This window comes from Botrytis fragariae (genome assembly GCF_013461495.1).
Source record: "Botrytis fragariae strain BVB16 chromosome Unknown tig00000001, whole genome shotgun sequence".
Lineage (NCBI taxonomy): Eukaryota > Fungi > Ascomycota > Leotiomycetes > Helotiales > Sclerotiniaceae > Botrytis > Botrytis fragariae.
In genome coordinates, this window is record NW_023500987.1 from 3,563,462 (window position 1) to 3,843,790 (window position 280,329).

A 280,329-nucleotide genomic window follows, 5' to 3' on the forward strand; every position below is an offset into this window, starting at 1 on the left:
CCGATAACCCGACTAAAAAGCGTCGTCGTGGAGGCGATGACGATAACTTCGGTCAAAATGATGATGATTGGGGAGTCTATCGTACCATTCAAACTGGAGACGGCGGTAGCGATGACGAGGAAGAAGAAGACCCCAGCGTTCTCCTCAAAACCCTGGAAGCGGATCTTTTGAAATATGATCCCGAATTCACGGATCAACATACTTTCGACGCGCAAACCGATTGGACCAAATCCCTCATTCATGCTTTTCTCCGCGGACCACGTCCCTTTAATCCAGCCAGCACGGCGGAAGCCCACCAACTCCATCTTAACGTCGAGCGAATCCGCGTTCCGGAAGTTATTTTCAACCCCAGCATAGCCGGGCTGGATCAAGCTGGAATTGTGGAAATCGCAGCTGATATTTTGAATCAGCGCATTTCAGGACCGGGCATAAATCAAAAGGATTTCCTAAAAGATATCTTTTTAACGGGAGGAAACACGATGTGGCAAAATTTTGATGAGAGATTGAGAGAGGGATTGAGAGCGAATTTGGAGGCGGGCACGGAAGTCAAGATTCGTAGGGCGAAGGATCAATTGCTGGATGCGTGGAAGGGAGCTGCGAAATGGAGTTGTGGGGAGAGGTGGAAGGAGGCGAGGGTTACGAGAGAGGAGTATCAGGAGAAGGGTGGGGAGTATCTTAAGGTATGTTTGTTTCTTGTTTTGTTTTTTTCTTCACTTTACTTCATCTCTATCCTCGTTACGTTCCATTCTCTTCTCTCCCATTCATCGTCTTCCCTTCTATCATCTTCCCATCAAATCTCTCTACTCAACCTCTGTATCTAAATCTGGATCTTGATGCATATCCGCACTCAAGACAGACAGACAAAATCCAAGAAACAAAAACCACCACGGTTCACTAACACGCGTGCAGGAACACGATCTCGGAAATGCATATTCGTGATCGATCGTTCGATCAATCATTCCATACCTACATCAAGAAAATCAAAATCAAAATCAGTAATCACTCCAAGCGAGGAGAGAGCATAGCATATCCTATCATATCATATCAATTTAAGCAGTTACCCACCTACCTACCTACCTACATATGTATGAGTGAGGTGAGATGAGATGAGATGAGTCATACAAGTTGGGATTTGGTTCTGGTTCTGGTTCCGGTTCGGTTTATTAGTTTAGGCGTTAGCTATGTTATTTTGTTTAAATAAAATCATTTTCATTATTGTTATTATTTGCATCTCTCTCTCTCTCTTTCTCTCTGGATCAGCAGCGATCTGAAGCTCCTATCCTATCCTCCGAGTTTCCCTTTATTTGACTTTGATTTGGAGATTGTTTACCTCGCCTGGAGGAGAGTAAAAGCATACAAATAGACGGACAGACAGACAGACAGAGAGAGAGAGAGAGAGAGATGGTATATCTGAAGATTTTCTATTATCATCATGATCACTAGACCTACTAAAATTGTACTTTACCGGGAGGAAGCGGGGTGAGGGGAAACCATTGCACTTCAGGACATCATTAAATTTATTGTAAAATCTTGAATTTCAATCTCCTTCGCTATTTGATGAGCAAGCACGCCGGCACGCTACCTAACTAGCTGACTAGCTAATGTTTGCACATGCGCATCTTGTCCACCCATCCATTCAACATTTGCCTTTCCACCCATCCACCAAAAAGCCACTGTGCTGACTGATATTCCTCAGAGTGTCTTTCTGCATACATACATGTATATCAACATTCTTTCCACACCATTCCGAAGTTTCCACACCGTGTTCCTACTCCACTCCCCTTACGAACGAGAAAAGACACCTTCATGTGGAAACCACAATGAATAAACACATGTGAAAGAAGCGAAGAAGGAGACAGAGAAAAGTAAGAAAAGCATGAACGCCTTGGTAAGAAATGGTTAAAGCAGAATCAGCAATATTGATTGATTGAAACACCCCTATGAGAGTGGGGTACCACTTTTATATAAAAGTAGAAACTCCACCCATGTGCCCTATCATAGCAAACCATCCCAAATAGCCTCCGTCTTTATCAACGCCTAAAAAGCAGAAGGAGAACAAGTTAGATCCTGTATGAGGTATTACATGGACATAGAAGTTGGTAGGCCGTCATTGGTTATTTGTCCTCCAGCAAGTTGTGAGCGTATGAGGTTCTCATCATTAGTGTCATCATCCTTGAATCGTTTGTTTTCTTGGTGAGGTGGGTATGCTTGTTGCGGTTGTTGCTGTTGCTGGTGACCTTGCTGCTCTTCACTAGGATGTTTGAGACTGGCTGCTGCTAAAGTTCTCGCGGCAGAAGGTTGAAGAGCACCCATAGGGGCCATTGGGGCAATAGGAGCTTCATGTCTTTGCATATGGTCTAATGGCTCCATTTGTCTTTGTTGAGGTGGTGGAGGATGAGGGTGCTGCGAAGGATGACTTAAGTTAATGTGTGGTGGTGGTTGTGGAAATTCGCCTTGTGATTCAATAAGTCGAGATTGAAGTCGGATGATGTACTCGCGCAGAGAGTAATTCTCGGCGTGAATAGCCTTATAATTATCCTCCAATGCATGGAAATCACGGACTTGCTCTTCGAGCTTCTTAATATATCCTTCTTTGCGCTGACGAAATGCTCTCTGTGTGATAGATTATGTAAGCTTGGGTGATGGGATTTTTTTGGATGACATGAGAATTGACAAAGCAAGAGAACCATAAATCTCAACCCGACGTTATTTTTTTTAACGAGCGATACTTCGCATCATAGCAACCTCACAAAGAATGCGCCAACGATAAAAAAATTGTGATACGAATGAAAATTACGAACCTGAGCTGCGCGATTCTGAGCTGCACGCTTCGATTGAGAAAGCTCGCGTTTTCCACCCTTTCTACCATCTGCATCGTCTCCTCCGCTTTCCGACATCATTTGTCCGCCGATAGCAGGATCTATATTATGGTCGTGAGGTGAAGCACTACTCGAAGCTTGCACTTCGTGATTATAGCCATGTGTCTGAGTATTATGGTGCTGAGACTGCGAGGTCAAGTTCAAGAGCTGAGCTCTTAAATCTAGAGGAAAAAGTGAGGCGCGTCAGCAGGAAGCAACATAAACATGGGTGGTGCTATGGAAGTAGGAACGAAGGTTTAAATCGCGGCGCGAAATTATAGGAAGAGAATTCTGATTTACTCGACTCGTATAGCCGCATATACCTTATACTGGGATGGGGGACAAGAAACCGTTGTTGTGCTTGGTTATAAAAGGAAGGAAGGGGAGGTTATACCATTATCTGCACTCATTTCCTGCGCGACTGAGTCAGCTTTAAGATGCAATACTTTTGGGGGGAGGGTTGTATTGTGTTTGCGAGCACGCGAATGAGAAAGCTCAAGCTCGAGATTGTTTTTAGAATTGAACGTTGAAAGGAATCGAATGGAGGGGTATGACAAGTGAGGTAAGTCCATGAACCATGAACCACCGGAGTTATAGGTAAAGTAGTGAATGGGGAAGGATTGATAATAGTAGTAGAAGTAAAAAGTAAACATGATGAAAATAGGAATACGAACCTGGTTCTGCATTTGTGCTACCGGCGCGGGCGCGATTGATTGCATGTTGGAAAGTTATTATCGAAATCGTCCCTCGATAGGTAGTGTAGTAGGTAGTGGATATTGCTTTTGGGGACTTTTAGTTGTCTGAGGGGGGTGTTGATAGTTTTCGAACTTTCTTGACTTTTGATTTGCTTGACAAATAGATTTATCAGAATGTTGACGTGACCTTTGATGGTGACTGGGGTAAGGATGGATGAGAGGTAGGTAGATAGGTAGGCAGGTGTGTAATATGGAGGAAATCGGCAACGGAACCCTTCGTAAAAGTGTACCACCGAAAAGGATGAGGTAAATATAAAATGTAAAATGCAAAATGTAAAATGTAAACGGCTGAGTTATTATTCCCTCGGGTCGATTGATTATCTGATTTCACCGTTTCCCGGGCTGGCTGGATCTGGATGGAGGTTGGTTGCTTATACGGAGTAGGACTGGACTGGACTTGAACTGGATAGGACTGGATGGACAGGACAGTACCAGTTTGGAGACCGCGAAATTCCGAGAGGTCAAGCACGTGATTGTAGCTGGTTATTTCCTCTTCTAGTATTTTCCGATTTCATATATATATATATAGTGAGGTACCGGTATATACCTAGGTGTGATGTGAATATAGATAATTCCTTTGGTAATTTTGAATATGGAATTATAGATGAATATACGAATATGTGAATATGTGAATACTTCAAGATCAAGAGTGAAGGATGAAAATGATGAGTAAGGACTTTATAAGTCTTGCCCAACTTTTCAAGGGAGAGGTATTTATGGTGCATTTTGAAATTTCAAACTAAATTTCTTTGCCTCTTCACATTCCCTGGTAATGGACTAAAAATTGCTTATTTGCTTACTCATTCATATCTACTTTCTCCGACCCTTCCGGCTTTGTTGTGCCATTATACTCGTATTATGGAAGCGGTTAAAGATTCCCCGAATTGACGCAATGATTCGTTTCTTTCAACCGGAATTTATGTTAATAATCAATTACTAATCATCTTTATTATCATCTCAATAGAAATACAAACCCCCGACTACTAGATATATATATTGTATATCGATGTGTTGTCATCATTATTGATCATCAGCTAGTAATCAATGTCAATTGAATCTTCTCTCACAGATACCTAGGAATACGAGGAGGTAAACATTCATTCTTGATCCATGTGCACAAAAGCTACATACATTCCTGAGTGCAGCATTTGAAAGCTCCTTCGATACTCGGCCTTTCGCTAATACTTCCGAATCCTACACTCCGGAATCCTTCCATTGAACCATCTCCTTTCTACTGCCAGGGTGCCGAGTTCGAAAGTTGCATGAGGACTCATGTACGACACATGCGCTACGATAAACTTGGGAAGGTGATACTCGTAGACATGAATTAAGGCTTGCTTGGGAGATTGCCGCGCTTCAGCCTTACCACAAGGTCACTCATTAACCTTATCAAACGGAAATGGCGTGTGTCAACTTCCTGTCAAGTATATTCGTTTGTTCCTTTTGACCCGGGGCCGGTCGCTGATTGATAGTTCTGACGTTCAAAAGCTTTCTTTTTAATTCTTGGCTTGCAAAAAGAAGTCCGCTTCAGTTTATTCCATATTAATCGCAAGATATTTATTTATTCTTCACGTTGAGAAATGAATCGGCCGGAGTCGGTGAGACAGACGCTCATACCAAAATGTTGCACTTTCATGATTCATTATTACCTCTATACCCCCTTGTCATAAGATCAAGATTCTGCAAGATCTCCAATTCGTTCAGCGGCGAATGGTTAAAGTATCAAGCCTTGAAACCGACATCTTGATATGTACCCTGGCATCGATGTGTCAAGACTGCGTATTTGCTTTTGAGCCATGTAGTACTGCAACGTCGGTTGATCTCATGTACAGCTGAAGATACTTAGATTCTTTCTGTGGCGCGAAGAATGAATAGCAAATCGTTTGAACTACAACCTGTCCCTTGCGGAAGAAAAGTGACCATGAATGAGAAGAACTTAGGGCAACAATAATTGTTGACAGACATCTTCTTTTACCCGCCGTTCAATGCAATATTTACGCACTGAAAATAGAATTGCTTTTAACGTACCGCTTTGACCTTCCGGAGTTATTTCGATTATATCAATTAACACCGATTGCTATATGGGAAACACAAATAGATCACAAATCATCACTTGTTCTTCTCGGCGGGCGGGGAAGTAAGCTGACTGCATTCAAAGCTTCCGTCACGTGTAAACACGCTGTCTGTTAGCGCTGCTGAATTACGAAGAAACGCTGATTGGTATAGATGAATCCTAAGTACGATGGGACAGGGTCATAAGGTAGAATATAACTGTAGGTAGAACTCTCCATCTGTTTGACGTGAAAAAGAATGACAGCATGGGCTTATCGCGTCGTCCAAATCATCTTCAGGTTTTACAAGTATTCATCACAGATATATCTTTTCTCCTGGCATTGTTCATCGTCATTCTATGAATTGACGATTGACTTGTTAAATTTCTTCATCAACTTTCCCTTTGAACTTCCTATTGTCTGTCCATTGTTCGGCGATCACACACATTTAATCTCTCACTCGTAGATAATTTTAGCACGGGAGAGGATTTCGGGCTGTCCCGTATAGCTGAAGTGTTGAAGGAGTTTTAGGCGACATTACAGATCTTTCTTCAAATCGTTTCATGTGTAATGCATCAAACTGAGTTCCCGGCTCTGTGTCGTTTACTATCTAACCAGACAACCTAAAGTGCATGCTGAAGTTAGCAATACTATACAGTTTCCCCCAAATACTACGATATCATCCTCCTCACTAGGATGCAGAGATTCTATCCATTCTATTCTTCTTACCTTATCACGTAACACACCTGTTGGCCCCCAAGTACTTTCGTACCCTACCCAATCAGCCCTATGATGCTTTTCTTCATCCTCATTCCCGTCTCTTCCTAGCGATTATCATCGTGTAAGACAGAGTGGCATTATGATGGAATCACCTCTACGCCTCACCCGTGTGGCCGTTTCCATCAACGGCTTATCTGAGCTTCAAGATGGGACATGCAGACTAAAGTCGTGGGAACAATACCATCACGTACAGTCTGAGTCTATCTTCAGCCTTACCTGTCCTACCGCTTCGCTTCATAGGGGCTCTCTGGATTGGCTCGTAGCTCGTTCATCGAAACACCCTCTGGGGTACACAGACGGGGAGGGAGCCGTAGCTCATGCTCTTGGCGAGAGCTTACAAATTTCATTACAAAGCTAATTGTCAATCGAGGATACGAAGATTACACGTAAGAAAATGCACATTGGTAGGTGGTTGTGTTTCGTGGAGTTTCAACAACGATTAAAGGCGCAGTTTGAAATGTTTGATGTGGACGGATATACCAAGATCGATGTGCGTGTGTGAGGGACAACGAATTGTTAATGGATGACGCTAACAGCCCGTTGCTAATTTTTCATTGTTGTAAGAACAGTTGAGATTTCTACCCTTTGATCAATCAATCCTCCATTTCAATACTGACGATGATTACTTTGCAGGTCACTGAAGGTCACCGAGGGTCGCCATGATTAATATGACGGTCCAGAAAGTCTCATATACACCATCAGTTTTCGAATGCTACATCTCCGAACACCTGAGAACGGAGTTTTGTGTACAGTGTGTTGCTGTCCATGCTACCTGGCGAAGGATTTCATAGAATTGACCTTACCGAGCAAGGTCAATTATCTGCAACTGCAAATTGATTCTACTCCAGTAAGATCAATTCATGAGATGTGCAACAAGAAAATATAAGTTGGCTGGTCAAGTGACCTGAGCAACTCTATTGGTTAATATCGATAGCGTCGTCTTTATGTCTCAGGACGCTCTCGTGATCTCAATTGATCTTGCAGGAGGAGAATCTATTGGATTTGTAGATGTGCAACAAAAGATTTGGAGGTGCTAGTCAAGTGATTTCTGAGTGGTTTTACTGGTTGGGTTTTAGGGGATCTCTCTGGATTGTATTTTTCTGGCCTCGGGGGAAGAGGTTTATGCAGAGCTTTTCGCTTGATTATGTCGTATTGGTTCTTGGACCTGGAATAAAGGATTTGGACGTGTATATTGAGTGATGAGAGTTTTGACGCATATCTAGTACGTGATCTTTGGTGAACAAGGTCCCGTCGATTGTCAAATGTGCACCGATTGATACGTGTACCTACCTACTTGTGAGCTCACTCAATTTATTCATTATTAAGTGCAAAGGCTTCATACCGTTTTTCAGGAGCGGGCTTGTATTCTATATTTGATGGTTTGCATCGACGAAAAGCGGCGGATATGAGTTTCTGAATATCTCGTTCATTATCGAAGCCTATATCTCAATCAGGTCTATCGTCAGAAATATAACTAGTAGGTGATGCACTGAGTCGGGTTAACCTGCCCGTTTCATTTTGCGACCTTGGGACTGGCCTGCGGTGCAAATTGAACTTGATGCTATGCGGTGGATATATGTTCGGGGTGAAGCATGGGAACATTTTGTGTGTAAGCACTGAGCAGAAGAGCACTATGTGCGGATCTTGTGCGATTATCTGTTAGGAAAGTAGTAGATACAGTCTTTTGAGAGGCTAGATATAGACATTGAGAATAGTGAAGATATTAATCTCGATTTTAATAACACCAAGTACCCTCATATATGACTGCATCCTCGAAACTATATGAAATAGATATGTTCGCCAATTGAGAAGAGCTACAGAAATGTCTCAAACACCTGCCATACGACTTCAGAAGTAGTCTTTGGTCATTCAGTCTCTGAACAAAAGTGTAACTTCATTTCATGGCTCTCCAAGCAAACCCGAGAATGTGGGCGCGGGGTCGCTGACTAATCATTCGTCAATCGAAAAGTTCTGGGTTTACAGATGCTGGGACCACCAGTGCAAATCGGACCATTCCGCACAAAACCTCAAGTGCACTGGGCACTTCACTACAACCTTTTCTTTGAATGGAGATGCGATGGCTAGATTACCACTGAAATGCCATCCGCCCTGCCTGTGCCTTCTAAAGGTGCATTGCGAGCACTTCGCAACATCGCCCTTGGAACATCCTGCACAGTCGCATTCAGTACCGGTATGTTAACAGAGGACCGCCGACGACGAATCCACGGCGCGAAGTTAGTACACGATAACGCCAAGAAACTCAAGTCTGCGAGACAATATCACGAACCGAGTGCACATTTGGCAGAGACATTCGAGGAGCAGGTCTTGAGATATAAGGATGATGGATTTTGGCAGGCTGGCAGCACCGCCTTGGGCAATGTTACAAGCGCCGAAGAGATTGTAGCCTGCGACTCAACATTTGGCAAAACGACAGAGCCGGCGAACCTGATACCCCCTTCAATTCCGTTCAAGCCGCCCCGAATTGAAAAATTACGCCCCCCAACCGCAAAAGATCCGTTACAAAAACCTAAGGATATCGAAGAAGACCGTCAACTGCGTCTTGCAAATGATATGCAGCAGATTATTGGAGATGGAAAGGACCCAATTGCTGTTGGTTCTGCCTTGCGGCGGTTCTTAGAGGCATTTGAGGAAGGTATGGATCTAGGATCTAGTGGCATGCAAAAATGTCTCTTGGAAGCAGCAATTGTGCTATCTACAGCTTGTCGGTCCCTTTCTATGGTGGAAAATATGGAAAGGGTTCTTGATACTGTTCTAAAATCGACCACTGTTTCTGAGACCGATTTCAAGCGATTTGAGCCACATGTTATTATTGAATCACTGTTAAGGAGTCCAGATGATAAGGCTAGCCACGACACATATCCTTCCAAACTCCGAAAAGCCTCTACTTTGTGCCTTACAGAATACAAAGCGAAGCCTGGGCCGATTTCGAATAAACTACGGCCTGTCATAATGGAAGCTTGCAACTTGACCTGTCAGTACAAGATGTATGATTTGACCAAGCAATTATTTTGGCGGATTGAGGCTACACGTGGCAAAACGTCTAACTCCGCGGTTGGGTCCTTCATAATCGCCGAAATACAGACCAAACAGTATCGTAGTGCCATTTCTCACTTCTTCAAACATTTCGTCAAATCGCCACCAAGCCAAGAAGAGCTTTACCGTGTTACGGATGCCGTATTCGAGAGAGCGCTTGAACTGAATCATTTCTCCCATGCTGAACAGGTTCTGATAGAGGTGTCGAAATCGATTCAAAGCGACCAGTTCATAAGATCGAACAACTGGTTCCAAAAACTGCTTGGCACGGAATGGCGTAGAAAACGGAGCATTCGCAAAACTCAAGAGAGGTTTGAACGACTCAAAACTGTGATACCGGCTGTTTGTCGGCCGGAAGCTGCTTATGCCGTTGTTATACAGTTATGTGTAGAAGCAGGTGATTTCAAAGCTGCCGGCAAATATCACGAACATTTGTTTCAAATCAGTGGTCCGTGTGAAGATGATATCCTCATACGCGGCCAGATTGCTCGTGGTAAAGCGATGTGTGAGGAATGGGATGATGTTAAGACCAATTTCGCCGAAATGGCAAAACTCAACCCCAATCCCAAAGTCTATGGCGACATATTCCCACCGATTCTTAAACTATTTGCTAAATCACATTCTGTGACCGAGACGGAGGATTTTCTTCGTTGTTGTCTTGAAGAGTATAAAGTACCTCTGACATCTTACGCCTCGAACATTATGATCGGCGAGTACGCAAGAGCTAAAGAGCTTCGTTCCATCCTCCGCTGGATAGAATATGCGACCTCTGTTTCAACGTGTTTTGACGCTGATTCATTCAATACTCTCCTAAGCCAGCTTTATAAGACTTGGGGTTTTAATTTTGAACAAGTATTTCAAGTACATCGTGTGATGTTAAAATCTTCAGTGGATTATACAAATGACTTTACCTTCGCGCAACTGCGCCAGCTCGCTCTTAAGGATTCTAGGGGGGAACAAGAAATTGCTGCTAGAAAGCTAAGGGTCATTCCCAAAGAGACTAGAGCTATAAATGATGATAACTACCCTCGTAGACAAATTGTTGAGGAGATGGGAAAGGGCAACTTCCAGAAGGTCGTAAACATATATGACGTCGCATCCAAACAGGGAGTCTTTATTCATAGTTCGGTTTTGGCAGCCACTGTAAAAGCTTTACTGCACTTGAATGATGGCGATACGCACATGGCTATTGAGCTTCTCAAAGACGCGAAACGCAAAGGCTATTTGTTGGATGACGCTCTTGTCACGCTCCTTACTCACCGACTACCAAGCTTCATGGAGCGCATCGGAAGCAGTCGTCTGATCATGTTCTTGACTTCTGCCAGAGAAGCAATCACCAAGGCGGAGGAGCATGGGCTTATTGTGCCAGAACCTGTGTTCAATGAAGTTACTAACATCCTTGTCCGAAATGGATACTTTCGGGATGCAATAGCATTCTGGACAGAAGTTTCGCAGACTCACAGCGCAACAGTTCGACCAAATGTGATTAATCTTACTATCCTTCTCAAAGCTTACATTGGTATGAAAGAACCTAGAGGGATCGTCTGGATCACAAATATGTTATCTGTTCATCAAGTCGTACCGGACCCACGTATGAAAGGCATATTGAAGAACACGCGAACGGCATTGCGAAAAAGGGAGCTTGGTCCAAGATTGAAAACATTTCTTCAGGCTATTGAAGAAGCTCATACGATCTTTGCTATGATGCGCGGAGACGATCAGAAAGACAAGAAGGATGCTAGAAATAAGACTCTTGAAATCATGGAAAGGGCTATGGCTCTCGATGCACAAAAATCACAGTCCCAAGAAGAGGTTAACAACTGGGATGATTTCGAGGACGAAAATATGAGTTTGGGTGAGCAAGATGAGTATGAGCCGGAACCAATAGCTGGAAGTTCATTTTAAGGATGTAGAATGGGATTTGTACATATATTTGTGTAGAGTTTGTAGAGCATATGGAGTATATAGATTTTGAATATCAGAAGCCTTTTGGCTCCTTTATCAAGCGTAACAGCTGGTGGGTAGTTAAAGACTTCAACCCCTCTCATCTCCCACTTACGTGATACCAAATTTTGGTGTCTCGAGAATTCGTGATACTGTATTATCATATCGTAGTTTTTTGAAGCCTAGAAACGATACACTCTTCATAATCATCATATTGAGGCAATGCACTCTAACCTAAACAATAGTATTCGTATTTTCATCCACAAACCAGTCGCTCTTCAAACTGCCAGGCTGCGTCATCTTTCAATTGTACATAAGCGAGCGAACTCTCCAACAATCAATCATCCTAGAACCTTGCCTGAGCTTGTCTTGAACATTACACCCGCATCGAGATTCTGAGCTTCAGATACCATAAAGTTGTACATCGATGTTGGTGGTGGCAGGATGTCGATTGTTGCAGAGTAAGTGATTTTTTTATTGGGTTGGGGAGGTGTTTTGATTTTTGATTTGATTTATTGTTTTTGATTTCGATTTTGGCTTGTTTTTTTGGAGGTTGTTTGTGGGGTCGTGTGAGGGGTTGTTTAGATATGATATGGGAGTACTTTGGTAGAGAGATGGTTTCCTGTGTAACTCGCAGAGTTAATGATATGGTTATTTGGAGATTTGGAGAATCCAATGCTTGGGGATTTGCGTTTGTTCTCTAAATGAATACATATTGAGTTCATTTCGCAAACACGTTACTAACACTCTCTGCCAAATAGCCAAATACGAAAAGTCGACGCCCAGCTCGACCGCGTCCAGCTCGCTCCCTTCCCTTACCCCGCAGATGAAAGTCTGGTGTCCGCGCAACATGCAAAGGTTGCTTCGTCGCCGCGCATAGCGGAGTTACAGGCGCTGGTTAAGGCATTGAGTACGACGTCGAGTTCTAGCGCGTTGCTCTCGGGTGGGAAGATTAGTCGGTTGTTGGAACAGGCTGATTTGAAGAGTTCGGTGCAGACTGAAGAAATTGAGGATGAAGATGAGGATGAGGATGAGGATGAGGATGACGAGGAGGAGGAGGAAAGGGAATACAAGAATGGGAGAGCAGGTGTAAATGCTTATCTGAAGAACTATGAGAGGGAATTGGAGTGGTTGTTGGTTAGTAAGGCGACGGTGCAAACATATGGGTTGATATTGAATACGCTGCTGGAACAAACGATTCCGCTAAGTGATGATATTTGGTATTGGGATGAAGTGCTCGGATCATATACATATTCAGGACTGTACACGATACAGACTTCGCCGCAGAGGTTGTGGGATTGGGGAAAGGATATTTATCGTGATTCGAGAGAGCGATTGGTGCATTTGAAGGAAGCGCCTGGAAGCGCGGTTAGAAAGGGTGGGAGGGATGTGAGAGAGGGAGTCGCAGGGCAATGGAGTATGTTTTATGGGTTGGTGAGGGAGAGTATCAGGGAGAGGAGCGTGGTGGAGGTGCAGAAGAGAGTTATGAGTCCTGTTGCGTTGGGGAGGTCGAAGGCGAAGATGAATCAGGCAAGGTTAAAGAGGTTTAGGGAGATGGGAGCCAGTGGACTAGGAGTTCTGATGGATGAAGCGTTGAGTTTTGATATCGATGAAGAGGGTGCGGGTTTGAAAGCCGAGGAGTCAGAAAACTCGGAGTGGAAAGATGTGGTGGAAAGGAGTGTGGCACTGATGGATAATGTGCTTCGAAATGTTACGGCTCTTGAGCAGGGAGTTTCGGATTTCGAGGATACTGTGTTTGCTAGTGTGGAGGATGACCCAGAGATTTCGAGTGCGGACAATTCACAAGCGAACAGGACGAGCAAGGTGTCGAGAAGATTGCAGCACATCCTCTCTACTCATGTACCGAAGCATATTACGAATTCACAAAAACTTGTCTCGGAATATGGACGACCTTCAAGACTCGTTAGATACTGGTTACCGGCTAGCATGTTGTTACTTTCGTCTTCGACTATATTGCGAATCTTGGTGAACAGAAAAGCAGAGGTTCTTACCTGGATCAGAGAACTTGGATCTACCATTCAAGATTTCTGGATGAACTGGGTTGTTGATCCTACTCTAAAGGTCATCGGGACAATTCGCCATGACAAGGATAGCGAAGTGGCAATTATGAGTAAAGAGAGTCTAAAGGGCGACATGGAAAGTCTGGAAAGGATGGTGGTAGATTTCGCTCGCGACAACCCAGAAGCCGCAAATTACGGGACTGGCGCTTTGAATGATTCACAAATCACCGAAATCAAAGCCAAAGTCAAGGCAGGTGATCTCACACCCGTTCTTCGCGCTTATGAAAAGGATATGCAACGACCATTTGTAGGAACCGTCAGAGGAGACTTAATCAGAACAGTTTTGATTCAAGTACAAAAGACTAAAGTCGATGTGGAGGTTGCGCTAAGTGGTATCGATGCGCTACTCAAGAGTCAAGAGCTTGTCTTTGGCTTTTTAGGTCTAACTCCTGGTGTTCTGGTCTGTTTCGCGACTTTCCGATATTTTGGAACATTACTCGGCTCACGCAAGGGACTTCGACGAGGTGAAAGAGCGGGGCGAACCGCGAGGGTCTTGAGAAATATTGATCGAATCCTTACAATTGCTACGCCTACGCAGAATAACTTGCTCTCATACAAAGATCATGGATTGCTGTTGTGTGAAGTTCATGTTTTGAGGAAGAGAGCTCATAGTTTGTTTCCTGGGGATGTGGAGAGAGAGTTCTTGGAGGATGTGGGGGATCTTTGTAATATCAATAGTGGTATTCAGGTGCAACTCAAGGTTTTGGAGAGGATTAGGTGGAGTTATGGTAGGTGGTTGAGGTAGTTTTGGGGAGGGGGAGGGGAGGGGAGGGGAGGAGAGGAGGAGAAGGGTAGAGAGGTGGATTCTAGGTGAAGTGTACAGTATTGAAAGGAGGATGGAGAAAGGAGAAAGCAATATTTGCATAGCGAGTGATATTGATATTTATATGGTATGGTATGATATGATATGATTAGATGACGGGATGGAATGGCATGGCATGGATAAAGAAATGATGACCTAGTCGCAAGACTGAGAATACTCTAATTTAGTAGCTATCGAGATTTGATCGTACGTATTTGTGTGCATTATTGTTGTATGGATATGCGAATATTTGCAAATATTATTTATAGAGATGAGTGGCAAGACTACTAATCTTGAATTCTAGCACAGCCCTCTAAATGGATATCAGAAAAAATTCAAGATAAATACACTCCAGATATAGATTTTCTTTCCGGAGAGGATGTAATATTGACTCTATACACTTAACTGCTTGAAGAGTCAACTATTAAAAGTTTGATCCTTTGAAGTCTACTTATCCTAGATATATCTAGCTCTGAATGTTTAAAGTTTGGAGTAACTTGTGTCGTATAAGCTGTATGAGGACACTAGGGATGTATATCTACATAGTAACTGGTGTGAGAACCAAGGGTCTATTTAGGGCAGTTGATCGGAAGGTGTCAGTATTAGAAGCTTTCTAATGTACCATAATATTCTTTTGGCAACATTTTCCAACGATTTGACTCTGCACACCGTACGTACTTGATAGATGAGAGACATTGGTTAACAAACGCCACAGTAGACGCGACGCCGCATACTCGTTTAACACCAGACAACGGACGTGCTAGGTAGGTACTGAATCTTAAATTGATACATACATACTTCCCTATCCAGATCTCGAAATTCGGAACTTTCATATCCCGTCTTCTATCAACCAATTCCCAAGATTTATTAGGAAAGAACCGTAGGAATTACGCATTACATCAATTGCAGGTGTTATTTTGTTTTGTGATCAATCACGACACTGGCAGCAGAGAAAGTGTCCATACAAGTGAATCTTTTGAAACCCCCGTCCAAACCGGCACTTCTCGAAATCGATATCTCGTATCACCTTTTTACTTTACATATCAACAGAACGGAACGTCCTCCCTCACACACGATAAATAAAGTAACTCTTCTCGACCCACAGCACCCTGTACCCCACACATTTCTTCCAGCGATCTCATTTCGTTACGGTAGACGATTCGAATTCGGTGCCAGGTGTAGACCAGACCAAGAGACCCAGCAAAAGGAAACTAAGGACACGGACGAAGTGTACGAAAGTGATCAGATCTTGTGGATTTGACAACGCCGCATTTACAAGGCTATCCAAATATTCAAAAGACTGTACTTGAGCTCCCTACTCGAGTGCGATTTCAGACAAGATGGCCGGAACCAGGAATTACGATTTTTTGGTATGTTGGATTGACGGTCTGTTTGTTTGATGGTTGGTGAGGTTGTTTACGAACCTGGGTTCTAATCAATCAATCCATCTGTTTATCAATCAAGCCCTTCCTTCTACTTCCCCTATTCAATCCCCAACTCATACGCAAATACAAAGACAAAGACAAATACTGACATGCTCTCTGTGCAAATAGATTAAACTCCTTTTGATAGGCGATTCCGGTGTAGGAAAATCATGCTGTCTCTTGCGTTTCAGCGAGGATAGTTTCACACCTTCGTTCATCACCACGATTGGAATTGATTTCAAGATTCGTACAATTGAGTTGGATGGAAAGAGAGTGAAGTTGCAGATTTGGGATACGGCGGGCCAGGAGAGATTTAGGACGATTACCACGGCGTATTATAGGGGGGCCATGGGCATCTTGCTTGTTTATGATGTTACAGATGAGAGATCTTTTACAAGTACGTTGTTCCTTTTTATTCGTGGATGGGAGATGGGGTTTGTGAGAAGAGGTGATGTCATCTCTTGGTATGGACTGGGCAGATCGAAGGGGATGATGAATGGATGAGTGCTGTTTTTTTGCAGCAAAGGGGGATACAACAAGACAACGTTCAAATACAAATCGTCATAAGAATCTTACTAACAACTCCCTCCTAGATATCCGCACCTGGTTCAGCAACGTCGAACAACATGCCACCGAAGGTGTAAACAAGATCCTCATAGGCAACAAGTGCGATTGGGAAGACAAACGAGTTGTATCCACCGAACGCGGTCAACAATTAGCAGATGAACTCGGCATTCCTTTCCTCGAGGTATCAGCCAAGAGTAACATTAATGTAGAAAAGGCATTCTACAGTTTGGCAGCAGATATCAAGAAGAGAATCGTGGATACGAGTAAGATAGATCAGGCGGCGCAACAAGGTGTTGATGTGGGTGGTCAGAGTAGTGGAGGTGGAAGTAAATGTTGTTAGAAGAGGGATGTTGTGTTGTCCGGGGGAGAGGTTCGATGATATAATATGATATGATATGATTGCGGTAGAAGCAAAGGGGGAGATGGAGAGATTATTTTATGATTTGATTCTATAGAGGAGAGGACAGGAGAAGAGAGGTCGGAAGAAGCAGGGAAGGACTGGGAAGGAAGGACAGTGGTTAAGCACAGTGCGAGAGGCAATAGAATGGTGTTTGTGGGTTGGTAGTGCATAACCATTGCTTTGTTTACTTTTACCTTTTTTTTTACTAAGAGAGAAGCCGGAGTTGGGTGATTATGCGTATTTATATGGTATTAAATTGATAGGCGTGTTCTTTTTTTTCATGTTGATTTTCATGATGTTGAGGAGTTTGAGTGGTGATTTTGTGATTGTGATGTGTATGTGTATGTGTATGAGATATAATAACACTAATAAGGATTTGTATGTATATATACTTATTAGTGAGGGGAGGAAGTACATGCAGATGAGAATATGAGATGAGAATATGAGATGAAAAGAGGTGGAGGTGAGGATTGGAGGTGAGGATTGGAGGTGAGGATTGGAGGTGAGGATTGGAGGAGGCGAGGATTGAAGGAGGTGAGAAGTTGAGAAGCTGAGGAGGTAATGAATTGAATGTTAGTTTTGGGATGTGAATTGGAGGTAGGTAGGTAGGTTTGATATTGGGAGATGGATTTGATATTGGGGGTTGAGAGGGGATGAGATCTGATTGTAAGTATATTTTATATTTTATGTTGGGAGTAGGTGAGTGAGTGAGTAAGTGAGTAAGTGAGTAAGTGAGTAAGTGAGTAAGTGAGTAAGTGAGTAAGTAAATGAAATAGTAAAGTATAATATATCCATCATGTTTTAATATGTATTTTTTATTGTTTCATCTTCATATATATTGCTGTCCTTTTTCTTTGATATTTACTTCCCTATAATAACTGAGATATGTATACATCTAGATTCTAGCAAGAAATATAACATATTAATATAATACGGGATAATTGGGACTTGTACTTCTGTGGTGATGTTTATTCACATCTTGGTATCTGTAGCATGCGATTGGTGTTTTCCCTGGCACCAATTCTCTCTCTCGCAAGAATTTTTGTCCTATCTTGGCTTCACCACTCATTCGCCCAAGTGATGGGATGGGATGTGAAGTGGTGCAGCGAGATGCGACGTCAAAAAGTGTCTTCGTTCTTTCGATTTCTCAATGAGTGACCAGGCATCATTACTAACATTGCTTCTGTCGAACTCCTTCAACGCGTTCCTTCTTTCTCACATCTTCATTTCACTTTCAAAGCATCCCCCCTCTCCTTTCCCGTCCCTCACTACCACATAATTTCGACATTAGCAATTGGAGGCGGTTCGTCTCCCTCCTTATACTCCTTCTGCAACGGACAAGGTCTCTTATGCCATTCTCTCACAAATCTTCTCGCTTCCGCTCGATCCATAAATGAAATTATGTATCTCCCACTCGTATTATAAGCTTTTTTCCTCCCAATAATATTTTCTCCTCGATAACCTATTTCTGTTTTTTCACTTCCAGTTGCAGGATCGATCTTTTCGCCAACACGGACGATGGCCCCAGATTGAGCGAAGCGCCAGTGTAGGTTGCGACGTTTCCCGTCTGCGTCGAGGATTTCTCGGAGACCCCAGGAACTGAGTCCAATGCTTGGAATGGTGAGAGTGAAGAGGACAGTGTCGATGGTGTGGGATTGGGATCGGGATTGGGTGAGCGTGGTGGGAGCGCCGGTTGCCAAAAGGGTGGTCATCGCTGGCCGGTAAGGTTTTTGAAGAATGCGTAGTGAAAGACGTGTATATGGGGGGACGAGGGTGAAGTTTTTGAGAAGATTTTGGAGTTCGGTTGGGGAGTGAGGGAGAGTCGAAGGGGGACGATCGGGACTTCGAGAGGAGTGGTTGGAGGTTTGAAGTGGGAGAGGGATGCTGTTAGGGCTGTAGGTTCGAGAGAGCGTGTGTAGTTCAATAGTTCGGTGGAAGTAGGCCAGAGCCGCAGCGCGCGAACTAAAGAGAATGAAGTAGTGACCTAGGGACTCGAGAGTTTGGGGATCGCGCCCAGGGATAACTGAAGGTAAAGTTAGCTATATGTAAACATAGCGACGTTGCCATGTAGACATAAAATAGGAATCCAAAACGTGGAGTACACACTCTTAATAATCCCACTCGTCCAACCTTCAATATGTTCACCCTTCGGACTCAATCTAAAAAAGTCACTCTCCTCCAATGTCTTACTCGCACAATTCAAAATCAACACACTAGCCTCCCGCCTTTGAACCGCATCCTCCTCTTCGCTTCCTCTCTCCTTTCCCACAATATTCCAATCCTTCTTCTCTTTCTCCGCAGCTCGTCTCCGCACTTCCGCTTCGTCAAATGTCTCGATATTAGATGTCCAGTCAAATGTAGGCAGTTTTGGAAACCTCGGAGGTGGAGGTTTGAAACGTTTGGAGGGCGGTGAAGATGAAGGAGGCTTCTGTTGTTCCTCTGGGAAGAGTTCCTCGAAAAGAGAAGTAGGTGGTTTAATAGTTGGAGTGAGGTCGAGACGTCGTACTCCAAAGAGAGATTCACCTTTTGGTTTTGGAGGTTCTCCGTCGCGATTGCGAGTGCGTGTCTTTTGGTATACGTGACGCCGTTGAAAGAGACATTGTAGTTGTCGAGTATTCCATGATGGGAGGAGGAATGAGGGGGGGAGAAGGCGGGAGGAGTGCATTGGTCATGAGAGGGATGATTGAAGAGGGGGCCAAGGCTGGAGGAGATGGGGAAAATTAATTGGTTTGGGGAACTTTGATCGGCAGAATAAAAGCGGTAAAATACAATTCAAAGATGTACCCATGTTCCTTGGCAAGGCTGACCATAATTTTATTTTACTTTCTACCCCTCCATTGACCAGACTTTTATATTTTTTCCTTTTTCAACTTTCAACTTTTCTTTTCCTTCAAATACGTAAGATCAGTATTTTGACTGTTTCATAAAAGAGGTCAGGATGACAACCGAAAAAATTCTAGAACTAAAAGTTCGTCCATATCAAGCGCAATCTCAAGAAAGGCCGGATTTCAGAAATGTAGCACGTGTATATGTTTGTACAGACGTTCTTTTGGATCTTCAAGTTAAGAATGGAGAAACATGCTATTTATGGAAAAGCTCTGAGGGCGAACATACGAGAAGAGAGGCGGTAATTTGGTTGGCCACAGAAAAATTAAGTAGGAAAGTTGTACAAGTCAGTAAAGCTTTCCAAGAGGCATGTGGGTTCAAATTAAGTGACGATGTGATTGTTGCTAGAGGAGCAAAGCTGGAGGTTGCGAAGGAGATTCTAGTTAAAGATGTCGGTATGGTTGAAGGAGTTATGCGGGAATTGACAGGAGACGCTGAGGTTGCCTGGAAGTTTGTTCTGGACGATCTCTTAGGTAGGAGTCTTCTTCCATTGTCTCATGATTTTGTGCTTTCGAAAGGCCGGAATTTTGATCTCACATTTTTCTCTGTTCAGTGCATGACTGACAATATTACAGCTCGTGCCGAGTTGGTTTACCCTGGCATGACATTCAGAGATGTGATGCTCAGGAGAGAAAGGCGAACCTTTGAAGTCTTTTCTATCGACGGCTCGAAATCTGGTGTTGCTGCTTTTCACGAAGGGGTATCATCTTTCAAAATTGGAACAATTGCAGAAATCAGTGGAGCCATGTTGGCTGCAAGCAATGTTGAGCAAAGACCCCTTCAAGTTGTTGATATTGCAGGCATTGATCAAGCACTTGGAAAACTTAACAAGTTCCTGAGCAATTTTAATCGCCAGTTCTGTTTTACCAAAGTCCGTAGATCACCAGCTGTTCTTTTACATGGTGGAAGCGGAACAGGCAAGACTTTCGTCCTAGATAAAATTGCCAGCACGGAATGGGGCAAGGTTCGCAAAATAGATCGGAAAACCAAGCCATCTGAAGTCCAGAAAATTTTCAAGGATGCAAAAGTTAACCAGCCGAGTATCATAATCATAGATGATATTGAATCTGTGGTCGCAAAAGGTGGCGAACCATTACTCGATATGACAGATGCTATTTGTGAAGGATTAGAGGAACTTATGAAGGACCATTCCTCGGATTCCTTACCCCAAGTTCTGGTTGCAGCGTCCACATCTGATATGCTTAAACTACCAGCTTCATTACGGAAACGAGGTAGGTTTACTACAGCTATTGCTTTACCCGTCCCAGATGCAGCCGCTCGGAAAGCTATCCTTAAGTCTCTGGATCCCCAAATGTGCCCTGAAACTCGCGATGAGATTCTCGATGATCTTGGAGAACGAACACATGCATATACACCTGAAGATCTCTCTCGCTTATTGGACGAAGCTCAACTTTTCGCAGAAGAGAAGTTAGATGAAGACAATATGCCACAGCAGAATTTCGTCGTTAAGGAGGATATCGAGCATGCACTTCTGGAGGTTAGACCAAGTGCAATGCATGATATCACTTTAAGACCACCAAAGGTCAAGTGGAGTGATATTGGAGGTCAAGACAAAGTCAAAGAAGCTATTCAGCTTGCCATTGAAACACCTTTCCTTGTAAGTTACTGGCCATTTCATGGTCTCACCCTTATCCAAACATTCAAATCGACTGGGATACTCAAATCATTTTGGACACTCAAACATATTGAGATGATCAAATAAAACGGGATACTCAAGCGGCTTGAGAAACTTAAACTTTTTGAGACATTCAAAGCATCTGGAAGATTCAATTCGTACTGACAATGCTACAGCACCAAGAAATTATGCAAGACTTTGGCCGTTCACCAACAAAAGGTCTTCTCCTCTATGGACCTCCTGGATGTTCCAAAACACTCACCGCTCAAGCCGTTGCTACCGAAATGGGTTTCAATTTCTTTGCTGTCAAGGGCGCAGAACTGCTTTCCAAGTATGTCGGTGACTCTGAACGAGCCGTTCGTAACGTCTTTTCCCGTGCACGAGCCGCAGCTCCAAGTATTATCTTCTTTGACGAAATCGAATCGATTGGTAGCAAAAGAGATGGAAAGAACTCAAATAATGGAGTCAATGTTCTCACCACTTTACTTAACGAAATGGACGGAATCGAGAGTTTAAAGGGTGTTACCGTACTAGCAGCAACCAATAAACCACAAGATCTAGACCTAGCTCTCTTGAGACCAGGTCGCTTCGACGAACTTATCTACGTTGCACCACCAGATTTCGCTGGCAGAGAAGCTATTATTCGGGCTAGGCAACGTAAATCTACGATGGGAGAAGATGTTGACGTAGCCGAACTTGCTCGCCTAACAGAGGGGTATTCAGGAGCTGAAATGGTCAGTATCTGCCAGAAAGCCTTCGATAAGGCAATTGAAAGACGTAAAAAGCATGGGACAATGGAACCGGCGGTTATGGACGATTTCCTTGCGGCAATGAACAAGATTAAGAGGCAAATAACTCCGGAAATGGTGGCGGAATTTGAGAGGTGGGCTAAAGGAGAATAGTGGTAAAATTGGAAGTTTCGTTGTACAATTAACTGTGGAACAACGATACCATATTTATTATGAGGGGAAACATCTGATTTTCAGGCTACTTTGAATATGCACTTAACAATAGAAAAACAAGAAGCACACACGATTCTTTTGCGACAGAATTCGATTCGGGCGTTACCCCTCATCCAAATCGACTGGTGCCTGCCTTCAATCGTCAACAGCGGTTCAGATATTAAAAACCCCTGGTTTAATGAAAATGCTATCATTTCAGAGCCTTTTTTTTTCGACCATGGTAGCTTTCAGCCCTTGAGAGGAAAATGCAAGATCTTAAGAAACTCTAGTAGGTGCTGAATTGATACATGTGTAAGAGGTCATCGGAGAAATATTTGTGACTTTTACTCCTTAATATCATGTTACACTTCCCTCACATGCTGGAGGTTAAACTTATTCAAATGATTGGGGGGAAAAGTATATCCTGCCCCCCAAAAAACGTCTTTACAAGCGATTGAAGTTTTACACTTTGTTGTAACCCCAAGGTTCACACATGTGCACCGTACCATAGTTTTACATCACATGTCAAATAAAGGATCATGTAATATGTTCATGCTAAGGAGTCGGGTTAAGCTTAATTAGGTTACGTCATAGACTAATTAGCTAGTAGACACCAGAGTATCCGAGCGAGTGTCCTGCCCTTTAAACCAATCATGTGATATCAAATGATCATTACCCATCGTCTTAAGTGCGACCAACTGACGAATTCTTTGGCATCACATTACTTGAGTTCCTTCGTTCGGACTTTTTGATGGAGTCATATTATAGATAGAATAGGAAACAATGGCAAGGAGGAAAACATATAAAATGGATGTACCTTTACTCCTTCCTCGAAACAAGATAGAAAATACTATTCTCTACAAACAATTACAGAGAAACTATTAACAACTTGAACATCATGGCACCAACAAGAACCGACTCAAGTTCATTCGAAGACGACCGTAAGAATTCGGGACCAAGTTCTGAGATGCCATTCAAAAAACCTCCTACTACAGATGAGAGATTTCCAATCTGGCACAGACCTGATGTGCACGAGACTCCAGGGCCCGATTTCCAGATGGCGATCGAAGAATGTCCCGTTACAGAGGAGAGACTGCCATTTTGGCAGGACGACACTTGCGAGGGAGGGTTTCCAATTGGGAAGCACAGAAGTGAGAGGTTGCCTCAAGCAGGTTTGTGTATTCTGATTTTGTGTGAATGAGGGAGTTTTACTAATACGAGGGAATGATATAGGAGTTGCAAGAGCAACTATAGCAGCATCTTATGAATCACCACATGGGACGACTAAGGATAATTATGCGGAGCGTAATAAGCATTTGACTGTCCGTTTTCTCTCGTGCTAGGGGTTTCAATCGTCTGGACTGTTGCCTGATGTTTAGATGCCTTCAATGTCTCAATTAAGTCAGAACACTTGATTAATTTGAAGTTTTGACTTCACTCAAAGTATTGAACTGCTTTGAAGTATTGCTTGCTTGCATCTAGACTGCCAGTCCAGGCTATTGGACACTATGCACATCCCCTCTTTATTTCTTCCTCTAACCTCAACCCAGGTTCTCCAACAACACGTCGCTTTCTTCGACCCCGATTCAGACGGTATTATCTCTCCCCGCGATACCTACAACGGTTTTCGTCGTCTCGGCTGGAGCCCCTTGCTCGCAGTCGGCTCAGCCATGCTCATTAATAGCATTTTCTCATATCCGACTCTCCCTCCTGGACAATGGATTCCAGATTTCAAGCTCAGAATCCACACAGAGAGAATCCACAAAGGTAAACACGGCAGTGATTCCGGAACTTTTGATCACGAAGGACGTTTTATCCCTCAGCATTTTGAAGATCTCTTCAGTAAATATGCGGGCCGTGATAAGCAGGATATTACTAAGGGAGAGATTTTTGCGTACGTCAAGAGTCAGAGAAATGTTTTGGATGTGATAGGCTGGGCAGCTGCGCTTTTGGAATGTATGTTTGGTCTTTTTCCTTATTCTGTTCAGGGGGACCTTTGGGAGTTTAAAGTAAGGGATTGGTACTAATGAATGTTAGGGAGCGCAACGTGGCATTTGTTATCGTCTAAAGATGGAAAGATGAAGAAAGATGACATCAGGAGAATTTATGATGGAAGTCTTTTCTATGAAATTGCAGCTAGAAGGGAGAAGGAATCTCGAGAGAAGAAATCTCAGCGATGACTGTGTTCTGATAATGTCTAATTTGCAGAGGGAGATCTGGTTCCAGCTGAGGGTTTCGGGCGTTATGGGAGAAGTCTAAGGCGTGTTTTGAGTTAATATAATGTGGGATGTGTTCTTAATAGATATATGTAATTCATGCAGTTATTGCTCTTTCGCGTACTACAATTTCCTGAATTTTCACAATGCATGTGCGTCATATCCTCATGATTTTCCATTATCAAGATCTTCTAGTCTCACCTTGGTCTTATTAGCTTTCTCTCTTCTCCTTCTCCATCTTCCAATAACTCTCATCATCATGATGTCTTTCCATGCCCGGCCTGGACCCCTGAATCACTGTTTCAATGAGTCTTCTGTTCTTATATGTTGTCATCTATTTTATTCCTGATGTGACTATGGATTCTCCTTCTCATAATATAGAAATGTTAAATTAATCTTTATCATTTCGACGATAGCTTATTAGCAATCTGATGAGCTTGACTGAGAAATTTTTCATGCTGGGTATTTTCTGAGAGGTGTTCCTTTTTTGAGACATTGTATACTTCTTTGTGTATGATAGCTTGTTCGTCGCAAAACGTGGCCATTAGGATATCGGTGGCTGTTAGACCGGGAAGATCATGCGTGGTCCAGCGGATGAATACCTTGTTGTAGATCTGGGGAGTGTTAGATGGTTGGAAATAAGAGAGAGGAATGTAGGAGGAAGTCAAGAGACCTACGTTGACCCATTCTGGGTGATGCCTCTCTTGTTTGCATTTTGCTGCGATGGCGTTCATAAAGTTCTGGAGAGTGTGTATGGGGTTAGTAAAGTGGGCTTTTTTGGCTTGGATTTGGGATAGGACGCAGATGGGTTTGGAAGTGGTAGAAATTTCGTAGATCTCCAAGGGAAAATGGTACGGAAGAGAGACATAAGATGATTACTGATCATCTTGTTGTCTTCGAGGAAGGCACATTCCACAGAAACTCTGGTCATTCCAACCATAAATGCTCATTTTGAACCCCAAGTATATATCCGAGTAAATGCTTTCCGGCCCTCAGAAAAAATAGTAGAAAAACTAACCCAGGCATCTTTAAATCCCTTGAATGTAATGGCCCTCTCCATAGACATTCTATCATTTGCCAAAACCCATTTCCCACCATTTTCTCTCAAAAGAGGTTCAAGTGATTTCTGCACTGCTGTAACAGAGGATGTAGATTGCTGGGGGACATCTTCGATATGCTTTTTTGCAAAATCGCCAATCTCTTCTGAAACTGTACTCTGTGGGGCCGCATCTGATTGGGATTTGTCTTCTTCAGTGGCTTTTTGTCTCGAGGTAAGGTTTTTTGTTTGGAGGGCTCTTGGTGTGGAGACTAGGAAAGCGCGGATTTGGTGGGGAGAATTTGATTGTCCAAAGGTTGTTGGACGAGATGCACGTGAAATGGCTTGGAAACGGATCAATGGGGACCGGAAAATGGAACTCAGGGGGAGCTTCATGATTTCATAGGGAAATAGCGATTATGGAGCTAGAGTTGATAGGTTGGTGGAGCACAAATGGATGGTTTTGGAGGTGGATGGTCAAATAGTGATGATCACGTGATGATACAGCACAATCTGATACCAGGTTTTCCTTGGTCGCATGCAGCTAGACACTTGCGTCTGCTCAGAATCCAAGAAGCTAACTTCTATGGTGGTATCTAGTTAGCTCGAACGATTTCCTAAATTTCCTTATTTTCTTCAAATTCCCACTTCTATCTTGGATGGTCTCTCGAAATCAAGACGTATTCTCGCTTATCTACGCTAAAAACGGGAGCTAGATATTTAAGCTTACCTAGTAGTCAATATGACGTTCATGGGGAATCTTCATCTTCTCTTCTTTAAACTTTCCCACACACTATTTAGTCTTTTCAAAAATCTTCTTATTCTCTTCTATTCCTTCTTCCTTCCCTCTTTCTTTATCCATTTCTACTTGTCATTCTGATACGATTTTAATCTTCATAATACTTTAATTCCTTTCTATTCCATAATTGAATTTATATCAATCTTTCACAACATCTGAATACTCCCTTCAGACTTCAAACAACCTAATAGATTTTGATTCATTCCATCATACTTCATTCTTCTAGCTACATCCTCATATAACATCTCGATCAAATCTTAGTTCTTCTATCATGGAGAAAACAAGAGCTTTCCATCCTCTATTGGTGCCAATTGCATTTATGAGCTGTGCTTTAGTTGCAGCAGCATTGTACATGGTTGCTCTCAATTCTCGCTCACAGTTGACCGTGGGGAAATTCGAATTCAAATTTAATTCTGAAAAGAGGCGTAAGAAGTTGGAGTTGATGATTGCGAAAGTGAAGTTACTTCAAGAGAGACCTCGAATCGCCCGCAGAAATAGCACTACCGGTCGACCCTCGAATTCTTTATTACCGATTCACAACAGTAGTAAATCTCAAATTATTCGTAGGCAAAGCACTGCCGATCTACCCTCGAAAACTTTGTGGTCGAAACCACAGTATAAACTAGCCTCTTTAACGGGTGTACCTCCCGAAATCCGCCTCATGATCTATGATCACATTATTCCATCTAAGTTTGACGCAATGACTTGGAGTTGCCATAGTTCAAAATATTGCCATGAACTACCTGAGCCTTGTGAAAACAACAAGTTGGCAGGAAGAATTTTCAAATCATCGTTGTTGCAAGTTCATCCGAAAATTTATCGAGAAGTTAAGGAACTTCTATGGAATCGTGCTGTCTTTGGACTTGGGTGCACCGATCATGCACATCGTTCACTCAGATCTATGAGTTGGATCTCTAGTAGACTTATTAGGAACATCGAAATTCCTGTAGAGTTTGATCGCAACTTTCAAATTAGTCTATCCAACATGTCTACATCAATCTTAACGATGAACGAAATGGCTCGAGATGGACTTTTGCAATCTATAACTGTAATTATACCGCCTTTCCAACTTCATCTTATTCTGGAAGAGAAATTGAATGGCACATTCCAGTTTGATCTGTTGCGATCGCTCGGTAGTGCACGAACTTGGTCATGCAAAATGATTATAAGAATACTATATTTCGAAAGTTACAAAGAACTTCTCACTCCCTTTAACAGACGTCCAATAAATAATTCTCCGATTTCGAATATTTCTAATGAGAAGATTATTCAAAACTACAAAGATTTGTTTGGGGAATTGAATCAGGCTTGGGGTGGAACACTTTATCTTGCAGATACGTTGGTTTGGGAGAATGGCCGTCATGTCTACAGAGCTCCCCCAGCAACAGTGGGGATTCGAAAACCATTCCTCCTCAGGGGATAATGTAGAAAGGGAATGCAGTTACAGAAGGGTTTCCTAGGTGTCGAGATATCGATCGTGTGATCACAGAGGGCCATTGTATTAGCTAGCGAGGCGATAGCGCTTCCTTATATAAGTACTAGCCTCCCATAGTTAATAATGATCAAGAACGATTACAACCATAATGGACTTAAGTGCTTTCCACTTGTCAACCAAGTCAATACTAACACTAGAACAACGACTTTTGCTAAGCTGTGTAATTCCAGTATTCAAAAAATTAGACAGGCTACTCATAAATCTCAACTTTCAACTCAATATAACTGAGCGTAGATATATATTCTCACTCTCTGGCTTCTGCAAGTCTCAGCCCATCCTCCTCAGCTAATTAATACGGAGACATCCCATTATTCAATTTGTTAATATAGGTATCAAATTCTCCCGAAATCTCGATAATCTCTTTCAAGATCTCAAAATTCAACGTCATCTTCTCCTTCGCGTTCTTCCAAGACACATACTGCCGCGATATCTGAATCGCATTTCGAATCTGTCGTCCATTGAGCTTATAGTCCGCCAAGTCCCACCGATGGTCTTCCAGGTTTGAAAAGTCGACTTGCGTCTCTCCAAGCTCTCGGAGCCGTGTTATGAACATTGCCCAGATCTCGTAGCGCTTGTCTCTTGTCAGTGATGGATAGTGCAAGGCGAGTTGAATGCGCGACTTGAACGCTTCGTCGAAAGCGCCAACACGGTTGCTGGGGAGGATGATAATACCGTCGTGATATTCTAGAACGCGGAGGAAAGTAGAAACAAGTGCATTTCGTTTAATGTCGCTCATACTTCTTTCCTCAAGAAAGACATCGGCTTCGTCTAGCAGAACGAAGCAACTCCAGGCTTTGCCCAAGTGTAGCACTGAATTGAGGAACTGTTCAACTTCCTCAGGCTTTGATTTAATGTCTCTATAAGTGATCTTATATAGAGGCTTCTCTGCAATTTCGGCAACGCCCTCTGTAGTTAGAGTCTTGCCAGTACCTGGCCCTCCGTGTAGTAGAATAATGAGCCCATTGCCCTTTCCACTGATCAGATCCGTCGATTTCTCGGCTGCAATTTGATTGACAATCAAAGCTTCAATCAAGTCTTTCGTCTTCTGCGCAAGCACCAGCTTTTTGAACGCCTTCTTGTCCCAGACCACCTCGGATAATCAATCGGCATGGAGCTCAACCCATTTTTTGCGCCGCACGTTGTAGCCAATGATCTTCGAAGGAGGTAAGTACACGAAACTCGGATATGGGGGACTGTCTTGCGCCATGGCGTCTTCATCCAAAGTATCGGAGGCCTTGTTCTTCCCATCTTCTGGGTGGAGCGCCTTCTTTTCCCTCTCATCTTCTGGATGGAGCTCGCGAAATGTCTTCATGTCGATCATATACCTCTCTTCACTAGCACCGTGTAAATTGTCACGACCATGCTCCTGATATGACACAAAGTGCCTCTCTCTACACTTCCAAAACATTTCTCCGCGACTTTGAAGTATTTTTCTATCCTCGTCACTGGCGTATGCAATCGGTCTGATATTTAAATCTCTGATAGCATATTCTGTCTTTTCACTTCCTTTTATTTCTAATGTAAACCAAGTGCTGACACGGTTGAAGGCATCGTCAAATGACCAGGAGCGGACGTTCATGGTATACTGTGAGCGATAGCATCGATCCCCAAGGCTGAGAACAGATGGACAACGGAATCTATTTGAGGGTTCAAAGCCATTTGCTGTAGGTTTTGCTGTGCCATTTGTTGCTGGCGTGCCATGGCCACTTGTTGCTGGATCAGGGCCATTTGTTGTGATACCATTTGGTTGGCGGCAGCTCCAGGATGAGGACTTGGAGCACGCATCTTGAAGATATCCATATTAGGTGAGTTCATATTGGTTAAGTATGGAGAGTCCACGGTCGGATCAGATGAACCGCCACGTAAGTTAAAGTTCGTATCACCTCTATACGAGCCGGCAGATGGCCCTTCTGGAAGAGGCGATGATGGTATACCGAAATGATTCATGTAGGTTGGACCTCTCTTCATCTGATCACTAGGATTGAGGGAGTTGTAGCCATTGGCTTGAAGTATATTAAAGCCATACTCTATCGGACCGCGATTTTCGCTGGCGCCAAAAACTTCGCCCTCTTGTTCCTGCCTGGCCATCATAAGCCGTTTCTTATTCTGCTGCTCTAGGAGCATCAGTTGCAACTGATAATCCTCGATTAAGTGTTTCCCCTGGAATCCTCCTGGTACTTCTGGTCCTATTTCATTAGAATCACTCGAACTAGTATAATAAGGGTGTAATGCCTCACCAGATGTGTCGAGATTTGATGGAGAAGCAGGCTTTGGTGATTTGGGCTTCAGAGCCAAGAGACGCCGATTCTTCCTGTTGTCATCAGTGCTCAAATTATCAGATATCGTAATCCGAGTCTTGCCAACGTTCTGTGGTGGAGCTGACGGTTTTACGCTCTCGAGTTCCGGTTCAGATTGCTCAGGCTTTAAAGTCTCAAAACTAGCTGCAGCGTGTGGATATGAGGGATCAGAGAAATCCCTACCAAATCCTGGGTTTCTATATTTGTTGGCTCTACCTGCGGATCTGCTCCGTTCTTCGTTTTTATCTCGTCTGGTCCCCTCGCCCTCGTTGTCTTCTTCGTCGTCGTCCTCGTCTTTCTTACTTTCCTCGTCTGTCTCGGGTTTATCGTTCTCGGGGTTCGTGCGACCGCCAAGTCCGTACAGTCCTGATATATTTGTCAAACCCTTCTTCTTACTGCCTCTACTGAGCTTCACTAGTTTGCTCAAACTCGAAGGACGCGAGGCTTGGGCTATCTCAGAGTCCATATGCCTATGCGTTAACAGAGAACATATAGGTCAATGATCGCGAGATATAACGAGGTATACCAACTTCGGTACCGCTTTTGTTACTGTTTCTGTTCACAGGTTGTGATATCTGACCAGTTGGTGACATTGTGCAACTGCTTAGCCTAAATTCAAGATACAAGTAGTTTGTCAGGCAGAATTCATTTTTTGGAAAGGTGTTACGAGATGCATGAGGCGGATTCAGTTTCCCACTCTTCGAAGACCGAAATGGTTTGCGGTCGCACCGCATGAGCTACTGAATCGGGCTCACTGCTTGGGCCGAGAATATCTTCGAGGAGGCTGTAGCCGAGTTTGTTGCTACTCTTCCCAAGAAGTCCTCGCAGCTAGAATCTTTTTTAGACCTCAAACCGAGCACGCTTGACGATACAGTCAAGTGTGTGTCAACAGCACAACAGCACAACTGCAGTATGAAGATCGACGAGGAGATTCCAAGATCCGACGATGTCTCACAAGCTTTGCTCAAAGGGTACACTGCTATGGCACTGTCATGGATGCATTAGTGCAACAGGCACCAGAGTATGTTTCACTTGTATATGGTGCAATGAAGCTGGTCTTAGTCGTGTGTGAGCCCCTCAAACGCTACTGAGCATTGTTTGACGACTTGGTATAGGGAGTCGTAAATCATGAGAAGTCCCTTGCAATAATCATGGATGGATTGTGCCAAGTAGCAGACGTACTTCCTCGTATAGAGAACACAGTAAATTTATACCCCACAGTGCAGATGCGTGAATCCATGATCATGCTCTATGCTCAGTTCATAAAATTTCTCAGTCTCAATGTCCTGGTTCAAAGAAAGCGGGGCTCTTCATATTCTCCATTCAGTCACGCGGCCTCCCCAAACTTACTACAACGATCTCATTGAGAAAATTAGAATTCTGTCGCAAAGTATCTCCACTACGGCTTAAGTCAGTAGTTTTGCAGAACAGCGAGATATGCACTCTGTGATGAAGAACATCATGCCGAGGCAAGAGATTTTAGAAGATAAGGTCGATGACAAGTTTATAAAGATCTTCCAGGAGCTTTGTGAACTCAAGACCGCTATGGTGACTGCCCAGACTCTCAACTCGAGCGCACAAGTCTCAATGCACCAACAGCTCTCCCAGCTGCAGCTGATGAGCTTCATCAACAACCTCAGCTTAAATGTTACTCTGGATCCAACGAAGAGTCTCCAGATATATTTCTTCGCTCGCAAACGACAACACGCGCGTCAAGGAGACAGCTCAGCTTTCTGGTTGGCTCCCAAAATGCAGAGTTGGAATTCAAGAATAGCATCCTCACTTCTGATGGTAAAAGCAAGCCACAGACTGCGGAATGACATGAAAAGTTTTCTGCAGACGCCATACAACTTCTTCGAGAGTCCAACATGTCTGTAATATGGGCACTGAAAACCAGCGAACCGCAGACACCGACACCCACAGGCGGATGAAACGATGAGAAAAAGTTGAGTGGAAGGAAAGGTTAGTTGATGGTAACATTGATGAAGATTTATGTTTATCTCTAGAAATAACTTAGCTAGTCAATGATAAGAGATAATCAGTAGTAGGTAGTCAGAATCAAGGGAAGATAGAAGATGTTTTAACGATTCGTATTAACACTTGTAGCTCAGAGATGTAAGGGTTCACCGGGACAACCCCACGTTTCATGTAAAAGTGCCTTAACCTTAATCAGGCACACCCGTATGTGGAAGGTTCCGGCAAAAAAAGTTGAAGTGCATCAAAAACATTTGTGATACCCAACTTAAATGATTTGTATTTGCCTACCAACGCTGTAACGGAAAACTCGCTCTTTTGAATACTTGAGGACTAGGAAGGCGACCAGCTTCGGAAATTGAGGAAGGGCCATGTCCCTGACCTCTCGTGTTGTCAACCTGTTTTCCTCCGGATCAGCAGGTTCGCCAGCAGAAGATCGCACCAAATTCGGGATCGTTGATGATGGAGGGGAAGAAGACGTCAATGTTAGAGTGGGAAAACGACTACTCGGGTCGAAAGTCATGGCACAGGAAGAGGTCGAAGAGGAGGGGCGACCACCTTATTTACATGTAAGATCTGGAGTTTTCGGTCTACAGGCAAATTACTGATTGTTTGTAGGCCATGATTGCTGGGGGTATTGGTGGAACCACAGGAGATCTTCTCATGCATTCTTTGGATACGGTTAAGACTCGCCAGCAAGGTGATCCGCATGTTCCGCCAAAGTACACCAAGCTATCGTCCTCATATTCTACCATTCTGCGACAAGAAGGAATACGGAGAGGTTTATATGGAGGTTGGGTTCCTGCTCTTCTTGGATCTTTTCCTGGCACAATCATATTCTTCGGAACATATGAGTACAGTAAGAGGCATTTGATAGATAATGGCATTCCGCCATGGCTGGCATATCTATCCAGTGGTAAGTTCAAGAAATTCGGGTTCGATTCACATTAAACTAACAATTCAGGGTTTGTCGCCGATTTCGCAGCCTCCTTCGTCTACGTACCTTCTGAAGTCCTTAAGACCCGCCTGCAACTCCAAGGTCGATACAATAACCCATTCTTCCACTCTGGTTACAATTACAAAAACACAGCGCATGCCGCCCGAACGATAGTTAAGCAAGAAGGGTTCTCTGCGCTATTCTATGGATACAGAGCAACAATTGTTAGAGATTTACCATTTTCGGCATTACAATTCGCATTCTACGAGCAAGGTCAAACTTGGGCGAGAAGATGGAAAGAAAGCCGAGATATTGGATTGCCATTGGAACTCTTGACGGGAGCGGCAGCTGGAGGTTTGGCAGGAGTAATTACATGTCCTCTGGATGTTGTGAAGACAAGGATTCAAACTCAAGTCATTTCCAGTCCAGAGTCTACTCTTAAGCAGACATCGGAATCTACGAAAAACGCCTCTCAATCCACTCGTGCGAAGACAAAATCTACAAAGCCTGCAAAACCTACAAAACATCAAGTTCGATCAATATCCACATCATCTCCTTCCACGCATACACCTCGCCCTGGTAGCATAATTCTCGATACATCTTCCGTCCCGACTGGCCTCAAACTCATCTACAAAACAGAAGGAATAACGGGATTGTTTCGAGGAGTAGGACCTAGATTTGTGTGGACCAGTACGCAAAGTAGTTGTATGTTGGTGCTATATCAATACATCTTGAAGCGACTAGAAAATTCCAATTCGCAGCGGGATCAGGAATCGATTGTATAATGGAGGGAATTGGGTGAATGTAAAGGGTTATAAACGATAGGATTATGTAGGATTATGTACAGCAAAAATATGGTTGCATTGGGCGGCGTTTGGGAGGTCTTAAGATTAGACGAATAGATGATCTTCACTTTTTTGTATATTGTTCACTCTCACGAGTCTCACCTGGAAATGAATAGGCAAGTTAAAGTTGGTGGGTACCGAAGAAATTGTGTTCTATCGACGGAATCTAGAAGGGGGATTTTCTCGGAAGATTTCTGACTATATTTCATACTATCCACCATCTCGTACTCGGCATTACCCATGCGTTTGTGCATGCAGAATGAGAATGATTAGGTACGACATTTATCTTAACTCTCATTTGTTGAAAATATCTTCAGTACCGAGTATAGGGTTCTGTTGGCCCTGGTCAACATCTAAATACGGTTCTGACGTCGATCAACATGGTATCGGCTTTTTGCTTCTTAATGCTGCATTCCATCTAGTTTCTAAAAGAGACAAAAATAGGGATTTGAATTTTGAAGTCGATTTAAGCCTCGGAATGAAATCTCAACTCATTCTTCTCCACTTATTACACAAGCTCCGCCACCGAGCTGTCACTAAGTCACGGATACGAAAAGCCCATGACTTCATTTGTATAACCTATTCCGAGATTCAGCGCCAATATTTCTGGTAAAGGACGCCAAGGTGTAACGATTGGGACTACTTATGTAAGTTGTACGGCATCAATACGGTAATTGTGTATCGTTTCAGGCAGAGTTAAAAGGTACATGGTCAGCCTTCTACAAGCTTATAGCATCTAAATCTCGTATCTGATGGGGCACTTCAGTAGAAGCCGAGGAGCGCCCCGATGCGATGCCTGTGGAAAGATCGTTTAGGGGCTTTTATCGACAACAGGCGGGCTTGGCGCCCAGAGTCCAGGTGAATAGGGAAATTTGGTTGTGCTGTGTGAAGTCATGCAGTGGTTAGTAAGTATAGTTTGGTGTAAATATGTGTGATGTCAATATATGTATATATATAAGCATCAAGCTAAGTTACTTCCTGTTTGTCTTGTGTCTTTATTGAGTTTTTTGTAAATCGAAAAGGAAAAATCAAAGTCAGAATGAAGGTCTCATATCAAGTTTCTCTGGTTGTTGGTTTGGTGAGTGGTGTTTGGGGACAGGCGGATAATGCTTGGATTCAGGAGCAATGGGATGCTATTATTGTGGGAGCTGGACCTGGGGGAATTGTTGGTATGTATTGAAGTTTTTTGTTTTTGAGAGGATACACAAGTGCATTTGTTGATTCTTATGGTATAGTTGCATCACGACTTTCAGAAGCAGGTCTTAAGACTTTGTTACTTGAAGGAGGTAATCAATCTTATGGAGTCACAGGTGGAGATTTAGATGCAAGAAGACCGGTTAGTTTTTACATTCACAATTCCCATTGTTGAGGAAGTTTCTAATTTGTAATAGGAATGGCTCAGTGGTACAAATCTCTCCCGAGTCGATGTGCCTGGACTTTACAAATCCATTTTTGCAGATGCAGGAGGTCTCATGTGCGGAGCGGAAGTAAATGCTTATGGAGGATGTACTATTGGAGGAAGTTCAGCTATCAATGCTGGATTATTCTTTGAGCCTCCGGCTTCGGATTGGGATTTATACTTCCCTGCTGAAGTAAGTGATAATTCTTGTGCTTCCAATATCTAAGTATTCACGTTAACCCCCCATCTAGTGGAGTTCGACAAACATGGATGCTTCCATTCAACGTCTGTACGATACTCAACCTTCGACTAATCTTACTTCTCAAGATGGCATTCGTTATCTTCAAACTGGATACGATGCTGCGAGAAAATGGTTGGTTGACGGATTGGGTTACAAAGATGTTGATATCAATGCTCAAGCCGACGACAAAACTGACGTATTCGGCCATCCGATTTTCGATTATGACAACGGTCAAAGAGGAGGTCCCGTTACCACATATCTGCAATCGGCCCTTCAACGCAGTAACTTCCGTCTCCAAAGCGGAGTCCGTGTAGTAAGAGTTGAACGCGATGGAGATACCGCTACTGGAGTTACAGCCTTAATCAACGGTGTCGAAACTATCATCTCAACTACACCAACAGGAAGAGTTGTTTTATCCGCCGGTGCCATTCAAAGTCCCTCTCTCCTCATGTACTCCGGAATCGGCGACGCAGAAACCCTCTCCAAACTTTCTGCTGCAGGAAAACTATCCCCAAATCTTACCAGTGCAGAGTGGATCAACAACACGGCAATTGGAGCCGGTCTGTTCGACAACCCAAATACCTTCATCGAACTCCAAGGTGATTCCATAGAATCGTACACTTATTCCTACGACTCTCCTTCCGCTGGCGATGAAGCTCTCTATCTCGATTCCCGCAGCGGTCCCTACTCATTCGCATCCGAAACCTCCGTTTTCTGGACCACAATCGCGCACTCCGACGGTTCCATCGCAGGTCTCCAAGGAACCATCGATTCATCCGGCTACTCCGACTTCACCACCAACAACACCATCACCCTCAACATCTACGGAACCTCGGGTCTCCTCTCATCAGGCAAAGTCATCCTAGACGATAACTTCATTCCCGGCCCCAGCGACGACGTCTACTACTCCAATCCCCGCGATGCCCAGGACATCGCCTCATTCATCCACACGATCTTTTCCGCCCTCCCAAACTCCGGCCTCACATCTATGAATATCCCGCAAAACGCGACGGAAGCTGAAATCGAGACGTATATCACCACTGCCTCGGCATATGCACGAGGAATGGTTAATCACTGGTCGTCGAGTTGTCGACTTGGAAGCTGCGTGGATGCTAATACGACGGTCATGGGCATGCAAAATGTACATGTGGTTGATGCGAGTATTTTGGCGCCGGTGACGACAAATCCCCAGTTTGCGGTTATGGCGGCGGCGGAGCGCGCGAGTGAGTTGATTCTTGGGGTTGCGGAGCTGGAGTGTGGTTTCTGTGTTAGCAGTGAAGAGTGTGAGCGGGAGTGATAAGAAGGGTGTGGAGAAACAGGTCTAGGCGGACGGGGGATATAGACAAGGAAATATATTAGGGATAAATGGATGGGAAGGCGTTTGGAATCGAAATCCAATGAGGCTTGGATTTATAGACTCTACGTCTCTATGGGAATATATATCGGAATGTGTCATGTACCTAGTATGGGTATACGATTGAGTGTTAGATACAGACATTCATTATAATATAATAATCAATATCAAAATACAATTATCAAAAGTTGATACAGAATATGCAGGCTTGAACATATCTTTCCAATCTATCATAGCAGTAATATCTATCATAGTGATTCTAATTGCGTTCTCCACCGATTCCCGATTCCCCATTTCCATCTAAGCTCTAATTATCTTTCCACTCATTGTATCTTACAATTAAATCAATTCTTCCTCTGATGGACCAACCTCCCATTCACCCAAACTTTCATCGTATTCCGATCATCCCCATTGAAAACCCACTTTGCAACTTTCTCATCCCAATTTTCCCAGCCAAAAATATCAACTGGTCCTGTTTGCGAAACTTCTACTTCATGAGTTTCCTCTTGTCCTTCCCAGTCGTCCTCCTTTCGACACATGAGAGGTTTCCCCAACCCAATTAACTGCGCATCCCATATCTTCCCAACTTCAAACCCACCAATCTTATCCTCCATCCCCACAACCTTTGCACCTCCTCTTGTAGCCAAATAAAGTACTTCGGGTACACTCAACGTATCTCTTTCTTTTCCATTTGTATTTTCCGATGCCCCGGTCCCAGCAGCAGCACACCGACTCACACAACTTGCTTCTCTTGCCGCCGCCAAAACACTCGCGCTAAACCCTCCACTAACATCCGTTCCCAGTCCCACATTCAATCCCCTATCTATCATCCATCTCACCCTGGCCATCCCACTAGTCAATGCGCTATTACTCACAGGACAGTGCGCAATACCGCTTCCTCTCTCTCTAATCAACGCAGCTTCATCCTCTCCAATGTGCACCGCATGCGCTAGTATTGTTTTCGACGTCAAACACGAATACTTATCATATACATCCGTATAACTATCACACTCTGGAAACAATTCCTTCACCCACTGTATCTCGGAGCGATTCTCCGAAATATGTGTTTGAATCGGAAGATCCTTTTCCCGTGCAATTCCCCCCAAAGAACTCATCAACTGCGGGGTACAACTTGGTGCAAAACGCGGAGTCAAAATAGGCGTGATGAGTTTCCTATCCGGATCGATATTTTCGCAATGAGAGATACAGTTTTTCGTGCGCTCTAAACTCTGAGTGGGATTGTCGTCGCGGTAGTAATCTGGATTGGCGCCAGAATCGCTATCCATACAACAGCGTCCGACGAGTGCTCTCTGGCCTTTCTGCAAACAGAGATCGGCGAGGAGATTGGTGGATTCGACGTGAATAGTGGCATAATAGGCGGCGGTGGTTGTTCCGTGAGAGAGTGTACGTTGGATTACACGGGAGTAGATAGCGCGGGCTTTGGGGAGAGCAGAGAGAGAGGCTTCGAGAGGGAAGGTGTATGTATTTAGCCAGTCCAAAAGAGTGGAAGAGCCAAAGAGACCGGAATTGGGATATTGAGGGGCGTGGATATGTGTATCTGATAATTTGTTAATCGGGCTCGTGATTCTTTTCTCTCTCCTCATAACAGATGTTTGTATGTCATTCCTCGTACAAATGAACAACAACAAAAAGGAAACAAAAATAAAAACATACCAATAAACCCCGGAAAGAAAAATCGTTCCTCTCCATGCTTCCCATCTTCATCTTTCGACGAACCCACATACTCAAAAATCTCCCCCTCATCATCGACATCTGTATCCCAACCCAATTCCCCTACATCCTCCCTTAGATCTCTTGGACCGCCAGTACCATCACCACTCAGAATCTTGACAATAACTCCATGTTCATCCACAAACACATACGTATCATGTAAAATCTCTAAATCCGTAAGAGTTTTACAGTGGACAAATGTCCCATGGAAAATCTGTCTCTTGATGGTTGATTTCTCTAGTGGTGATAACGAAGAGGAAGTCATGCTGGGCGTAGAGGTTAAGCTATTTCTGGTTTTTGAAGTGCAACACTCAATATATTCTCAGCCAGTAGCTCTCAAGATCGTCGCCGAGAACTTGTCTTATTTGATGTAATCAGACGTTAGTTGTAAGGTTATCTTAAGGTTAAGGTTAAGCTGTATGATGTAAAATCAGAAATCCTGATTCAAAACTCCAATCTTAGAAATTTCAGACCAAAATAAAACTTCCAATGGAGAAAAATCTAACAAGCAAGTAAATAAGTAGTATTTTAAATTGGAATCTGGGGATCCTAAAACTCTTATGTAAAGGTGTCTCTTTGATGTTTGTTCTCACGATTTGTTTGTCTGTGGATCATTAACGATAAATATTTCGGCCGTCTCCGATACCCAAAATCAGCCTATCGGAAGCCGGCTCTGAGCTTGAAATCCCACCGTCCAGGTTCACGGGATCAGACTTAGACCCCATCCCCTATGAACTCAATGTAGATATCCTTTATTTTCTGGTGAATTTGGAGGCTTGTTAATTGTCGTGAATAGGTAAAGTATGTACAGCTATCTGGGTAGCACTTATCCTTATCAATTACATTCACAATAGACATCTGCAATCACAACAATATCAAGATTAGATTTGTAAGAATTACCTCAAGGTAATGGTTAAATATTTTGAATAATATTCTCTCATAGATGCAAATCTTATGAACAGATCATTTCCCATACCAATATATGCTTGGGTATATCACCATCATCGTCATTGCCATCAATGACCTACACCAAAACGCCCTGCAAAACTTCGCTGCAACGACCGGAACTAGTGCCACACCAAACCTCATACCAAGATCCTGAACTAAATACTAGCTCTTCTCGGTGCCATAGTTCTCCTCAAGGCCTTCTTCTCCTCAGTCTCGTCAACAAGCGGAAGAATTCCCTGATCTCTCATTTTCGCCAGATACTCTTGTCCGAATTTGTATCCCACCTGATAAATTTCATCAAATTTACCAAAGTCTAGAGTTCCATAATCGTCAATTGGAGGTCTCATATATAGACATCCTGGAGTTGTCTTTGCTCGTTCTAGGGCGTCGACGCTGGATACATATGCTAGTCGTGCTTGGATCTCAGCCAAAGTAGGAGGGTTTGGGTATGATGAGAATGGATTCCAACGATTCGCGAATGCCCAGAATCCAGAGAGGGAGTCACCAAAATTCTGTGGCATGTTATCATCAAGACTGCCAACATCAATAGCAAAGATGATGTCAGCCCCCAAGGATTTCATATGAGAAACAGTTAGGTTGTCTACGTATCCACCATCTAACAACATACTGCCTTCATCACATAGTGGCGGGAGAAGTCCAGCAAGAGACATGGATGCTCTTACGTATCTCCATGCATATCCACTGGTGTGAATTTCTGACCGACTCTTACTGATGTTAGTAGTGTTGCAGTAAAACTCGAGCCAGAAATCTTCAATCTGAGTATTGCCAAAAGTCTTGAAAATGCCACGATTAAACTCATGACCAGTGGTGTAAGAAGCAGATGGATATGTCAAATCTAATGCAAAGCGCCACATACTTGCCATACGACCTGAGAATTTCTTCGCGCGTCCATACATTGGAACAACGTCTGCGTCGCGAGCGTATAATGCACCGATGAATGATCCAATAGAGGTTCCTCCAATGATATCGATGGGAATTCCAGATTCTTCCATAGCTCTGATTATTCCAACCTGAGATATACCGCGTGCACCACCTCCTCCAAGCACGAGACCTATAGATTTGCCACAAAGGCGTCTAGCAATTCGGTGAAAGTCGCCTTTGAAGGGAGTTTCTGCGGAGTAGAGTGGTGACTGCCGTACGCGACGAGATGTGTACTTCTGAATTTCTGCTTGAATCACTTGTACTCGCTGTTTCAATGCGGTTCCAAATTTTCTTGTTTGAGGATGCACTGGAATAGGACTAGTTCTAAAGTCCATCTGAACATGATGATGTCCACCATTGATCCAGACTCGATTTCTAAGCCAAGCGCGAGTCACACCAGGTGAGGAGAAGCGGTCTGTGTGCAATAATACCAATTCTTTTCTTGCGGTAGTTTTCATTCCTAATAAAAATCGTTCGTACTCTCCAATCGCAGGCGAACCATCTGCTATACCTATTAGGAGAATGCAATCAGCTTGACTGATGCAAGTTTGGGTCCAAGGTGAGTTCACGTTTGTATCTGGAAAAAAGTGTTAGCGATGATCTCAGGCGGGGATGTTCATAAATTGTAATGTTTCGAGAAAAGGTGTTACTGACCGGCAATATACAAAACCAACCCATACTTCTCCTCAAGATCAGCAAGGTATTGTGAGAGTTTAAGCTTCCCCATACGACTGAAAGCATGTCTACCAAGATGATTAAGAATAGCAGCCTGATTGAGAGAAGTTACACCATTCGGTGCCCCAATTTGAGTCAAAGCATTCATTAGACGGCTGCCAAATTCAACCACAGGAACTCCAGCAGTGACGGGAAGTACGGCAACAGTACGAAGATTGACCGTCGAAGATACCTTATCATTTGTGGCACCGGTAACTTTCTCTTTAGTTTGCACGAAGACTGGCTCTTCTACCAAAGCTCGCATACGGGATGCAATAATCTTGGAAATCTTGATGGTGATACCTGGATGTTCTTGCGCAAGACTATTGAAGAGTGTCTTGGGAAATTTGGCAAGTTCGGTATCTCGAATCGCATGAAGTGTAGCAGGTCTTTCAGATTCTGTCATAACCTCCAGTTCTCCAACACTTTCGCCTTGTCCATACTCGCCAATAACTTTCATTCCAGCTTCATCATTATTGACTACAAGTCGAAGTCGGCCATTCAGAACAATGTAAATTGCATCGCTGTCATCTCCTTGATGGTAGATAACTTGTCCGGCGTTCACTTGCACCCATTCAAGTGCAAAGTCAATATGTAGGATCAATCTAGGCAATAGACTGGTAAGACGTTTGGCCATAGTTAAAAGTACAACTGGATACTTCTCGACAATTCTTTCCAATGAAGTTCGTGGTAAAAACCCTACGTAAACATCTGTTTTTGCGACAACATCAATGAACGAGCGATAAGAAGATATGGTACCGATGTAGCCTGCAATACCGCCTGGCTTGATAAGCGCTAGACTTTTTCGATCTCCAGATTTTCGGTTTTTACCCTCGTGCCCTGAAGCATTAATTCCTGAGACACGAGATGAACCAGTCTTGGTTCTAGATAGAGAAGGCATTGGATCATTTGCATTCTTGTCGGCCGAAGAGTGTCGGAAAGAGCTGCCTAAAACCATGGAGTCCGATTTCTCATCGACAGGAACACTAACATCTAGGAACCCATCAATAACGTAATAAAGTCCGGGATTTCTCTCTCCTTGTTCCACAAGGACAGAGCCTTTTGGAAAGTAAACAATCTCGACTTCATCCTTGAGCTCTTGGGCGAGGCCTTGCGTACTTGGATAACCACCAGCACTAACTCCACCGGATGTTACTGATTCGGTGTCATCTACAGAACCTTCGTAGGGGTCAATAAGGCCAAAGGCATTGCTAGTAAAAGAGTTGCTACCAAAAATTGCCTTTTGACGTCTTTGATCATACGAAAGCAATCGAGGGGAGCCTTCGACAGAATCTGACATACGTAGGGCATTTTTAGTGTTTGTAAGACCAATAGCTTTGAATATACACTCCAATATGGATTTTCTAAACATGCCATCTTCATCAATGGATTCTTGGCGGTGAAGAGGAATTCGTGCATTCATTGGGCCATTGAAGGGGTTTGATGTTCTTTGAGAAAGCGGACTTTGAGCATCATGATGCCATACTTGAGGATTAGAACCTTGAGTTACACTTGAAGCAGGTTTCCTACCAGCATGACGTGACATCTGAATATTCGTGAGAAGATCTCCGGGGCTTGGACTGACGGCGGACTCGACACCAGGTGTTTCAAACGTCTGTTTGGACATCGACATGGACCCTCTGACTGACGAAGCATGCATTGTAGCTTCTTTTCTAAGGCTATGACTAGATCTTCGCCGTCTTCCAGCCCCAGCGTTATGCAAGGCAATACCTTTGCTACCTTCTTCAGCTCCAATTCTTTCCTTTTCTCTTATAAACTTCTCCTTCAAGCGCTTCAATGCATCGCCTCGGAGGAAATTTGGTAGTTCATAGGTTGTGTACTTATTCATGTGCTTTTCAGTGCGCAGAACCTCACTAGTTAAACCAAGATAAGAGTGACCTGTCGCAAGAGTGACTCTTTGCAGTCTCGTCAAAATGACCTGAACGATGTGTGCTGTAGCTTTAGGATATACTCTGGTTAATCGACGAAAAGCGCTAGCAGGAATTATAGCAATTGTAGTATCAACTGTAGCTCTGGCGACAACATCAGGGTGCACAGAAGTTGTATTCAATCTCTTAGGCCTAGGTCGACGTGGGTAAATGTCGGCTGCAGCGTCTAATGACAATGGGGGTATTCTTCCATGAACGGTTGTCGAGGAAGCACGACGATTCCTATCATCTCTTTGGCCATCCTGACTAGGAGCCCCGTATATTGGACTTGTAGGAAGTGATGGAGGAGCATCGTGGCTATATTCCTGATGATCAGGAGTACCATTTCCATCGAAGTCGTCATCATCAGAATGTCTCAATTTGACATCTTCTGTAAAAAGTGAAAGTATAGAAAAGAGAGACGACATAGGTGCACCATTTCTAACCTCAGTTAATAACTGGTAGCCCTGGTGCCCACTACCTCGGTGAAGGCCAGATCCACTATCTGAATCTTCTCGTTCGTACGACATAGGATCGGTATCCGATCCACGTCCCTCTCGAGCCGACTTGACAAAGATTTCCACTAATCCATCAACCACTAGACAGAATCCCTTTTCCTCCTCAAGGTTCAAGGTTTCACCAGCTATGAGCTTTCTCGTTTGCATGGAGCGTGTGAGTTCGTGGAAGACTGGGCGTTCCAAATAACCAAAGATCTTGATGGCACTCAGAAACTCATCCAGGTAATTGGAAAACCCTGACTTTGATCCTTCATCCTGCGTGTCTGGATAGAGGTCTATCTGAGGTTCCTTTCGCTGAGGTTCCGGAGGTAATCGAGAATACATATTGAGAAATCGATATCTTACGAACCAACTCATGGTTGACACAAATGCCACCATGATCAACATTCTAAAACAAGCAGTTAGCAAACACGATATAGTAAATCGAGTGGCACATACAAAGTAGTAGCATTCATGGTAAATGTCAAGCTAGTTGAGAACAGCGTAAAGAGGAAAGTCGGCATTGTAATTGTCGTGAAAGTTATCACCCAGTACAGAATTCCAGGAATCACTCTGATGAAGAACATGACCATTTTTCCAAAGACTCCAAATGTTGATCCTGCCACTGCAACATCTGTTTGGTTTGTTGGTATACCAGTAACGGATGCCATGGCTGAAGCTATTGTCGAGTCCATGGAGCTCACAGAGCTTCCCACAAGGGAGGAAACCGTTTCAGAAGACATGATTTCGGAGTTCAAGATTGTAAATGGTTTAGCAGAATCGACTGCTGTTCATAAACACTCCACTTTGGCATATCGGTAAAGATTCCATAGTTTAATACGGCCAATAGTTGTTGTTATGGAAAAACAATCCTTCGATCACCTTGGAATTTCGAGCACCACATAGACAATCGAGTGACAGGGAACAATTTCATGAAGCTTCAGGTAAATTCAATAAGGTTATGTAAGACATTCGATACTTAGACGTCACTGCACCAATCAAAATTGTCCAGCTCTTTTTTTATTTAGCGAGACCATCCCACCACCGGCCCCTCTCCAAATCCCCGACCGAAAGATTGTGACTCTTTCAACCTTAGAGCCTTGTTAACTTTGGGAGAAATCTATCACGAATTTGAATTTGTACAAAGAACAACAATATCAACATAATTCACAACATCGGACCTGTCATTCAAAGAAGCTTCTCATATACGGCGACGAAGCCAAACAAAATCCATAAAATTTTCACCTCGCGCTCAGCCGCGCAACAATCGCAACCATGTCTCTCACAAACTGCCGTTTTTATGAAGAAAAATACCCCGAGATCGATAGCTTCGTCATGGTGAATGTCAAGCAGGTATGGAATCAGAGGCGCGCTCGTAGGTATAGAGGAAATGCTAATCTCCAGCTCCGCAGATCGCAGAGATGGGTGCTTATGTTAAGCTCCTCGAATACGATAACATCGATGGCATGATTCTCCTCTCCGAATTATCTAGACGTCGTATTAGAAGTATCCAAAAACTTATTCGTGTTGGACGTAATGAGGTTGTCGTTGTTCTCAGAGTCGACAAGGAGAAGGGTATGCTCAAAATTGTTGAATGTTATGTTGTGGCGGAAGGCTGATCTGGTCAATTGCAGGTTATATTGATCTTTCCAAACGAAGAGTGTCACCTGAAGATATTGTAAGATGTGAGGAACGATACAATAAGGGTAAAATGGTTCATTCGATTATGCGCCACGTTGCGGAAAAGACAAAGCATCCTATCGAAGAGTTGTATGAGAAGATTGTTTGGCCATTGAACAAGAAATACGGACATGCTGTTGATGCTTTCAAGCTTTCGATAACGTATGGAAATTCCAAACTACCTGGATTTTTTTTATAATACTGACATCAGAGTAGAAACGCCGAAACTTGGAATGATGTCGAGTTCCCTAACGATGTTGTCGCCGAGGAATTAAAATCATATATTGGAAAACGTCTTACACCACAACCAACAAAAGTCCGTGCCGATGTCGAAGTTACCTGCTTTGGATATGAGGGAATTGATGCCGTTAAGACCGCTTTAAGAACTGCTGAAGCCAGAAACACCGCCGATAACCAAGTTAAAGTCAAGCTCGTATCCCCACCACTCTACGTTCTCACAAGCACATGTCTGGAAAAATCCGTCGGTATCTCGACTTTGGAAGCCGCAATTGTGGACATCAGAAAGAACATCGAAGCTGCAGGAGGTGGATTGATCGTCAAGATGGAACCTAAGGCAGTTACCGAGAACGATGATGCTGAATTGCAAGCACTCATGGAGAAGAGAGAACGTGAAAACGCCGAAGTTAGTGGAGATGAGAGCATGAGTGAGAGTGACGAGAACCAGGTCGAGGTTATGTAAAAAGGTTTCATATCAAAGGGGATTTTAAAAGCATTCAAAGGTATTCTAATTAAGCCAAAATACGAGGTATTGGTTTATAGATTTGTTTGCATTGTAGGCGCATAATAGAGCAATAATAGCTTCTAATATGCAAATAACGACCAATCAAAAAGAAGTTTTCACTATTCCATTTTCATGTGATGAAAGCAGTGTATGAAATTGTTAGGAGATATGCAGAGGGCGAAGAAGATGCAGAGCATATTTTGGAAGTCTCCAGATTAGGAACCCGAGTACTTTTTACTTGGTCCGCTGAGATGCATAAGTTCAGAACATTGCTCGTTTTTCTCATAAGACTATGTAGTAGCTCGTCTATATATTCATTTTTGATGGTGATGGCTAGAGCTAGCTGTTAGAAATTATCGTATACGCCTTTGCTTGCAGTGCTTGGTGGTCTTTAGTATGGAGTGGATTCCCGTTCTTGTGTCAAGGGAATCTTTCTCCGGGAATTTTATAAGAGTGGAAAGCTGCAGGAGTCAAAACGAAAGTCATGATTTTTTAACTTGTGATGTGATGGATTTCTCGGAAATGATTACGAGAATCACATTCCCACGCACAAATAGTGCTTTGGATAATGGTTACGTGAACTTCCTCTCCGTAACGGTAGGTGATAATTTGTCTTTCTACATGACCATTCATATTCATTTCTGCACGCAAATGATACTTTGATTAGTTATCTAAGGTTGGAAGTAACAGTCATTTCATACCCATTCTGATAGTTGGGTGACTGGAGATAGCTTTCATATCAGTCGAATTCCATTTCATACCCATTTTGACGTATCAACAAGACTTTGAGTAGTAGCTTATTCATAAGTTCCTGCCGATGACTGAGAATGGTGTCTATATCGGCGGAAGTGTCATTTCGTATTGCATTTGATACATAAACTATGCCCATAAATTCCTTCTTGGTGGCTAGAATCATTGTTTCTTCCTCAGCTTGACACATCAATAGCATTCATGCCCATCAAATTGTCCTCATATATTCATTTTGATACATGAATCCTATCTCAAGTGTGAATATCACTTACAAAACCCTCCCCTATGACTGAAAATGCTGTATTCATTCATCCATCTTGCTCTTTCCAGGCGCACAAAAGGCTCGAGACTCCCCCATTCTCAGAACCTTTCTTCTTCACACAGTACTTCTTCTCGATAGGACCAGATATCTCTCGAACAACAAGATATACAGCCGCTACCAAAACTCAAGAACTCTGGTCTACTTTCCTGCTTCGATAACGTACAACTTAACACAATATTTCTTTCAAAAACCAAATCATATCAACAATTTACTCTACATCAAGAACTTATCATACCCGATTCTCTATCTCACTTCATACTCTTTTCAACAATCCCTTTACCAACTTTCTATACTGTCTCCTTCCGGGTACCTTCTGCTCTATTCCAACACTTTACATCAAGTGAACACTTTGTTCTTTTTTTGATTATCAACCTTTAGTACGTATTGAGTTTGAGATTAGAATACTACAAGCTGATATTTGATCTAGCAAAAAGCCTAGAATTGCCGCTTCAAGGTGCACTTACTTGCTTAACATCAAGCGATATATTCTCCATCGTACGTGGCTTTCTCGCCTACAAATAGTCAAGAGCAAAAAGTAACTAAAATCAGCGCATTCAGATGTGTCATTGGAAATATGAAACATATAGTTGCAGCGAGAAACATCGATCGGATGGGCATCCAGCTGAATTCAGACTCGACAACCCCGAGAAATGTACCGAAGCATTCAGAAACTACGGAGATCGCTATTGTTGGCCTATAAAAGAACCAACACCTGAAGAGAAAGCTCGTACACTCCAGGCTAGAACATTTAAATGTGAAGGCTGTCAAACATACGAAGCACATTTGGAAACGGGATTAATCTTGTGTGAGCATATGTCAAATGTAGGCAAAGAGAATCTCAAAGCATTGAAGGAATAGAGAGTGAGTTCGGACTGAGAGCGGATTTGAGAATATGTGTGCGCGTATTATGATAGGATTTCACGGATGGGAATAGTGGCGTTTAACGCATGGAAATAATAGATAGCCTGACTTTTAGAAAATATGAATTTGTCTTACGATATTTTTATGCTACACAAATGACCCTTCAGATATTCATATTAGATTTCGTCTGCATGGCTCGAAGTGAATGTTCTTGCTGCTTGAACGACATACCATATGAGTTTCCACGTATGAATCGCCTCAAATGGCGGAATCACTCAAAAGCCCCCTCTTGGTGACTCGAAATGGGGTTCATACAATGGAAATGCCAATTCATATCCTTTTTGCATATGAATAATGCTTTAAATAATATTACGAGTCAGAATAATCATTGACAATTGCAAAAGTTACCGCAGAATCCGCTTCTCCAATGTGCTCTTAAGGCTCGAGGTTCCTCGAGTTGGGGAACTTTTCTTCTCTTCTTCTCTACACAGCATCTCTTCTGCACACGAAAGGACGTACATTCTCCAGCAAAATCAAGAGTCAAAGATATATAATCTGCTTCTGCACTCCACCTTGTTTCGATACTCAACCTTACTTTAATACTGTGTTCCAATACAAAGCCCGACGCGACTCCACGGTTGGTCTTCTCTAACAATCGTTACCTCAAACTTATTAGCCAAAATGAGCGGTCTTCCCTATCAGCCTGCCCCGCATATTTCCTACCATAAAACACCACAGGTATCTCACCCTGCCCGTACTCCACCTTTGACATCAACATCATATCAACAACCAAGTGATTCCTACCAAGATATCCAACCGGCAAAGTATCAAGGCGATCCTCAAAGACCAGCAGCCTCACATGTACCTACAAGCGGTGGCTACTACAAAGCTGAACCACAGACAAACTACCAGAAGCCAGGACAGACACCCAATCTGGCCCATACCGCAACATCATCAACAACATATCAAAAATCAGGCGGCACTTACCAGAAAGTGCCACAGACAGCCCGCCCAACACGTCAAGGCTCCGGGCTTCCGGCTAGTGAAGTGGCTGCCGCACAAAATCGATTACAGAGTGCAGCACGTACTCAGGAGCTCAGTAGGATGGTCCCCGGAAGTGTCGGCCAAGCACAACAACCAGCCCCGGATCATCAAAATCGCGATCGCAGAAGCAGAAGCAGAGATAATCAAGGGAACTGCTGTTCCATTTTGTGAGAACTGGAATATGTTGTAGGACATCGGTGCATCAAGAAGTACTTTAGTGGATGGTAGTTAGACGGTGAGTCAAGACTAGGATAGTCGGGGTTCGGTTCGTAAGCGATAAAATGTGGGAGGAAAGGAGAAATTTTTCTTATTAATACTGCTTCAATGGTTGAAGGTCGTAAAATGTAGGATTTTAAAATAAAAAATAGGACTGGGTCATGAGCAATGGAATAAGAAAGGGAAGAGAAAAACGTTTCTTAAGCTGCAAGATGCACGAAAATTAAGTAGCCTGGCTTTTTCTTATGAAAAAATATGATTCTGTCATGAAGATCATCCATATCCAGAATGTGACATGGTTGTTGAATCAAAAAGCATAAGTGAACAAAACATGGGTAGGTTTCTGAAGAATCTGCACGTCTGACTAGTCAAGACCCCGGAGCGAAAGGATATATAATAGTCAGATATCCTGATTCACGCGAAGCCAGATGACTTTATATCAAAAATTGGAAATACTGACGAGTAGGGCAGTTCTTCAAATAGTCAGCCATGTATGAATGATGAACAGACTCGATTTATTGAGTAATACTATGACCCAATTACTGAATCGTCGCTACTTGACAATACAACTCACATACCTCGCCTTTCTCTCTCTATCCCTTCCAGCTCTTCAACCTTTTCGGTATTCCTGATACCATAAGTATTCAAACATACAATCTTTGAACAACACATTCTATTCAGAGCACTTCAGGTACGTACCGGGAGTCTGAATATCGAAGTTTAAACACAAAAAGCTTATACTGTATAGCTATCCAAATATCACATTTTCGCTTCTCCAAATTGTATTCCGTACCTTATTGTACTTTTCATCAAGTGTTTGATCCTGAGCGAGTATTCTGTTCCATCTGGAATAAACTTCTGGTGTGTACTGCGTTGTGATTTTTGTACATATAGTGAGCTGACATCTACTGCAATAGAAATACCAACAAGCGTCTAGTCCGTCCACTCATTTAGTAGCAAGCGAGACAAATCCTATCGTAAGCAACGTATCCCCCTTATCTCCATTTAAGTTTCTAATCGACCCAGATGTGTTATGCAACATTTTCATTCTTTGAATGCAGCGAGTGGCACTTTTGTTGCGGAGATGGGAGCTCGCTCAGATTCTGGGACACTGCTACATGCGCATATGCACGAGCTAAAGGCGGAGAACGTTGTCTAGAGAACGCGCTGATACGATACAAGGTTATGTCTCCTTCTTCTCCTAAAGATCAGCGGATCTATGCCACAACTTCCCACATACCGTGGCACAGCTACTCTACAGCAGCTATAGAGAATGTGGAAATCGGTTGTTGGATACCGGCGCAAGTGACGGCACAACGTAGAAGGGAGATTGAAGATTGAACTGCGAAATTTTGAGCGAGCAGAGGTAGCAAGGCGGGCAGTACTGGTAGAGCGGGCGGAGTAGGAAGCCAGACGACAGGAATTGCGTGAGGAGGAGAGAATCTCAAAGAGAAATTCGGAATCATAGAATCTAAGTCCTGCATCACAATACAATCCACGATGCAAGGAGTTTAAAGATAGTAGAATGTACATAGCCTGACTTTTAGAACATCGTAACTTTTTTAAAACCATAATCTGTGTCTTAATATGACATCTTCGAATAAAAGTGAATGGGTGAGCATGACTAACTGGAAAATGTACCCCTAAATCATTACATTTATGATACACATAATAAGCGAGCATAAAGACGGGGTGACTGGACAAGAAAAAGGGAAATAATGATGAGTAGAATGGCGATTTAGTCAGACAGATACTTGACCAGTCATTGAGGAATTCTGAATTCTCGAGCGATTGGCTAACTCCACCAATCAGTCATTGAATGTTTAATGTATGAATAATGTTACGTGGTTAAACGTAACTCATGTACCCTTCCTTCCCTATCTCTTCAGCATTACATGCGTTCCAACACTTCAACCTGCTGAACCATTTAATCTAATTCAACACTCCATACTATCAACGATTTATCCATCCAAATATCATATCCCGTTTAAATCAATATGTGTGCACTACATCCCTAAGTGCGATACCATAAACTTATACTTCTAGTTATCCTCCTTCCAACCAAGATCCTACTATCCGTCAATCCTACTCTTGTTTAAGCATCGGAATACACACCGCATTACCACTCGACACCCACATCCACCTACCATCCAATATCAAAATATCCATCAAATCGTAAGCAATCCCTTCCCGTCCCTTCCACACATAACCCAATAACACTCTCCACTCCACAGATGTGTCTCGACATCCTCTCAGTATTCTCCTGCGCATCTTACCACAACTCCATCACGAAGCCCCTATACCCCGGTCGCACAATCTGGAGCACCGAAAAGTGTCCAGATCTACTAAAAATATCCAATACTAGATCCGTGCGTGCAAATTCTCCTGTCCAAAGGGTCCCAATCGATATCATTTCAACCAGGGCACGGATAATAGTCGAAATTTGTGTCCAGTGTGTACCAAAGATTCAAGAGGTGGGATAAGTAAAGAGGAGATCGAGCGTAGAATACAAGCGGATTTGAGAGAGAAGCGGATTGTTGAATTGGGGTTGGAGAATAGAAGGCAGGAAGTATTTGCATGGGAAAGAGACTTGAAGATCAAAAGGAAATCGCAAGGCAGGCAGAACGTGCAAGACGAGCGGAACGCACAAGACAAGAAATGCCCTTCATACACCGGGCACCCATAAGACAGGAAGAACTCAGCAATGAAAACGTACCTATAAGGAAACAACCCAGCGCACCTAAAGAATCCCCGAGCCAGGGTGTAGCTCAAAGATATGTAGGTCGCCAACTTGATTTGGAAGAGAGAGGTGGAAGAAGGGAAGGGGGCTATAGAAGCCAGACGGGACATTCAAGCCAGGCAGAGCTTGCAAGACAAATAGAGCATACAAAGGAAGGCGAACACAGAAGACCAACACAAGACACAAAACAGGGAGTAGCCATGAGAGAGAGAGAAAGTCACGAGAACGAGGATGAGAATGCGAGTGATAGAATCCAGAAACAGCTTGAACAAGAATACATCGCGGAAGAAACACATCGAAAAAATAGACATGAAAGGGAAAGACCGAGGTTCAGATACTGAATACTCTGGACACCTTTCTGAAGCTCGGGGATTGAAGGACGAGAAATAGCTGTACAATTACTTTAGAGAAGCGTGATTTTTAGAAAATGATATATAATATCGAGATATTTTCTGAAAAGAGGTTCATTAAAATAATCGTTAATGAAGTACATGTCAATCCAAACCATCGAAAAGTAACACATCAACCCGTAATGTTGCCGACACTATAACACACCTCACAATCAACCCACAACATATATGTAATGAAACACCAGCACAAACCCCATCCAATCCATATGATTCCATACCCTTCGAATTCCAATCCCTCCTCACTTCGCACTCGCAATCCCCCTCATTTATCATAAAACTGCTCACTCTGCGCTCCCGTCTCCTGACCAACCCTCTGATTATTATGCGTATTATCTCTCAAATTACCATTCGTACCTCCCACAGCCGCACCACCCGTGCCAGCCTTCAAAACGCCTTTCTTCCCATTTTCCACAAGGGTTCCTTCACTATCTCTCTTATTCCTGTGCACTGCTCCCTCCGCACCATGAACGCCACCACCATTCTCTTTAGCAAACTCATCCGCATGCATCCCCCCTTCACTCAACCCCGTAAACTGATCATTCGGATTAGGTGGTGCAGGACTATCACTAAACGGTCTCCTCTTGGTCCCATATTCTTTTGGCGCCTTAAAATGATTCCCGTTTCCATGAACCTGAGATGCACCGCTTTCATCAAGTTCCCTACCCACCATTCCCTCACTCGCGAAACTGACTCGATTTTCAATAGCTTGAGCTTCTGGATCAAACACTTCTCCAATCCGTCCTGCGTCTTGACCTGGATTTGCAGTCTCGTATTCGAGCATCTTGATGAATTTGTAGAAGCCAGATGCGAGGATGGCGCCAAGAATAGGTCCGACCCAGTAGATCCAGTGGTAACCGGCGAATTGACCGCTGACGACGGAAGGGCCGAAGGAACGGGCGGGATTGACGGATCCGCCGGTAAAGTAGACGCCTGGTGTATGGTTAGTTTGTTTGTGGAGACGAGGGCTGCGTGTCAGACTGTTCGAAGTAAATCAAAGCACATACCGGTAAGTTCAGCAATGAATAGAGAAAGACCTATACCGATCGGTGCAATAAAGGTCCCTTTATGCTTCTCAGCTGCAAGCATAAAGATCGTAAAAACTAATTCAGCGGTGAGAAACATTTCGATAAAGAGACCTTGAACAATCGATGTGCCGCCTCCTAAACTAGTTCTGAATGTTATCGGACCAGGAAAAAGAGTAGAAACAATAGCGGCTGCTGCTATGCCACCGAGTATTTGAGCAAAAATTAAAAAAAGACCTCGCAAATATGGGAGAGCTCCGACAAGACACATGCCCATTGTGACCTATATTTTATTAATGTCATTCCCTGGGAGTCATTGAGAATGGGAAGAAACAGAGTGAAGATCCTTACGGCAGGGTTAAAAAGGCCACCGCTTATACGGAAGAAAACCCATGCATTAACTGCTAGAGAGAAACCAAAACATAAAGATATATAAAGAAGTTGAGCTGGATTGCTTGGTGTTCCGACGACGTTCGAACTATTGGCCGGCGTTGCTAATAGAGCTACTTGGGTGCCTGAGAAAGCAAATAAGAGAAAGAGGGTCGTTCCCGCGAATTCTGCCATTGTTGCCACGAAATGATTTCGGGTCTTATTGTGTAAGTGAAGCCATCTATGAGCATTTTTGAGCGGTCTTGTTGTGTAACTGACTGTATCTGGTATCCAATTAATGAAAGGGATTCGATTTGACTTTAATGAGTCTCTGCCGGCATGAGGCTTTCGCGACTTTTTGCTGTCGTTAAAAAATGGTAGTACGAAACCACCGCCATCTCGAGGCTCATTGATATTCATGATGGGCTAGTTGAGTCGACGACGAATTGAATGAAGAATGGCAATGCAACTGGGTATAGAATGGGAATTAAAATAATAATTGAGTCCTTGTGCTCATACAAGTAAATGTAATGAGCAACGAAAGAGGAATGTAATGTACAAAGAGAGCCGAGGGGTCGACTTGAAATAAAGAAAACCCCGCACCGCCGAGGGAAAGCTCCAGATCTCGAACTACAAAGCAACAGCATAACTAGTTTCCAATGGATAACTCCTTAACCCCAAGCCTAGAATTCCATATACGTCAGACATACGAAGCCGGGGACTTCATAGCATAAAAACAGTAGTTGCAGATTTAACTCCTTTTTAGCGTAAGAGAATCGTTCGTTAAAGACGTGAAGGAGACCAAGCTACAGCCGGACATTGCACTGCGGGAAGATGATGATAAATGATGATGTTATGGCAGACGCCGTCCTCACCCAAAGGCAAAACTTGCAATTTGATATGTTAAGATGAGTGTAACTGAACAATTACGGCTTAAGGAAGCTAGCGTTATGTCAAGCCAAGTGATTGCTCAAATGATCTAGATCATTAGAACAAGTATTGAAAGTCTGACAGGCTTCACAAGCAGAACGAAACCCCTACAAAAAGCATGGAAAAGAAACGATAAAATGTATCGACGGCTCACGATGCGTCTAAACTTTCCATATAGGAGTTTTAGAAGCAGTGAAGGGTTGAGCACGGATGTGGGCTTGATGTGGCGAAAACAGTTGCTTAGAACTACCAAGTAACGAGTACCACGCTACGTTGATGAATGGTTGTGAGGGAGAAGTCCACATCAAATTTTAAAGGTGTACTTGGGGATTTGGAGCCTTGACCTTGACGTACTATCAGAGCTAACCAGTTGCTGCTGCAGATGAACTTGATTATCTTGATAATGTAGCCCAGTTAACGAGTTGATCGAACTAATCTGTACCTAATAATACACCAAGGAACGCGCGATTAGATCGTGTGTAATAGAGAGAAAACATTATCTTGGTTGCGATCTGGGAAGATTGGAGAAATCCGTTGGCAGTAAATAAAACATCTTGTAGAATGCTCCTCGTCGTCTGGTTAGGAGACGATAGAGACAAATCGAAAGTAGCCTTGGAAATTTTGTCGAGTGCCTGTCTGGAAAGCAGATAATGCAAATGCCTAACACGGAAGGCACAGTGTATCTTTTAATGAAAAGGGGTCCATTCTTTAAAATCCTTTCATCTCCTTCATTCAGGAAAGGAAGATATTGGTCAATTTTCCAAGTTTTCGACAACAAGTGTTCGGAGTGACTTCCGCAAACGATGTAGAAGTAAGTACCTATTGATTGGTGAGACCGAACTGAGGGTAAACGAAAGCGACAAAGAAGCATAGCCTTATGTAACTACCTAGGTAATGACAATGGCCTTGAGTGTGATAATCCGGACACCGTGTATTATGGAAAGGTATATATGAACGACCTGCTAGGAATTGACCCAGGTAGACTTCGAACTCCTTTTTCCTACTCGATAAATTCATTCACGGTACTTCCAGCTGGGTGGCTCGGGTGGGTAACAATAGTGTGAACACAGCCACACGAATTTCCTCTTTAGAGCCAAGTTGAATTAAATAACCCGGTTGTTAATCGATGACATGCATGCCATTCATTTCAATGAGACACCCAGTTGCGGGTATCTCTATGCACTGGCGAGACTGGTACCGGTGAGCTCATTGATGTTCATCCTTATTACTCCATTTCAGTGTGTAACAAAGAATTCGAGGATGATTAGGGATGCATGTGCATGTGCGGAGTAGTTGTATGAAAACACCCAACGCCTGCACCTCTTTGTGTTGGCATGGCTATTGCTTTGCTGGCAAGAGGGTACAGGTGAAGATTAGTCGCAAGTACGAGTCGTAGAGTACGTAGGAAATGTAGGCAGAGTAGAAGGCGTCGAGTAGTAGCAGTCGTAGAGTAGCATAGCAAGCGATAGCAATTGGAGGGACAGAGGGGTAACACAGTATATATACATATATACATATATATATACACCTCGGTAGGTATATACTGGTAATATATTGATTTTATAACAATAATAATAATGATAATAATTTGTTAAATAAAACCTGATTGATTTACATGATTGAATAAATAGGAAATAATAGCTTACAATAAATATCATTCACGATCAACCCTCTCTCTCTCTCTTGCCTAGCTTGTCGTTCGTATTGTATAATACTGTAATACTCGTGCATACCTGAGCCACAGACCCCCCTCCCCTCCCTGCGCAAACTAAAAATGCGTGATCGTCACAAACAACTGATTCATCCCGCTCGCCTACCAACTTTCTTGTGGCTCAAGTCCGCTGCTTGTATCCCAACCCAACGACAACTTTCACCACCTCCAACTTCGTTTTGCCCCCTTACCAGCAAGTCTTTTGTTTTGTTTGTATTTGCAGCAGAAGTATTTTACAGAGGTTCTTTTCGATCGAGTCGGATGCGATCAAGCTCGTCCAAGATCCAGCTGAAGAGCTGAAGGAGTTGTATGTCGGCGCTTTCGAGTTATTTAAGCTTTTGAAATTCAAAAAATACGATACCCATCATGCGACCTCCAAGAATCGTGATAATTGCTGCTTTTCTCCTTACTACTTTCTTTCTCACATTTTTATCTCTGCGGTCCTCTCATTCACCACAGAATGTATCTGCTACTGCAACTACTCCAAAAACCGGAATACAATCGTTATTCTCCTTCCGAGCTCCATTTTCGCTCTTCCCTCCCAATGCGATTATAACTCTTACGAATGATAACACGACTGCTTTCCTAGCAAGGCCTGCTGCCTTTGGACCTTTACTTCCTAACGAAGGATTAAAGGGTCAGCTATGGATAGGAAGTGGATTTGGAGATGATAGCATACGACAAGGTCCTGTTGCCTCTGGGGCTGAAGGCGAATTAGGATGTAGTGATGTGCCAGGTTGGGTCGATAATTTTGCAAAGTCTGGCGCGGCAGAAGGAGCCAAATCTGGAGACGATAAATCTGCGACAACTGCAAGCAAATCGAAAACAAATAAAAGGGCAAATGATGACGATAAGGCCTTCATCGGTGGCACGTCGAGTAGTTTTTCAAAAGGCAAACATAATGCAGGAGAGCCTTCGGCTGATGATGGTACCGACGATTACCTTCACCATCCACTATCTGGATCAGCAGTATCAAAACATGCGGACAAGCAACCTAAAGATCTCAAGGCAAATCATGCAGATATTCAATCTATACAGGAAGGTGCGGAAATAGCTGGCAAGGTTGTACTATTGAGTCGTGGAGGCTGTGGATTCTTGGAAAAAGTGAAATGGGTACAGCGTAGGGGTGGTATTGCTTTGATTGTTGGTGATGACAAAAGTGGCGGACCACTAATTCAGATGTATGCTCGAGGTGACACATCAAATGTCACCATACCAGCTATCTTTACATCGCGCACCACGGCCCATCTACTCTCTTCACTCATAGGCCCCGGCACTTTTATGGAAGATGCACTGGATGAAAGTGGCAAGGCGACGTTGAAAGTCCAAAAGAATGACAAGGCAAAGAAAGTTACCAAAAAGAAGAAGACGAAGGAATCTCAACCCACGTTTACAGCTACTACAGCGACACCCAAAGCTACGAAGGCGGGCCGAACAAATCTGAAGAAGACGACTAAGAAGGAATCTACAAAAGTGAAAGGCGAAACTACAACAATCGAAACGCAGAAGCCAGGATGGTTCAAATCGTTGTTCTATGGAACTGGCGGACGAAGTTCTGTAAAGGATAGCAGTCGACCACCGAGCAGCGGTCAACTAGATTGGGTTCTTGTTGACGATTGGAAGGATGATGATAACGCTGGCACGAAAAAAATATCAACCGCCAAACTCACAGGTCAAGAAAAGGCGGATGCTGATAAGAAATCACAGCAAATTAGCAAGGGTGGAAATAAGCCTGCATCAGGTGATGATTTTGTGATTGGTGTTCAGGATTGGCGTGATCCAGATTTAGTAGGGTCGTCTGATAGCAAGGATTCTGAAAAGAACTCGAAAACAGGTATCGCAAAGACAGACGGGAAGTCTGATGCAGATAAGGCAAAGAATCAATCGCCACAGTCGACAAAGGCAGGAAAAAAGAATTCAGGTGGTGCCACACAAGAAGAGACTGAAGTAGCGCCTAAATTGCGAGGAGGAAGCATTACTCCTGGCAGTGGAGAATATGCACCTAAAGTCGCGTCGGAAGTGGATAAGACCAAGGCCAAGGAGACTACTGAAAAGTCAAGCTCATCTGGTAGCAAGACAAAGGGTATTTTGACAACTATTTTTGGTGATGATGAAGAGGACTTTGAGTTTCTCGCGTCAGGATCAAGCAGTACGGGCAGTGTTGATATTGATGATGAGAACGAAGATGATGATGATGGAGAGGATGAGGAAGATGGTCTTTGGGTTACATTGACACCTACTAGTGGAGCCAGTCCATTCCTTGATACCTTGTTAGTATTAGTTGTTAGTCCACTTGTCACTTTGACTGTGGTCTACGCATTACTACTCCTGAGATCTAGAATAAGGCGACGTCGTTGGAGAGCACCGAAATCGGTTGTCGAAAGATTACCTGTCAGAACTTACCAAACCATTAATACGCCTGGCAGTCGATCTCCAACGGTTCCATCCCCAACTAGTTCTTCAGCATCCACCCCACTTCTATCACACACAACACCAGGTAGACCTCGTCCAAGATCACGGACCACAACGGGGATTCCAGAGCCTGGAGATATTGCTCGAGTCAATTCAAACCCATTACAAGTACCACTACTCACAGCACCTCAGCCTAATGAGCATGAGAAGAACGTTGGATCGCCTAGTCAGTGGAAGAAATATATGGGCAAGCAAATAGAGTGTGTGGTTTGCTTAGAGGAATACGTGGATGGTGTCAGTCAAGTCATGAGTTTACCTTGTGGCCATGAATTTCACGTGGATTGCATGTACGTGCCCTTTTCTTTACTCTCGTCGTTTACAATTTATTGACAGTCTTTTCTTTAGAACACCCTGGTTAACAACTCGCCGCCGGACATGTCCTATCTGTAAAGGCGATGTGGTTCGTTCCCTCGCTCGAGGATCATCTTCTTCTCCACGTTATGAAGCGTATCATGATGATGACAGTGATGACGATATACAAGCTCAAGCAGCAGAAACTGTAAATACTGCTTCCTCGTCTGCACTGCCCATTCCCCGCAATCTCGAAGATGAGATTGAAGGGGATCTAGAACGGGGAATTTCTCCCCCGACACCAACTCGCGCTGGTAGACCTAGTAGACGGGGAGAAAGTTGGAGGAGTATGTTGGTTGATAGCTCTATGAATTTATTGAGCGGGAGTCTAGCGTCTCAATCGAGTAGTAGAAGTCCTAGAAGAGGGGAGGAGGACAGGAATCGGTAATCAGGTCCTGAGGGGATGAATATTACAATTTAATGATGAGAGAGATGGAGATGAGTGGGAGGGGCAATGGAGTCAAGCATGGGGAAGTAATTTATGTACTAGGTAACTTGAACCTCACCACACCTGTTAGCTCGCCACTGTGTTTACAGTAGGTGTAGGAGGTGTATGGATGAAGAAAGATGAACGTCTCTTTTGTACGGGTGTATAGGATTAAACTAGGTTAAGAAGCTAAGGAACGGCAAAGGATTGATGGATGGATAGGTGTTTTAAGACCTACCTACTTACTCGGGAGCCTCGGGAGTGGGATGGAATAAGGATTCAGGGGAAAGGCATGGATGGCGTATATCATTCGTTTACCTACTTATCTAGTTACTTTATAAGCTATTGTCCTTTTTTCACACTCACGCAATCATTAGATATCGCTTGTGATGCTTATGCCATATAAAGTCTGAAACCTGCGAAACTTAAAATGACTACTCGGGAGCGTATGATAAAATGGATCAAGAGACATTATCAAAGCTCCTTGTCAGATGTCAATTCAAGAAACCATGGGTTGTGAATCGGTCAATGGCTGGGATTATTGATGGATGAATGACCAAAATATAAATAGAAAAGTCAACCAATCGGCTAACAGTCCGACCCCCATGTGGCGCTTTGAGGAGTGGGAACTGCCGAGGAAATGTTGGTGTAAGATGATGTAAGAAAGCTGGGACCAATTGGGGAAGTTGATTGCATTGAAACCTTTATCAGCCACTTATCAGCCACCAGTTTTGGCAGATCCCATCTACTGCGTGTGTACTTCTTGTTAATGGCCACGAACAAAACTATGATTGTATGGTCTCTTTCTACTGTTACAGATGACTTGAATATATACGAGCAGATTCCCTTGTGTATACCCCAACCTTTTTAAGCTTTCCAACCAACAGACCGACCTTGTCCGGTTTCCCGCCCTCCGGTTCGGCCATTGACTCAGTTGGAAGGTATTCTTGACGGACGCAGTGAATGCATGATTCAGTCATTGAGTAGATGATTATATGTGCACGAGCGGGCTCTGCATGATCCCCTTCTTTACGGTACTTTTATAGGCACGATACCTATTTGGTGCGACGGGAGTTGGTATTTAGAGAGGAAGCGCGGGACGTAGGGAAGCTGCGGATTTTATTGATTCGAAGAGGTAAGACAAGTAAGGGGAAGAACAGACATCGATACTTTTACGACGAAGAACTGGATTTCGAAGATTGTATATCACACTTGTTGTGAGAAATTGCATCGCGAGAGGATCTGAATTGGTCTTGCGAAGAACTGTGTGGTGGGCCAGGAACTTGGGACTCGCAATAGTTGAGGTCGAATTTGACTCTCCGCGCTTACGCTGCGCATCGAGGCTGACGGGTCTGTTTGAATTCGAATAGAACTTTTTACGGAACGGCCGAATATTACGCTGTACGAGGTGGGACATAGGATTCTTGGAGTCTGCATTCAAAACTGTTTCTTGGAATCAGCCACGGACATCATGGCCGTGGAGAAATCGACGGATAGAATGGACGAGGAGAAGGGCCTCGCCAATGGCATAGATGCCGAGGTAGTAGATGCTGATGCTTTGGCTGTTCAATGGCTTTGTGGATGGTCCAGATATGTTACGAGGAAAAGGCTGCCTGGGGCTGCGATATGGTTGGAGGTATGTTAGCTCTTGGGACGGACTTCCCCCTCTTAAATATCCTCGGCCCATACATATCGGGTGGGGTTAAGTCAAACATCAGGATCGAAATTGAAGTTGAACTCAAGCAGCTAACTCGTGTCTACGAAGCTCATAGCAATTGCTCTATTAATTACAATGTTGTACCAACAGCAGCATATGTTGACATGCTTGGGATTGGCCATGTTCCGATTTGGTAATGCGGCTACATTACCTAATACTACTCTACCTTCATATGTATTTGATTATGGTAAGGAATTTGATCCAATACATCAAGCATTCATATTATTACAGTCTTCACTAACGTGTGGATTTATTAGCACCTCTCGTCTGGTTAGACCAATCAGAAATGTATTTTCCCTCGGACATATACGCTCAAGTCCTCAACACTAGACCTTATGTCAACCGTTCGTTGATACCCGAGGACACACTTCCATCCCCTCTCAATCTTGAGACAATTGATCAACTAAATAATTGGGGCACAGAGGTCTATCTAACATCCACAGTCGATATCACCACCTCCCCTGCCTACCTAACCGGAGTCGTCCCTTCTTCCACAACCGGTCGCACACAAGATGCCATCTCCTGTTCCGTAATTCTTACCGATCATGGAGATGGCTTGGTCGATGTCTTCTACATGTATTTCTATGCCTACAATCAAGGAAATACAGTACTTGGCCAAGAATTAGGTAACCATATAGGAGATTGGGAACACAACATGATTCGTTTTGTAAACGGTACTCCTCAAACGGTCTGGTATTCGCAACATGCAAACGGACAAGCTTTCAAGTATTCGGTGGTTGAGAAGAGTGGAAAGAGACCAATTGCTTATTCGGCGAGAGGAAGTCATGCTAATTATGCGATTTCGGGAACGCATGATCATACGATCCCGGATTTAAATTTGCCAGCCGGATTACTTCAAGATTATACATCGAGAGGTACAATTTGGGATCCAGTTCTCTCATCGTACTTCTACACCTACGATGCTACGACCAAGGAATTCTCAAAAGCAAGTGAGGATAGTCCAGTACAGGCGATGGAGTACTTGGGGAAATGGGGAGATGCTCAGTATCCAGAAGATGATAAGAGACAGAGCAAATTCTTTGGCTTCTGGAAGTATGTGGGTGGACCGACGGGACCAGTGACGAAGGGGTTGGTGAGGGAGAAGGTTTGTCCTGATAATGGGATTTTGTGTATTGTGAGGGATATTTTGGGTCCTTAGATGAGGGGTTTGTTGGTTTTTACTTGGTTCTTTCCTTTGAGTGGGTTATGGTGCTTAGAGTGTTTTTCATTTCTGGTTGTGGGATGCAAGTTTTGCGGATTGGGTTGGTTTGGGGGTTCTTTGTTTTTCTTTTTCTCCTTTGTGTGATGGGATAGTTCACAATTCGTTCATTGGTTTTGGGAGGGTGTATGGATAGATGATACGATATGACATGATACGGCAGGTCAGGATGACATGGGATGCGATGCGATGCGATGCGATGTGCTTATAGATTGTACGAGTTTGTTTCAATGAAAGTTGACGAATGGCGAAATGAGATGAGATAAGATGGAGGTGGATGATAGGATGTGGTATGGGATGAGATGAGATGGGTTGTGTCGTGTTGGAAATTGCTATAAATAGATACATGGATGGATGAATGATTGGAGGAAGTGAATAGTGAATAGGAGTACTGAGGTATATATATATATATAGTATAGTGCAGAATGAGATAATGTACATATTGGATTTGCAATGAAATTTGAATTCAAATCTTTGCAATTTTTGATCTACCTCCACAAGTTGAATATAATACTCTTCACTCAATCACACGATATATATTCCTAGGTAAGATTACATACATCTATCTGTGTTCATTTGTTTTTCTACAAGTCACACACCCCAACAATCCTACGTGAAGCTCTATGAAGTAATCAGTCATAAAATTATATTTGTCCTATATAAACACCTGATTCCAAAACATACAATACTTAGATGGTAAACACTCGCACTCATCAGCTCGGAATCCTAGCTCATCATTCCCTATCCACCGCATTCAATCAATTGCTCCTCCCATTTAAGCCCAAAACAGAAAGAGCCACCGTACACTAAAATCAAATCCTTGCATCACAATCACAAACCACATCACACATACTCTTCCACCCCCATCCCCAACCCCAACCCCAACCCCCTCTCTCCCTCCACCATCAACGAAATCTCACTCCAGGCCTTCACCAGATTCTTTCTAAACACATCTCCCGAGATGGTCTTACCCATTACCCGTTTAAGGTATTCGCCTTTCTCGGAAACCGATGGTCCAGTTGTGAGGATTCGCTCTACTGTTTCTGCGAGATCGCTTGATGTGGTGCCGAAGCGGTAGGTGGCGGGGAAGTAGTTTGAGGCTTCGACGAGGGGGGAGTCGGTGATGAGGGTGGTGACGCCTTTGATTGCTGCCTGGGGGCGGGTGGTGTGTTAGTATAGTTTGAGAGGTAGGGGGGGGAGAGAGGGAGAGAGTAAGGGAAAAGGTTTTTAAGAGGGGGAAGGAAAACACACCTCTAGAGGAGTAATCCCCAGCGTTTCAAAACGGGAAGAACAGACGAAAATACCATTGTCTCTCGCATCCCCCAACAAAGTGTATAATTCGTTCTTGGGTAATTTAGGAATCGTCATGAAGTAGGGTAAGTAGGCACGAGGCACAGCATCGAGGAGTTGCAAACGGAGCTGCTCGTCGTGGATATCGCCGCCTACGATGAGGATATTGACTAGGAGTCCCTTTTGTAGCATCTCGACGCCCGATTCGATGATGAGGTCGACGTTTTTGAAAAAGTCGATTCGTGCGACAGCGGTGAAGATGAGGGTGCGGCAGGGATCAGAGAAGAGGGATAGGAGACTTGGTTTGTGGATGTTGCTTCGAGTGTGGTTGGTGTGTTTTTTGACAGAGATGGGGGGACTCAAGGAGCGGAGACGGGAAGGATCCACGCCGCGTTGAATCAGATAGTTTCTCTGGAGTTGGGAGTGTTGGAGTACGAATATATTGTTGCTGTGGACGAGATGATCAATGTTCAATTCCTGCTGAAGCTTTAGGTGCTGGGCCTTTTCGAAGCCTTGGAAAGCTTTAGCGGCAAGTTCAGGGGAGAAATATTTCGTGAAGTCTTTGTAGAATGGGCCATGATGAGTCACACATCCCGGGAGCCATTTAGGATGATACACTAGGAGGGTATCGGTCTGATAGTAAAGCATACTTGAGCCAGAGCCATCCTGATAACCTGAGAGTATCTTGGCAGCGGCGCTGAGTTGATTTTGAACCATGGAAATAGCCATTCCAAAGTTGAATGATAACCGAACACATGGAATGGAGTTGCGTATCTCGGGGGTGATTACAGGAAAGTTGATATCTTCCACTCGTTCATAGAGTATTACTCCACGAAAAGCATCATAGTCTTGAAGGACCTCTATAACAGAGAAGGCAAATGAGGTTGCTCCAACTTTAGCAGCGGAGTTTTGAGAGGAAGGAAAGTACTTCGCATTGAGTACAATGATTCCAGAGATTAGTCGGCCTTGAGCGAGCATAGTTGTAAGTTATGGAACTGATCTTTTTGGATATGGTAGAAGATGAAATGCAAGTCTGAAGAGAGACTCCAGACTCGAGAGGCACATATTGATATAGATGAAATTTGCGTCTATAGATTTGGTCCTTTGCATCTCCGCTCTATATCTTCGACCCTCGGACGCACACATTGAGGCGCCATCTGCATTTTGGAATTCTTCTTTGCATTTCCAATTGGTTTCTTACACCTTCGAGCGCACACATCAAGACGCCATCTGCTCTTGGATTTCTTCTTTGCATTACCCCACTGTATACGCAACCAAATGAAGATATGAAATGTTGTAGTACAAATGACGATACTCTCTGAAAAAAAAGTCAACGATCTCAAATGACGGCGACTGTACACGGGGCATATAATGCAAGTGGCCATTCAGAGCTTTTGATCTGACAATGCGGCAAAATTACTGCTGCGAATTGAAGATTACTCTTGGGGGGCGTGTAGGAAAGAGCTGAACCACTAACTTCGCTAATTTCCCTCTGAGACGTCAGCTCGCCAATCTGCTGCAAATATTTCCAAACTTGGTAGCCGAGAAATGCATAGTCATGTATGTGCGAGGGTGCATTTGCAAACTTCCCGTAAATCGGTCATGACATCTGAGACACGATTGAAAATCCATGTGATAGTGAGAAATCTAGATGGGAAATGTAACACTGGGATACAAGCGGGGTATGTAGAGTAGTATACAGAATCAAATCCAGGATGTTGTTGTGTAACCTCGCATGCAGGCGTCCCCATTAGGACGGAAAAAAAGAAAATTTCTGTCAATTTTTGAGCTTACAACCTCTGTGTTGCACCATACCCCACGAAATAAATAGAACAGACTAATAAATGAGGCTTCTCATGGGGTCAATTGTTACATCGGATATTTAGCCGATCAATCGCGATCTCGGGATATCTCTCCAAAAAGGAGACCTTGATCTGACATTAGAGCAACTTAACCTTACACCTGGAGATTTTACTTGACTTTCGATTCGAACCCCCAAAGCGAGACATCAACGAATACTAAAAAAATAATTAAACAAAACAACAATAATTGGAAGAACAATGTCTACAGACTTGTGTGAAGAGAGACAACCGCTTGTGGCCAACAACCAGAGGCCCCCTCGCTTTCTGAAGCAAAGGTCATCGCGATGGCTAATCTTGATAACCATCTGCATGGCAGTCTTCACAGTGAGTATTGAAACATGATAGCTTCTGTCAACAATCACTGATATAGCTTTTTAGGATGCCTTTCTCTACGGTGTCGTAAGTGACTCACCAGTAAGCAGGTAACGCATTCATTGACTGTTCTAGGTCGTTCCAATCCTACCTTTCTCGCTGGCAGATAGATCCGGGGTACCGGAGGAAGATTGTCAGTCTGCTAGAACCCTTTATTTGTAGCATTTGATTGATGATTCTAGTACAATTTTGGAACTCTATGCTTCTTTCGGTCTTCGGCGCTGCTCAATTGATTGGGAGTCCTTTCGTTGGCTGGTTCGCCGATCGCAGCACCTCACGTCGAATTCCATTACTCACCGGACTTGTCGTTAATGCCATTGCTACAGCAATGTTTGGAATGGCAAGAAATGTTTACATACTTGCGATCAGTCGATTTCTACAAGGGCTAGCGGCCTCTGTGGTCTGGACGGTTGGGTTTGCTCTCTTGGCAGACACCGTGGGAAATGATGAGATAGGACATTGGGTGGGATATCTTCTCACAAGCGTTAACGTGGGTATTCTGGTAGCACCTTTAGTGGGAGGTATACTGTATGATTGGCTAGGATATCTTTCTGTCTTTGTGTCAATGCTTGTCCTTATCATCATTGATATAGCGTTGAGACTTACCATGATCGAAAAAAAGCGGGCACGGAAATGGCTTCAAGTACCCACCAACCCTCTTCGTGGTGAGACTTATGGAACCATCGGTCATCAGACAAGGATTACGGATGCACAAGTGCGAGTGGAAGGCTCATGCAACTCACCGCAGCCAACAGTTGAACCTCACGGTTTAAACAAGAAGGCTGAACTCATATCACACCCTCTGCCTATTATTACTCTCCTGCAAAGCCCTCGGATTCTTGCTGCACTTTATGGTAAGTGGGTAGAAGCCACGATTGTCATTGGATTTGATAGTGCTCTTCCTATATTTGTCTCAGAAGTATTCGGCTGGGATGCAGCTGGTGCTGGACTTGTCTTCCTCACTGTCACAATTCCTTCTGTTTCTGCCCCATTAGTTGGAATGCTTTCAGATAGGTTCGGCCCTCGTTGGGTATCGATAATGGGCTTTGTGATGGGAGCAGTGTCTACCACTTTACTACAATTCGTTAAGGAAAACAAGATATCTGATATTATAATCATGTGCATCTTGCTCACTATCGACGGTAAGTCTTTACGACTTTCCCAGCTTGAGAATAAGATACCTATTTAGGGTATTGCATATGGTGAAATTCAACACTTTGAGTAAAGTGACGACTAACTCGTGATGATAGGATTCGCTTTCGTATTTATGATATCTCCTTTGGCTGCAGACTTGACTACGGCTGTGATATGCATAGAGCGCGACCGTCCAGGTATTTTCGGCAAGTCAGGAGCTTACGCACAGGTTTATGCTCTTTTCACATGCGCAATCGGACTTGGTGTACTTGCCGGTCCAATCTGGGTTAGCTTGGCTTACGAGCCTTTCGGGTGGAAAGGAACGGTACTTGGATTCGGAATTCTAAGCTTGACACCACTACCAGGATTGGTAAGTGCAATCTGATTTTTGCCACCTGATGAAATAAAAAAGCACCTCCGAGCTTTGAGCAATCTCAGCTAACATGCCTAGATCTTGTATGGAGGAGAGCGTTACCGCCCTGTTACGGAAGGAAGCTGATGTGGTTGGAAGAGCTTGTGATATTGCAGGATTCTCAACATTGACAAAATGCAGTGAGGATTTGCCACTTAAGATCGTGTCAAAGTCAAATCATGCTGCTGTGAATGACTCTATTGCCGGTCCAATCCCATTGCATCCAATCCAATCACACCTGGTTAGAAATAGGGGGCTTCTCTTTTCTTGTACGAAAAGGAAAGGAGGTTTGAAGATTGGATAGAAAAGAAAACGAAGTTTAACAGTGAATCTTTGAAGTCGGTAATAGCTTTTTAGTTTAGATAGTCATTGGCCAAATGGAAATGAAAGCATATATCCTGACCGAAGCTTGTTTACTTGAGCCGAGATGCAAGTTCATTTTAGTATAGCCTTGGTAGTACTTAATAGCCAAGGCATAATCTTAGATCGAGGGTTTCTCGTGAGAGCTTTTTCTGAATTTCCGAATCTACAATAGTAGAAATGGAGAGGCGACCTCTTCTTTCTTCAAGACATGTAGTATATACACACCTCGGCGTTTGTATCAAGTATGCATGTTGCAAAATCACCCTTTAAAGGTACTAGCTGCGAAGATACAATCTAGCGTCCGTCGATCGAGGGTAGAGAATGCTTGTTTTGTCACTAGACTTGCTATAAAGGGCATTGCAATGTCCAGGAGCTGCAGTCATCTATAGCTGCTACGGCCTCAGTATCAAAAATCCTTAGTATTTCGTCCAAGAGAAAAGATCTATCAATCCACCCAAGGTTACAATGAATGATACACGACAAGATTAATCCAGCACCTGTAGCACCATGATCATCAGAAGCTTCACTTATCAAAACATCTGCCCGGACCTGTAGATCATTTCTTGGAATTGTAGGTATGAAGTCCTCGAAATCACTTGTTCTCTCGATCCATCACGGAGTCACTAAACCATGTCTCTATATCAAGATAGGACGACTCTTCCATTCACCAAGGGGGGGTAGTGTTGACATATTTACTTAACTTTTGGCAAATCTAAGACCAATTTGTAAATCGAATTCTGCTCTTTTATTCGTTCAACTCAACCTTATCTCCAAAATCGAATGTAAATTCATTTGTATACTTCAAACTCCTTCAGATTGGAAGTCAGAATTACTGCCCGTTCAATCATTATCTTTGTAAATTCTACAACGATAAGTTACTGCCTTATGAGGTGTTTTTTGATGAAGAAGACAAGATACTCAGATCACATAGATAGACAGATAGATATAGATACCAGAAGGTCAATGCACGCCCTCTCCACAATCCACCCATGCATGCACAAGGCTGAGAAACCACTACATTTTCCACCCACCCTCATCTCAGCCTTCCCTCTCACCCAAAATGCCCCTCCTCCACCTCCCCCTCCTCCAAAAATCATGACCCGCCTCCTCACCTTCCTAAAAACCTCTCTCATTCCCCTCCCCTCAATTCTCAAACCCTCATCCCTCTTCAAAAACATAAACTCCCGCAAATTTTCCACCTCTCCCACATCCACATCCTCCCGCATCCCCCCTTCCTCAAAGAATTCACCTACTGGTCCCTCATCATCGCCTCCTGGATCCCCGCATCCATTTTCTTCCAAGACCATATCGCTGAGCTGCATATCATCAATGGCGCTTCTATGTATCCGTTCCTCAATACGGGGTATAATGAGAGTTTGACGCGCGATGTGTGTTTAGTGGATAAGAGGAGGAAGGGGAGAGATTTGGAGAGGGGAATGCTTGTTTCTTTTAGGTGAGTTTTGTGTTTCCTTTTCTATTCTTCCTATTTTGATTCTCCAGCTTCCAATTTCGCATTTTATTTCTTATTTGCATATTCAGATGCAAGAAGCAAGATTCAGAATAAAAAATAAAAAACTCAAGCTAATTTTCCTCCCTCCCCAAATCAGATCACCCTACCACCCCGAAACCCTAGCAATAAAACGCATCATCGCGCTCCCAGGTGACCGCGTCTACACGCACGCCCCCTATCCCTACCCCTATGCAGATATACCTGCGGGACACGTCTGGGTCGAGGGCGATAATGCCGATTCGAGGAAGACATTAGACAGTAATCACTATGGACCGATTGCGATAAATTTGATTACTGGAAAACTGACGCATGTGCTTTGGCCTTGGGGGAGTAGGGGGAGAGTGAGGTGGGAGCAGTGGAAGGGAGGACTAGGGTGGTGAAGGGGTGGAATGGTGGGGCGTGATCTACCATCCAGATTTGATTGAGAAGCTTGACGTTAGTTGGGTGATTGGTCTGATGTTCTTTCAAAGGGTCCTGTGGTAATAAGGGCTCTTGATGAGCATCACCAATCGAAGGATGGATAAAGTTTGAAAGCTGGTTTTCATTAACTTCTAATACTATCTAAGCCGGACCGAGTAATTGTCAATCTAGGAAATCACCTATCTATTCGTTCTTCTTCTCCTCCTCTGCCTCCGGTTTCTTATCCGCAGCTACTCCCATAGCATTCAACGCCTTTTCAATCTTTCTATACGCAAACGAAAAGCCTGGGTAAAGGAATGGTCGCAGATCATATCGATTATCGTCGGGCGAATATTGCTCAGCATGATAACTCGGTGTAAGGGTAGTCATCTTATGACGATTAATAGAATAGCACCAAAAGAACCATCTAGTCTTCTCATAAATCTCTCTTGGGGAAAGGATATGACCCCATTCATGCAGAAGTTTAGTCCACATTCCATAGGGTCCTAATTTATCCACTTTGCGAAGACGACCGTAGATTGATAACTCGTTGTAGCTCATACCCATATCAGCCTCGTCACTCTGTACATAATCCTCGGTGATAGGTTCGAGCTCAGCGGTTGGTGGGGCGTCGATAAAGTCTTGGAGGAGCGGCATTTCAAATTCTGTACTGGCCCAGAGAATGAATCTTTTTAAGTCCGTTTTGGAAATGGCGCCAATGGGATTGATATCTGCACTACTGCAATCATATTTTGTGAAGTAACCTCTGAGTGATTCGTCGACATTTGCAGATCCTAAGACTAATAAAGATCCGGGTTTCGTTCTTCCACGAACGGTAGGTAAGAGTTGGGCAAAGAGATAAGCTAAGACCATGCGGAGTCTAGCTTGGATGTTTTGCAATGCCAAGTTCGATGCCGGCGTTCCTCCATACATCTTATATTTAGGCGTGTAACTGGTAACGGTTGTGAACAATGTGGTGACTGCTGAGACAACAGTGTCAATGTTGAAATCAAGATGGTAACTACCAATCTTTCCACCTAAATCCTTGGCGCGACCTCGTGTCTCTGCTGAGGAATTTTGAGATCCCATGTAAGCAGTATGGAAGATGCGATTGGCAATATCCTGTGAGCTGGATGGACGCCATGTGCTGTCTTCCTCTTCTCCAACGATTCTGAGTAGATCTTCAACAACCTGAGGGTTATCACCTTTCTCAATTGCTGCATAGACGATTCGACACATCGAATGAACTATGACTGAAGTAGCACAACTATCGATTCCTCCAGAGAGTGGCACAAAATATCCCGCTTGACGAGATCGACGAAGATAATCCCACAAGAAACAAGCTGGACCAAGTGCAATCTCTTCCTCAGGAACGTGATATTTGATTGGAATCTCCTTACTAGGTCGCACCAAGGGATTCACATCTTCAGCATCGCTCGAAAGGCTCATACCGGCTTCGATTCTTTCGTATGCTGCGGTTTCCCTCGATTGCATAGCACGGGATCTGAAGGTTCTATATGCCCTCACCTCTTCTAGATCAACAGTGGCAGTCACCACCTCTACATCATATAAAGAAAATTGACTTGCTTGAGCGACAACTTTACCGTTGACAACAATCATGGCGGATCCATCATAGTAAAGTCGATCTCCATCACAGCCCTGCTGATTAGCATACAAATATATGCCTCCGGCCTTCAAAGTAGCTTCCTTGATAAGTTCAAGACGAATGTTTAACTTTCGAAGCTCATGATGACTACCACTGCTGTTGGTAAAGATCTCAACACCATCCAATGACATATTTATATGTGGTGCCCTTGGCGTGAATAACTCCTCGCAAGTCTCAGCACCAAAGCACGAATCATAAGTGCTGATAACAGCATCTCCAATTGGGACTTTATGTTGTCCCGTTACTTTCGTGATCAGTCTTGGCAAATAGTACTGCTCAACGATTCTCTCTCCTTTCCATGGTGTGAACCATCTCTGCTCACGATAATTCCCATCAGAAGCCAGAGAGAGCTTAGGTCGAATGAGTAATATCTTTTCATTCATTACTTTCAGCTCATCATCAAGAAGACATCCAACAGCTCACTGACCTTAGAGTTGTAAACAATAATTCTACAATTATAGTTCACATTTTTGTGGCGAACTGGCATTCCTATATCAAGTAGAATTTCCTGACATTCCTCATGAGCAATGATTTGCGCTAGAGATTCCCACGAATGCAATTCTGTATCTGATTCCAGACTATTATGAATTAGCTCAAATTCAATTCTTCAAAAGCTCTTTCAAAAGTCCGATAATCAGAAAGTTTCAACCTCTGAATTCAATTTGAGGATTCAAATCGTTAAAATCATTGGAGTCATGCAAACCTCCAAATCCAAACCCACACTGCCCACCCCATCCCTTCCCATCCTCCCTCAGAACTTCCTTCTCGAAACCAAAATAAAACACTTACAAATGATCCTGACATCCATACCCCGTAACCTCCAATTCCGGCCCAACCCTCAACGATGCCCCCGCCTTCTTCGCGCGTCGAATACTCTCAATAATGCGCTTTTGATTGCCGTCAAAATCCAGCGCCCACTGATTAAGATTACATGTTGCGAGGGTGGCGAGATGACCCATCGTGACGAACTGTTACGATATAACAAAATGAGGTGATATGATGTTATGTGAGAATATGATGCGGGCAATGTATCACGGAGTATGTAGATATATGTAATAAATGGGATGCGGTTTTTGATGGTGGGGGCGGGGTCATCATGTGATTTGCTTTTTTAGTGCAGATGGCTAGTTTTGTGCGTATAAATATCGTCGTCGCTGTCGATTCGATAAGAGCGATTATATAATATACATCTAAAACTAACAATCTGTACTAGAAAATTGGAATGTGTTACTATCTATCTGTCTTAAAAAGACTTCGTAGATTTAGACTTACTTCAATACTGTATTAATATTGGCATCGGTTTATATAGTAGTCGAGGGTAATCATAGTTTGTATACCTAGGTAGGTATTCATAAGTTTGATGTCAATATACTTGGTGTATATATAGGTAGATATGAATACAAGCCAGTCCTCCTTACCTACTCTTCGCTATAGCTAGCACTAGGAAGTTGTTATCCCATTGAATGAAAACCCGTAATGAAAATGATTTCAAGAGAAAGAAATGTAGATGATATTCTCTTATTCGAGATACGATTGAGTAGATCTAGGAGGAGGACTAGGTAAAAGATTATATGTTTGGAGGTCAGTTGGAGAGCTAGGTACCTAGAGTAAGTATTTATTACTTCCATCTTCTAAATTCACGACACAGAGTAATAGTCTTGTGATCAACTTTGAAGATATGCTTTTTCGATTTTATTTTTTTGGATTATATTAGATTATACTTAGATACTATTTGTTGATGTGTTATCATCGATTTAGGTATCCATTGATATCTCTCCCTCTTTTCCCTCATCTCCTTCTTTCTTCGTCTACATAGACGAATGATCAATTATCATTACTCCCACTCATCTGCTCGAGTATCTAATCTTGGATCTTTGATATATCCTCGTCTCCTCCTTTTTCCCCTACTAGATATCTAACATCTAGCATCTAGCATCCATCATCCAACATAAATAGAAATAAAATCTTGAAAAGAGCGAAAAGAAATAATTAAATACACAACTCGAATCTAAACTCCCGAATCCTCCTGGATAACGGCATGCCCATTCCACGCCGTACACGTATCCTGCAACTGCGTAGTATCCAACAGTTTTGGAATCTCGCTCGCGCGCTCCAAGAACTGCATTGCGAATCCCATGCTGGTATGCCATCCAATATGACAATGCATGAGCCACGCTCCGGGATTATCCGTTTCGAATGCGAGAACGAGATATCCACCTCCTGGCAATGTGGCCACGTCTCTTCGTGGGGGTTGTTAAGATTGTATGTGGAAATGGCGGTTGTGGCATCGAATGTGGTGGCCTGCTGGCTGACGACGAAGAAGTCATGGCCGTGAAGATGGATGGGATGGGGAACAGGGAGGGCGCTGTGGATAACGAGGTAGATCCATTCATTCGCGTTAGGGACTGCGACGAGATTATCCGGTGTCCCGAATGTGGTGATGTTGTTTTGAACCATGAGGAGAGTTGGATCTTCCCATTCTGAGAGGAAAGTAGAGTTGTTGAGATACCATTTGAAAAGTTTTTGGGAATTCTGAGCAACGGTGACTGCTTCTTCGGGACTCTTCGAAGCGGCTGAAACGGTTTTTGGGAGGTACGGAACGAGCGAGGAGACAGGTTCGTCAACACATTCATCTGTGAAAGTGTAGCCGGTGGTTGTAGGGAGGCCGGTTGAAGAACCATAGTGAAGAACACCTCGGATATTATCTGAGTTATCATTTTCGGAGCAGGAAGATTGGGGAATGGCGCGAATGAAAAAATCGGAAGCGACGGATGCTTGGTTTGCAGTGATAACTACATCGTAGCGTTGTCCTGTGAGAAGGGTGTTAGTGGGGGTTTTAATGATGATGAGGGAGGATGATACTAACCAATAGCAATGTTGAGAATCTCAGTTTGATACGGAACAATAGGAACGAAATCCATCGCCATAACAGTCATAGTATGACTATCGACTGAGAACTTGAACTGAGTATCGATGGCACTATTTACAAGACGGAATCTGTATGATTTGCCTGATTCAACACTAGTTGAGAAACGAGAACCGGTTTGATTACTAGCACCATCCGCTCCGAAAACGTTGGTGCCATTGATAAGGCCTGTAGTCATTGATTGAGGACCAATGGTTTGAACTTTTTCATATAGCTCATCAACGGTTTCATGACCCCAATCACTGAGCATAAGCGTTCCTTTATCCTCGTCATAGTTAGCTGTGGCAGGACCATTGATGATAATACCACCAGCAACACCTTCCCATGCTTGAAGTCCAACATGAGAATGATACCATGATGAACCATATTGAGTAGCTCTCCATCTGTAGGTATAAGTATCTCCATATGCAATAGGACATTGGGTAACTGATGGAACTCCGTCGTTTTGATTGGTATTTTTTTGATGGATACCATGGAAATGAATAGTTGAACCATTGGTACTGAGACTGTTTGTCACATGTACCACGATATTATCACCCCAATCGGCAATAATGGTTGGTCCCGGGATACTTCCATTGATAGTTTGAACGTATCTTGAAAATCCATCAGGTGAAGCAACACCATCTTGAACATTGAACCAGTACTAAAATGTGAGATTAGATAGAGTTATTGATCACTTGAGAAAGTTCTTACCTCGCGAGTGACACCAGTATTTGGCACTTCATTGTAGTAGTCAGTGCTTGTCGAATAGTTACACCACTTTGATCTATCAGCAGCGGTATTGCCTGCGCATGGGGTTCCTGATGCTACAGCTGAGCTTGAAGTTTTGCTGGTCAAGGATGCTGTTGAAGAGGAAACTGGAGAAGTTTTGCTAGTGATCGAAGATGATTGGGCAGTCGAAGACACAGTATTTGCAGTAGTTGATGTTGACTTGGCACTCGAAGTGCTCGTAGGCTTAGCCGTTGTAACAGTGAGACTACTGGTGAGGATGGGAGGAAGCGAAGTAGTAGTAGACAATAAGCTCTGAAGCGAACTCCATTTAGATGAAGCTACGGATTGAAGAGAAGAGAGGGAAGTTTGAACAGCTGCGGCACTGGTAGTTTTGCCGCTTGTTGTTGAACACTTATTTGATGTAACGGCATTGGTGTTTCCACTGGTGAGGATTGATGGGATTATAGAAACTTTTGTGGAAGCTAAGCACTCGACTTGATTGATGATTTTCAGAAGGTCTGCTTGAAGAGTGGCAATTGGATTAAAAGACCATCCGAAAAGAGGAATTGCTTGAATTTGGCAAAATGAAAGGCACAAGGCCAAAAGAATGTGAAGACGCATGATGCAATTCCCTGAAACTTTCAAATATATGAGATTTGGTGTTGGAGTTTGTGTAGTATAAAAGACTGTTATGGTCCTCAAGTGAGGTTACCAAAGGAAAAAAAAAAGAAAGCGAGTGTAGAAGGGAAAGAATGAAAAATGGATTGTACTGTATTGTAAAGAATGAAGTTGTACCAGTGGGAATGAATCTCCCTTAAGAATATTTTTGCAATAATGAGATTCAACACCTTGAACCGGGTACGATAAACTACTTAGGAATCACATCGATGCTTTACTGTCAAAGTCCTCTGGACCCGAGCACCGAAGTAGACATTTGCCTTGGTACAGTATTCGTACAACCCTCAAAGAGACTTAGGACGCAAAATTTTAGTGCAATCCACCACACGGATCTCCACCATGGCAGGCCTCAAGTTCGTACTAGATTGACAGTGCAGATAACGAAAATATCTTAGTGCTTTGATCATCCCAAGAGGGATCCGAAATAGTATTAGGATGAACATCTGTCAAGCTCAGTAGTCAATGATGGATGCCACCAGCCGCATTGAGAACCAGGCAGAAATGTACTTGGTGAGAAATTAAATTGAAACAACAACTCTGAGCTTCTGACAAGCATACAACTTAGACTTGTAAAGGAGACCTGCATGTGAATCTGTCCTGGGTCAAGAGTGTGAAAGGTTCATGTCGTCCGTGCATAGATGTTTTACCAAGTAAGGCACGAGTAGCTAGAGTAGCTAAAATAATTTCGGGGTCCTAAGGTTAAGCGATGTACAAGCCTTGGTATTAGTTCTTCATTTGATCAAATGATCGGACATTTTACTTATTCTTGTACCTGACTAGTTTGTTTGTAGGCTCAACTTGTACTAGTGGCAACTGATGTCCAAGGTCGAGTAAGAGAGAAGCCATTCCAAATAGAGAGTACTACTAGAGTACATTTCTCTTTCTTTGAACTCATGGTCCGATGAGAAAGCTTTGTAACTCAGTAGTCAGGTACCATCTATAATAGTTCGCTTCGTGTGGCAATTTAGTATTTGAATGGCATGGGTATCGGTGGCACCTCGTTGTCTTTTTTTGACTGATGACCTGCATGCTCTGGGAGCTTTGGGATAGTCATTCGATCGTCCGTCCGTGGAAGCGTTTTACAAACGGAGATTTCAGTATGTCTTGTGTGTGAATACGTACCATGTTCAGATCCAATCGTTATGTCGAGAGATGACAATAATAACGCCACTGAATGGATGATGAATGCAATCTGCTGAGTACATTCTTCAAATCCAGGTCTCGAATGCATGGATCTAGATCTCGCGTCTGTTTCATCTGACATGTAGTAGTGGGAGATCTTTAGACGATCAACGTTGCTTAACAGGTAGGCGTCACTTGGGAGAATGGAAAAAGATATAACTCATCTTAGGTAATCTTAAGAGGGACCAATGAAGTATGTCATCGAGGACGTAAAGGAGAGGCTGAAGAGGCTGAAGGGAAGAAGAAACGAAAATGGATACACAAGGAAAGAAGAATGTTTGAAACATCATGGGGGATCTACTCACGGAAGATCGTCGTTGCATTCGTATCTCGCTCGATCATGCCGAACGATGCGAACAAAAATGGAATACATTCAATTGGTTAGCTTGACATCGGGTGGTCTACGGACGTAATTAGCACAGCCATTTCGTCTACCCTCGAATCATCATTGATCTGAAGTTATCAACCTTCTTTTCCAAGACGGCCGAATATCAATGTATCCCCTCCATACCCATCTCGTCGACCCCACTCGCTCTATAAATATACATGGAAACCTTACACTTCATACTTTCTGTTATAAATTTATATCCTCAAGTTTCAGATTCGGTTTGTGCCGAGATACTCCAGCTCTCCATCGTCTGATACGAGGTTCAGATTGTTCAATGTATCACAACATTGTGTTAATCTGTTAATCTGTTAATCTGTTAATCTGTTAATCCCATCTTTTGAAACATCGCAACGAAAATGCCTCGGAACCGTGCACTTGTGCTCCCCGATATCTCTCCAGCTACCAGCTGCGATGCGACTTTCCTTGAACTGCCTCTCACGACATTATTCAAGATGTATTAACAATGAAATTTCTTATTTTGATTCCATCAAAAGCTTGGCTCCTAGGAAATTGCTGATTCAAATCCATCATTCTTGGCAGGCTTTCAAAATCCAAGTAGCGATGTTACATGGTTTGTGTTTAACATCGAAATTCCGATTTTTCTTTTTCCCAGAACATGATATGATTTTGATATCCGTCTGTTACTCAGACCACCAGGTGGACCAGAGTCGCGGGACCCTTTTCGCCTCTCTTCTCCCTCTCGTCTTCAGTCCTCACCCACCCTGTTCAATGGCTCGGACTGTCGGAAAATTTGCCGTCTAATCACTTATGCTCTTTGAGTTAGAATCTTGGAGTTCCGACGAGGGAAATCCTTCCCATCAACACCCGTGCAGATCGTATTTGGGATTTTGGTATGAGCACTCTCGAGCCACTCCACAAAGCAAGTAAATTCGGATCGAGAACCGCGTACAATTGCACGTTTTTCACTATCACATCCAACCACCATGTGGCGTGAACTAATTATTCCATATGATCGACCAGGCTGACGAAAGCACCCTTGATGGGTTGGTGTGCCATTGCACTGACTTTCATTCTTGTCATCCCGCGTTATTGATTGTGTATCTATCCCCATTACGGCTCAAGCTTCCACAGGGTCAGATATTTTCTCCTGACTAGCAAAGGTCCAAGATAGTTCTTGGTGCATTGAAAAGCTTTTCTATTGGATATGTTAAAGCTGAGAAAGGATCTTTACAAGTCGGCCCCGAGCTTTGGTGTCCTGATATTTGTCTTCCCGTTCGATATAACATTAACGGTAAGTTCTTCGTATTCCCACGTCAGTTGTTGTATACCCGAATTTTCGTTCTTTTCATACATCTCATCCCTTCCTCGTCCTCTTCTGGCATAAGGATATTCATTCGTTTGACCACTATACATTCTCTTTATAAATTCAAGAAAATATGAAGTTTACATCTCCTCTCCTGTTCCTCTTCGGAGGACTGGCAGCATCTGCTGCTGTCCTTCCAAAACGCACTACTAGCTCTGCCGACTCATTCCACTTATATGCGTATGGTACTGGCATTGGGGGCCTTCCAGTATACTACTCTGACGGTAAGTTAACAATCGCGTTACCATCTATTGGTCTCACAAAACTAACTGAACGAATAGGAAATGCATTTATCGGCAACACTGTTCCAGCCAACTCCAAAGTCAACGCAAACATCACATGTAAGGATTCCATCACCCACAAGCACATTCATTCTCCCACAACCCGTCTTCAAATCCAACTGACATCTCTCCTTCCTTTCAGTCACACCCACTTCCTCCAGCGAGTGGATCGTCACACCCAGCAGCAGCAACGTGACACTGACCAACACGACCACATCCGCACTCGTCATCAACCCATCCTCTAGCGGACTCACCAACGTGGGATTTACCGGAGCGGTTATTGGGAATAGTACCACCAAGGGGCTTAGCGCATCGACAGCTGGAAACGGTACCACCAAGGGATTTATCGCGTTTGGGAACTGGGCCATGTGGAAGAATCCGAGCACGGAGAAAATTGTGTCGAATTTCTACGCGACGCCGGTTTGTGATGGGGTGTGGCAGTTGATGTGGAATGCGGAGGAGATTGATGATGGGTCGAGTATTAGTGTTGCGGTGAGGAAGACGGCTCCGAGTCATTAGGGATGTGCTGGGTGCTGGGTGTGGGTGTGAGGGATGAGATAATGATGAGTTGTATCTAAAGGCGGGAGTTGAGAGAAGAGGGGGTCGGGGGTAGGTTGACAGAAAAGGGTCTTTGTTAGGACTTTTACGGAGAGAAGGAGAGGGAGAGAGAATTTGTATATTAAATTCCTTCCAAGATTAATAGTGCTCATTTCGATGCTAGTAATTATTCATTTCAATTCAATAGTTTTACAATTATCATTTATATATTCTCATTATATCTATGGATAGGAAGTCAGCATTCGCATGCTTTAATTCGAAGTTTCCCCTCGCTCTTGCTTGTGATATACCAACCACATAGGTACGTACACCCACACAGTTTCCAGAATGATAAGAGTTACAAAATTCGATATATTCTGCTTACATACTAGGAAAGTTTAGTATGAATGTTATATTCGCACATACCCATACATAATGATTTCCTACTAATTATTATAGACGATAGAAATAGCATCAGAAATACTGTATCTTCCCAGTACTCTCTCTGGACATGTAGCTTTATCGTCCCGATTGAAGCCTCAGGGGGTAAAGCTTGATTAAACCGTGAGAATACCAGTTTTTTTATCTCTCGCATGCCTGAGCTGGTGTACATACCTAGTATGTGGGAGTGAGCGAGTGTACCTAGGTAATTGAGTGGCTGAATCCAATCTATTGTCTAGGATTAGAATATCTCCGATGCTTGATGGCGACAGTGGCTTGGGTTTTTTTGCATCTTTATCTGGATTCTTATCAACATCCACGATATATTCCTCCTATACCGGTATTCGTATTCACATTCTGTATTCAGCTAGCGCTCATTCATTCGTAACTTTATAGTGCGGAGTATACGATAGTTCTTTGGCACCCACTGATATATATATGTATATATATGTGTGTGTGTGTGTGTGTGTGTATGTATGTGTATTTAAATGTAGCAATCGTACATCTCGCATTTAAAGAATTCCCCAAAGAAGAGAAGAGTTGAGTTACATACACAACAAATAAAGTTCCCTATGGCAAACGCCTCTTGTGTCGTCTTTATAACCCCTAATCTAAATGACTGGTAGACGATCATTCTTTGATATACGATAAGCGCATCTCAGGGGAAGGGGGGTGAGGGTGGTAAGGGTGGGTAAAGAAGTTGAAGTTTCAGTAACGGGTATCGAATGGATGGTAGAGAAAAGCCTTTCTAGGTATAACGTATCGAAGCTTGAAACACATTTTCTGATTCTTGGGAGGATAAACTTGTATCGTGGACTCATGCTGTCTCGGTTGTACGTCGTTTGAACATGGACTGTCCATATTTACTGAACCAGCGACCAGTATGATTCGTGATGTCATGTCTAGTCATTCAAATATGAATCAAGGTGTGATTTATATCCATGTCGCTCTTTAATAAGTTTAATTTACGATCAACGAATCATTCCACGCAATTTTGGATTTTGGATTTTGGATTTTGGATTTTGGATTTTGGATAATCCTAACCAGTTTAACCATCACAAGAACCGAAATGGTAAACACGACCAAGTTATTTCCAAAATAAAACATTCACCAGGTGTTTAGCATTTTAGCATTGGCATTGATTGTCATTGTCACTCGCATTGGTATTGGCATTACCTAGATGATTCAATTATATTTCTAGTTTCCTTCTAATTCTCTTCTAGTTCTCTTCTATCATCTTTTTATCTCCTTCTAATTCATTCTTTTCCACACCGATACTGATACCGATACCAATACTGACATCGATATCCGTCCATATCGACATTGTCATTGATATTGATATTGACACCAACACTGAAAACGAAAACGAAAACGACCTATTAATGATATCACAAACACTACCCAATACTGCCAATACATCTTAGGTGGATTAATCAATACTTTCTCTTATGCATCGTTAAGGTGTTCAACGTTACTCAACATGTCTTCAGTTTTGACTGGCAATGCCACGACGACCTCTACCTCAGCGTCCTCAACCACGACGACTGCAGCGCAAGGCTCCGAAGGTATTAGTCTGGTCGCTCTTCTGACGGCAATGGCATCTTCTGCCATCATTTTTGGTGTACAGATGATAGCTTTTATGCTTTTGAAGAACAAGCTTGCACGGATATTGTAAGTTTGGAGGATTTTACCTGTGGCGATTTTGCGCTCTGTGGACGCAGATTCCATTGGACTCTACTGACTGAATTCTAGCAAACCAAAGACCTATTTAGTTCCCGAAAAAGAACGAACAGAACCGCCTCCTCGAAGTCCTTGGGGATGGCTATTTACCATATTTCAATTTCGAGATCGAGAAGTTATCAACAAATGTGGCTTGGACGCTTACTTTTTCCTTCGATACCTTCAAACCCTTCTGGTCATCTTCATACCTATGGCTGTCGTCATAATACCAATTCTTGTACCCATGAACTATATTGGAGGCAGAGGGGGAGATTGGGCTTTACAATACGCAGACGACAAAAATAAGACAGAAGTCTCTTCGAACCCAAATGTAACTGGACTGGACCAATTGGCCTGGACTAATATACAGCCTAGCAAAACTAATAGATACTGGGCACATCTGGTGCTTGCTCTATTAGCCATCATGTGGGTCTGCGGTGTATTTTTTGCAGAGTTACGAGTGTATATCAAAGTACGACAAGATTATTTGACATCTGCAGAACATCGGCTGAGAGCGTCAGCAACTACTGTCCTTGTCAGTGCCATTCCGGATAAATGGCTTACGAAAGAAGCTCTCGCTGGGCTTTACGATGTTTTCCCTGGAGGAATTAGGAACATTTGGATTAATCGAAATTATGATGATTTGTTAAAGAAGATACATCTCCGGGACAAGATCCATTTGAAACTGGAAGCAGCCGAGACGGAGTTGATCAGAGGCGCGAAGAAAGCCCAGAGAAAACAAGCAGAGAAGGACGAGAAAGCTAGAGCGAAGGAATCGAATCGCAAACAGACCAAGGAAGAGAAAGCCGAGAGAATAAAACGCGAAAACGAGAGAGCGGCAGAATTGGCGCAAAGTGGCGGAGTTGCGACGGGCGAGGAGGCTCCTCACACGGTAGATGATGCGATAGACGAGGAGGCAGAGTTGGAGAGACAGGAAGAAGCTCGACAACATAAGCGACACAGTTCGAAGAAATTCAAGCTTGGCAACCCCCTCGCCGCTATGGGACAAGGTTTCGAGGTAGTTGGACAAGGCTTAAACAAAGGTGTCGACGCCGTAGGAAAGGCAGGAGGTACTGCTTTTGGGGGCGTTTTAGGACTTGGCAGAGAATTAGATGATACAATTGAAGAAACGAATGGTAATGGGTTCGTAAGTCTTGACGCACCATCGATAACGGAGGATGACGAATATGATCAATATGGAAGATATAGAAAACGACCACCACCTCCGAAACCGTATGGATCTGGTGTGGATGATGAAAAGAGCCGGGAAACTGAGAAGCAAGCAGAAGAGCGCCCGTCAACATCCGACCGTGATCCTCGAAGTTATGATGGGGATAGAAAGTTGCAAGGCAACACAGTACGAAGAAATGGCTTTCAATATGGAGGAGATGGAACCAATGATGCCTTTCAAACCAATAATTGGTGGAAATTCTGGAAAGGTCCCGCTGGCGGGTTTCCATCTCCAATCCCAACAGGATATGAAGATGATGATGAATTTCCTTTAACTCAAGGCGATGGGCCAAAGTCAAGGGTTGCAACCGGTGCCCCGCCAAAGAAGAGTGCGTGGCAGGTAATTAAGGATATCGTACCTTTCCTAAACTCAGACGATGGACCAGGTGTAGAATATCCCAAGGCTTTCAACGAGGAATATCAGGAAAATGCAACGACCGCAGCTTGGCAGCGCTATCTAAAGGAAAAGGATAGGCCAACACATAGATTGGCCAGGTTCAGTTGGACTCCTGATTGGTTCTTTGGCATTCCTGGAATCAGTCCAAAAGTCGATACGATATATTGGTGTCGTGAACAGCTCGCTCAACTAAATCTTGAGATCGAATTGGACCAAAAGTCTCCTGAGAGATTCCCTCTCATGAACTCGGCTTTTATTCAATTCAATCATCAAGTAGCTGCACATATGGCTTGTCAGTCTGTTACCTACCATGTTCCAAAGCAAATGGCACCACGTACTGTTGAGATTTCACCTAACGATGTCCTTTGGGATAACATGTCTATCAAATGGTGGGAGGCTTGGCTCAGGACCGCTGTCATTACTGCTGTCGTTCTTGGTATGATTATTTTATGGTCGATTCCTGTCGCATGGACATCATCTCTATCCCAGATATCTTCTCTGGTCAATACCAAACCTTGGCTTCATTGGCTTAAGGTTATACCCGAAAAGGTTCTTCAAGCCGTAGCAGGTGTTTTGCCCGCCATTGTGCTCAGTATTTTGCTATCCTTGGTACCAACAATTTTGGGATATCTTGCCTTTGTTCAAGGTTCACAAACTGGCAATGAAAAGCAAGGTTTGGTTCAAACTTATTATTTTGCATTTCTCTTTGTCCAAGTTTTCTTGGTTGTGTCCATCGCTGGTGGTGCGGTAGCTACAATTGGATCATGGTCCAATGATATTACCTCTATACCCGAAACACTTGCACAGCAATTACCAAAGGCAGCGAATTATTTCTTCTCCTACATGATTCTTCAGGCATTTTCTGTGAGCTCGGGTACACTCCTACAGTTAACGACTCTCATTTTCTGGTTCGTTTTACCAAAGATTTTCGATAATACTGCTCGACAAAAGTGGACCAGGAATACAACACTTCCATCTGTGACATGGGGATCATTTTTCCCGGTTTACACTAATTTTGCCTGTATTGGTTTAATTTATTGTGTGGTCACGCCGGTCATCATAATTTTCGTCATCATTACATTCACACTTCTTTGGATTGCGAATCGTTACAACATGCTTTATGTCTCTCGATTCAGGATTGATACAGGAGGACTTCTATACCCACGTGCTATAAATCAGACATTTACTGGTTTATATGTTATGGAATTGTGCCTCATCGGTTTGTTCTTCTTGACTCAGGATGAGCAAGGTGATTCACTTACTCCTCAGGCAATCATCATGATTGTTGCTTTACTACTCACTGCTCTTTACCAATTCCTTCTCAATTGGTCTTTTGGTCCTTTACTTCGATATCTACCAATCACATTTGAGGATGAAGCTGTTCTTCGTGATGAAGCATTTGATCGGATACAAGCCGAACGTCTTGGTCTCACTATTGCAGACCCTGAAACAGTACCACAGAATGATGGAGCTGGTATTGAAGGACCAGGATACATTGAAATGGACGCACTACATCCTACGACCACAAATAGAAACAGCGGTAGTAAATTTGCCAAACTTAAACCATCAAACCTTGTACATGGTGCTGCTGTAGCTGGTGGTTGGGCTTTACAATCCGGTCGAAATCTTCGACACAAAACATTTGCTCGTGGAACTGGCACCGATGGCCCTCAACCTATCGATGAACCAGTTGTTCGTCCACAGCTCACGCGCAAACGACGCCATAGAGACATTGAAGCACAGCAAAAGATCGCAAATGCACTTTATGGTGGGTATAATGATGAAATTGAAGATTTGGCACCGGAAGAAAGAGATGCTCTTGTTAAACATGCGTTTCAACATTATGCGTTGAGGGCTAGAAGACCGGTGGTTTGGATCCCAAGAGATGATATTGGGGTAAGTGATGATGAGGTTAGGAGGACGAGAGATTATGCAGGAGCGAATATTTGGATTAGTAATGTGGGAGCGGCGTTGGATGCGAAGGGGAGAGTGGTGTATGGGAGGAACCCGCCGGATTTCTCGGAGGTGGATTTGATTACGTTGTAATTAATTTGCGGTTGTTCAAGGGAGGGGGGGAGGGAGATTAAAATGGTTGGAATTGAGAGGGGGATATATTGGGGAGGAACGGCGTCGGAGTTCTTGCATGTGAGGGTAGGGGTATGGTACATGGGTGGTTCTTGGATTTTATATATTTAACGATGGGGAGGAGAAGACTTTGAGATGGAGATGGAGAGGGAGGTTGTGTATATGGATTGAGCGGGTTGTTAATAGATTATTCATTCATGTGTGCATGGGAAACGGCCGGATAGAATAGAAGGAGCATAATGTACTGATAGACAGAGAGAAGAGTCTGGATAGTATGGGATGAGAGCTTGGGGGTTGGATGAGTTGGAAGTGGAGATGGAGATGGAGATGGAGATGAAGATGGAGATGAAGATGGAGATGAAGATGGAGATGAAGATGGAGATGAAGACTTTAGATACCCGTTTCTTTTGATAGGATAGATGAATATGGAGATGGAAGGGGAGGGAGAGGAAGAATACACACATGCCATACATACACAGTCGAGTACATAGAAATTCAAGATGAATCTTTTGAAGCTTTGGTGTTGATGTTGATGCTGATATTAATGTTATTTATTCATTCCTTGTCTATACTAGTAATGATAATGAGGAATAAGGATGTCATTGGTATGGTATAGGATAGGATAGGAGGGGAAAGAATTGAGAATTGAGAATTGAGAATTGAGAATTGAGAATTGAGAATTGAGAATTGAGAATTGAGAATTGAGAATTGAAAATTGAGAATTGAGAATTTAGAAAGAAAATTATGAAGGGGGTTTTATGGCGGTGGTGGGTTTTGAGGGAGAGAGGAGAGAGAGTCATATAGAATATTCGCATTCGGATTCTTTCTTCTTGATTTTGGCTATTAGATGGAGATATAGAAGGGAAGAGGAAACACGAATGAATGGATGGAATGTATTGGAAATTTGGAATCAAACCCCTTCAAAAAGGGATTTCGATTTTGAATCTAAGTAGGAATCTTGATTCTGGATTCTGGGATGATGGGTTTGAGTGTTGTGTAATGTGTTCTGTTGGAGATATCTCTTGGGAATGTTCTGTCTCTGGAGCAGTGGCTTTGGGGAGGAGAGGGGAGAGAGGGGGAGAGAAATATCGTTCCTGATATTTCATGTTTTATCGTCGAAAGTTCTGCTTTTATGGCTGTGGCACGAGTAGGTAGAAGGATGGGAAATAGGAAATGATTGGATTGAGATGAATCTTTTGAATATTGGATATTGGATATTGTACACTTTTATTTTTATTTTTATACGAGGATTGGATTTTAGGTGGATAGAGAAGGAGATGATATGATGGAAATGATAAACATGTAGTGTATGATTGATGATTGATGATAGGGAAAGGAGAGTAGAGAGGAAAGGGTGGAGAGTAGTAGAGGAGATCCCTTTTCTTGATATTTCGCTTGTTTTCAAGAGTTCTGCTTCCACGGCGGTCGGTGGTCCTGGGTAGGCGGCGGAGGATGGAGGATGATGTTTTTGATACTTCATTTTTGTCAGGGTTGTCTTGATAGTGATAGTCTTGAATAAATAGGAGAATTAGCAGAGAATGAAAAACAATATCTTGGTTTTTGTAAGCTCTGCCTCTACGGCAGTAGCCCTGGGTGGGTGAGGGAGGCGGCGGAGAGACTGAGCGTGTCGAAAGATGAGGGATAATGGATTTGATTTTACTTTCATCAATTCTGTTCTCATGGTAGTGATCTTGAGTGAATGGGAAAGACAGCAAAGAATGAAGGTTTTTGTTCTGCCTCCACGGCAGTGGCCCCGGAGGGCCAGCGGAGCGTCATTACAAAAGTCCCTTGAAATTGAAAAAATGTTGTGAACTGTTGAAAATGTAATCATTCTTAATAAAACGACAATGTGACATTTAATTTTTCTTATATTGAACGTTTGCTTTACATTTTCATACTTACATTATATACATTCACTAGACCTCACTGTCGACTGAAGATTGATATGATAAGAGTTCAGGTTCTGAGGCATCTCCAAAATTCCAACCCTGCACGGTCCTCAATATCTCGCTTCGATAATCACATGATCGAGTTAGGGTTTTCCAAATTTCCCACTATTTCGCGATTAAGCCTGCATTGCTCATCGAAAAAAAGTCGAGATATTGAAACCAACGACAACCCCACGACAACCCCAAGGTACGTTATCGCCAATTTGTGTGCCATCATAAGTCTTATTATCTAGACAATCGCTGACAATTTAATTCCACAGTTCCTAATTCAAAATGAGTGCGTAACCTTCGAATCTCGATATACTATATATCAACAGCCAACGAGGATCTCAATACTGATGATGATTTGAATTACAGCCAAGGGAACTTCCAGTTTCGGAAAGCGTCACAACAAGACGCACACTTTGTGCAGACGTTGCGGTTAGTTTTGAATCCAATTCTTTGGGATGGAGAGAGAGGAGGAAATGAAGTCGGGGATCAGGAGATGGACAATTGATCAAGGGCTTATTTTTATGGATTTGGGAAGAGGTTCAAGAAGAAGAATTCAAGGCTGATATATTCTGGTTTCAATTCATAGGTCGCAGATCTCTCCACATCCAAAAGCACACCTGTTCAGGATGCGGTTACCCAGCAGCCAAGACCCGTCAATGTACGTTTTTCCATCCATTCATCTTTACCACCAAATCGATTCAGCAATATACACGATATACTCCTACCTCCAGTTCATCGATACACCAAGGAGAAATGAAAAGATGAACCATACAACGAATACATGCTAATATATCATTAAATAGATAACTGGGGTGAGAAGGCCAAGAGAAGAAAGACCACCGGTACCGGTCGCATGCGTCACATGAAGGAAGTTCCAAGAAGATTCAAGAATGGATTCCAAACCGGTGTACCAAAGGGAGCTAGAGGACCAGCCACCAAATCCGAGTAAATGTTTACAACAATTCGGTTTGCTTGCGTGGGATGGATTCAATAGCGTCGAAAGGGTTGGCGAATGAATGGCTTTTTTGATCTGCTAGAGAACTGGGAATGAAAGCTACATTTATTGAGAAATCTTTTTTTAATGAGTGTATGCGAAGTTCGACAAAAAACTCGGGTCGCATGAATGTCTTCGTGGATCGTATGAGGGTATGAAGTGGGTTGGGTGCATGCCAATTTTTTTTAAAGACATGACATTACATGACATGTTCTCTAGCAAAAATTCCATCGTTTGCAATTCAAAGAATTTTGTGATGATGAGAATTATTTCTTTCTTTGTGATATGTGAGGTTTGGGGTTTGTGAAGTGTATATGGGGTTTGGATTATGGATTTTGTGATGAATGGGAATGTGAATGGGAATTTGATATTGCGAAGGTAGATGGATGATGAATGATGAGTGAGGAATGACGAATGGTACAAATGTCTATTTCTCTTTTGCAGACCAATTGTTTTACCATCCTTGTCCTTAATGTTTACTTACGCATAGATGTGTCTGGGTAGATGGTAAGTGGTGTGTAGGGTGCATGTGGTATGTATGATATAGTATGGTATGGTATGGTACATGGTATGATCTGATATATGATATGAATGGATAGGTAGAGGTAGGTAGGTAGACAGCTAACTCTACTCGAAGTTGAGGGAAATCTGGAAGTTGGGAGTGGAAAGTCGGGAGTGGAAAGTTCGAAATGGGAAGTTAGTGGAGAGAGAAGGTAGTGGATAGAGAGTGAAGGGAAGGGAAAGGGGGCTTTGAATTGTATTGTGTATTGTGTATTGTGTATTGTGTATTGTGTATTGGGATTTGAGGGTTGGGGGTTGGAAGGTGATATATAATGTATGGTGGGATGGGGGGTGTGGGATGTGATTTGGAAGGGGATTGGAAAGGTATATGGGTGTGGGAGGGGATATATGATGGATACATGATGGATGCATAATGGATGTATAATAGGAGGGAATATATGATGAAACGTACAATCAAACGTAGTATCTGAAAACATGATGTGATGTAGCAGTATAGTATATTAATTGGTGATGGGGTATATCATACATATCCATACTTGTGTGTATATATATATATCTACATATATATAATCTGATTTGATTTTGATATGACATGATAGATTCTGATATTCGAATGTGTATTTGTATTTGTATTTACATTTTGATATTTATTTATTTACTTATTTATTTATTTGTTCGTCTGTTTCTATGTCTATGTCTATGTCTACATCTGTCCATTCATAGCCACCAAATAAGATAGATGGATACTGAGGATTTGATATCTTTTGACACCGAGATTTGTTTGTATGATTTTCTGCTCTGCTCTGCTCTGCTTTTCTATGATAGATCAGGATTGGATTGGATTGGATACTTTTTTCGATACCTCTTTTGCTCTTCTCGTGATATTGATCTATCTCATCACTTCATGTCGTGAAGCCCAGCATCGGTAAACCCATACTCATCAGCCCTCGCAATAAAAAATGAAAATAAAAATACAATGATTTTTCCTTTCCATCCTCATTTCCATATTTATCCATCCATCCATCTCCACCTACTGACCCCTCTCAAAAACCCTCACACTCCCATCTCCACCCACAAAATACAAAAGTTCTTTTTCCTCCACCCCTTCTTTCCCCTCGCTCGGATTCCCACCAGCGGTAATACGTAACACTCCACTTACATCTCTCGCCGCGCCTGTATCCAGAAGTCGCGTGCTGAGAATCAAATCTGCTTCGTGCGCGAGAGTAGTGGTGAATGCGGAGGTATTGGTTGCGAGGGGTGTTTGGGGTTGAGAAGAGAGGAGAGGAGTATCGATTGAGAGGGTGAGGATGGTAGAGTGGATGGTTGGGAGAGAGCGGAGAGAAAGAAGGAGGGAGTTTAATTCTTGAGTGGTGGTTTCAGGGGAGGGAGTACTGGCGATGAGGAAGTCGGGGGAGTCGAGGATGAGAATTATTTTTGTGGGGTGGGAGGTGGAGGAGAGGGAGGTGATGGCTTTGCTGAGGAGTTGGGAGATGGAGGGGAGGAGGGGAGATTTGAGGGGGATTCCTGCTCCCGGGGCGGGAGGTTGGGTTTGGGGGAGGTGGAGAGAGCTGAGTCCGTCGAGGAAGAGAAAGCGGGATTGTTGGGTTAGCTTGTCGAGGTCGAGATTCTGGGGTGGGATGTTAGTGAGGGTTTGAGGATAGATTGGAAGTGGAAGAATGAAAAATGGGTGGTGGGAGGAGAGTAATTTGAGGTCGAGGGTTGGAGAAGCTTTTCTTCATGTTTGTTGATTTCTCTTCTCGCTTGAGAAAATTGATGAATGATTTTATAGGTAAGGTAAGAAATACAACTTTGCATTCTCACTCCCAGATTCCTCGAAGATCTTCACACTCATACATCTCCTTCGAACAATCTTTTTCGTTCCTCTCCTCCAATACCCAATACCCCCCGAAACAGAAAGAAAAAATAAACCAAAAACAAAGTAGGAAAAAAACATACAATCTTCCTAGCCCCCTCTCTCCAAAAGCCCATATCCCTCATGAAACTCAGAAACACCACCTTTGTCTCCCCCTCCCCATCACTCATTCCATCTCCATTTTTCTCCGACCCAGATGAAAATATCGAACTTAGATATCTCAGTAAAAGCCAATTTGTACCCGCGCCCAATACACCTGTAAGTAGAATCAAAGAGGATTCTGAAGGGAGCGAAAGGTAGGGTGTTAAGAGGGGTGGGATGGAACGGGTGGTGGTGGACATGGTTTTTTTGTCTTTTGGCTTTGACTTTGGTAAGGTGTGATGTGTGTGTGGTGGTGGGATTTGGGGGTGGTTTGGGAGGTTGGTGTGGTGTTTTTTTGTAGATGGTTGGTTGATTGGATTTTAAATTTTGAATCTTAAATTGAGATTGGATGAGGGTTTATGGTTGATGTATCTAGGAATATGATGTGATTTGATATGAATTAATCTGATATGATATGATATTCAAACATAAAAAAGATATAAAAATTAAAGGCACGTGAAAAGATGATGAGATTGAGGAAATAAAATTTGGCGGGCACGGCGGGGATGATGATGTACGATATGGATGGATGGTGGGGTTCAACATGAAGCTTTTGGTAAGCGAAAACATGTGGTGGAAATTTGTATTTGGAGGTTTTGGTTTTGATATTGGTGATGGAGGATTGAATGAGAACTTGATGAAGGGTTTGGAATGGATGTTGATATTTACCTAGGTAGGTAATAGTATTTTTTATAAATATCTTGAGTCAAAAAGGTGAATATATAAGGTTATATAGAATAGAATATTTAGAGAAATTACAGAAATATATCCTTTATTTCCATCTCTTTTTTGATCAAGTGCTCTGGAAAACTAGGACGTGAGCTCACCGGAAGCAAGACAAGTTCAAGATTACAGTAAAGGCTGATATCAATACTTAATACTGTGCTCGAGTACTTATTTCTAGTTCTGCCTACAATCAATTGACTGTTCAACTAATACTCTCTTGAGATCCTATAATGCACTGATTGATTAAGCCCTCGAATTCACATGTAGTAATGTAAAATTTATATCCTATATTCCCTCTACTCTCTTTGCTCTCTCTACTCCCTCTACTCTCTTCATTCTATCTACTTCCTCTACTCTATATATTCCCTCTACTCTCTACTCTCTCAATCTCAATCTCAAGCTCATCCTCCTCCTCATCCTCCTCCTCATCATCCAAAAGCTCCAACGCGTGGGGTCCATCTACCTACCCAGATGGATGCCATGTCATCTAGCTCATAGCTCATAGCTCATAGCTCTTAGCTCCAGCTCAACCTATCTATCCCATACAAAAATAACAGGAACTTCCACGGGCGGATTCAATTCGGAGCATCCAAAGCTTGAATGTCCTACATAAGAGTGGAGAAATCCCATTGCGTTTTTCGGAGTTTGAGGAATCCTCTCAGAAATCGGTTGGAGCGATTAGAAATCTCCTTGCATCCCTACCTATCGGCAATGAGGGGCTGTTGTGACGATGAACAAATAGAAGGTAGGTATTGTAGATGTACTCTGATACTGTATAGGTATACAACTCACAATCCAAGTGTCCTCCATTGAAATAAATTGATGTTTATAAATCTCCAGTTCCAAGTGATACGTCTAGACGACCTTGTATTTTTCCGGATAATTTTCCACCCGAGTAGAATGTGCAAACGAGGTTATATTTGATATCAGAATCAGGTTATTTATTGTAGAGTGAGTAGACAGAGTCAGAGTACAGACACAAATTCAAGTCAAAGTACCTACGTCGTACTGAAAGCAAGCTCAGCTCAAAAAGACCCCGCATCAATCCAATCCCGACCATATCGCCGATTTGTAGAATACCTTACGTCGGAGTTGCGTACTCGGGTTAAGATTCGCGAGAGAGCTTCTTTTGATTCTATACTTTCTTCTGGTCTTTACTATATACGTTTCGTACATTGTACATTATCTCATCACATCACATTACAATACATCACGACACGACATCTTCCCACCATTGTCGAGAGATAACTCACTCACCACATCATCATCCATCATCCGTCAACCTCACCTCCTTCTTTACCCCAACTCACCTCTCTATACTCCTCACCACCAGTACCAGTACCAGCACCACCATCACCTCCAAAATGTGGACAAACCCCCGTTCTCCCTCCCCAAAAATGTGGTCACCACGCAACCCTCCTCCTCAATCCTCCCACCGATCCTCACACTCACAATCTCATCCCTTCTCTCCCCTCTCCCCTCTCACTCCCTCCGGTCCCTCAGGAACCTTTCCCGCTCCAACCCAAAAGTTAAAGAATCAAGGAAAACGCATCGCGCAGATTGTGAAAATTAAACCGGAATGCGTGGAATCGTACAAGGAGTGTCATGCACGGGTTTGGCCCGAGGTATTGAAACAGATTAAAGAGTGTTATATGGAGGATTGTATGTTGATTCCCTTGCTTCCTCTCCTTCTTCCCCTCCTTTCCTTCTTCCTCTCCTCTTCCTTTTCCTTCCTCCCATTCTCGAAACAACAACCAATCAAACCTTAAACTCCAATAGCTAACCCCCCATCTAGATTCCATCCACTACGACCCCCAACACAATCTCCTCTTCGCATCTTTCAAATACGTAGGCTATGACTATGCAGGGGACATGGAGAAGATGCGAGAAAACCCCAAAGTGCGAGAGTGGTGGGCCATGACGGATTCGTATCAGGAGAGCTTGGTTGAGGGGAGTACAGGGAGTACGGATGAGAGGGGGTGGTGGAAGGGCGTCGAGGAGGTGTTCTATGTTGCTTAGAGGAGAGGAGAGGGAAGCAGGGGAGATAGGTCTGTTTATCCTAAGGGGGGATATGTGACGGGATGTGATTGGATGGGATGGGATTGAAATCACGATTATGACGGCAATTGCAATTGAAACAGAAACAGAAACAAGAGACAAGCGAAAAGAAGAGGAGAGCAGGAAGCAACAGAATAAAAACCTCAAAGATAAGACCAGACCAGACAATATGATCTAACAAGATCTTCATTTCACGCTCGAAAGAAAGAAAATCAAAGTCACAGGTCAAAAAAGTCCATGAAAATACCATTTGTTTCAATGATATGGATATGGATATGGATATGGGTACAAATTTCCCATTCCACCTTTCCGCCTTTCCATTCTTCCATTATTGTTTTCTTTCACATCTACTCGATTTCTCTTCCTCAACTCTACTCCTCCCATTCTCACTCCAACTTTCTCATTTCAACTCTCCCTCCCCTTCCATTCTCGTTCTCCCTTTCATTCCCACCCCAATTCTCCAATTCTCCAATTCCCCTTCCATTCTCTATCACTTCCTTGCCCTCCCTATTCTTACTCTCTCCCTCCCCCTTCCCCCTCCATCCTTCCTCCTCTATTCCCACTCCCAACTCCCACCCAACTCTCTCCAATATTCTCCCTCCCTCCTCCCTTCTATCTTTAAACATGACGCTCCGCTGGCCCTCCGGGGGCCATTGCCATGGAGGCAGACTATTTAATTATCTATCCATCTATCCATCTAGCCATCTAGCTCTCTAAGTACATCCTTCCTCACCCTAAACCAAACCAACCAATCAGTTAATCAAACACCTTCTCCGAGCGCAGCGAGCTAGGGGGTTTGGGGGCTTGCCCCCATTATTGTTTGGATTGTAGATGGGGGATTTCAGTTGTTAACGTTAATGTGAATGTGCGTGATAAGCTTGATGTGAAATATATATTTTCTACTGATATCATTCGAGGTTAGGGGGGTGAATTACATAGATCGGTTGATGCTGTAGAGACATACATACATGCATACATACATACATACATACATACATACACATTCTATTTGATTAAATTCCATTCCATTCAATAATATAAGAATATGGGAATATATAATAAAGCGAATAGCAAACCATCTACATAAATACAAACACAGATAGAAATACAACTACAAACACACACTCCTTATTTCCCCCACCCCTTCCACAACCCCCCAAAGAGTCCCTCTCCCCCCGGATGACCCTCTCTCCACTCTCCCCCTCTCCTCGCCGCCGCCCGCACCCACTCCTCCAACCCCTCCCTCCCCAATTCCTGAATCTCTCTACTCCCCAACCTCCCCCCCATCTCCTTTCCTACCCCTTCTCCCATCACCTCTCCCCTCCAAAACCCCACCAAACTCGGTACACTCCTCACCATATACCGCATCCCCAACCCCTCATTCATAATATCCGGCGCATCATATTCTACCTCCGCAAACAGCACACCTCCTTCTTTTTCCCCAACTCCCGATTCGAGGATTTGGTGCAGGAGAGGAGAGAGCGTTTTGCAGGTGGAGCAGTAGCTTGTGGTCCACAGGGTGAGAAGCGGTTTGGAGGTCGAGGTGCTGAGACTGATGTATGTTGCTAGATCGGGAGGGTAGCGGACTCTGTTTGGAGGGTTAGCGGTTGGGAGTATGGGGAGGGGGTTGATTTTATGGGGGTGGGAAAGAGAAAGGAGAACACACGGTGAATATATCCGATTCTGATCTTTCTTTGAAGCAGTACTGGCGAATTGTCTCCGCGAGTGTGCTGGAGAGGATGTAGATATAGATGCAGAGATAGCTCTAGAGATAGATGACGAGTTCTTGGAGAGCGAACGCGGTATGTGTTTGAGATTTGATGGTATCATTGTGATATTTTCTTGTGTTGTATCGTGTCGTATTGTATGTATCTGTTGATGTAAATGTTGATGCTTCTCTCAATCGCGTGTTTGCAAGTTTGGAAGTGTGACTTTGCGCTTCTTGACTCTCAATTCTCAATTCTCAATTCGATATATGTAATACCCAAGAACGTCCTCACTTCCTCAATTCCTCCGTAAAGCTATGAATCCTCGAGCTCGAAAATTCTAACCTTTGGATCTGACTCGATTCGATCTTATAATCAGGTAGTAAATAGAATAAAGAATAAATAAAGAAAATAGATATATCAACAAAATAATCTATCCTACAGAGTAATAGATAGATAGATAGATAGATAAATATGAAAGCTTCATCACATCCATCAATCAATCAATCGAGCTCCAAGTATTTTACCACCTCATAGCTAGGTAGGTACTCGTAGCTATGACATTATGACATAATTCTTCTCTCCCCGCGGAACTAAACCTAATTGAGGTGTGAGTACGTGAATCCATGAATATACCTGTAACTACCTATAAAACCCCATATTATATATATATACATATATATACATATATGTATATATTTCGAACAGTACAATAAGAAGAAATGAAATCAGGAATCGCGAATACCTATCTAGTATATCCATTCAGATAAGATATCTATATCGAGGAATATTCACCACTAACTCTTATATGATCTATCTATCTACTCACTCGCCCACACTCATATCTACCACATCACATCTCATCTCATCTGATCTGATCTCTCACACACCAAAACAACCCAATATCTCAATATGAACTATCAATCAATCAATCGAACAATCAATCAATCAATCAATCAATCAATCAGACCACCTTCCATATGCTCAAATGGGATAAAAAGAATACAATTCAAGATAATAAACTCAACTCACAATGGTATAACATACAAATTCCACATTTCATCTACCTATTCCCTCTATTTCCTCTCTTCATCCTCCTCTCTGCTGGATGACCACTATCAAATTCCAACATATACCGTATCTTCACTTCACTCATTCATTAAACGTCACAGCACACCCGTCACATCATTTCATATCAGACAGACCAATACCCAAAAAGATATACTCGAGTATGCAGGAATCACTTTCTATTCTCTCTTTGCTTTCTTTCCCTTCTCGCTTCGCATCATTCAACTGACTACCCAGGGACATACATACATATATACATACATACATACGCAGTACAGCACAGTGCAGTGCAGTTCCTCGATGAATGAAATCTTCTTTGTTGAAACTTTCATCCCCGCGCTCTCCTCTCCACAACCATATCTATCATCTAGACGTATCCATCCAGAATCCATACCATCTCATCTCCTCCATTACGTCGCTGATAGAAATAGAGTACAATAATAATGCATACTAGGTATCTCTTTTCCATACCCTCCATCACCAACCAAGTCATCCTTTTACCTATTCATCCCCGTCCATCCATCAATCCATCCCTCATGTATTAGTAACAAAGTAAGTAGTATTGTAATGTAACTTTCCCCCATTCTCCTTCTTCTCCTTTTTTGTGCATTCGCTTCCTAGACCAAAACCCAACCAACCCCCGAAAAAGAAAAAAGGAAAAACTCGCTTCATCCTCATTGCATAAAGAAGCATGCAAAATGAATGTATTAATTGGTAGTTTAGGTTCCGAAGTGAAAGACCGAGATAAGAAGTGAAGGAGGTAAAATTGAACCGAATGAATTGAATCTTGTTACATAGGATCTTGATGTCCTCCAGTACTCAAAGAAAAAGGGGTTCCAGTTTTTCACCCTAAGCATAATACAAAGCCTCGACGAGATAGATGACTCCGAAGATTAAAAAGGCAATTGCGCCTCCTAATGTTACTACAAAATAATTAGTTTGATTTATTAAAGCGTCATGTAGGGAGCAAAAACTTACCAACTCTCAAGCTGACCTTGCCAGCAATAGCTCTCCCACCAATAACAGCCACACCAGTACAAACTGCATGTCCACTAACTGCTCCTCCAGTAACCCACCAATAATCCTGACCAGCTGCCATAGCAATAGTAGCAATTTGACTTCTATCACCCCATTCTCCAAGGAAAGTCATTACAAATGTTTGAACCCATGCTGGACTAAGTAATAATGAAAGAAGATTATTCAAGCCTCCTGCGGCACTTTTCAATGTTGATCTCTTAGGAGAAGGGGATCGATCTGAAGATGTCGAAGGACTTCTCGGTGGAGAAGGAAGACGTGATCCTGATCTAGATTTTCTTGTGCTTGCTCTTTGTCCTCCTCCAAGACCCATCTCCAAAGCATATGGAGAAACCGATGAACGTCTTCTTCCTTGTTGTTTTGCAAGATGTTCTTTTTCTTCGAGTTCCATTTCGACTTCTTTCATTTCTTCAGTTACACCCTCATCTGGACTCATGGCTAAACCTTCTTTCAATAAACGTCCTCCGAAAATCAAGAATAGTCCTGCAGCTAAGAAATTGGTGAACCGTTTTGGAATTAAGGTAGGTACTGCATGACCTAATACAGCGGACAGGATTGTCATAGCAATCAATGCGGAAAAGGCGGCGGAAAACACGAGGAGTCTATCATGCTTCATTGCCATCAATGCTGCGATTAGAAATGTTTTATCTCCGATTTCAGAGAATAAAATCATCGTAAGTGAGAGAAGATATGAATGTAAAGGTTGAATAAGACCGTCATTGCCCTCTCCTTCTAATTCAAGCTTTGGAATACCCTTTGAATCGGATTTCGTAACATCTAAATGGTCCTTGTTGGCAGAATTAGGAATTGGATGGGGATCGTTGTGTGTTTTATCTGGAAGATCTGTAGGTTTATCCAATCCAAAGTTATCCGTACTACCAGTCTCCTTATCGTCAGCGGAACCCTTTTTAATCGTCGAGTCTTTCTTCTGCGGATCTTTGGTGTCGCCTTGAATTTTTTGTTCGGTATCGTGAGGTAGAGGTGGTGCTTCTTTAGGTGATGCGGGTTTCTTTTCAACCTTCTCTCCCGTTTGACTTTCTTGACCCTTTCGTGTTTTATCTTTCTCACTCACACCTCCCTCAGTACCAGTTGTGCCATGTTTAGGTGCTTCTCTACCTGGGTCGTTCATAACTCCATCGTTGCTTTGTGGGATTTCTTTGCCATGGGCATCAAGCATTGGCTTCTCTTTGGTTGTTTTGGCTGTAGGTGGGACCAATTCTCCATCACTAAGCTTAGAATTGGCAGTTTTGGAATCTTTTGAATCCTTCGTATCTGCCTTTTCACTTGTTGTAGAGTCCTTCTTGGGGTCCTTTTTGGTGGTGTCTACAAATGGCCCAGCGTGTGGTTTTCCATCTTTACCATCAACGGGCGCATCTTTCGTACCAAGTCCGTACGATGGTTTATTATCGACAGTAGTTGTAACCGCTGCTGATGGATCAATCTTGTCTAATTTTCCTGTTTGCGCATCGGTATCTTTCGAAACGGCAGCTATGTTATCTTGTGCTGCAGGAGATAGAGCTAGAGCCAATGATGGCAATAACAGTAAAAGCAATGGGGATTGCTTTCTCCGGAATCTCATCTTGAATTATATCTTTAGATTGAAGTTGGCAGATGTAATGAGAAGGTCGTTGAGATGTAGAAGAGGTGTAATCAGGGGATAGTAATCGTTAGATGTGAGGATGCGTAAGGCGTCAATGGGGGAATTGTAGGAGGAAGAGAACCAATGACGTGTCTAGTAGGTTTTAAATGTAAGTTCGATAGTTAATGATTCTCATGAAATTGAATAAACCGTACCTTGAATTGAGTTTTCAAAGAAGGGTCTGGTATGAAATAAAAAGGCGTATTGAGAAGAAGAAAAAAGGGTTTCAAATAGTCGTAGTAGTAGAATTCATACGATGGGATGGATGTGTGAAGGTAATACGGCAATACGATAATATTTGTTCAGAGCACCGAAAGAGGAAACCTCAAGGAAAAGGGATCCGTGTTTTCCTTGTGGCTGATGCTTTTGTAGTCAGCTTGAATGATGATTGGTTCAATTGATTGATATTGGGAGCAATATTTATTAATAGATATCGTTTTCTAACATTTGAGCGGCTTTGGGAAGTGCAAGTCCAAGGGGTACGTTTTGGGTGGCTTCGGGGGATTCTTCTGGACCCATAAAGGCTCAAGGTTCATCTAACATCTGCACTCTAACACCTGCACTGGACGGGGCAGTTCTAGATAGGAGAGAATATGAGGCGTCAAAGGCGTTGAGTTGAGGCGTTGCTAAGGGAGATCTAAGAAACCGGTGAACCCCTGAACCATACGCGAATTGAAGAGCATAGTCGAGTGTGTTACATGTCATTATTTGTAATATAAACAAGAAATGCTCAGGTCGATTGACAATACAAATAAAGCCAACACTACAAGTACAATATCTAGATAAGTTGAAGCTTCTCAGGAGAAGATGCCCAGATATTTATCCAGTTAGTCCCCCCCTGATCCAAGGTCCTAATCAAGAAGTCAATGATTGACATTGAAGAGGTAAGGGTAAGAACTCTATTTACATACTACACACATTGGTTCGTCTAGACCATTCTTTGGAAGCACGAATGCAGGTAGATGTACGTAGAATTGGAGAGTTGAATTGACTGCATCAAGTAATGGAAAAGGTTTCTATATTCGTAGAGGATGTGCTATCCAGATACCTTACTCTCGCGCATGTATCTGACCTGATAGGAATTAACGAAGCAATATGCTTCAGAGAACTTGAATTGACACGATACATACCTAGACACCTATTATTCCTTGGAAACTTGCTTTGGTATGCTTTCTATTCTCATTCTTTCCATATTGAAAGTGGTTTACCTGAGAACTATCTGTTAGATTCTTATTCCTACCTAGCACCTCATGTACACTTTTACACTTTACACTTTACACTTTCAACATTGCTTTTGAACTGCTCACGACAACAAGGCTAGAGGAATATCTAACACGTGATCACGCGACCTCATAGCCTCAATTTTCAGGTCTAACGTCGTTCCCCCACTTCCTACTGCAACCTTCACCCCCAGCAACACAACACAAAACGCGTCAATTCATCCACACAACAATACCAACTCCACACATCTACACTAACAAACACCATCGCGACATTTACGACAAGACATAAATCCTATTGCGCCAAACTCCTTTGAGTACGACTATTCCTCTGATCGTCGCATCAGGATATTCGAGATGGCTCGAACATCTGCGCGGTCGGTGTCGCGAGACCTCCCATCTTCACCACCAACCAAACCCGCAAGTCCAGTTCGAAGAACCACGCGATCCACTCGTAGCCAAAGTATAGATTTGGATGCTCGTAGACCTCGCCAAGAAAGTGTTGAGAATACGGGTGTTGGAAATGAGCAACAAAATTCTAGGGGTGGTCGCAGAACTGCTCGCAAAGAAGCACCCAGTCGCAGAGGTTAGCATCCTTAACATTGTGTTTTTCAATTATTGCTTACAAAATATAGAATTGTCTATAGTTGCAGAAGATAGAGAAGCATTATCTGAGGAAGAAGATGCCGAACAAGCCAAGGTGAACGAGGATCCTGAAGCTGGTGAACAAGCCGATGATGAGGAAGATCCTGAAGCTGGTAAACAGGCCGATGAGGAGGAGGAGGAGGAGGAGGAGGATCCTGAAGCCACCAAGGTGGCAGACCAAGAGGAGGAAGATCTTGACACAACCAAGGTCGCAAGTGGTCAGGAATACGATTCAGGGAACGAAGACCGCAGCGACTTCTCAGACGATACGCGTACAACATCACACACAAAACGGGTAATGCAAATCATCAATTCCAGATCGGCTATTGAGACTCTTCCGGACCTTTACAATACGGCTCAAAACATTATCAGCAAATCTACTAAAAAAGATATTCGCCAAAAGGAAATGGCTCGTCATCTTAAAGCTTTGGAAACACTTTCTAATGGACTTGAGGTTTACAAAGAGCCATATGGAAGAGAACAGTTTATTGAAGTTGACATCGTTTTAGAAAAGGTCTCTGGGTCATTAAATGCTACAAGTTTTGGCTCAGGTGGTCTCGGTGATTGGGCCACCCCTTTTGCTGCAATTCTTCAATCAGCGAATCTTGCAACTCTTCTAGGCCAAGTTATTCAACTACGTGAGGATAATGAAGTTTCACAAGAAGAGTTAATGTTATTTCTGCAATCTTTAGAGAAAATGTTTCCTCGCCCATTTGTGTCTAAGTTTGCCGCGCCTACAGATCTCGGATCAGAAAGTAGTAGATTGATCAACGAAACTCACGCTATCATGTTAGAAATACGAACTCAGCTTTTTGAACTTGCTGCCCGTCAGTTAGAACCTGGTCCGAATTACAATCCTAATGAACTCCTGACTTCTTGCTTTGAGGGTGGTTTTAAGAAAAACGACATCAAAACTGGCGAGAGGGTGGACATCATCCGCAGTATGTTCTTGCCTCCAGGCCAAGCAAAGAATTCGGGTAGATATGTCGACTTTGATCGTCTGAATAAATCATTTCCAAGATCTGAATTCTACAATGACCTTGTCGATTATGGCGAAAAGCGCTGGGATGAGCTGGAGATGATCGTTGAAAACCGAGGTGGTATTAAGAATGTGATGGTGCCATTTGACGAAGTCGTTAAAGATATTCAATCAGATGCAGAAGAAGAAATCGTGAAAAGTGGTCAACTCGACTCCGAACCCGAGATTCGTGCAGACTACGAGCCGGAAGTATTAGAACGTGACGATAGTACAGTCTCGGATAGGGGCCCCCAGGCGTCTGCACCAAAAACAAGAAAAGAGTAAGAATTTGTTCATCGTTTATACAACACTTATCGTTGCATTGCAACAGTTCAAAGAAACAAACTCCCGCTAACAATTTCTTAGCTTTCATGACAACCCAAGTGCTATAACGAAACTTGTCGGTCTCAGAAAGATGGCGGGAAGTCGGAAAAGTGGTGGTATAGAAGTCAGTTCTAACATTCCAGCTTCGTCACAACTAGAACAGCAGGAAGAGGATTCCAGAATTACACAATATTTCAAGAAATACAGCGATTCCCAGAATAAAGAAAATAAAAGTCCTGAACAACCCCTGGGATCTCGAGGTCGTCCATTGATAACGGCTACTACAAAGCGTAGTGGGATGTATAGGAAACACCCGAATGCCCAAAAAGTGGGTTGGAACGAGGACAGCCAAGGGTTTCCCATAGATTCTCAGGCGGATGATCCGGGACCATCTCAGCCAAGAATTAACAAGCGCAAAGGCCCTCCTCCAGTCCTTCAAGCAGATGATGAAGTACCTCAACTATCCCAACCAAAAAACAACAAGCGCAAAGCCGGCGATGCAAATATTTCGTCGGATGATAAAGACCATAACTCGGATGACGACTTTGAAACCGACAAAAGAAAAACGAAACCCGGGCGTAGAATTGTTGCACCTAAACCTTCAGCCCGGCCCAGCAAACGAGCACGTACCGAGGAAGGTGAAACTTCTCGAGCACAAGATTTGCCTAGTAGAAAAGCTTCTAGAGAAGCCTCCGCATCACCCGAAGTTCAGTCAGATGACGACAATCCTAGCGAAGATCAGGGCTTTGAAGCCGATCAAAACGTACCTAAACCCAAGCCCCAACGTAGCAAACGAGCGCGTACCGAAGTTGATGGAAGCTCTCGAGCACTGATGCCACCTCGTAAACACAGATCTCCATCACCAATCTTAGCCCCTGAGAATGATGATGACGAACAAAATCAAGAAGACCTAGAACAAGAAACCCAACGCAGGGAAGAGCTATCTCGATCAGCTCAAGTTCCAGACGATGATGAAGGCAGTGTGCAATTACCTCCGGATGATCCTCCAGGCACTGTCGCACATTCATTTACCCAAGCCAGCGCTCATTCAAATGTAAGAGCACAAGCGATTAAGAATGGTTATAGTGTATCACAAACTCGTACGCCTTGGTCTGATGAAGATACACAACTTCTTATTGACTACATTGGTGATCTCGGTCCGTGGTGGTCAGAGATTGAAAAACGTGGTGAATTTGAACGTGATAATATTACTCAGGTCGGTTTGAAGGATAAGGCGAGAAATATCAAGGTCGATATGTTACTGTAAGTGGATTAACCCTGACCCTAAACTTAACCCTAACCCTTGTTTTCGATGCGCTGCCAATCTCAGAGATACTAACATTGAAATCAATACAGAGCTGGCCAAACACTCCCACGAAATTTTACAGGGGTCAAACTCAATGCAAATTTAATTAAGAGGGTGAAGAGAACTTGGCCTGATTATGATCCTTATACCGACACGGGGTATGGAACATTCTGAATATAATCATCGATTACTTATACTTATCATATAATTAAACGCATTTGCTTCCAATGGCAGTGGAGTCGACGAGTATTTGAAGTCGAACAAACACGACTCAGTGGAAAGAGACATCCTTTGTATCTTCCAATCCGCAGTGCAATTATATGAGATGGGATAAATAAGCCTTTGGATGGATATATGTGTACTTAGCAGTGGTTGATGTGTTTATAAGGCGAGTTGAATTAGTTGGGTTGGCTGTATTTATGGCGTCTCTGTGGGTGGATAGGCGTATTGGGATTGGAGTTTGAATACCTACCTATGATATGATATGATTTGTTATGGGTATGAATTTGATTTTGGTTCGTTTGTGGGCAGAAGACTATGTTTCTTGAGGAGTTTCAGGATGGGAAATTTTGTCGACTCGGATGAGTTGGATGGGATGGGATGAGATGAGCGGAGAGCACATTCTCTTTTGATACTTTGGTAGTGATAATTTAATACGTTTCTCATGTATGATTATATACCTAGTAGGCGCTTGCTTGTTGAGTGGGATATTGTGATTTGTGATTTTGAGGGTATGTTGTTTGATGTGATTGATACTATATGATATTATATATGTGTCGAAAAGTATCTAGATAGATTTGGAAAGTAGGATGTTTTAGAGGAGGTAGGTATTATATCTTATTTCATCTCTCTCATTTCATCTCCTCCCTTAGAGTATTATACTCAGACTCAGACTCAGAGTAAAAGAGAAAGAGAAAGAGAAAGAGAAAGAGAAAGAGAAAAGAGAAAGAGAAAGAGAAAGAGAAAGAGAAAGAGAAAGAGAAAGAGAAAGAGAAAGAGAAAGAGAAAGAGAAAGAGAAAGAGAAAGAGAAAGAGAAAGAGAAAGAGAAAGAGAAAGAGAAAGAAAGAGAAAGAGAAAGAGAAAGAGAAAGAGAAAGAGAAAGAGAAAGAGAAAGAGAAAGAGAAAGAGAAAGAGAAAGAGAAAGAGAAAGAGAAAGAGAAAGAGAGAGAGAAGAAGAAATCGAAATTTCATCCTCCAGTATTGCTATATCATATCCATCATATCCATCATATCTAGTATCTATCTAGATACCTAGTTAGCTATCTATGCAACTATCTCTCTGAATACCTATCAGCTATCGAGTATACATTTCTCGTTATCTTACTTTGATTAACTTATCATAATACTGATAGACGGTATCAAGATAGGTAACGGTAGATAGATAGTGCTAAATAAGATGATAAGATGGTATCTTCAGAGTCGAATACCAGGTATTGATTGGACATGAATCATAGGTTTATGAGTATTCTCTGCTCTGAGAGAGGAAAAGGAAAGAAAGAAAAGGTAGAGCGCGGATTTTGAGTTATCTGTTTTGTATTACTGTGTTTGATATACCTAGGTGGGATTCACCTCATATCCACCCTCATTCTTATCCAATTCCCAGTATCCCGATATCCCAATCCTTTCTAAATCAGACGTGATCATATGTTCGATTCCTATTTCTCTTCCCTTCTCAATTTCCAGTTTCCATTTCCAATTACTCAATAGCGAACGACCTGCTGAATTCAATCAACCGCCCACGAAATAACTCCCATCTCCTCACTACCCCTCCCTCTACTTCAATCTCCCAAACTCCGAATCTACACTAGATCCCAAAACACCCTCCATCTTCGCCTCCCCCCATCCAGTTTCAAATCCCACCGTCCCATCACCCCTAACAACCTTTCCTCTATCCCATTCCCTTCCCTCTCCCTTCCCTTTCCACTTCACATCTTCTTCCCTCTTCTCACCTCCTCTCTCCCATTTCTTAACTTCCTCTTCCGAAAACCCCGCATCGCGTAATCGATTTGCCCCCTGCATTTTCCATTTCTGTCGATCGCGTAGAGCTTCTAATGCTTGATCCCAATCTTCTCCTTCCCCTCCTGCTGTGTCAAGATTATCTTCAAGTTGTACATCACTCTTCGGATCATAATCTGCATGGAATCGAGAATCCATTGATGTAGAACCGAGGGATACAGCGCCACGACCACGGATTCGAAGAGGTTGTTTTTCGTGGGCGGGACGAGGTCCAATGATTGAGTCGAGGGGGTCGGAATCGGATGAATCTGCGTCTGGAGATGGATGTCGCTTGGGATGGGATGAGGAATGTTTATGTGATCTCGAGGAGGATTTTCTTTCATCCTCTGAGGGTGGTGAAAAGGAGCGTTTTCGCGAGCGACGGGGTGATCGATCTCGGTCCCGGTAAGTTGATTCTTTACTTCGATGTTCTCGAGGTGAACCTGATCTGTCTCTCTCTCTGTATCTTTTTCTCTCGTCCCTTCTGCGCTCTCGATCTTCGGAAGTACTTCTTCGTCTGTGTTCTCTTCGTTGAGATTGATCATCTTCTTCCGAGTCGTCGTCTTGATGTTTTCTCCGCCTGTCTTTAGATCTTCGTTTATCCCTATGTATTTCCTCATCCGCACCTCGTTCTTCACCACGTCTCGATTCCCTCCTTCTATGACTTATCAATTCCGCAGAAATATCGATGTCTTTCCTATTCCTTCTGCGATCACCATCTTCCTCATCCCCCACTTTCCTAATCTTTGCACTTTCTCCTGTGCGCGAGGAATCTTCCCTCTTCCCACTCCCCCGCCCTGCATCCTCTCCTTCCCGTTTTCTCTTTACTGGCCCTCCTAGAATCGCTTTAATATCCCCCAATTGTCTCTTCCTAATATCGGTCGGCGCAACCTTTCTCTGTCTTGCCCCACCCGATAAACTCTCCAATCTAGCTCTTGCCTCCGCAGCTTCTTTGGCTAATAATGCGCTATTATGATTATCCGTATCTCTGATAATGTTTCGCAAAAAACGAGTGTTGGGCTTGGGTTTATTGGGAGGTGGTTTGGATGAGGGGGCGTAAGCTGAGAGACCCATGGATGAATATTTTATAGAACTGGATTTTGCATCGGCGGCAAGAAGTGAGGCGACATAATCGTCTGTTAGGTAGGTATCGTTTGCCATGTTGTGGTAGATTGTGCGATGATATGGTGTCAGGCTGAAGTTGTAAGATTGATGGTGATAATGGAGGATGGGGATGGTAGGTATTATCGTGATTCTTATGATATTTATCAAAAGTGATGTTGCAGATATAAGACACCTAGGTTACCGAAGCAAAATAATGAGTCAAAGAAAAAATGAATTGAGATATCTTGAAACGAATAGAATGTGAAGAAGAAGTATGTACAGTTGATCTTGAAGTTGGAGCCTTGTGGTTGCTATCGTATTTTCTAAGATATGATATCTTGACACCTTGATCGGCTAATTAAGAACATTTGTTAGTGGATGATACAAAAACAAAAGAATATATCCGAGAAAGGGTGTGGATTTATATCATATTGTCACCGCATGGCAGAATAATTCAAAGTAAACAATGCGATGCGACAGACACCCCTCCGATTCAAAATCTCCAAAAGAAACAAAATCAGCAACTGCAGAAACATCAATCTACAAAGGTAGATTTCTACATCATTCTACGAGTCTTTGGTATTCTTCCAAAACTGTCTCGACTCAACGACTCTTAAAATCCACCAAACAACAATTCTCCTTCTCACACCATGGCGCATTCACCTCAAAGCACCCTCACCACTCTCCACAAACTCCAAAAATCCCACGAATTAAGTATCATCAAACTTTCCGAACCAGTTTCCGCCCCCTTAAAATCTGGCTCTCGTACATCCAATGCCTCTGCCGCAGATACTCTTGAGAGTCCTTCCCCTGCGAGTTTAGAAGCCGATTTGGCCCATTACAAGGTATATTCTTCTGGCTTTCTCTTCTTTGTTTATATTTGAAGAATCTCGAGCGTAGCGAGCTATGGGGGTCTGGGGGTTTGCCCCCATCAATCATTAGATTTTAATGGCGCGCTCTATTGGCTATCTGGGAGCTTTAGAATTGGTAGACGAGGGATATGGAGGCAGATGTTTGGACTATTATACATTGATAAACAAATGACGCTCCGCTGGCCCTCCGGGGGCCACTGCCGTGGAGGCAGAATAATTGAAGATGCGATTGCAGCACAGAACAGAAAAGCTGTCTGTTATGGAGACATAATATTAGTCCCAAAACACATACTAACAATTCCCACCAGGAACTTTTCTCCAAACTCCGGTTTTCATATCTCGAACAAGTCACCAAAGAGAAATTCATCCGTGCCATTGTCGGAGATCCTCCTTTAGTAGTCGAACATCAAGAAAATATCGATCTAGAAGCTTCTCTCCTCATTTCCAAAACCTCTCTCAAAGCCCAAAAAGTCGAAGTCGCAGAACTGGTTGAAGAGTTGGAGAAAAGAGGGAGAGAATTGTGTAAGAAATATGAACATATTCAGCTGCAAACGAGACAATTGGAGGAGTTACCGAAGAAGATTGAGGGGCTCGAGGAGAGTATCAGGGTTTTGAAGGAAGAGAATGGATCGAGTGGTGAAGGGCCAGGAAATCCAAATCTTAAATTGGGATTAGATAAAACGAGGGAATTGGTAGAGGAAAGAGAAAAGGAAAGGAGAGAATTGGATAGACAGTTGGAACAACTGCAAGTACTTGTTCCGAGAAAAAATAAAGAGGCGGAGAGGTTAAATGCGGAGTTAATACCGCTGGAAGGAAAGAGGATGACGAGTGTAGCGGCTGCGAAAGAGGCAAAGAGGAGGAAGGAAGAGGGGGCTGGAGGCGCGGGAGATGATTTAGAGGAGAGAGGGAGGTGGTGGAGGGGTGTGGAGGGAGGTTTGAGAGGGATGCTGGGGGTTGGAGAGGGGGAGGAGGCATAGGGTTTGAATTCGCTTATGTTTGAGGAGTCCTTGGGAATTCTGGATATTGGGAAAGGGAAAGGGAAATGGAAATGGAGTTTTAGTGTCAGGAGTTTATGGTTAGCTACTGGGACCAGGACTAGAACTAGGTTCGCTTGATTTCGAGATATTCTTTTGTATATTGATATCCCAGTGAGGCAGTCATTTGAGGAATACGTTAGATTTCTCGTTTGAGAAGTCGAATATATATATATATATAAGGTTTGAGTTATCAATGGTTGTGAATGAGTGTATATTACAATCTTGTATATCTGAACTGTGTATGTGTGTATGTATGTATGTGTATAAGATGAGAATAAGAGAGGGGGGGGGTTCATTAATGGACTTTTTGGTTAGGAATTCCGTGGAAAGAAATGGGAAAGAAGAATAGGATGTGAAGTGTCCTTGTTTTTTGTACTTGATGGAAATTCGAGAAATAAAGGAGGGATGAGGAGCCAGAAGGACAGAAAGCGGGTGGAGAATGTAAGAGTGAAGTAAACTTATGGGATCGGAAGTTGAGGAATAGGAACTTGGGAGAAGGAGAAAGATATGGATAGAGTTTGGTATACGAGTTGAGAGTAGGAGATAGGTTGAGGTTTCTAGAGATTTAGTTACGAGGAATTTCAAATGGTGATGGGGAATCATGTGCTATGATAGTTTTAGATTATTGATTGGGGAGATGTCGAAACGGTCTTGCATTTTGATAGGATAGAAAGGGGTGGGAGGAGATGTGGAGTTAGTGGATGAGTGGGATTCGATTGAGGAATTTCTCATGATTTGAAGGCGTGGATGATAATCTTGCGAAATATTATAGCATATCATGCTAATAGTGGTTTCGACAAGCTATGGACGCTTTGCTGATCGTTTTTGAGGTTGGAGATCGTGGATTGGGAGATTGAAGGGTGGAGGATAATAGAGGAAAGGTATGGGTGGATGAGTCAAAGGACATTGATCAATCGTCCGGTCAAAGGATCCGAGAAGATGAATATGGTGTATGTAACTTCTTCCTCTGAAGCGTTCATACTCGACTCATCGGTTTTCTCATTGCAGATCGTGGATTGAGAGATGGGAATTAAGGTAGGAGGATGAGCAGATGACAGTTTGTGTGTGTGATTTTAGGAAGATAGCTGTTTGTGAGATGTGGATGATGGAGATCAGATTATGAGATGTTCTGGTGAGCTACTGGTATTGTGTTTATCAGGCTTTGAAAGCGGGAATGATGGATGGGTGGATGGATGGGAAGATTATGGAATGATTGTGTACGTCAAGCGGCTTGGTTGTCGATGGGAAGAAGAGCGAAGATCAGGTAATGTGAAGCTGCAGCCATCGTTCAAAGCTTAAGCATCGAGGTTCGGAAACTATTGAGGTTGTATTTCATATTTTTATTCCGACGGGGAGAAAAGTAGTGGAACGGATGAAGTGATGAGAGTGTTGGAATGGGATGGTTGTCGGTTTGGAGGGACGAGGATGGGAATGAACGTGGGATTTAGTTGTATACAATAGAACCATTCGGAAAGTTACTAGCTCTCGACTCATCAAATCTGAAGATGCCAGAGTTGTGTTTTAAGCAGTGCAACTAAACGATTAAAGGAGACATTATTTGAGATGAAATTGTTATTGGTTGCTCAAAAATTCAAGACTATTCTCATGCAAGAAACCGCTCCATCGAGTTTGCCAGATATCTCGGCTAGAAACCATTTCATCTAAATTGGAAGACTATAATTTGGGACAAACTTTGATCACTCGACCTCATGTTACATATAAATCAAAAAAGTATCGGAAGAAAGAGTTACTAACATCGATAGAGACATACGCAATGTACGTGTGAAATACCTACCTGCAATGCATGTGAACTGAAACCTCCAACGTAAACTGCAAACCACTTTACGTTGGCATATTTCTCAAATAAAGTAGCAGACAATAGACGAACGAACATCTTATCAAAGTAAGCAAGTCTTACTCCATACCCACTCGCATAGGACAGACAAGTAGTCTTACCCCGGAAATTTCGACTCGGTATTGTCCGAAAGGCAATGATTGGAAATCTGGGGTATCACAAATACGATGGTTTCAGAAAACGTGCGGCATAGAGAGGCAGGCGTGTCTTACCTGGGTATGCATTGATGTCAGATTGGGGATAAGAATGGATCCGGCCTGGGAGCGAAAAAGTAAAAAAAACAAGGAGGAAGCTGGTTGTCAGGCTTGTGCATGATGGATGGAGAACAGATGACTTGTGATCAGCTGGGGGTTTGGACGTTGGATTCTCCACTGTGAAGTTGTGTTCCACTCTATGCATTGAGAATTTGAATTAGAATATCTGGAAGAGGGGTTGGAAGAAATGAGAAGAGATAGACACGAAGTAGGTAGATGGTGAGCACTTGAGTGGTAAATCGAGATGGCAGTATGGTTTGTACTCTGTACAGTGATTGTACAGACGATAATGTAGAATGAATCAAGTAAATCGCGCATTTGAAGATAGGCATTACGTGAAGAGAAAGTCCTCTTTGGTACTTCCACATGTAGTTCGACTTCTTGAATCTGTCGGTTGCTAGGGAGTAGGAGGTAGCTGTGCTTTTCACGAAACGATGAGACGAGAAGAAGTTATGCGTAGAGAATGATTAAACCTCGGATAACCCCATTATTGGGTTGGGCAACATCAAGTACAAACGAGACGAAATAGGCAATTTTGTTAATATCGTAGCCTTCTCAACCCACAGCTCATAACTCACAAAACTTTCTTGGCCGACAAAGGCGTAAATATCGGGAAGCGCGCGTTATCTGCCAAATACTTGGGAGTTGGGACAAAGATGCACGGCGTACCCAAGATGATTGAATACCTAGTAGATATGCCCCCTGCAAGTAGGATGCCAAATGGATGCAAGATGATATAGTGACACTGTGTGAGGTGCGCTATACAGGGGTTTAATGGGAGGCTTGAAGAAGGAATGAGGCTTAAGATCTATAGAGATCTTCGTATAAGCTCCGTTTGCTTTTTTTAACCTTGTACAGAATAGCTCCTAGACGGTTGCATGTATGTGTGGCAGCGTCGCTAACTCATCATTATCCACCACCCCATCATCATCATCTCCAACCACAAACATCAACATCACAACATTAACTTCAAGTTGAGTCGAAACCCCCGTACATTCATCATCTACCTTGGAATTTGGTCATCGTGTACAGTACAACTGGAGTCAAGCCAACATGCGCACAACATTCTCACATCTTCGACCACTCAAAATCCTTTTCCCACTTTCCAAACTCGAGCGGCGCTTATCTTTTACCTCTTTATCAGAATACCTCGAGAGTTTTGTCTTAGAATCCTTAACCTTATTACTCCACCGCCATTGTGTCTCCATCATTTTTACCATTGATGGTCTCTGTGGCGCTCTATTGACCCCATATGACCTTCCTTTTCACATATTCAGGGTCCTCTTTTCTGCCACAACATGAGGTTTTCGACGGTAGTTGGTAGGCTAATCATGGAGTGATCTTGTACTAACCTGGAATGAATCTTCAATGCTTGAGCTGAAGTTGTGATTTTGTCGTCATTGAGTGAGGGATACCTAGATGGATACTTGAGTGGATAGTAAGTAGTAGATAGTAGATAGTCGACAGTAGATAGACGACAGTAGATAGTCGATAGTAGACAGTAGATATTGTCAGTAGATAGTAGATATAAATAATAGATGATAAATAGTAGATAGTAAATAACAGACAATAAATAATAGATGATCAATAGTAGATAGTAAACAATAAACAGTAACGCGTTGATAATATCTAATCCAAAATCCAAAAATCAAATACTACACCGTCTAATTAATTAAAAATGAAGGGGTTAGAAAAATGATTAAACGATTAAACGATTAAACGATTTCTTGATCATCCAACCCCTCCACCCTCCACCCTCATCCCTCATCCCTCATCCTTACCATCTCATCCTTACGGTCAAGGTAACTAGGTCAAGTACAAAGTATATCTCTTATATTAATTTCCTCTAAGCTCTTTCCTTTTTTCCTTATCGCTTGTATCTTATTTGTACAAGTATATAGTTGCTTGAGAAATTCTCCGATTTCCCAAAAAGATCTTCATTTCTCATCCTCGTATTGTTATATATGCATGTGAGGAAAGTCGGCTTTCTGACATTCTGACTCCCTCATTGCCCCTCCATACTTTCTCTACCTACCGACACCTTTCTTACATTCTTCTTTCTTATCCTATAAATCGAGATACCTACAGTCATCTTCGAGGGAGTGTTTGTTTTCATAACTCACTACAAATATCTGTTTGCTACAAATTGGTTTGGCCCGAGTACACCGACACCTTAGTGAATTCCAACCAGCCTCGTCACAAGGCTGGTGAAGCCCGTCTGCCCCCAATTGTTTTCTTCGATCGGTCCCCCAAAACCACCGCACGCTGGATATGATATAGAGATCTTTCCTTCTCTATCAGTTACGATCATCAAAATGGGCGACGACTCGCATGCCGAAATCTCTCCACGGGAAAGACCTTCTGAACCGCGCTCATTCTCCGCTCGAGACTATGCTGCGAATACTCCAACCCATGAAAAGGAAGATGGGGATTTGAATGACTCAGATGTGCCTCGACCTTCGAAATGGAGTATGGGGATTTTGAATGTACCAGATACCCATGAAGTTCCTGGTAAGATTTCCAGACAATCCCTCAGTTCGCATAAAATCTAACAAACTATTCTCCAGGTTCGATTCTCCTTCTCACAGGCAAACGAAATGAACCATTAGGTTTACGAAATGCCCCAGCTAGAACTTCAACATCTACACTTCCACCTCAAACTCCATACGATAGAAGTCGTGCAGCTTCAACTCGGTCGGAAAAGAAATTGACAAAAGATGGGTCAACTGTTTTGGATCCGCAACCAGAAGAATCAAGTAATGATCCTCTTAACTGGCCAATGTGGAGAAGAGATGCAGCATTACTTTCCCTTGGATTATATTGTATGTTGGGAGGTGGTATGACACCAATTTTGGCTGCCGGATTTACAAATGTTGCGAATACGTACGATGTTACAACCGCCGATGTTGCACTTACTACCGGATTGTACATGATGGGTCTTGGCGTTGGTTCAGTATTTGCTTCTCCAACAGCAATTTTATACGGAAAACGTCCAGTTTATCTTGGTGGCGCAATCCTTTTCATCCTTTCTTGTATATGGTGCGCTCTTTCGCCAACATATATCTCCCTTCTCATTGCCAGGATCGTTCAAGGTATTGCACTTAGTCCAGTCGAATGTTTACCGTCTGCTACAATTGCAGAGATCTTCTTTCTACACGAACGTGCTTATCGAATCGGAATTTATACCTTATTACTGCTTGGTGGAAAGAATTTGGTACCACTCGTTAGTGCTGTCATTATTCAGACACTTAGTTGGAGATGGGTGTTTTGGATTGTTACAATGATCGGTGGATTTTGTTGGGTACTACTTTTCTTCTTTGTTCCAGAAACATTCTGGGATCGAACACCAAGACCTAAAAGACCAAGATCGAGAAGTCACAGCAGAAAAGGTTCCAACATATCACAAATCATTCATTCATTTGGAGGTCTCAGACATTCATCATCCAAAGTACATGTTGCTGCAGCGCATCAACTGGATGGAACTGAAGGGGACCAACATCAACAATCAGCCCGGTCTCCACAAATTCAGCAAATGAGAACAGCTGAACCAACTCGAAGTATGCATGTTGGTTTTGTTCCGGATGACATGCATTCAGATTCTACTTCTACAAAAATTGATGAAGAAGATAAGGAAGAAGATAGAGATGCTATTACTAGACCTACAAGTCCTCGGACCAGACCCAGTCATTTGGACCGTGATGGTAAGATCTGATCTTCTCATAAAATTGAGACATTAAGCTAACAACATTCTGTAGTCCGTGTTTCATTCGATCCTAGTACAACTCGACCAGCTACTCGTGATCACGACTCTGGACATCCAGAAGAATCTTCAACATCAACAGGTGTAACTACTTCACACAACTTCAATTCACCTCACTATAGCAATGTCGAAAAGACCGGAGGAAATCATGTCGATCGTGGTCGTCCAATCGAAAGAAATCTCTCAAGTGCAACTCTTCGAGATGTTGAAGAAGGAGTTTCAGTTCGTGAACCATCTCTTGGACCACAATATACGCGAGAACTTCGAGAAGCCCCCAAACAAACTTTTGTACAACAACTTAAAGTTTGGTATGGTCGTTTGAGCAAAGATAGATGGCTTATAGTAGCCTGTCGACCTTTTATTCTCTTTACATATCCGGCTGTTCTATGGTCTTCAATTGTTTATGCTTGTTCAATTGGTTGGCTTATCGTTCTATCCGAATCCGTTGCTGTCATCTATAGAGATAAACATACATACAATTTCTCCGCTTTATCAACTGGATTAATATATCTCTCTCCTTTTATAGGTGGAGTACTAGGTACAGCGGTGGCGGGAAAAGTAAGCGATGTCATTGTTCGGGCTATGTCCAGAAGAAATGGAGGTCTCTACGAACCGGAATACAGACTTATAATGGCAGCTCCAGTCGCATTAAGCACAGTAATTGGTCTGATGGGTTTCGGTTGGTCTGCTCAAATACATGATAATTGGATCGTTCCAACTATCTTCTTCGGAATCATATCTTTTGGTTGTTCATTAGGTTCGACGACAGCGATTACATTTTGTGTGGATTCTTACAGACAGTATGCTGGTGAAGCATTGGTGACATTGAACTTTTCGAAGAATATCTTTCATGGATTGGTTTTTTCATTGTTCTTTACAGAGTGGCTAGAGAGGGATGGAAGTAAAAAGGTATTTATTTGGTTGGGGGTCATTCAGTTGATTTTAATGGCTGCAAGTGTGCCGATGTATATCTTTGGGAAGAGAGCGAGGATGTGGACAGTTAGAAAGAACTATATTGAAAGGTTTGGGGCGAGATGGGGGAAATAGGTTTGAGAAATGATAATCTCAAGTGTTTGGGTGTGCATTCAGGTTGGGGATTGGACAAGGAAGGATGAAAGATGGGAAAGATGAGTAGATCACCAGAACATCTTTTTTATTTCCGGTTTGTTTAGCGATGGTGTTTGGTCTCGGTCTCTTTTACATATATCATGGATGAGGAGTTTATATTTTTATGAGAGTTTGTACAGAGATTAGAAGGGCTCTGGTACACCGGTATACATACATATTTGTTTGAATATTTTGTTTTGATACCAATGGTTTCGCGTTGGTAGGAGGGATACAATGGGAATCAGAGAGCAGGGTAGATTGTTATGAGGAATTGGAATGGAAGGGATTATTGCGATGATACCATGGATTATGACCTGGGAATGGGATGAAATTACCTAAATGATATACCTGAACTGAAGACATGAAGAGATGGATAGAATAGAATACAATTGAATCATTTCTCCTAAGTACCTGTTTTGTTCAATTAGTGAGTTTTTTAGATGGGATTTGTGTCTAAGTAGAAGGTGTTGGCATGGTGGAGATTAGAATGAGGATTGGAGTGGAGATTAGGGTTGACATTATAGTTGGTATTATAGTTGGTGTTATAGTTGATATTATAGTTGGTATTATAGTTGATATTGTATTTAAGATTGTATTCAAGATTGTATTTAAGATTGTATTTAAGATTGTATTTAAGATTGTATCTAAGATTAAAGTTAAAGCAGAGATATAACAACTTGGGAGTCGGGATGGCCTGGATAGGGAATAAGGATCCTGGAATGTGGGAGTATGGGATATGGGGGTATGGGAATCTAGTGTGTGTATTGTGAATGGATGTGGATGGGATGGGGATAGGATGGGGATGTGGGATGTGAGATTTAGATGTATATAATGAGTTTTGCGTTATGGATTGTGAATTGTTGATTACTGATCATTGTGGTGTGGTGTAATGTGGTATATCATGTGTTTTGTTGGAGGTTGCAATAGGGGGGTGGTGGATGGGGATACGGGGTATGTAGATGGGTGTGGGGTTTGGAATTGGGTTGGGTTATGGATCGGGGATTGGGGAGGGAGATGAAAGTTGTGGGTGGAGGATGGTGGTTAAGGAGGCAGTGAATAGGAAAGCGAACAAGGTAGAAAAGAAGGACGAAACAAGAGGATGAAGGTGGGGAAGTTCGTTGGAAAGATTGAATGGGAGGTAAATGCATACTTCAATCTGAGAACAGACGCGAGAATATGCCTGTCTATGAATATAATGGGTACAGGTGTGTGGTTGAGTTTAGTCGAGTTGGCATGGATAATCAACCGAAGATACGAGGCAGCTGGGAAGAAATCGACCTTTGTCTCTTGATTTTGTGTCCTGTGTTCTAGCTTGTTTTTTGATATGTCTGAGTAGGTGAGGTTTTTGTGCTTTTTAATTATTAGCTGTCTATTCTTATTAGCAACTCGCCGTGTATTGTTGAATATATCGACATATTTCGACAACGATGGTATGGTAAGAATTTATCTCATCTCATCTCATCCCATTTTCTTTCCATCGAAGTCCAAGTGAGCAGGTATACTCAGTATTCTTCTCTACAGATACCTGCATCTTAGAATACTCAGGCGTGATATTAATCCACACTTGAATCTGCTTGAAGGGAAGTACTCCGCGAGTGTGCAAACGAACATGTAATTGGGAGTTAAAGGGGGAGCTTACATATCTGGGTATGAACTGGGAGGAGCAAGAAAAGGGGAGGTAGGTACTAGATAGAAGATGGAGGTATAAAGTACAGGAGCGGATATATGAGTGAGAAGATAAGTGAATATCCCAACTGGAGAATTCTCTGCAACATCAATTCAACAGGTGCACTTTCATATGCGTCATCTTCTGTTTAATCACACTAGTTCCAGGATTGGAAACTTTTCAATACTTCAGAGGGCGAAGAAAGCGATCATGAAACAGCCACATTACTTCTGAAAACGAAGAAATTCATGGAAAGATACGCATGCGTATGGCTGGTATTTGGAAGTGGGAGGGATGATAGATTCATATCTGTTACTAGCACATTATAATCACAATCCTATCTTGATTGTTGAAACATCTATGCTTTAGTGTCAGAATTCAAAGCTGTCTTGTCTTCAGAACGAACACCATACGGAGCGAGCAAAGTGGGTTGCAAGTATTCCTGGAGAGGAGATTTTATGAATAGGAATATCTAGGTAGATTTTACATATGAGATGGGGTTTGAAGTGGTCTTATTGTTTTGTGGGATAAAGATTGGCCTGAGAGGAGGCGAGGGGTTAGAAAATGCATATTTTAAGGAAGAGTTAGAGCCGAATTCTTGATATGATTCAAGCTCGAAATACAATCACGTAGTCACTGAATGTTTCTGAAGGACAGAGAATGTAGTACCCAGAGATCCACATGTCTACAGAAAACTTCAGCAGACTATTCCACAAGGCTCGAGGTCGTACAATGATGAAAAATGAGGGATGCGAGACGTTTGACTTCTACAACTGATCTAGAGAAGTCGGAGAAAACTAGTAACTTATTATCATCTCATCTCGACTCAGTAAAGTTCCCACTCTCATATACTCGTGAGTTGTCAATAGACAGCAAAAATCGACTTTTCGCTTACATTCCGAATTCCAGATTCGAAATATTAACAATAAAAACAAAATGCAAACTTGTATTGTTCAAATCAACCATAGGCTTAAACTTGGTGTGAGGTTCATTATTAGGAGGAGAGAAACTTCTCAGTGTCAATGGGAAAGCAGAACCTTGAAGCTTTACTTCAAAGTACTTCCTGTGTGTCTCGAGAACATGAAGATGGGAAGAGGGAGGATGTTTATAAATGTGGGAGGGAGTGGAAAAGTGGAGAAATGGGGTGGAGTTGAGGCTGAGAGTGCGAGTCCAGAAGTGGGAGTGAATGTTGAGAAAGTGAGATTGAGATGGCAAAGAAGATGATAAGGTGTGAAGAGGGACGGGAAGGATGGACGAATCAGTGTCTTTGTTTGGATGTAGAGAAAAAATATAAAGAAGAAGAGAGGGAAGGAGTGAGAGGAGATTAGATTATTCACTTGGAAGTTCGTGCTGGATAATCGTTTTGAGAAATTCAATATTTAAGAATAGCAGTCGATGGATAGTAGATTCTTCAACCAAAGGAGTAACAAAAACGAAACGAGAAGTATAGGTGTATGGAGAATTTGAATCCTCTCAGGAATAAGTCTTGATTCTGAGGATGGGACGGGTGTCTAGTTTCGTTGCTCGCATTACGCTTAAATCGCGTCTCAAAGTAGATATCCAGAAGATCGGCAAGGAAAGTATTATTGTCTTCGTGTTTCTGGAATACTTGAAATGATAACCACTGGCGATACAGCTTCGCATGCAAACATCCAAACTTCAACGCAGAGATAAATCGCACCCGAAGTCTCAAGTGAGCATTCATCGGCTTTGCACCCATAACCAGGTATTGAGATCTGATACCACAACGCCACTTGAGATCTCTGAGGTAATTTACTTCTAACTTTGTGGGAGAAGAAAGACAAGATGAGGAGCTTCTTATGTAAGTAGGTAATAGGTATAGAAATAAGTGGAGATATGAGATACGAGGGAGATAGGAGTTGCGCAGTAAGAAAGAGTGAAGAATTGGTGAATGTTCAACTGGAAGAGACATCAATTAACCCTTCATTCACTATCGTACTTGACTTTCATAGCTAGAGGTGCAATGTATTAGAGCAACCTCTAGGGTTTGGAGTTTTACTATATAAGAGAGGTTCCAAGTGAGATATTAACCCATATCAGAAACACCAGGGTTAATTTGACCGCTCCACGGAAGTACATGGCATTCACAAATTCATATGTAAAACATATAGGAGATTGGTAGTGAATCACATGCCCTTCAAACCATTACACCACCAACTTCGCCTTTCTGCCTTCACAATTTCCTCAAGACTTTCCTGATGACATTGATCCAGAACCATCACTTTCGACCATCGAACATCCCACCGTCCCTCTCATTTCCACAATTCGAATAATGCATTCCAGCGAAAATGAAATATCACCCGTTTTCCAGCCAGAATGTCCCCAGAATTATCTGTTCATGTTCTACATCGCCATCTTAATGATAATAAAACAGATACCCGAGCTTGTATCTCTGGTACAATCTATAGCAAGCTCACAGTGGGGACGCAAGTCAACAACAAAGATAGCAACTAGATGAAACTCTTCGAAGCACACTTGTGCCGACAGCCAATTTTGTAACATTGTCAAGTTAGAACGTGTACACAGCATGAAAATCAATCGTTGCCGTTCAAAAATGATAGCGTGATGCTGCCGTAAGGCCAAAGAGATTGCAACGGCTGAGCTTCTAGTATTTCTATGGCCTATAGTATGCTAGGACAAGAGCTCTTCTGCGGAAGCAAGGAGTGAGGAAGCACCAACCGGCATGTTTGGACTCAGCTGTGTGGTTTTTCGCATCTAGGATTGGTCCGGGGAAGTGATCATCACTGTTCTCATAGGAAAAGGAGTCACAAAGTAGGGTCTGCTAGAAAGATACGTCTTTTTGAATAGTCCATTGATTGTCCTCCGCAATATTTCATCAGCTAAACATCATATGCATCTATGCCTCCCTAACATCAAATTCCCACGTGCGCCTTGCTTATTATTCGCAAAGCTAAAATCCGTAACCTAATTGCACTCGCTGAAACTTGCGTACCATAGATATCATCATTGTAAAGAGTCCTTGAGTAGAGTGGGTATATTTTCCGCAAACGCTGAAATGCAATAAATTATTCATCCTTGACAATTGATCCGTCTGGAATACTGGATCTTTGAGCGAACTCACTGTTGAGGTTAGTGACGTTAATGAATCAGCGAGAGAAATGGGGCAACTCACGTCCAACTTCCATCATATACCTTTCGTACACCCGACTCTCCATAGGCTTCTGCCAATGCAGCATCGATAATGGTAGCTGTAACACCTGTACCACAGCTGCTGACGATAGGCTTTGTCGGATCAATACCCTTGCTCTCAAATATTTTCCTCAATTGGTCCGCGGGTAACAAAGTCTTGGTAGTTGGATCCAATAGTTCTCCCATGGGCAAACTGATGCTACCCTTCATATGACCGCTGGTCAAACCTTCTCTAGGCTCGGGATCCTTTCCAGTCCACCTTCCATAACTTCTCGCATCCAATATTTGTACACCTTCCGCTCCTTCTTTACCAGTATCTTTAATAATTTCACTAACCTCCTCGAAATCCGCAACTTTACTTTCATCCAGCTGTGGAATCGGATATGCGCAAGTATCAACATCCCAGAATTCCCCACTTTCAGTTGGATACCCCTCTTCCACCCACAATTTGAAATTATTCAAAACATGTACACTTGGATGTCCGAAAACCTTTAATGTCCAGCCCACTCTCGGCGCGCTGAATAAACCTTGCTCGTGAGAATCATATACAACAACTGTATCATCTCTGCGGATTCCCAACGCGCTCATAGCGGATGCGAATGTTTTCGCATCAGGAAGCATATGAGGATAAGGAGAACGTTTGTCGCATACTTTATCGAGATCAAAGAAACGACTGGAGGGGATTCGCTTTTCGCGGAAGGTTTGGAGACCATTGAGAGGAGAGGTAGGGAGGAACCATGTTGAGCAAAGGGCGACGGTGCGGGGAGATGTGGAGATCTTGGAGGGGGGATTCTTTTTCAGAGCTTCGGATAATTCGGAGGGAGTGACAAGGTATGATGAGAATGATCGATGGGAAGTCATGGTGATGTATCTAGAAGATGTAGAAGTGAGAGGTTGTCGTGAGAAAGAGCTCAAAGTTGGAGCTCGTCGATAGAGCATAGATGCTGCCATTATGGCAGATATGATGTTATCGCAGATTAATAAGAATTTACCATTGACTTGAGCAAGCTCTAAAACCTTTCTATTCAAAGCTGGAGTTTGGAGATGCTTGAAGTATTTGAAGCTTAGATCTGAACAATGAGCTTTCAAATTAACAACAAAGATTGGAATATATGTGTGTTGGAATCTTCCTTGGTTTGTAGTTGTTTGGTTGTTGGAGATTATTGTGGTATAACCTTATCAACCGCCCAGAAGCTTATCAGTGCTTCAAAAACCTTAGCACGTGATATGACCGCTTGTCGTTGCTCCCCCGCATTATTTGTTGATTTGACTCAAGCTATCGCGTCCACGGCCTTCAATGTTCACAACGTTTGAAGTTGCTTTTATACCGATACTCGAGCTCCGCAAATAGTCGCGGAACCAGCGCCAAAGACTAAGAAAATGAAAGTAAAGATCAGAACATGGAATGCGGTTGCGACTTGGAGGTGGGATCTTGACGAAGACGACGTCTGTGGTATTTGCCAGGTACATTTCGATGGGACATGTCCTACTTGCAAATACCCTGGAGACGATTGCAGTTTACGTATGCCACTTCAATTCCTTATGCTTGAATGGCGCAATTAATCAGTCAAAATAGTATCAGGGAAATGCGGGCACAATTTCCATATGGTCAGTTACGGATTCCATTGATTGACGGAACATATGTTGACAAAGATTCAGCATTGTATAGTAGAATGGATCAAACAAGATTCATCTAAAGGGCAATGTCCTATGTGCAGACAAAGTAAGCTTCTTTTAGGGCTGACGAGATTATCGCAGAATGTTGATTGATTGTACAGAATTCGAATGGACCGACAATACGACTGCGCCGGAGCCAGTACAACCTTCATGATCAAACAGTTACTCACAGGAAAGCGCGAGCACACGGCGTTCCACATACTACCATCGAGGTTAAGGAGTTACTTGTTTTATATGGCGTTGTTAATGGGGACAAGGCGGCAAGTCGGGCAGGCGTTGGACGATTATTGATACCCTCGGCTTATTTACAAGAATGTATGATTGTTTTTGTCGCAACTTGTGAAGGGCTACATCGACACCGAATGAACAATTGGCACATAGAATACAATCGAATAATATCAAACTTTGTTTTCGCCATATCTCCACGGATTAGTTGCTCGACTTTCCAGTATCACCCAGCACAATTTTGCAACACTTCCCCCTTTTTACTCGAATGACTACTCCAAGTTGCCATCTTATCGCCCAATCATCGCGAGTCTAGATTTGAAGCTCAATCATACCTGGATCAAACCACTTGAAGTCTAATGCGAGTTGCCTCCACGCTTTTTGGATCTCGAAAGCTTCCTGATTCATGCAGACTCTGATAGATCCGTGATGCTTTGTCTTAGCGGTGTTATAGCTTATTTCTATTCCAAAGGACACTCTTTTTTCCATCAATATCTCTCTCCTTGTCACTCACAGTTTTTCAGATGGCAATAGGTGATGATATTGTTGCCTTGTGAATGAAAGCCCTTTTTAAGATTGGTCGAATTTACAAGGTCATTGGATAATCTTATGGGTATAAGCTAGTATAGAATTCCAGTGAGCAGGTCTGCCTTGCCCGAAAAGGTAAGGGCTCGTTCGGATCGTTTTCTATATATTCGATAAACATTTCAAATGGCAAGAATATGGGGATATTGAAGCTAATACATATTGGGGCGTACTTGAATATATTTGAGTGAAGCTGATATATTAGAAGTAGTATTAGGAACGTGCAGAAAGTGAGGGAAATGTCGATTTTTATTATTAAATATATTGTACTCAATGTTTTATTAGGTTCAATACTGCGTCCAGTCCAAAAGGTTTCAGTCACACATTAAATTTAATACATATTGACTTCAATATCGCGCTCGGTAAGCGCAATATTAGGTCTAATGTCGAAAAAAAAAATCGATCCGAACGAGCCCTAAGTGGGGGTGAAGTGTTAGATATTAAGCTCACGTCAAAGGATTTTCGATAGGTCGAAGCTAAGGAGGCTCTTATACCCTAGGGGGTTTTTAGCAATCGGGTAACCTTGCCTCATTGCTTTTCCATCACCCTCTGCCGTAGCATCACTTCAATATATAGAATATGGATATCATCTCCTGCATTGCCACAGTCACTTGTAAGCTTACGGTTGATTTTGGATAAGCATTCAGAATTTTGAGATGGTTGTAAACGCAATGTCTCGATTGTATCTATCTAGACTCGAGTCCATGTGAGAGAGTCAATAGAATTTGATGTACATTCCATTATAGACTTCTTCGTTAAGTTGTAGAAGATAAATCAAACTCTATATCCTAGAATCATGAGATTTATATGTGTATTCAGAGAGTTGCATCGCTCGTTCCGGATAAGTAACATCATACTATTCACTGCCCTTGAGATAGCTAATGACCCAAGCAATCGCCCTCGGCAGGGCCATCCCTCTTTTTACCAGAAACATTACATGCTCCCGGTGGGGCAAAGATATTGTCTCTCGGGGTAGCAAAACCATGACCGCACTGATTAGACCAGTAAACCTCCTACATGATGGTCAGTTTATTCTCCTTCCCCAGAATATATGTTCCGGGTCTTACATTCGCGAACCAAGCATAATTGTCAGCATTTGCAATCACCAACGGTGAAGTTTCCATAGTAGAGCGCAGCTGTCTTGTAAACCAAGGGCCGTACTGGTAATCACCCACTACGTTTCCCTTTTGTTTGAAAGGCATGATTGCCGCTTGGCTGACCTTGTTGACATGGCTTAAAATAATCAGCTTTCGCTTCACGTTACCAGGGAAAGAAGTATGTCTTACGTTAGTTCGTGGAGAAGTACATAGCCACCAAGACTAAGCATTTTATACGATACAAATAGATCTATTGTGCCGCAATTTATATCGTCGAGCTTTGGGTATGCATAAGCATTCAGGGCAGTGGTATCGCAGAAGTGGATTCGTGTTTGTGGCTCATCGATCGGATTGTTGGTGTATGCAAGAGGTCTCTTATTTGAGTTCAATCCGCTACATTGTTTTATCATGGTCGGAAGATAGTCTTCTGGATGAATATCGATAGTAGATAATATATCAGCGCCTGTTGAGGGGTCATTGGTGGCTGGTGCAACCATATTTTGGAATACTACTTTGACGGCGTCTTGATGTTCGGGTAGAAAGTACTTGTCAAAAATAGCATTGTATGTAGCCGTATCGCTGTTGAGGACCTGGTTGACAACCTTTACCATATCTTTGAACGCTTGTGTGAGTGCATCCTTTTTCGTGTCGCCTGGACTATCCGTTGGCCAATTCAAGAAGACAGGTAATTGACGACGAAAGATGTGAGCTGGGCTGTCTGATTGTTCACTAATGTCGCTGCCGCTTGTTGGCATACCATGAGTAATCTGGCTAAGAGATACAACAAAGATGACAACAGTCCAACTAAGAAGAACCATGACGATTTGAATGCAATGAGTGACAGTGAAAAATAAGGCGGTGGTTGTTATTGAGAGATTTTTGGCAGCACTGTGAGTCTTTTACTAGTAGAGAAAGATTCACAATTTCGAGAATGTATTGGATACTATTGCATCTTTATAACATCTTCATATTCTGACTCTGTTGTTATCACTAGGTACAGATTGTAAGGTTTATTTTCGGAGCTCTTGGCTATAGTTCCTCCTGATGGAGGTTGAAGCCTTTCGTCAAACGCTATTTTTGGATTGTTCTTTACTTTCAAAACGACCAGGCAATGCCCATCGCCAACATGTGAAAAGTTTCAAGATGTTTTCTAGGATGATGGATTGGTTGGTGGCTCATCAACTTCTTTAAAGACTTGTTATGAGATGAGGTGAGCTTGAGCGTCTACACAATGATCCCACAACCCTACGCCACCATTTTTTTTATGAATAGAATCATGGCCGCAAAAAACAGTTAGATTTGAAGAAAAGATTTTTCAGACTAATTTGATTCGTGGTGGAGTACAATTTTGACATCTTACGACGGATTAGCTATGTAACTACTAAATCCCTTGATCTTTATGACGTTGTTCTGAATGACTTAGTCTAGAAAATCACCCAGTGTTGGGGTCTAGCTAATTTTAGATGTTGACGATTTAAAAAGAAAGAAACTGTCCACTTTTTGCTTGAGCTTTTGGTTAAGGATATATAAATCTTCAATGATATCTTTGTTCGCTGAGCCTTTTAACCGCGCACGCTGTCTTCTAGGCGATACGAATATAGTCTCTATCTTGTTCTTTTACGGCTTTTAGAACCATATTATCTTGTCATCAGCATATATCGCTAAATCTTACCACCGCAGCCATGCGTTCACTGAAACTTTTGGCTTTTGTACTCTATCTCTTTGGCGTCTATGGCGAGGACTTTGTGTCCGTAACATTGACCACATCTATCGTTGTCCGGGATGTAGTTTCTATTTTGCCTGGTTGCGACGGAGCGCCAACCGACGGATCACCACCATTCTGTATTGTCAGCTTCTATCCAACAACTGTCGCTAGTACGGCTACGCCAGCACCTTCATGTTCAATGCAGAAACAAGATCCTGATGCGGGTATCACATCCGCATATTGCGTATGCAATGGGAGCAAAACATTACCTCTGTTATCAGCACCATCGACAGCTGTGGCAACGCAAAGTTGTGCTTACAGTACCATTCCCGATAGTCAAATCACACCCACGATATCTCTTGGCCCAGTCGTCACCGATATTCGGTCATGTCAGATATGTACTCCTGTGGAAAATAACGAGGATTCCTGCACAACTATATCAGGCTGTTATCCTGAGTCCGCCACTGCTACTGTCCAAGTAGGCAGCTCTCCGGTTCACGTTGGGACTTTGACCGGCACCGCTCTGTATACATCAATTTCTAGTGCACTGAACCAACTATGTCCAAGTGTTACACAAACTTCTAGTTTCACCGCATGTTCTACAGATAGCATCACAATCAAGGACATTGATTATATTAATGACGAAGCCCTGGCCCAAGGCGAGCTCATCGTCAGAGTCGAAGCAAGTCAATACAACGCCACATCTTTACGCGACGCAATGATTAATTCTGCCGCTCTAACAGCCAATACTTCTGCGACAGGGAACAATTGTTACAATGCAACATATTACGCCGAGGAATTACGCAAACGTGTCATTTGGACTCCAAGAGGAATTCGTGACTGGTTTTCCCCAAGCGTTGACGATATCGAGCTTCCCAAACGAGATCATCCAAATAGAGTCGAAGAGCATATAAATGTGTGTAATGCTGCTCAGTTCGCTGGTGTTCAATATTTTGGGCAATATTGGCGAACGGCTCCGCTGCCCGGAGCAACAGCTTATATTGATGCGAATTGGGAGTTTACTACTGGGCCTGGGGGAGACTTCATTTGTGAATTTTTACAAGATCTTACGGATGCTCTTATTGCCATTGAACCAGAATTCGCACTAGGGGAGATTGAGCTGGGAGAGGAGCTTTATGCTGTTTGTGAAGCAGCAATAACTCATATGTGATTGACGGATATATTGCTCACCTGCTTGATACAAGGATTTGATAGTTCTGAGTCGTTATTGTATATTTATCATAAAGCTAGCGACGAACATGTATCAAAACTTTTGAAAGTGATCTAAATTCTGTTTGCTAGCCTTGAGAATTCGTAGTAATGAAGCTGCAATTAAACCTTTCGTCATATAGATGAGTGTTAAAACTAATGACAAGAATAGAGTGAACCTCTTAGATATCATCACCAATCAAAATTAAAATAAATAAGAAACAAAGATATTATTGAGTTTTAGTGAAGATGTACCTTCCCGATCGCCTAATTGATTAAACGACGGTGATCCTTCATGGTTCTTCAGCCACACTAGCAGTCAATAAGAGCCTAATCGAAGGGACCAATCCCCGTCTCATGTCAGTGTCATTGTTTGATTGCGCCACCTGACGTATTTATAGCACTTGGCTTATATATATATTTGTCTAACCCCGCGCATTTAAAGCATACTTATCCACTGACTCGGTTATTCTTTTGATTGTTTGTTTCGGTTTCCACTCAGTCAACTTCGTTGCATTTTTCATCGAAACAATGAACAATCATCCTCCATCGATTCAACGGCCAGCGATGGCTTGGCGCGATAAACTTCGTACAGAGCCCAAACTCATAATCACAGCATCAGTCTCGCCGCCTTCATTTTCACTCACAAAATCCCGTGAACTTCCCGTCATCATCGATCTTACACTTATTCTGATAGATTCCACAAAACCCATTACAGTCAATATCAACGATAGTTTCCTAGCACCCAACAAAGCAAATTCTGTCAACAGTCCCTACAGTCTTACTCATAAAGACACAGGCAAACAACCATTCGAAATCTACACGAACATCGGTTTAGCTACCACCAAAATCACTATCGATCCCGATACCGACATGTTGACTATATATCCCGGGAAACCTTTCACCACCCAGGTATGCATTGGGCTCGATATATTCTTCACTGGAGAGACTGGTGCTGGTACCCGCGCGGATCCATGTCTTTGTGCGACACCATTATCTTGCTTGAAAGTGGGAGGAACTTATGAAGTGGGATTATCTTCCGAAACTAGTGGCAGGCCAGAGTTTATGTGGTGGGCTCCAGGAAATTGCGAGAGTATTGTGAAAGAGCGGATATCGTGGTGGAATAGGTTGTTGGGAAACAATTCATTTGTGGATGAAATAATGTTTATTTTAGATCCGATGGTGAAAGTGGAGTGGGCGAAAAGAGCTGAAATCAAGATTGAAGAGTAGTGATAGAAAAGGAAATTGACGGCGAGCTAGATGGTTTGTATTTGAAAGATTATACTCCTTCCTGTTATTCTGGATTCGGGTATCGCTGAACTTGCTGAGCGTAGCCAATGGGAACTCCGTCAATGTAACTCAGTTTGAAGTTAAAGCATACATCTGCAATTTTGCCCTTTGGAAAGTACAACAGGAAAACTACCCACAAGATATAGCACGGAAATTAAACCCAGATTGAGTGCAAATATCTTCGGCAACTCTGACTGAGCGAACGTCTATTTGGAAAGTGTGAAAAGCTGAGAGCCAGGACTCTAGGAACGAAAGAATTGTATGACTAGAAGAAAGTGACCACATACCCACTAATTGCTTTGAATCTCTTATGTTGATCTGTGTCGTATCTATATATTTTATACAAAGTCCTATGCCTCGTAAGTCGTACAGTTTTATGAAATATTCTTAAATGCCCATTGTTGTTGTTCAGAGTTTGACTATCTCCCAATTAATAACACTCATATGATCTAATTTCTTCCGTACTACTGGAGGTGAAGCTTTACACCCTAAACTTCCATCGAGTCTATTCATACAGACTCTTGTATAGCCGTTTCCGGTTTAAACTTGCTTGAAAATACTGCTGCTTTATCTGGAGGCTCTCTGTCTCATGAGCTTGGGCCTTCTGCCTTAGTTCAACTCGGCCCGTCTGAGCTTCACAAGCTCGGGAAAGTTTAGGTTTTTATCATTTTTGCTCATTGGTAGCTCAATGGGAGCATTTGAATTAATGTTAAAACTCATACGGCGCAAGGCATCAATAATATCTTTGCAGGGCTCTTGGCCAGTGACAATGTTCTGAACATCAACTCCAGATATGGAAGAGACATAAAAGGCACCCATGGCTTTTGTTGAATGTCCTAGGAGCTGTTCGTATTGATTCTGGCCGATTTCACTCTCGCCTGTAGATATGTCAGACTTGTGCAATCGGCCATTAAGATTATATGCTTTTGCTATCGTCCGATCAATTCACAGTCCTACGAAATTGAAGTCAGAATCTGGCACCCCTATGAGAGTTGCACTACTTGCCTCGTAGCATAATCCCTCATTACTTCCTCGATATAGAGATGATTCGGTGAGCGATCCCGGTCTTGATCCAGTGTATATTAGAAGTAGCAGCAAGAAGCTGAGCTGCAACCTGCATCGTGGATGTCTGAAAGGATAATCATCGTAACACTAGAGGAAGTTCATGAGTGAATGAACTTCCCACCAAATCCGCAAGGGACTTCTCTTGTCTAACGACCTCAGGATTCACTGCGAGATCCGTTTTGATGAACTGTCTATACACCGGTCGTAATTTTCCTGAGGGCCAAACAAGTTACTTACCGATCGAACTTCATCGCCGATTCCTCCGGGCATCTTGTTTCCGGCTGTTCTTTCGTACACGGCGCGAAAACAATGCCATGAATTTTTCAAAGATGCAGGCGAGATTCTGTCATTTAAAATGCCATTTAAGGTATTGTACAGCCATTCCATGAAGAATTTCAATCGAACTTTAGAAGGTATTGTCTCCCGAATCCGTAAACACTCGTCAGGATCTTCTCCGATGTATCTATGAAAATTAAATTTATTAAAACCTCGCTTTTTTTGGTGAAGAAAGGGGGCTTAATTTGAAGACTAAATCTCTCCACCGATTTTCCAAGGACGAGTATCTTTTAGTTGTCGAAGTGACTACCGGGGGAACGTGTAAAGTATTTTCCAATTCGAGTTCACGTGATTTACCCTGTCCCCGGTTCCTGTGTGGTAGATTCAGGAAAATTGGGCATCCCGTCTGCTCTGCCATACACAAGCCTCAGATCGGCAGATTAGTAGTTGGGTAGGCGACCATCAGCGAACCCCTGCTGTTGTATGTTTTTCTTTTCTTTTTCGTCCTCCTCTTCGAACAATTCAATCAAGGAACGGCGCTTTCTAGTTTCTAAATTGGTGGAAGAAGTTTATGTTGTGCTCCATTGCATGCTTTTCTGTGGGAGTTCACATTCGCTTGCATCTCAACAGCTTTGATACTGGGTGAAAGTAAAAGTGTTGAGCTTATCATCTCCTGCTGTCATATGGAATGCCGGTTTTGCGTAAGCTGTGTTCATGATACCTCTGGCTCTATTTCGCCTGGCTTATTTCCTCTTTCTTAATCTTCTACTTTTCTTCCTTATTATTTTGCGTCTCGCAAGTTGCAGCCTCTACAATGATATGTTTAACTCTAAACCACAAGACTACTTCTTGCATTGCTTTTGCCTTGAGTTTCATATACCCTCGTATAAGGGTGTGAAATTCAGACCCAGAATCTAAATGTTTGCAAAAAATCATACGTAATGCCATCCCGTTAGATCTGCCTTTCACACCATGATTTTGAACTTCGGGGTAGACTGACTTCTGTGGCTAGACATCACCATCTTCTCTGCTATTAACTATCAACCACCGGTAGACGGTTTGATCAATAATTGCCCTATGCTTGCCACAATAAGCAGAATTTTGTATATGCTTACACAACCACATCGAAAATGATAACCAATTGTGACCTTCAATTGAGGTAGAATTAGTCTTCATGATTTACCCGTGCTGTGAGAATGTGGGTAAGAGACATGCATGAAAGTTCTAGGGACATATAAGATGATGATCTCCTTCACCGATCCTAATTTATCCTATGCGCTCCCATTTAACCAGTGATATGTGCAGATCCAATGCACAGCTATATGCAGCATGATTTTATAAGCAAGTGTCTTCCTTCAACACCATGATTTTATCCATAATCACAAGATTTCATTCCGTGGAATTCTTCAGAGACTGGAAACTTTGAATTTCGTCCACAAGTTACCATGCACTATTTATCCTTCCAATTTGTTTCTTCTCTGATATGTCTAGCTCCTTGGAGCGTGCTGTCCGCTCCAACCTATCAATATCGTCGTGAATCTCAAGCTTATGAGGCGTTTGCTTCAAGAGATTACTTTTATGTTGGTGGTGAATATGTCACTACCTCGACCAATAACACACTCTTTGTGAACCAGATGTATGTGGAACATCTCGTTCCAAGTCGAATTGAACAAGCTTATCCTATTGTATTTATCCATGGTCAAAGCATGACTGGTACTGTAAGTGCCCTTTCTCCAGCTTCATAAATCACGCGCGCACGCACTAAAGCGTGAACTGAGATAGAACTGGCTCAACAAGCCCGATGGATCACCAGGATGGGCTACCTATTTCTTATCCCATGGTTATGAAGTATACATTCTGGACCAGCCAGCGAGAGGTAGAAGCGCGTGGAATCCAAACGGTAACACAACATTGGCGACTTATACTGCGGAGAGAACAATGCAGAGGTTCACGGCGACGGAGAGATATAACTTGTGGCCTCAAGCGGCCTTGCATACTCAGTGGCCTGGTGTATGTTGCTTCTTCTTGCACTACCCTTCTTAACTTATCTAACACCGGATGTTTGTGCGCCATAGAATGGCTCAATAGGGGACCCCATCTTCGACGCCTTCTATGCCTCTACCGTCCAATTTCAATCCGACACGGTAATTCAAGAAATCAACACGCAAAAGGCAGGAGCGGCACTTCTCAATCGCATAGGCCCTGCAGTTCTACTGAGTCACTCGCAGGGTGGTCTTATGCCCTGGGTCATCGCAGATAAAGTTCCTGAATTGGTGAAAGCCATCGTAGCAATCGAGCCGACTGGTCCTCCGTTCCAAGATGTACTTTTCCCTCCCACAACCCCGGAAGGTTTTACCAGAAAATATGGAATCACAGATGTTCCATTGCAGTATGAACCGGAATTCGAAATTGGAGAAGTGTTAGAGAAAACTCTAATCACAAACCAAGAAGCTGAAGAGAACGAATTAAAAGAATGCTGGTTGCAAAGAGAACCAGCGAGACAGCTCAAAAATCTGAAGGGAATTAAAGTTCTGGTGGAATCGGCAGAGGCGAGCTTTCATAGGGTTTACGACGGATGTACGGTGGAATACCTAAAGCAAGCGGGCGTGGAGGTGCAGTGGATGAAACTAGGGGATGAGAAGGATCCTCGAGTAGCTGAAATACATGGGAATGGCCATATGCAGTTTATGGAGAAAAATAGTGATATTATTGCTGGAGTCTTAGATGAATGGATAAGAGAAGCTGTTGGAGAGAATTAAGAGGTATCGAGAAGTACCAAATCTACATTCTTCTGGAATAACCTCGGAACTGAAGGGCATAAATCAAGAAAGGTGTGTCGCTATTCTCGCAAACCCTCATTGTCCGATTTCTGCAAGGCGAGGAAACCTTCGAATGCTGGATAGCATAACGTTATTATTTTATTATTTTCCCCTCAGCGATAAAAGCTTTAAAGTCAGTATCTACAATCCATATCCTCTCATACCGGTACTTTGCAAAAAGAGAATGAATCTCCTCGTTGCGAGATTTCAGATGAATTGGTTTCCATCCTACCCCACCCCCACATTACTAGTTATATAACACGCGAATCAAAATCGTGGTGGGATGAGCTACTTAACAAAACTTGGCACCGGCTTTTGGATCCAGCGCGACTTTAGTCTTGGTCGAACTCATCCAAGACTCCAAGTTTCGTTTTCGCACAATTGTGCTGAGACTTTCGAAATTGGGGATGAATGATATGTGAAAGTTCTCATTGTTGAATAGCAGGAGAAGCGAGGAACTCCTTAATTAAAGAAACATGAATTGTACTGATGATATTCCTTCTCAGTCGGTTCGAATCAAGCAAGATCTCGGCTTTACCTACCCAGTACCTATCGAGCTTGCTCAAGAGCCGGACTTTCTAGTCCAGCTGGCTACTGGTTGCAGGACAGATACGGGATGGGATGTAGAATTGACTAATTATAGATAGAATTGTGTTTAATCATAATGATTTCCTTGATTATCTTGCTCATACTCCCCGACATTTTGGTTCTGATTTGATGTCCTTGGAAAAGTTAATCAAGGTGGGGTTTCTTGGTATTGGGATTATTGAAGTGATCGATAATGTTTGTAAAGAGTAATTGAGTGGGAGTTTGATGAGTAGATTCAATTCATTGAGGTTGGGTTGTATTGTCTGTTTAGGTGATAGATTTACGCCATAGTGAGTTCACATCAGACGATGTGAATTAATACCTTCACGGCCCTCTTCACGAAAACATATCATTCAAGTCGCTGACCATTCCTTTCGAACTATGGTGCACGTGTATAGTACCTGACATCGCATTGATGTTTGGAACCAAAGCTCGATCTTATGTATGACGCACATGATCAGTGGAAACGGTAGAACCATGGCAACTCTACTCCCTTCCTCCGGTGTAGCGGGAAGAATTCTCCGAACCGGTGAATTTCTTACTTTACAAACTACTTTAGTAAAGTTTCTCTATACAATTTGACTTTTGTTGCTGCATGAGTAGTATTCTCATGTCCTGATGAAAGACTCCCTATGAAATCAGATGGTCTGTAGATTGATGATTTGATCGCGATCAGATGCTTTATGTAAGTTGGCGAAATATTTAAGTATGAAAATGCTTACCCTCCCCCTTTACTTCGGGAGAATATGAAGAATTCCTCTCGTCAAAAGTCATACTTCGAATCAGTTTAGCAGGCAAGCCTCTTCTTTAGAGTTCATGCCTTGCTGCACGTCATTCGAGACTACGGAGTATTTGTGATCACATCCCGTACCTGCATGCTCTATTATTAGATGGATTTGCCACTTTCACGTTACTAGAAGCAAGTTTCGAATGGTCTATTTCCGATTCAGCAAGAGGATTGGTCTAGAACAAGAAACGATTGTTGGAATTTTGAAGCTTCGTGGTGCTTTCCAAGTAGTCCAGTGCCGTGCTTCACAATTATAACCTTTGAAAGGAACTAATCTTGAGGAATGTTTCTTTTCCGTTGGTAGAAATGGCCATTAAGCGGGTTCCTCTTGACATCTAGTTTACCAGGTGTTATTGGATAGATATTGTATAGAAAGCATTGAGAGCAATAAGATCATTAGTATTCTTCCTTAGAGTCAACTGACTCTCTAAGTTTGTGCACAAGATCATCAATGCAACGCAATGTGATGGTTTATTACTGGTTTTATGTCAATACCGACTGATTATCGACAACTAGATCTTCGTATTCTCTGCTTTAGAATGAGGGCTCCGTATACAGACTTCTGTTTTTGAATTCTTGGCTTATGAACAGTGAGGCTTATCACAAAGTTTGATGGAAGGTTTCATGGAAGAGGAGCAATTAGTGATGATATGGAGAATCGTTCTACCACTAATCAGTGAAGTGTTTAGTACACCTAGTCAATACGAACTTTAAGTCTGGAACGGTAGAGCTAGCTCTGGAGACTACCAATTAGGAAACTAATGCCCTGCAATATACCATTACTATCTACAGATTTCCGTTCTATATTAGGGGAAAGACTTACAGTTTCATCAGCGCTCAAGCACAGCACTAGTGCCCATAACAAATCGCATATCACTCAAATCTAGAATCTCCTGGAGTTTTCCTAGTATGTCACTTAAATAAGATTCACAGCTACTTTGTTCCAGCCCGATGAGGGGGTTTGAGCTCGCCAATCATGAAGCCTTCTCGGGCTCTTCGAAACTTCTGTTGCTTGTCTAAGTAAACGCTTTTGGTAATTTCATAAATTGGTATCTTCAGTCAGGGGGCAATTTGTTACGTGCACCAAAACTTGTAGATTGATACTACTTTGAACTCTAAGTATGATACTACTACATGAACTTTAAATGATGCCATCACCATAAACACTTTTATGAGTGTTTGTTGTATGACTGAGAGATTGCATGGCCATGTTCCAAGTAAACAATACTAAATGACTCCCACATGGTATAGTTTCGAAGTGCCCATCAATTTTACATAAATATATCTTGATTAAGAGGAACACCACTTAGTACTAGCAGTCCCTTGACTGTCGAATCATGCAGAGTACTGATTTATGTGTTGCATATCTTGAAAACATGTTCTGGGGCAATTTCACATCATCACAGTTCACCCAGATTACCAACCGCAGCGAGCAATACAGAAGCTTTTATGGGATATGTTGCATATCTCAATAATACAGTTTTCCACAAGAGAGTCTTTCTACTTTAGCTTCTCTACAAGGAAGATTCAAATATGTTCCGAGCACTTTGATCATCTGCTGTTGCATAGGTACCTTCAATATTTGTTCCTGAGCTGGCTCACCTAAAGCATTCAATAAGAAGAACAGACTGAATGTATAGAAAATTGTATACAGCTTCTTTGTACCCTTGGGAATTCGCATCCCGGTATTGTGTTTACTTATATCTCATCCAGGTGTGTATTTTGCAGTTTCGGCTTCGGAAAGGATCTGTTCCACATCTCATGAACATACTTTCAGCGATTCAATCTGAAGTTCTTTGTAGAATTTGATCCTTTGCGGAAGAGACCTTAAATACTATCTTCTTTCCGCTTTCAAATTAGTATAGGTTTTTGGACTTTCGAGTATCTGTTGCATATCTTAGAAACATGCTTTCGGTCAACAAGATTTTCGAAGATTCAGTAAACGTCCTTGATCCAAAGTTTAATTGGTCCTCTACCAGCAGTCTAATTAGCTCATCTCCACGAATAAGCTGATAGAATATTTGCAGAGAGTTGCCTTTAGAGAGAAAAGACTGACAAAATTATTCGAATGGGGTGAAATGCGCGCTAATGAGGCACTGGACCTTGATTCCCTCTATCTTGTGGGGCGACGAAGTCACCCAGCGTTGTGTTATGTTGCACTTCTATATCCAGGTCATGTAAGTACCACGTGTAAAAACCCACGAGGAAAGGTTTCTGAAGGAATACCATGTGGATACCATACGTGATTCAAGTAGAGGCTATATAAATAAATTCATGTTCTGTTGCAAATCTGAGCATTCAACTGCTACGAAGAGATCGTGGATCATCCAATAAGAGATAATTGGTCGTTCCAATATGGCGAATCTGACAGATTCTTCTAGAACCTTTGCTCTAGCTTTGAACGAATGAGAGCAACTAGAAAATTTATACAGGCTATTGTTGCACTTCTATTTTGCACGTGGGAGGGTAGTACGGAAGCTCGATCGATTAGCTCCTATAATTTAGCGAGGACTTCATGACACATGGCTTTGTTGCAAGTCGGCATTCAGGGCAATATGTCCATTGCACGTTTACATTAGGGCACATCCTTTGTTATTGGTCTTAACACGTAGTATGTATGTGCCCCATGCGTTTATACCAAGCATCTAAGGGGAAGACTAAGATATTTATCTTTGTTGCACATCTGAGTTCAGGGTATTCGGGCTCATTGCGGTTAGTTAACGGGAAAGTCATCTGATATTTGTTTTGTTGCGGATCTGAATTCAGGGCACAGGATTTTCCCGAACACTATGATAATATGGTCCCTCAAAATCTTGTGTGCCCTTGATATAGACCTGCCACATACAGAAAATCGGAAGTAGTAGTTGGTTGATTTGCGCTGATAGCTCAGGAACATTCGCATGCCCTGAATTCAGACTTGCAACAAAATCGTCTTCGAGCTAGTTAAATTATAGGGCTGTGGGCAAGCCATCTTATTAGTCCTTGCGAAGGTCAGATGGCCTCTATTTGTTGCAGGTCTGAATCTCGGGACGGTCTGACGGTTGTGAGATCATCTCAACAGTCTAACAAACAGTAATAAGACACTAAGATATTGACTTCTGTGTTGTGTAGGTCTGTAATTCGGCTCTTCTAGTTCTAGACTCAAGCATCCAAATTTCGAACGGCGAAAACTCTATACAAATGCTATGTGATGGCAAGCTACAGGTACTCCGGTTTTCGAGCTCGAAGATTTGGATTGGACAATAGTGTAACAAATCATTGTAATACTATATATCATGGAGTCATTGCACGTTCCGGGCTTACACTGAATGAAGAATAACATATGCAGAATATTGCAAACACGGTAAATGATAGATAATACTTATACTCCAAAAATATACAACAATATCGATTGTGACTATTGGTACTTGGCTCAATAATATTCAGTTAACCAGAAGACTCCTATTGAGTTTATCAAACCCCCAGCTGAAAATTCTTTGAGGTGCTTCCAAAATTTGATAAGATTTATCTCTTCTGTGTGGTTGATCTCGCTTATTGTAATCTAGTCTAATATAGTATTAGTCCTCCGATTAAGTTGTGGATTCCCCATTGTATTAAGCGAACTTGGCCTTGCGAAGTCGAAGAGTAATGTAATAGGTGTGGCTCTGTAAGTCTCTTGGCTACTATTTTATACAACTTTGTGATTGACGGTAGTTCCAAGTTGATTTATTAATCGGTAATATACTGAAAGTATTGCTTTCTACTAGGCTATGCAACTAAATTCACATGGTTCTGGTCGCTGGAATTGAGTATTTTATCAGACGATTTGACAATACCACGCAATAACAGGCGAGGCGGCGTCAGCGGAAGCTCTATTGAGAACATTTACAGATTTTCTTTTTTGTTACGTTCACGTGTAGCGGGAGACATCACCTCTCTGGCTATCACTATTGATCATTAACAGAATTCGAAGAGTGCCTTAATTTGTGAGTTAAAACGGACATCCCTTCGTTTTGATACAAGGCAGCATGGATCTGAATGCCTGGAGCGTCTTACGTGTTGTCTTACACCACCGTCCAAACTCAATCCAAGAATTTCCCTGATTATGGCCACTCGAACAACCAAGTTGTGGTTATTATACAAGACCGTCGAAACTCAAAGAGGATAGTCTCAGTGGGGAGAGAACGAAATGTTCGAACACAACTGATGAGAAAGTGCCATGACTTTATATCTACCCGGAAAATAGTGCCGATCGTAGTAGCTCCAGTATTTACATCATTTCTAACGAATGAGAATATCTTAAATGTGTATTTGTTGATATTGTTGCATGTCTAAAAATCCGAAATGTCGAAAGTTGGTAAACTAATCCAGCAGATTTTAACCAAAGTGCAATTTATCGTTGATCTGTGGGATTCTAGTGATTATGCATCGATCTTTTGACTCTACGTATGATTCATCTATAGACCAACCTGTAGCGGCCATAAGAATAGAGGTTCGGGAGACTCGTGTGTGCGAACTCTAAACAACAGCCTTTCGCTTAGTTGCACATCAAAGAATGTGAGTTTAAGATGTGCGCTGGACTATGAGATATGTTGACGAATGGGTGATGAGAGATGTATGAAGCTTGACATTTGTTGCATGTCTGAATATGAAGGGTCGAAATGTGCGGTTCAATATGTGTTACAACCCTAGAACAAACGAGAGCATTGAGAACACAATTTGGACATCAGATGGTTGAGGAAGAGTGTGAAGTTACTGCTTGTCTGCGTATCAACGTTTTAAGTGTGTGATTGACTACATGCTGTGCTGTTAGAATTGAATAAAGAATATGAAAAGAGCCTTGGGGGACAGGTGATCCAGAAGAAATCATTCTTTGCAGAGTGTTGCACGTCTGAAATTAATGCGGTTGGACCATTTCAGACGATCTAGACATATTGTGTGAGCCCTACGAATTGTTGCATGTCTTGAAATTCTTCAGGTAGACTATTCAATGTAAGTGGAATATCACGTAAGGATCTCAGTGCTGGATACCTCTCATTGCAAATCCAAGATTAAGGTTCCGGAAGCTTAGACTACAATTTATGAGACGGATTGATGGTAGTTGTTCTCAGAAGTATATGATTGGGGGACGATGTGAGATTTGCTGAATGTTGCACGTCTGGAATTCTACCGGGTAGACTGTAGATGGTCCCCATGGGAGCTGAATGCTAGATCTCCTTTATTTTAGGACTAGCAATGATACTTTCGGTTAATTATATTGATACTGGTAGATTAGGTGTTAGTATGAGTTTTCTAACAATTCATGATTGGAGGACCAGTGAGTCTTAAAGAATGTTGCATATCTAAGATCGACTCGGGTAGACTATATTATAGATTTGTGAGCAAGCAATAGTCTCAAGCGGTATGCGATTGGAAGTACATTCTATAATCCGCTAGATGAATAGTTGATATACTATCCAGATATAGAACTCAATGAAGATAATCCATTCAACCGATGGTCTATTTAAAGTAGCTATGTTAGAACGGGAAATGGCGTTCATAGGGGAATCACTAAATGAAGAAGGTTTCTAAGAAAAGATATCCACTGGGGAAAGTCTCTAAAAATCCAAAGGTTGCTCTGGACTTACCAGTATTCTCAACTATAGAAGATGCATGAGTAGATTAGATTTCAATGGAATATAATTGGAGAGTTGCCAGCTTGTTGCACGTAATGTAAATCATGTTCATTAAAGCTAAATTTTAGATCATAGATCAACAATGAGATAATAGTTCCTGCTTGACGTTAATACACGTCCGAAGAAATAGTTCAGTACTACCCAGATCATTGCAAAAGTTGATAACTAACAGATCTCGATCTGCCAATGATTGGAAGAGTAATAAAATGTGTTGCACGTCTGGAAAAATCAATAATCTGGTAGTATATCCAGATGTAGTTACACCTGAACGCCAAGTCTTCATTGCTCCACTTTGGTATTTTGTTGAAAGTGTAGTTGAGTAAACTATCCAGAGTCCAGAACGTTGAGGTAAGTGAATAGTAGCGACTTTTGTATTCAGGGTTTTGCCAATATTATGAACAAGGATCGATCTGCTGTAAACCAGAAAGGAAAGAGCGTATACTTGGTGATCTACATTAATAGGATAACTTACATATGATTGCATAAGTTGACTTATGACTCTCGGTCAGTTCCAGCGGGTGCATATTTACAGTTACGGTAGTAGTCAATACCTGGTGCCGACAGCATTTACTATCTATCACCCTTTGGATAATAGCACTAGAAATAATCGATGAATTGGCTTAGATATTCATGTGGAGTTATGTTAAGTTTCCAGTTTTTTTGGAATGTCTGTTTCATGACGATGATAGAAACGGGGACGATGTGGCAAATGTATATGTGAAGTTCTACTATTGTTCGAAACCCAAATCCAAACATTTGAATGTTTGTCTATGAAATGATTATTATCTGGATATCAATTAACATGTCTTGAAGTTCGGTCACTCTCTCTTTCTCGATTTCTCCCAAATCGGCGGACGTAGCTTTAATGTTATCATGCCATATCTTTTCTGGAAATAAACCTAAGCTATACTTATTATCCCTTCTCTCTGAGACTCAAGGTTATTGATTTTCCCAATTACCAAATTCACAAGTGTAAGTTCAATAGGTGAATAAGAAGTTTTGTAAATATTACATCAATAATTTAACTGCTGTAACCAAATATCTTTTCCTGATAGAGAACCGTAAATATTAGGATGTGCGTGGGTGCTAAATCGCCGCGATACAATAGGTGAGTCCCGGAATGAAATCACCTTCCCAAAATTGGCTCCTTTTCTGCTTCAAATGTCCGACTTTAATACGAATCTGAAAACAACATTGTCTAGATGTCAATCCCTGCCATTCTCTTCCATCAGAATATGTACTTGCTTTGTGGCTCCTCTGGCCTCCTAAAACTTGACCACTGTATCCCCGCCTTGTCTTTTATTAAACATTATTACTTCAGTACTTGCTGCCTCGAGTGATATAGGTCTATGGGGATTTTGATTCGTTCCCATGATAATGTTTGATGGTCCAGGATTGGAAAGTACGCGTACCAGTGAAATGTTCCGATATCTCAACTACAGGCCCAATATTTGAGGATATTGAGATCTGCACATCTACTCATATCCAATTCCATCTGCTAGTTGATGAGACGTCATGCGAGATTGAAAATAAATTGTCGGCGATATTAGCGAAGCTCATTCGAGTGCCGAAGCTCGGGCTATTGCTGAAGCTAGGAGTTGGCCTTATAGGTAGTTGATTGCTCGGATCAGATACAGGTGCCCCTGGTTCTCGCTGGCTTCTCGCTTCTGACTCCTCCTCATAAAATCCATCTCTCATCTCAGCATACGAAGAATTGCAGAAACCTTCGTAGCAGTTGTGAGGAATATTACCGGAGTTCATGTTGACCCAATTAGTGCTTGGTCCCACGACTTCCCTTCCTTTATATCCCATTTCCGTTGCCGCCGTCAAGGATACTGACATTCCGGAGTCTGTGATGAATGTTCCAGTGTTCCGTTCATCTGATGATGGAAAAATAGTCTCGAACGATTTGTGGAGTCGCATAACGAATGCCACCGCTTCTTTCAACGTTGTTGTGATGCTATTGCTTGGTGGTATGAAATCAGGATCATCATCCTCGACTTGTTCAACCCCATCAAAGTTGAAGGATAAAGCAAGTCCATTCTTGATCCCAATTCTCACCAATAACACTTTTCGTTCGGCGGTCGGCACATCGAGTTTGCAATCTCTCATAACAATAATCACACTTCGGAACAAGGATGTGATTCTATAGTTTTTTGAATCATGATGATCTTCCGTTTCTAGTGCTGGGTCGTAACTCCGTAGTTTTGCGACTTTGAGGCTCTCTCTATTTTTTAAGCAGAAAATACGATTCTTTGAGCGGTCATCAAATTTTCTGCAAAAAATGTTGTGGAGTTCAAGGCAATGTTTGATCATGTGCGACGGCGACATAAGCACTATTTTGGCAAAAAAGCGTTGAAATGTAATATCTTTATTGTGAATATTTCCTTCGAACCATTTTTCTGATATATATCGGTGGACGGATGGTATAGCTGATTTGTTTCCCTGGGTTCTACCTTTGAGAAAGTAGATGCTGGTACATTTATTGGATACGTCTCTAACGTGGCCAAGTTGAATGGGACCATAGTAACTCACAAAGGTGTGAGGATTCTCTACGTTTGCGAGATAGATCTCATATTTAAATACGAATTCTTCATACATTCGACGGTTGTGTAGGAGTTCCTTCTCGTTTTTAGGGTTGCGGATGAATCCTCGCAATTCAAGAATGTCTGGTTCCATATTTTTGCCCCTTTTCAAATTCCTGAGTGAGCGGAGCAACTGAGTGTCAGAATTTCGAAGTCCCTTGATTTTTTTCGGATGTATTTTTTTAGGTTAAGTAAAGGATTTGTGGGTGATGTATACGTGTCCGTAGCCAGAGCTTGAGTACTAGTATGAGACTATGAGTACTAGTTGTGGCCTTGGATATTCCGATTCACGGAAGGATAGTTCCACTGTCTTGAAAACTCCAGCTGTTTCTTTCTTAATATCAATATGAAACACATGTTAATCCTCAAAATAAATGATTTATCACTATAATCTGTTATAAAAGAGAATTCAATCATATGCTATTAGGCACGAAAGCATCGAAATAACCGACGCTTAAAAGTTCAGATGGATTACGATGATTCCGGGCTAATATCTGAATTAAATCTCAACTCTTGAGAGTAGTTGAGCACATCATTCAGGTGGAATTCATAGGTCATAGTCTCAATATGATGTTCAGAAAACAGCCCTGAGTATAGACAACTCCATCCCAACGGAACCGAGAGATCATGATGTCAGAGTCAAGATTCTCTCATGAGATTAAGGTCCAATACCTGCGGATATTTTTTTTTACAGGAACTTGGAATCGTCATAGCAAGAGATCTCAGGAGAGCTTCATAATTTCACTGTCGAATGAGAGAAAGATATTGTGATTTATGGCAACGATGAAACACGAATTTTCGGCAAGAGACGAAGTTACTTCTACTCTCTGGTGTTGATTATGCTGTAACGCTGCACAATTATCTTGTTCTCTGGTATTTTGCACTGAATGAGTCACCAAAAGTTCTAATGGCTTGACCAGAATTCTGCGAACTTCTGGTTACCTTCGTAATGAATGCGATTCGTTCAAAAGCTTTTTGGTAATCTTCCTAGGAAACCATGAAGCTTTTACCCAAGCTACATGAGAAAGGCAATCTATAGGGACTCACTATATTCAATATTTCGAGTCATGCCCACGGATAGCACCTATTATCGGACTCTGAATCTCAACCTCATTATTCAAGGGCCGCCAGAAGTTGGAAAGGAATTAAGACAGATATCGCAGACACTCAAAAGCTGAAAGCATGTTGTTCTTGCTCACATCAATACTTGAGTAAGACTACTGATGTTTATGCGTTCATCCTGCTTTTACAACTGTTATTTCAAGGTGTAAGAAGAAGCGATGAGATTCAGAGATGACTAGACTGACACCGAAGTACTGTTTCCGACAGTAATTTGAACATTGGAGTTCATGGATGTACAGAAATTCTACAGAGAAGCACTCTCTTCCGCGTAGTCTTATTGGGTTTTCTCAAAGACAGCTTTCGAAGCTGGAAGGATTGAAAAGGTGGGGAGGTTACAGGGACATATCATTGCTCGATGGATCGCAACCTGAAGAATATTGAACGCAGAGAGCCTTGGGAAAGAGTTTGTATATTTCAATCCTCATAGATTCCTGGTTCCTGGAGAGATTCACTACAAGCACGTACATTTTAATTCAACTCAAAAACTAGCCCAAATAGGATCTACGGTATGTAGACTTCCTCAAGAACTACAAAAGAGATCTTTTTACTATCAATACTCCTCCATAAAGCTCTGTATGGCACAAACTGCCGGAATAAGCCTCGCAGATCAATCACAGCAGTCAATCTGTTCGTGATCTGTTTTGCATATAATACATACTTTGTGATCATTTCGAGCAGGCTGAATGGATTCACTTGTGTACAAATGGTGGTTGTGTTCACTGCCAATGGCTTCTTAAAGGCATAGGAAGTAACAACAACACAAATAATCGAAATCATAACGGCAATTGCAAATATGTGAGGGAACAATATAGTTTACCGCGGACATCTGATCCATAAATTTCATTGATAGAACACGATGCACTAACAAGAGGAAGTTATTTCAGCTTAATTTTGGTAGTGAACTTTTGACTTGAGTTGCATGTATTAATCAGCCTGGGATTTTGAGAATGCTGGCGAAGACAGTGCTTTATATAACTTATCATAAGAAATGAGTGCTCGCTCCCATATCTCTATTCACTCTATAATCACAGACAATGCCAAGCTTGAGATTCGTGTGGATCTCTAGTATTCCCACCAAGGTGTCAGATATTCAAAGAATTTTGTAGCTTGCGTTTATATAAGAGCGCATACACTCTGGCTGAAATTTCTAACCAGACAACATGTCGAGCTACGCGAAATATAGCAAATGTTCTGATGTGCCAGGATAAATTGTTGCGGGAAAGATCTTATTCTGCCGCTGCGATATGGATGACTGGATGACAGGTTGGAGAGGTGGTAAGTTCCTCTTTTGTTGTTGTCCGAATACTTGTCATGATACTGTCATCTATTCTTTGCATCATATTTTGTTGTCACTTCAAAGAAGGGAGATTAATCCCAGTACTTCCGATTACATCCTCGTTTGATTTGGGAGTCCACAAGTATTCTACGAAAGTGTTATCGACATCAAACTGATGGCCACTTGTTGTGAACATTGTTGTTGCTTTGAGGTTGCTGAGGAAGCAACAACATGCGAGGAGGAAATCCTTATATATTGCAAAGCCATACATTTCTTGGCCGCAGCTTTTGATACCTCATTAAGGAATAGAAGATTACACGGATGGTTTAAGGCTATTTATAACTATGAAAATGAAGAAATTGAAAGAGGATAATAATGCCACTGAAAATACTCATGGCATCTACACATCGAAGATCTATATTCATAGACCCTGAAGTGAAGTAACCAAAATCTTCTACGTCTCGAATATATAAAGCTTACACGCCGCATGGTAATGCAGTAAGTGCCGCTGAAACAGAGGGAGCTTTATTAAGTGAGTATGAGGTACTTGTTTGTGATAAAGACGAGGGATAACTTCAGAAGAACGGAAATCATCTAATCACATCCAACCATGAATTTAATTTTCCTCTTGACTTGAGACTATCGTCTTAAAAGCCTACTTCTTGTTGTCACTCCTCACTATATTTGTTTTCGGATATCGATTTACCCTCCCAGATATTTCCGACAAGAACACATTTTACAGCGAAAAGAAACTATACCATCATTAAGTTAATACTCCGCATTCTTAATCCTCCAAAGCCCCATTTTGAATCATCAATACCCACTATCTCAACTTTTCATATCACGTTCACAATGTAACAAAACGCCGTAGTTCCATGCAACTGGAGAAGCATGTAGTCCTTAGCTGTCTGATGTATGCGTAATGATGATATTCTTACCTACCTAGTGCAGAGAGTGCTCTTTATATGTGTGAATTTGAATCGAATTTTTACGGTGCCTATGTCATTCACTCCTCAGAGTAGAGCTATCACCTGCATTATTTTTCTCGATGAATTAGTAATATGAATCATCCAAGAAAGGGTAAGTATTAGTAAATCTCACACTTTATTCACTCCCTTCAAGTAGGAGAGTGGAAACTCCAAGCACATTATTAGCCCAGCAGGAGTAGCTGCACACTCAAAAGCATTTCTATTACAGCCTCAACTCACTACTGAATCTTTTCCCCGTGGTTAGTAACTCAGGATAAGAGTACCTAGGTATATAGAGAAACCTCCAGATGACTTTTTATTATCAAGCATCGAGGAACGTACTAGAACTGCCGCTTTTAAGAGCCAGAGCTACTCGCCTGTGAGAGAATCTCCACATGCCTCTTAGAATGAGAAGGAAAGGAATATAATCCGAAGATAGCCTATCAGGGTTCTAAACTCTACGCAGGTTTTCGATGAGAATGAGAGGTCAAATCGTTGATTTTCCTTTGTATTGTCATGTAGATTCCTGCGAGTACATCACACATGAATAACAATACATTTGATCAACAACAACGAGAGCTACTACTGAATGGTCTTCCGTCCACCAAAAATTGAGTCGAAGATCACGACCGACTTGATCATATCTTTTATGAATGCCAATGTAAGATAACATACAACTTCTGTTACGAACTACATGATCTGGATTCCTTGCTGCTGTAGCTGCTACTGTCTGAATAGACTGGATAAAGATCTTTCTACTCTCAAAGATATGGATTTATATATTCATACTCGCTAAATCTCCAAACTCCTCACAATACTAGGACTTGAATAGTATTAATCAAGAGTGTACAAGATACCCATATAGGCGTCCCCTCAACCTATCAAAAGACAGATGAGTAAATGTATAACCCAATCGGGAATAGGAAATTAGCTAGATTAGTTCTAGAAATTTTTCATACATTCATGATATATATAGACTTCGATACAAAACCATCTTCGAACAATTTCGAAGAACATAGACAGGTTTACACACTAGGAAGATAACGAAGCGTGGAAGGAATTTTTGAAAGCTCGATATTTTTAACACCATGCCGATTTCCCCAATTTTACTCCGAGTTCCATATACATATATCTAAGTTGGTATAAGTGTACTTCACGCCTGACTCATTAAGAATTTGCATTGCCATTTATTTCATTCTATCCTGTATCATCTCATTTCATTCGACTTTCACTGTCATTCTCCATTCCTCATTCCTCATTCCCTGATCTTTCATACACATTGCAATTCCATTCACCAACCCCCCTCCCCTTCAACCCAGTATCCTAACAACAGAATACCCACGACTAAGTTAACCAGATTTACAAATATCTCCTCGAGACCTAGCCCCTGATTCTTCGTGATTTGGATTATAGTAATAATATGATTCCAAGCCCCTCGTAAGGGTGCTTCTTACATAGTATCAAAATGTCAGATTCCTCTTGTCTTAATTATGTTGTATCATTAACTTACTGAGCTTCGTGAATCTAGTTTTGTTCACTGGTTGCTTATATGAAGGGTTAATTTTTGATACCTTACCTTCCATACAGATCGTACAATAAATCCAGGAGGAAAGAGCGACAGGAAACACTGAAGTTGAGAAATATACCAGCTCAAACTACCGAGAAATGAAGTATAATCTCAATTATTTCTTCCTGCTTAACTTCCTTATTCTTATTTAGATTATTGAAGTTTCGACACACAATAATGATCATCACACTTTTCCACTATCGCTAATATCATGTCCCCTTTCGATTTCCGCGAATCTTCATCGACATATCATCATGAAACATGACTTTTTGTATCGTACAACTATACCCAAGTAATATAAAGCATCTTTTCAGATTACAATACATTAGTAGTTAGCAATAAAGATCGATACAGATTCCATAGCTCAACAAAACCTGTAGTTTTCAGCACCTTCTTCATTAAGCCTGATACCAATTATTCAGAACTGCTCCTTTGCCTTTACATCTCCCCCCCCCCCCCATTTAAGTGGTAAAGTAAGTAGTACAAAACTTCACCCACCACTCTTCCATAAAGTCATACAAATCACAACGACTAACCTCGGTTCCTCCACAATAGTAAGTACACTACCCACCTAATCACCTGTCCAAAAACTTCCCATACAAACATACATAAACCCCATCGTCGATTTAATTGTCCTACCCATCACAAGTTCACAACCCGAAAATCCCCCTCCCAAATCCCCGCACCCCTTATGCCATTACCCGAGACCCCATCCCACCCCTCCTTCCCATCAAAGCAATAAATACCACACCACACCACATCACATCACATCGCATCATTTCACAGGACCCTGATTTCCCCAAATTTCCCGTTCGCGTTACGCTATGCTATCCTATGCTGTTCTGCTGTGTCCCGTCCTACTAAACCATCCATCTCCATGTAACCTCCCGAACACGAACGAGCAGGCCACATTACATTCTTGTTTTTTTTACTCGCAATTTTTAACCTCTCGATTCTCTTCTCTTTTCGAGTATCACAAGCATGATAAGTATTCGTATATTGTTAGTTTACTTGGAATTTCCTATTCCATATGCATATTCACTCGTATGTACATCATAACCCACACATTCCATCAAATCAAATCAAATCACATCCCCATCCTCATCCTCATCCACACTCACACCCACACCCACACTATTCCCTCTCTCTATAAAACCCACCATGTATGCAGTACACCCACACCCACAGAACAGCAACCGAAGCCTTCTTTCCCCTTCTCCACCCCCCTTCTCCACACCCCCCACAAACCGAATTTTCAATTCTTGTCCTCCCCCTCCCCTACTAATCCCTCGTTCCTGCGAACAGCTAGCTAGCTAGCTACGTTGTGCCCCATGGTTCACTTATCAGCACGAGCCACACCACACAAACAAACACCGACGAACAGACAACGAGGTTCGTACCACGGGACCCGTGGTACCACGCCATCCCAGACCAGACCGGGGAAAAAACATCTCAAGAGTTCTTGGAAAGGGAGTGTGAGATTTAATCGAGAGATCAGTACCGAAGTGGGTAAAGAGGTGAAGAGATAAAAACCCACATGCAAACCCATAGAAACTACCAAGAACTACTTTCCTCTCCTTCCCACGAATGCAATGAAGTGCAGAACTCTTTCCCACTCCCTCACTCCCTCCCTTCCCACTCAACACCCCCACAAAACATCTACCTACCTATCTACCCACCCACCTCTATAAATCCAAATCCAAATAAGACCATCTAGCTTGCTAGTCAGCTAAACCCCCCCTCCTCTCTCTCAATATTTTAGAATACCCAGTACTATCTCTATATAATATATTTATATATATTGTGTATCGTATATATGTATATTTAAACACACACTCACATACACTTTTAGACTTGCTTAGACTTAGACTTGGATTTAGACTTAGACCTAGACCTAGACCTAGATTTAAACCTAGATGGGAGTAGTAGCGTGAGACACACACAACATAGCACGACACGACATAGAATAGCATGTCATAGCATGAACCACTCCATCAATGTCCATACCCGATTTGAAGTAAACAGATATGCTTCATATGATTCTGATGACAACATACATGCATGTGTGCATAATTTATTTTCAATCCAGACATCATCATGTAAACATGCATATTATTTTCCAATAGAAAAGGATGCACATAACACAAATGAGATGGTGTAGAGTTGTTATAATTGTTGATACGTTCAATAGATAAACATCTCTATCCTCCGTCTCCATTCCACCCTTAAAGAGAAAACCACTTGAATGTAACCTATCTTATCCCATCCTATCTAATCCATCTTATCCCATTCCATATATCCCATTCCAAAGTCCTAAAAAATACCCCGCAATCCCAAAATCCCATCCAAGAACTATATGCGTTCAAATCTCTCTTAACGCCATCTATGCCTATTCCCATATCCATACAAATACCAAATGAAGAAGCAGTATCCCCATCAATGCCAAAGGTACAAACCATAATAGAACCCCCACACTATCTAACACCCCAGAAAACAAATCCGCCTTGTAGCCTTCATTGTGGCGTCGCTTAGCCCCCATTTCTCCGCCTCACTTCAATTGGTCATCTACCGCCTCATTCTACTCAACGACGATTTGCCGATGTCCGCAATTTCTCTCTTTCATATCGCTCATAACGTGCGGCATGATAATCACTCTCTCTGCCTTCACCTGTCCTAGGTTCTGCAGAATCATAGTGTTTATGACTATCTGTATGATTGATGACATGACTGTGTCCACTTTTTGATGTTTTTCCTTCAATATATTTCTTAGCTGAATGGGGAGAAATATGTTAGTTACATGTTGTATATAATGAGAGAAAAAAATAGTAAAGATATCTTCATACCTGCAGCAGAATCTCTATATTTCACACTTTGTTCTCCACCACTTCCTTCAGACCCATAACCTTGTCCACTGCTTGATGAACGTCCCGACATATTTGAGTTTGATCCGGTATGATAATCGGATGACCGAGTTTCGTACGAGTATTGTGAATCTTTTGGAGAAGATTCCCGGTGATGTATGATATTAGTTCTTTGTGTGTATGTGTATCCACGAGAATCAGTGTATGACATTTGAGGTTCTTCGGATAGGTACTTTCGGAATCTCTATGTACTTGATGTGCGAGGCGAAAGTTTGATTTTATTATATGGTAGAAGGGCGTATAGGGCGTATGAGATGTATAGGGCGCAGAATGGAGTATTGTAGAATTGTTTCAAATTCCGTATACTCAAACTAATAGTTAATCTTGACCAAATGAAAAAGCAAACAAAAAGAGAAACATCATACTTATTATAGTGCAAGAGAAACAGAGAAATTGACTAATGAAATCATTCAATTGTTACCTGTTGCACACAGCAGCTTTCCAAACAAGGCAAAATCATTGACAGAGAAGCCCAACAAGGACATTGCCCACTTCACCTGTTAAGGACGGAGACAGTTTGAACCATCTACCCAATAGGTGGCTACCTTTGGAGGTGTTATTTGACTCAAAATGGTCATTTCAATCCAATGAGTCACCAAGCTAATGGACAATAACATTTCGGTGAATGGTTTCACCCAAGTACAATAAGAAGAATCGAGGTTAGATGGTGACGTCGACCTTGAATCTCGGATACGGAATCAGGTGAAAGGGAAATTAAAGTAAATAAGCTTAAGGCTCCCACCGGCGAAGTAGTCATGCTCGGGAAGTGGAAACGAGGTATTTCCTATGATCCATTGCTTTGTTTGACACAGCCCATAAGAATTGATCGAATGTAGAAAGAATGTAGAAGTATGTGGAGGCACTGGTGAACCTTGGACGTACGAGAGAGCACAGCCATCCGTTTCTTCGGGCTCCTCCCTCATTTTCCCTCGTGGCTTTCTGTCGGGCATTTTTTGAAACAAGCAGGCAGGAAAGACAAACAAGACGGATGGAAATTTGCGGAAACTTTTGGATCGTAGAACGATACGAGAAGATGGGGGAAAACGGATCCAAGAAGGTGATGTGATTGGTGATTGAATGATTGAATTAATTGTTGCCTTGACTGAATTCTGGTTGATTGTTTTCGAGGCTTCCATGTGTTCAGCTGAGGTGAGGTTTCTTAGTTCGTTTTTGCGTTTTTGCGTTTTTGCCTAGGTACCCAGGTATTTTGTTTGATATCGATAAGACTATGAGTCAAATATTGAGTCTGGGGGGTGTTTGTATGATTGACTGACTGACGGTTGACTGACGGTGAATGAATTACGCATACGAATCGCATCGGCATTGCCATCTTTGCCTTCGGTGTGAGGATATGTATGTGTGTACCTGGGCATGGATGGATGAACTCGTGATCAGATATTGGATACTAGGTATATACCAAGGCATAAAGAACTGTATGAAGACCTTCGAGTATCCTGTCGGTGAACATTACAGTAGAATTCAACGTGAAAATTAACAAAGGAACAAGCAAACAGATAGACAATCGCACCATCTCATCATGAAAGCGAAGTTGATGTAACAATAACAATGTCGTGGTTCAAGAGAAGAACAAAACAGATGGATGGAGGGGAAAATAAGAATTCCACATGTGCCTGCAATCTACGTATGGCATTGTGTGTAGTCATCCATCATTGATCGATTTGATTGGCTCATACACACTTGAGCCGAGAGAGCTTCATGCGGGACAAGGCTTCACCCCATATTCACCCATTCACATCCTCAATCCTCAACGTGTCCAATACTTCTTTGTTGCACATCAAAATACACAACAAAATATCCCTTTATAAATTTCAATCCATCAACAATCAATTGATCCCTTCAACCAATTGTCAATACGATACCTTCAATATGCGTCTTGCAACAATCTCCCTCCTTGCTCTCACTTCCTCGGTCCTCGCTGCGGAAGTGAAGATTGATGTAATCAAAGCTGTGGAATGTGAGCGCAAAACTCAAGTGGGTGATAAGATTCACGTTCATTATCGAGGAAACCTTGAGGAGGATGGAAAGGTTGGAAAAGAATTCGATGCTTCTTACAATCGTGGATCTCCATTGAGTTTCGTGGTTGGAAAGGGTAGTGTTATTAAAGGGTATGTACTTTTGAATTGTCTGGAGTGATGGATATGAAGGGATATGGATGGAAATACTAATTATGGACTTGCAGATGGGATGATAATCTTCTCGATATGTGTATTGGTGAAAAGAGAGTTCTTACCATTCCTCCCGAGTTTGGTTATGGTGATAGAGCTATGGGGCCAATTCCAGCCAAGAGTACATTGAGTAAGTGACTTTTCATTCTTATATCAAATATCCCCTTCAAGAATATTTTCCATTAAATCTCTCTACCCCCATTCTTCTATCTCAATTCCCACTTACCGAATATACAAAACTAATCTTTCCTCTCCCCACTAGTCTTCGAAACCGAACTCATGGGAATTGACGGTGTCCCTAAACCCGAAACCATTATTGAAAAGACCTCCTCTTCATCCGATACAGTCGATAGCGCCACCGATAGCGCATCGTCACTCTCGGATAAAGCTACCGAAAAAGCTACCGAGGCAGCAACAGGAGGTGTGAAAAGTGCCATTTCCGAAGCCGCAGAGGCGGTCAAGACGGCACTTGCTGATTCTGATGGTGATGGACAGGAGCACAACGAGTTGTAGATGATTCAATTGATGCGAATGGAAATGAAAATGCTCAACGGGTTTTAAAACATGGTCATGAAGCCCCGCATAGCAACGGTCATGAATTGTGAGGATGGCTCATGGGTTGCTAGTGGTATGGTGATTATGTGGGAGATTGAATGTGGATAGCGTGTGATTCCATCACTGGAAAAGCTATTTAGCAGAGAAGTGAAAGGGGATCCAATGGGTAATCAACCTATTTCTTCCAATTATGTTCATATGAAAATAAATATTCTCGAAATCGAAGATATGAATATCTCATATGGCTCATTCTTGATTCTGTCCCATGTGATTCATTCCACACTTTTGAGGTTCGTTGACATATATACATACACATACGTATGCGGAGAAGCTACATCTCGCTATCACAATTATTATTGTTATATTATATCACCTCATCTTATATCACCACATACCATCTCATATCATCTCATATCATACATCAACCACTAAATGACCATCCAACCCACGGATTAGTAATGGTAGGTATTCGAATCTCTGAATCTCTGAGCATTCGAGTGTTCGAGTATACAAGTATTTGAATCTTCGAGGCTTTGAATCTACGAGGCTTCAGATGAAGTGAGGTGCTGTGGTAAGATTGAAGCTGTGGAGCTGGGAAGTCGGTCGGTGTGCTAGGTATAAGGAGAATGGTATTTATAAGGAGAATAGTATACATTGAAGCATTTGAATGAGAGGGGGAGATGGGAGTGGGAATGAGGGATGGGAATATGATATTGAGGGTAGGGGATAGGAAACAGGGGATGGGAAATAGGAATCACGAGTGAGAAATGGGGGATGGAGAGGGGGGAGGGAGAGGCAGAAGAAATGGAGTAGTAGTGGGAGGGGGGGTTAGGGAAGGAAGAGGACAGATAAGAATGGAAAGCGGGAATAAAAAAAGAGGGAAAGGGGGAGGATTATAAGAGATGGAAGGGAAGAGAAAGAGAAAGATAAGAGGAGGGGAGAGGAAGGAAGAGGAGGGAATGAAAGGCAAGAATCAAATAGGAGGAAAGGGGGAAGAGAGGAGGAAGAGAAGAAATAGAATGAGGGAGAGATAGAGAAGTGGGAGGAGGGGGGAGAGTTAGGGGAAGAGAGGGGAGAAGAGGAATAGAAGAAGAGGGAATTGAAAGTGGGAATGAAAGAGGAGGGGAAGGGAGGTGAAAAAAGAGGAATGTATATTTGTTCTATTATCGAATTGATATAATAAAATATAACACTTATATCTACTCATATCTCTCCTACTCTATTTACTATCTCACAGCTAACTTATGCCTCACATTCATTCTTTTCAATTATTTTCTATTTTGATTTTTAAAATTGGAGATTGGTATTTGTATTTGTATTTTAGGTGGGTGTTTGATGAGTGAGTGAGTGAATGAATGAATGAATAAGTAGGTGAATGAGCGAGTGTTTGTTTGCAAGTAAGTATTTGATTTTATAGTGGGATATGAGGATATAGAAGCTAGGGAGTAGAATTGAATAGAGAATCCAGAAAGGAATGCATATAGGATTAGTATAATTAGTGTGCTTAGTGTGAAAGATTAATGTGAATGATTGGTGTAGATTGGATATATTTTGTGATTGGTTATTGGTGATTGATGCACGGAGTCGATTGGATTCTAATTGGTGATTATGTGTGGGATGAGAAGAGAAGAGAAGAGAAGAGAAGAGAAGAGAAGAGAAGAGAAGAGAAGAGAAGAGAAGAGAAGAGAAGAGAAGAGAAGAGGGATAGTGGTGTAGACGGTGGGATATTATGTTTGAGATATTGTATTTGGGGGAGGGAGAGGAGGGGGGAGTAGTGAGATGGAGAGAGGAACAGTAGGATGGATGGGAGGATATCGTGTTTAAAGGGGAGGGGGTGGCTGGATGAAGAGAGAATTGAATAAAAAGGTAAAATGATTAAGAGGAGGAATGCTAGAATAAATGAAAGATGTTATATTTATGGGAGGGGTATGATTAAATAATGAAGCGAGATATTTAAGGGGAGAAATAGTAGAATGTACAGGGATATAGATGTTCGAACAAAGAAAGAAAGGGAAAAGGGGTGTTTTTGATGAAGTGTTAAGGGAGGGAGTGATGAGATAGGGAATGGAGAGATAGAGGGATGGAGGGATGTATATTTGATATTGGCGTCAACTTGGTGAAGATGAAATGAGCTGTCGGATGAAGGTAGATAGCTTGGATATAGTATAAAGTAATGATGTTGGGATGATGATAGAACAATAGTGGATGAGGTGGGTGGGTGATGAGATGGATGGTGAGATCAATATTCGAGGAGGAACAATTGGTAGAAATGGATATGGTTTTGAGGAAGGGGGGGATAACGAATAAATAATCGAGTGGTAGAAGAAATAGAAAGAGTTGTGATTCGAGGGATAGTGTGATGTTGAGATGATGGGATGTATAATGGAAGGGTGGAATACTTTATTAATGATGTAACATATGTTGAGAAGGTAGGGGAACATATATCTCAAAAAGAGGGGGGTGGACTGAATTTGAAGGATCGTATGTTTGTGTATAGGAGAGATAAGAGTTTGAAGTGGACGGAGATGAAGTCAAGGGTTTAGATCTGGTAGGCTGGAGGTGGTCATGGATATGTAGATACAGATACAGATACAGATAAAGATGGCTCCAACCTTGTATTGTATAAGGATGGAAGAACGTAAGTACATAAGTGAAGATTCGTGATAGCGGGAGGGAGAGGAGGATTTCTCCTGGGGTTATTTGTGTCGTATCAAGCTAGGTCTTGAGATTTATAGTATGTATGTATATATTCATTTTATATCGTTGTAAAAAAAAACTCTTTTTTTTATTAATCTTTTGGATTTTAAAACGGATATCCATTATAACCTAATATGCTGAGGACTAGGTAGTGATAGATTATAACTATGGTCATCTATCTGTTGGTGGTTTTATTGATATACTCGTATCGGAACCGAAGGCAGAAATACTACATCTTTAAGGCTAGATAGCTAGATAAATATACCGGGTATGCAAAAATATATATCGTACTTTCTGGTCGCCGACCAAGTAGGGTGGGGATAAGTGTTTGATTCAAAAGAAAGCTTACCTCCCATTTCAATAATGGCAGGGCTCATCTCATCCTACTAGACGTATACCCCATCTTTCGAAATGTATACAACCATGTAATTTCGTCTGATATCGATGAAAATATTCATGTCTGGATACCTCGTCGATAGACAGATACCTAGTAGGTATCCAAGCTTCATACATACTGCACACACAGACTTCAGCTGCCTCTTGATAGATCCATATCTAGATCGATATCCACACATACCCGTGTTTGATGCACACGGACGGAGCCTTCTCCGTAGTCATTTCATGCAAGATACATTTCTGAGATCTCGGATCACAGACTGTCATCCGTACAGTGTCCATTGTACAGGAGGCCGAGATGCTAAGATCGATCCACCCAAGCACAGAAGCAAAAGCAAATAACCAGAAACATCGACGCACGCGTGGAGATATCGACTCCATAAATAAGATGACACCATGGATGTATGTGTATGACTGATATCCACCTCGGCGCATACACTTGATGTGCTGTGTGTGCTGTAGTATCCACAATCTCATATTCTAACCGTATACCCCAGTTCTCGGAAGCACTTATCTTGGTATTTACTGTACCTGGTGAGTTAAACCATGTGATTCGTTCTATTCTTATCACATTTGTCTTTCGTCAGTCTTCATTGGACTTCGTAGATCAATCATTTATTTTGAAGATGGTCTAGATGTGGATGAAAGTGGAAGGACAATGATCTATCTACACACCCTGACGGTCCTGCATTTTGGTGACGCCTTTTGTTGATGTAGAGCGAGATATAAGATACGCCCGGTGGGAGGGTGTCGGTATCAATGCAATTACATCATTATCAACACCATCATCAACGGTATCAACAATGTTAGACAGGAGATATTACAAGGGAGTAACATGCTAACTATAACACTCACCCTCTAGATCCGGAGGCTTTTTGAAACGTAGATACCCTAACATCCAATTTGGATTGAATGGCGGATATATTCACCAATCACTGAATATCCAATCAGCCGCATGGTAATCTTACATTTACTATGTTTTGTTTATCTGGAACTCCACGCATGGTAATCTTACATTACCATTCTGTGTTTAGAACTCCATGCATGGCCATCTTACATCACCATACCGCGTTGGGAACCTCATGGTGAGGTCTGTCTCGGTCTGGCCGTCTAGTACATGATTACTATACGAAGTGCTCGTTTATACTCAATATCACCTAAAGAAGCAATCAGTCCCGTTTCCGCACCTCTTTGCACCTATTTGCACCTCTCTGTAAATCTTGAGAGAACTTGAACTACCGTTCTCCACAACAGTGAAGTCATATCGGTACATTCCTCGGTAGGTACCACATACTAGGCAGATAGACTCGGTAGGTAGATAGACAAAAGATGAGATGTTTACCAACCCTCTTAGCACCGGAGGTTCGTGAAACATCGCTCGCAACTCACGATCCAAGCTCCCTAGATCTCTTGTTCATAAAACACAGATCTCGACCAACCTCCCTAGGATCTTCGGAATTACCCAAAGGGGTATGCAACCCCATCTCTGCATATCCGTCTCCCCGAACTATCTAGGTGCCGTTCTCCACCCCGTTCCCGGTACTCCTAAGTGTCATCTCTAAGTATCTTCAAAATTACTTTGATGGGTAGTCAGCTCCGTCATCAACACCTTCCATTTGCCCAGCCGATATCCGAGGGTTCGTGACACACACCGTATCCATACAAACCTCCGAGATCTGCACCTCCTAAAACTAAACGGCTTGCCCTGCTACGAGTCTTTATGTTGCACCATTCACCCTCCTCCTACCTCATCCCTTTGAGCCTGTCCCGTTCCGAATCCATAGGCCTAGCGCATTTGTACAATATTGCGGCAGGTGGGATCAGAGGGTAAATCACTCAATCGGTCGATCCTTTCAGACGAGTTGTACCCCTGTGTTTTTTACCCCATACTATACTGAAACAAAAAGATTGGTCGAGTGGAGATAATTCCGCTCGAGTTGAGATGAGCCGCAGGGTTCATACGGAGCTGCACAAGAAAAGCAGTACCGGGGGGTCTAAATCACAAATTTCGATTTATTTGTCGATCATACATTAACGGTAGGAAGTTTTTTCTCGAAAGAGCGATGATTGCGGTTTTTGTCGATCTTTATTTATGAAGTTCCTAGCTTATATCTATCGGGTTTAAGAAAAAGAAAAAGAAAACAAAAAGAATTGGCTGTAATTCGTTAGTTGATCCAGGTTTGCTGTAACACAGAGATTCTTTCCAGGATGAAGAAGACGGATAGTAGAAGTCGATCTTTCTGTAACGCGTCCCTGAAATCTTCCCCAGAAACGCCACATCGTCATCTTTATTCTCCTGGCCAAGCCATTCATTTCCCAAAAGAGTAGTATCTGTTTCGTAGAAAATTTCTTCATCTCCCATCGTTTTATCGACTCATCTACATGAGATCTACTCATAATATCTAGATATCTAGAAGGATGTAGGTAGCTGACTCTACCCGTCGTTTCCGCTGACGCCACAATTCCTAGTGTGTGGTTCTTGGGTTTGTGTCTATTATTTGATGTTGTCGATCTCTGTCTGTCGTCAATTTCGCTCTACCATGACACTACTTACTAGAAACACCACTGCTACTACTGTAAAGACTAAACGGCACAAACCCTCTGATTTCAGTCAAAGCTCCTCCTTGTTATCCTATTACACATCCGGTGTCTAGAGTCTGAGTACCAAGATCTAGGCGTTAAGTTCAAGTGACTTGGTCCTTTGTGAACCATAGCCCGTAGGGCTCTCGGTGACAGTACATAGTGTACTCGCTAAGAGAGAGAAAATTTGAAAGAAGGACCCCTGACTCGGCCTACCTTCTCTCGTTGCCATTTAAAGTTTCAACCCATTACTCGTCTTAATTTTTGACATTTTTGATGGCTTTGCAATGGGGTTTGACATAGTCGGGTCGGATCGGATGGGTTTCGCTTCGGCTTTTACGGTACTTTTGATAGGGACATGATGATGAAGGCGGAACAGAATTTTCAGCTGCTAGTTACAGCCCGCCCGATATTACTTGTATCTTCTAGACCTTTCGATAAACCGAAATACTATTCCTTTTTTCCCTATTTATTGCTGCTAGTGTGATTCCTTTTTCGTTCTGGATATTCTCTAAAAAATTCTTTTTCACGGAAAAAAAGCTGGGACTTCAATTTATACTTTCTCTTATCTAATACAGGCTGTACAGATGAGAGCTAGCTTCTAAGGCTTAGATACACACTCTTTCAGTCGCGATAATGACAATGAACAAACGAGTCATCAGCGCTGAAACCATCGTCGATAATGTAAGAAGGATTATCGTCCATGCGATCAGATAATGTCGGAAACTAAAATAGTTGAAAGAATTCCCACGTGGAAAGCCTTACAGAGTCACTTGTTAATTCCGCTCCGGGTGTTGCATTTACTAATAATAATTGTAAGTTTATTTGCATTGATTATTGATATCGTGTTGATTTCTCAGATGGAGTGAGTGTTAGATTTCTACGGTGCTTGGTAATAATGTTGTAAAGTGCGATTTCGTTCCCGCTGTTGATATTAGAAATACATACTATACTGCAAGCCAATGTGTTTTGAATTCTACATAGTCGAATTGTAAAACTCAAGAATCCTCTCACAAGCACCGCCTCATCTATTAATCGTGGCTACATACCCATCGTTGTGGTACCATTTCCGCACTCGTTGCCCATTACTCGTAAGATTGTAGGCTTCGATTCGTCACATGAATAGCCGATCTACCTTCTAGTAGAGAATTAGTCCCTTAGTCTGCCAACCACCACTAAGTTTCAAGTCTTCATCGCGGCATGTCGAAAAACCCCTACGCACTGGACCAATTTTGAGAACCCCTCCCCTTTCTCTGCCCGTCCTTCTCCTCCATTTCCAAGCCCGCAGATCACCCGGAACCCGGAAATGTTTTTCCCCTCTCAGAACTTTATCTCTTTAATCCTAAATCGCAAAGCCACGTTTTTCTTCGATTCTGCAAAACTCAAAAAATATTAAGCACCATTCTCAACCGGTAGTGTATGGGCGACGCGGTAGTACCCTCAAGATACCATTTATACTAACCGACCAAGCCCCTTTTGATCCCTGCATCGACTAGATGTAATAAGTCTAATTTTCTAGAAGTATTTGAAGAGAACCAACTGGATGAATATCGGAAATACAATATGGAAATGACGTTAGTACTATATTATACTTTTTCCCTATGCACTTCATCGACGATGGTGTTTGAATGCATGGGTAGACACCGTTAGGTGTGTAACATTTAGATACTAGAAATTGAAAATGGAAACACGGTGTACCGGTACATAGAAGGAGAGAGATGGCGATTCAAACCTGAGCATTTATCGCCTCCAAAAATGTAGACACAGTTAAATTTCAAGAGCCCAGTTTCATTGTTAGTTTACCACATGATTGGGAACATTCCGCACAGATATCGTATTAAGCCAACACCAGCCCTAACCCTCTGCAATCCAACAGTAGTGTGATTTAGCACAATGTACCGATCACTTGGTAGTCTAACACCTACTAAGTCTCAAGAATTCTGTTTAGATAGGGTGGTTATACTTCGGATTGCAGATCTTTTCGTTGGAGGGGTAAATTTGGCTCTTCGGAATGTTTCCACCGGAGTCTGATGTGATATGGTGTGATCGGGGTTTGATAGATAATTGAAATTTTCAGAGACCGCTGTTGAATGAGTAAGGTGTTTGCTGTATTGAACATCTCGTATGTGTGCAGTGACTGAGTTGATATTGTTTGGAAAATGACCAAGGCCCTCTGGATGTCTTGTGAAGAATGGCGGGGTAATTTAAGGTTAGAACGGTTTGTCATGTATTAGTACCAGGGCGAGTTTCATTGTCAAGATATCACCGTTCCCGTCAAGTAAATGATACAATTTCAAAGATATCGAGAAGAAGATATGTATTTATCTCTAGCAAACTAAATAAATGTACAAATGAAGACAATCCAAATTCAATGAGGAATCTAAGTCTGCCCTACCCTTCCACTCCATGTCGTAACCCTGGTACCTGCAAACTCCAATGTCCCAATGAAAAGGAAAGAAAAAAAAAGCACACAATCAAAACAAATCTAGTCCTGTTGTGTATCCTAGAACTGGGTATAAAGCAGCCAATTTAACACATGTAACTCCGTCTATGCCGCCTGTACGTCGACACGTGTTTAAAAAAATCCCAGATCCATTACCTAACGCCTTCCTTCACTGTGTGTTTCCTGAGAGTGTGCATTCTGTACCGTCGATGAATCTTTTTTTTCTAAGAATTGTGCTCGTCAACGGATTGTTTCTTGCGATTCGAAAGCTATGACATACCCATAGTCATAGGTACAGCGTAAGTCGACATAGGTCTGAATGCGACGGTTTGGTCCCAGATTGGACCAGCTGACCCGGGAAACGTCCAGTCTTGTGTATAGGTGTTTTGGAATCCAGAATTTTGCTGAAGTGATATATCATGAGGTGGCGACATTTGTGGAATAGATCCCATGGACTGAATGGGCATCGAAAGAGGATACATGGGTTGAGACATATGTTGAATAGGAGTCATTGATTGATGACTTGGATATGGAGGAGAGACGGCTCCTGTGTTTTGTGGTGATCCGGTTCGAGATGCCGAATGATGTGAATATAATGATGCAGGAGACCCTGTGAGCTCAGGGGAATCTATAAGTTGATTTGATTCCATTGGGTTGTATATAGGTAGAAGTCCAGGTGCTTGTTGTAAACTTGGCTGAGAAACGATGGGGAATTGGTATCCGGTTGTAGAGCGATCCATTTCCATTCCTTCCAACATACCTTCAGCAGGGAAGCCTTGCGATGACCCTAGACTTCGCTTCTCTGGTGCGATGTTCTCTAGGGGTTGTGTTTGGCGAGGTGAGAGTACTTCTTCCGTATCAGGATCGATATCATGCTTCAACAATAACGCTCTCAGCTCCTCGTTTCGTTTTATCAACTCATCGAAACGTCTTTGCTGGCTCTCTAGCTTTTGGATTTTCTGTTCCATTTCGGTCTTTTCCTTCCTTGCCTTTTCTCTGATATTTCTTTGGGCGTTGCGGTCATTTTCTCTCTTTTTTGCTAGAGCAGTTTCGTTCATGTTTGCTACGCTTCTTCTGCTCTTGGTAGCTGATGATTCGTGTTAGATATTGGGTGACTGAGGGTGGATTGGGCTGTTTTATGAAAATATTTACATACATTGAGCTTTAGTTACTCCATTCATTGTCTTGAATTCCGGCTTGGTGACAACGGAGGGTGAAGATCTATCTTCCTTCATATTGGCTTTGGTATTGGATAAGGCTACTTTTGTTGTATAAGAGATGGTAGATATATTGGAAGATCGAAAGATGTGGTAAGATGTAGAAGATTATGGTCCACAAATATAAGTGTACCCCAAGTACTTTCCCCAGTCGTGCACTTATGTATCTTGGTCTCGAACCAAAGTGATGAGATGTTCAGGTGTATATATAAGGAAGGTGCTTCTGAGTTTTGGAATTTGAAGAAGGGTATCGCGAAATGGTTCGTGCTTAAAATCCCCGATGAAGATGGAGCCAATATATTGACACTCGAGCTCTGAAAGTCTGGATAATTTCCCTGGTAGAGTTGCGGGGCGGATGGGTCACATATGTATAGTTGGAAATGAGGGGGCCCAGGAATAGTTTTATAAGTTTGTCTAGCAGTAGAAAAGCAAAATTGGGAGAACGGATGTAGTAGGAAAGATCCGAAAGGGGATAAATTTCGGTAAGTGCGAGAGAGCTTTTCGAACATATACACATTTGCATTCAATTCAGTCTGGCAGTTGCTTTGGTGCAAGAAATAGTCTAGATAATTGAAGCTAAATAAAAATTAGTTCCATGTCAATTCATGGTCTCTCAAAAGAACGGTACTAGTTTGGTTTCTCTAAAATCCGCATTATACATCGGATATCCCCAAGGATCAGGGGGGTTTTTTCTTGATTGCTCGTATAGGTAAAGTGTTGGTGGATTGATTAACAAAGTAGGTAAGTGGGTAAGTTTTCGATTTTGTAGATCTTTCGAAGAGGGGTGGCATGTACCTAGCGTCTAGTTCTGTTGCGGTGAAGACTCCAAACAAATAAAAAATAATTCTTTATCACCGATTACCTTCTTTCCGACTGACTGTGGATAAGTCTAGAATTCTCTTGCACAAATTTCTCACAATGTTTTCATCAACCCTACAAGAGATTATAGAGCTGCAAGTGGCGGTTTGAGGAATCCACGCCATTTTTTCATCATTGTACATGTATCTTTTCTTTTGCCGACGTTTTGCCTCACCAAGAGAATGATTGGTTGAGGAGGACTGGAAGGGTCTCTCCTCTTCAAAATAAGGTTTATGTTTCTTCGGGGGCCCATTTATCTTGGATTAGATTCGTACAAAGTACGTATGAACCTTCGAAGATGTATGAGGCCGATGCAAGTTCAAGCCACAAAATACCGATGCGTATCAATGTTTACGAGTTCAACAGGGTCCGAATCCCGACTGCTGAGTGACACTCGGCTATTAAACTACTGTCGCACACAATATGCGGTTGTGCCTTACATTGGTTAACAGGGTCATCGAGACAGGGCGAAGATTATTTTCCGAGGCTTTTTACGACGGAGGCACTTCCGCTCTTTCCTCGCCAATTATAATAGCCATCTTGTGCAAAAGAACATGTTTTTTCTGCTTTTGTTCCAAAAGGCTTCTCATGAATCTCATGATCTTCACCAGCTTATCTTTTCTTGTTACGAAACATAGTAGGATCGACTCTCTCTATAATGCTGCGGGGAGGGGGGACTTAACGTGCCTCGAGCGTGCTTGGTATTCAGTGCGGAAACCTGAAAGATATAAAGATCTACAATTAGTCAATATTTCTTCCAAGTCATCATTTACATAATCTCATTTTCCAGTTCACTACGGGATACGAATAGGAATTTATATAATAACTTCATATCTCCTTTTCTAAATGATGTGTATCTAATACTAGGTAGATTATGAAAGTCCAAGAAACTTGCTCAAAACTTCCTCCAGAAACTCGCATGTTTTAATGCCCACTAGCCATGTGGCAAAGCGTGAAGTGAAGACGTTTCATAAAAAATCCAACTTTTGTGGCTCTATCGGAACTGATACAATGACATTAGTATACTCACGGGTGTCAAATTGAAAGTTGGGTAACTGAGGTAGTACAACAGGGCCGAAAAAGGTATGCCACCTCGATGAATTCTTTCCGTTGTCAAGGTATTGCTCTCCCCGTTACTAGGGATCATTCTTCCCGAGCTTGACGAAACCACGCACAGTGTACAATTGGCTGGACAATTCAATTAGATGCTCATACCCCAACCTTATTTTCGTCTCGAACGGGTAATACTTCGTACTTAACCCCCAATCAGCTGAAGGGAATGGCCATTGAGCCCTACGACTACAATTAATGCTCTAATTCCAGAGTTAATTTTGGAATTTATAATATCGTTTAGGAATTCCAAGCCTACAAGGAGCTCGGCCTATCATCCGAAAAAGCAAAGCTCAGGCCATTAATTTTCACTGATTGTTAGTTTCTACTTGTTTTTCTCTCTTCTCAATATTTATAGTTAAAAAGTGCAAAGTGGTTATTGGTATTTAGATAGGTATTGATTAATTATACTCGAATCTGTAGTAATTCTGATCATTTAGCTGTTATTGGACAAGTTCAATGAAATAAAATTAGGCGAGACAAGCTCCCCAATTTTCATCCAGCCTTTATTGAACTTGTAATATCTACTTTCTTCCAATCAATAAGAACGCTTTACCAAAATACCTATCACGTATGAATTCCATGCTCGCATGAGGACTATTCCTCATCATGCTTCTTAAATTCAACTCCGGGGTTTCATAACCTAATCGGGTAATCCACATCACGCTGAAGATTTGGAAATCTACGTTCCTTTTCTCTTGGTTCTTGAACGCTACTGTAGTTAGCTTTCGAAAGAGTCTTGGGCTACGCATCATTTCAAAATGCTGCTTAGTACCATGAGCAAATTCCACACATTGCAATCGCCGGACCCAACACAAGGTATGGGCCCAAGAAATACCAAAAACAAATCGATTTAGAATCGTATTTTTCGAAGGGATCGCGATTATTTTTTTCATAGGTCTTAAGTCGATACCATTTCTTACATCGTCCGGCTTCCGTTATCAATCCGCCGATGCATGAGATCGCCGTAGGACTGTATTATAGTGATATGGGAGTCAACATGGAGTTCATGGGAAATAGACAGAAAAGCAATAAAGTTTTGCTGCTACTGTTTTCTCTTCTCTTCTCTTGACTACTCACTCGTAAATATGTTTCCTTATGAGCAAATATCACGATTTCCAGCCTCTGTTACATCAAGTTCAAAGCACATTTTTTAACTTTATAACCAGTGTACATTAAGTCAAAGTGAAAGTATACATGTCATTGTTCTCTACAACTGAATAATAAATCAGGTTTCTTGCTAGTACTTTTTGAATTTTTGGTGACATCTTCAATCGTTTTTCTTTCTGCTTTCCAAATTCTTCAATCTTCAGTCCTAAACCCCAGGAATTGTCTTGTTCCCATTTGCTCCAGTATTACATTCCATCTCAATTGCCCACAAGCAAGATCTACGGACCTTAAGATGGCTGCCAATAACGATGTTAATGGTGGTCTAAAAAATCATTTCATCGCTTTCCTGGGCGAATTCGTCGGAACATTTCTCTTCCTCTTTTTCGCTTATGGCGGAACGCAAACTGCCAATCAGACATCTCAAAGAAACCCATCGATAGTTGCAAGTCCTGATATAAATCAATTGCTTTACATTGCTTTGATTTTCGGCTTCAGTCTCACCGTCAACGTCTGGATCTTCTTTCGTGTTAGTGGAGGACTTTTTAACCCGGCTGTATGTATATCCACTTTGGTCTGGACATCCAGTCCCACAGTTCCATGCAACAGTTGCCACCGAGTATCAGCAATAGGCCCGAGCATAGAGTTTTCCGGAATTCGGGTGCTTGATGGAGCCGATTTACTACTTTGGTGGAGGAATCTTGCTAACTAATATATGCAGGTCACATTAGCTCTTTGCCTTGTAGGTGTGGTGGGTCCTGTCAGGTAAGTTCCTGACTAAACATCAACAATTTAGGGGTCCTCTCGTCTAGAATCCTGGTGGCAGTGTTGATTGATCCACCTATCTTGTACCATATGTTCATTAGCAAGTTCTAGACGATCACACACTCACTTATGTCAAACATTTAGATCTATTTTCATATTCATAGCCCAGGTTCTTGCCTCTATCACTGCTGCCGCCGCGGTTCGAGGCCTTCTTCCAGGAGACGCTGTACTCTTTAGTTGTGCACTGGCCTCCGGTACTTCCATTGCCCAAGGACTCTTCCTTGAGATGTTCTTCACTATCGAGCTAGTGTTTACCATTCTCATGTTAGCAGCCGAGAAAACTAAAGTCACCTTCGTGGCACCTGTGGGGATAGGACTCTCGCTCTTTGTTGCGGAGTTGATGGGCGTTGCTTGGACAGGTGGTGCTTTGAATCCAGCTAGAGCATTTGGCGCAGAGGTTATCGGAGGATTTAGGGGTTATCATTGGATTTACTGTGGGTTTTCTTGTTCACGGCTTAGTTCTGCGCCGGTTTCATGTACACTGCTGGATCCTTACCCTAGCTGCGTGAAACTATTTGGCGCACTATTACACTACTCACAAATGATCTCCTCTCTTTACCGAACTAACTTTTTCGTACAGGGTTAGGACCTTTCATGGGGGCGGTTCTCGCAGCGGGCTTCTACAAGGCAATCAAATTTCTCAACTATGAACAGGTAAACGGTGAACAAGATCTTTCCGCTGAAGAGATACAAATTAGAGATGAAAAGAAAGCTCGAAAGAAGGAAGAAAGGCGAAGAAAACAAAATTTTGCACATATTTTTCAACACGGGAGAATGCATCAACATCATGCAAATACCAGAAACGGAGGAGTAAATGCTGCAGATGATGGAAGACCCAATTCAGCACCTTCTTACACAGGGCCTCCGGCTGAGAACCACGCATGGCCGCATTCAGCAAGTACCATCAGGGAGAATGGAGATTTTTCGAGGTTTGCGGAGGTGGGAAGTCAGGATGGTATTGTGATTACACGAGAGCAACCGGCAGAACAGTATAGGCTAAGCGGAGAGAGATACGTTCAGGATGCTAATGCTCAGAATAGAGCCAAAACACCTTGAAACGGATGTTGGTTAGATGGGAAAGCTACGCAGTTGGAGAGTTCGTATGGAACTTGTTGTCGATAATCTCTCCAATTGTCGAATTACGCATATGTACGATATACTGGCATTGCATTTGCCTAGCATAGGCGCAAGCATGGGGAAACAGAACACGCACGCACACACACACAGTACAGAAATGGGAAACAGCAAGGCAGATCTTGGGCATCTGCACTTTCGCATGACTAGATGGCGTATAGCCGGAAGCATTCAAGCATTCAAGCATAGATTTAAAGAAAAAAATATTGTTTAGTTTTTATCATCCGATTTTATGAAATTTGGCAACGAGAAACCGAAATGTTCTTCTTTGCTTCTAGCTAGAGATTTATACCTGGTAGATTTATACCTGGTAGCTGCATAGACATGGGTTGGAATCAGGATAAGCATCGTTCCGTCTACCTGGTGAGATGTAACCCTGCTGTAATTTCCACAGGAAATAATTCGTCAGCCATGTCTTTCTCAACTTTCCGATTTCGCGCTTGATCATATTCTGGAGACCGAAAGATGGGTGTCTTAGATTCGCGCTCTTTTTAACGGAGGTATCCCCGCTTCCTACGATTTCTTGGCTCAAGGGTCCTTGGACTGTGCGACCACTCGTTGGATTTTCGATAACAATCCCGCCTCTCGAGGCGTGAGCTGAATGCATAGCCTGAATAGACTCTTCTAATTGTTTGGCGATCGTATATGTTTCTCAATGTAGACAATGTCACGTTAAATGTCCACTCCCACTTTTGAAGCTTGTCTGTCTAAAAGTGGGATACCCATCCACTATTCCCATTACCCCTCAAACCAATGGGTCAAACCGTAAAGTTAAATCCACAAACAGATATCGAAAGGTCTGTTCGATTAACTTGTCTAACATGCCTAAGCACCCTATGGTTCGCTGTCAGTACAGTAATGATACGTCGTTTATGTCTATCTTTATTACAGATTTATGCCGTTATGTTATCGCAAAGAAACTTAAATGTAACCCTATGGTCGATCTATCATATTGAAGTCTGTTAAAGATTGGTCCGATACTGTAGCACACATCTTTCTACAGTAGATGGGATTAGTGAACAGAATCTTGCTTGCATGGCACGCACACCGAGTACATATGTCATACCTACATGCTTGTTACATATTTCAACATTTCCAAAGTATTCCATGCATGCATACGGGACAATGCTATAACCGAGTGTTACCTGGCGTAATCAATCCGGAAAAGAGAAATCAGTGGATGATTGAAAAGGGTAATTCTGATCAGGATATGTTGGGGTTTATGTATGCGGTGGAACGATGTGACCTCAAGGTGTTCGCGCGGTCGTTCACCGTCTTTCTTTCATCACTGGGCGTTTGTACTGGACAGTTAATTTATTAAAGTTTTTCGAGCTGCTATCATTGCGTCATCTGATAATGTACTTTTTTCGAAAGCGCAAGTGAACCCTGCGAAGTTTTCCAGGAGGTATTGATGGGTGATTGATTGTTGTCAGATTATGGCATGATATCGACGTTTTTCATTGTCCTGTCCAGTAAGGGTGAGGGAGATGGTGTTTTTCATTTTAAATTGCCACGTTACGATTGTTATTGTTGTCATGAGCAGACGCAAGCTCAACCCCAAGTTCCTGTTTCGCGTGCTTGGAGGTTGACTACTGTTCAGATCATAAGGCAGGCAAACCAGCTTTCTCTAGCGACAACTGGCCAATGCCATAGTTGCTTCAAATGGTAGTCGTGAGGCCAGAATGAAGTGGGGAGGGGAAAGAGTAGTCTGGACTTGAGCATCGTCTCGAGGGGAAGTGTTACTTACTTCTATATCAACTACCATACTCTATTATCCACATATCTAAGCCCTACCCCCCCACCTACTACACTACCTCTACAATTTCAAGCAAAGCGAGTCTGACACATTCCCTTATCACGAAAAGCCAAGCTATCGCTAGATATGATTTACGGTTTTGTGGGCCATTCGTGCAATGATAGACGCTGGCAGTGCATACAGGGGGGTGTCTTTGGGATGTTGCGAATTTTTCAAACCGACAATTGATAAGCTAGGAAGAATAAATCTTCGAACAGATCTTTTCAGAATTCTATACTTTTCTCTCGTCTCTAGGACATCACACGAGTGTATGGTGGCAAGAACCAGCCATACAGTGGTAGAATTTTTGTTTAAGCGATAGTATTGAAAAAGTACCGTCTCACTGTCCCGCAATCTCACATAATAGTTGAGACCTCACAAGAAGGTCTTCAATCCTGTTTATCAATGCTGATCCCCAATATATGATCACATAGTATCCACCTCAGCATTTCTCTTCTGTGAATCATCTGTTTTGGCATCAAGGGGATCGTGGATAGAGAATGTTCATTTACCCTCGACCCTTGGAAAGTTTAAGGACATGATCCACTTGTTGGCGTTTGTTCTTGAGTTACTCATTTTAAACTTTACCGTTCATGCTGCTCTTATTCCTTCCACCTTAATACTTCTGCCACACTACTTTTTTGACATGAATATATGCGGTCTATAGTGAAAGATCGTGTAATTACTTCGTTCCGAGTTGAGAGAGAGATTGGCATATTACAAGATGTATATAACTGCGCGTCTTTTCGGGAGGCCGGCATTGACAGTGTTCTTGATGGAGCTGTTGAATTCCAGGCGTCGTCAGATACGCAACAGAATAAGTTATGCGCCTGATAATGACTTTTTGAAGTGCCGATGCTACTGTCATATCGTGATATGCAATATGCAGCTCATAAAGGTATACTCGAACTATTGTCGATGTTGAAATTGCCGAAAGCTCAAGAACTGGCCAATCTTTAAGCTTGAAGTTGTCAGAAGTGCTAATTTATAATACGTCAAATCGCTCTCATACCCCTCAAACCCTAAATAATTATTCTCATACTCTAAAATGGAAGACAATTTACTTTTATACTCATTGGGTTCTATAATAGAATCTATCTTAAATGGATAGAATCTAGCCATTTTAGGCTCGATTCTAGTCATTTATTATTAGATTTCGTTGGAAGATGATAGATTCTACAGTAGGAGGGTAAATTCTAGTCTGAAATGGCTAGATTCTATAATTGAAGGATGGTTTCTATAAACATGTTATTTTCCCTTTGAATTTTCCGGATTTTTCTTTTAATCTTGATTATTATAGGTTAGAATCTTCAATTTGAGATAGATCCTATTATAGAATATATATAGAATCCAAGAAGTATAAGGGTAAACCAAGTATGATTGTTAGGGTATAAGAGTAATTGTATGATGTTTGAGGGGCATGAGAGCAATTTGTCGATAATGCATGCAATATGATAGAGTATTAGAAATCATGCTGAAGCTAGTAATGTCAAAGGCACTCAGACGTGGAAACAATGAAGTACTGGAATCACTGTTGGAGCTAAGTATTACTAAGAGTCTTTGAACGTCTAGGTATACAATGAGCTTGCATCAGATTGATAATTTCAAGTGGAACCCAGTTCCTTTTCAACCCTTTACTCTGAAACTTTGTCACTGGATCAGTTGGTGATCCTAAAAGTACCGAGAGATAGACTGGGGATAAGTACTGGCTTTCTGAGAAGGGGATTGGTAACAGTTGAGTTAGCAGGGGAATAAAGTAGGTCTTTCATTAAGATGAATATAAACGTTAGTTGTAGGAGATGGGATTACAGTTAGCACTGTTTTGACTTGAGCGATGGCGGTTGTATGAATTTGTAATATCTATTGAGGCTGTGAAAAGGGGCAATAACGTAGTGAGTTTAAAAGAGATAATATTGTTGGGGGCGGGGGGGGGGAACCCCTTATAACGATTTCAAATGCTCAAAGTGACATGAGAACTTTAAAAGTTAGAGAATCTTGCCGGGACTATGAATTCCGGCCTCGTCATAAACCAAGTCTTCATCTGAAGCTATTATTGTGGAGTTTCCCATCGAAGCCATACTACTTGTACTTGAATTTGATTTTGTGTTTCTCCAAAAACTCATTATAGTATCTTATACGATGTGAATATACTCGCTCGCTATCATGTCTTTGGGGTTGAAATTGATTATTTAAGATTCGGGGTGAATAAGACTTAGCAAACGATTTACAAAGGATACGCAGAAAGGAGGAGGAAGCTTTCGAGGCCTGAATAGTTGAGCCATATCTGGTAGATGGAGCAGTGCGTTACACTCTTATCTATCCTCGGGGTTTTATAGCCCACTCCACAAAACCTGCCAACTTAATCTCAAACTCAATCGGAGCCCACTCTGTGTAACCTCGGTTACCTCGATTGAAATCCTGTATTCTTCCAAGCCTGAAATACTCTCCGAAACTTAAGGGAATATATGCTTTGCTAATTCTCTCAGCCATACACCTCCTCGATGAACTCGCCTTATACCAAACGAAAAAACTAATGCTGAAAATGATCTGGACTTAAGCTGAGTTAGCTGGGCCTGATAGGATAATCTTCCAAGCCTCAGCTGATCCAATTGCTAAATCTTCTAGCTGAATTCTCAAGCTTTGTGTTACGAATATACCAATCGGCGAATAACCAGCTCTGAATATCTCCGAACCCCTAGCCCCTGTGGCCCTACAAATTAAACTTTTCTGTTAGCGCTGTTCGAACTTTTCGAATGATTACATTGAACTTACAGAGACTAGGGATCAATATGGCAGGTGGGATATTAGTGGTATCATGGCCACGATCATAATGATGCGGATCACTTCTCCTAACCCTGCAAGCCGAATACCAAGATCTGCAATCTCGAATTCGCATAAGAACCAGATCATCTCCCAGAGTTGACTTTTTAATTACAGTTATACTTCAATCCGTACTTTGCATTTCTATTGGAACTCATGCTAGCCGCACACCAGCTCTATGATACTAAACGGCTTAATAGACCCCCCGCACTCTTTCGTTTAAATCGCGGCTTCAATTTTCGATCGACTGAATCATACGGTGTCTTCTGAGTAATTTTTTGAAACTTCTCGATAAAGTTGCAGCCGAATTGGATACAAAAAACGACATACGATTGTTCATAAGAGAATGGCAGATCAAGATCACGCAAATCTGAGGGGTGTATATGTCGTTTTGAACCACTAGTTCTTCTTCCTTATCTGAGCCTGCCCTAAGATTATTCGACCACGTTCAAATCAACTGCGATCTCATTTTATCCTCTTAAACCAACAGCTAGGTCACTCACTGAACCACTTACGGAGTCGTCAATCGAAGTATCCACGATCAAGTTCCATGGTCCTCTCAACATTCCAAAGAAGAGTCTGCTAGTTATCATCGAGTCTTCACCGCTTCGATCGGCCGCTATGTTGTCTCTTTCTTGTCAAAGCATCTACATCCTTTTAGGGCCTCAACATTTCACACACTTGAACATCTCTCGAATAAAGAAAACGTCCCTGGATTAAAAAAATGGAAGTTTCTCAACACAGGTCCACCAAACTACACCATATGTTATCACTACAATAAATTGCGCACAATGAAAAAAGCCGGCAGTATCCTTCGAGATGTTTGCTTGGTGGTCATCAAAATTTCCATACGTATTTGAGCTAGGTATGTTCAAATCAGTAGTTTACAAAGTCCGGAATCTGTTACCATCAAACATTCTATGTAGCGAAACTCGAACTAGAGCATATGATACTTGTTGCGCCAAAGAACTCGCTATGAACAAGTAAAAGTAGAATTACCAAGACTCCTTGCCGTTTCGCGAACGAAGAATACATTCGATTTCACAGGGTAGACCCCATTCAACATTCACTAGCATTGGCTAGACCGAGGAAATATGCGCTCATATCTGGTTTTTGTCGATTGTGAGATTCGAGAACGCCGTCTCTTTTATCGTAATGTCGTCGACTCGTCGATAAGCTCCATCAATAGGACAGCCTTGGAATACCTTCGCAAAGTGCAAATTCTGCATGACAAAATTTGAAATCAACACTATGAATATAGAGAAGGATGGCAGGACATTTTTATTACAAGAAGGCGAGATTCAGGGCGAGCTCAATCGCCTCTAGATCAAAACTGAGCCGGGGTTGCCGCGGGAGTAGTATCTCGTTACAACCATTAACCGATTAACCACGATGGAAGCTCGACAAATATAGCGTTGAAGAAGATCGTTACTGAAAATACGATCTCGATGCCCATGTAACTGAGGGTTGTGCCATACTCCTATAGTCCGGTTATATTTCCTGGCTATGAAGCTACGCACTTGTATCAGTCTTAATTATCGCATCTTCCTACTAGACCTTGTCTAAACAGTCAAATGTTCTACTTCTTGGTCTACAGATTCTGTAACAACGTACTTGGAGCTTGGATAATCCAACATATACCACGGTCAATCTCGAATGCAAGCAGAGCCATAAAATTGAAGTGATAAAAATAACCATTATATCTAATTTTATTGATGATATAATTCACTCTTCGAATGAGAGTCAGGATACGATCAAGAACCACCTGCATTAAAGATACTGCATTCACAAGACTAGAAAATGGAAACTTCAGCGCAAGACGAGAGTCCATCTTGAAATCAGAGTGGTTGATGGACTGTTCTTCTCAGCCTGCGAGAAGTGAATAACACTAAACATTAACGAGTTAAACTACTTACGGATACTATCTCTCTATCGCTTTATTAGGCATCTTATATATTAATGCGGAGAATCTTCACTCAGTAAGTTTATAACCAACAGTACAAAGGTTTCTTAACGTCGGTTGGTGGTATCATGTAAAATGTTTGACTATACTCACGGCCTGTTCGGATTGATTTTCAGGCGATGTAGAGCTACATTTGTTGTCAATATACCATTAAACTAGACACCAGATTAGCTTTTTAAAGCTATATTATTGGTAAAAGCAGTTTATCAAATACATAAATGACACTATGTCAAGTCCACAAATATAGATCTACAAAGTTTAGGAATTTGTAGGAATTCATACAATAGTCTTACCAAATCTGTAATAGAGCTTTGACCAGCATATATCAATAAAATACTACTTCTATATTATGTAGACCCTCAGATTTGAGGCTACATTAATACGCCAACCCTATTTTAGTTATAAATCAGAAAACGCTCCGAACGGGCCCTTGAAAGGAGAGGCAATGGATTCTTCAATACCTCGATATTCCACAGATCTAAGAAAACTCCAGAGAATGGCTAGGATAGTCACAATGAAATCAGCAACTTTGTATGTTACTCATCGCTAGACACGAAACGTTTGCTGTCATGTCTGAATGTAGGAAATCGACGGCGAACAAAAGATGAGAGGAGATGATAACAGTGAGTGAGATAAGAACCATCAAACAATGTCAAATAACATCTCAATTATACTGCATTAGCCTTATTTTTGAAATTTAAAGGGAACTGCTCAGTCACCAAGATAAGCTGAGCTGAGTCGAGAGGCAAGTAAGCGCTTTTCATTGTACGCCTGTCTAAGAACTATTAGATTGGCCACCTGCTCTTGTATCTCAAGTTCTCTCGGGTCATCAATGAAAAGAGCCACTCTCATTATCAGGAATGAGAGCCCAGTGACCATTCAAACTAAATCCCCGATGACAACCCTTTAAATCCACAAGGGAGGACGATATTGTGATGAAAGTAATCTCCCGACACTAAAAATCGCTGGAAGGATATACCGAAAGAAGGGACTTCCTATTCGGAAAGGTGTAAGAGGTAACGATATATCTGTTGAAAGGAATGATCTATCATAGGATATGGTGGAAGTGTAAGGTTAGAAAAGACGCTATTCGGAATAATTAATTTCAATAAGGTCTAGTCTCGTGATAGGGCTTGAGCTACTCCTTATCAAGCTTAGCTCTCCTATTACTGTACTATCTCATAAACTGTTTAAAGTTAATCGCTGTCTACCACATTCCCAAAGAATATCCCCCGCCCCCAACATGACAAATATTATTGGCTATAGTACTAAACGCCCCACTCTCCAAAAACTTCAACACTTATTCTCAATCCTTACAGGTATTAAATGCATAGTTAAGACTTGACTAGCGCAAAAAGAGTCATTGGGGAGTATAGTTTCGATGGTTTAGTGATCGAATCATGGCATCAAACAGTAAAGCCCCCAATGGATAATGAGCTGGTGAATGTTAAAGCGAATAAGATCAGGTATCAGAGATGGTCATCCACTTATTACTACGGAATTGTAGCACAGAAGCGGATTGTAAGTAGATGGAGGCCTAAATTAAGATATTTCTTTTCTCCATTCTCAAGTCATTACCAAAGTTTGTCTACTTTGATGCCATCTAATGCATGTACCGTACCGTACTGGCCTTTCAACGATCTCAACTCAATATCTGACTAAACAAACAAAATTTTGCGGTTGGTTGCTTCCACAAAATAGGAGGATGAGATGATTCAATACCACTATACCAAAACCCCATTGTCATCCCGAAAGATTTCGATAAAGAACTTATAAACTGGTGGCTAGGAAAGAACACGGGTGGATGAGTGTTGTAATGAAAAAAAATTATTCGGACATAAGCTTCTCGTACCCAACTCATGAGGTTTGTAGAACATCATGAATACGGGCAATCGAGCGAGATGAAGAAGAGTCATTGAAAGAGGTGGCAGCAACAGTGACAATGAATGAGACGATAAAAACAATAGTCACGAAAGAAAAAAAGATTTGGCGGGCAGTAACGATAAAAGAAGACCAATAGGAAGTTACATACTGGTGGTATCTTTGAGGTCATAATATGCAGTGTATAAGGCATTTAGGTTGTTGAAATTTTGTGGTCAAGATCTTATTGTCTTTCATTGTTGTGTTACACTTCAGCAGCTACTGACTATACATACCTGAAGGATTGGATGAAGTAAAAAGTTACAGTGTGAAGGAAATAAGTGGCATCATACTTGAAAATACAGGTGCATTGCTCCGCTTCAATTAGATGTAGACTTTGATAACATAGAAATCTCCAGTGCTATGAGATGAAGAAGATAAAAGTAGAATGTTTGTAATGCAGTTTCTCTGGTAATTGTTGTAATGAGATCAGAGTAACAAAGATATTACCCGTGGAACGATTGGTACTTTGTATGATATCATGAAATACTGCCAAGAAGCTTCATGTTCACACAATGGGCTCGGCTAGTAAACGAATTGAGATGCTTGTTCTGCGCTCACAAACCATACTCATCAAAGCACCTTTGCTCAGGGAGGGTATTGTTTGCATTGACAAGTTAAAGAGTCGCTTGCCAAAAGCTACCAGCGCCAAGCGTCTACCCGCCCGTACCACCGGTGTGCGCCAGTAGAATGAAATCGCAAGAATCATCAAGGAAATATAATAGCATGGGTAGAATAAATTGGATATGTTGCCGACAGCATACCCACAGGTCAAAGGTGCATTGAGGCTGCCTTTCGGTGCGATTGCTTGGTTCTACCGCATAATCATTCATTGATACCTCGCTTTTGACGCTGTGTAATACTTATATACGCGCGTGCTGCCCTTTCCACCTTTCTTGATTCGTCAGCCTTTCTCTTCTGTAACACGAGAATGGAGAACGAAAGCCAAGCTTCCAACGTACAACTTCAGAGTTCTGAGCATGAAGAACTTATTGAAGAACGGGCCGAAGAGAAATCACCAATCACCGGGGGTTGTGAAATTAGTGCTCCTGGAACTTCAGGAAGTGTAACTCCAGAAGTCGAAACTCCAGAGGAAGATCTTTCTGAGATTGACGCGCGGTCGGACGAAAACTCACCATGCAAAGAAACCTACGGCAGCGAGGTCACTCAACGTACTCCAGGTATAGATTCTGCAGAAAATAAACCTCAGGAGAATGAGCTTCCCAATTCGCCCGATCTTGACTTGCAGCTTTCCGCCACAGATATCCCCGAGAAAAAACTTTCCGAGCCCGAAGTTCCTGGTAGTTCCCTTGAGATCGAAACCACTCAACTCTCGGAGTATTTACCTGAGCCCGTTGAGATTGAAGTTCCTCAACTTCTGAGCCCCTCACCTGAACCCATCGAGATTGACATCCCGGAACGATCCGACGGTTCATCCGAGGTACCACAGCTACCCGAGTTGCCCAATAACGAACCTCAAGATCACAGTGGATCCGATGCAGACAACGAGTGTTCCGACGAAGAGCCCCTTAGAGCTCTCGGGGATTGGCAACTTCGCAAATTAGCAGAGAACGCGCTTGAAATTGCTTTAGATGTCTCTACTCCCAAAGCATTAGTACCATCGATAAGCGACCCAAACATCTGTAAACCCCGAACTCCGCTCCCCGAGCGCGTGTGGCGCCCATCCTCAACCGACCCCACGCAAGCAAACAAACCAAAATGCCCACCATGCGAACGAAAGAAAAAGAGATTTGATTGTTTGGGAAGTCCTCCTTGTAACGAGTGTAGCAAGAGGAATATGACGGCCGAGCAATGCTCTACTTTTGCATTTGTAAGACGACGAGGGAAGAAGAGATTGCAAGATGATGATGGTATGGTTACACAAAAGGGTGGGAAAAGAGGCAAGAGGAGATGAATATCATTTCCTGGCGTTACTGCTTGTGGAAGAGTTCCTCCTGAAAGAAAAAATAGTTGGGAACGGAGCTGATAAATTTGGTAGCAGTGGCTGAAATTTGTAGTTATTGAGAGTCAATATGGTTTATTAACGTCATGCTTAACCGAGAGACGAACATTAATTGGTGGAAAATTTGTAACCCCGTTTCAATATCAAAGCCTTGTTATGCTTCTTCAGAATGCGGACGTCTTCCCTATCATATCTTTGACAGATACGAGATGGATGCGGTCTGCGAAAGTAGGGCCGAGCAAAAAGAAAGCATGCTCAGTGGATTATAAAGCGAGTGTGTGAGGTATATCGGAGATCAAAATCATGAGATCAAGTCCTTCAATTCGTTATTAAAAAGGCCCGATGGTATTTGTACAACATGCAGAGTAGTACAAGTACATGCAGCAGTACATTGAACAGAAAAAGAGTGCTGAACTTCACATTTGCTAATTATCAAAACGGTGGGGGAGGTTTCAATTGGCTCTTGAAGAATGAATGCACATCTCGAAAAATTGTGCAGCAAACACTGCATGTAGACTGTGTGCCTCGAATTCAACAAACGGTGCTACTGCATCGTAGAATAATGAATGTGCTTGAATAATGAACTTTGGATCCCGAGGATGTGGTTCACCAATTCGAATTTCAGGGCTTCTATATCGCATCAAGTTCATGATATTAATGTGGATATTTGGAATACCATTATGCATCATGCATGGCATCCTTAAAATACGCGCAGTCTGCTCTGAGATATGCACAAACGAGGGGCGATTACTTCTAGAAGCTCACGTTGCATCATCTTTCCTGTATGTATAATCAATTCATCGTCCACTAGACCAAACGAGATTATGTAGTGTCGCAAATTTAGCCTTAGTCAAAAATCTTGGGATAAGATTTTCTTGTAAGTTAAGTGAGATTGTGCCACTCATCAAGCACATTTAGGCACTCCATGAGAATGGAAGCGAGTTATAAGCCCAGTCATATCTCTTAGTAAAGAGTATACAAAGACGCCTGTAGATCTTCTACAGATTGCGGTCATGAAAAATTGAGTCTCTGCATGGTTTTCCAAGCATTGCTCCTTCCGATGGAGACTTTCGCATTGCACCCTTTGTGAACCGAATTTTGGTGACGTGAAGAAAAGGCTTCACCCCGTATTATCCAAATTAAAGCTTCATTGTTTCCTTGGTTGACATGTTATATGTCGCGGTAACGTGATGATGACAATTGCAATGAAGAAATTGATGACGGGTAAGGCTGATTTTGGCGAGGACTTCCATGGTTCCCGGCCTTGATAGAACGCAGGAACAAATGGAAATTCTTGGAGTATCTTTGGGGAGGGGGAAACCACACGACGTGCATATTACAATCCTAAAGATGAGAGGAAGTCGACTCCACTGGAGTGTGGCGTCGCCATGGAGTAGACAAGATCTCACTCAGCTTTCTGTGGGGGATTGTGGTGTTCCAAATGGGCTCGACGGTAAGGTTTAAAGAACCTTGTTTTGGCTCAAGCCACATGATGTTTAAAACAGGCATTATTCGCGAATATTCTTGTTTTGAAGCACATCACGCTTTTCAGAATCCTCACACAATTTGGGGGATTTTTGATGTTCCGGCTCTTCGGTTAGGTTCTCCGTGAGAAAGTGACTTAATAAGCGCTAGTTCCTGTATAAGAGGGGCGGCACCGTGTTATAGCCAATGAATATTTATCTTTTGATCCACACTCCTTCCTCACTCGCCGATTCGCATAACAATACATTGAGAAAGCCAAGCTCAGAGCTCTATGAAAGCTTCTAGAGAGGCACATTCTCACGTGTTGGATCCTATCCATCTTCCACCTTCCTGGATGCAAGTCTTGGCACGCCCGTACAAAACCTTGCCTGGCATCTGTCATTGGTCATTTAGTGGCGTAAATCCTTGCTATGCCATGTCCTGATTCGATAGTCAGTTCGCCGTTTTCTTCAATTTGAGAGAGGGGTACAGAGCTGCAAGCTGCACTGAAAGATGAGGGGATTGACCACTAAGATATATAAATGCTTGCTAAGTGTGACTGGAAGCTTGCTGATACATGCCGCACAATATAACGAATCTGGGTGTCGGGAAACTTCTCATACCGTTCACCTTCATTTACCCTTGACCAGAAGCCTGCGCATTATCCCGCTAATGTAAATTGCCCATGAAAACAATAAAACCGTGTCTGTTGTTGGCCGAGTCACCAGTCCAAGACAAGATTTCCCTTGTCGTTACTCTCGTGAATAATAACGGACCGACTCCTATCAATAACTGCGAGAATTTCCAGCTCGTTCAAACGACTCCAAGAAACAAAACCTTTTGAACTTTGAAGCAGATAGCACAAAGAGTGGAAGGAAGAATTACAATACTACCCACACAAAACCTAACGAAACCCCGACGAGTATTATTCCGGCTGTCGGTAAATTAATGCGGAAATTGTACAGGCTTCACGACAAAAGCAATGTCACTGAGGCTTCCATATCCAAATGTTTATAAATTTCTCAATAATTTTTCTGCCCCTGATCAAGGTTCTCCAGAACAAACATCGAGAAGTCAAGGACTCAGAAAAAGCGGTCCGAGATCGAAGACTGGTTGTTCAACATGCAAGTAAGTAGAGTCAGAGTTGCGGATCCACTCCATTGGGATTTCTCCACCAGGGAATCTTTATCGGACAATCATCAGATCCGTAACTGACTAATACAATGTAGACAGCGACGTGTTAAATGCGACGAAACCAAACCACAATGTATTAGGTGTCAAAATCTCGGTCGCGAGTGTGGTGGATACGCTCCAGAGCAGATTGAAGATGTCTCCAAACAAAATGCAAACGCTCTTGTACCTATCCATCCACGGCCGATGTCTGTGATGTCGTATACCCCTTCGGTCGCTATACACGGTGATCAACTCGAACGTCGGTATTTTCAAAGATTTTGTGACAAAACAGCAGCCGAGATCTGTGGTTCTTTTGATCCTACCTTTTGGACAGAAAAGGTTCCTCAACTCTGTCACCAAGATGCGCCCATCAGATATGCGACTATTGCCTTGGGAGCTCTGGCGAAGTCTTTGGAGATCACATCTTCTCCAACTCGACTATCACTTTCGGGATTTCCCCAAATTGATCATCATCACCTAGATGAACACCACCGTTTCGCACTAAGGGAATACAGTAGAGCCATTGCTTCGTTAAGGATAATACTCTCCGATGGCAGAAGACATTTGAGAACATCTCTCACAGCGTGCGTACTATTTATGACCTTTGAATCTCTTCAGGGAAGCTACGAAGGTGCTTTAACTCATCTCAGAGGCGGTTCTCGATTGTTAGCTGATTGGAGAATTGCTCGAAGAGGGGGAAGTTCTCGATTGTCGCACGATTCGTTGTCTGAGATCCAGGATAGTCTAGTCGACGATTTGGGCCGGCTATTTGCTCGTCTTGACGTCCAAGGGCTTTTCATTCCACCACCATACCCTGTGCCAAATCTTCTTCAGGATGACATGGATATTCCAGACGAATTTGATAGTGTCCAAGAAGCTCGAGAAGTATGGGATTTCCTGATGGCCGCTATTGGTCAATTCCATACAAAGTATCTCATAAAGTCGCAAACTGAACCAGAGCAACTATCCACGCCATATTGGAACAGACTTCATACCCACTACACCACACAGCTACTTCGATGGCGAAAAGCTTTCCAATCCGTCCATGCTGAAGAAGCACACACTGGAAGTATTTCTGCCGATGCGACACATATGCTGAGCATCTATTATAACATTGCCACGATACTTGTTGCATCAAGTGTCCCACATACAGAGATGCTATATGACGAATACAACCATCTCTTTGCGGAGATTATATGTAAAGCTCAAATTTTACTTTCTAGTCCGGATGACCCGAGTAACACATCTCGCTTCACTCTCGACATGGGAACGATCCTCCCTCTCGTTATCACGGCAGTAAAATGTCGTGATCGACGAATTCGGCGTCAGGCCATAGCGCTGCTTTGGTCCAAAGCGAGGCGAGAAGGGCTTTGCTTCGACACCATTAGCGTAGCAAGGATCTGCGCATGGATTTCGAGTATTGAAGGAGAAGGTATTCAGGAAGATGACCAACCAATCCCAGAATCATCCAGATGGACGATTTCATACTTACATTTGAATTCTGAAGAACGATGGTTGGCGGTACAATTGACACTGAAACAAGTTGATAATGGAAACCCACGGTACAGAGAAACAACATTTTCTTGGTAAGCGATGGACCATAGGAGTTAATTTCGAGGGCGTAACGAGGACCTACATGATTTTGGAAATGGCGTACGAAAAGGTTCAATGACACGGAATTCATTGATGTTACTAGACATCCTTCCAAATTGATGGAATTTTAATCTCTTTACTGCGATGAATCATGATGTGGGAAGCAGCAAAACGGAGCCGTCTGACCGATTTTTCCTGATATGCCAAGGCGAAATGGGGTGAATGATTGGACTTGGTAATCTCTTTTCTTTGAATGATAATATCTGACAAGTTATGAAATTGGAACTCAGTATGGTGCTATGGAGTTCAGGTCTGGTTTGTACGAGGTGGCAAATATGAGGTAGCAATACTCAAGTTTGACTGTGTATATTATTGTGTAGTCTGATATCGAGCAAAGTTATTCCTTTTTAGCCTTTGAAGCCTTCAGAAGAGACCGATTCTTGTTTGGATGTGTTTCCGATGGGCATTGTGCATTTAGATAAGTGCATGTTCGAAGGCAGGGCAGGTACTTGCGATGGACGAATCGATTGGCTGATCGCTCTCTAGCAGAGGAGGGTAGGTAGGTAGGTAGGCAGGTAGGTAGGTAGGTAGGTAGGTAGGTAGGTAGGTAGGTGTTAAAAACTCAACGCCGTTAATTGATGGAGGGATTCATGTCAAGGTGAGTGAGAAAATATGTATATAATAGAAGGTTACATTCAATGAACACTAGATGAGATGCAGAAACACACCTCCACCTAGAGGAAGGAAAGTGAACAGTGCACGTGACTGCCCCTCTAAGAATGCCTGATCCTCATGAGTGTCTGTAATCAGGCATTCATGAGCTTTTCTCATCAGAACGCTAATCTACTTTTGGGCGACTAAATAATTGCTTAAGCGAAAAATATCCCACACTTCCAAATTCTAATCAATAATTTCGAAGTTCTTGATCTCCTAATCGTTCAACGCCCACCGACTTGCCAACCACCACCTAACGATCAATTCGATATCAATATGGCTGACGCACCAAGAGGCGGCTCACGAGGAGGTTTCGGCGACAGAGGCCGTGGAGGAGATCGCGGACGCGGACGTGGACGTGGACGTGGTCGCGGACGTGGAGGAAACAAGGACGAGGCAAAGGAATGGCAACCAGTTACCAAGCTTGGCCGTCTCGTGAAGGACGGAAAGATCAACTCTATGGAGGAGATCTACCTCCACTCTTTGCCAATCAAGGAGTACCAAATTGTTGATTTCTTCTTGCCAAAGTTGAAGGATGAGGTCATGAAGGTATGCGAAATTTACAAAAACCGCTTTCATGCGATTATGGAAATTTGGCAAATATGGATACTGATGTGAATTTTGTCTACAGATCAAGCCTGTCCAGAAACAAACCCGTGCCGGTCAACGTACCAGATTCAAGGCCATCGTTGTCATCGGTGACTCTGAGGGACACGTCGGTCTCGGTATCAAGACCTCCAAGGAAGTCGCAACTGCCATCCGTGCTGCTATTATCATCGCCAAGTTGTCCGTTGTCCCAATTAGAAGAGGTTACTGGGGTACCAACTTGGGTACTCCTCACTCCCTCCCAACCAAGGAGAGTGGAAAGTGCGGATCCGTCTCTGTCAGAGTAAGTAACTTCTGGAAAATACTATGATTAATTTGTTTACTGATTTTTCTCTCTTCTCCAGCTTATCCCAGCTCCCCGTGGTACCGGTCTTGTCGCTTCCCCAGCCGTCAAGCGTCTCCTTCAACTCGCAGGTGTTGAAGATGCATACACCTCCTCCTCCGGTTCGACCAAGACCCTTGAGAACACCTTGAAGGCTACTTTCGTCGCTGCTGCCAACACATACGGATACTTGACTCCTAACTTATGGAAGGAGACCAAGCTCATCAGAAGTCCTTTGGAGGAATTCGGTGATTCTCTCCGTGCCGGCAAGCGTTACTAGGTGTGTAGTGGGCTTGTGAAAATAATTCTTTAGTTTATGCAAATGGGTTTATATGGGGTTAAAAGCTAGGGTCTATAGCTATGTCTCAATGAACTGATTGCCTTCATTTTGATTGAATTGCTACTGTGATTGATTTTTTCTATGATTTAAAGTATGGAAGTAAGGCGCAAACAAGCCGACGATTTTCGAATAGGAAGGCCGGAATGGCAGGTAGGAAGGATCCTTTGGAGCGAATACTGATAGGGAAGGAGTTCCTTGACAATTATGGAAATAGAGGCATCACTAGTCTGCAACTGAGGAAAGAACCATTCAACTCCCCCAACAATTAGAAAAGCCGTCTTATATCTCTTCTCTTCCTTTTCTTTCTCTACAAACTTCTTCAATACAACTTTCGCTCGATGCAATTTTGGTAAATTTTGGTCCTCGTCTCTGTAACCTTCACTTCTGCACATACATTGATGCAATTTTGGTCTTTGATACAGCCATAACTCCGTTTTACTTGCTTCAAGCATTTTCACGTTCTTTCCAAAATCTTTTCTCATTGAAATCATGCCTTCACGTCGATTTGGGCGGCCTGCCGTGGTCGTTGCTACACTTATTGCCTTTTCGGTTCTCATACTTGTATTTATTGGAGAGGGTTTAAAAGCATTTGTCCGCAAGGATGGTGTCAGCTTGGGGAAAAGAGATATCACTTTCGGTCTTAATTGGCAGTAGGTATCAACCAGTGGTTCTTTTACTCGAGCTGACGTTGATTCATAGAACAACAATCTCTACCCCATCCACTGCTAGAAGTGAGATTTTGGCATTGCATGATTGCTCGCCTGACTCTTTGAACACTCCAACATCTCTCATCATCGACCGCATACAATCCGAAAAGCATGCTATGGAGGAGTCTACCACTGTCTCTGCCATTCTTGCTCAAGGAACAAATACAGTCTCATTTGCTCTTCAAGGAAGATCTGATATGGTGTCCGTTATTCTAGCCGATATCAACAGTTTAGTGACACATCCTACTGGCGTTAGCAATACTGTTCGTGATGCTACAGGACTACTTGCTATTGCCATGGCAAAGTCAAGACCAAGTATCTCGACCACATCAGTCCAATCAGCCTCAACTCCTACTGATCTTCACTCATTGGCCGCTTTTGAATTGTCGAAAAAAGCAGAAGCATACAATGTCCACCACAATTCTCATGGCGAGTCTTGTGATTGTGCAGCATGCATCTCTTCTACGGCAGCTTCTATTCCAATAACAATAGCTCCTCCTCTTCCAACGCATGAGTTGATGGCTAGAGCTTTTGTGGCTAGAGCCGAAACTGTCACCGTTACTATCTCGTATGTGGATACACTCATACAATTCGTTATTCTCATCTAACATTCTCATAGAGTATGTTCAGACTCGGCATCAAACTCGACTGGATCGGCGAATCAAAGTCCACCACCACCACCAGGTCCAAAAAATTCCTCACCAGCTCCAGAAATATCAAACCCCGCGTCATCAAGACCGAAGAATCCCTCGCCTGCATCCAACGCGACATCCTCTGGACCCAAGAACCCTGTGCCTGGCTCTGAGAACTCAAATGCAACGTCCCCTTCTAGACCAAATCCCCCTTTCACTAATAGCACCAACTCTGGAGCTGGTAGTGGGGGGGCTGATGATGAGGGAGCTGGTAATAGGGGAGCTGCTGCTGGGTCTGCTGGATCAGGTGCTGGTGGCGCCGCTTCTGCATCTGGGGCAGTGGCTAGTGCTGCTTCTCTATTCTCAGGCAACACTTCTCAGTAAGTGGGCCATACAATCCCCCATTGCTATAATGCCTAACATATTATCAGGCCAACGGGTAATGCCCAATCAAGTAACAAAGGGAGCAAACCTTCAACCACGATCAAATCTACACCGGCCGAAAACACCTCTCCCGCAACATCTGCAAGTATAAGTCCGCCAATTGCCAGCCAAGCATCGGCTGCATCGACTGGTATCGATAACAGTATCTTCGCCCTTATCACACCTGCTGTTTCGAATATTGTTTATGTCATCTCGACTATTGGGCCTATTGCTGTCATGGTTGTTATGGGTCAGATATGGCTTCTGTGATTTCAGTTGCACCAGTAATATGGAGTTGAACTGATACGTTATTTCATCACTTGTATCACATGAATTAATCAGTACATCATGGATGACTTGTATTTATAGTGGTTTTAACCACAGATTATTCCGATTATGATGGATGATGGACGAATTTTTTGGAACAGAATACATGGAAGTTTATACTTAATAATTCATAGTTACTAGATGAATAGAAGGTCGGGAATTCTTAATAGATGTTGCGTATTCATTTTCATCGTGATCGGATCTTGAGTTACGAGCGATGAGACGTGAATGGAGGAGAGATTGGTGCGTGTTGTGCTGTGCTGCGATTTGATTTTATATGTAAGATATCAAGTATAGGTATTTCGTCTGAAACGGAATCGAAAAATCGGTTGTAAAATCCATACTCAAGATAAAAGTTTTGTAAAACATTGACCACAGTGTTTCTTTACATAAATAAATATCGTGATCAAATTTCATGCAGTATTAATAATAACTGAGAACCGTTTTCGTAAGAAGTAAACGAGTCACCATAACCATTTCTCTACCATTCTATTTGCAACATCACCACTCTTCTCCCAACACCTGCCTAGGCAGCTCCACCTCCTTCCTCGTATCTGTTTCTTCCGTGATACTAACGTAAATCTCGAATTTTTCCAATCCCATGACCAATCTCCCCGCATTCTCACATTCTCTCTTGATATCTGCTCTCAGCTTTACCAATGCATCGACTCCATCCACTATTCCCGTTCGAGAAACGGTATATGCAATTGGGGCTGGCACTGCGTCTTTGAGTCGGAAGGTTAGGGAGTCGGGATTCTTCCCGCGGATGGGATTTGTGTTTGCGGTGAAGCAGGCGAAGAATTGGGAGGTGGTGATTGCGGGTTTACCGGGGATGCCGAGGACGGATTTGGGGTAGGGGGGACTGAAGGGGCCGTTGGGTTGGAGTTGGATGCGGAATTGGATGGTTGGGGTTGGGGTTGGGTGGGAGGGGGGATATGAAGGAAAGCGGTGAGACTGAGGGGTAATTGGTGGGGATTGGGGTAATTCGGGATGATTGAAAGTTTGGATGTGATGGCTGAGTCTTGATGTTGGCATTGATGGTGGATGATGTGCTGAAGGTGGGGAACGTTGAGATCTAGCTCTGGTTTCAGGAGGAGACATTGGTGCTGAGGCGTGAGTATACGGAGAATATTGGTATGAAGACGTGAGAGTGGATGCGAGCATTCGAGGAATGCGTTGAGAGGGCATGTTTTCATGGGTTTTACTTGGAGTAGGAGGCATCGCTAGTGAAGTCTGGGAACGGGAAGAATGGTTCGTACGCGGCGTTGCTTGACATGCGTATGACGCGAATGCACCATTTGGCTCATGGTGAAACACAGCTGTCTTTGTCGATGGAAGGCTGGTCCGTGGCTGAGTGCGAATGCTGTTTGGTTGGAGAGACTGGGCTTGTATGAACGGTTGTGGTGGGGGATGATATACAGATCCCAAAATGTGAGACCCTGCAGGTGTATGAACTGGACGCGACCCATGCTGTTGTTGATGTGTTTGCTGTTCTGGCATCTGCTGCTGTATCTGCTGTCCCCAAAGTATGGGATTTGATGTTGTAGTTGCAAGTTCTGTTTGAGCTGTTGTGAGTTGTTGTTCTATCAAGCGCGGCCGCTTGGCAGGTCTTTTCAGCAATGGAAGTGATTTTGGTGATATTGGAGCTTGGCCGATACTCTGAATTCCCTCACGTGGACCAGAATTTTCATAAGATCTCTGGCTACTGATCTTGGACACATAGTTTCGGAATGCTATATCATATGCATCGTTGGAACAAGGGCTTGTGCCGTCCTCTTGGTGACGAGATATAGGATCATCAGGTATACTATTTCGTTGTCGCTTAGAGAGTGCTACCCCGAGTTTGGGACTTTCGGGGGTTGCATTGATATTGAAGGTCGAGATAATGGTTTCTGGTTGCTTGGCGAGGAATATCCAGAAGCTATTCCAGATAACCTGTCTAGCTCTGAGAAGGTCGTCGTCACTATTAGTGTCAACAGTGACACCAGGTAACCAAGTGGCATCAGGGAACGTGATTTCTATGATGGTAGACGTTCGCAAAGCCACTGATTTCCAGAAGAGGACTAATTCATGGTTACTGTCCCAGATCACACTCATTGCATCACGAACAACTTTTCGACCGATTTTGTTTGGGGTGAGCACAGTTATCCGTGCACAGGCCTTGAACTTTTGGGTATGGTCTGAAAGTAAAGCTTCGGAAGAGTAGTTGATACGCTTCGAGTCCTTTAAGAATATGACTTCAGCCATGATACTATTTCGTGAAGGACCGGACCGAGAAATTGAAGTGGTATCCGGTGGTGGAACCTGGCTATCGGGAACATCGGACTCAAAATCAGGTAAACCATGACAGTGAGAAGGAGAGCAATGATAAGTCTCATCTGTAACATTTAGTGAAGTATCTCTCAGCACCGGTTGAACTTGTTCTGAGTCAAGGTGTTCCAACTTCACTCGAGACACTGTCTTAACCTCGTCAACTAAATCCACAGGTCCATCGGGATCAACTTTAATAAGGGGTTCGGTAGTGGTGATCATTTTGGTGCTATTCTGCCTTCCTTCCAGTAATGGCCTCGGGGCTGCGACAGATACCTCGGTCATCACACTGTTTGCTTCCGAAACCTATGGGATTGGTGAGTCCAACATTTGAAAAGAGAAAGAAAAAATTAGTACCTTTGCAGGAACATCATTGGGTACTTCAACGACAGGTGCTCCTTTATTAGTAATTTTGATTCTGTTTCGCATGATGATGATTTGACTTTTCCAAGCGTTTCGAAATTTTGCGCTCTTGACCAGACGGGTTTCTTCATTGTGCATCAATATACCATTTGATTTCCATTGAGAAGTTGAGAAAATCAATTTTTTGCATCGGTGAATCATTTGTGCTCTGCAATTTTGATTTTTTGGTAATTCCCCGTTTCTGAATATGTGATCAATTGATCTGATCACCCTCGTCGGTCTGGTAGAGGTTGTGCATGTGTAAAAAGCGATATACCACCAACTTGGCCATATTTGGCGAGGGATTGTTCTATGGAGAGATCAGCAGGTCACTAAGAATAGAACTCTGGTCTACAATTACTCTTCGAAGCCATAGGAAATCTATAGTTGAAAATTCTTCCTTCAATAATTCGTTATTTGGCATCTCCAATAGCATAAAGTGCAACCGAAGACAATTTGGTTGATGAGATTTCATGGACCTAGGAGATTCGCCTTTGTTGTTTGAAATGGCGCTTAGATTCATAGTTGATTGAATGAGAAATGATTCTTGAATGGATAGCTCTTTGCTTTCTTTTTAAAAATCTGAAAGGAAATAACGATGGGACAGTAATGATTTATGTCAGATAGCGACAACAGACTAAGTAATAACAAACAAAGTGCAGGAAATCATGCAACGCAATATGCAGAAGAACGTCGCCACAATATGCAAAGGTATGCATTCTGAGCCGTTCACTTTACCCATCAAGATGTATGGGGCTCTTTGAATCACTAGAGTCAGATTGCATGATTTGAAGCTGCCTTTCCCTTCATGTAAAATCCCAAGCTCTGAATCAAATTGGTTTTGGGCCATGCACTCTCCTGTTCAGACATCTAGGATTGTACCAATCACTCGATCATTGGAGTCAAATTGCACAATGCGCAGCTCTCATTATGTGAACTGAATGATATAAAGACTGTAGACTTCTTCCTGTTTATGCTTCCATCATGAAAAAGATCGAAGGTATGAAGGTCAACCTCATTCGCCCAAAGACGTTGTTAACAGATTCTATGCATGTACACATGGGTATGTTCCCATGCAGAGTAGCATAGATGATCGAAGAGTTCACATTGTAAGATTCAAGTGAAGTTCAGGGGCAAGATATCAAGAGTTGGATTCTCTTTGATCCCATGCATCGTTGGTGGCATACATACTGCGAGACATACTGCATGTCAAGTGAAAATGAGTGGTGGAAACTGTACCCAGTAGGTATCTTCGGTTAAGCTGCCACAGTGGCTCAAATCCATGTTGCTCAGCCACACTTATCATTGTGGTGGAGCTCAGGCTGCTCAGCACCGACTTCATTAGTTGAAGCTCTGTCGCTCCTTCAACTTCACCAAACCTTCCTAAGTCCTGAGCCTCCTACAACAAAATCATTGAACAAGAGTGGAAATTCTTTAAGGACTTTTGTTGCTGATTTAACCCTTTTATTTCATTGAACTATAGGGGTTCCATCAGATTAGGTCAATGCGAACTAAATAAGAGATGGTCGAGCTCCTCCAGTCCTAAGCTTGCAAATAACTTGGGGACTTGAAACTAACTTCTCCGGCTTCAAGTGTTTCCGCGACCCACTGAGAAGATGATCCGCTTTGATCGTCCCCAATATTGTAGAGAGTAGGTGATTGTAGGTGCTGCTACGAGCCATGTTTCCTTAGCTTCTTTGGTTGTTGGTTGGGTAGTCTGAAGCCCACTAGGTACTTGAACTCTCCTTAATAAGATGCATTCAAGATTTTAGATTTCGCGTTGTGTTCATCTTGAGCCTTTACCATGGTGTTCAATAATGCTTCTGCGATGACAGTGTTTCCTTTGTTTTCGAGGTTGCAGGATTACAACGTCAATAGGCTTCTAATCGCAATTACCTTGATCTTAGGTACTGGGCTTGCGGTATTGTTTAGTAGGCCTGGTCGTAAGGATAAGGAGGGCACAAAAGGGACTGAGCCTCCAGAGGTCAAGTCAAGAATTCCACTATTTGGGCATTTGATCGGTATGCTGAAAGGACAAGTTGGCTACTTTCAGACGTTAAGGTACGGGATTAGCACAGCTACATGAAAGGGCCTGCGGGGCACTCTCGAGAAAGTTGCTGCTTGGCCCTTTGATCTCTACACGAAGCTATCCACCCCCCTCCGAAGAACATTCGCTTACCATTCATCTTCGTTACAGTTCCAAACATCCTCTTTATTCGGTCTTCACGCTCAAGATATTCGCCGCACGTATCTACGTTATCTGCGAACCTTCGCTAATTCAAGCTGCATATCGAAACACGAAAGCGTTTGATTTTACTACATTTGTTGTTGATTCTTCGAAACGTGCGTTCAATATTGGCGAGCATGGAATGAAAATAATTCGCGGGGAAACTTCACCAGATTATGATCCGAAAGGGCCGTTTTTAAACGGGAATAATGGGACATCGTACCTGAACGAGAATCATGGATTGATGGTAGAATACTTGGGACCCAGTGGAACTCTGCTAGAATTGAACAAAGGAATTCTGGGTGCTGTTGCTGATATCCTCAACAAGCTTGATCAGAACTCTGGAAAAGTATCCCTCTATAAATGGATGAGAGATACCCTTACGTTGGCTACTTCTGCGTCTCTTTACGGGCCACACGATCCCGTGAGTGCTAATCACAGCCTCATAGATTCTCTCTGGTTAGCAATAATATCCCCAGCCAGGGTCCAATCGTCCGTACTGAATCATTTCTGTGTCGAATAAATTCCCTATATCCTATTACATTCTGTGCTTTCATTTGTATTGGAATACCGGATGAGTTTGGAAAAAATTTGATCTATTCATTCGGACTATTGGATACCCTGCCCCCCAAACTTGTAAGTCAGTGCTGATCTTGCCAGGGACTTCGAGGAAAACATGACAATGCTTATGCTTGAATTTCTTCCTAAATTTATTTGCCCGAAAGCTTATCATGGCCGTAGAGCCATCAAAACTGCCTTTGCATCCTACTATGCTTCATCAAATCATATGACCGCCAGTACACTTATCAAATCACGATTAGAGTGCTCCCAGAGATGGGGTCTCACAGCCGAGGAGATTGCGAACATCGAAATCTCTACACTTTTCCTTGCCACAACCAATTCAGCACCAACATGTTTTTGGCTACTTGTTAATGTTCTTTCAGATCCGGCTTTGATATCTTCCATTCAGACCGAGATCTCCAACATCATATCGAAGAATGAAGATGAAGATGGAATAGAAGAATGTGTCATGGACATTACTCTGTTCCAATCCCGTTGTCCTATATTAATGTCGTGCTTTCGTGAGACGCTTCGTTTCGCTGATGCAGCAACATCTGTCCGGTCTGTCACCCAAGATGTAATCCTCGCATCATCAACCTCTCAATCTTCGTTTTTGCTTAAAGCTGGAAACGTCATACAACTCCCTTCCGGCGTCACTCACAATTCGCCATCAATCTGGGGGCCAGATGTAAATTCATTTAATCCGTTTCGATTCCTACCAAGTACCATTGCGAAACTAGACAAAGAACAGAAGAAACAGCAAACACAGGGATATTTTCCCTTCGGTGGTGGAAAGCATTTATGCCCAGGAAGACATTTTGCCACAACTGAAATCCTTTCACTTGTTGCTGCTATTGTTATGGGATTTGATATCGACGGTTCAAGTGTGCCGGATAGAGCATTTCAAAAGTTGGGGACAGCGGTCAGGAAACCCAAAAATGATGTTGAAGTCAGCATAAAGAGAAGAAAAGGTTGGGAAAATGTCAAATGGAAATTCAATGTTCAGGGTGAAGTTGATTTTGAGGCTTTGGTGGGAGAGAAGACTGATGCCTGAATCGCGAAGGGTGTCTTGCTATATATTGAAATATATCATTTAATCAAGAGATTTTGAGACTAGCTATTATTCCCAGGTTAGCCCGAATCGCAATCCAACAAATATTGTTTCGTATCCTGAATTCGTTTTGTACATTGAATCTTTTCGGTATGTTATATGCTTAGACATGATTAGAACTTCCGAACTATGGTGATGAACAGCCGCTCAATATACTATTCATACTTGCTACGTCAGCTATACATCTTTATTCTATTTCCCCGTGAGCCAGTGGTTCATCGTTGCAGATTATGTGTCTCAACATCTCCGTCTGGTCCAGTGAATAACGCGTGTGGGATGTTGCTTTTGCCCATCATTTAACTGTATATTTTAGAACCCTGCTTAGAGCCCTTTTTCTTCCTATAATAAGTTATTGACAGTAATCCTTAACAATTCTGCCTTCTCTTACGATTCACCTACCTCTGGCTCTTCTTTATATTAATATACCCATCAAACCCCACCAATTGTCAAGTTGATCAACATCTTCTTGCAAAATGCGTTCTCTTGATCTCAACATCTTTGCCGGTATCCTTCTCTTCCTCGCTAGACTCCATCTCGTAGCGACTGGCGCGGTTTTTATTGAGCCCTATGCTAAAATTGTTCAAGTAAGCTTCACTTAGAATCTCCATCAAACTCTGCAAACTAAACATGGCTCTTAGTTCCGAGCCACAGTAATTGTACCCAAAGCACCAACAGTTCTCCAAGCCACTGGAATCCAGTCATTCTGGCCCGCAATCGAGCCTGCAAACAGTAATTCCATCCTACAGATTGTATACGCCAATGAAGGAGAAACCCTAGGACGATGGTCGTTTTTCGAGTATTTCCAACTTGGAAATGCATCTGCTAAAGGTGAAAGGATTCATGGGAAAAATATTAATGTTTATCCGGGAGATCTGATCTCGAATGGTTTTATCTCGATGGATTCATCTGAGCAGTGGAGAGGTCTGACAAAGTCTTATAAATGGTTTGTCAATTGGATGGTTAGGAGAGGTGCGGAAGGATTAGCGAATGGGGAGATAGATTTTATGGGCAACGTAACGGTAGATCTTTCACCATTTCGTGAGTTGGTTCTTCTCCGAGTCGAATAGAGTGTGGGTATACTGTGACTAACACGGAACTTTCAGCTAGCATAGGAGATTTCACACAAGTGCGTATCATTTATATCATCCTTCTTTCTTTCTTGCATTTCAACTCAACCTATTCTCAAACTTAACTAGTACCCCTAGGCTATCCTCGCAACTGAACTCAACCGCGCTGCAAAGTGGGAAATGGGTCCTCTAGATTGGAAAAACGTTCTGATTCAAATCGAAGGCACAAATACCGATTGGTGTAGTGTTGATAAACTTATTCTTAGCAATGTTACTCTTAGTAACATAGAAGCTGTTAGAGTGTTTCCGGCAATTACAGGAATGATTTGCTTTTTTACGGGGTTTACTGTTTTGGATTCGATGGCTGCCGTCTAGGAATTTGGGGTATTGAGGATGGGACTCGGGAGGAACAATGGGGGTTATTTTGACGGATATTCTGGGTGAGAAACGAGCGTATAGGCGTGTCGGAAGTTTCAATTTATCAGTCAAGGAATCAATATATCGAATGCGAAGGGAGAAAGATGATACATTGACAGTGTACTTAAATGCACACTATTTCACCTGTTCAAAACATTATTCTGAGATACTTGCAAATTAGAGCCATCATTGCTCTATACATGGATATCAATGTATCTCTTTGGTCTTCGCATGTCTTATCAGCCATGAACACGAACTCTCACATATCAGTCCCCGAAAAACGCCATCTCCATTAACTAGGTAGTAATAAGATTTTCTCAATTTCATACCCTGAGCAATGAGTGCATCAGATTCAGCTGCTCTGATATCGTTGGCGATTGGCTTGGCGCTGTCCAAAACGACAACTTGGTCGTCTCAAAGGGGGCACCAATCTTACATCGCAAGCCCATTTATAATATTACTTAAGTAGCATAAAAGATGCGGAAAATATCTCAGGGATGAGTGAATGGGTTGCTGTTGATGGCGTGGTATATTCATGTGGATTTTGCTGGGGGTTGATGGTACGATTTTCGTAGAAACACTTTTCTTTGCTTGTTGTCAAACTATTTGCGATGTTTATGTTTCGACTGCGGGACTAATCTCTGATCTCTACATCACAAGAACCATTAGATCTCTTCTATAACTAGTTTCAAATTAAGCAAGGACCGTTGGATTTCATCTTCGATTTGTGATCTGGTTTATCCGCATCGCTTTTATCTATTTATTCTTATCATTATGTATTCCTTTATTGCTCCTCTTCTTATGTTTGTACTTGTCCTTACTCGCATCAACCATGTAGATGCAGGCGCGGTATTCATCTTCACATATGGTGGAAAAATAACACGGGTATCTGCTTTCCCCCCTTTTCCGAATCATCGTCCTTTAGCGCTTCTACTGATATCTTCCCTTTGAATAGTTTCATGCGACCCTCCAAGTACCCTCCCCGCCAACAGCGCCACAAGGCCATAGCCCAGATTGGAAAATTCAAGCAACATGGGCAGGTATGCAACCAACAGATCAAAGTTGCGTTCTGCAAAATGTTGTTGGGAATGCGGGGGACGAGATGGGGTGTTGGAGTCATATACCTAGTTTTTATGACGGGGCGACGAAACCTAGTTGGACGGAGATTTATTTTGAGGAAAGACAACCGAAGGGTGGGTTTTTTTTTCTGTTACTGAAGGGTTGTAGAGAGGGGAGAAGGATAACAGATATGCATACTTAGATTGGTCTTGATGAAGACTAATATTTCAACAAATAGTATATCCAGGCGATCAAATAACAAGTCTCTGGACACTTGATGAAATCTCCAACGAATGGCTCGATACGTGGTCTGTCATGCCCGGTCGAATCGGCGCATCAAAAGGAGAAGTACCATATGGTGGGAACTACACTTTCGATGGCTCCAAATTCGGCACGCTTCCAATCTTCCAACTGTCCGTAAGTAGTACTAATGCTCCATCAGAACCCAAAGTCCCAGACATGACAGAGGTAACTGCGTTTCTGGATCCAAGCTTCGAAGCCTTGACTGATAACAATTGTATAGGTTTTGCTCATAATTGAGCATGTGGGAATTGGCAATGGCACCGATCCTGGTTGGGGTTCCGGAGCGGTAACATTCACAAATATTCTTATTGAATCGGTGTCGACAAAGGATTGGTGTAACTTTGACAATCCGGAAACTTGGCATCCACAAAATGTGAAGATTCTGGAAGTATCCACGCCTTTCATTTCGACGGTTAGGAATGGAAAGAAAACTTGTTATATTCCTTGGCTTGTTATTGATTCGAATTAAGGTCTCTGAAATGTAGTTTAGAAAATGGAGGGGAGTCTGCGGAGGGGGGCGATAGAGATTCAAAGTTCTATCTGCTTTTGACTATTCCTGCACAGAACGCAGACTTCAAAATCATAACGTCTCGAATATACATCAGCGTACTGCCTGTGAACTATAGCACTGTTTGGCTTCGATATGATTATGAGAATACCAAGTTCTGTAGGATTGCAACTTCCTCACTAGTCTAGACTCAAAGAGATAGAAAAGCAGTTTTAGATGCTGTCAGACAGGTCAAGTGCATTGTGAGGTCCAATGACAGAGATATAAAATTTGATGGTCCAAAAATCACTTGCATTGTTGTAATCCACCCACAAATCCACACATTAAGAACGAGTGAAGATACTTCTACCAGCCATTACATAGCCTGCCAACTTGGCAAGATGATACGTTCTGCCCGTTCCATCAAATCAAATCAAATGAAGATTTTCAAAATTGATGTAACATTGATTTGACCGGTACTGTATCTAATCGTAATCACGTGACTCATGACTCCTCCACCGCCTACAATTGAATTTCCGGCAGAAAAACCTCTTGAGCTTTTTTATTTTTTTCTCTTGAGAATCGAATGAGAAATTAACATCAAACCGGCGCAATGGATATCCACCGCTGCAGATTCGTTCCATACCCTCCGTCAACAATCAATGCATTGGCATTCACGCACTCGAATTTGACAAAAGGTCAATCTGCCGTTTCTCCACGATTGGCCCTCGGTCGCGCAAACGGTGATATCGAGCTCTGGAACCCGCAAAAAGGATCATGGCTTCAAGAAACAATCATTCGAGGTGGAAAGGATCGCAGTATTGATGGACTTGTCTGGACTCAAGATCCTACTGAGGAAATTAATGGCACAAAAATAATTGGGAAATCTAGACTCTTCAGCATCGGATATACTACAACTGTTACCGAGTGGGATTTGGTGAAAGGTCAGCCATTACGTTCAGCAAGTGGAAATCATGGTGAGATATGGTGCCTTGCTGCTCAACCTGCAGAGGAACAAAAGCGTGGAGAAGAGCCTTCCGGGGAGTGTCAAAAGCTCATTGCTGGCTGTGTTGACGGAGCTTTGGTTTTATACTCGACAGCGGATGAAAATCTACAATTGCAAAAAGTTCTTGTCCGCCCATCTGCGAAAAAAGCAAAAATTATCAGTGTCGCTTTCCAGGATCGCTACCATGTTATTGCCGGATGTTCAGATAGTAATATTCGGATTTATGACATAAGGACCGGATCAATGCTAAGGCAGATGTCTTTGGGAGCTGGACCTAAAGGAGGACCCAAGGATATCATTGTCTGGGCTGTGAAAGCATTACCAAATGGAGATATTATTTCTGGTGACTCTACGGGAGAAGTTAAAATATGGCATGGTAAAACATACAGTATGATGCAGCACATCAAGAGTCATACTCAAGACGTTCTCAGCCTCGCAACAAGCGCTGATGGGATGACATTTTTCAGTGGTGGTATGGATAGACGAACAGTCGTCTACAAACAAATCAAAGGGAAGAAGAGATGGTCAGAAGTCAGGCACAGAAGATATCACACTCACGATGTAAAGGCCATGGCAAGCTTGGAATGTCAAGGAATTAGTGTTGTGGCTTCCGGAGGTAAGCACTCTTTTCATTAATATTTTTTGCGCATGCTAATATTTGTTCGTAGGTCCCGATGCTGCTCCTACTATTCTTCCACTTGCGCAATCCGGTCAAGAGAATCAACGTGCCTTGCCCTTCTTACCTCAATCTTCTATCATTCAAAGTTCTACAAGAAAGAGGTTGATGATGAGTTGGTGGGATCGAGAAATAAATATCTGGCGCATAAACAGACTTTCCGAATCCATCAATGGCGATGAGCCAGAGACTGCGGCAGTCAATCGCAAATTGGTAGCGAAGATATTAGTCAAGGGTGAGTCTAATATCACATCTGCGACTTTGAATGCTGCGGGAAACCTGCTCGCCGTTTCAACGATATCAGATATAAAGTTATTTCGCCTCAAGGCACGAAAACCTGAAGAGGGCGAGGGCCTTAAGGTATCAACTGTCGCTGTACCACAAGCATTTTCTTCTGGGGCCCGTATGGTTCAATTTTCCCCTGACGGAAACTGGATATCGATAATTCGGGATGATAGCTCAGTCGCAGTAGCACGAGTCATTCAAGATGATGCTTCACCATCCTCATTTAGCATAATTTCTCAGCTCTCAAGACTTTCTCGTCTTGATCGCAATATCTCGAAAACTAAGCTTCTAGGTGGTCTTGGTGCATATGAAAGAACTATCACTCAAGCAGCATTCTCATCTGATAGTCGAATCTTGGTAGTAAGTGACCTGGCAGGTTTTGTTGATACTTGGGTTCTGGAAGGAATCGAAGATCTTACGCAAGAGTTGGAGGAAGCAGAGGGAGACGACGCATCTGATGATGATTCTGACGATGGTTCCGATGCTGAAGAACAGAAGAAACCAAAACTGATTTTCGGTCAACACTGGACACGAAACCCGTCTGCAACTCGTATACCAAAACTTCCCGCCGCACCGGTTGTACTATCTTTCCGCCCTGCAACTCTCCCCGTACAAATCAATGGAGCCACACCTCCTGCTACACGCAATAATCCACGTCCTGTATCTCATGAACTACCCGTTGCCGAGGATCGTTTAGTCATTGTCACATCCACTAATGAGGTCTACGAATTCGAAGTTTTAGCTGGCTCACTCACGCCATGGTCTCGCAGGAATCCTACTTCAACGTTCCCTCTTGCCTTCCGTAAAGTCGCAGATTTGGCAAGAGGTTGTTTATGGGATATCTCAAATGGTCGTGAGCGTATGTGGTTACATGGTATCAATTGGCTATGGATGTTCGATTTATCACAAGATTTTCATTTTGAGGATGAAGAAGCGGAAGAAGATGGAGATGCTGAGAGCTCAGGAAGCAAACGCAAGCGCTTCCAACTAGGGAAATCCGGAGCTGGTGGTATGATTGACCCAGAAGAGAACGAGACAGGAATGTCCCGTAAAATCCGCAAACTCATCCACGAGGAAGAAACTCAAGAAACCGAAATCGACATCCAGAATAACAAATACGATATGGATGTTGATTCGGAAGACGATGAAATTGACAGGGAATCAAAGTCACTGCTAAGGAAAAAATCGCAGAAGAGCGAAGATGAGAAGTTTGGTGGACCAGCTCAGACTTACAAGACGCTCAAGTATAGACCAATACTTGGTATGGTGGAGATTGGTGAAGGGGGTGAAAACGGACTGGAAGTGGCAATTATAGAGAGACCTATCTGGGAAACGGACTTGCCAATGAGATTAGAGGGTGATCAAGAGTGGGAGAAGAAGTCCTTATATTGAGGGAGCAGGTACTAGATGAGTAATATGATTTTGAACGAGAGCTGGTCAAGCGTAGACTCAATGCATATGGATGGACATGGCGTTTTGGAGCTAGGATGTAATAGGACGTCCAAAAGCAAAAAGTATCTAGGTGGTGTATACATGTGTATAATGAGATAGCAGATCATATTGCTGATACCATTACAAGATGTGCCAATGATTTCCCGTTACTGTGCCAGATTTTCAGCAGTGCTTTTCGGTCAAGGGTTCCTGTATGTCCAAATGCAACGCTGAATATAATACCGAAAGAACAAAATTACACGGGATGGCATGAACGGGGTTGGTCTAATTACGATATGTGGGAAGACAACTTCAAATTTAGACAATGTCAACGTTAGATATTGAAGATTATTTCATCGCTTATTTACTAACCTTTCAAAAGTCTAGTTCATGTGAGTTTCTCGGATTGTTTGAAAGGTAAATTGTTATTAAGCTTACCATAGGCTAATGTGCCACTTTCCTGGCAGGTGCGATAACACCAGGATTAGTTGTGGTCGTTGTACAACATGTAGGGGTAATTACTAAATCAGGATCTAGCTATGTGGCTCAAATGTGGCCGTTGCATAGCCTACTTCAATATCAAATATGAACCCTCATAATCTGGGATTTTCAATGCATTCCAAAGCTATTTTCTTTTAAATATCTTCATCATGGCAGAAGCATTGGGCACGGCGGTTGGGGTAGTCTCTCTTGGATTACAAGTCTCACAGGGTATTGTCTCTTATTATTCAGCCTATCGCGATCAAGCTGAAGAAATTGACGGTATTGCGCAAAGAACGCAAGCACTTCACACCACGCTCAAACATTTACAAGCAAGCCTGAGAAGTCTTCATTCAAATCATACATCAGCTGTAACCCTAGTTGCAGCAACCGTCGCCTCATGCGCAGACAATATCAAGACTCTCGAAACAACTCTTCAGAAATGTCAACTCAGCGTGCCCATTGGTACGAGAGAGAAGATCTGTTTCCTCGGCAAGAAAGCAGTTTTTCCTTTCCGTCAAGCCACCCTACAAAGACTGGAGAATATCGTCGGCAAGCTACAGGCTAATGTAGATATGGCCATCATGGCTCTGCAACTGTAAGTAGACGATCCCGCCACGTGATTAATCTTGGTTTATCACTTTTGGTTTCACTACTCTGTGTTACCACTTGTGCTAGCTATCGCAACGACTATGAAAAGTCTCTGAATAAACTTATTATACTGCTAACCACATTCAAGTGAGGTCTCTTGCAAAATATCGGAGCAGACATCAAATATTGTTACAACATCGGCTATTACAACGGCTGGCATAGACTTCATTGTAAAAGAACTTCAGAGTTTGAATGCGAGCTTCACGCATATTGATGCCGTTCTCCCAACATTGAAAGATGTCATGGATAGACATCTTCAACATGGTATCAGATCTAGATCATTGAACCAGTACATGGTTCAAGAACTTTCAAATGTCAGAATGGCGCTCCAAGACGTGCCGGAAGTCGTCGAGCAAGCAACTTCGCGAGCATTGAAATCAAATAAAAAACAACACGCGGCGACTGTGGATAACATTTCTTCGAAAGTTTCTTCAAAAGCTTTAGTTACTGATAGTGATGAGCCGGCATTCGAAACAGTAATACGCAAAGTTGCAAGAAGTAGATGTCCCTGTCAATCCAAGGCTCTTTTGAAAGGAAAATACAGCTACTGGTCCTTTTCAACGAGATCTTTGCAGTTTCTACGATCAAGGATAGATTCTAGTTGTCGCCGGCCGGATTGCCCATCAAGATCCTATTTCGAAAGGAAAAATACTTGGGAGCTCACTTATTCTCATTGCAGTCGGTTATTCTCAGGAATCCTTCGAGCGAGGCTATGTATCATCTCCACAGCAGGGTCTCTACTCTCGATTTCTCCGAATCTTACTTTTCGTAGGATAGTATCTTCAAAGTCGCCGGTCTTCAAATTAATGAACGACATTCGAGGAAGAGCATACAAGGTAGATTCCATTGGAGTTTGTTTGGATATGGATGATGTCACCATTCAGATTGGCAAAATGCTTGCAAACGGCCAGGCTTCATTAACCGACGTCAATAGACGTGGTGAATCTATTCTTCATGTATGTATGTGGGCCTCTTAGTCTTTAGATTAGACTATTGAACATAGCTAACAATTAAGCAAGATGGGTTGTTTAATCGCTGAGGATCTGGAACTTACAAATGCTAAGGTGTTTCAATCTTACAAACGTTTCCTGAGGTTTCTTGCCGTCAATACCCCGGGTACTATGGTAAACGACACAAATATCAACGGAGAGTAGGTTCCGATTCATCTGAAATCTTCGATAGCCCATCTGCTAATTATATGTTTTAAAGACGACCCCTCGAGATTCTTTTTGGCTCCAAGGTTCTTGGATATTATCATCCAGAGGTACCTGATCTATGCTTAGAATTGATAGATAGCATGGGATTGGAGCTGTCTGATTCCTGGTTGGAGAATCAATTAATCGTTCCAGGTTGTCGATGGTGGGATAATTATTGTAGGCATCTGGCGATGTCTCTCTCAAGCTTTAGAGACGTTCCTGAAATACTTGGTTTGGTGACCCTACTCACAAGTTATTCAAATTCTGACAAATGTAGGCTTTCACTGTGGAGCTCTTAGTTCTGCTATTTTGCAGAGATCGGAAGACAGAATGCTACAAATTCTAGCCAACTTCCCGGATAGTGCTCACGAGCGGAATACCATGGGTCAGACTCCACTACATCTATCTTCTGATTGGCCAATTGGGATATCTCATCTCTTGCGTATAGGCGGGCAAAGTTTGGTCAAGGAGCAAGACTGCATGGGATATCTTCCTATCGCTTATGCTTTGTACTCAAAGTGTTTACCAGCTGTCCAATTACTCCTAAATGCCGACAGCCCGCTACATTCTTTTCGCGCAGATACGAACAACGATACATTGAACGATGCTATATTTTTTCGTGCCGAGGACGTTTTCCTTGATGCATTGCGCTCAAGCTCGAAGGATATTATAATTTGCATGATAGATTCTCTCGTCGATCGCAGAAATCGGCTCTGCCAATTGGCCTTTCAGAACTTGCCAACCTCAAAAACGGATAAACTTCCAATCTCAGGTGATCATGTATTGGATCTTCATGCAAGCTCTACCTGCGTTCTTCTGAAGGTATTTGGCGTCGATATACCTCCAGCCTTACAGATCCCCGAGGAATACGAGACAATATATCATCTACTATTCGTGTACGATATATATCTCCGAGAATATGCAATACCAAGAGTTGAGATAGCAGAAATGTTTTACAACGCTGGATTTCGTGAGATGGAAGAGTACCATTGTTTCGATTCCAAGAGAACCTTGTTGATGCTAACGTGGACCGATCACGATACGTCTCCAAGTGAAATGATGGACAAGTTCAAATTACTTGGGTGGCTAATCCAGAAAGGAGCAGATCTCCATAGCGCAAAGAGAATATTGCAAGGAGACCGACGAATTCCATGGACTCCAGCCGCCCACTTTATTGTTGCAAGTCTTCTTATCAAGGATCTTTGGATTATCACAATGGAAGAAATAAATCTACTGCCAAATGGCCACCCTGAAAATTTATCTTCTCAATCTGAGGTCAGAGAGGTCATGTTTAAGGTTCTAACAACTTCGACAGCTGATCCATGTATATGCGCATGTTCAAAATCGGGATGTACAGCACTCACCATATTGCTCAAGCAAACTACCTTGGAGCTCGATGAAGAAGAGATCATAAGTGTTTTTACTGATCTCAGCGAAGAAGGGTTTTCTCTCGATTCGACTTACTGGATAATGCGTGCCTCCATTATGTTTCTGCTCCAATTCATAGGTACCGATAACGATGTCTGGAAAATACTGGCCCCCGAAATAATTCGCTTTGCAACTTTCACGATTTTAGAACTTACGCATACCTGCTGTGTTTATCACCCTTACTCTGAGGGCTCACCTCCTCATCACTTCATCCCTTTCGATATTGGAGACCATCATGATATCCAAGAGGAAGAATCTGCCCAAATCGAAGAACTTGAAATATTAGTTAAGGATTTCGAAAGCAAGTACATCGAGCTTGCCCAGCCAATTCTAAAGTTCTTCGACGGATACTGGCGCTCTCGCATGCTGGATTACGATATCATTAATACGAAGCCATATACTCAAGATGAACTCGAGAAGATTCGAGAACTTGGTGTTAAGATTTGAACGTGCATGTGATATTTATGTATTATTCGGTCAAAAAGGCCGACTTTCTTAATGGGTTACTATTTACATTGAACACTCTGTTCTTTTAGAATGTTGGTTGCGAACTCTAGTATACACATTTTTTTGGGAATGAAAACTCTGGTCCAAATACTAGATTTGCACCTCAATAAGATGCTACCTTTCTTCACGTGAAAGTAATCATTGTATGCTTGCCATCTCTCCTTTTCGTAGGGAAAAAAGAGACTCGACTTGACCACTAGCGAAACCCTTCAACGATCTAAATACTCTAGTTCAATTCCAAAAATTAGAGTTTTGAATAGCATCATAAGTAAAGATTTTTAAAAGTTTATCTAGTACTATTAACTTCCATAGTTCTACGGTAAACACGCAAACACGTGTTCATTTAGGTACTTACCGATGATTCTACCCGTGATTGATTTATTACAGAATCCATTGGGGTGGTTCAATTTGTCCTCTTTCTTCTCCTACGTATAGCCCCCTTCATTCTCGTCTAATTATCACCTTTGCGCACGAGCCCCCGATGGTGAGTTGACATCGCATCATGATGAATAGCAAAGACAGGCAGGAACCTCTGAAGGCTTAGATACATAGGATGTACCTGAAGCAGTTCTTGCGTTTGCTCGCTGTAGTCCTAGTTCGCATGTTGAATGTCCCAATAACGACTCCCCGTTCTCGAGTTTCTCGTAGTCTGTAATTCATGAGAAGTCTGGACGCAGAAATTTGTTTAAAGTTCCTATGCAATTTGAACACTGAGCAATATTCTCGCGAATTCTTACTGGTAGAAGACTTGTTCTTATTTAAGACTGATTCTAACAGCTTGATCTAGTGATTCTAGCGCGTTTATCATTTGAAATATGATGTATCGATAAGCACATGTGATTTCTTTTCACTTCATAATCCGGGGGTTTTGATCTAATTTTGAGAGAACTACATGAATGTAGTCTTCGACAAAGTTAAATACCTTCTAGTATGTCTAGTGTACTCTAGCACATCAATGGCTCAACATTTTTTGACATTTAGTTCGTGGCGTATCCCGCTAGTATCTCCCCACACTCTTTGCAAGATCTTAGTTCACAACTAGACACTTTTGAGTCTGACAGCCAGTCTATATATAAAGATTGAAGATTTCTCATATCTTCAGGAAAACCAGTGCAGGTCAAAACATTATACGTTCGTTACTTGCAGTTCCATTACTTGACATTTCAATCGCTTGATATATCGATCACTTCAATCAATCACTTTACAACTCATTCTTCTCGTGCATTCTTCATTTATCACCAAAAGATATCCATCATGGGAAACAACAAATCTCCTAATGTCAGTATGGACACCGCAGCATTACCGGAGAAAGATACAAGGATCTCCGCAGACGACAAACAATCACACTCTCCAGTAACTTCACTCATCGAGAACCCAGCCCTCGTATTGGATCTTCGCTTATTGCCTCTCGAATCATCTCCGGCCTCAATCGAGATCGCGTCGCAAGCTCCCAAACCGAAAAACATCTGCGCGTTACCCATCGACGTCTTAGCACACCTCGCCGATGCTCTACCACCCGACACCGCAGCTTTGTTGAGTATTTCCTGCAAAACCATGTGGCGCACACTCGGATCAAAATACGTCGGAGCCCTCAACAATCCTTACAGGGCTGTCTCTTTCCCCGTCCATGCCATGTACAGACGTAATTTAAACATCCAACTCGATCGAAGCTATCGCTACAACTTCCTGCGACTCCTTGCACGGGATCTTCCAAATCACATTACGTGTTATCCCTGCAACAAACTGCACATGTTCGGTCCTGCATATGGTCAGAATTTACTTGTGTATTCGTGCGCTTTTCATGTTGATAACGCTCTACCCCTCTTGGAAGGATACGTGAGCTTCCATATTTTACAAGCGGCAATGAAACGTTATCATCAACGCCACATCACTCTCTCAATTCCTCTCTACGACGAAACCATCACTTTCCTCAGCCCAACCTCTCAATTAGTTGAGTGCTCTCGCGAGGCCATACATATCTCACACACGACGAATTCCATAATCGTTCGCAAGCAAAGAATCCTACTACTCCCCGCCAACCATCACTATGCTTCCTACGAAGATCCAGACGCTTCTATATCCTGGGACTATCCCATCTGTCCCCATCTCAAATGGGACTGTTTCTACGATTTCCGCGCGCGCCAGCTCAGCGTCTCCGATCGATCCTTAGCATCGCCGCGTTTCCAATCGTGCGATTACTGCATGACGGATTACCACATCGCGGTGCAAGATCGCAACGAAGAGGGCGATGTGCTCTATCTCACTCGCTGGCAGGATCTCGGCTCCGGCGAGTCGCCGCGGGAATTCAATTGGCAAAACGCAATTGCGAATGGCACGGCTCAGGGACAGGATAAAGTCTCGCGGTATGCATATGAACATGGTTCTGTTTGTGAGGCGTTTGAAAGGGTACCGGGGGAGAGATTTGAATTTGACGAGAGCATGAGGGAGCAGGATTGGGAAATAGTGAATAGATATCCGGTTTCGAGGGCGAGGGATATGCAGAGGGAGAGGGGGAAGGGTGAGAAGAAGCTTCCGTTGAAAATTTTGACGGCTAGGGATGATGCTATGGTTCGTGCGTGGTTTGAGTGATTCGTTGCAGGTGTAAAGAAAGGGGATATCAATATGAAGTAGTAATGTTTAATATCAGGAAAAAAATTATAAAATTAATCTTGATTCTATAGATATTCATATGTAGATGAGTCTGTGATTTGTTTTCGGAAATTCAACCCAACCTACTCATACTCGATCCCCATTTTGAACCCTGAATCCCTCCACTTGGAAGAATTCAAGACGAATACTGATTATCGAGTCCTTGTATAATTATCCTTCGCCAACTATCCATGCCACTTGACATCTCGAAGTAAGTATAAACATACACTCACTGCCCACATTAATCTTTTACCCTTTCAAGTATCTTACTCATAATATTTTCCACTTAGGATTATGAGAAACCTTTATTCAAGTTGCAGTATTTCTTCACCTCACGTCAGTACAAAATCTCAATGCCGGTAGTCTTTTCAAGAATTGGGATCTTGATATCAATGATGACATCCAACCATAAGGTTATCGTACAAAGCTATATCTTGCCATCTTACTATCATACGATCGAAGTATCTGTAGAGCCCTGTGTTCTCGTCGGTCAGTTGGGTATTTTCATGTCTTTTTAATTGACCGTCACATCAAGTTTTCATCCCTACTTCCAATCCATTTCTACAGCTTCCGTATTACACAAATCCTTCACCATAAATTCCCATCTTGTATTAAGATAAATATCCCATTCTTCCTCACGTTGTGTTTTGGATTTATCGATAGCCATTCTGGTAATGATAATGCACATTGGGTGAAAAGAGCCAAGTGTATCTACTGCCCAGCTTGAGCTAAGAGCTTACTACTTTGCTTATGTATGCAAAAGCTTGACTAAATTGAACAATCCTATTGAAGTAAGGAGAGGAAAGCCTCAGCGTGCTTATGGTATAATACACAATGGCATTCTAGAAAGATAAGAGCCGACGCATTGCTTGAATACACCGCGTATATGAAAAGAGATAACTAACTCATACTCCTTACCTACACAGTATCACCCACAATTACTTTCACTTTCACTCACCAATCAACAACACCATCCTTCCCTACAATCTTCCCAACATCCTCATCTCTCTCTCCCTCAACCACACTCCTAATAATCAATCCCCCCCTACTAGGATGTTCACACCCCATCTTATACGCAAGCTCCGGACCCAGCCCCCCGAGATTCGTAGCACACATCCCGGGACCCACAGCCCAAACCTTTACTCCATCCGCCTTCAACTTATGATTCCAATCCAACATCAACATATTAAGTGCCGTTTTCGAACATCGATAACCGATTGTCTCGAAGCCGATTTTCTTTGGCCATCCAGCTGCTTGTGGAGGTGTTGGGAAATATTTTTGCGCGGCTTGATTGATGGCTGATAAGCCAGTGACGAATATTAGACGAGGATCAGGGGATTTGAAGAGGAGGGGTATGAATGTGGAGGTTAGGACGTGAGTACCGGCTACATTAACGTCGTAGGCATTGTTGAAACATTCACGGAGTGTTCCTTTGCCGTTAATGTATGCGATATCAAAGGTTGCGCCTAGAAGTGGAGAATATTAGTTTCGCTCTTATATTTTCACCATATGTAAAGGTAAATTTACATACCGGCATTGTTAACCAATGAATCAACCCTCCCATGCTTCTCCTTGACCATCTTAAAGGCCTTTTCAATACTCTCATCACTCACAAGATCAACCTCGAGTGTTTCAATTGTGTTCTTAGACTCCGGGACTTCCTTCTTCAAATCATCAATTGCAATTTGAGCTTTCTCCAAAGAACGAGCACCGAAAAGAATATGATATGGTTTGGTAGATTGAAGAAAGGCCTTTACTGCTTCATAGCCTATGCCACTGTTTGCACCGGTGACGAGAACAATTGTATGGGATGCCATTTCTAGAATAAAATAAAAGTTGATGAGAGCTCGAAGGCTAGTCGTCTGATACGTTTGTTTCTGAGTGTATTTGATCTATTTTGTCTGTAGTTTAATTTCCCATCTGTCGGTGGGATATACAGTATTTTATAGCAGTTCCATCTCTAGATCAAGAGAGCACGGAAACCGGATCTAGCATAAACTCCTCACGAAGCCATTGAAGTTTCTTGATAATCATCATCATCATTGACACAGTGGATGAAGTTTGCGGTCTCACGTCAAACTTGATTGTAGACATCCTATCAGAGAGTATTTTCCTATCCGGGAAACATCGCCGAGGAACTAGATATTCTGCCCTATCAAAGACTGTTTTCCCTTTGAGAACATACTCCGATGGCGATGGAAGAAACGGGTTGCTCTGAACCATACTGTATCAGGAGATACTCTCGAGGTGATTTGGTTTCTAGAGGTCCAGTCGCGTTCGGTCTGGATAAGCTTCTCACTAGCGCGATCCCCGCTCGGATTTAAGAATTTCACGTGCTTTACCTCCTTACCTCCTTACCTCCTTACTTCCGATTAACACCACATCTTTACAACAATATAAGCATAAGTTCTACCAAATTACCTATCTAGTAAGACAGATCAGGAAAGCTCTTGGCCTTCAAGATTGTTTAGTACATTAAATCAAGAGTTTCCCAAACTCTCACCCAAGATCCTCAAACTCATTCCATCAGACACATCAATGTCATAAATTCCTCCTTTCATCCCACTCCGTCGTGTCAAGTAACCAGTATTTCTATTCCCATCAAAAATCACCAAAGATGAAGCTTCAGGTTATCACTTGTTCTCAATCTCAATCTCAATCTATGGAAAGGGCATTCTCTCTCTTTGTTTCTCTCTCTATCATCTAATCTTCGTAATTCAATATATCCCATCCCATTACATCCCGTCCCATTCCATTACATAATTCTAAACCAGATCATGACTTCTAATCACTACTCAGGTCGATTCCTCATAATTCTATCATCAAGTTTAAACCTCCTCACTACCCACCACCCCTCTACTAAATCTTCTCTTTCTCAATCCCATACCCTCCTCAGACCTTTCTCTCCCCTCCCCCTTCCCCCCATCTCCTCTTTGTCTTCCTCCCTCCCCATATTCCCCAATCACCGCCTCCTCTCCATCCTCATCCCTCTCTCCACCTCCCTCTCCACCCAAACCCTCCCCCTCCCACCCAGGCAACCTAACCGCCCTATCCAACGCCCTCGGCAGCCCCCTATGTCTCCCCCTCACCATAACCGCCACCAACACAACCTTACTCGCCGTCCTCAGTCCCCCTGAAAAACTATAATCCTGATCCGGCAAGCCCGTCGAAATTCCCACACAACCATACGCACTCACCACCTCAAAAATCACATTAAACACCGAGTACGTGATGGGATCTCTCTCAAACGATGACCCTTCGATACAAACGATGAGGAAAGTCGCAAGCGTTAACCACCACAAATCGTGGGAGAGTTGGGAGCGCAATTGATGATGGATGAATTGGGTGCCTGTGGTTTCTTCCTTAGGGGACGAGGTCGAATTTGGGTTTGAATTTGATGATGTGGTACGAGGTATGCCGATGTCCCTTCCACTTATTGATTTCCTAATTCTCTTCATACCTCTCCCCCATCTCGAAGTACTAGAATCCGTCTCCACATCTCCTCTGTAAATTCCCAAACTCCTCTCTTCATAAACATTACTATGTCTCATTGTGATGACAACCGGATATACACTGATATACATCATAACCACGTATAAGAACTGCAGTCCTATACGTAAACTTGGAATGCTTATGATATAAAATCCTCCACTTCTGACTGCAATCGCTTGGAAAAGTCCATCGAGAACGCGGTAGCGTGGCTCAATTACTTGAGTTGCGGAGTTGCCAATGTTGAGAAGTTCAAAGGCAACCCAATCGATACTATTGAGAGTTATGACCATGAAGAGGAGCCACCACGTGGGACGAGAGGGAAACAAATTGGTATAGACACGACGAGGATAGCGGAGGATGAATAAGAGTGTTGGCTTATGGTGTTGGAAGGGTGACAGGAAGTTGGGGAATGTATCGAGAAGTTTGAGGAGGGTGTAGAGAATTAGACGGAGAAAGAGAGGATATGCTGTGTTGCCGGCGAGAATTAAAAGACCCATTGTTAGGAGGGTATAGACTGAGGTTTGGAAAGGTATCTATTCTCGTTAGTTTTTGCTTCCCATATTTTACAACCCTTAGAGGATAGCAAAACAGAAGGGTGAAAGAAAACGAACCATATTCAAGTCCAATAAACTCATCCCCGAATTATTAAATGCACTAATCGCATTAAAGACCCCCAGCCACCATGGATTAATACCATTTTCAAGCGCAACATTACTTTTATTATAAGCCATATAAGCACCCAATCCAATTCCTCCGAGTAGTTGCCAGAGAATAAAGTATAGTGGAACTAACCAAGCTAGAAATGATATAGCTCGGTATTCAACACCTCCTAAATGCTCTCTTTCGGCTCGTGATAGACCATGAAACTGCGCATTGCGGCCTGTGGTATTGGAATTTAGGTATGAAGGATATTGAAGTGGAGCAAGATCTTGCTGACCTGTTTGGGTGTGGTGAAGTGGCGTACTGGTTTCTTGGACGCGATGTTTGATTGTGTTTTCTGAGGTGGATGTAGGAAACTGGAAATTTGTTGATCGAGCTGGTGTTATAGTTTCATCATTTGAACTTCCAACTGTAATATCCTTTGCTTTCCCTTTTCCATTTACTGGATATGCATCGGGTGCAAACGTAATATGGTCTCCCGTATCTTTTGGTATACCACCATGAGGAGAAATTTCCGAAATGGCAGTCATACAATTATCATCACCTTTTGCCCCAACCGGCCGAACTTTCAATCCTTCTTCCATCTCTAAAGCATCTTCGCCTCCATTACCACCGCGGGTCGGTGGGAACTTCCAATTAGCCCCCATCAGACCATTCCCATCTCCCCTCCTACTTCCCATAGCCTCGCGACTTCCACTCCTCATTCTTTCTCTCCTCCTCTCTTCCTTATGTCTTCCAACCACCTCGCCAAACCTAACTTCAAAAGCTCTTTTTCTTGTCCTCACAGTCGCCACACTAACAAAAATCGCACTCCCAACTACAATCAACAACCAAAGAATAACTTGCTGGAAAGTCGTCATCGTACTTAAATTAACCGTATTAAGACCCGCTTCCGTCATCGCCGATGTGACCAAAAATAACGAATCAACATATGATATTGATTTGGAAGGGTTTGATGAACCCCAGAATATTAAGGAAGTGATGAGAAGAGTTACTATGAAATAGGTGTAATGGATTGTGATGAAGTTGAGTGGTGGTAATAGGGCGAGAATGGGTGATAAACACCGTATGACTCGATCATACCTGTCATCGCCCATGAAACTCTTGAGAGATCGAGGTCTCTTATCCATTTCTTCTCGTGAAGGATGTGAATTAAAGAAACTTCCTCTCATACTCCTTGGAAGAGTCTTCTCTTTGTGCCCACGTGATGGAAGAAGTGAATTGAGAGATCTAGTAGCAATTGGTGAATGAATAGCGAAGAAAGATCCAAATGTTCTTGGTGCTGTTTGTGAATTGAGATTTTGAGGTTCCGTTTGAAGTCTTGGGACTTCCAACCTTTCAGTTTCCAAATGAATATTTCTCGATTCCAAATTTCTCGATTCCCTTGATTCCGTGTTCAATTTTCCCTCTCCCTTCCGAAATTTGCTCGCATCCAATCTCCTCTGTTCCGATTGCGTATCCAACGTGTAAGTCTCCGTTTCGTTCTCGTGCGGAATCACAATTTTTGGAATTCCTCTATTATCGTTTCTAATCTTCTTGTGTCGGTCGTATGCTTCGTGACTTTCAATCTCCAATTCCCTCGAGTTCCTCGCTGTCGTTTCGCCAGATGTTACTTGCCCAGTACAATTTTCACCTGACATTTTCCTTCTTTCCCTTCCTTCCTTTGCTGCAGCACTTTCCCGTATCTGAATTCCCGTGAAGAAATTGGGAAAGTCGAACGATCGTAATACTAGCTATACTAGAGGGCGTGCAACAAATGAAAACTTCAATTTGTTACTATCCAATCGAGTATAGTAGTATGGTCAATCGTAATGTATCATCCACCACCAAGCAGAAGTATCAGTACCGATAATAGGGAATTGATATACCCAAGCAAAGACAAAGCGTTCCTTCCCAAGCAAATCTCCAATCAAGCAATCAAATAATCAAATGTGTGTAAAATAAAAACTCCTCAAAAAAACAGCCCCAGAAACAAAAAACTCCTTCCTCCTCGTGTAGGAAAATCTAGCTTATGAATGAAAACCAAAACGGTGAAGTTGTCGGCCTCGTTGATTATGTACATGTAGGGTATGGTCTGGTATGTAGGTCAAATTTTCTGAATTTTTTTCCTTTTCTTCAACCATGAGCCGACCTCTCATACCCCACATCTAATTAATTCAACCAACTGTCTGTCTCAATTAAATCCCTTCCTTCCTTTGCTTCACCGACAGTCCTTGGTTGCAGGAGTTGATAAGAAGAATCACCATCACCATCAATACCAACACCAAGTGAATTGGAATTGGAATTGGAATTGGAATTGGAATGTATTCACTTGAGTAGTAAAGAAGATACAAGATCACACGTCTCCCAGAGAGAAGAGAAAATTGTAAAAGCCATAAAACAAGCAATATAAAAGTTTGATCGATCCTGGGTTAAAATTATATAGCCATCACCAATATCACCACCATATCATCCATCGCATGAACATTCTAAATTACCCAGGTAGGTAATATTCAAAGCCAGAATTCAACAAGAAGAGAAAAAGAAAGAGTAAAATACACACCCCGTCATCTCATCACATTCAATCAAATCCTCATACAACCATCGAGATCTAAACAGAGCCCATCCATCAAATCTAAACCCTTAGAGACCTTCTTTTTCTCAATCTAATCACACACAAATCCGAATCAACGACCACCACAACGACCACCACCAAAACCATAGACCCTTTCTTCCAGCCAGCCAGTTATGTGTGCATAGCCCATCACTTCAAGCAAGCAAGCAAGCCAACCAAGAAGCCAACCAAGCGACCGTTCACAGGTAACCTCAGGTCAGGTCAGGTCAGCCGTCGCCTACCGATGCCTATGCTTATTAGGTAACTAAATCTCTCATCACATTCGTTCATTCAATGACTTCACCAAGATAATACGAGTAATACAAGATTTATAGATTTCAAAAAGCCAACATGCTTTGATTCATTCATTCACTCATCCTATCTCATGCTATGTTACCCTATCCCATCTCCATCCATCTTATCTGATATATAGACATATATCCAGACAAATTTCTAGCAATATATCTCCATCTCTCCTCCTCTTCTCTTCCCCACGCCAGTCCTATATCCAATCCCCCATCCAGGGTATCTACCATTCCATATCCCAATCCAAATCCAGTCTAGGCCTTTCACCCAATCCATCCAATTCAATCTTCCGTATCCTTCCCTAAAATTCGTCCCACGATGATGACTGCAAATAACATAGAAAATGTGTGATGTGCATAATGCTACTTCCTTCCTTCACTCCCTCAATCCAAAGAAGAAAAAAACGCCAGCTGAATAACGGGTGCATCCGAATTTGGTTTCTCGTCCAAGAGTATCCAAACCACCCACAGCTTATCCTTCATCCCATCCCTCTCCCCTTCCCCGTAAACAAATAAAATTATGTATGTATGTATATTGCATAGTATTTCAGATTCCAAAACTCCTCGCAAAATGATAGAATATCAAATAAATAGCGTACAAGCCGGTAATATAAATGGCTTCCAAATCACCACGAAAGATGGGTGAAATGGTAATTCTGAGTGTATATTAGAATTGAATAATGTTGTGTAACAAGATGGTGATATCAATTCGTGTTTGTTGGTGTGTCTTGCCTCGAGAGCGATGATTAATTGGTGTCGATGCGATAAATCCGCGGCTCGATTATTCACGTTGGTGCTATGGTACCTGCGCCATGGCCTTCATAAAAGAAGGACACCAGTGGTCCAGTCCTTGAATCGATGGGTCGATTGTGCTGTTGTTTATAAAGAATGAATTCCAGTTTGTCGAATCAAGTTCAAGGTCCATGTTGTGAAGGATCTCTTGGATGTTGACTTCTTCTTCCAGCTTCACCTCTAGCATTAGCCCATTCTTGAGCACCACTTTGTCTACCAGGTTGTTCAGCCGGCAATTTCTGATCCTCTTGTCTCTGAGGTGGCGGTGGGGTTGCCATGTGTTGATTTGAAGATCCATCTGGTCTCAATCCCGATACAACAGATTGTGCAATGGATGCCACAACATAACCTCTCAATTCCTTATCTTCCCTCGCATCTTCCTTTTCCAAACGAAATCTCTCATCCTTATTCATATTTGATCTTCGAAGACCTCGAATTTCGTTTTGGATGTATAGCATAACTTCCTCCGGGCATTTGTTTCTTGGAAGAGCATGATCCGCTTTTCGAACATATCTTCTGGTAACATCTGTTGCACCATCCGTTGAAAAGGCAATACAGTAAGACATTTTCTTACCCCAACCCTCAGCATATAATCGCGGATTATCCCAAGCTTCTTCACAAGCATCAACATGAATCCATCTCTTTTTCGTATCCGAATAAACTTCCGTCCAGACATGATCTTCGACATTCCAGACCCATCTTACACGACCTCCTACTGCGCGACACAGCATGCTGAAACAATTGGCCCATTCTCCTACTCTTCCTTTGCGCGTTTGTAGTAATTGCCATACGTCACTATATCGAGGGAATCTTTCATATGCTCTACAATCTCCCGCTGAACAACGATATAATTCGACTTTTGTTGCTCCGCATGCTGATTCGTCGGGTGTAGGTGGTGTCATGCCTTGGGCTACTGTAGGTGACATGCATACTTGACATGGTGGATTGTTGACCCATGAAAAGAATGAACGTTTAAACCATCTGATAAGATGTTAGGACCAGTTATATCGGGAACGTAGAGCAAAGCGGCAGAGCAATGACGGGGAGCCAAAGCGCAAATCAAAGACAGCATAACAAACGTACCTCAATAGAGCTCTAATAACACAATCTTGATAACCCCATTCTGGTTTCCTTCCATCTCCCATACTTTCAGCTTCCGCTTGTAATATTTGACTTTCCTCTTCTGCCTCTCCATATATCCTATCCAATGGTAAGTGTTGTAAAGCTTCATCCAATAAACCTGGGTTTTCATATTTCGTAGGAGTTTGTGAGATGGAAATTAATAGATTTCGAAACTTTTGTGATTGTACATCTGCAGGTGGTGATGGAATCTTTGGTAAGTTTCTTACGGACGAATATGAAGGAGGGGTTGAAGGGTTTGAATTATTTGATGAAGAAGTTGGACGAAAGTTTGAAGATTGTTGTTGTTGTTGTTGTTGTGAAGAAGTTGCTCGTAAGTTGGATGATGATGATCTTTCTCTTGGTGATGGCGATGCATTTCTTGACCTCGATTTATCCAATTCATTTAATCGTTTCGTCCTTAATAACCCTTCGAATTGTTGTCTTAAATCTTTTGCCCACGCTTCATCATATTCCCCATTTGGTGCATTTCGATCGGCCATTTTGAGATATTGTTGGTGGTGGTGATGGTGATGTTGTCGAAAGAGAGAATTAATAATTGAATGTCGAATGTCGAATGTCGAGGTCTTGTATTGTATGGTATGGTATGGTCCGTATCGAAAAGGGAAAAGGATGATTCGACACTCCTTCAATCTTCAACCTTCACAACCAATCTTCTCTTCGCTCTCCCTCTCGCTCTATCAGGATGTATGTATCTCTTTGTGTAAATTGTGGCTGATTCTATAATTGAAAGAGGAATTTGGGGTGTGGTATCGTCCGAGGAGTGGTCGTGATAACAGTGCGTAGTCGAATACACCCTCCAAGGATAAAAGGAAGGATTTTAATGAAGAAAAAAGATTGAATGGTAAATGAAGTAAAGTAATAAGTATGAAAGTAGTGGTAGAAAATAAAGTTGTATCTTCAATCAATATTTCTCTTCTTTACTCTTTACTCTCTCTCTCACTCGCTCACGCACGCAAACTCTCTCTCTCTAGTTTGTCCCTCGAGCACAGCCCTCCAAATTGAACTTAGGCACTTTTTTGGTCGCAATCGCCACTTTTCGCTTATAGAATTTAGGCTAGGGATTATTCGTAATTTATAGATCCTCGTCAGGTTGGTGTTTGGAAGTATCTAGCTAGGTGGGTAGGCAGAGAAGGGGAGGGGGGGGGGAAGGGTGGAAAGAGGAAGAAATGGTATCTTTATGACTTTATCAATAACTTCAATCAAATTCGGAGTGAAAGCGAAAGCGATAATGCTGAGTACAGAATCGAGTTTGGTCGTCGTAGTTGTCCTAGTCGTCTTAGTCTTCTTAGTCGTCCTAGTTCTGGAAAACTAGATAGGTATGGAGTTGGAAGAAGGATAAAGTAAAGAATAGATAGTATTCTCTCACAATGAACAGAATCAAAAGACTCGTATAATAGAATAATGAATGGTTATGGGTTGAGAAATGGGTACACACAGAAATGGATATGCCCACTGCCCAGGCTAGAGGTGTACGAAGATAGTGTACGACTAGACTAAGAATTTATCGGTACTGCGTAAGTTCCCTCCCTTGGACTCAGATTTAGAGTCTAATAACTTAATTAGACTGATCAAAAAAGTAGATCCCAAGATTTTTCCGGGGACCCAGAAAAGTTAAAAAGATGTTTAGGGAACTAAGAGTACTGTGGTAGGTAGTATTGACTTGAACAATTCATACATCCTCGTGGCATGCGTCGTAAGTTGTGACATCTTCCCCAATTGATAGATTCATACTATCCATACCGAATCTATCCATTTTCCCCTCAAATGGGAATGATAGATGATTATCAATCTGTTGTAAATTTGCTCTTTAACTCTGCTCTACTCTACTCTGTACATAGCAACTTATTTGGCTTAATTATTGCAAAATTTTGGATTCGTCTTGGCAATAGATTCGTACGCGCGGTTCAGTATCTAGGTGTCTACTATCAACCGCTCATCGGGACTCAGCACTCAGAATCTACGTTAATGGAGAGTCAAATTGGTTTGGATAATCTGGATTTCTATCATACTAGTATTCGGAACTTTTGTATCGCCAAGATTATGCCAAGTACATGAAGAAAATGGATACTCAGAGGGGTTTCATTTACTCGACGGTTTTAGGATATATATGTTTTGTGTGATCTTACAAATCAATAGATTCCTCCGAATACCCAGATCTAAGGAAAGCCTCATTACATTTTTCTATGTACATGCTACCTTTTTGGTACCTGAAAAGCTCCTAGTTGTAACTAGATACTGATAGGTAGTCGGAAGCTTAAAAGAAGGTTGACGTGGGCTACCTAGGAATGGTTTGACCGTTTTGGTGGACTATTAGATGAGAAGAAAGAAAAAAGTCAGGAGCTGACGACGACTTCTGTTTAAGCGATCAACTCATTTCAATACTGAAATCATCTTTCTATCTGATATGATTGGTTGGACGCATAGATTCGAGATCTTTTTCATCTACACCGAATTGTAGAGCTTCTCCATATCAATCTTTGTAACTTCTCAGCTATCTTTCTAGGTATGAATGAAGATCTCTCTAGAACTAGAAAAAGATGATTCAAAACCTCACGAAGGATTCCAACATCTCTTGGCTAACGTGTATCATATGAACCATATTGCGACGACAATAGTAGATCTTTTTGCCAACGTTACGATTACCATGGATCAATCTCACCCGATGATACTTGGCATACTTCTTAGAGTGCTGTAATAATATATTGCTACTTTATTCATACAGTTGGTCATGTAAACATCAGACGAATTATATTAACAGAAAGTCATAAAGGTATAGACATAATGCTAGATCAAAACTCTAGATCTCCCTTTCACTATGCCATCTGAACAATTGCATTTCTCAATCATCAAATCTCTAAATTTCCAGCACAACCTCACCCAAAATTGTTCACAAGGTATGAAATCCAAAATTCAAAATCCACATATATACAGAAAAGTTCGTCATCAACTACATACGAAACGAAATCATACCCCTCAGTTTGAGCCTCATAAATATACTTTGTACACTAGGTCTTTCGTTTCCTTCAAAGATTCGTACACATACAATCGGAAACTGGAGAACCCGTCATCATCTTAGGAACAATAGGTGCTTCATCATGAGTTATCTACAAATACCTCTGACTCAGTGCCTATGGCATTCGTTTCTCAACATAACAATGCCATGGCGGAACAAATAAACCCGTCGATTATACTTCGTTCAAGCTCCTCGTTCGTCTTGGTATCAAAGATTTTGATATAGATACACGCAATCGATCTTGGCAGAGATAAGTTGTTTTGAGAACCTCGGGAGTATTCGTATACCACAACACGTGGATATAAATTTACACGAAGACTATCTCAGTCAACGACAACAATAACAACGACTTCGTTATCTTCGTCTCCCTTATTTCTCGTCTCCCTTCCCCTCGTACTAATATCAATTCCAACACTTCTTGAATCTTGGCATCTAAAAATCATCAAAATCCAGACCTCACCAAAAAACTCAATCTCATCCCCATATTTCTGATTCGTAAAAATAATTTTCCCCATAATCTTTTAAAACCACAAGGCATACGCGTTTTTTCTTGGCATCGGCGCTCTGATTCTCAGAAAGGGTTTAGTCTGATTAAAAGATTGCGCGGCTGGCTACCCCTTGTGGCGTGGTGTGTTTGGCTGGTTAAGTACACACCGGTTTAGCGAGAATGAAGGGTGACGGCACGTGGAAAAAGGGTTCATGGTTTATGATTGATGAATGGAATAGATAGAGTTTGAGTTAAGCTTTGGTATGATGGATTTTATTTACAGTAATTGAGATTTACTTCAATTAAGATATCTGTGTATTTGGGTTTGAATACAAAAGGTCAAGAAAGGGAGGTATAACAATCGGACGATAGGAGAAATACGTACCGGTAGAGAGACGTCAACACAGGAGATCAGGAAGAACACTTCCTTCCCCCCTACTGATCGAATCACTCAACGACCCTTAATTCACCACGCCAAGCTAAGCATCATCAGCCCAGCGTCTATTTTTGATATTTATCCATTGAATTTACCCATTTAGAACATTTCCATATATGTGTATCATATCAAACAAGCGCTCCTTTCTCTTTACCCAACCAGCAGCTCTTCCAAAAGCAGACATTAGAATCGAAAATATTCCTTCAAATCACCGAACGGAGAATATAGTCGTCTCATATAAAACTTTGTTGTCGGCCGAGCCGCAGGAAGTGGACAATATGTTCAGCTGAAATATATGCAGTATGGGACGTTTGTAAGCAAGCTCAAAGCTTCAAAATCTCAGGTAAATTAAGTACTATGTGTATATCAAATGTCTTTTTAAAGCTTTCAAGCGCTCCAATCGTAACCTCCATTAAGTCTGATCTTCACACGCGGGTATTTTACATATCTCGGTGTCATAAGGTATTGATATATACCGAACAGCATTTTAAAACCTACACAGCCTCCCTCCTATCAGGCACCCTTCAAGTACACTTCAAACTTCAAACTTCAAACTTCAAAGCCGCGCGATATGCTATTTAATGGTCATAGCTTCCTCCATACTTATTACTTCGTACACCTACCTACCTAGTCTCCAGTCTAGGTCTAGTGTAGATAGACAGCTATGAGATGAGGCTCTTCCCAGTTGCAGGAGCACCACCCGAAAGCGAGCTAACAAGAAAAGTTCATCCATTCATGTGTACCACGTACGCGTAATATCCTCTAATTTATATTGATTTTTCTTTTTAAGTTATTAGACTTGGTACGTGGTATGATATTCTCGAATCTTGATAGGGAGGGATCACGCAAGATGGAGATCATGATGAGTGATTAAACTTCTATTGTGTGTGTACTTCGGTGCTTTCTTTCATAGTACTTTCATTCCTTGTGCACACGTGGTGGTCAAGGAATTGCCTGCGTCGTCACGGGTGGATAGCATTCATGTGTTAATATATCAAACCTGGTTGTTCGTCATGATTTTCCGGATGGAATGGATGAGAGGAAGCGCATTCGGGTTTGATGCGAGCGTCTTGCATGGACACTTTTACTTGTGTATCGATTTTTTCTCCTTCAATCGTTCAAAATTCATCTCCTGTCAAACCCGAAGTTTTCAAGTCAAGATGCCAAAAGACCAACAGAAAATGTGCCGCTACTTGAACCGTCCTTCCACCTCTAGTAATGTGGACGGACGCGTATATACCGTCTCAATCTATCATTCCCTGCCGCGGTGTATTGAATCCAACGTCTTGGTAGCGAACATACTATCAATTTTTCTCTATCTTGTGAAGACGGCTTACGAATTTGACCAATTAGACTTTGGTGATTTGGTATTGGAGCTTTCTCGTTGATTTTGATAGATTCTTGTCAAGTATGACTTATCTGTTAGTCTTTCTATTTCAATAGTGCCCGTATACTAAATATTCTCCACGAATTCATGTAGCCAAGACTTGTGAATCGCATCCCAATTTTTCTACTCTTCCCACTGAATCATTGAGTCATATTAAGTGGAAATCAATAGATTTATGAATCTAACGTCTCCATAGTTTTAGGATCAACTTTCCATCGTCTTATATAACACATAACATGGCCTTATTCATATTTTCTATACCCTAGAGATTGACATGATGCATTCTTACTGCCTGCTCTCCCCCCTCCCCAACCCACAATTTTGAACACAGATCTTCATTACTGATGGAGCATTGAAGCGGATATATACATCCATTCGGATTCGGAACGAAAGAGCCCCGTTAATACTCCGTATCCCTTCTCTTTTCCATTCACGCGTCATCACTTTTTGACTTCACCTTCTCCTTGTCAGTCCTCTTACTTCTCTCTCACCAAAGTGACGAAGCACCTGAAAAATATCTCATTCACGTGTGTATCAAAATCATTAAGCTTAAATTCTTGCTCGGCATACGTTATATCACACGGGAAGTACACGCAACTTTGTTCGGTTTCCACTTATTCACTTCCTTCCACCTCACACTGGCTGGCGCAAGCTCTGAAACGAAAAGAAAAAAGACTGAAAATTGAACTGCGATGTAATGCAATGGCTTGGTTATGTAGTTGTGAGTAGGCGAGCTGTTGGATTGATGTTGGCAGGTTGTACTTGAACGCCATTACCTTTGTTGTTATCCTTACTGAATCTTTGTTACTATAATCGTTACACCGTATAAATAAGTGGAATTAGATGATGAGGCAAGTACCAGCATTTTTCTTCTAGGTGATAAGGAAACAATCATAAGAGAAGAGCGTAGCCAAAACCCACAGATTATATCGTTATTTTTTCCCCTTTGGATGCGCGTCATCACGAACTTAATCCCGGTTCTACGTGGATATACATTACAGTTAAAGAGAAACACCAATTCCTAGCTTTTTGAGTGAGTGAGTGCGAACTGGCAAAGAGTCTTAACGGAGATGAGATTTCTGCCAGAGACAGACGGGGTGGGGAGTGGCGAATGGACTCAGATTTTCGGTTATTTATCATTTATTGTAAAGTCGAGATGGTGTTGGTGATCTGGTCGTTCTTGTGTGTAGGATAGATGATGAGATGGGGAATGAAGTTGTGGATTTTGTGGGTGAGATTTGGATTGGCATTCCATAATGCACTCACTGGTTTATTTTTGTGTTTGTGAATTATGGTAAATGATGGGATGGGGTAAGAGGGGTGAAGAAAGGCTGGCTTAACGAAAATTTGAAGGTCGAGGAGATATTGTATGAGTATTTAAGAAGTCTGAATCCTAATCCTATATCGAAGCAACAACATCTGTAAGGGTGTGGACGAAGGAAAAGCATGCATGATGTTTAGCTGTGCCACTTGGCGGTATATTGCTTTTGCTTTCTGGTTGACACGCTGTTTTTCTGGCTGTTTCGGGGTTTAGGGGGTTGGAGTGGATTGGAGTAGGGGGTTCTGATGTTGATTAATATTTCTTTGATGTTGGTTTGGGATATTGTTGTTGTTTATTGATGGGAGTTTATTAGTGTTGTCGGGATTGTATATGCTTTTTCGTTGTTGTTTTGTACATTGGAGGGGATGATGACGGGAGGGGTTAGTACTTGACGGATATTTCGAGGTGCTTTAAAAGGTATGTATGTATTTATGTTGATGAGTTGGTGGGAAGAAGAATAGATAACACACAATCAAACGGTAAATCCAACTTGGGAATGATGGGTTATGGAGTAATTTGTAGTAAGCACACGGTTCTTATAGCGCGTTGGGAATTGAGGTTGGGATGTTTTCAATATATTCACTTTGAAGGGAGAGTAGGTTAGAGATTCTATTTGAAATCAACAGTCTAAGCTTACCCAATTCCTCGAATCATTATATATTGACTAGAAACAGATTCCTGAGCCTGATAAGATCTACAGTTTGAAAGACCTCTGAGGATATTTATTTGAACTTTCCTTCTTCTCTACATTTTAAATCCAACAATCCATTGATGTTTTTCGCCGATTTCCTCATAGGTCTTGCGGATGAGATGTGATGAGTGGTTGTTTGATGTGTGTACTTTTTTCTTCTTCTCCTTTTTCATATCCGGGTATTATAAGTGTCAAGTAGTTTTGGACTGGATCACTGTTCATACTAATTTGTTTTCATCACTGCCAGTCAACATTTGTCGATTCTATAATTTAGTTTAATTTTCTTGCTGTTAGATGGGTCATATTTGTTGGTAGTTCTTGTGTGATGGTATCCGTGTTGAAGAGTATAGAATGGGGGTGGAGGGAAAAAGCGACAGTTTGTTTCATCACTTATACTTTGGTGAGGAGTCTGATTACTGCGTAATTTGTATTGTTTGTCGCCTCCTGGTCAGTTCTTCTGCGGAGTACCTGATTTGTATGTCTATGGTGAGGGATACTTTTATTAGGTATGTTTATAGGACTTGAATAATACAAAATTAAATGACGAACACTCCCCTGTAGAAATTAGGACGAGGAGCGGATGCACTTATTGGGTTGTCTGGTGGGGTTCCTCGGTTATTTGAGGGGTAAGGGCAAAGATTTTTAGGGAATCATGTAGCAGTTCTTTCTGATGTGTAGAGAATCTTGAATTTCGTGGATCTTCTGTACTCTTCCCAATTATTTAAAGAATTCTGAGTGCTTAGATAATATCTCTTCTTAACCATTCTTGTGCGAATTTGGGGTGGCAGAATGCAGACTACTATCTCGAAATGCTCATAAGATGATGTCACATTAATGCTGTTTCTTGCTGTGAAAAGCTTGGAAGTTGGAAATGGGGCCATACTAATGTCTTGAAATTCAAGTTTGAGTTCTCGATAAAAGAATCCTGCATATGTGTCGTATATTGTTGTCAAAATAACTAGTGGATATTTACTATCGCTTTCTTTCTCGTCATTCACAGCCAATACAACTGTTGTCTGAATAGGCCTGATACAATCCTCTCAGTTAATGCGATCTCCCAAGTCTCGCTCCCTGACAAAGATTGCAAACACCTGTATTCGTTGTTACCGGTGGAATTTCTTCGTCTGTGCTTGGCCATGAGGGTACTTGATCTTAATCATTCTTGTTCGTGCCGCTCCAGTTGGGGAAAATATAGCCTCAAGTAGGATAAAGCCAGTACAAAAATTCACTTCATATTTTGAAGTTCGGGATATTATAGCAGGATATTCAATATTGCAAGAGGCTGAACCGGTTATGATTTCTTTCCCTGGATATAAATACCAATGGACTTCTAGAAGCAAGGAGTTCAAGAAACCAGATTTGCCGCTAAAATATTCTCGTCTGAGGGTTGCAAATCATTATACTTTTTGTGATTGTGCTTGTCCTTGATGTAGTGGAGGGTCTTGTTATAGTCTCGGATGTGAATAGATCAAAGGTAGGGGAGGGGGGTTCAACGATGTTACACCTGTAACTCTGTCTAATCTACCAGTGTTATGAAGGTTCAACTGATAAAAAATTCAATGATGTGACTAAAAAGAAAGAAAAAAAGTGTAATAGATACCATGTTACTTTCCTCATTGCTATCAGATCCATGAATACTATCAATCATTTTCGTGTGCAAATCCCGAAAGGTACGACGATATGATGAGATGAGACGATGACATATGATCCTGCAAAAAGTCCAGATTCTTTGACTCAAGTACCGTAGCTACGACAAACGCAACGACGTAACGATGCATAGCTGAAAATGTTGGTCAGGAACCACGGCATGAGTCCTGATAAAGCGAGTGGATTCTTTGAAATATAAAGCACATCCGCATGGATAGGGAGAAATTTTATAGAAGAAGATGGACGTTCTGAGAACTAATTATGGAGCTCAAAGTACAACTTAGTGAATGGAAAAAATCAGAATGGGCAAGACCAGCCCGGGTGGAGTTCGAATATCAAGATTCATAGGTGAAGTGGAGAAGGATATATAAATATAGATTAGTAGGAGTTTGAACACACAATGACCTGAATAGTAAGCAACGTAGAGCATTAAGAGCCTCAGTGTTGTTGCCCTTGATGATCTCAAGTTATTGAAAGCGATAAAGATTCTATTATTAAACGGTTGTCTTGTAATCTTTGTGGTGATAGGCATAATGAGATTGCAATGCAAAAGTAATTGTTGCTGTCAATACCAATTCTATCCCCTATTATCACTCCAGACATAATCCACGTTATTTCGAACGATAGTGTAATAGAAAATTGTACCTGTCGTTTCTTTTCACATTATTTGACGCCAACTTGGTAGGTGTTACATTCAGCTGCTGTCACTGTTTAGTTTCATCCCAACAACTCAGTGTGAATGTTTTCATGTTATTTCCCCCCGATCATAATCTGGTACCTAAAAATGGAGTTTCCAAGACGCAAGACGCAAGTTTGCGGAAGGTGCTTATCATAGGCTTTCTTGAGACTTTGCACCACTGAAGCCAACAATATGTTATGTCGGGAGTCCTTTCTATCTGTGTGATCTTTGTATAACTACTCTTGGCCAGATCCAAGACTTGGGTGCGTATCTGTTATTCACTCGATAGGATCTCAATTAGAGTCTTCAGCCAATGATGACGGTTCAAGATACACATAAATATGTAGAGTACTTGCACTCTTCACACAACAGATCATGAAAAAGATATGAAAATAAGGAGCTATGGCCAATACCACAAAGATGCCGCGTTTCTTGTTCAGATACCTGTAACTCGAAGCTTCAATGACCGGAATCGTAGATCCAAGACGTTCATGATATCTACGTGTGAGCCATTTCTCACTTGCAATGTCACCTACACATAAAGTGATTTACTGTCGCTGAATTACACACGATAAGGTAATCATACGCAAGTTACAGCTAACAACATTAATTAATCAAAAGATACCAAAAAGAAGAAAGCAATCATACGCTCAAACCCCGAGTAAATCAGGTCAAAACTAAATATGCCACATCATTCTACTTACAACGACTACCTTCATAATACAGTGAAGACATGAGTTTGAATTTCATCATGACTAAAGATGATGACCAGTTCAAATCTTTGGATAGCTAGGCCGTTTTACAGAAGTCACAAGTTACTGATATTACGAGCCCCCAGCACAGATATAAACTTAGCGGATATCAAGTAGAAATAGGTGCATTGGATGGAAGGGCGATCATTCGTATCCATCTCCTTCGTACTAGTTTTGGTGAATGTCTCCTTACTTCTTCTGGTGCATACCTCAACATCTGAAATTCTCTTTATAGAGCTTAATAAAAGGTAACATTCCTCTGCCACTAAGCGGAGACCAGAGCCACCAAGACCAGCATGTGTGCTGTGTAGCAGGAAAACCAGACCTGTCATGATCTACTACTTAGCATACTACCCTCCACGCATCTCTTGTCCAATCTGCAGGTATTCCAGACTTTAAGACCTTCAATATATGGATGATGAAACTCGGAGACAACGGCATGGAAGAACAAAAGGCAACAATATATCATCACTGAAGTCTCTTCACTGTCAGATCTCTCACACTGATCAGGTCATTTCACTGCCAACCATCAGCGCCGTCATACAATCATCAATAATCTCATCGGAACTGCAACTCAACTTCCAAATCCTTGATTTATAACCCCCATTTCCTCTTTTCAGAGATCGAGGGAAACTGTTCATTCTTTCTCCTGCGTTGAAAGGTTGAAGGTCAGGAAAGACCGGATTGATTGTATGATCACTGGGTTTGGATAGCTGTTGGTCTCTTTGATATCATGCTCTGGCATTGTATAGTCTCCTGGTGGTACATTATAAACCAGATTTGCATCTTGATGTAGTAATTCGCAGTGCACTATTCAGTAGTCAATTTCCCAAGACAGAAAAAAACATCGAAGGTGTAAGTTACTAAACCCAAGACGCAGCGACTCCTACCAGTCATCCCTCCACTTCGATATATAATTCGTGCGAATCATAGAATAAAAAGTAGAATTAGCCTTAATATAAAAATACAGTAAATTACACCCTTCCTACGAAGCCGTCCATAGCTATGCAGTTTTCCTTTCTATTTTACCCCATCCAACCTCCCAAACGAATCTTCATCGCCGCTAAAACCTTGATATATCACGCCCAAACAGCCAATTGATTGCCCTGTTATCGTTAGTTTCCTTTCAGAGAAACTTTCATAGAAAAAAACAGAATGAAGATGAGAACTTACCAATACATAGGGATAAGTATTTTATTCCTCCAGCTGATTGTTTGAGTTAGATATGCACCTCTCCAGATTACCCATGCTGTTCTTCTATATTTAGATGTACTGTTAGCAACGAAATCCACAAGAATTCTTTGCGACTTAGCAGATATCCAACCTGCAATCCCATTTCTCCGTGTATTGAGTCATCGAACATTAAGTCTAAAAGTAGAAATGGAAGTTCCACATACCCCTTAATCTCTCCCTTTCCATCCGTCTGCATAATCGCCTTCATGCCCCCGACATAAGTCATAACCCCCATATTTCTAAAGGTAAATCCTTTGTCCTCAGCAGCTCCAATTTTCCCTGCCTTGTCCATCTTATTAAGTCTTTTGCCCAGCCATCTCGCTTCCTGATTTGCCACTTGCGCTGTAGCTGGTAATCCCATATCTCCCAAGACAGCTACATCTCCCAATGCGAAGACATCATTCATCGTTGCTTCTTGTTGAGTTTGCTTTGCTCCGTCTGGAGATGAACGAGTAGCCAATTTAACCCTAAAGAAATTATCCACCATCAATCCACCCGTTTTGGGACTTCTTTTCAGTTCCCATTTTTTATCTTCCGGTCTCTCCATACTCTTCTCGCTATCACTTCCAGACAAAATAGCAGACTGAGTAGGGAAGGTATGAACAGAACTCAACGCCTTCTCGATAAAAGGATTCATCATCAATCCCGTACTCCAAACACACATTCCCACACCCACATCACCTTCTTCCTTCAGGTTTAATGTGAATCCCTTTCCTGCGTCTTCTCCATTTTCTCCTTCCTTGGGTAATCCTCTTCGCAATCCCAAGATGTGATGTTCAGTCTTAATCTCAATTCCATCTCTCTTGAAATGTTCCAACGCGTAGTTTGCAAGATTTTTATCGAACATCGGAAGGATTTTTGGTGCAACATCATAAATAGTTATTTTTATGAACGGGGTTAAAGAAGGGTATAGAGTGGAGAGATCTTCATGACAAAGATCAAAGAGTTCGGCTGCAAATTCGACTCCAGTTGCTAGACAAGTGTTAAGTGGAGATCACGGGGATATACAGAGGAAGCTTACGACCGCCGCCTACAATGGCGAAATTCAAAAGTTGTTTTCTGAGAGAATCGGAACTGGTTGGTAATGCAGCTGTTTCGAAACCTGTGATTTCGAGAATCAGTACTTGTCATTGTCGTTCCATTAATTTTTTTCCTTTGTTGTTTATTCCTTTTGTTTGATTAACGCTCCGCTTGGCTACTGCCGTGGGAGGTCGAGAGAGGAAATTGATTTCATGAGAGCAAATTTCTCTTCCCCTATCCACTCCCCTTCACAAAAGAAATGAACTCACATTCTAAGATCCTCTTCCTAATCTTTCTCGCATCTCCTACATCCTTCAAAAACAATGCATTTTCTCTCACCCCCTCAATCCCAAATGTTTGACTATAACACCCAACACTAACCACCAATTTATCATAGTCCACTTCAAATACTTTTCCTTTTCCTTTCTTTTCTATTGTTGTGGAAGCAGTTTTGGGTCTCTCAATTGCGTTTTCCTCTACTTTGATAGTTTTCTTATCAAAGTTTACGTCGTCTGCCCACTGTGGTAGTGAGGCTTGTTAGTAATCCATAGTGACTTCCAGCTTTTGTCAGAAATGGAGCAAAGCCGAATCCTGTTCTTTTGTAGACAAGCAGTGGGGAACACTTGGACTCCAGTCACCACATTACCAATGAAAGGAGATAGACCGACTCACCCCCTGCCAAAACTCGACCCCGTTCCCTCTCGCTCCCCATCCACCCCATCCGCCACCTACTAAACCCCACCCTCTCCATCTTCCTCTGCCTCTCACACTCCTACATATCGCGTATTAGCAATAATCCATGAAGTCCTACGCTCTCAGAAACACGAAATCCAAAGCCACCTCCCCCGTCCCCACTCAGCCCCAAGATCTCTCATCAACCCCCGTGCAGAAGCACCCACTCCTCTCGAAAATCAGAAGAGAAATCCAAATACTCACTCAAGCGCGCTTCTAAATTCCAAAGTCCCCACAGCTGTACTAGCCAATAATGGCGTGAACACAAAATATGACCGTGGAGAAATAACAACTGTTTGGTATTTCTTAGGATCCAGTTGGCGAGAAAGCGTGAAGCCTGACCAGCCCGAGCCAAGAATCAGGACTCTTTCACGGTCTGCATGTGTCAGTAGACGGATGGTTGTTTACTGAGTCTTATGTATTGTATTGAGTTCCGAGAGAACGAAAGAGATAAGATATATTTATGGATGGGGAGGATATCAAGTAGAGGGAATACGAACCGCCTTTCGAAGCGTCGAGTTCACGTGTTGATATACATCTTGCACCGGCACTCAAGCCCGCTACCTTTCCACATTTGGAAGACGATACGATTTTGAGTAGTCCCCCAGCATACAAAGCCGAGCCCCTATTTCTCGAGGTAGCTAAGCTGTAACTCATCATGTATCATATGATATTCCTTCCCTTTGATGGACAATTCACCAGTCCAGAAGCTCAAACTGTAGAGAAATATTGAAGATCAAATACCAGGGAAACTTTTCACTGAATAATCAAGATGCAGAAATAGGAATTAGAATGAACACGGTGAGAATTCGTTACCGATTTTCTCCGAATTCGAGTATTCAATATTGATTTAATATCGTGATGATACGGTAATGTGTGGATATGCTTGGCAAAGATGACCTCACCTCCACTGAATTTGCGGACACAATCGAAAGTCCGTTTTAACCCGAAAAATGTTTCAACAGATGTTGGAAGAAAGGAGTGGTACAGATAAATGTTTCGCGCCGCAGTTGAGGAAATGGCAGTGTGGTTATAGTTTTCAACCCAACCAAATATTCAAGCTATATCGCTTTACAATTGTCGAGATTGTATACCCTATCGTCTCAAGACATACTCTGTATACACGCAGAAGCGAGGTTCGATCTACTTACAATACAAATTTCGCATGCTTTTAGCAAGAATATATCGAATTTGTAATTTCCATATTGGCGATAGATTTGGCAAGGTGACACACACTATCGATAACCTTTGTCTCTTAAGCTATTCTCGAGGGGTTAACAGGAGAGCTTCAAAGGGATTGAAATGCGGAAACAAGTCAACTATCAGACAATCAGGAATACGAAGATGAATTGAATGTCAATGAATTTTCTATTCACCCGACGTGCTAGAGGTATTTGCGATAAAGTCGATGAATTTATACTCTACGGGGCAAAAATAGCTTACCCCAGTCAGTAAGATTTCAGCAAGGCTGAAGAAGGTTAAACACAAGCTTTAAGCCTTGTAGAAGGCTTCCCAAACACAAACACAACAGACACAACCACGACAAAAGCATTCACACTATCACACACATTCTTATTCAATGGCGCCAATACGCAGATATCTGCGCATTAGCAAATATTCTGTTCTCGAATGTCGCATATATGTCGATAATCCAGCTTTGGCAGAAAGTTGGCTACTCAATTCAAGAAACCCAATCTTGCCCCGAGTCATCGAGAAGGTTCGTCCACTGGTTCTGCCAAAGTTGCGCGAAGAGCAGGAAAGGAGCAAGTCGAAGGGAAAGAAAAAAGGCGTGAAGGATGTTGTTAGTGATGGTGAGTGGAATCGTTGAGCACGTCTATAACAACGCAACGTCCATTAACAATTACTGGCAGAGGACTTCGAAGTATCGATATTTTTGACGGAAACCAGTACACGCCATTCTATCATTTTCAAACACAAGCATTTTCGAGATATAAACAAGAAAGCTTTAAAGTCGAATTCCGACAAACTTACTGGCAATACGAATGATGCGCCAATTGAAGTAGCTGATGGCCCAGCTACTGTGAGAGAAGCAAGCGAAGAGTCATTTTCTCTACAAGACATACCTGAAGTAGGAGATGATTCAGATTTATTTATTAGTGAAGATGAAGGGCCTCACGGATCAAAACGTTCAAGAATTGGGCGGGAATCTCTAGACTCTGATTTTGGTCCTCTAGCGAAACGTCGGAAAGATAGAGAAGCATCAGGGATGATGACGACAAAAAGAAGATGGCAATGGATACATCTTACGATGGATTCTCAGTGAATGGTCGCGTGTTATGTTTAGTCGTCAAACGGAAAGACAAAAAGGGCAAAGCTCCAGCCGCCCATGGAGGTCAAGTAATGATGGAGGACTGGATCACGTCTACGCAGATGCCACCACAGCTAGATGATGTATGAGATCCAGATCTCCAAATTATACCTCCTCGCATATAACATCCAATGAAAGGCAGCTTCGGGGACCTCCACGACTGCGGAAGAGCCATAACCGCATCCCCAGACAAACCAGTGGGTTTGGTAATGCTTATACAATAGTCAGAAGATATTTGGAGAACGGACTTCCAATTAAACCTTTCATTTCAGAGATAGCCAAGTCTTTGATGTGTAAACTTTTCAAGAGAAGAAAAAGTTAAAATGTCCGCTTTTCAAGCTCGGCGACTTTCGAGACAAATATTTTCCGAAAAGGTCAATATTTGGAAGCATCCCCAAAAGAGTTTGGTCTCAGTGCCTGCATCTTCGTGCCTCTGCCTAAAGCTCTGCTTTGCCGTCGATCATTTTACCGATATATGGTGCTATGGCAGATTGTGTGACGATTGGCTCATCGCGGCATTTGTAAAGTTTGGGTTATCTCCGTTTCGCAGTGAAAGTCTGTGAGAGTGTCCTGGTTGTAGATCTAGACCTTCATCTTCTATCACTGGCCTCCAAACCCGGGGTAGTGTGCCCTGATGGCTTCAGCTTAACATTATACTCTAGCCCAAGCTTATTCTCCGGCCAGCCCTTGATTATCAACTCTCATACGTGTTAGGTTGGAAGAAATGCAGGTGCGAGGAAGTTGAAGCATGGAAGATGGTGAGCGCAAAGTAAGTTCAACTTGATGTCGATGTCACAGTTTGTCCTGTATTCTCAATTTTTATCATTGGCTTATCAAGCAAGGGCCACCCCTAGTTATATTTTGCAGTTAAGTACATGTGGCAAGTTACAGAGTTAAAACCGGCCATCAAATAAGACAAAAGACGACAGCTACAATGATCTACCTACGCAATAGAACCCAAAGATGTTGGTGCTGCAAGTGTATTCACTTCAAGCTATCTTTCATAAATTCGAGGACAGATCACCAAATAGAGTTATCACACGTTCCTGTCCCTGGATTTACTCAACATAGTCCAAGCCCTGATGAACTTTCCTCTCCGGGTCCCCCGTTCCCTCTCCCGTCTTCCCCACAAACGATATGGCACTGAAGTATGCGCGGACCAAAAGAAATTATACAAAGTACAGTATTTTCATCCGTTATGTACGTACGAGGTGAAGATATAATCGACTTAAGATCAGAATTGAATTTTTGATTGGTGCGGGAGAGACGCCACTCACGCGAACGGACGGTTTGTTTCGTACACAGAACTTTTCATCTCTGGGAGAAAGTATAAATCCTATTTCTCGGAAATTTATTCCATCGATAAAAAACATCATGGCGTCTTTGGTTGTAGTGTAATTGAAGAATACCACTGGCAATCATCGGCTTCGGCCGAAATGCTACTCCAAAATGGCTAGCCGAAGAGACTTTTCGCTTTCAGTCGATGATAGCCTTTTGCTTACCTCCCCGAAGTCTATTTAAACGTGAAGTCAATCTCAACCGACAATGGTGAAACGTACCAAGGATCTTTGGGAGACCGTTGGGAAAATATGAATGGGTGGAATATTCCCAGTGGTCTGCCACTAAGAAAGAATGGTGTTAGATATTGAAAGACTTTTCCATCGATCGACAGTGTCATCATAAGCCTTCGGTTACATTATCTCCATTCAATGGGAATTATCCCGTCGGCTGTTTTTTCCAAGGCTGTAGAGGAAATTTCCCACTTTTTTGTACCAATCATGTTGTATGTGGATGAAGAATTGTCCACAAGTACTGTTTCTAGGCTGATATGCTCGGACGTTGGCAATTTTGATGATGCAAATCGGGAAGTGACTATTGAGCTTGTGATCCCCATTATTCTAGATCTCTGCTTCATACACTTATTATTGAATACATATAGCTTACAAATGCTCCCAATATATTGCCCAGACTCTTATCCGTGTCACAGACAGCGGGGTATAGGTGGGAATTGGCGTTTTTGGGTGGACCGTGTGGACATAGAAACGTTTTCACTGGTATTATGATGCTGCAAACTGCTAGGACTGTATGAGCTGCATATCATCGGCGCTGTGATGGTAGATCGAGAAGCAAGAGGGTTTTATCGTATTCTTTGTTTAGCATCAAGTTGGATGTATATGGATACGAATTACTTGTATTCTCCATGGCCGTGCGCATCTAGTCATCGCATTCGCGTCGCCGGAGCGCCCGAAACTTCCATAGGAAGAGACGGAAGACATCTGTACATCCCGTTTACGTCATAGTCGTCTTTATTGATGGTTGCTGGGCAGTGGGCAGTGCTCTTTTTTAGCTCCATTTTCAGAGAAACAAGAATAACGATTACTGGTTTTGTTTCTTATTCTTGCTAAATTGAGTAGCACATTGTTTGCGATCAGGTTTATTCGAGTTTGAAAATATTGAAGCTAGTTTCTTTCGCATGCAGGTACGTCAAACTAGTTACCATATCATTGGGAACTTTATTCTACACCGCCCGACTAGGACTCCTGACCGCCTGCGGTCTTCGTAGTCCACTAACATGATCTCAGTATCATCAGTTCAGCATCATCTCGGCCTCGTCTGCTCATGAGTAGACAGCTAACACCCCTACTTCCCATGGGCACACTAGTCTTCCATCACAACCAAGCTCAGTTAGTACCAATCCTCTCGAAAGTCAAATTCCCACACCCAACATTCGTCTTGACTGTTACGATACATCCATCGGCAAGATCGGCTGAGAAAGAACAGGTAAGATATTTTCCAGTGAGGGTCTGGGGTGCACCATTGTGATCGAGGGGCTCGGAATGTTGTGCTTTGAAGGTGCCAACGGTCGTGGAGTATACGTTGAAGTAGCAAGCTTTTGTTACTATGACGGGAAGCGGAGATGTTAGGGTTTGGGCGTATGGTGAAGTTGGAGATGGAGATGGAGATGTACTGAGAAGGAGGGGAATGAGATATCGAGGTTGGGGACTTACGGTGAGTGAGAAGGAGAGTGCTAGCTGAGAGGAAGATTGAGAGGCGCATGTTGAGGGATGTTCTGTTCTTAGGTTGGTGGATGGAGCGATGTGATAGTTTAAATTTTAGATATCTAAATTATATTGAACCAGACTGATACAACAATGATATCTTTATACACACTCCAGAACTCTCTCACGTCCCATTGCCACCTGCATCTCCAATTCACGCTCACCGTGCCAACTTTGCGAGATCCCCACCCAGTTTCTGCATCTTCACTGTCTCTACATACGCAATTGATGTACAAAAATCCTACGCCTTACATGCATATGTATATCTGATATATATCATACTCGCTCACCCCCAATAACATCTTCAGCGTTCCCCGTTACCCCGAAATTTTCGGATCACAACTTTTTGTTTCTTGATTTCTAAACCGGGCCATCGGCATCGACATCCCTTAAAGCGGAAGGAACAATTATTATTCGTGTAATAAAGCTTGTAATGTTGCTGATATGCAGGGCGCAGGCTAGGCGCGTCGGGCCAAGGACTTCGACTCGGGTATGCGGGACGGATAAGGAGATTGATGTGCAGAGGATGATACGAGATGAGTGGATAATAGATGGATGTCTGATAAGGGAGCGAGAGTTTGATAAGGAAGGGGCTTGAGGATGAAGGGGAATAATTGGATTTGGAATTGAAGAAAGGGAAAATATGATTGAGATTCCTGGTTATTGGGCTTGAATGGAAATACGAGAATACCTAGTATTCGTCATACTTGTAACTTCGTGCTCGTAAGGTAGTGAGGCTTATCGTATGCCCTCGTATGCTCTCGTATACTATCGTATGCAGACCCCATCATACTTTCAACACGGATGGATATTCTCGGCACGCAACCTCAGCCTCGCATGTTCCCATTCGCATTTGACCACTAAGTCTATTCTGATCTCATCACCACAACTCAGCATCTCAACCCCCCTAAAGCTAATTTTCTATACACGAAGGATTCTCCGGGGCAACAAATTGGAAGTGGAAAATGAGTAAGACGGAGAATAAGATGACGGGCACCACGTCGAGCGCTTATCTTACATTGCTACGCGGGCGGGTAAGCTGGGTTCCCGAGATGGATATTCGCGGTTCCTTCCTGGCGCTTACGAGGAAGGAGGTGTAGATAGAAGGAGAGTTTTTAGGTTTGAAAGGAAGGGTTTCGGCTTGAGAAATGGAGGGATTATTGATTCGTTATTGATGTGTGTTAAGATACACATGTATGTGATTTGAATAATAGGAAGGATTTCTCAAGAAGCTTACTAAGTGTACTTGTGTTTTAGAAGCAATAAACTTCGTAAATTTGAAAGTATATTCTGGAAAGGACAATTAGCTCCAATGATAAAGTCCGAACCTCGAACCTTATTGCACTTTGTAATATTTGTTCAGAATTCCGGTGAATTCCATTATCAGGTGGGTAATGGGCAGATGATTAGAAACACAGCAATTGGAATGAAACCTGGAAAGTACCCATCAACACATATCGAGCGACGGAGCATCATCTCTCCTTCCCATTTTCAAGCTCGAATAATTGATGATGATTTTTTCGTATACCTTTACGTGCATCTTTCCTTGGACTTCCAAAGTTCCCATCTCATTCGTGTAATTCTTCTATTCTCCGAATTCGAAAGAAAATTTCTGCAGATCTCGATGCTCTTCTAAGGAAATCTTCAAGTTTACATCATTGAGAAGGTTGACGTACGTGAGCATTTCAATTGTCCGTGGGTATTCGCCATCCATCAACCTGCTCGTAAAACCATCAAATCATAATAGTAGCGGATGGTATAGATTTCCCATCCGCGATTCAAGAATTAGTGCTCAACCTTAAAGTTGCTTCAGAACTACTGAAAATAGATGTTCACAAATAAAGTTCAGTACCAAGCTGTACATACGAACATGCGAAGGTTGAACGAACGGTACTTGTTTGAGTAGCTTTTCATTTCAAGGCTTGGGATATCCTCCGTCTCGAATTCTCCTTTCCCAGTTTCCATCTCCTTAACTAAAAGATTGAACTCACCGCCTTCGTACCGGTATGATCCATCCCTTTTTCTAACTTCAGCGTCAAGGAACATCCTTTTTCTAGAAAACCACAGCAAGTTTCTAGAAAATTGGCTTGAAGCTTTTGGAAATTAAGCGAATGGATGTTTTGGTTTTGAGATCAAGCAATATCCTAGTACTCCACGTGGAAGAAGTTGACAGATTGTTCTTTCATTCCTTCTAGTCGCTGATCGTTTCTCGTAGAATGATGAGTCGTACCGTATAACTGGAATGTACCTTGCGTACCTGAAAACATTAATTTCCCACAGCCTGGGAAGTTTGAGAAGAGTGACGGTGCGGTGTGAGAATTGTCGACGAGGAGGAGCGGTGAGCTTGGCGGAGGTGAATTAGGAGGTGGATTCGTTGTGACTTGTTTGTTTGGAAGGATCAATATTTTGTTCCTTTTTTGTTCCTTTGGAATTCTGGACTACTCCACAGATGGATTCAGAGATGTGTAGTTTCAGCGGGCCATATCTGTAGCCTGCACAGGACACAATACTTCTATCAATAATTTTTCCAGTATTGATAAGTGCCTATACTACAGGCATACGTTGCAACACACATCACTAATTCGTAAGCCCGGATTCCCAAATCTTCAGTGGCAAATTAGGTGTTTCAACAGCATCTTCAGAAGTTCAAAACTCCTAAACTTCAAACCCCGGAAACAAAAAAGGAAAAAGAAAAACACGAGTACCTTCCACATGCATACATTATCTGTACAATATCCGGAAATACATGTGTGTTCAAACTCAAACTTCGTCCAAATCCCAGATCCTAGATCAAGCCATCCGAGTTTCCCATATGTAAATACCGACATATTCGGCGTTTGCCTCAGCCCTGAGCCTTGAAATTCTCGCATTAATACAATCAATTCAGCGGAGACGAGTTGAAGCCCTGAATCCTGATGTTGAGAAAACTTCATTGCTTTTGATGTAAGCTTCCATGATTCCATACATGTAATCTTCCCCCCCTTGTCCATACTCGCCCCATAAACAAAGCAAACCTTCTAGAAGAAATTTCGAAGGATTTTGTTGAGACTCCACAATCTTGAATCCACCATACTCTGCGGCGTCAAGGGAGTTTTGAAGCAAGCAAAACATTCCAATGGTTCCATGCAAAAAGCAAAACCAGGAATCCCTCATCACAAATCAGGGACCTGCATTCGTATCTAAACAAGGAGACCAAGTACCGTTTACCGTGCCAGCCCTTTGCAATTTGTGAGTGGTAATTTATGAAAAACCCCAGGTGGAGATCATTTCAGTGGCTGAGTGCATCTTGTAAGGCGGTCAAGAATCAAAAAGAAATTTTAAAATTACATACATATCTCCAGCTCCACGACGTGGGTGGAAATTTCGCTTTTTCTAGCCAGTTTGGGGAATTGAAGATAACATCCATGTCGACCTTTTCAAGAGTGGATCTCCTTTTCATCTGCCCCTCAGTAAAGGAGAGGAGGTTCTTCCATCTTTGCGAGAATTGCCACCGGTGACCGCATGTTTTGATACTTGCTTGCGAACTCCTTTATTTCCTTACCTGCGGAGTCACCTTGAATCGTGGTTGACTACGTAAATAGATAATAACTCCATACTCTGTATATCACAAATACAAATTAAGTACCCCGTCAAGCACGAAATCGGCTCGTGCGGAAACATGAAACGGGTTTGTTGTTTGTTTGTTGGTTGAAGCAGAATTGATGCATAACGACTTAGAGTATTCGTTTAACCCCTTCATTTCATCCATAGTCCATTCCTTACAACCACAGCTCTCAAATTCCATACACCCCACATACATTTTCATCTCAAGTAAAATAAGAATGGAGACATCTGGAAACTTCCGAGATGGGGTTTCAGAAGAGTTTGATACTCACCGTCAGGAGGTCACGGTCACGTTTTGGCATTGAGTATGAGATTGAGGTGGATTCAAATCCATCTGAAATGTGAGATTATTCTGAGATTGATGCGTTACGCTTGGCTGTTGAGATTCTTCGAATCGTGTTAGAAGTAGTGGAGTACATGTTATGCTGATGGTATGGGTTTGACAGAATGCACACGTGCATGCATACGAAGGCCCGTCGAAGGGTGGAGTGACGTGACTAGAGATGTTCTTGATAGATTTACTTTGTGTGAGAAGCAGGGCTATACGCAGGTACACAGTGAGTGGAGTATGACCCTGATTTTCACCATCTACAATTTTCTAGAATTTTTCTGTGGGATGGTCAGGTAATTAATTTCACTTGTTTCTGATTGGTTACATTTTGCGAGGTTTGTCTTGGAGTATTTGAAAAGGCTTGGTGTGTGGGGATAAACGGTACGGAGTGGCCGAATGATCTTCGCTATTTATGTACATTATTAATGTATTTTATGAAGATTTCTTGGTTGTTCGCAGTTATACTTGGCAGGACTTTGTCATATGCCCAAAGGGACTCAGGGAATTGAGGAAGAGAATCTTCGGGCAGAGGTTGCGTGCAGCTTGAAGGTATACTGGCGTCGAATATCAAGATTATTTCACATTACCAGCAACGGCGAGGATGATCCTACCAATCCAGGTGGACACGCAGTTCGATTGGGATCCCAAATGCAAGCTTTAGCAAGCTTTGAGTACATGATGAGGGGAGAGAGGCACTATGGAGAGACATACAAAGTATAGTGCTCTATCAAAACGTTGAAGCTATTGATTCCAACTCTCGGACTAGCATATTTCGTCCAAGCTGAACTACAGACTGGCAAATATATCGAGATCAACGTGCCAAACTCTCGATCTCGAGTTCTATGCGACGTCAAAGTAGTTAATGTGCCAAAGGGTAGCGGCGTACATAGACACATCAGCTCAAGAACTAAAGATGAAAATGTATGTAAACTTGGTGATTCTCAAAACTAACTGATGTCAATATAACGAACCATTTTCATGAACTATTTCTGGAGGTCTCAAAGCTTGGCATGTGTAGAATCTTGAGTTAAATCTATTCTCACCGCATTGAAATCTTTTCTCCCAGGGCCGAAATCAAGCGCAGGCATCAAGAACGAGATAGAGCTAACCCTGCATGCAATAGTGGAATCATGGTGACGTTTCTTTGGGGAAATTCGATATCACGAAGATTAAAGTTGGCGGTGAAGTTTTTCTTTCATCTTTCTCGGGTTTGGTGGATGGTGGGAAATGAAAAAAAAAGCTTGTCGACAACTCCGCTGTTGCATCATAATGTGATGTACTGATTGTCGTCTCCGCATCGGAATATCATTCGGTACAATTTGAAAGTGGGAAGATAGTTCTTCGTATTAACATGATCAGGCTTCATCAAGTTTTGATCATTGAGCAATCATTGCTCAGTGGTTTGACCCATTCCGAAGAACAGGTAAAGATAGATTACACATAATGAGATGTATAGTATAGGTATACTCACACTTGAAGATACTTTTTTTTACCCGAACATATCGAAACAAGATATATGAACCCTTGTTTTACTTCTGGGTGAATAATATTCGGTTATCGAGGGAAAGAAAAATTGCTGAGATGAAGGGGATTGAAAAAAGCCGTCAAATTGGCGAAATTAATGTCCGAGAGCTCAGACAATGACAGGTGCCATCAGCAGAGGAAATCTTCAAATTTGCGCGACAAACGCCGATCTACACCATCACCTGTGAGAAAGTGAAAAAAGGGATTTTAAGCTCTCCAAGACTTTCCGATTTGAGAACGGGCATTCCTTATGTGGAAACGGCGACATCTTCTTTCGGAAGCGACATCGTGCAAAAACGTCAAGAAAGGAATAGCAGATGAGTTGATTTCAATAACCTCAAAATTTCCATCTCCACCTTCCAACTCGCTTGATACTCGGAGGACAGATAAAGAAACGGAGCAAGAAACATCCATTTCGGTGTATTCGGCACTCAAAAGTAGTTTGATATTGGAAGCAAGGGCATATATCTCTCCAATTTTCGATTTCGCGCGACAAACGCAGGGGCTGGGGTTACATTGATGAGGTATAATTTATGTGAGTCTCCTCAGCCTTGTATCAGGGGATTTGCAAGTCTAGCGAGGGGAAGATCGTAAGTTTCTTTTGCTGGTGAGGCATGCTTTATCCACCCTTCTCTGTCCAGGTGACTTCTAATCCTTGACTTGGCATTTTAGGTTTATGGGCCTTATGGAGATGGGATTCTGAGATTCTTCGCATGTGAGATTGATGTCAAGAAATTGGATATCTTGGATTCGTGTTTTCTTTTGCGGTTTGGATTGAGTTGGTTTTGCGATAAGAGAATTTCACCATAGAAGGACTCGAGATTATTGAATCTATTGAATGTTCAAGCCCTATGTCTTTCGTATCCCAAAATGTCGAGTGTTGCTTGGTAACTGCTTGGTAACTATGTACTCACTACTCAGCCACTTCGCTTGAATTTATGGTTTCTAAGCCCGCAATGAGATGAACTCGGCTATAGAGTTATATTTTACGGGAACATTCGGAAACATGGGCGTTCATTGAGAAACATTTCTTAACCTTTCCAACAACCAAAACACTAATATTCAGGTACCACAAGCCTCCCGAGAACGGTGTTGAGATGGTAAGCGGCAAGGCAAAAAGAAATCTATCACTTCCACGTTTTCAACATGGATAAATGTTGGAATACGAAAATTCTATGAGCAGTGTGCTATTTAGCCAAATCATCTTGTACATGCATGCTCAGACATTGTGAGGTAAACAGCCGTGATGCATATTTAGAAATTGCTGAGCGGTACTGCTGTTAGATTGCTGCATGCACATAGCTTTAATTGAATGGTACGCTATAACCCAATCATTCTGTACAATTTAAGCATTTTTACAACAGATCTTTGCGGGTATGCATGCACTGCTATCTGAATTTAGATATCGTATCGAAGACTCTATTCACGATCGGAGACAGCGGTAGCGGCTCAAAAAAGGGGGCCAAAGCCCAAAATTAAGCTCAACGAACGCATTCGTGTGTATGGTGCGTGGACAGCGAATTATGCCCGCAGACCGTTGAAGTTCTTCCCGTTATAGAGATTGGTACCTACGGTAGCTTATGATTGATCAATGTACGAACGACGCTTACCATCATCACCAACAATTTCACCAATTCAGCATCGAGATCAGGTGAGAAGAGACACGGGAAGAGATGCGAGGGGAAACACGGGCTATAGTCTATCGCATCGGCATGCGAATCACCTACAAGCGAGCCACGAACACCCCACATTTGATACAATCGTGGTTTGACCGACAGTAGCTAGGTATGATTTTGGTCATTGGTTATTGCGGTTGATATTGAATGATCATATGATAGATTTATGACTGATAATCGTAGCCTTGGGTGATATACAAGCTGAGGCGTACATATCCGGTATCGAGCGTCAGCACAGAAAAAGGTACACGAACTTACAAGGCTGGGTTATTGATACGATTCCTCGCAATGCGCAATGCTTGGTTTTAGTAGGCTGAGAACCTGGAGATTTTATTGGAGGTTGCCTACACTTTCATGAAATACAGTCAGCGCTATACCGAACCCAACCCAAGAAATCTCGTGGGAACTATTATTGAATTCGGTATTGATTGATAATAATAACATATACAACCAGAAACAGCAAACAGCAAACAGAAAACAGGCTTTGTTGTCAACATCCGTCTATACTCTGTACTCAGCTAACCTCCGATGGACTACCTTCCTTGCCTCGTAGATCTGAATGTTCGGAGTTTTCTTTACTCAATTGCTCATCAATATCAAAATCCTCATTTCAAAAAAGTCAAGCCGCCCGTCAATCAAAAATCTTCAGCCTGATCACTTCCTACATCGTAGAAATGTGGATTAGGAATGACAAGGAAATTATTCTGCCATTTATTTTCTGCCATTCTGACCAAACTATTTTCGGCAAATGTGGACTGCCCCTGTTATCCGCCTGTTGTTACCAAAATAGTACTAATGAGATAATCAAAACAAAATGAATATTACTTTTTGAGTAGACCTGAATGTCTAATGGGATTATAGATCATCTGAATACTTATGCTCTCGTAGAAGGAAGACATACTCAGGTCCGTGAGAGATAGATTCGTAGACAGATTCGTAAATAGATTTGTAGACAACTTGAATACCAATACATGAGTGATGCTTTAGTTATCTTATCTCTTACTATGTCCAAAGTTTCCCCCATTGTCAAATGTCTTTCGGTTCCTGCCCCTTCATCAACTTAAAGTGTGACTATGCAAGAAGAATTATGAACACCTCCTAATAATCCACCACGAATGCAAGTTGCCGGCAGAATAATAAAACCAACAAGCTGAAGCTTCCCCTGTTCAATGCACCATCATTTCCATGGCGTATACAAGGCTTAAAACTAAAATTATTTTACATACCACACTTTCCCTTTCTTAGAAACATCTTATATTCACCCTGGGCATGCATCACCTATTTTTCAAATTCTCCACAATAAAATCATCCAAGTGCAACAAGACTACTTTGAGACCATTGTACCTGGCACCTACGCAAGTGCAGCCCAAAATGAAACACGATAGCGTGGGATGCTTGCAACGCCCTGGCAGTAACTTTGACCAGGTCAGGTCCAAACCTTCCGATGCTGATCCAAGATGAATGAGCAATTATGGACAAATTTCCCCAGGTAGGTTGAACCTGGTCAATTTTCTGATTGTGGTTTGCATAGCACGCATAGTTGAGGAGTGTACGAAAATACATAAAGATCCAGGACCCCAACTTGCTGCAAAGGAGAAAATAGATTATTCAGTATCACTTCATCAAGCGCTACCTCTATCTACTACAAGTTTCAGGTCACATCGATAATAGAAACAATCTTTTTATATTGCGATTAAACATTCATCAATCACCACAAGCAAGATATAACAATCCTCTCCCTCCCACTTCGAGAGTAGATCATCAACAACTTCAATCATCATTTCATCTGAACAGCTTCCTCCATACACACCACAGTTTAGTTCAATCTATCCCAATCAATCAATATGCCTGCTCAACATCGCCCAACCAACCTTCCTCCTTGCCCAGGACCACCACCCAACCGTCCTCTTCCTCCTCTTCCATCCAAATAAATTTCAGTTCTTGGACAAGAAACACATCAACTGAAGCTAAAAGGGAACATGGACTCATTACCACAATGCGAATACCAATTCGATACCTCACCTCCAAATTGAGAGAGCCACCGAATCCGCGTTTGAGAGTCAAGATTACACTGCTACCTCACATGCATACCATACCCGCCTTACTCACGCCTCATAAATGCCATTCATCCTTCGGCACTAAATGGTAGTTTCTCCGCGCAACATCACCTCATCTTCGGCGCTTCTTGAGCTTCTTGCACAAGTATCCCCAAGAGGTTTCTTCCCAACCCGAGCATGCGCATCGGACCGAACGGCGCAGTGGTTATACACTCTCAATTCATACTACACGCTACCCACAACTTCTCTTCTCGCGGCAGAGATTCGAGCAGGCTCATCTTCAATTGCTTGCACGCTACTATCTCGATACCCTTTTACACTCATCTGTCATTTGACTTTTGAGTATTTACTGTACCAATATACTACATGCCGCGGCGACGGTCTTACTCACATATGAGGTTTTAATATGCATACTTGTATTACTATTACTGGCGCGATGGAAGGATATCCAATCAGGATGATTATGGATGGGAATATGATGGGTCGATAGGTTACCTACTGAGGGCCTAGGGAGTTTTCAAGGATTGGTAGCATCACCGCCATGGACATGGAAAGATTGCGATATGTACTGATATGATGAGAATTGATATGACGAGGGAAAGAAATAATTGAATCTTGAAACTTTTCACTACACACTATACTTTTTTGTCCATTTGACTGTGATGCTTGATTGTGATTTTGACTTTACACTTCTACCGCGAGCGATTGGTGCTTGACCGATTCTTCGTTTGCGAGAAAGAATATTATTCCTTGATTCACATTGATATCACGAAATGAGATGCACAAGGTAGGTATGATACATGCTTGGGTCAACAATACGGTCAATTCGATACGAAAGATGTGATTGGGCACCCAAGTTCCCGGGCTGATAATCCTTCCGTTGCCTCGTCTGCCCCAATCCTTATTTCCCCTTTCTAGAAGCATTACCGACGCGATATTCTCACTCAGCGAGGGCAAAAGCGAGCGGCGATGTGAATAAGGCAAAACCGCCACGCTTGTTCGCTCGTTAAACTTTCCTCCACTATATAATGCTCGGAAATCTCGCATGCAGGAACATTCAAAGGATGATGTGATCGTCATGATAATCATTGCCATCGCCTCCTTGATATCGCGACCGAGCACGATGATGATGGTTGGTCGTTTGGAATATATTAGCCAGTAGTGATACGTTGTCATACGAACCATTCCCAACCATGCCTTACCGAAGTTTGAAAAATGGGTCAGATGAGCTTTTGCTTGCTGGTCTGCTTGTCTATTCCCAGGGTATACTGCCTCAAGAGTGCGCAGAATCTTCACGTGAAAATCCTGCTCTCCCCCTGTCGACCTATTAGATTAGCCAAGGGAGGAGACTCACCGATATCAATTCGTACCACCTGAGAGTGAAGCATGGTGTATGAGGTGAGGGGTGTAAACAAGGCGACCGAACGCCGACCTACAGGGGATCGACCAGCGCCGAAGCCTTCCCGTTGAGTAGGCAGTAGCAATTTGGTTGTCTCAAGCATGCGGGGTGAGTAATCGGGGATAGGATGTAGGATAGTAGTCTATGACTATACGATATCAAGCAGGCAAACAGACAGGCAAGCTCAAGTAGACGCGAGTTCTGAATACATGTTTAGGTATAGATAGATTTTTTTAGAAAAGCTTTATTGAGGTCAGACAAGAAGTAGTCGTGGTAGTCCGTGAACACATTCCTTTTGGCAGGCTCGCGCGCGCCTTTCGATAAGACAACATACATCATAGATAATCAAGCCATCTCTCCTCACAAGGATGAAAGATCTTCAATCGTGATCACCCACGGAACACAACACTCAGAATTTAATGTCACTCATAAAGATCTTCCAATCTAATCCTTCGAACTTGGCTAATGATCGGATGGATTTACATAGCCTGTCAACTTTCTCGAACTTTTAAACTTTAGATTAATCGATTATGATGCAAGGGATCGTCTCCATTCTTCCTGATGTTACTGACTAAACCCTACCCGTTGTACAGATGTTATTGCTTTTGAAGGAGAAGATATTTCTATAAATGGCGGTTCATTATGATGAAGAGGGTTTCTGATATCTGAGATATATACCTTGGCTCAACAGCAGAAAGGTCGAAAACGGGTTGGCGTAAATTTCGAGAAATTGTTCCTGAGAAGAAGGAAAAGGAAGATGGATATGTCTCACCATATTGTTGTGACAGTGTAACCAGCTGATGCATAGAAGCTATGACTTCTCTGAGACGAAAACCCAATCCAACTGATATTCCTAGTGTATTTTCGTATGTAAAGATACCTTGGAGTGGAATCGTACAGTCAATATATTCGGGCTTACAAAGATGAGGGGAAGAAGGCTTGGTATCTTCAATTATACCTCTTCAAGACCAATATTGGGTGTGATAGTGACACACCAAAAATCCGGTGGTGTGGGTTAAGGTTGCTAGGTTGAAGTGACTTACACAGTCTTGGTGACCAGGTAGTAGATAGGTAGTAGATAGGCAGTAGATAGGCAGTAGATAGGTAGTAGATAGGTTAAAGTAAGAATTGGTCTTCAACACTCTTCTCTGCATGATTGTGGCACAGCAACACGGCGAGACGGATGCGACGTTGATGTTGTGCTTCCTTGGGGGTTATTTCTTGTGTACATGTGTGTGCTGTGTGAAGAGGAGAGTAAGCATATATCCCGATAGGCTGTTAGCTAGATGCATCTAATAGTTTTTGGTGGTTGTGTGCTTGGTTGTGTCGTGGTTGGGTATCGCCGAGCAGCTGAGAATTGAAGAGACAAAACCACATCACGTGTACACGGGTAATTTTCTCAGGAACGCCAGGAACGGGATGGAGCGCGAGGGAAAGGCTTGGCAACAATGGAGGGGAATTTCTTATTAATTGATCAATATTTTTTGACAAGTCTAACGTTAACTTTAACGGCGACATCAACAACGACATCAACCACAACACCAACCACAACACCAATACCAGTCTAGGTGCCGACTTTCCCTTCACCGTTTACAATATATGCATGTGTGCATATGTACAATTTGATACATGACAAATTACTTGCATCTGCTCACCGCAATTGTAGTAGCTTTTACAAGGAAAAGCATAAGGCATAATTGATTCTTTTAGACGACTTGCAGATTTCAATCAAGTAAAATCCTCAATTCCATCATCTTTTTGCTTTGAATCTTTAACCCATACTTCAAACCTCAATCATATCTTGCTCAAAAATCATACCACACCACTTTATACTTGGCACAGAAACCCACGCATAACTTCCGCATTATATCACATATCAATCATGGTTCTTGAACTGCATATTTGGGGTCCATCATTCGGTTTACCCTCCATTGATGCACAATGCTTAGCTACTATTGCATACGTGCAGCAAGTGATCCCACGTGGTCAATGGTCCCTTGTTGCTAGTAGTGATCCAACCCTAAGTCCCACGAGTACGTGACGCAGAGAATGCATCCTTCTACCCCTCACCCAATCCTTGAGTGGTCAAAAGAGGAAAAGTTCAATATTGATATAATCCTGCAGATGAATTACCTGCTTTGAAAGATAGCAGGAATGGGGTCATTCATTGGGTGGGTGGATACAGAAGCATCATCGATTTTCTCACACAATATTCATCTGGGAAATGGAATCTAGATGCGGGCTTACGAGGACAAGAAGGGGCTGATTGTACAGCGTAAGTACTACCGAAGAAAAAAACGGATAGAGAGATCCTTTATGTTTATTGTGATGCAAAGCTTATTGATTGGTCGATTAGATATTCTGCTTTTATCCAAATGCATGGACAGCCGTTACTAGATCTCTCACTCTATGTTTCTTCGAAGAATTATTCCGAAACCACTCGTCCGATTTTCAATACGATACAGTCTTTTCCCTTGCCATATCTTACACCGCCTCATCTCCGAACGGAAGCTAAAAAAAGAACAGAATATCTAGGTCTAGATGCTCTGGATATAGATACAGAGGATGATAAATCACGAGACCAACCAAGTATCATACCCGAATCTCTCAGGAGGGGCAAACAATCCGTCTCAAGTTTACTAAAAGCTTCTCCTGAAACTAATGCGCAAATCCGGCTCGATGCATTAGCGAGCGACTTTTTCTCTGCAATCAGAGAATTAAAAGGAAATAAAAAATATCTTGTTTCACATGAGAAATTGTCGAGTCTAGATTGTCTAGCACTAGGTTTTATGTCTCTGATGCTGTATCCGCAGTTACCACAACCATGGCTGCAAAAGACGATGAGGAAAAAGTTTCCAGATTTGGTTGAATGGGTTGAAGAGCTGAAAGATGAGGCGTGGAATGGTGTGGTTGGGTTGGAAGATGCGCTGCTTACCAAATCTGGCAATAGCGGGAATGCAAATGCAGTGCAACAGAAGAAAGGGAGTTTACCTTGGCAAGCGCCTGAAGCTCGTGGTATACTAAATATCGGAGGCGTATTTTTGGCGAGTCTAGCAGATTCGTTACCGATTGTGGGACAACAGAGGAAAGATAATCGTATGAGACGGTATGGTGGCGAAAAGGAAAAGGACACTGATACGGGTAGCATCTGGAAATATGTTATCACAGCGGGAAGTTTAGTTGCGGCTGTCGGATTGGTGGCGGGCTATGCATTACATGAAGGGTTAATACAGATGCCTGATAGTTGGCCAGAGAAGAAAGACGATGAGATGGAGAAAACTCAAAGTGTAAATGATCTTGGAGAGGCGGGTCAGGCACTTTTTGCCTTTGCGGATCATATGGACGAGAGTGTACAGAGACAAAGAGAGTTGGAGAGAAATGATAAGCCGATAGTGGAGGTTGATGTTGATGTGGGACAAAATGGGGTTGTGAGGTAGACTTAGATGAATGATACTCGGGGTATTCACCTCGTGGTTGATGTTCAACGTTATGATGGAACAATGGTTCTCGAAATGATATCATTCATAATCTTCACGTTTTGGGGTTTCAAACATTGCTGTCTTTTTATGCTCATGCAATCCTAGTGTTGATTTTGAAGGTTAGTCAACCAAGAATTTCATCTATGATATCTTGTTACTCAATTGTCTTTCCCACTGCTCTCTCCCCACCTACAAATGATATTCTCTCAATATATTTTTGAGACTTGCGAGGAGGACCATGGATCTCTGTTTGTTGTGCGTACAAAAAGTTGGAGAGATCAAGTAGTTTCCACAAGCGCGCATATGCCCATCAGCCTGCCACGGGATTGCTATTCACAAGTGCGAATATTACTTGCTACCACTCAATTATGTGCACTCGGTTGTTTCGTTAGTGTATATTATTGTGACGTAGTATGTTTTCGGTTTGAGAGTTTCCATGGTGGTCGTTACTTCAAATGTAGCTTTCGGTTCATCCGCAACGATTCAAGAAAATATCATTTGCATATATGATAACCAAGAAAATGCAGCCTGGCCATATCATCTAGATGAAACGATTTGATTGTTCTTTATTCACTCGGATTTTGATTTTCGTTGTATAAATCGCGGTCCTAGTCTTTCACGTCGGGGAAGATTTAAGTATTGAAGCGGAAAAGTTTTGCGGTTGAGGAATAGATCAGAATGGTGTGGAGATTTGAGGTTTTGAGGGGCAGTTAGGGAAATGTAAACACATTAAATATGGAAATATCTAGAGTAACAACACTCGCAGGCGAATATGCGCGGAAAGGGCCAAAAGTGCAGGCTGTGAAGTGTTCGGATTCCTAGTGTAAATTTATTCACCTCGTCTGAGTAGGTCAAATTCGCATGTGTATTTTTCATTTCATTCAAGTCACTCGAACAGGCAGAATCTTCAAAGTAAAATCCAAGAAGGACTACCCATTCACCCTCACATTGTTGTTATTGTGAATATCACCACTATTGTTGCTCGATATCAAGGTGATAATCATGCCTTTCAGTATATGGCTCCTCGAGAATGTTCTTATTTTACGTTTCAGCGTTCAGCCTACTTTGAAATGCTGTCAATGTAACTTCTGAATTACAAATTCCACCTCAATCATTGCTGCAAGGGAATCATTACATGTGCTTGCACGTTGCTGTTGTTCCATCTTGACATAAGCAACAACGCCTGCGCCTTTGGAATTTTATACTTCTCAAGCTTGAGGACAAATCATGGCGGTTCAAGGCACAAGCACCTCACCTATTCTGCAAATTATAGATATCTGATGATTTCAAACGGAATGTCGCCAACGATCATAACATTCAGATGGCTTCGATACTTAGGACGAGACGAAAGTGATGAAATGAGAGTGATGAGACGAGAGCTGCATTGTTATTGTGGAACTTGAACAATTTGCGGTACCTGCACCTTCTCCATGGGAACATATCTCAATGGTATTAATTTAGAGGTATGCTCCTCCTTCATAAGGCAGTTCTCAACAATATCAAGCTAGAGGGACGCTACTTCTTCATGGGAACATATCTCAATGATACTGAACTAGAGAGACGTATGAGAATGCAATTCCTTCTTCAGAATTGTGTTTTCGAGTATTCAAAGCCATCTTCAGAAGAAGAAGATAACCACTGACTCTCGTGCAATAGATACAAGACATCAAGATAAAGCTCAACTTTTCATCACAAGCATGCTTTTCTTTCGGGAGAGCATAAAAGAATAGGAACAACACTTTGCAATCTCAAGTGTTAGACAATACTTGAGGTTGAAATTATGGATTCAAGACGAGAAAATGAATTTTAACTTATGACAGTAAGAAACTCCTCAAATAGTTCTAAGACTCCCTCTGAGAAGACTCTTCAAAATTTTAAACGAGAAACAATAGTTGAAAATTTGATGATATCTGGATGATCAGAGCATCTGTTACCATCTCCTACACTGTACAATAACATACCAGTTTTCATGTGACCTACAGAGAGATTGAATTGCATCTCGATTTCTATTACCATTACTCAGTTACTACAGCAACTCATCTATTTCTTACTAGACATAATGGAAGCGGCCTCCCTCGGTAGAAGTTGGCACTGAAAAGAACGTGTTTGTACCTCTCCATCTGTCTTTAATTGATCAACATAAAGCTTTGAAAAATATATTAGGAAATCTGAACAGGTCACAACCATGGCTAAAGGTCCAATTATAAAACACCTTCAAGGTCAAGGAACGTGTAATCTTGTCCACTATCCACTTCAAGATACCCTGACTGCGATCAATGACACCCAGCGTCAGAACTATAATGAAGCACTTATTTGCAAGTACTCGCACTATTCAACGAACTTGTCATCATGTTGATACAGCTCTAGACTAACCATACACTCTGATGCGTAGGGTTAAATATTTATACCTATTTCAGGGGAGTGAGCGATGATGGCGACGAAGAACTCCTCCGCAGCGACAATTACAAACGACTCTTCCCCTGGTGTAGGGCGTTGAAAACGACGCAAAGCATCTCATCTCATCTCTTCAGGACCCGCAGGAAGTTGAACAAATTACTAAGATTAAACAATACACTTATGGGAGTACGTTTTCACCTGGAAATAGTCCTATCCTATCAAGGATAACTGCAAACATTTTACAGGTTATCCAGCCTACTGCTGCTTCCAAGTTACCACCTAACCTTACTCCGGCTCAACACCAACAGGTTCAGGCACAGAAACAAGCTTATGATGCTCAAGTCGCTGCATCACGAATCGCTGCATCACAAGTCGCTGCATCACAAGTCGCTGTATCACAAACCGCTTCGCCTTCCACCCAGAAAGCCGATGTTCCAGCATCTAGCCAACCAGAGTTAATTCATAACCCCTCAGCGAAAAATCGCTCGGCAATTCGTCTTCAGTCCCGCGGCCACTTTTCTCCTTGGGTCGAGCCACCCCTAGCGTATGATAATTTATCAACGCCCGGAGCAACTACGAATCTGAGTGAGCAACCTGGGTCAGCAACCGATTCCCGCTCTCGACAAGCACATTATCAAGTTCGAACCAAAGGCAATGGTAGAACGGGATCATATTCTAAGCTTCTGCCTCTCCAGAACGAAAGCAGCTACGAATATCCTGCGGACAGAGACTCAGATTCCCATACGGAGTCAAGCGCCGATATAACTGATTCTAGTCAACTTTCACCAACATTATCGACCTCCCAAATCATCCTGAAGACCGAGGAGCCCTCTCCAACCAAGTGGAAAACCTCTAAAAGCTCAAGAAGATAATCAAATGGAGGCTGATACAATTGAGCAAGTATAAATAACCAGCTTGGACTTTAAGATTTTAGCATTTTTTTGCACAATCTTGGCATTGACTTCTCTACGGATGAGGGTGTACTAACGGTATCGCAGTTATCTAAGTTTAACGGCACTACTTCCAGGCGGCCATGTGGTCACTTTCTGGAGGAGCGGTAGCGATATGTAAAAGGATATGGGAAACGCATGATGATTCGCACAATGGCTCGACTTCTTTAGTACCTTGGGTTCATTGGTGAGGGTATTAGTTTTTCTTAAAAGCTCTGCAACCCGACTTTAGGTATTGGAAACCTCCAGCTTCAATTCGATATGCTGATATGCGGTTTTTAACAGCAAGGAGAGAAAGGGAGTAATACTAGAAAAGCAGTCTTTTAGTGTCTCAATAATAAAACGGGAAATTTAAAGCTTCAATGCCGTTGTGATATGTGTTCACCACAGTAATTCAAGCTTTCTTTTTCTCAATATCTGCAGCCACAAAGCTGGCGCTTGCTCTGTTGCAGTCGAATTTCGATACTTCTGCGCGAGGAACTCCTATGCTTACTACTAAAGCTAGCGATGAATCTCCTCCACGCCTGTCCTCCTTCCCCCTCTCCAGTCACAAATTTTAGCATCATATCGAAGCGAATCCACGGTTGCTATCTTTCGAACACAGGTAGCGTTAAGAGGTCTTACTTCGCCGAGGAACTGGCACTTTCTGGCAGACGTGAACACGGTGTAGATGACGCATCTCAATATAGCGAAATGTGCTACAAATGTACTTAACTCACGGGATAGTTCAGAAAGAATTGTCAAGTATTGGTTGAAAATACCTACGAAAGCCAATATGATTCCTTGAGTGATCTTTAGTTGCTATTTAATGAGTCTGCTTGCCGTGACCACTGACCCTTTCCCTATCTTCTCTATTCTCACTCCATCTCCATCTATGACAACTCCTGAGACAAATTGATTTGAGAGATGATGTGTTGGAGGGTGAGGATGACGATGAGTGTGATAGGAATTGCAAAACATGATGATTTGCTCAAAAAGGGACTTTAATGTTCCTCGGTATCATATTTAAGGGACCTTCTCTTTAGTGACTTCACTTACTCACCGTTGCCTCGAAACATGTTTGTTATTTACCAAGAAGTACTCACTTGTGGTGAGTGAAGAAGATGGCATTGGACGCGCAGTAAAACAACTGCTTCGCAGCAGAAAATAATTATATTCAGAACGTCAATGCTTTAATCGTAAATCTTGATATCACTACAAATGACATGAACTCCCGAATGCCTGAACCGTTCAATGACCCACCCATGTATGTATGCAATCTAAAATATATGTATCACCAAAACACCCGAACTAGCACCAAAACATTTGGTATCCAACCCATCATCCATCAAAACTTCACCCACCCAATCAAAACACCGTAACACCACTCACAGTACCATTCTTCAGAACTTCAAATACCAATCCCGGAAATCCAAATAAAGTAGTGTTTCCCAAGCCCTTCTCATCTTCCTTCTCAGCATTTCGTTTCCCACCTACGCTATCTTCCCAACCACCAAGTAATTCGCAACTACTTCCTGGACTATCGCCCCAATCGCGATTCAGCACCATACCGCGTTGTCGTTGTTTGGCTTCTTCGACGTTGTTATAGATGCTTTTCCATTCATCGTAAAGACTGCTTTCAATAGACGGGAAAGAAGTTTCGGAGTTAATGGACATGATTTTAGACTTGGGTTTTGGCGACAAGTATTCGATTTCCCAGCGACAACGTCGATGACGATTGAATGGGTATGAGCCCGGGACATTACCATGTAATATCACTTTTGTAGCTACCAGACGGGCGGTGGCATCTGTGGGAATAACTCGATTATTTTCTTGTTGAGAACGTGCTTTAGACGGGGGAAGTTGTGAGGGTGATGTGGGAGTAGAGACTAAGACATCGAAGCCATGGTAGAAATAATTGTAGAAACATTCTCCCGTAACATTTCCTGCTGCTTCTCCTTCACCGCTATCATCATCAGAATCATCCGTCGCAGTGTGAGCTGAGGATTGGTCGGTATCGGTCGAATCATCTCGGAGATCCGTTGAGGCTGGTCGCCTACCAGTGCTACTTGCAGTCCGAGGTTTGTGAATCGACATCTTTTGATCGTTCTTTCGATATATAGCATCAGGTGGTCCGAGTTCAGCCACAAGCTCTTGAGGAGTTGTTTCACCGAGAAGAATCCAAAAGGGAGTATTGTTGAAACGACGAATCAACTCAAGTTTTCCTCCACCATAAAGTTTAACAAGGCCAATTTCATCTGCAACCGGTTCGCGACCTTTTGTCAAGGGAGCAAATGTTTTGAGGGGTTCAAGGGTCTGTGTGAACAAGTTGTCTCTTGCCTCGGGCCAAGATTCCCCTGAGAATATGGCCATGGAAGAAGCAGGTTGGCCGGCAGATGATGAGAGTAGCGAAACAACATCTTTTCCGGGCGACCAAGATGATTTATGTATAGGGAAGGAAAATGCGACTCCGGGATATGATAATACATATAGGCCCATTCCAGTCTCATCTCCAGCATCAGGCTTGATATATTCTCCAGGAAATGTAGGTCCAATTAAACTCTTGTAAATATGTCGAAAGGTTGGCCCAGTAAGATGTCCAGTTCCTGCGCCGTTTGGTGAAGCAGTTCCACCAGATCTTAACACCTCCCGATCATTATATGTGAGTTTATTTTTGGTAAAGTCTAAGACTTCTATCAGTCGCAGACGTTGCTGAGGTCCATCAAAGCGTAAACGGATGCCGTTGGAAGGCAGACTGAGGATAACAGGTTCATCGACGGGAGCTACAGGCTCATAGGTCAAGTCGAGTTTAGGAAATCGTTGTGGTTCGGCTTTTATTCGTGTGATAATTTCGTGAAGTGAAGCTCCTAGAACTGAGGATATATTATTAGTTTCAGTTCTTTGTGAAGGAGAACAATGTAGTTATATACCTAGAAAGCCCAGAGCTCGTCCTGGATGGACTTGAGCGCTGAATAACGACATGTCTGCTACATTTGTATTTGAATTATCAGTAGACAGTAAAGTATTTGTACTGGTACTCGAGGTATTTGAATATTGAATTAATGACTGCGACTGGGAAGTGAGACACTTCCAGAGTGATGGCATGGTGGGGCTGGAAGCTCGTGATGCTTGGAGTAGAGAAGTGGGATTAGTTTGGTTGCCGGGGCAACAATTTGTCAGAAATGAAATGTTGATCAAAGAAATTGATTGTATTGATTGAATGTTGAAGAAACATCAACAATTATTTGCGACAAGAACAATACGACAACGACATTATATTTTCAAAGGTAAAAGAAGAAGTTCTGGACTTTGAAATCTTCCATCAGCATCGAGTTATTCGCCTGTTGCTATTAGCGCGTTGGTCCCCGCGTTGAACTCACTTACTCAGTTTTGGATCTCTAAACAAACAAAAACAAACACCCATACTGCCGACCTGCTGTCCTTCTTTCCCTCGCGAGCGACGCAGAATTAGGTTCCTTCAATATATTATAATCGCCAGTTATGGCAGGAATACCCCGAGCAACGCCAGCGCCAGCTGTAAATAAAAGGATAAACACCATGAGACCTCCACCAAGACCATCAAGTTCTTTAGCAGGACCAAGACCTTCTACCTCTAGATCTAGTTCAGCGATGCCACCGCCGTCGAGATCTGGAGCAGTCTCGCCAACAGGATCAGTTGTATCTGTTGCTACATCTACTACGGGAACGAAAAGAAAAGAAAGAGATTTTGAGCATGAAGGAGGTGGAGAGACAAATATCAATGTTGTGGTACGATGTAGGGGTCGAAATGAGCGCGAAGTCAAGGAAAACAGCGGTGTTGTACTCTCAACAGAGGGAGTAAAGGGCAAGAATCTCGATTTATCGATGGGTCCCAGCGCTCTCAGTAACAAAAGTTACCATTTCGACAAAGTGTTTTCATCTGCAGCAGATCAAGCCATGATTTTCGACGATGTTGTGACTCCAATTCTTGATGAGGTACTTTCACTGCTGTTATTTACATGTAAGCATTACTAATTGTTTTAGATGCTTGCGGGATACAATTGTACGATATTCGCATATGGCCAAACTGGTACTGGAAAAACATATACAATGTCCGGAGATATGAGCGATCATTTAGGGATCCTTTCAGATAATGCTGGAATCATACCTCGCGCCCTTCACGCTTTGTTCAACAAACTCGAATTAAATGACGCGGAATCTTCGGTGAAGTGTTCATTCATCGAACTGTATAATGAAGAGCTACGCGATTTGATAGCTGTCAACGATAGCACAAAGCTAAAGATCTACGACGACAACAGCAAAAAAGGAAGTACTACAACATTAGTTCAGGGTATGGAGGAATCGTATATTAAGACCGCTAGAGACGGCGTGAAGATTCTGCAGGATGGATCTTTCAAAAGACAAGTCGCCTCAACCAAGTGTAACGACCTGAGTAGTAGAAGTCACACGGTCTTTACAGTTACCGCCTATATCAAGAGGACAGCAGAAAATGGGGAGGAATATGTTAGCGCTGGCAAGCTGAACTTGGTTGATTTAGCAGGAAGTGAAAATATCCAACGCAGTGGTGCTGAGAACAAAAGAGCTGCTGAAGCTGGTTTGATCAACAAGAGTTTATTGACTCTTGGTCGTGTGATCAATGCCCTGGTGGATCGAAGCTCTCGTGATGTTCACATTCCTTACCGTGAATCGAAACTCACACGTCTTCTTCAAGATTCACTCGGTGGCCGAACGAAAACGTGCATTATTGCAACAGTTTCTCCTGCCAAAAGCAATTTAGAGGAGACAATTTCCACCTTGGACTATGCCTTCAGAGCCAAGAACATTCGCAACAAACCTCAAGTCAACCAACAGGTTTCCAAAAACGTCCTTCTTAAAGATTTTACATATGAAATCCAAAAACTCAAGGGCGAACTTATTGCCGCCCGACAGCGCAATGGAGTCTATCTTACCAATGAGAATTTTGAAGAAATTCAAGTCGAGAGTGAATCGCGGAGAATACTTAGTGAAGAACAGGCAGAGAAAATCGAGACAATGGAAACGAATCTTCGCAATAAGGTCCAAGAACTATACACAATAACTTCCAACTTCATGACCATGAAGAAAAAGGCCGAGGCGGCGGAATCTGTCTTGGATGAGACAAAAGGTGTCCTAGAACAAACGGAATCAGTACTAGAAAACACTCGCCGGACTTTGGAGGAAGAGTCTGTACTCCGAAAGGCTCACCAGAAGACCGAGGAACAACTTAGCATTGTTGGTAGTGAGCTTCTTTCCACGCTGGGACGCACAGTGAACGATGTTGGCGGTCTACATGACAAGAATAGGCGAAAGTCGGCCCTTCAGACCCTGAATCGAAATGCCTGGGGCCTCTCACAGGCTCAGGTCTCCGAGGTGACGAGTCTTGTAGAATCACGGGTCGAGGAGTTCCGAGTGCAACAGCAGGAACTTATGGACGCCGTCTCAGGTCGCATGCAAACATTCGTCGATGGCGAACTGGAAAAATTGGCGGCGACACAAGCCTTCCTAGAGGAGAACGTTGTTGCTTTTGAAACTTCTGGGAAGGAGGTGTCCGAGCAGACAGATTCAGCCAAGGAAGAGATGAATGCGGTTCTTGAAGAGATCAAAACTCTTCGGGAGGATGTCAAAGTCCGGGTAGGTGAAGGCCTCCAAGGCTTAGCAGTTGCAGCAGAAAGAATTTCTGCAGAAGTGATCAGTGAACTTGGTGCTTTCCATACCCAGCTTCATGGATCATACAGTTCACTAGGTCGAGATTTCAAGTCACTTTTCGAAGACCTACTCAAGCACGTCAACGCACAGAAAGCCGAGGCAAACGAACTAAGACAACAACTTCATGCCGCTGGTGAGGCCGCCATGGAATCGAATACTGCCATCAACTCCAAACTCGACGAGGTAATCCAAGAAGAACGAAAGCAAGCCACTGAAGATCGCCAGAATCTGCTTTCACAGATCTCGAGTTTAGTCATGGCTCAAGGTGCAAGTCAAGATGCACGTCTCGGTGAGAAGATCGCCGCCGTTCGAACAGACATTCAATCATCAAATGAAACTTTTGAAGTGACTCGGGTCAAGTACAGCGAAGGCATGGATGCGTGGAACGAGAACGAAGAGAAACTTGTCGAGGAAGTCTTGAGGGCTAGGGAGACTTTGAAGACAAAGCTAAAGGATGACTGGATGGCTGCAAATAAACACAATGCTTCTATTCAAACTACGACTCGATCTGTACACGATGAGACCGTTCGCATTGTCGATGAACAAATGAAGGATGTCAGCACTCAAATGCAAGCACTCGATGACTTTGTCACTCGTGCACGAGCACAGAATGCAGAGCATCATGATCTGCATGCGAAATCTCTTCAAGGTCTATCGTCTACAGTCAAATCTTCGTATGACAATATCGGTGCACACTTCACATCAACATTTGGTCGTGTTAAGGATCTCGGCGACGAAATGACATCAAAGACAACAGCCTTAGCCGAGAACCTTACTCCATTAGATGACAATCTTCGACAGCCACTTGCAAATCTTCGCGCTACCATTGCTAAATCGACAATGCAGGAGTACGAGCCGACAGGAGAGACTCCCCAGAAGGTTCAGTATCAATACACAATGCATCTGCCTCGGACAGAAGCGCATGAAACACTCCTGGCAGCTCTTCGGCGGCCACAAGCTATGCAATCACCTAGCAAAGTTGTTATCCCAGTGGTTTACAACGATTCTAACCCTACTGTAAATGAAGAGGTAGCTTTTGTTCCTATCGAAGAACCAGAAAATAAGCCAACTGGACTTAGGGAGATCGACGTGAACGTAAACGCCGGAACACTGAACTCAGAGATCCAAAGCCTAAGCCAAAGCCTAATGTCAAACGGTTCAGCTAGATCCATTGATTCCGATGGGTCCACTCCACCATTCAAAAAGCAAGCAACGGGCAAGATACCAAAGCCAAAATTATCGAAAAAACCCAGCGTGGTTGCTCTAGAGGGAAGAGAAAATACGATACCGGGGTCTGAGATATTTGCGCAGAGTACAGGAAGAAGACGGAGTCCAAGGACGGCAGGATAAGGGAGAAATGGTTGGAAACTAGAAGGAGGAGCAATGTTAGACTCACTGTGTTAGCGTTTTTCGGTGTTGTTACTAAAGGAGCTACAGGGCAAGAAGAAAGGATTGGGATAACGGGTCAACAATTGGCGTTATGGTGTTTTAGGATATCCAAAGTTTCAATATGCTGTTGCAATTATTATGAAATGCTATGTTCTATTCTACATGTTATTTGAATCCAATAATTGCAGGTTATGATGATACTTGGTGATTTTCATGGGAGTAAAGACATAAAGCGTTTAGTTGGCATTTTGTAGACTGATAGATCATGGTCCCCCGACCAAAGCAGCACACAGCCTTAATAAAGATAACTGTACAACAATGCTCGATTTACAAGGAAACAACATCACAAAGTACTTACCTAGGTAGGAAAGATGAAGAGAGGGGAGAGGCGAGAGGGGGTAATCATAATCACGTGGTGATAAGCGTAAGCGATAAGAGGGAAGGCTGAATAATTCACATTTGGCAAGCTCGACACAATGCGAGTCCCTTCCCGTCGCGTCTCAAAGATTTTGTTGGCCATATTCACAATACTATACAACTCAACACCAAGAGTAATTCTTTTATTCTAGACAACACAGATGCGGCCATGTACTCCTGCGGATCTGGTTGCCTCAACCTAGGAGTTCCAACAATAAACTGAGAAGCCAAACTTCAATACAATAATTTTATTGCAGCAATGTCAGCCACATCTATAACAGCTTCGAATACACTATCGAGAAGCAGGGGTGCAATACTCGCCCTCACCAGCTGTGCCGCTGCATATGGAATATACTATTTCTATAGCACAAATGTCGCTGATTCACAAGACAACACTGGGAGTAGTGGACTACGTAGAAGTAATGCGGTTTACCGGCGCCGACGCACAGAATCAAGCGACGAGGCTATACCTGCTCAATTACAACCCATTCCACCAGGCGAAGATGAAGACGCAAATATCGTAGCTAGACCTTTGACAGATGGAGATACAGTGGTGGATGACGGCCCGGAATTTGAGGGTGGCTTGACAGGAAGAGCACCAACTGCAGATGCTGAACGAAACGGTCAAAACATTGTTCAGCTCCTCTTTCGTGTTTCCGAAGATGCTACAAGGAGGAATGCATACGTACATAGAGGATGTGGCTGTAACGGTTGTTCAGTAGTTCCCATTCGTGGAATTCGATATAGATGTGCAAACTGTGCAGACTTTGATCTATGTGAATCATGCGAAGCACAAGGACTACATACCAAGACGCATATATTCTATAAAGTTAGAGTACCAGCACCATCTTTTGGACCAAGGCAGATACAACCTGTGTGGTATACTGGGGATCCCGAGAATCAAGACAGGATGATCACATTGCCAAAGGAGTTGATTGCGAAATATTCTCACGAGACAGGGTTTGAAAGGCCGGAATTGGATGCATACTTTGAGCAATGGAACTTCATGGCAAATACACCTTGGCCAGAAGACCCCGATGATATTCACTTAGCTATGGACAGAAGAACATTTGAGCGGTGCTTGGTACCCAGTGGCGGTTATAGGAACAACGCCCCAAGTCTTATATTCGACAGGATGTTCGCCTTCTACGATACCAACAGAGATGATCTAATCTCATTCTCAGAATTTCTTAGAGGTCAAGCATACCGCAAACAAAAGGATAAATGGCGTGTGATCTTTGCGGGATACGATATTGACGACGATGGTTACGTTGACAGGAAAGATTTCTTACGAATATTTCGCTCCTACTACGTCTTATATCGCCAAATGCATAAGGATATGGTAGAGGGTCTCGATGAGCAGCATATGATGAGCTCGGAGGCACATGCTCATCTTAATGGCCGTGGCGCTCTGGGGAGATTAATTGGTCAAAGTTCAGGTGCAGGCCTAGGGCCATTTCCAACTTTAGAATCGCGGGCCGGCGAGGGAAAAATCATCCGTGATGGAGAGATGGAGATTTGGGATGGAAGGGGTGTGATGAGGCCAAGCGCTAACGATACTGGAAATCGAGATGATACTCTTGTTAGTTTTAGTCGGATTTCAGCAGCTGCGATGCGTCCCGTTGAAAGGACACGAGGCTACTGGCGATTCTTGATGGAAGACCCCTCTACAGAGAGCGAAGATGCTGTGCTCGAAAGAATTTCCGAGGAAATTCTACGAGAAACCCTTGAAGAAAACGATCCCCAGTGGGTTCCAGATGACCCTGTTTTGCTTGACGCATCTAATATCTCCGAAAATCCCTTTTTAACACCTGCGGAGCATGCAACTGTAAATTTTGAACGTCGTCGACGAGACTTGAACATAACTGATGAAGATGTTCAATCAGTTTGTGGATCAGACTACTCATTGTCAAATATTCCGGAAAGTGCTCGCCCTTTCATCATAAAGCATGCTATTAAGAGACAGAAATCCCGATATGTATTGCACGAGAGATGGAAGCGGAGACAATTTTACACTGATGAAGAAGAAGGAGCATCACCACCTGCTGACTGGAATATCGAGGAAGACCTTGCTACAGTTGGCGCTGACGGAGAAACCTCCAAGTCTCAATTCAATCAACGACCGACTATTCATTCTCGCTCATCCTCTAAGGTAAGATTTGCGGAGGACATTGATGACTTTGATACCCGCTCAAATCCTTCGACATCTTCGCGGAGCGTTCCTGAACGTTGGGGTGGAATAGAAATACCTGACGCAGAAAAAGACGTGGGAAAGGAGATCTTGTACCAAGTCTCGCAACAAGCCTATAATGAAATACTCGATCCATTATTCCTAGCTAAAGAAGATATGGCGGTGGCCGTCTTGGAGACAAAGAAAGAACGCGACAAATACCGACATCTTTTCAGCACTGTTGACTTTGTGAGGTGGGCTACGGCTAAGAGAGTCGAAGAGGATAAACTAGTTGCTAGCGAGACCGTTCGCCCAGGTAACGATGCTGTTGGAGGAACGAATAACAATCCACGGCCTGTATGGCCTACTATTCCTGAGGTAGAGGTCGAGGATATACGCTTGAGACAGCTAGATGAACTTCTAGAAGCTACGGGCTACCAAGTGGAGGAGTCTAGTGATGCCAATGACACAGCCAATGACACAGCCAATGAAATGTTCGTTCCTGACTTGGAGCTATCAGGTCTTTCACATCGTGAATTTGACCTTGATATGGCAGTGCTCGAATTCCAACACGCTCCTTATTACAAGGACGATCCTCTGAGGGCATGGAAATATTATGTTGATAAAAATAACCTCAATCTTTACCAACAACGCGATTTCTTTTATGCCTTGCAGCCTCTCTTACCACCAACTCTTCTGTTCTACATCGACGTACACCTCAAGGAGAAAGAAGAAGAGCGTGATGAGGTTTTCAGTTTTACTAGCACTCAATCGTCTGAGCATAGAGATCCTACCCTCCCTCAATTCAGACCAAATTCTGTCACAGATGATGTGTTTTCTGGCAGATCTGTCGGAGAACACCAGTCAATTTCAGAAATCTCAGATTCTGAACCTCCAGCTGCAGATTCTTCCAGCCCCAAGAAACAGCGTTCCCAGAAGGAAGATAAGAGACCAAGTGATGAGGTATTATACGAGTTGTGGAAGATTGAAAATGTTGAGCAGGAGGGCAAGGAGAGAGGTGGATTGGGAAAGATAAACTTCGAGGAGTTCGAACAGTGTGTTAAAAAGGAGGCGGCTAATGGGAAGGGTAATGCGATGGACTATTTGGGAAGCTGGATTGAGTTCTGCATCCCTTAGGTCCTTCGTTGTAATCCTAGCCCTGACCTTTCTTTAACAGAATACTCGGTAAATACGGTTGGCTAATAGTAAAGAGAACGGGCAAAGATGGTGAGACAGTCTTTTATGAAGAAGATGATTTGATTGAGGAAGACGATTCGACTGATGAAGTCGGTGATGGCATGGATGTTGACAATGACAATGTTGATGCCAGTGACCTTGAAGTAAATGTTGCTGAGGATGAGTGGATTGGGGAAGAGCAAGGGATGCTCTCCAGTGAACGGGAATCAGACATTGCAAGCGGAGGCTATCGATCGAGAGATTGATTATCATTTTGTCATGGATATGACATGACAAGCAGATGATGGCTCCGTTCCATTATAGACAGAGACGAGGGCAATGAAGTGGATGAGTTTATGTATGAATATACCAAAATTATGACAGCGAGCAAAAGAACATCGATACATTTTGAATTGTCTTACTTGTACTTTGCGTGTGCATGGAATTCTGTGTGGATAAAGCTTCGCCGGTCCAGGGGATGCTTTGTGTGCTGGTACCAAAATTATGTCCTTGAGGTCCCGACACTTATAAGCCTTTAGCTATCTCGAAAAAGCTTCATCTTTGTACGCGTCAAAGATAGGACCATTGTTGAACTTTTAGATGTGTAATGACTCCTCAATCCTCTTGGAGATCTCCATAATCTTCTCCTTTCCCAACCCTAAGTCCAACCTCGACGTCACGATACTCCTCTAGTCCTCCTCATCTATGCCATTTCCGTCTCCGTTCCCACGATCATCCCCATCAACAACAAAATGTCCTCCAATTTCCGTGGAAATCGCCTCTTATCTCACTGACCCCTTTCATACTTGCCACTTGACTTGCCAATAACCTCAACAATTTTTTTCTTCGAACTTCGTCATCTGGCCAGGAACCTGCAGGGAGGATATGACAGAACCATCTTTTTCTACTCGCAATATCAATCGTGTGGTCGTCAGATACCTTAATGATTTCTTCTTGGAGTCGTACAAAGGCTTTCGTGCCCTCTCCGTAAAGGAGAGGCATATTGATATCGAAAATTCCTAACATGCTCTCGTAGTCTTGCGTCGCGATATCCAAAAAATTCTCAGCGCGACACTGGCCGCTGTGATGGGGCTATAGCCCAGAAGATACGAAGCACTGATACCCGTTATATGACTGAAAACTCGAGTCAGAGTGTTCGATTCATCACCCAGCCTCACCCAGTTTCTTGAGTAAAACACAAATTTACTAGGAGCTAACAGCTCTTGTAATGTCCAACCCCTCGTAAATCACCTACTTTTATTCAAGCCCTCTCTTAACTTTCTTCCAAGCTGAGACCCCACCTTTTCCACCTCCCCTTCAACAATATCGGCTAAAAAAGCAAAACAAACGATCGCCCCTGCATACCACGCAAACATGAAATTTATAGCCTCACTCAACTCCGCACTACTACTCTTATCATTACAACACGTATCCATCCACGCATACATCAATCCAATCTTCAACGCCAATTTACACGTCGCTTCAATCTTCGCATATCCAGCTTTCTTTTCTGCCTTTCTCCGTGAGAATGCCCACTTTTGAAAGGTGACCTCGTCGTGCTCCAATGTGTGCGATAGAACTGCATACTTGGGGATATCATCGCCGTGAAACTCTGAGAATTCATAAGTGGTGGTGTTGATTAGGCGCATGGTGCTTCATTGTTCTTTCACCACGTTCTGGTTTCTAAGGGTATTGGTGTGCGCTTGTCGAAGATGTGGCACCGAGTTCCCTGCGCGACCATGTTTGCATATTCAGCTGCGGGGGATCTTCTGATTCTGCGAAGGATCCTTATAGAAAGTTCCTTGGTATCTTACATCAACCCACCAGCGATTGTATGGACTGATGCTAAATTTCTCGACTTTCGAAATTTTTAACAAACTCATTCTTTAATGATTTGATATCAGAATCTATGTTTTCATTGCTCAATCTCTAATGAATCATTGTAGCAACTTCTAATCTAAGTCATTTTTGCAGTGTCCTATCAGTCCGTACACCCACTGGTGATCAAAACCATTAATTTTCATCAAAAATTGCACATCCGTCAACAACCAAGAGTAGTTGAAGAATATTCAAAATATCGCAACTAGACTTCACAATACTCAACTTTGAAATCCGAATTCTATTCATAAGTAGCCTGCCTGATCTATCAACTAAATCTAAACCGATAAACGAATCCAAACACCCCAAAAAGTGCAATGCCAAGTACCCGCAAGATGAGCCCAAGATCTTTAGCTCATGGAAACTACATTCATCTCCATGCAATATCAAATCTGTTAAAGCAGACCCTAACGCCGCTCGCTAACGCTACCGTGCTTGCTACCACCAAGTTTGCTACCTATCTATACTTCGAAATCGATCTCTTTGCTTGGAATCTTAATATCTTTCTCTGCCATAGCGATCACGCTCAACAGCAAGATCTTCATCTTCTGCCAGGCGACGCGTATGGCTAAGAGTTGTAGAAGGAGCTCGATACTCGCGACGGCTGTTTAGCGATGGTGGTGGAATTAGGGTATGGCGTGAATTACTGGAAGGCGCCATTGATGGTACTGTACGTTGAGACTCCCTTCCCGAATACATCGACCTTAAATCGCCAGGGCGTCCACTGCGTTCGGTGTATCCACTGCGTGAAGCTGCATCCCTTTCAAGCCTTGAGGCTTCGGACGGCGTGATGGTTTTAGCGCCCGACTGAGAATTATCAAAAAGCCCATCCCCAGCCAGCTTATTCCTTCTACGTAGCGGTTTGATGAGAGGGCGGTGTCTTGCAGGATCGCCACCGATGGTATCTCCAGGACGAATGCGTTGTATGCCGGACTGAGAATAGTCGACAACCATTTTTGGTACCTCGCCGCCTCTCGAGGGCCTATATTTGGAATCGGCAATATCGCCAGAGCGAGGAAGTCCAATACTAATCGTCTGATCCATCTCAGAATAACTCCTACCATTACCAGATGAACGGTAAGATGATTGGTGTTGTCTCTGACTATATAATGCTGTACCATTATTGTCATCACTCATCATCATTGTCGTGGAAGAGGACATAGAGAATGATGCGCCCCTCTGCACGGGATTTCTGTCGAGGGCTGCCGTGCTTCCTGATCTCAATCGCGAACTATGAGATGCTCTACTGGAGGGATCCACACTTCCTGCTCTCAATCGCGTACTATGAGATGTTCTACTGGAGGGATCCACACTTTCTGCTCTTGTTCGGGGTCTGCTCTCCCTTGTGTTCCCTGTCTCCCGCGAGTCCCTTGTGTGCATTGTGTTCTCTGTTGCCCTGGAAGCATGAGTTCTTCCACTTGGAGCCTGAGATGGAGTTCTTGCACCTGGAGCCTGAGATCGACTTCGTGGTGGAGCAGCCCTCACACGATCGACCGTTTCTTGAGTCCAATCAGAGAGAACTCTATCCCTGTCTTCCTTACGGAGAGATCCTTGTCTTCGCTCCATTCCTGTACGAAAGTTGTCAACAGCTGCTTCGCGACTTCTCCCATCATTTATGCCGTAACGCATGTCCCTCTCATATACTTCATCGCCCACGACAGTGGCGCTTTTATGATTCTTTGAACTAATACTCGCAATGGTGGGAGCCTCAGACCTAGCGGTGTTCGCCTCGACGAAACCATGACTAAAAGCAGATGTAGAAAGGGGTGGTCCCTCTCGATTGTCTTTTCTTTTGGCGCGTCCTGTTGGTCTTTTCGATGTGGCTTCACGAGACTTGGAGTAATGGGATTGTTTCACTGTTTCGGCATCAGAACCATAGTCTTCCCGGCGACGATCTCTCCCTCTCCCCCTTCGATCACCTTCATATTCCATGCTGTGTAAGTGAAAGTATAGAGAATGAAGAAATTTTTTAAGACTTAGTGAAGATACCCTTACGACGCACATCCCCTCTCCCATTCATATATCCCTTCAACAATTTAAATATGGGTACACAAAACTGTTTAGGCTCTCATGGTTCGGTCGCTCCGTATTCACGGCAATCCGGTCCCTATCAATACACGACTAAACCAATAGGCCCCTGGATTCATGCACCTCAAAAAACCGGTCAATTTCCAAGCACAAGACCAGATCATAGTTGCCTACATACATGAATAAGAGGGCGATGGCTGTGCTATGTAGACCAATAGGTCACATGGTAAGGATAGTACAGGAACTACCTGTTAACGCTAGTTAAAATTTATAAATGGCCATGGTAGGCCGGCTTGATTAGTCGGTGAACCAGGTGAAAACCCAATGACCTTTTTGGTATAAAATTAGCGCTAAGCGCCCATTCACCATGACCACAACATTATCAGGCCAGTCTAGCTCAAGACCCATTTTCATCGGAAAATGAGATTTACGCGAAACGTACCAACCTATGCTCTTAAATATTGAAATACAACGTATATAACTAGCTAGGAATCAAGGAAATTAATCACATTAGAAAGCTCCAATTGGTTCTGTGTGATGGGTTGTTGGATCCTTTCAATAAATAATGGTTGAACAGCTCGTATGGTTTGAATGTGGTTGACAGTGTGAGAAGTGGGTATCTTTTATTCATCGGCATACTCGTACATAAACAACACTTATACAGCAATAGCATCTTCGCATCTCTTACAAAGCTCATCCTCTACTGGAGCTGCATACCTCCAACATCTAGGGCACTTTTTCTCCTTGGGAGGTAGAATCCATACTCTTCCTTCCTCATTCTGGCCATGCCATCCTGGTGGATGCAACATCATGGAAAATTCCCAATCACCTCTATTAACATCGCTACCGAACTCCACGGATGACACAACAAAGATACTTTCTAGCTCATCTGCATAGCGCTTGAATATCTCCTGGCCTTTTGATGGCAAATCTATCAACACGGATGATTCTAAAGAAGACCCGATGATCTTTTCAGAACGAGCCTCTTCTTGTGCTCTCTTGATGGCCATATGTGCGCTTAACAACCATGGAATATCTTGCTCAATCAATGAAAATTCTTCGGTAGAGAGCCGACTCGAAGAGATGATAGGATCAAGAAAATCACGATGAAATGGATGAACTGGGTTTTCGGCAGCCATCCAGGCAGGCAGATGGTTCCAAACCTCTTCAACAAGGCAAGGAGTGATTGGAGTTAACATCTTCAGGAGACCATGGAATATCTCTTCCAGGACACCTCCTCCATCACCGCAGTAAAGTCTATCCTTACTAGCTTCAAGGTAAAATGCGGAAAGGTCTGTGTGAATCCATCGATTGATTGCACTTACGGCCTTGTTAAACTCGTATGAATCATAAGCCGACTCGACTTCAGCCATGACTGTTTTCAATTGAACCAAAGCTATTTTGTCCAGTTTAGTCAATGGTGAAGTCCTCGCACTCTGATGCATTGATCCGAGCAACATTTTGAAGGTGATTCGATACTTTAGTAAAGCGGAGTTTACAGTCGAAAGAACGGGTTGACCAATGACAAGGTCCTTGGTGTAATCGCTGCTAGCGACCCATAAGCGTAATGCATCAGCTCCCAGTCCTTGAGAAATGTTACCGCCCTTCTTCTTCATCTTCACAGGCGGAAGAAGAGAACCGTCCATTATTTGGCTTGGTGCTATTGTATTCCCAATTGATTTAGACATTTTTTTGCCATTTTGATCAAGAGTGAATCCGTGTGTTATCAATGTTTTGAAAGGTGCCTCTGAACTATCGGCAACAGCGGTGTGAGTTAACAAACTCGATTGAAACCACCCTCGGTGTTGATCAGTGCCTTCAGAGTAGACATCAGCACGTTGATCGGTCTGCGACCAACTAGTGCCACTGTCAAACCAGACATCCATAGTATCTTTGCCTCGTCGATATGTACCGTTCAGTCCGGCGGGAATCCATGCCGGGTCATTCTCTGGATCTGACCACCATGCATCAATGCCTCGTTCATCGATGACAGATAGAATATGTGCAACACTTGCATCAGTTAACAAGGCTGTGCCATTTTCGTCGTATAGTGCAGGTATTGGAACCCCCCAAGCTCGTTGTCTTGAGATACACCATTCATTCCTAGACTTGATGAAGCTCTCTAACCTTTGCTTTCCGGTTTGAGGAACAAATGACACATCGTTTAACCTTTCTAGAGCAACACTCTTGACATCGCCAACATCTGCAAACCACTGTTCTGTGGCTCTGACAATGACTGGAAGCTTTGTTCGCCAATCATATGGATACTTATGCTTATATTTTGATGTGAATAGAACTTGATCTCCAAGAAGTTTCAGAACCTCCATATTGCCATCGTTTAAAACCGACTTACCTGACAAAGCACTTGGATCGTCAGGAAGAGCAGCATTGGTAAAGCAGCCAAGATCATTCACAGGAGCAACAGCTTCTATACCAAGACGAGTGCAAACCTCATAATCATCCATACCATGGCCAGGGGCGCAATGAACCAGTCCAGTGCCAGAATCAGCCGAAACAAAATCAGCATGAATCAAGGGTTGGACATCAGAGTTTTGGCCACGGAGTCGATTGGTATATGTCAGAGTTTTGAGGATAGAGTTAGGAATATTTCGTTGAATAACCTCAACGGCTTTATCTTTGAAACATGACTCTTGTAGTGCAGAGATTCTAGAATCGGCAATAATCAAGTGTTCGTCGTCATATTTGACAATAGAATAAGTCAGATCTTGATGAAATGCAATGGCTCTATTTGCGGGAAGGGTCCAAGGTGTAGTAGTCCATATCAATGCCGAAAGTTTATTTAAATTGGGGATAATGTCTTTTAGTTCGTTGGAAATGTTCGTGATAGGAAATTTGATATAAGCAGACGTCGAAATATGTTCGTTGTTGTACTCGAGCTCCGCTTCCGCAAGAGCTGTCCTTGATGAAGGTGACCAATAAACCGGTTTGTAACGTCGAAAAATGAGGCCTTTCTTGACCATTTCCTGGAAAACCGCAAGTTGTTTGGTTTCGAATGTCTTGTCCATTGTCTTCCAAGCATTATCCCAATCTGCCATAACACCCCATTCCCGGAAGCCTTTCATATGTTCTTTTACGGTTTTGCTTGCTAGGCTTCGAGCAGCTTTCCGAATTCCAATGGCATCCAATACCCCTCCACCATCTTTATTCTTCTCGCGCTGTTGCTCAAGAGCCTTGATCTCGATCGGAAGGCCATGACAATCCCATCCTGGAACCCACACAACGCGGTGACCCTGTTGAAGCTTGGTTCGACAAATAATATCCTTCAAGAGTTTATTTACAGCATGTCCCACATGAAGAGGTCCGTTGGCGTATGGAGGACCGTCATGAAGAATGAACGGTTTCTTAGTAGATCTTTCATGGCTTTGCCATTTGTAAAGATCATCGGAGCATCGTTGAAGATATTTTGCTTGGTCTGCTGGGAGAGGCCGAGGACTGATGATGTTATAGTCAATTGGTGGTTCGAGAAAATTATTAACAATTGACTAGCCAAACCAAAGATTTGCTTACGGAAAAGAAGATTTAGGTAGTCTTAAAGTCGAAGACCATGATTTGACAGCAGGGCGAATTGACATCTTCGCTTGTCCATGGCCTCTTTTCCCTTGAGAGTTTCTGAATTGAGCTTTGCTATGGCGAGCGAGCAAGCTTGAAAGTTGAAACTGGATAAGTCTAGTACTCGAGCCTAATATACAAGGCTCACATTATAATATTGATTGAACCTCCTCGAGATCTCTCCAAGAGTCTCACATATTCCATTATCAGTAAAAGATTCACAATGTACTTTGGAAATCTCATTTCCACTTCTCTGGCTCTATCAGTTGGAGGAAAAGCTACTGGACATGTTTGTTAACGGGCTTCATCATTTCCACCGTCGATTTTCGCAATTCAATTCCAAAAGGATACCAACCGAATCTGTTTTTGCTGTGTACATATTATATTAGACAATATTAGACAATATTTTGTATTGCATATATTCTTTCGTTTCTCGAGTAAGCCTCAACAACATCTATCGAGAGTGGTTTCTGGACTTAATCAAAACCAAAAGAAGGTTATTCTATCGTTCCTGCGATACATGGATGGGGCCATCCTATTTCGAATAGTAGCGGAGGGATAAGTCTGTGAATCCACACTGAAGAAGGTGATAAGATGTCATTCTCTACCTCACACCCACAAACCTCAAATATCACTCTGTTCTCGACGTATTCCACGGTTCTCAGCATGTCAAGCATGAAGTCCGTATCGTACAGCGCGTGTAGTATCCACCTTCCTCGAATACTTACGCACTTTTAGCAAAAGCTTCTGGTTTCGGTAACCTGGTGGCATCTACTAAAGTATCCTTTCCTCTCTCTCGTGTAGGCTCATTTCTTCGCGAGATGATCATGTGATATCAAATGCAATGAAGTCCTCTGATTTTGCCATCTAAAAGCATAAGGCCAGCCATACACCCTGCAGCGAAGAGCGAATGATACCGATCGCATGAGAACACAAGAGTTGCTAGTACCCTCCTCACTCAGTCTGCTAATATCTGGTAAGTAGCACATTTTCAAACTACCTCGGGAATCTGCCAAATGGACAAATCCCTCAATGTCACAGAACAAAAAAACCACTAGATAGAGCCATCGAGCTCACAAATGTTCAAGTAGCATCATGAAGTCATACACGTCACCAGTACCTACCGCTGCACAGCCACACGGTGCATTCATTGCCTAGGTGTATGATAAAACCAAAACATACCTCGACCCTTATAACTGCCGCCGCTGGCCCTCGAACAAGGACCCAAGATTGAACTCAGCTTACTTCCCGTGGCCGCCAACAATCGAAACATGTGTGATGTCCGTCAGAGATTCGATGTCAATCTATTTTCTCGCCCCTTTACCTTTCACCAAATGAAATTGGTTATTCGGAGTCTTCGATATCGGGCATGATATGAGGTAGGTACTTGTATAATCAATCACCCCATTCAATACTACTTCTCACCAACACTGTTCATAACGATGTTATTTGTGTAAGGGTCTCACTTTGCCGCCGCACTCACACAATTTCCTTTCCTTACAAGCTTTCGCCAAGCCTCTTTGCCCATTTTGGGAGAAGGCAGTGCACGGCTAGTTGCCGATTAATCCGGGGGGTTCGAGGGGCAAATAAATAATCCTGGTAGAGCTGTTAACAATGTCGTTGATCTGGTGATACTCCAAATGTTGTGACGGGAGACGGGATGAATAAGCGTATCAAAATAGTCCCATGGTATAGATGGTATGGTTTGCTGTGGTAAAATGCAACGGCTTGTTACTTGGGGAAGATCACGACTGTGTGATTGCGTACGATATGACTGGTGGCGGAATGTATCTTTATGCGGAGAACTAAATTGTGTTCAGCTAGCTGAGTGTATTTGGACGAAAGGAATAGGAATGTCAGACGTGGAAAGTAGTCGTCGTATTTGATTGGATATTCTAAGCCCTACATCTCCCTTTAGAAACGGGAAACCCATTACGGAGTGACAACAACCAGTCTCAAATCTTGGCTATACGGACACATTTCTTTGGTTCCCGTTTTACAAAGCGCTTCTTTCAAAATCTGGAACGCTGCATCACATCGTTTATGATGGCTGGGAGGCGGAAGAATAAAGGAGGTAAAAGTTTGGACATTTTGTATTTGGGAATTTATCCAGGTAGATGTTGGTTGTGAACCGATGAAATGAAAGAAAGGAAACGATACTTATTATTGGATCTCTCTCCATCACGAACACGATTTTCAATGACATTGTCTTAATGAAATCTAGGGTCTTTTGTTACTTTTGGTTACTTTTTGGGTATTAGATTGCGTGCAGAAACACCATTTCAATATAAAATCTTCCGCCCCCATTGTACAATCAACACCTACCTACCTACACGAGAGAGGTTACAATTGTAGTGTACACCCCCATGAGAGAGATTGTATGGAACGGTTCAATTAAACGATACGGATCCTTCTTGGAAGTCTAGATTTTCTTACCCATTCTTACCATCATCCATTCAAAATTTCAAATACACCAGAGAACATTACTAATATTCCAAGATCTTCTGCCGTCTTGAGTTTTTCCCTCTCACTTCCCGAGCTGGCCCATCCCATTGACTTTGCACTAAACAAGGACTTTGGTTGAATTAACCTTGATTTAAGGAAAGAAAGCTATCAAAGCTTACTTCGCTCGCTGCCTAAGTAGGGGATAGTGCTGCCGTCTCAACCTAGTTGCCCTCGAATGATCCAATCACGATAGAGGGACAAGGAAACCACGGTACAATTCACAATTCACAATAACTATCATACTCCACCTCGCCATCAGCCACTGTGACGAAAGAAAATAAATACGATTCACTCACTTCCAGCCTCAATCTTCTTTCTTTCCCTTGGCTATTCACGAGTTTACCTTTCGTCTTCCTTTTCTTTCTTTCTTTCTCCTCCTCCTCCTCCTCCTCCTCGACCTCCTACATCTTCTCTTCCGCCATCTTCTTTCCATCGATATTCCCTAAAATCTCGCAAACATGGCGAGATCTACGATACTCACGAGTTTACTGCTGAGCTCTTCGCTTTTGAGCTCTGCAGGTGCAAACACCGTTCAAATGTCAATCGTCAAGAATCATGCCAATGAAGCAGAACAATTACAAAGGCGTCAACAACACCTCCAGCGACGAGGTATGGGAGAGGTGATGCGAGTTGCAGAAAGAGCAGATACAGTCACGGCCAATCTGGGAAATGCTGTAACTAGTGGATTATATTATGCAAATGTTACAGTGGGGACACCGGCACAGGCACTGAGTTTACAAATCGATACGGGTAGTTCTGATGTTTGGGTGCCGAGTTCGAGCGCGAGCATCTGTGAGGATACCAGAGATGGGGGATGCCCGGGGGGAAGTTGTATGTATACCTATCTATACTTCTGAAGTAAATTCATCATGGAGGCTTGCTAACATCCTTTAGTTGATTATTCTGCGTCCAAGACTTTTCTCGACGTAGACCAAGATGCTTTCAATATTTCATACGTAGATGGAACTGGATCCACTGGAGATTATTTCCAAGATACATTCTCGATTGGTGGAGCAACTGTTAAAGGTTTCACGATGGGTCTGGCTACGGATACTTCTATCTCAATTGGAATTATGGGTATTGGTTACAATAGCTCCGAGGCAAATATTCAGACTGGAAATGGGACTACGTACCCAAATTTACCGAATGTGATGGTCTCTTCGGGATTGATCAAAACAAATGCCTATAGCTTGTGGTTGGATGATTTACGTGAGTTTCACCCTTCATGGGATGATCATGAGAACAGAGCTGACGCCTAGACAGAATCAAGTACTGGCTCAATATTGTTCGGTGGTATTGATACAGAGAAATATGTGGGCGATTTAGTCACAGTCGATGTCTACCCAAGTTCTCGTGGAGGATCAGTAACATCCTTTACCGTAGCTTGGACTTCTCTCTCAGTTCAATCCTCATCTGGAACTGATCAATTGACCCCTACCGATTTTGCTCGCCCAGCAATCCTCGACTCTGGAACCACGATTACCCTTCTACCTGATGACGTTGCAGCTATCGTTTTTGAGGAACTTGGAGCAACAGTTTCTCAAGAACTTGGTGCGGTAGTAGTTCCATGTGCTCTAGCCAAGAAGACTGGTAGCATAAACTATGGTTTTGGGGGAGTGGGTGGTCCCACCATCAAAGTGGATGTATCACAACTCGTATTACCTCTCACCACAAGCGATGGCCGTACACCAACTTACAACAATGGTGACCCAGCTTGTCAACTCGGTATTCAAGCCGCTGGTTCGAACCCCACGCTTTTCGGTGATACCTTCCTGAGATCAGCGTACGCTGTCTACGACCTCGAAAATAACCGAATTGGACTTGCCCAAACCGATTTTAACGCTACCGGATCCAATATCGTACCATTTGCAAGCGCAGGTGCAGCTATCCCAAGTGCATCGAGTGCACCAAATGAAGAAGCTGTTACACAAACAGCTTCTGGAATTCCAAGAGTTGGTGTAACAGCGACTGCGACTGGAACTGGTCAAGCAACTTACAATCCCACTGCCACGGGATTGAATGCTGAGAATGGGTTCACATCTACATCATCAGCGACTAGCTCTTCGAAAAAATCTGCCGGATCGGGAGGTCCTGCACCATTTGAATGGGCTAGAGTTTTCGTTGGTGGTTTCGCTATAACAATGGTTGCTGTTGGGGGTGGTATCTTTACTCTTCTAATTTGATAAAGCTTTGATGATAGGAAGCGGAGGCAATACATAAGCAAAATACATTGTATATTATGTACTTACACAGCTTTGTGTAATTTTACGAAGTAACACGAAAGAGAATATCATATTTGGCGCAAAGAGTGTTTTTTGGAAGCGATGGCATTGATGGATGAATATACGTGCTCGGATTGTTTATATTGAGCATAGCAGGAGAGGTACTTAGTTTAATAGGAAGATGAAATATGGAATAGAGAAATATACTCTTCAATTATCAGTTCAAATATAGTTGCAAAGTAAATTCCGCTTTAATGGTCTCGAGGAGATCTAGAACTTCGACTGTGATCACGTGTCGATAAGATAAGACAAACGCCAAGCCATCGATAATGCGTCTATCAATCAATCATCCGGAGCTCAAGCTCCAACCTTTCTCACAACTCTTCGTAATTTATTGAAGATCTTGTAATTTCAAGAATCCCCGCGATCACATTGCACGGCATATGCACAACTATACCAAGACAACTTGATAACCAATATCCATCATCACACAACGACTCCAAGCCCGCCTCTCCGTCATCTTTCCCAACAAAACGCAACTGCACGCAAACGGGAGAGTCAAGTATACATCCATCCATCATGTCTACAAATGAACCTGATTCTCTTGATCCTCCACCCTCTCGAGCTCAGGATCAGACGCTTCGTATATCTACTTCTCCTCGAAATATTTCGATATCCAGTTCTCCACAGAATCCTCAGTATCTGTCGAATTCCCCGCAGGAAGTTAGATATTCTGTTTCGCCAAGAGAGGCTCGACATCTTTCTGCTGAAGACCATCGATTATTTGCTTCACCTACTGCTGAAGAAAGCAGTTCTCCTAGAAACACCCGAAATATCTCTCCCAATGACCAACGTCGGCTCGCTTCACCTACTGCAGAAGAATTATACACATATGGAGAACCATTCCCCGAGATGCCAGAATATCCTCCGCATGTCGCAGATCCTTTAGTACATATTCAACAACCATCTGACTCACAAGACGGCTCGCAGATGCCTAGAGAAGAAGTTACTTCTTTCGCTGGATACTTCACACTGATTACGGATTCGACTATGGGAGTTGAGGATGGAGATGGAAATCCGAAAACGCCAACAACACACCATCCGTGTAAGATCCATTATATATTTTCGGACGATGAGGATTGTGAGGAATTGAAAGAGGCTTGTTTGAGAAGTTTACCGGATGCGTCCAATACAGATACTTCAAATAGTAATTCCATGACGAACAAGAGTTCTGGGGAGTTAAGAACTTCGGGCTCGAGCTCAAGCTCAAAATCAATAGTAGCAACGAAGAAGGAAAATAAGGATACGCAGGGAAAACAGAGAGAGGAAAGAGTTATCATTATCGATATGAACGAAACGGGTGATAGAGTAGTCAGAGCACAAAGTCTGAGTGATAAATGGCAGGTTATGGGATGTGAGATTGGGAAAGCACCGATTTTCGAAAGTGTGGGTGAGGAGGGTGGAGAAAAGAAGGAGAAGGGAGGTGGATTGATGTTGAGGATTGATGGGGTGGGAATACCTGTTCATAAAGGGGACAAGGAGTTGAGTGGGAGTCGGGAGAAGGGCAAAGGAAAGGAAACCAACGAGATGAATCAAGAAGAGATTGGGAATTTGGATTTGGACAAGATACTTGAGGGATTCGATAAACGGATGGACATTTTACGTAAGGTTATTGGCGGTGTGGGTTGGGATATGGGAGAGATGGGATTGAATGACTTTGATGGAGAAGCAGCAGATGAAGAACGAGACGAAGAACGAGATATGGCGATAGCTGGATTACAATCAGCGGAAGAAGAGCAGAGAGAGCGAGAGGAAGAAGGAGATACATTTGAAGCTTCTTGATATCTAAGACAGGATACGAATGGATGTATGCTTTGGGCGGGCGGAAAGGTTTTGGGATAGGTGGAGTTGCATATATTAACTAATACATACATTTACGACATGGTAACACGATGACACGGTACAGCACGGCATAACATGATACGGATTATCATAGGCGTACATAATAGGCGTATATCATAGGCGCAATATCATATTAATATTCCATGGTAAATAGACATGACATCAAGGTTTAAGCGAGGCGGGGTTAGGAGGACATGGAGCAGGATATCGGATCAGTATTTTATGTATGGGAATTAGCGAATAGGACGGTTGATTTTATCTCTTAATGTTTGTTCTAGGAGGGAGGGCTTAAACGGTCTTCATAGGAGAAATGGAATGAGATAATTTATATCAGTTTTTTTGGTGCATACTTCGGTTTGAATCACTGTGATTTCATTATCTCGATATGGATCATCATATTTGGAATGCAATCATGAGTGATTGGATGTGATGCGATGTGATGCGATGGGATCCCGAGAGCATAATACCCATTGTTGTGATAAAAGATGAGATGAGATGAGATGGAAAGAGGTCATAAGTGATATGCTAAGTACCTACATAAGTGAAAATTATCAAAGCACTGAGGAGGACTAGTGAGTAGCAAGTAAGTGGTGAGTTCTGGAGAGAATGTAAATCGGAAGGAGGTGGGCGGGGTTAGATGGGATGTATGGCTACCTTCCTGTTTACCTAGGTATATGCGGATTGGGGGTGTGGTTGGAACTTGGATGTGATATTAGGAGGGAGTGAATGGGAGTGGGGATGGGAGGGAGAGGGGGAGGGGGAGAGGGCGATACTGATGGTAGTGGTGATGTGGTTTAAAAGTGGAATGGGATGGAAGTGTAAGATGAAGATGAAGATGAAGATGGTATGAAGACAAGTGGATGAAAGATATTTGGGCCCGGATGGGAACAGTTGAATAGGGATGAAAGCTTTAGAAGAAAGTAATGAGATGGGATGAGATGAGATGAGATGAGATAAAATATTATGCGACGAATGCAATGCATCACCTAGACAAAAGTCCAACAATCGTAAAGACGAAGATCAGTAATGAAGCAATGAGATAGATCTTTCAACCAATCAAAAATTGAAAAAGAAAAGGCGATGAGAGAGTAATTAGATGATGAAGAAGGAGCGGATGTAGGAAGGATAGGTATGTATATACACAATACAAATCCTTCCTCTTCCCCACACTCACCCCCCTTTTTATGTATATCTGACAGTGAATATAAACTCGAATATAGAAGACCATTAACCGCTGACTAACCGAGGAAATTCAGATAGGTAAATCAATCCGTATTAACCGAGAGGAAATGTGTAAGTGAATAGTGAATGTAAATGACACTAGGTATATACGCTTTATATGCGGTAGATAAATGTGATGAGTTGGATGAGATGGCATGGATAGTATAGATAGATAGATGGGGCGATATGGATGAGATTGATTAGCGAGTAGCGAGAGTGAATATCTATTCGGTATCTAGGTAGACATCTAGTTTATCCAGTGTTTGGAGTTGAGGGATAGAAAGGGAAGAGAGAGGGCGGAGGCTTGGGAATGGAAAGAGGGAAATTGGAGAGATTGAGTGGAGGGGCGAAGTAAAGAGATATACAGGTAGATCCATGTGAGATATGAGCTGTAATGCATGAGGTGAAGCAGAAGTGTAAAAATTGATGAAATGCGTGGATTGAGCGGATGGTAGGAAAGTGTCAGATGGACGAGACGAGGCGAGATAAGATGAAGCAATGTGACGCAATGCAACGCAATGCAATGAGTGTGCAGATCTGACAATAAGAAGTTCGAGTGGAATAAAGTCAAGTAGAGCCCAGGCAAAAAGTATAGAAACTTGTAACCCAGGCACAGAGTAAACTAGACTCACAAGAGAAATGCTCTTCCAATACCAAAACAGCAGTTACAATACCAAGCTATTCACCTCTCAAGAACACAAACCCACAAAACAAGCATAACCAAACTTCAAATAAATTTCAGATGAATTTCATTACAAAAAGCTACCGTATATTAAAAGCAACACTACAATATTCTATATAAACATCAATCCCACCCTCTCCTCTCAAAACTAAGGAAACGGAGAACTCCCCAACCCCTATGTCAAACGAAGCGAATGAACGCAACAAGATGCTTGTTGCAACTAGAGAAAAGTAAAGTATGGTATATAATTTTTCCTCCCATATGAACCAATTATTCTTACACAAAGAAATGTTTTGTATCGAGGCACGTCTCATCTCAACGTGCTTGTGTTAGAAAGGACAGTTTCCCCTTCCTTCCCCTTTCCTCTTTCCTACTCTTCTTCAGTCCTTGAACTGGAAAGTCATCATATACGCCCAAATCTTATTTATGCACAGCTCATTTGGTATGAGTTCAGTACCACATGCATATTCGCAGAAAAGACAAAAGAAAATCGAACCATCAAGAGCGCAACTGGGCCTGCCATATACAAATATCATTTCCCCCTCATTCGAAGATTCATCCCACTCATGCGATGAATTTTTTCCACTTTCTAACCACAGGTGTGAAGTCCGCACCTGGAACAACTGCCTTTTCTTCACTCCAATCCTTGCCTGCAACCACCATTCTTGATTCTACGAAGCTCGCTCCTGGTACGACAAATCTGTCTGATGTAGTGAAGTCAGTACCTGGAACAACTGCTCTCTTGGTAGTAGCTTTGGTACTGTTGTCTGATTTGTTACTGGTGAAGTGTACAGCCAAGACGATTGCGATAATGGCAACAATGATAACTACAAAATATTATGTTAGTGGTTGGAAGTGTAAAGTAAGGGATGAGAGGAGATGCAAGGGATACGTACCAACAAGACCTAAGCAATACCACTTCTTTCTATTTCTTGATCTCGCACTGACAATTGCCGTGTCCATTTGTTGAACTCCCTTATCCATATTCTCGACAACTTCTTCGCCCTTCATTTCAATGTTGACCACAGCAGCTTCTTGTTGTACGACCAAGTTCTCCATCTCCGAAAACAGTTCTGCAATTTGGATAATATCTTGCTCGATCTTCTTGATAGCCTCATTTCTTTGCCTGACAGCATTCAAAGTTGTATTCGCTTGTCCTTGTCTGTTGCTTGTCATCAAAGCTTGTTGAAACATTTGCTGTGGTTCCGCATTTGGTACAGCAGCGTTTACTTCTGACTCTGTAGCTTCGGGGTTGACGATTCGATATTCTCGTCTCATTTGATCTCTAATCTTATGTTCGAAATCCATTTCCTTGGCCTTGTATGCCTCCATTGTTTGCTTGAGTTTACGTTGAACTCTTCCAATTTGCGACTGATTCATTGGGCTTCCTGACTCGGGCATTCTCTTGAGCTTGGAAATCTCTTCAATGATTGCTTTAAATTGGGTGCTGGATTTCTCTGCAATAAGGTCAAGTTTTCTGGCTATAGATGCTTGGTCGAGTTCGGTTTGGACCCTGTATCCAAGGTCGTCGAGTTCGGCGGCATATTGAGCTGCTGCGTTGATTTCATTGTCGATATCGCGGCATGCATTGAGAATGTAGTTAGGGTTCATTTGTTGCCCGGGTTGACTTCCATTTTGTGCCAAGGATGCCATTTCGACATTTTGTCCTGCTGCGATGTTAATGAGATGATACTTGTTGTGCGTTCGAACGTGCTCACCACCATAAGAGTCTCGTCCCATGGCTGCTCCATTGTCGTATTGAGGCGATTGAGGATAGCCTGGTGAATTTTGTTGAGCATACGGGTTTTGACCACCGCCGTAATTATTTCTATCGCAGTCTCGTCAGTACATGATTATCGCAATTGAACGTAAAGAGTATTCGTCGTCGCAGATTGGATGAGAGTGTCATTCGATGGTATTCAGGGGAACGAAGGGGGAAATTAACTAACCCGTACTGTGCCATTGTTATTAGTAAATTGCTTCCAGAGTAATTATAACGATTTCAAATTTTGACAAGATATTTGAAGATTGGATTGAAAGTATATGCCAATCGAAGAGATGGCAGATAACTTGGGGAGGAATTGAAACTTGATTGAGGAGAGAATTGAAACACTGGACTTACACTCATTTTACAACACGCTTCGACCCCTAAACACGACCAGGCGTCAGGATTAACGAAAGGATCTCTATGGATTAAAATGAACCAATTTTCTCAAGTCTGTATTTCTACGATAATATAGGTACGTGATTATTTCTATATTTTGTATGTAAACTTATAAGA

At 42.5% G+C, this 280,329-nt stretch overlaps 76 protein-coding genes across 76 annotated transcripts; 46 read left to right on the top strand and 30 right to left on the bottom strand.

The window, feature by feature from the left end:
• Window positions 1–2,079: 2,079 nt before the first annotated feature.
• Window positions 2,080–3,577, bottom strand: Bfra_001084 (putative transmembrane protein; the record flags this gene model as incomplete). Its single annotated transcript, XM_037331523.1, has 4 exons — window positions 2,080–2,613; window positions 2,802–3,040; window positions 3,253–3,271; window positions 3,533–3,577. The coding sequence occupies 4 exons, from the start codon at window positions 3,575–3,577 to the stop codon at window positions 2,080–2,082; spliced, it is 837 nt and encodes a 278-aa protein (XP_037197856.1).
• A 4,964-nt stretch (window positions 3,578–8,541) lies between these two features.
• Bfra_001085 (uncharacterized protein) lies at window positions 8,542–11,403 on the top strand (the record flags this gene model as incomplete). Its single annotated transcript, XM_037331524.1, has 1 exon — window positions 8,542–11,403. The coding sequence occupies one exon, from the start codon at window positions 8,542–8,544 to the stop codon at window positions 11,401–11,403; it is 2,862 nt and encodes a 953-aa protein (XP_037197857.1).
• Window positions 11,404–12,089: 686 nt separating this feature from the next.
• Bfra_001086 (putative atp synthase regulation protein nca2 protein) lies at window positions 12,090–14,268 on the top strand (the record flags this gene model as incomplete). The annotated part of the gene is made up of 2 exons (XM_037331525.1): window positions 12,090–12,133; window positions 12,204–14,268. 2 exons carry the CDS (start codon window positions 12,090–12,092, stop codon window positions 14,266–14,268), a joined length of 2,109 nt encoding a protein of 702 aa, XP_037197858.1.
• A 1,397-nt stretch (window positions 14,269–15,665) lies between these two features.
• Bfra_001087 (putative rab gtpase protein) lies at window positions 15,666–16,656 on the top strand (the record flags this gene model as incomplete). The annotated part of the gene is made up of 3 exons (XM_037331526.1): window positions 15,666–15,695; window positions 15,879–16,146; window positions 16,343–16,656. The coding sequence occupies 3 exons, from the start codon at window positions 15,666–15,668 to the stop codon at window positions 16,654–16,656; spliced, it is 612 nt and encodes a 203-aa protein (XP_037197859.1).
• A 1,328-nt stretch (window positions 16,657–17,984) lies between these two features.
• Window positions 17,985–19,381, bottom strand: Bfra_001088 (uncharacterized protein; the record flags this gene model as incomplete). The annotated part of the gene is made up of 2 exons (XM_037331527.1): window positions 17,985–18,739; window positions 18,823–19,381. The coding sequence occupies 2 exons, from the start codon at window positions 19,379–19,381 to the stop codon at window positions 17,985–17,987; spliced, it is 1,314 nt and encodes a 437-aa protein (XP_037197860.1).
• Window positions 19,382–19,654: 273 nt separating this feature from the next.
• Bfra_001089 (putative aaa family atpase protein) lies at window positions 19,655–22,140 on the top strand (the record flags this gene model as incomplete). Its single annotated transcript, XM_037331528.1, has 3 exons — window positions 19,655–20,075; window positions 20,178–21,220; window positions 21,415–22,140. 3 exons carry the CDS (start codon window positions 19,655–19,657, stop codon window positions 22,138–22,140), a joined length of 2,190 nt encoding a protein of 729 aa, XP_037197861.1.
• Window positions 22,141–23,077: 937 nt separating this feature from the next.
• Window positions 23,078–24,359, top strand: Bfra_001090 (putative caleosin domain-containing protein; the record flags this gene model as incomplete). Its single annotated transcript, XM_037331529.1, has 4 exons — window positions 23,078–23,351; window positions 23,413–23,501; window positions 23,730–24,135; window positions 24,217–24,359. 4 exons carry the CDS (start codon window positions 23,078–23,080, stop codon window positions 24,357–24,359), a joined length of 912 nt encoding a protein of 303 aa, XP_037197862.1.
• A 437-nt stretch (window positions 24,360–24,796) lies between these two features.
• Bfra_001091 (putative pterin-4-alpha-carbinolamine dehydratase family protein) lies at window positions 24,797–25,827 on the bottom strand (the record flags this gene model as incomplete). The annotated part of the gene is made up of 3 exons (XM_037331530.1): window positions 24,797–25,009; window positions 25,073–25,135; window positions 25,414–25,827. The coding sequence occupies 3 exons, from the start codon at window positions 25,825–25,827 to the stop codon at window positions 24,797–24,799; spliced, it is 690 nt and encodes a 229-aa protein (XP_037197863.1).
• Window positions 25,828–26,501: 674 nt separating this feature from the next.
• Window positions 26,502–27,653, top strand: Bfra_001092 (uncharacterized protein; the record flags this gene model as incomplete). Its single annotated transcript, XM_037331531.1, has 1 exon — window positions 26,502–27,653. One exon carries the CDS (start codon window positions 26,502–26,504, stop codon window positions 27,651–27,653), a length of 1,152 nt encoding a protein of 383 aa, XP_037197864.1.
• A 361-nt stretch (window positions 27,654–28,014) lies between these two features.
• Window positions 28,015–30,488, bottom strand: Bfra_001093ia (putative aaa family atpase protein; the record flags this gene model as incomplete). Its single annotated transcript, XM_037331532.1, has 3 exons — window positions 28,015–28,815; window positions 28,864–29,310; window positions 29,355–30,488. 3 exons carry the CDS (start codon window positions 30,486–30,488, stop codon window positions 28,015–28,017), a joined length of 2,382 nt encoding a protein of 793 aa, XP_037197865.1.
• A 995-nt stretch (window positions 30,489–31,483) lies between these two features.
• Bfra_001094 (uncharacterized protein) lies at window positions 31,484–31,900 on the top strand (the record flags this gene model as incomplete). The annotated part of the gene is made up of 1 exon (XM_037331533.1): window positions 31,484–31,900. The coding sequence occupies one exon, from the start codon at window positions 31,484–31,486 to the stop codon at window positions 31,898–31,900; it is 417 nt and encodes a 138-aa protein (XP_037197866.1).
• A 467-nt stretch (window positions 31,901–32,367) lies between these two features.
• On the top strand, window positions 32,368–33,718 carry Bfra_001095 (putative solute carrier family 25 member 38 protein; the record flags this gene model as incomplete). Its single annotated transcript, XM_037331534.1, has 3 exons — window positions 32,368–32,565; window positions 32,615–32,912; window positions 32,961–33,718. The coding sequence occupies 3 exons, from the start codon at window positions 32,368–32,370 to the stop codon at window positions 33,716–33,718; spliced, it is 1,254 nt and encodes a 417-aa protein (XP_037197867.1).
• A 1,099-nt stretch (window positions 33,719–34,817) lies between these two features.
• Window positions 34,818–36,715, top strand: Bfra_001096 (putative cellobiose dehydrogenase protein; the record flags this gene model as incomplete). Its single annotated transcript, XM_037331535.1, has 4 exons — window positions 34,818–34,947; window positions 35,014–35,114; window positions 35,170–35,370; window positions 35,429–36,715. 4 exons carry the CDS (start codon window positions 34,818–34,820, stop codon window positions 36,713–36,715), a joined length of 1,719 nt encoding a protein of 572 aa, XP_037197868.1.
• Window positions 36,716–37,116: 401 nt separating this feature from the next.
• On the bottom strand, window positions 37,117–38,768 carry Bfra_001097 (putative guanine deaminase protein; the record flags this gene model as incomplete). Its single annotated transcript, XM_037331536.1, has 2 exons — window positions 37,117–38,330; window positions 38,447–38,768. The coding sequence occupies 2 exons, from the start codon at window positions 38,766–38,768 to the stop codon at window positions 37,117–37,119; spliced, it is 1,536 nt and encodes a 511-aa protein (XP_037197869.1).
• Window positions 38,769–39,606: 838 nt separating this feature from the next.
• Window positions 39,607–44,275, bottom strand: Bfra_001098 (putative patatin-like serine protein; the record flags this gene model as incomplete). The annotated part of the gene is made up of 3 exons (XM_037331537.1): window positions 39,607–40,970; window positions 41,048–43,941; window positions 43,992–44,275. The coding sequence occupies 3 exons, from the start codon at window positions 44,273–44,275 to the stop codon at window positions 39,607–39,609; spliced, it is 4,542 nt and encodes a 1,513-aa protein (XP_037197870.1).
• Window positions 44,276–44,807: 532 nt separating this feature from the next.
• On the top strand, window positions 44,808–45,912 carry Bfra_001100 (putative eukaryotic translation initiation factor 2 alpha subunit protein; the record flags this gene model as incomplete). Its single annotated transcript, XM_037331538.1, has 4 exons — window positions 44,808–44,885; window positions 44,945–45,107; window positions 45,167–45,374; window positions 45,429–45,912. 4 exons carry the CDS (start codon window positions 44,808–44,810, stop codon window positions 45,910–45,912), a joined length of 933 nt encoding a protein of 310 aa, XP_037197871.1.
• Window positions 45,913–48,568: 2,656 nt separating this feature from the next.
• Window positions 48,569–49,102, top strand: Bfra_001101 (uncharacterized protein; the record flags this gene model as incomplete). Its single annotated transcript, XM_037331539.1, has 1 exon — window positions 48,569–49,102. The coding sequence occupies one exon, from the start codon at window positions 48,569–48,571 to the stop codon at window positions 49,100–49,102; it is 534 nt and encodes a 177-aa protein (XP_037197872.1).
• A 2,622-nt stretch (window positions 49,103–51,724) lies between these two features.
• Bfra_001102 (uncharacterized protein) lies at window positions 51,725–52,228 on the top strand (the record flags this gene model as incomplete). Its single annotated transcript, XM_037331540.1, has 1 exon — window positions 51,725–52,228. The coding sequence occupies one exon, from the start codon at window positions 51,725–51,727 to the stop codon at window positions 52,226–52,228; it is 504 nt and encodes a 167-aa protein (XP_037197873.1).
• A 331-nt stretch (window positions 52,229–52,559) lies between these two features.
• On the bottom strand, window positions 52,560–54,108 carry Bfra_001103 (putative mip family channel protein; the record flags this gene model as incomplete). Its single annotated transcript, XM_037331541.1, has 3 exons — window positions 52,560–53,227; window positions 53,302–53,602; window positions 53,671–54,108. The coding sequence occupies 3 exons, from the start codon at window positions 54,106–54,108 to the stop codon at window positions 52,560–52,562; spliced, it is 1,407 nt and encodes a 468-aa protein (XP_037197874.1).
• Window positions 54,109–56,392: 2,284 nt separating this feature from the next.
• Bfra_001104 (uncharacterized protein) lies at window positions 56,393–56,621 on the top strand (the record flags this gene model as incomplete). The annotated part of the gene is given in 2 exon segments (XM_037331542.1): window positions 56,393–56,542; window positions 56,553–56,621. The coding sequence occupies 2 exon segments, from the start codon at window positions 56,393–56,395 to the stop codon at window positions 56,619–56,621; spliced, it is 219 nt and encodes a 72-aa protein (XP_037197875.1).
• A 74-nt stretch (window positions 56,622–56,695) lies between these two features.
• Window positions 56,696–59,540, top strand: Bfra_001105 (putative pa domain-containing protein; the record flags this gene model as incomplete). Its single annotated transcript, XM_037331543.1, has 2 exons — window positions 56,696–59,088; window positions 59,147–59,540. The coding sequence occupies 2 exons, from the start codon at window positions 56,696–56,698 to the stop codon at window positions 59,538–59,540; spliced, it is 2,787 nt and encodes a 928-aa protein (XP_037197876.1).
• Window positions 59,541–61,050: 1,510 nt separating this feature from the next.
• Window positions 61,051–62,455, top strand: Bfra_001106 (putative vacuolar protein sorting-associated protein 62 protein; the record flags this gene model as incomplete). The annotated part of the gene is made up of 3 exons (XM_037331544.1): window positions 61,051–61,215; window positions 61,345–61,483; window positions 61,554–62,455. 3 exons carry the CDS (start codon window positions 61,051–61,053, stop codon window positions 62,453–62,455), a joined length of 1,206 nt encoding a protein of 401 aa, XP_037197877.1.
• A 903-nt stretch (window positions 62,456–63,358) lies between these two features.
• Window positions 63,359–64,783, bottom strand: Bfra_001107 (putative glycosyl transferase protein; the record flags this gene model as incomplete). Its single annotated transcript, XM_037331545.1, has 2 exons — window positions 63,359–63,667; window positions 63,767–64,783. 2 exons carry the CDS (start codon window positions 64,781–64,783, stop codon window positions 63,359–63,361), a joined length of 1,326 nt encoding a protein of 441 aa, XP_037197878.1.
• Window positions 64,784–65,865: 1,082 nt separating this feature from the next.
• Bfra_001108 (putative mfs transporter protein) lies at window positions 65,866–67,672 on the top strand (the record flags this gene model as incomplete). The annotated part of the gene is made up of 6 exons (XM_037331546.1): window positions 65,866–65,991; window positions 66,046–66,066; window positions 66,115–66,172; window positions 66,222–67,181; window positions 67,290–67,543; window positions 67,625–67,672. 6 exons carry the CDS (start codon window positions 65,866–65,868, stop codon window positions 67,670–67,672), a joined length of 1,467 nt encoding a protein of 488 aa, XP_037197879.1.
• A 2,389-nt stretch (window positions 67,673–70,061) lies between these two features.
• On the bottom strand, window positions 70,062–72,482 carry Bfra_001109 (putative glutamine-dependent nad(+) synthetase protein; the record flags this gene model as incomplete). The annotated part of the gene is made up of 3 exons (XM_037331547.1): window positions 70,062–71,894; window positions 71,951–72,101; window positions 72,313–72,482. 3 exons carry the CDS (start codon window positions 72,480–72,482, stop codon window positions 70,062–70,064), a joined length of 2,154 nt encoding a protein of 717 aa, XP_037197880.1.
• A 1,049-nt stretch (window positions 72,483–73,531) lies between these two features.
• Bfra_001110 (putative multicopper oxidase protein) lies at window positions 73,532–75,781 on the bottom strand (the record flags this gene model as incomplete). The annotated part of the gene is made up of 4 exons (XM_037331548.1): window positions 73,532–73,661; window positions 73,730–74,333; window positions 74,390–75,092; window positions 75,143–75,781. 4 exons carry the CDS (start codon window positions 75,779–75,781, stop codon window positions 73,532–73,534), a joined length of 2,076 nt encoding a protein of 691 aa, XP_037197881.1.
• Window positions 75,782–78,805: 3,024 nt separating this feature from the next.
• Window positions 78,806–79,532, top strand: Bfra_001111 (putative cytochrome p450 protein; the record flags this gene model as incomplete). Its single annotated transcript, XM_037331549.1, has 3 exons — window positions 78,806–78,956; window positions 79,014–79,073; window positions 79,156–79,532. The coding sequence occupies 3 exons, from the start codon at window positions 78,806–78,808 to the stop codon at window positions 79,530–79,532; spliced, it is 588 nt and encodes a 195-aa protein (XP_037197882.1).
• Window positions 79,533–81,471: 1,939 nt separating this feature from the next.
• Window positions 81,472–85,383, top strand: Bfra_001112 (putative duf221 domain-containing protein; the record flags this gene model as incomplete). Its single annotated transcript, XM_037331550.1, has 2 exons — window positions 81,472–81,662; window positions 81,744–85,383. 2 exons carry the CDS (start codon window positions 81,472–81,474, stop codon window positions 85,381–85,383), a joined length of 3,831 nt encoding a protein of 1,276 aa, XP_037197883.1.
• A 2,261-nt stretch (window positions 85,384–87,644) lies between these two features.
• On the top strand, window positions 87,645–88,592 carry Bfra_001113 (putative 60s ribosomal protein; the record flags this gene model as incomplete). Its single annotated transcript, XM_037331551.1, has 4 exons — window positions 87,645–87,648; window positions 87,729–87,791; window positions 87,949–88,020; window positions 88,166–88,592. 4 exons carry the CDS (start codon window positions 87,645–87,647, stop codon window positions 88,309–88,311), a joined length of 285 nt encoding a protein of 94 aa, XP_037197884.1. The 3' UTR covers window positions 88,312–88,592.
• A 1,316-nt stretch (window positions 88,593–89,908) lies between these two features.
• Bfra_001114 (uncharacterized protein) lies at window positions 89,909–91,092 on the bottom strand (the record flags this gene model as incomplete). Its single annotated transcript, XM_037331552.1, has 2 exons — window positions 89,909–90,505; window positions 90,835–91,092. The coding sequence occupies 2 exons, from the start codon at window positions 91,090–91,092 to the stop codon at window positions 89,909–89,911; spliced, it is 855 nt and encodes a 284-aa protein (XP_037197885.1).
• Window positions 91,093–92,982: 1,890 nt separating this feature from the next.
• On the top strand, window positions 92,983–93,637 carry Bfra_001115 (putative duf718 domain-containing protein; the record flags this gene model as incomplete). The annotated part of the gene is made up of 2 exons (XM_037331553.1): window positions 92,983–93,280; window positions 93,414–93,637. The coding sequence occupies 2 exons, from the start codon at window positions 92,983–92,985 to the stop codon at window positions 93,635–93,637; spliced, it is 522 nt and encodes a 173-aa protein (XP_037197886.1).
• Window positions 93,638–97,299: 3,662 nt separating this feature from the next.
• On the bottom strand, window positions 97,300–99,064 carry Bfra_001116 (putative transmembrane protein pft27 protein; the record flags this gene model as incomplete). Its single annotated transcript, XM_037331554.1, has 2 exons — window positions 97,300–97,373; window positions 97,429–99,064. The coding sequence occupies 2 exons, from the start codon at window positions 99,062–99,064 to the stop codon at window positions 97,300–97,302; spliced, it is 1,710 nt and encodes a 569-aa protein (XP_037197887.1).
• Window positions 99,065–100,701: 1,637 nt separating this feature from the next.
• Window positions 100,702–103,811, top strand: Bfra_001117 (putative myb-like dna-binding protein; the record flags this gene model as incomplete). Its single annotated transcript, XM_037331555.1, has 4 exons — window positions 100,702–100,930; window positions 100,980–102,288; window positions 102,374–103,594; window positions 103,688–103,811. 4 exons carry the CDS (start codon window positions 100,702–100,704, stop codon window positions 103,809–103,811), a joined length of 2,883 nt encoding a protein of 960 aa, XP_037197888.1.
• Window positions 103,812–105,411: 1,600 nt separating this feature from the next.
• Bfra_001118 (putative ribosomal protein l37e protein) lies at window positions 105,412–106,794 on the bottom strand (the record flags this gene model as incomplete). Its single annotated transcript, XM_037331556.1, has 1 exon — window positions 105,412–106,794. The coding sequence occupies one exon, from the start codon at window positions 106,792–106,794 to the stop codon at window positions 105,412–105,414; it is 1,383 nt and encodes a 460-aa protein (XP_037197889.1).
• A 593-nt stretch (window positions 106,795–107,387) lies between these two features.
• On the top strand, window positions 107,388–108,586 carry Bfra_001119 (putative 60s ribosomal protein l37 protein; the record flags this gene model as incomplete). The annotated part of the gene is made up of 2 exons (XM_037331557.1): window positions 107,388–107,582; window positions 107,918–108,586. The coding sequence occupies 2 exons, from the start codon at window positions 107,388–107,390 to the stop codon at window positions 108,584–108,586; spliced, it is 864 nt and encodes a 287-aa protein (XP_037197890.1).
• A 4,484-nt stretch (window positions 108,587–113,070) lies between these two features.
• Bfra_001120 (putative mfs1 family protein) lies at window positions 113,071–115,562 on the top strand (the record flags this gene model as incomplete). The annotated part of the gene is made up of 3 exons (XM_037331558.1): window positions 113,071–113,266; window positions 113,323–114,456; window positions 114,511–115,562. The coding sequence occupies 3 exons, from the start codon at window positions 113,071–113,073 to the stop codon at window positions 115,560–115,562; spliced, it is 2,382 nt and encodes a 793-aa protein (XP_037197891.1).
• Window positions 115,563–120,335: 4,773 nt separating this feature from the next.
• On the bottom strand, window positions 120,336–121,410 carry Bfra_001121 (putative thiosulfate sulfurtransferase protein; the record flags this gene model as incomplete). Its single annotated transcript, XM_037331559.1, has 2 exons — window positions 120,336–120,390; window positions 120,443–121,410. 2 exons carry the CDS (start codon window positions 121,408–121,410, stop codon window positions 120,336–120,338), a joined length of 1,023 nt encoding a protein of 340 aa, XP_037197892.1.
• A 429-nt stretch (window positions 121,411–121,839) lies between these two features.
• Window positions 121,840–122,633, top strand: Bfra_001122 (putative ubiquitin ligase subunit protein; the record flags this gene model as incomplete). Its single annotated transcript, XM_037331560.1, has 4 exons — window positions 121,840–121,981; window positions 122,036–122,067; window positions 122,132–122,182; window positions 122,238–122,633. The coding sequence occupies 4 exons, from the start codon at window positions 121,840–121,842 to the stop codon at window positions 122,631–122,633; spliced, it is 621 nt and encodes a 206-aa protein (XP_037197893.1).
• A 1,326-nt stretch (window positions 122,634–123,959) lies between these two features.
• On the bottom strand, window positions 123,960–124,861 carry Bfra_001123 (uncharacterized protein; the record flags this gene model as incomplete). Its single annotated transcript, XM_037331561.1, has 2 exons — window positions 123,960–124,179; window positions 124,233–124,861. 2 exons carry the CDS (start codon window positions 124,859–124,861, stop codon window positions 123,960–123,962), a joined length of 849 nt encoding a protein of 282 aa, XP_037197894.1.
• Window positions 124,862–127,488: 2,627 nt separating this feature from the next.
• Bfra_001124 (uncharacterized protein) lies at window positions 127,489–128,187 on the top strand (the record flags this gene model as incomplete). Its single annotated transcript, XM_037331562.1, has 1 exon — window positions 127,489–128,187. The coding sequence occupies one exon, from the start codon at window positions 127,489–127,491 to the stop codon at window positions 128,185–128,187; it is 699 nt and encodes a 232-aa protein (XP_037197895.1).
• Window positions 128,188–131,033: 2,846 nt separating this feature from the next.
• Window positions 131,034–132,347, top strand: Bfra_001125 (putative alpha beta-hydrolase protein; the record flags this gene model as incomplete). The annotated part of the gene is made up of 3 exons (XM_037331563.1): window positions 131,034–131,306; window positions 131,371–131,598; window positions 131,664–132,347. The coding sequence occupies 3 exons, from the start codon at window positions 131,034–131,036 to the stop codon at window positions 132,345–132,347; spliced, it is 1,185 nt and encodes a 394-aa protein (XP_037197896.1).
• An 8,568-nt stretch (window positions 132,348–140,915) lies between these two features.
• On the bottom strand, window positions 140,916–142,115 carry Bfra_001126 (uncharacterized protein; the record flags this gene model as incomplete). Its single annotated transcript, XM_037331564.1, has 1 exon — window positions 140,916–142,115. One exon carries the CDS (start codon window positions 142,113–142,115, stop codon window positions 140,916–140,918), a length of 1,200 nt encoding a protein of 399 aa, XP_037197897.1.
• Window positions 142,116–149,536: 7,421 nt separating this feature from the next.
• Bfra_001127 (uncharacterized protein) lies at window positions 149,537–150,026 on the bottom strand (the record flags this gene model as incomplete). Its single annotated transcript, XM_037331565.1, has 2 exons — window positions 149,537–149,724; window positions 149,798–150,026. The coding sequence occupies 2 exons, from the start codon at window positions 150,024–150,026 to the stop codon at window positions 149,537–149,539; spliced, it is 417 nt and encodes a 138-aa protein (XP_037197898.1).
• Window positions 150,027–151,762: 1,736 nt separating this feature from the next.
• Window positions 151,763–152,574, top strand: Bfra_001128 (putative peptidylprolyl isomerase protein; the record flags this gene model as incomplete). The annotated part of the gene is made up of 3 exons (XM_037331566.1): window positions 151,763–152,001; window positions 152,076–152,191; window positions 152,324–152,574. 3 exons carry the CDS (start codon window positions 151,763–151,765, stop codon window positions 152,572–152,574), a joined length of 606 nt encoding a protein of 201 aa, XP_037197899.1.
• An 8,314-nt stretch (window positions 152,575–160,888) lies between these two features.
• On the bottom strand, window positions 160,889–162,266 carry Bfra_001129 (putative bzip transcription protein; the record flags this gene model as incomplete). Its single annotated transcript, XM_037331567.1, has 4 exons — window positions 161,889–162,266; window positions 161,526–161,819; window positions 161,013–161,492; window positions 160,889–160,956 (listed from the first exon to the last, which is right to left on the bottom strand). The coding sequence occupies exons 1-4, from the start codon at window positions 161,965–161,967 to the stop codon at window positions 160,889–160,891; spliced, it is 921 nt and encodes a 306-aa protein (XP_037197900.1). The 5' UTR covers window positions 161,968–162,266.
• A 2,287-nt stretch (window positions 162,267–164,553) lies between these two features.
• Window positions 164,554–165,093, bottom strand: Bfra_001130 (uncharacterized protein; the record flags this gene model as incomplete). The annotated part of the gene is made up of 3 exons (XM_037331568.1): window positions 164,554–164,632; window positions 164,711–164,890; window positions 165,050–165,093. The coding sequence occupies 3 exons, from the start codon at window positions 165,091–165,093 to the stop codon at window positions 164,554–164,556; spliced, it is 303 nt and encodes a 100-aa protein (XP_037197901.1).
• A 226-nt stretch (window positions 165,094–165,319) lies between these two features.
• On the top strand, window positions 165,320–167,197 carry Bfra_001131 (putative mip family channel protein; the record flags this gene model as incomplete). The annotated part of the gene is made up of 4 exons (XM_037331569.1): window positions 165,320–165,580; window positions 165,746–165,789; window positions 165,934–166,283; window positions 166,430–167,197. The coding sequence occupies 4 exons, from the start codon at window positions 165,320–165,322 to the stop codon at window positions 166,903–166,905; spliced, it is 1,131 nt and encodes a 376-aa protein (XP_037197902.1). The 3' UTR covers window positions 166,906–167,197.
• A 9,215-nt stretch (window positions 167,198–176,412) lies between these two features.
• On the top strand, window positions 176,413–177,396 carry Bfra_001132 (uncharacterized protein; the record flags this gene model as incomplete). Its single annotated transcript, XM_037331570.1, has 1 exon — window positions 176,413–177,396. The coding sequence occupies one exon, from the start codon at window positions 176,413–176,415 to the stop codon at window positions 177,394–177,396; it is 984 nt and encodes a 327-aa protein (XP_037197903.1).
• A 2,494-nt stretch (window positions 177,397–179,890) lies between these two features.
• Window positions 179,891–183,627, top strand: Bfra_001133 (putative transcription factor cys6 protein; the record flags this gene model as incomplete). The annotated part of the gene is made up of 6 exons (XM_037331571.1): window positions 179,891–180,036; window positions 180,138–181,667; window positions 181,946–181,989; window positions 182,594–182,937; window positions 183,020–183,277; window positions 183,339–183,627. 6 exons carry the CDS (start codon window positions 179,891–179,893, stop codon window positions 183,594–183,596), a joined length of 2,580 nt encoding a protein of 859 aa, XP_037197904.1. The 3' UTR covers window positions 183,597–183,627.
• A 518-nt stretch (window positions 183,628–184,145) lies between these two features.
• Window positions 184,146–185,688, top strand: Bfra_001134 (uncharacterized protein; the record flags this gene model as incomplete). The annotated part of the gene is made up of 4 exons (XM_037331572.1): window positions 184,146–184,306; window positions 184,356–184,931; window positions 184,983–185,375; window positions 185,427–185,688. 4 exons carry the CDS (start codon window positions 184,146–184,148, stop codon window positions 185,686–185,688), a joined length of 1,392 nt encoding a protein of 463 aa, XP_037197905.1.
• Window positions 185,689–186,246: 558 nt separating this feature from the next.
• Window positions 186,247–188,980, bottom strand: Bfra_001135 (uncharacterized protein; the record flags this gene model as incomplete). The annotated part of the gene is made up of 4 exons (XM_037331573.1): window positions 186,247–188,361; window positions 188,413–188,626; window positions 188,689–188,767; window positions 188,791–188,980. 4 exons carry the CDS (start codon window positions 188,978–188,980, stop codon window positions 186,247–186,249), a joined length of 2,598 nt encoding a protein of 865 aa, XP_037197906.1.
• A 1,281-nt stretch (window positions 188,981–190,261) lies between these two features.
• On the top strand, window positions 190,262–192,299 carry Bfra_001136 (putative cytochrome p450 protein; the record flags this gene model as incomplete). Its single annotated transcript, XM_037331574.1, has 3 exons — window positions 190,262–190,518; window positions 190,655–191,143; window positions 191,345–192,299. The coding sequence occupies 3 exons, from the start codon at window positions 190,262–190,264 to the stop codon at window positions 192,297–192,299; spliced, it is 1,701 nt and encodes a 566-aa protein (XP_037197907.1).
• A 530-nt stretch (window positions 192,300–192,829) lies between these two features.
• On the top strand, window positions 192,830–195,671 carry Bfra_001137 (uncharacterized protein; the record flags this gene model as incomplete). Its single annotated transcript, XM_037331575.1, has 7 exons — window positions 192,830–192,940; window positions 192,995–193,394; window positions 193,460–193,482; window positions 193,562–193,792; window positions 194,796–195,033; window positions 195,138–195,367; window positions 195,423–195,671. 7 exons carry the CDS (start codon window positions 192,830–192,832, stop codon window positions 195,669–195,671), a joined length of 1,482 nt encoding a protein of 493 aa, XP_037197908.1.
• Window positions 195,672–196,302: 631 nt separating this feature from the next.
• Bfra_001138 (putative small nucleolar ribonucleoprotein complex protein) lies at window positions 196,303–199,048 on the top strand (the record flags this gene model as incomplete). Its single annotated transcript, XM_037331576.1, has 2 exons — window positions 196,303–197,311; window positions 197,364–199,048. 2 exons carry the CDS (start codon window positions 196,303–196,305, stop codon window positions 199,046–199,048), a joined length of 2,694 nt encoding a protein of 897 aa, XP_037197909.1.
• Window positions 199,049–199,737: 689 nt separating this feature from the next.
• Bfra_001139 (uncharacterized protein) lies at window positions 199,738–203,289 on the top strand (the record flags this gene model as incomplete). The annotated part of the gene is made up of 5 exons (XM_037331577.1): window positions 199,738–200,165; window positions 200,307–201,174; window positions 201,238–201,368; window positions 201,428–201,645; window positions 201,692–203,289. 5 exons carry the CDS (start codon window positions 199,738–199,740, stop codon window positions 203,287–203,289), a joined length of 3,243 nt encoding a protein of 1,080 aa, XP_037197910.1.
• Window positions 203,290–204,603: 1,314 nt separating this feature from the next.
• Window positions 204,604–205,938, top strand: Bfra_001140 (uncharacterized protein; the record flags this gene model as incomplete). Its single annotated transcript, XM_037331578.1, has 1 exon — window positions 204,604–205,938. The coding sequence occupies one exon, from the start codon at window positions 204,604–204,606 to the stop codon at window positions 205,936–205,938; it is 1,335 nt and encodes a 444-aa protein (XP_037197911.1).
• A 1,014-nt stretch (window positions 205,939–206,952) lies between these two features.
• Bfra_001141 (putative short-chain dehydrogenase protein) lies at window positions 206,953–207,815 on the bottom strand (the record flags this gene model as incomplete). Its single annotated transcript, XM_037331579.1, has 2 exons — window positions 206,953–207,464; window positions 207,530–207,815. 2 exons carry the CDS (start codon window positions 207,813–207,815, stop codon window positions 206,953–206,955), a joined length of 798 nt encoding a protein of 265 aa, XP_037197912.1.
• Window positions 207,816–208,826: 1,011 nt separating this feature from the next.
• On the bottom strand, window positions 208,827–211,790 carry Bfra_001142 (putative cation transporter protein; the record flags this gene model as incomplete). The annotated part of the gene is made up of 2 exons (XM_037331580.1): window positions 208,827–210,023; window positions 210,102–211,790. The coding sequence occupies 2 exons, from the start codon at window positions 211,788–211,790 to the stop codon at window positions 208,827–208,829; spliced, it is 2,886 nt and encodes a 961-aa protein (XP_037197913.1).
• Window positions 211,791–213,962: 2,172 nt separating this feature from the next.
• Bfra_001143 (putative protein png1 protein) lies at window positions 213,963–215,462 on the bottom strand (the record flags this gene model as incomplete). The annotated part of the gene is made up of 2 exons (XM_037331581.1): window positions 213,963–214,821; window positions 214,924–215,462. The coding sequence occupies 2 exons, from the start codon at window positions 215,460–215,462 to the stop codon at window positions 213,963–213,965; spliced, it is 1,398 nt and encodes a 465-aa protein (XP_037197914.1).
• Window positions 215,463–226,459: 10,997 nt separating this feature from the next.
• On the bottom strand, window positions 226,460–229,041 carry Bfra_001144 (putative external nadh-ubiquinone oxidoreductase mitochondrial precursor protein; the record flags this gene model as incomplete). Its single annotated transcript, XM_037331582.1, has 8 exons — window positions 226,460–226,502; window positions 226,570–226,653; window positions 226,794–227,601; window positions 227,651–227,731; window positions 227,919–228,168; window positions 228,322–228,421; window positions 228,586–228,757; window positions 228,882–229,041. The coding sequence occupies 8 exons, from the start codon at window positions 229,039–229,041 to the stop codon at window positions 226,460–226,462; spliced, it is 1,698 nt and encodes a 565-aa protein (XP_037197915.1).
• Window positions 229,042–229,334: 293 nt separating this feature from the next.
• On the top strand, window positions 229,335–229,610 carry Bfra_001145 (uncharacterized protein; the record flags this gene model as incomplete). Its single annotated transcript, XM_037331583.1, has 2 exons — window positions 229,335–229,517; window positions 229,557–229,610. 2 exons carry the CDS (start codon window positions 229,335–229,337, stop codon window positions 229,608–229,610), a joined length of 237 nt encoding a protein of 78 aa, XP_037197916.1.
• A 350-nt stretch (window positions 229,611–229,960) lies between these two features.
• Bfra_001146 (uncharacterized protein) lies at window positions 229,961–230,665 on the top strand (the record flags this gene model as incomplete). The annotated part of the gene is made up of 2 exons (XM_037331584.1): window positions 229,961–230,192; window positions 230,253–230,665. 2 exons carry the CDS (start codon window positions 229,961–229,963, stop codon window positions 230,663–230,665), a joined length of 645 nt encoding a protein of 214 aa, XP_037197917.1.
• A 368-nt stretch (window positions 230,666–231,033) lies between these two features.
• Bfra_001147 (uncharacterized protein) lies at window positions 231,034–231,424 on the top strand (the record flags this gene model as incomplete). The annotated part of the gene is made up of 2 exons (XM_037331585.1): window positions 231,034–231,112; window positions 231,297–231,424. The coding sequence occupies 2 exons, from the start codon at window positions 231,034–231,036 to the stop codon at window positions 231,422–231,424; spliced, it is 207 nt and encodes a 68-aa protein (XP_037197918.1).
• A 1,817-nt stretch (window positions 231,425–233,241) lies between these two features.
• Bfra_001148 (uncharacterized protein) lies at window positions 233,242–234,533 on the bottom strand (the record flags this gene model as incomplete). The annotated part of the gene is made up of 4 exons (XM_037331586.1): window positions 233,934–234,533; window positions 233,719–233,780; window positions 233,437–233,609; window positions 233,242–233,277 (listed from the first exon to the last, which is right to left on the bottom strand). Exons 1-4 carry the CDS (start codon window positions 233,969–233,971, stop codon window positions 233,242–233,244), a joined length of 309 nt encoding a protein of 102 aa, XP_037197919.1. The 5' UTR covers window positions 233,972–234,533.
• Window positions 234,534–238,186: 3,653 nt separating this feature from the next.
• Window positions 238,187–238,423, top strand: Bfra_001149 (uncharacterized protein; the record flags this gene model as incomplete). The annotated part of the gene is made up of 1 exon (XM_037331587.1): window positions 238,187–238,423. One exon carries the CDS (start codon window positions 238,187–238,189, stop codon window positions 238,421–238,423), a length of 237 nt encoding a protein of 78 aa, XP_037197920.1.
• A 7,818-nt stretch (window positions 238,424–246,241) lies between these two features.
• Bfra_001150 (putative mitochondrial import receptor subunit protein) lies at window positions 246,242–247,796 on the top strand (the record flags this gene model as incomplete). The annotated part of the gene is made up of 3 exons (XM_037331588.1): window positions 246,242–246,392; window positions 246,484–246,634; window positions 246,716–247,796. 3 exons carry the CDS (start codon window positions 246,242–246,244, stop codon window positions 247,794–247,796), a joined length of 1,383 nt encoding a protein of 460 aa, XP_037197921.1.
• A 2,227-nt stretch (window positions 247,797–250,023) lies between these two features.
• On the top strand, window positions 250,024–251,107 carry Bfra_001151 (uncharacterized protein; the record flags this gene model as incomplete). The annotated part of the gene is made up of 3 exons (XM_037331589.1): window positions 250,024–250,157; window positions 250,256–250,421; window positions 250,481–251,107. 3 exons carry the CDS (start codon window positions 250,024–250,026, stop codon window positions 251,105–251,107), a joined length of 927 nt encoding a protein of 308 aa, XP_037197922.1.
• A 1,425-nt stretch (window positions 251,108–252,532) lies between these two features.
• Bfra_001152 (putative upf0183 domain containing protein) lies at window positions 252,533–254,269 on the bottom strand (the record flags this gene model as incomplete). Its single annotated transcript, XM_037331590.1, has 2 exons — window positions 252,533–254,037; window positions 254,095–254,269. The coding sequence occupies 2 exons, from the start codon at window positions 254,267–254,269 to the stop codon at window positions 252,533–252,535; spliced, it is 1,680 nt and encodes a 559-aa protein (XP_037197923.1).
• Window positions 254,270–254,722: 453 nt separating this feature from the next.
• Bfra_001153 (putative kinesin-ii 85 kda subunit protein) lies at window positions 254,723–258,238 on the top strand (the record flags this gene model as incomplete). Its single annotated transcript, XM_037331591.1, has 2 exons — window positions 254,723–255,139; window positions 255,188–258,238. 2 exons carry the CDS (start codon window positions 254,723–254,725, stop codon window positions 258,236–258,238), a joined length of 3,468 nt encoding a protein of 1,155 aa, XP_037197924.1.
• Window positions 258,239–258,953: 715 nt separating this feature from the next.
• Bfra_001154 (putative ef hand domain-containing protein) lies at window positions 258,954–262,306 on the top strand (the record flags this gene model as incomplete). Its single annotated transcript, XM_037331592.1, has 2 exons — window positions 258,954–261,985; window positions 262,042–262,306. 2 exons carry the CDS (start codon window positions 258,954–258,956, stop codon window positions 262,304–262,306), a joined length of 3,297 nt encoding a protein of 1,098 aa, XP_037197925.1.
• Window positions 262,307–263,287: 981 nt separating this feature from the next.
• On the bottom strand, window positions 263,288–263,689 carry Bfra_001155 (putative het domain-containing protein; the record flags this gene model as incomplete). Its single annotated transcript, XM_037331593.1, has 1 exon — window positions 263,288–263,689. The coding sequence occupies one exon, from the start codon at window positions 263,687–263,689 to the stop codon at window positions 263,288–263,290; it is 402 nt and encodes a 133-aa protein (XP_037197926.1).
• Window positions 263,690–264,413: 724 nt separating this feature from the next.
• On the bottom strand, window positions 264,414–265,850 carry Bfra_001156 (uncharacterized protein; the record flags this gene model as incomplete). Its single annotated transcript, XM_037331594.1, has 1 exon — window positions 264,414–265,850. One exon carries the CDS (start codon window positions 265,848–265,850, stop codon window positions 264,414–264,416), a length of 1,437 nt encoding a protein of 478 aa, XP_037197927.1.
• Window positions 265,851–266,602: 752 nt separating this feature from the next.
• Bfra_001157 (putative isoleucyl-trna synthetase protein) lies at window positions 266,603–269,539 on the bottom strand (the record flags this gene model as incomplete). Its single annotated transcript, XM_037331595.1, has 2 exons — window positions 266,603–269,399; window positions 269,475–269,539. The coding sequence occupies 2 exons, from the start codon at window positions 269,537–269,539 to the stop codon at window positions 266,603–266,605; spliced, it is 2,862 nt and encodes a 953-aa protein (XP_037197928.1).
• A 2,940-nt stretch (window positions 269,540–272,479) lies between these two features.
• Window positions 272,480–274,204, top strand: Bfra_001158 (putative aspartic-type endopeptidase protein; the record flags this gene model as incomplete). The annotated part of the gene is made up of 3 exons (XM_037331596.1): window positions 272,480–272,852; window positions 272,916–273,230; window positions 273,285–274,204. The coding sequence occupies 3 exons, from the start codon at window positions 272,480–272,482 to the stop codon at window positions 274,202–274,204; spliced, it is 1,608 nt and encodes a 535-aa protein (XP_037197929.1).
• A 618-nt stretch (window positions 274,205–274,822) lies between these two features.
• Bfra_001159 (putative anaphase promoting complex subunit protein) lies at window positions 274,823–276,085 on the top strand (the record flags this gene model as incomplete). The annotated part of the gene is made up of 1 exon (XM_037331597.1): window positions 274,823–276,085. The coding sequence occupies one exon, from the start codon at window positions 274,823–274,825 to the stop codon at window positions 276,083–276,085; it is 1,263 nt and encodes a 420-aa protein (XP_037197930.1).
• Window positions 276,086–278,612: 2,527 nt separating this feature from the next.
• Bfra_001160 (putative snare protein) lies at window positions 278,613–280,011 on the bottom strand (the record flags this gene model as incomplete). The annotated part of the gene is made up of 3 exons (XM_037331598.1): window positions 278,613–278,875; window positions 278,945–279,876; window positions 279,998–280,011. The coding sequence occupies 3 exons, from the start codon at window positions 280,009–280,011 to the stop codon at window positions 278,613–278,615; spliced, it is 1,209 nt and encodes a 402-aa protein (XP_037197931.1).
• Between the last annotated feature and the right edge of the window lie 318 nt (window positions 280,012–280,329).